The sequence below is a fragment of the Podarcis filfolensis genome, assembly GCF_964270895.1.
Source record: "Podarcis filfolensis genome assembly, chromosome: 11".
Taxonomy (NCBI): Eukaryota; Metazoa; Chordata; class Lepidosauria; order Squamata; family Lacertidae; genus Podarcis; species Podarcis filfolensis.
The window spans coordinates 17,762,667-18,051,024 of record NC_139613.1 but is presented as its reverse complement, the minus strand read 5'-3'; the positions used below and the strand labels follow the sequence as shown (position 1 = coordinate 18,051,024).

The window sequence follows — 288,358 nt, the reverse complement described above, 5'->3', positions numbered from 1 at the left end:
GCCAGGGTAATCTACCGCTCACATTTCACTTTTAAAGACTTAGGAGAAGGAACTGGGACCTGGCAATTAGCATCTTCAGAACACACGCTAACTTCTTCTTTTTTAAAAACAATTGCTCAAATAGTGTGAAAGATCAAGCAGGCAATTATTGATCGAGAATGGGTACAAGAAAATAGCAGCTAGTAAACAGAATGTCATGAGATTGTGAGATAGAGAATAGGGGGCTGAGAGAAAGCCCTTTGTGAACTCACTTCATTAAACAGGGACATGAAGCGAAGCCACATGTTTGATCTTCTGCCAATGCTGTCCTTTAGTCTAGACTATCGTTCCAAAGAGGTCTGTTTCAAGATATTTAGAGAGAGCAATGACCCAGGAGCTATCTTCCCACTATAGGTTCCTGTGTGAAACTTTCTCCAAGGCTTGTGGTTCCTGTGGGCTGGATCCGAGATGTCTTGTACCATGGCTTTAAGAAGGCTAGCATTTTCAACTGTCACACCCACATTTACTGAGGATGATGGATTGCTTACCAGTACCAAGATGCCGCAGTGCCAATTTCCCTCGAAAATTAAAGTCGTATGTCAGGGCGAGCGGGCCAGAGGTTAGAAGAAAATCTCCATTCCTATGAAGTCCCCTTGGGAGCGGTGAAATCTCAGCCTCTGCTAGCAAACTTTGCTTCAGCATGCATAAACATCTTCCCTCTTGCATGGATAATTACTTAAGTATAATTCTACAAATATTTATATTACACAGAATAACAGGCTCCCCCATACACTGTGTGCAAATTTGGGTTCTGGATGCACTCCCAATCATCCTCTTTAAAGGCCAATCTCAAGATGGCCTTTTGCACCGATAGGGACAACTCTTGGAATATGGATGTTGAGAAATGGCTTCCCAGAAGAGAGGAAAGTTGTCTCTTACTCACCAACCAACTTTCCAATATGAAAGGCCAGATGGCCCAGGAAAGTGAGCAAGAATGTCATGATGAAAATCATTGTTATCTGTTGCTTATTGGGGAGAGATGGCAGTTCAGTAGTAAAACACATGTTTGCAAGAACAGTGAGGTTAGAGTTTGCAGGATAAACTTGTTTATAACTGTGTTTATTGATCATTTTAATTTCTTGTTTGGTGCGGTCAAGCAGCATATAAATTTTATGAAGTAAAATAAATTAAAAAATAAAACCTTTAAGCCTCTTTCTCCCGGCTAACACTTGCAGGCTCCACCAATTTATAGAGAACTTCAGGGGCTTAAAAGACCAACCCTCTGGCCTGTGGATGGGCATTCGATTCCATAACCTCCCTTCTAGTGTGCTGCTGAACTGTGGTGTTCAGTGGGGGGCATTTGGTTCCTCAGGGGAAGGCGCCCATGGTCAGCATACATGCTGGCATCTAGAGGTGGGGCTAGCCCACATATTCTCAGTTGCCCCTTTATGCATACCTGAAGAAGACTATTATCTTTCTGCATTCTAATCTCCCTTTTGGTTATTCTGCACATGTTGCTTTGGTGCTAGGTAAAGGTAAAGGGACCCCTGACCATTAGGTCCAGTCATGACCGACTGGGGTTGTGGCGCTCATCTCTCTTTATTGGCCGAGGGAGCCGGTGTTCAGCTTCCGGGTCATGTGGCTGGCATGACTAAGCTGCTTCTGGCGAACCAGAGCAGTGCACAGAAATGCCGTTTACCTTCCCACTGGAGCGGTACCTATTTATCTACTTGCACTTTGATGTGCTTTTGAACTGCTAGGTTGGCAGGAGCAGGGACCAAGCAATGGGAGCTCACCCCATCACGGGGATGCGAACCGCCGACCTTCTGATCGGCAAGTCCTAGGCTCTGTGGTTTAACCCACAGCGCCACCCTTGTCCCATGCTTTGGTGCTAGTAGGGACTTAAATTAAGTTCTATGCAGATAGGGCTGATGGGAGCTGTAGTCCAAAGCAGCAGTTGAGGGAGGCTGCAGCAAGACAACAATGCATGTGTCAGAAGATTATATTGCATGCTTCAGAACATTGTCAGTGAGTTATTAGAATCTGCCATCCCTATAGCGTATTAAATTTAAGGGGTAATAGCCAATGCAAATCATCAAGTAGATCCATTGATTTCAGTGTGTCTGCTCTGAGTATAATTTAGCTGAAAGATCACCCAAGTTTCTTCCTCCTTCCTTTAGAGTGCATCTCACAAATAAATAAGGTTCACTGATAAGGAACAGGTAGTACGTCTAGGAGTGATGCACATTACCCCTGTAATATTCTTTCGGTGACTTACACACTTTACGCATTCATAGCAACTTTGAGTAATGTGCCATTTAAAAAATGGGACAGCCCAGTGGTGAACTGAAAGGACACATTCCAAGACCTTTTACCAACCTCCAATAAAGAGACTGATGTCTCAACACAGAGCACTCTTGTTTCAGCAAATATTCCCCATTCCTTGGCCTGGCATTCTTCATACACATTTCTGTGTGTATGACCCATAAGCACATCCCCATAAGCACATTGCTTTGGTTTCCCCCACTGCACACTGACATTAGGCAAGTATTTTCCCAGCAGCAGTAATTTCATTTACCATAAATTATTTTATTTGCAGTACCTTGGAGACGTCCTAATGCTTTCATGTCATAAAAAGCTACTTCTTCTGGAATAGTTGGAAACACGTCTTCAAAATCTTTTTTTACTTAAAATAAAATGCAAAGGAGACAAACAAAAAAATTACACTTGGTAAGAAAAACCATCACATATATGTGAAGAGAAAAAGGCAAACTGGCCTTATGCACTTTAATTGTGTGCCAGCTTAGGCAAAATCATAATGGCAATTTATAACTGTTAAGAAAGAAAGAAAGAAAGAAAGAAAGAAAGAAAGAAAGAAAGAAAGAAAGAAAGAAATAAATCAGGGCTAGTCCTACTCAGGGTAGACCCATTAAGATACATTTTACTTTTTTAAAGAAATAAACGCATTAAGATTAACCAACATGACTAACTTAGATGCGTTAATTTAAATGGGTCTACTCTGAGTTAGACTAGCACTGGATACAAAGCATAGCTGTCTCCACTGTGTAGCATCCATGAATGTGCAAAACTCAACACCCAGAACATTAAACTGTCGAGATCAAGCCCTGCAGAAAAATGATGCTGATGCTGATGATAATTTTATTATTTATATGCTTCCACCAAAATATAAAAACACAATAGACCAAACATTAAAAACCTCCCAATACAGAACTGCCTTCAGGTGTCTTCTAAAAATTGTATAGTTGTTTATCTCTTGGGATAGTAAAGGTAAAGGGACCCCTGACCATTAGGTCCAGTCGCGGACGATTCTGGGGTTGCAGCGCTCATCTCGCTTTATTGGCTGAGGGAGCCGGCGTACAGCTTCCGGGTCATGTGGCCAGCATGACTAAGCCGCTTCTGGCAAACCAGAGCAGCACACGGAAACACTGTTTACCTTCCCACCGGAGCAGTACCTATTTATCTACTTGCACTTTGATGTGCTTTCGAACTGCTAGGTTGGCAGGAGCAGGGACCAAGCAACGGGAGCTCACCCCGTCATGGGGATTCGAACCGCCGACCTTCTGATCGGCAAGCCCTAGGCTCTGTGGTTTAACCCACAGCACCACCCACATCCCATCTCTTGGGATACACACTCTTAAAGGAAACTCATGCTCAGAACTCTGCCACTTTCTCCTCGCAAATACCCATCTTCCTGTAGCCCCCCCCCCCCAATCCAGATTTCAGATACATGATAAAGGCAAGCTTTGGAACTGCCTTTAGGGAAGGTCAATAGAGTAAAAGCCATGAGGGGGGAATTCCGTGGAGAAAGCAGAGTCAGAGGTTAAGATCTCCTTCAACCCACCACTCCTTCCCTTCCCAAGCTGCTCTGAAGCAGAGAAACAACAGCAAATGTTCGAATAATATTTATGGCCAGATTCTTCTAAGTTTTCCTGGAAATAGATTTTTTTAAAGAAGAAGAAGAAAACCCCTAAATTCTTGAGAGTTTTTTTTTAAATAAACGCCTGAGAAATAGCCATACATACATCTATTATACTAGGGACTTTTTTAAATAAAAAAAAACACATTTCGCATGTCACACACTGAAGCAGTGACCGATGGGAATAGGTCTCACTGCTCTTTCCAGTAACAATTCTGCACTTCCCATATTTCACGTTCCAGAAGGAGCAAAGTTATTAGCCTTTAAAGGCGGCTGTTGCTCGCGTGACCTCCTGCTTCTTTGGAGGAGGGGAGGCAAATTAATGAGATCATTGCGAGGGCCAGTTCACGAGAAGCTCATTTCCATTTCCTCCTTTTAAAAAGGGACATGCTTCTTGCAATTTTCAGGGAATGGTGGCTTTTTTTTTTTTAAAGAGATAATAAAGAAGGTTCTTAAGCAGGGCAAGTAATGACAAAAGAATGCTGTAGCTCTGGTTCGTTAAGATGTGCGGTGGGGGTTCAGTTCTGCCCCTATGATGTCACAGAGAGAGAGAGAGAGAGACCCAGACCCAGACCCAGACCCAGACCCAGACCCAGACCCAGACCCAGAACCAGGACAGAGAGCTGGAAAAACATTTCCAGGGAAAGAAACCCCACTCATGGCCACCTCGCTATGATTATGATCAGAAATGAAATGAAAGGAAATCCCACACACACTGAAATTATAAAGAAATTCGTCAAAGAAGGAGGCAGAAAAATGGAAGAGTCTTAGACTGAAGATGAAACCTACCTAGAAACTGGATGACAGATTTTGGCACAGCGCTAATTCCAACAATAACAAAGTAGACAATTAAGTAGTCAGCCTGCCAGCCAATTACACAGCAGATGCAACGTAAACAGAGGTGAGGGGAGATTCCAGATGATAGTGAACCTGAGTATTTCCATATGATTCAGCTTTCAAATCTCTCCCTTGGTACTTAGTGGAGAGTACCTGACAGCGTCCTGCTTTCCTCTCATTGTTCCAGGGATCTAAATTTGCTGCAAAGGATATTTGTCTATGAGAGCGGTGTGTGGGGGTGGGGTGTGTGTGTTAAAATTCAAGTTCCCAAGAGGGTTATAGGGCAGAGAAGAGTTTGGATTTGATATCCCGCCTTTCACTCCCTTTAAGGAGTCTCAAAGCAGCTAACATTCTCCTTTCCCTTCTTCCCCCACAACAAACACTCTGTGAGGTGAGTGGGGCTGAGAGACTTCAAAGAAGTGTGACTGGCCCAAGGTCACCCAGCAGCTGCATGTGGAGAAGCGGAGACGCGAACCCGGTTCCCCAGATTACGAGACTACCGCTCTTAACCACTACACCACACTGGCTCTCACTGAAACACAGAGTTTCAGTGTTCGGATAGCTCCCTGCCATCTTTAGCACCTGTAAAGGTAAAGGGACCCCTGACCATTAGGTCCAGTCGTGGCCGACTCTGGGGTTGTGGCGCTCATCTTGCTTTATTGGCCAAGGGAGTCAGTGTACAGCTTCCGCATGACTAAGCCGCTTCTGGCGAACCAGAGCAGCGCACGGAAACGCCGTTTACCTTCCCGCCAGAGCAGTACCTATTTATCTACTTGCACTTTGACGTGCTTTCGAACTGCTAGGTGGGCAGGAGCTGGGACCGAGCAACGGGAGCTCACCCCGTTGCGGGGATTCGAACCGCCGACCTTCTGATCGACAAGTTCTAGGCTCTGTGGTTTAACTCACAGTGCCACCCGTGTCCCTATAGCACCTGTAGCACCTGTAGACATCCCTTTTATTGCACATTCATGATGATTTGCACCCTTAATGCTGTTGGGGCAGTCACACACAAGCCCACTTTCAATACTTTGTGCATCTGCTCAAGTTTTTGGTCATGCTGCTTCAGTGCCTATACCATAGCTTCATGCTGAAATCCCAAAATTTTCTATACCACCAGTGTTCAGGCTTTTATTTCTCTGGCTTTTGTTGTGCTATAGTCCCTCTGGAAAGCAAACATGTGGCAGCATAAAGGAAGCATCACAGAAAACTAAGAAAGTGGAATAAATCCATCACCAATGCAATATTATCGTGTTAAGGACATGTTGCAGAATATACCTGCAATAAAATACCAGTCTGGATGGGTCTTCTACAGTATTCTGAAGTGAAATAAATTGTGCAGCCTAAGCAAAAATGCTTAACAGGTTCTGAATTTACATTCCTTGAGATTAGAGCTGCAACTAAATGAAATAATCAGTTAGATTAATTGGAACTGAACCAGATTGCTGCTGCTGACCTTGAAGTTGATGGTCGTGGACCTGCATACCCTAGCTTGAGCCATGGTGCTCACAGATACCTTTCCTTAAGTACAATTCACCTGAGAAATTAAGCTCAAACTCACCATGAACTGAACACCTCCCTTGTTCTCCCAAGAAGTGCCAGAAATGAGTTCCAGTGAGTTCCAGTGAGCTTGACCTCTTTTTTTTCAGCAAACATAGTACATGAGGTTTTTACCAGACAGCTTGGCTGTTTATGTCTGTGCCAATGCCTCAACGACTTATCCTCTGTTTTCTTTACACTGCCACTGTGCTGATTAAGGTCTCGGTGAAGACAATGGTCATAACCCTGACACACTAGAATGTGGGTAAGCCAATGTCACCAATGACTAATGGCTCTGTATAAGGAGTCAGCTATTTAAAATGCAAACATAAAAAAGTAGAAAAACAGATTAGATATAAGCCATGCGGAACTCAACAGAGAAAACCACAGTCCTCCAGGTAAATCCTTCTAACTACCGGCTGAGTAAGTGTAGAAATATGGCAGTGTACAAATTAAACCAACATTCCTGTAGTATCATAGAATTGTAGAGTTGGGGGAACCAAAAGGGTCATCTAGTCCAACCCCCTGCAATGCAGAAAACTTTTGCCCTGTGTGGGGCTCAACCCCATGACCTTGACAGTAAGAGTCTCATGCTCTGCCAACTGAGCTGTCCCAGTTCACTTGCTTCTCTGTCCCATATTGTTAGACCCGATGGTCTCAAACAGTTTGCAAGGATGGGGAAATTTGTTAGTTTTTGGTTTCTCTCAGTTTCTCATTTTTATAATCTTATTTCCATATCAGTTTGCAATTTTATTTAATTTTTAAAGCCTTTCTCAAAATTCACCAGCCTTTTAGTGCAAATTTCTCCTAATAAGACTCATTTTTGGTATGCAATTTTATCTAATACGCACATTCTTGCAAAGCAATTTCCCCATATATAATGATGTTTGTTATCTTCATTAATATATGCTTTTATAGATGCAGTGTTTTTGCACGCAGTTGAAGAGCTACACTGCAAGATTTGGAGGAGTGCCAAATTCAAATGCTGGCTCTGTTTCAGTTCACATGTTGTTTGTAAAGTACGCATTAAGTAGGGCTTACCTTTAAATGCAAAATGAATTGAATTTCTCCTCCATCTCTTAAGTGGGTCACAAATCAAGTCCAAAGCCATTGTATGGTATCTTTAAGGGCTGCCACTTCCCGTATGAAGTGGGTGGTAATGTTTCATGCAGTGTCACCTACCTGCCCTGGAAACAAATCGGTATGGACGCTTAAAAAATAGACAGAATTGTCTTATCTTTCTGCAGACAGATCAGCAGTGCCAGATTTACATATAAGCTAAACAAGCTATAGCTTAGCACCCCACTCTCTTGGGGGCCCCAAAAAAAATTAAAGGAAAAAAAACCTGGATGTACATCTCCAAATATAAGATAAAAAAACAAATAAAATAAAACTTACATACAGCAACAGTGTTTTGTGTTGTGTAGGCTCCTATTTTGTTATGTGTAAATGGCTTTAGATATTTATTAGGTCCATAAATTACCATATAGCATATATTCAACACAAAAAACAGTGACAATTTGTTGTTGACAAAGGACAGCTGGACATATAAAAGGCCCCATTACCTTCAGTAGCTTAGGGCCTCATCAAACCTAAATCCGGCCCTGCAGATCAGTATGAATGATCGAAAAACAGGTCATCTGGAAACAACTGCTATTATTTGTTGGTTGCTTGGTTGGTTGCTTTTGTAAACCACCTTTCTGCCATGACACCTAAGCTTTACAATTTATAATATTAGCAGAACTTCAAGGTCAATCTAAAAACACTGCCCAGATTCACGATGGCTAAATGCCACATCTAAGTGGATAGCCCAGCCAAAGTCTGAAGTTGCTCAAACTGAAGAGGTGGGCCAGAGTTTGCAGCTTTACAAGACTACCCAAGTCACCATTGGTCTCTGCCATCACCTGACTCCCTCAATGCCACACCCCTTTTGTATCTGCTGTGGTGACACTGGAATACAGTGGCGAGAAAGCAACAGCACCCTCCTCAGCCTCACCCCTAGAGTCTCTCTGGTGCCTTTTGAGAGTTATGTGGCAGCTCTCGAATTGGTGTTGAGCTCTGTAAAACTTTTTTCAGGGAGAGGGGGACACAATCCAAGCCCCAACGGTGTCTTTCTTTACATCAGTTCTTCTCCATTGCCCTGTGATATAGTTTTGTCCAGAGTTGCAATCACCTCTGATAAACCTCTCTCAATTCTAGCCAAGCGAGTTGAAATCCTTAAATCCCATTGTTTTCAAAAGGCACAGAGAACCCATTACAGGACTGCTGCATAGCTGGTTTTCAGCCACTCCATTTCAAAGGACAGCCTTTGGTCTTCACCTCTCTGAGTGGTCACCAGCATATTTGTGGCGTGGAGGACTTAAAAAGTATCTTCTCCCATTAGGACTTGGCTGATCAAGCAAAACCAGATGGATTTCAAGGTCTGTGAGCGTCAGCAAAGCCCTGTGCAAAGATCATCAGCAGGGCATGACACACCCACACCCTCCCCAAATAATAATAAAAGAAATAAAAGTTGTTATCTCTTGATGTTGTGGAATGGATTGTCGAAGTGAAAAAAAGCTTCAGGGTGGCCATGGAATAGGGCACAGCAGAATGGGTGGTAGAAATCGCAGAGGTAAAAGTTATATTCCCAGCTGCTGCATTATTCTGCCTGGCTTCTTCATGATACAGCTTTCAGCGTATTCTGCAAACACACCTATTTGCCCTGGCCTTTGACACCTGAGATGCATGCTTTGAGGGTGCACCCTATTCCTGTGACTGTAAGCCCCTCTTAATTCTGAATCTTACATTGTTGTAGCCAGCCTTGGGACTTGCTGAGGGGTGGCTAATAAATTTACCAACATCATCATCATTGGGCAGCCTCTTCAATAGCTGGTGTGCTGCTAGGGGATGAGGTTTCACACAACGCTCTCTGTGCTTTGTGGGGATGCCACACTCCCCCAACATCCACAAGTCCTACCTACATCAGATGGAGATTTGCTTGAGCACCAAGGCACACATGTAGTCAGCTTCCACATATGAGAGAGAAAGAGAAGAGGGGAGGAGGATTTTCAAGGCCAGCACAAATAAGGAGGGAAAGAACTCTGATGGGACAGAAAAACAGGGAAGCTTCAGGAACTGTCAGGGGGCTACCTGTGTCTGATCTGCAAGTATATATGTGCCAGGCTGCAGTTAAACTGTGGGTGGCGCTGTGGCCTAAACCACCGAGCCTCTTGGGCTTGCCAATCAATCCCCATGACTGGGTGAGCTCCTGTTGCTCTGTCCCAGCTCCTGCCAACCTAGAAGTTTGAAAGCACACCAGCGCAAGTAGATAAATAGGCACCGCTGTGGTGGGAAGGTAAACGGCGTTTCTGTGCACTCTGGCACTCGTCATGGTCCTCTGTGCACCAGTAGCAGTTTAGTCATGCTGGCCACATGACCCAGAAAACTGTCTGTGGACAAACGCCGGCTCCCTCAGCCTGGAAGCGAGATGAGCGCCACAACCCCATAGTCGCCTTTGACTGGACTTAACTGTCCAGGGGTCCTTTACCTTTACCTTCAAACTGATATTTAGCCTTAGTCACAGAGCTGAACCTCTGAGATCAACGGGTCTTCTCTGAATAAGATTTACATTGTCACCAAATACCATATCCAGTGTTGTGTTAGATCCAGGGTGGGAAACTTTGGGCATGGAGGTCAAATATGGCCTCTGGGCATTTCTGTGTGGCCCTTTGAACTCTTCCTAGGCCACGCCCTCACTGGCTCCACTTTCCACACATACACAATGTTTTTGCCTGGCCGGCTTGTGTTCTTGAACTCTGATAATGCCTCTTGTTTGGATGGAGGATAGAGAGAGATGTCTGTTGTACACATTGTACAATGGTAAAATCTACGTTTGTTGCCCTGTCTGCTTTTGCTTTTGGCTCCACCTGCTCTACCACTGGGACATGGACCTCCAAAGGTTGGCCAGAAAGGAATTGGCCCTTGGACTAATAATAATAATAATAATAAATTTTTATTTATATCCCGCCCTCCCCAGCCAAACCCGGGCTCAGGGCGGCTAACAACAATAAAACAAGAGAACATTTCAAAATCATTCCATTAAAAAATTACTTCAAATCAAATTGATGGCAACCATTGGGTAGATTGCCAAAGGAGGGAGTCAGGCTGTGCCCTGGCCAAAGGCTTGGCGGAACAGCTCTGTCTTGTAGGCCCTGCGGAAAGATGTCAAGTCCTGCAGGGCCCTAATCTCTTGTGGCAGAGCATTCCACCAGATCAGAGCCACAGCCGAAAAAGCCCTGGCTCTAGTTGAGGACTGAAACAAGTTCCTTTCCCTGGGCTGGAATTGTGGGCTCAGAATAGAGAGATGTGGGTACAACCCCCTGCTCAGCCATAGAGTTTATCCAGTGATCTTGGGCCATTTGCTATTTCTCCATCTGAGCTACCTCCCAAGAGTACTGTGAGCATAAGTGGTAGGATTACCTAGGTACTCCTGAGCTTCTCAGGGGGGAAATCAGGCAGAGTACCAAGGCAAGTAAGAAAGCTGGCAATCCTCAATGCTATTGCTCTTGGGTTTCCAAGAGGCATATGCTTGACCATCATGAGAAGAGAAGGCTCAATTTGATCTGACGAAGCAGGACTCTTTCTGTGTTCGAAACTAAGAAAAATAGCAATATGGCTTGGGGTGGGGTTTTTTTTATTAAGTCACAGTAAGTGGGAATAAAAGACATCTTTTTTTACAGATCCACTTTCCTGAAAAAAAGAGTGCCCTTGAAATTACGTGCTCCCAGTTAACTGTGCAGCTCTCTGTTCCAAAACATGAGACGCAGCCAAGCTGCCATGCTGATGAACAGCAGCTTCCCTTCAAAAACAAAGCCAGGAACAAGATTCCGGCACAGCGCAGCCGGCAAAGTGCAGTTGAGAATGGTGGCCACGATCCAATGCAGAACTGAGCACGCTTAAGCCCATTGAAATCAAAGGGATTATCTGTGCCTGATTTCTTCCAACCTGGACTGCGACCAATATACTGTATATATATATTTATGTAAGTTTTCAGGATGAATGAAATTGTTCAGTTAAGGTTTAGGTACAAGAAGAGAAGCTATCGGTGTTATTATGTCAGAAAAAACTAGCTTTTTTAAAAAAAAACACCTCCTTTTAGAGATTAAAGTTCTTTTTACATCCAGTTTGCAATGTGTTCATGATTTTGTTGCTAAGATAATAAAAGTGAGTTTTTGTTACGTGCTTTTTTCTTTTCTAAAGCCCTGTCCTTTTTATCTTCTGATTTCCAAGTTATCATTCAGCCATTAAGGAAATTGAGTTCACCGGAGGTTGAATATTCAGATCCAGGCATGTGCATCTCGAGTTTGCTCAGGGTTTGCTTCTGCAAATGCAAGTATAATATTTGCTTGGGTGTGGAGCTGTATGCCTTAGTTTAAAAGGTGAGTGGCAGGTCAAATGCACACTGCAACAGAAACACTTCGAATCAGCGAAAATGTAAAAGCAATAAAGTTGCATACGGACATAAAAGCATAAAATGGATAGCAAAACCAGCCAGTAAGGTAAAGGTAAAGGGACCCCTGACCATTAGGTCCAGTTGTGGCCGACTCTGGGGTTGCGGCGCTCATCTCGCTTTACTGGCCGAGGGAGCCGGCGTACAGCTTCCAGGTCATGTGGCCAGCATGACTAATCCGCTTCTGGTGAACCAGAGCAGCGCACAGAAACGCCGTTAACCTTCCCGCCGGAGCGGTACCTATTTATCTACTTGCACTTTGATGTGCTTTCGAACTGCTAGGTTGGCAGGAGCTGGGACCGAACAACGGGAGCTCACCCCGTCACGGGGATTCGAACCGCCGACCTTCTGATCGGCAAGTCCTAGGCTCTGTGATTTAACCCACAGTGCCACCCGCGTCCCACCATATATCTAAGACCTCAAAATTCCTATCACTGCTAGGTTGGCAGGAGCTGGGACCGAACAACGGGAGCTCACCCCGTCACGGGGATTCGAACCGCTGACCTTCTGATCAGCAAGCCCTAGGCTCTGTGGTTTAACCCACAGCGCATATCACTGCAGACATAGGAGCATAAGAGCCAGTAGCCCATCTAGTCCTGTTCTCAAAGTGGTCAACCTGATGCCTTTGGAAAACCTGCAAGCAGAATCTGAACTCGGGAGCACCCTCCTCTCCCACCATCTCCAACAACTGGTATTCAGAAGCAGTTTGGCCTGCCTCCCACCACAGAGGCAGAGCAGTCAATTTAGTGAAGTCAATATGCCACTAATTAATAACATGCCAAAGCACCTAATGGCAGGCATTCCATCGGGCTACAGAGCACAGAAAATATCGGGGGGGGGGGGTCTTTGTCAAAAGCCTGACTGAAATCAAGATACACTATGTCCACAGCATTCCCCTGATCCACCAAACTTGTGACTTTAACAAAAAGAAAGAAAGAAAGATGAGATTTGTCTGGCATGACAGCTCTCAATATTCTTTGGGAGAAGACATTTGTTTTAAATGTATGGTATGTACACAGCCTAAGTCTTTATCTTCTTCAGTGTGTCAGCCCTTCAGGTATGTGAAGAGTGCTGTCATGCTCACCTCACCCCAGTCTTCTTTCCTCAGCCTAAACATGCTTCAATCTTCCCTCGCAGGGCTTGTTTTCCATACTCCGTTCACCTGCTCCATGCTCTTTCCCATTGACACTGCGGATACATTCATTTAAAGCATTTTTACTCCTTTCTTTGGCTAAAAAGACTCCCACAGCAACCTATAAAAGTCATTAGTCGTAAGACTTGCCCCGAGATACCATCTAAAAGACATGACATACAAGGAAAAAAGGGTGGTGAGGGAGGAGGAGGAAAGAAAGCAAGGTCAGGCCCCATGCCTTACAGTTTTACAGTGACTACGTGGGATGGTAGCCTGATGGAATGGATGCCAGTAGATTACCATTGGGGGGAGGCCCAATGCCTTCTGGCAGAGGTGATGGAATAGGCCTGATTTTTCAGCCAAAGAGAGGAGTAAAAATGGAGAGGCTGGTCAAATCTGGGCTGGATAAGGTAACTGTTAGGTGGATTTGTAGCTGTTTGACTAGTTGAACCCAAAGAGTGCTCATTAATGCCTCCCAGAAAAAAGTGACAAGTGGAGTGCCTCAGGGTTCTCTCCTGAGCTTGTCGTTGTTCAATGTTACAGATAGGTAGCCGTGTTGGTCTGCCATAGTCAAAACAAAGAAATTTTTTTTCCTTCCAGTAGCACCTTAAAGACCAACTAAGTTAGTTCTTGGTATGAGCTTTCGTGTGCATGCACACTTCTTCAGATACACTGAAACAGAAGTTGACAGATCCTTCTATATAGTGAGAAGGTGGGGAGGGGTATTACTCAGAAGGGTGGTGGGAATGGGTGATTGGCAGATAGCTGTGATGAGCCTGTTGACGACTCTTAACGACTGCAATAGGTCTTACAGGAAAAAGCAAGGGGTGAGAAGGTGAAAAATGGCTTTGTCATGTATAATGAGATAAGAATCCAATGTCTTTGTTCAGACCAGGTCTCTCCATGGTTTTAAGTTTGGTAATGAGTTGCAATTCAGCAGCTTCTCTTTCCAGAAGGATCTGGCAACTTCTGTTATAGAAGGATATAGCTATATAGAAGGATCTGGCAACTTCTGTTTCAGTGTATCTGAAGAAGTGTGCATGCACACGAAAGCTCATACCAAGAACTAACTTAGTTGGTCTTTAAGGTGCTACTGGAAGGGAAAAAAATTTCGTTGTTCAATGTGTTATAAATGACTTGGATAAAAGAATTGAGGGGATGCTCATCAAATTTGCAGGTGACACCATAGGGGGAGGCGAGCTCTTAATTTGTTATTATATCTGTATTTCAAGTCCGATTTGGCAAACCTCCTCTGGAAAGACTAATGTTTGATGCAACCTGTCTGAGAAAATTAATGAGCAAACGCCTAGATTTTATTTCATCGGAACTGAGAGAAGATGGCGTCCCCCACAAGAGAAGGACTTTTGGATTCATTCGGCATAAACACCAGCATGTGAGGACATACTGCTAATAATAGACTTGCCAGCTGCAAAAAAAAAAAAAAAAAGGAGAGTCACACAAATTTCACACAGAAGTATATTATTGTTCACTCCAACTCGCCTGTGGAAATAACTCAGAGGCTGTGAAAGAAAAGGATAACAACAGGAGGACTCAAAGAAGGGACTTCTGAAAACTCAAGGCAGTAGAAACATAAGATGATTGGACCCCACTGAACTTGAAGCATGGGAAGCCCCAACAAAAATTTATAATTTGGTAAAATATTTGGACTTTATGATATGTATTTGTATAATTTGGAATATTTAATGTGATTTGATTGGATTGTTACAATGGAAAACTTAATAAAAATTATTATAAAAAAAAATTTGCAGATGACACCAAACTGGGTGGGGTAGCTGCAGCTGTCCAGCATCTAGGCCAGAGGTGTTTCCAAGACCTGCTAGCTGCGATCTTTTAAGAGATATCAGGGAATGAATGTGTGGCCTCCTGAATTTAAAGCATGTGGTATACCACTCAGCTATCGTGCTATCCCTAAAGGTAGTGTAGCGGTTAGACTAGGATCTGGGAGACCAGAGTTCGAATCCTTTCTCAGCCATGAACCTCATAGGGTGACCTTGGGCTACACACAGTCTCTCAGCCTAACCTACCTCACAGGGTTGTTGTGAGAATAAAATGGGAAGGTAGAGAACCATGTGTGCCATAAGAAAGGACCTAGAAGTGTGGGGAAGAATGAGATTGTCATTCTGGGGAAGGATCTCTACAATTAAGATGAGCGTGCTACCGAAATTGTTATTTTTATTCCAGACCATCCCCATAATTAAGGGAAATAAGACTTTTAAAGATTGGCAAAGAGCTATATCAAGATATATTTGGCAGGGCAAAAAACCCAGAATTCAATTTAAACTGTTGACAGATATAAGAGAAAGGGGAGGTTTTGCCCTGCCGGATTTGAAGTTGTATTACGAGGCAGCATGCCTTTGCTGGGTGAAAGAGTGGATTAAATTAGAAAATAAAGAACTTCTTGATTTGGAGGGATTCGACAACAGATTCGGATGGCATGCCTATCTATGGTATGAAAAAAGGAAAGTGCATAAGGGTTTTGAGAACCACATCTTTCGAGGCCCCCTAATACAAATATGGGAGAAGTATAAAAATCTACTAGAACCTAGAATCCCACACTGGTTATCTCCCCTAGAAGCTATGGCGGTAAAGAAATTAAATATGAGAGGTAGATGGATAACATACAGCCAATTATTATTTATAGAAGGAGGAAAATGGAAAGTAAAACCATATGAGCAGGCTAAAGAATATGTACACGACTGGCTACATTATTTTCAGATTAACGAAATGTTTAGAAAAGAGTGTAAAGAATATGGGTATGCGGACAAGGACTCTAAATTCCAGAGGGAAATCATAGATAATGACGGAAAAACCTTATCCAAAATGTATAAGTTGTTACTAGAGTGGAACTTAAAAGACGAAGAGGTAAAGTCGGTAATGATACACTGGGCAAGAGATATCGGACACAATATACAATTTGAGGATTGGGAAAAGCTATGGAAAGAGGGGCTTAACTTCACCGCATGTATGCAATTGAAAGAAAACGTAATGAAAATGTTTTTTAGATGGTATATGACACCTACAAAATTAGCTAAAATGTATAAGATAAGCAATAAGTGTTGGAAGTGCAAAGATAAAGAGGGTTCTTTCTACCACATGTGGTGGGAATGTAAAAAAGTGAAAGACTTCTGGGAAAAAATATATAATGAACTTAAGAAGATTTTAAAATACACATTTAAAAAGAAACCAGAAGTCTTCTTATTAGGAATACTAGGAAATGAGATAAAAAGAAAAGATCATAAGTTTTTTCAATATGCGGTGACGGCGGCAAGAGTCTTAATGGCTCAGAAGTGGAAACAACAGGAATTACCGACTGTAGAAGAATGGAGAACAAAATTGTTAGATTATGCTGAGCTGGATAAATTGACTGGAAAGATCAGATACTTAAGAGACCAAAACTTCATCGAGGACTGGGGGAAATTCGTGGAATATCTGGAATGTATATGTAATGGACAGATAACGCTAAGGGGATTTAAAGAAGCACTGTGAAAAATTAAGGGATATTGGCTAAAGGGAACAAATAGAAAGATATAAAGAATGTCAATATAAATCTAAGAAATGCGTAACTTATTTGATAGTCACGAATGATTTACGGAATAACTGAAGGAAGTCTAGAAAAAGAGTAAGATGTGAAACAACTGATGTGAATTAATGTATTTATTGTTTTTGATGTAAATTAATAAAAATTATTTCAAAAAAAAAAAAAAAAAGAGAACCATGTGTGCCAACTTGAGCTCCTTGGCAGAAAAATTGGAATATACCATATTTTTTGCTCTATAAGACGCACTAGACCACAAGACGCAGCTAGTTTTTGGAGGAGGAAAACAAGAAAAAAAATAATCTGAATCTCAGAAGCCAGAACAGCAAGAGGGATCTCTGTGCAGTGAAAGCAGCAATCCCTCTTGCTGTTCTGGCTTCTGGGATAGCTGCACAGCCTGCATTTGCTCCATAAGATGCACACACATTTCCCCTTACTTTTTAGAAGGGAAAAAGTGAGTCTTATAGAGCAAAAAATACGGTAAATGTGATAACTAACTATATATTATTGTCACAGGTGGGGTCTGTAATATTTGCTACTTCAAACCACCAAAGTCTAGAACAAACCTTACTTAACAAGATGTCATTTCTGTTACAAGTGAAATTATTTTTTATTATGCCGAAGAGCCATACAACAACATGGCTGCTGTCTAAGTTCTCTGCTAGCATCCCACAGAACTACTTCCTTCTTTGCATGTGCTCCCAAAAACTTTGATTTCTACTACCATTACAGCAAGTTGTCTCAAGTCTGGAAATTGGTTCGTTTATTTGTGTACCACGCTTCAGCAAAACAACTCCCAGAGCAGTTCACAATGAAGTTTTCCAATAATAAAACTAATAGAATGCAGAAGATAAAATAATAAATCATGCACAAAAGCAGCAATAGTGAGCTAAGATACCGAAGGGGGGAGCAGTAAGAGTGTACCCCAAAATTCAATGAGGCTAACAATTCTTGTTAGGGCTCTGAATTCACCTAATGGATAGAATACAATTTCCAAGTCTATTAATAATTAGCCAAAGTGCTGGAAGAGAACTTGGAGAGGCAAAGGAAAACAGATTAATTAAAAATTAACAGCTAAACACAAAGCCAATTCTTTCATAGTTAGTTATTAACTTGAAAACAGCCCTTACTCTTGAGGAGACATGTGAATTGTTTTCTGCTGATGCAAATCCCTTTACACAATCATAGCATTCCAGATAACCATTGTTTTTAGGGCTGCCTTTGATATCTGCCCAACACAAACATTTAGCAAGCAAAGTTTTGCCTATGCTGGGTAGGAAACCTTTCATGCACTTAATTTCTATGTGCTACAGTTAAAGGCTCCACAGCATGTCTAAACCATTCCCAGCAAATAACTGCCAAACTCAGACCCTCCACGTGTCCCTTTTTCCCAGGGAAAGTCCCAGATTTACAGAAGCCATCCTGGTTTTTTTTAATTTTAGAATATCCTGCTTTTCCTTAAAGGTAAAGGTACCCCTGACCATTAGGTCCAGTCACGGACGACTCTGGGGTTGCGCACTCATCTCGCTCTATAGGCTGAGGGAGCCAGCGTTTGTCCGCAGACAGCTTCCATGTCATGTGGCCAGCATGACTAAGCCATTTCTGGCAAACCAGAGAAGCGCACAGAAATGCCATTTACCTTCCCGTCAGAGCGGTACCTATTTATCTACTTGCACTAATGTGCTTTCAGACTGCTAGGTGGGCAGGAGCCGGGACCGAACAACGGGCGCTCACCCCATTGCAGGGATTCGAACCGCCAACCTTCTGATCGGCAAGCCCTAGGCTATGTGGTTTAGACCACAGTGCCACCCATGTCCTTAGGACGTGCCTATTTTCATCAAAGAAATGTTGGAGGGTATGGAGTTATGCAACCCCCAAACTGAGATAAGTAACTATACAACCTTTAGAATAAATCTGAAGGCAGCCCTGTATAGGGAAGTTTTTATATGTTATGTTTTTATTATGTTTTTAGATATGCAGGAAGCACCCCAGAATGACTGGGGCAACCCAGTCAGATGGGCAGGGTATAAATAATAAAGTTGTTGTTGTTGTTGTTGTTGTTGTTGTTGTTGTTGTTGTTGTTGTTGTTGTTGTTGTTATGGAATACAGTGTCCCTGTTTTCATTGGAGAATACTGGTCCATTCTTCCAAGAACCTCATCATCCCCCTGCCCTTTGCCCTTTGAATGGGTTATACAACAGACAGATCTACCATCAAGTAAGCAAGAATTTGGCCTCCGTGTTCAAATGAAAACATGTATAATTCCTTAATTGAGCTCTCCAAACATTTTCTGTTTATTCAGCATGACCCTTCTTAAAGGGAAATTGTCACCTCTCATTTGGCACAGATATCTCTCTACATCACTACAGCTTGTGCTAGCAAGTTCCACAGTTCAATTCCATCAATGTCACCAACTTGCAAGAACACTCGTAGAACCCAGTCATGCAACTTCTATGCCCTTCTGCTTGCTATATTCTGTTTTCACAAATAGTTAAAGATTGTTCTTCTTCGGTAGGGAAGAACGGTTTGGAAAGCTGGACTATAGTTAGTCAGCAAAGGTGGTGCCCAGGTTTTGTCGCTGAATGCCAAGAAGGTGCTTTGGAAGTGCTCCAAAAGCAGGCAGTTTGCTGGGGGGAGGCACTGATATTGTTTAAAATACCAGCACTTCCCCAATGGGTGCTTGCCTGCCCTCCTTTCAAAGTCCTTATTAGGGTATAAACAGGATAATTTGGCACTGATTTAATGTTGTATGAAAATAGCCAAATGTGGGAGTTGGCAGAGAAAGCAGCCACCTTAAGATTTTGTGCTGGCACGTTGGCAAGATTTGTGTGTGTCGGGCACGTCAACATTCCTAATAACAACTCCAGTTTTATTTTGACTGTTTCAATGTGCAAAGCCAGCTCAAGACATTTTGGCAATGGGCAAGACTCTCTCCCTCTCTCCCCACCCCCTTACCTCAAATATCAATGTGCAGCACTTGAAGCTTCAACACTAGCAACAGGAGACCATCCTCTGTTGTACCTGAGGGCAGCAGGCGAAGCTACAGGGATGCAGGGCATAAGACACACAAACTCACACTATACACATCACTTTGTTACCATGTGCTCACCACTCCAAGCGTCTTGTTGCCCACTCAACTCAATGCTGCGACATTTAATAGAACAACTAGACACACTTTCAATGCTTGCCAGAATGTGTTGCCTGTGCTGGCTGCCTCTCTGCCTGCTCCTTCTTTCAGGGGCATTCCCTAATGATGCTGAAGAATGATGGGAAGAAGAGGCAAGGCAAGGAAGACTAGCAACATGCAAGCATCACCTGTCTCAAAGCCTGGAGAGCAGCTACCTGCCCATGTGGACCAACATGGCTCACCTGTGGGCCTCTAGATAATGATGGACTACAAACTACAGCATTTCCTATGATGGCCAGGACTGATAGGAGATTTTATCAGGTTCCAACAACATCTGGAGGCCAATAGGTTAGCCATCCCTGGTGAAGACAATACTGAATTAGATGGACCATTAGTCTGATTCAGAATAAGGCAGCTTTCCATGTGTTTATGATTGTGACATCAGCATCAAAGGATGGCTTTTATCTATGTGATATCCAAGGGTTAGTTCGGACAAGGCAGCATGGAAGATTCTTAATCTCAGCGTTTTGGGTTCAAGCTCCACATTGGGCAACAGATTCCTGCATTGTAGGGGGTTGGACCACGACCCTCGTGGTCCCTTCCACTTCTACAGTTCAATGATTCTATGAGTGCATCATCACAGGTCTATTGTTGTAAACAAAAATTGCCCTTTTCCCTTATAGGGTATCCAAGAGCCCATATAGAGTCCTTACATAGGTTCCCTATTGGTAGGAGAAAATAACAGAGGCCAACCAGAGAATATTGAGAAGCAAAGCACCTAGTAAGCTTGATCTTTATTGATCTGTTGCAACAGGGTGCTCCCCTCACCCGCAGGAGAGAGGAGGAACCCAGAAAAATGGCACACAAGTCCTTATAAAGACTTTTGAAATTGCCCCCCTGTAGATCAAGACCACCCCCAGAAACATCATACATACATCACAGAAGGGGTGTAACCTAAGACCACCCCTCAGATACATCACACCTACATCACAGAAAAGGCGGTCTAAAACAGAAATTTGAATGTTGTTTTTCTCCTGTCGTTGTTTATCTCCTGTCTGGCAGGTTACTTGATTGGATTATCTGGGGAGCCTGGCCAGTCTTTTGTAATGATAAATACTTAGTTCCTGGGCCATGTCACAGGCTCACACCCTATTCATATATTAAATGTGCCCTTAAGATTTGTGAGGAAAGAGACAATGGGGAGGTTTCCTACTTTGACCTTGCAGTGAAAACATTTGCTCAGTTTAGGAATCAAAATGGTTCCAGGTCGGTCTTCCTGTGCTGATCTATGTAGGTGCTTGGTTGGTACGCTTATGAACATTACCATATATCTAGGTAAAGGTAAAGGGACCCCTGACCATTAGGTCCAGTCGTGGCCGACTCTGGGGTTGCGGCGCTCATCTCGCTTTATTGGCCGAGGGAGCCAGTGTACAGCTTCCAGGTCAAGTGGCCAGCACAACTAAGCCGCTTCTGGCGAACCAGAGCAGCACACGGAAACGCCGTTAACCTTCCCACTGGAGCGGTACCTATTTATCTACTTGCACTTTGATGTGCTTTCGAACTGCTAGGTTGGCAGGAGCTGGGACCCAACAACGGGAGCTCACCCCGTCACGGGGATTCGAACCGCCGACCTTCTGATCGGCAAGTCCTAGGCTCTGTGGTTTAACCCACAGCGCCACCCGCGTCCCACCATATATCTAAGACCTCAAAATTCCTATCACACGATCAACCTAAGCGTTAACACCTACCAAAGGAATCACACATCACCCATGTTGTCAAATACCAACTATGAAGTTTCACAATGAGGTTTATGCATTCACATTTCACCTCTGTGCTTGCAAACAGTTAACAGGAATATGTTTGAAGTTAAAGATACCTCTTTTAAAAAAAAGTCATCAGAAAGAAAACCAACAAGTCCAAGAGATCCAGCAGGCTCAGTGGAGTGCCGTTCTAATGAATCCCCATGAAAGGATTATTAACTGCAGGCTGTGGAATGTGGCACTTGGGGTCCTTGTAGAGCTCTCAACTACAAGCAAGTAAATAAGCATCATTCTTGAGAAGCTGGCTTCAGTCCAACTGCAGAGAATGAGAATTTTAGCAGTGGCTTTGGAAAGGCCTGGAGACGGACGTATATGGAAGCCAGTAGCACTTTTGGGTATATGCAAACACACAGTGAACCCCAGTGTACCAGCATATAGTCACAGACCCTCCACGTGTCCCTATTTTCCAGGGACAGCCCCAGATTTTCAGAAGCCATCTCAATTTCTGAATTGATCCCAGAATATCCCACTTTTCCTGAGGACGTCTCTATTTTCATCGGAGAAATGTTGGAGGGTATGTAGCTATGCAACCCCCAAGCTTAGGAGATGAGGAGACAACCTTTAGAAGAAATCTGAAGGCAGCTCTTTATAGGGAAGTTTTTAAATGTTTAATGTTTTATTGTGTTTTTAGATACGCAGGAAGCTGCTCAGAATGGCTGGGGCAACCCAGTCAGATGGGTGGGGTATAAATAATAAAATTATTATTGAAATATACTCAGAGTCGAGAGTGGATTTCATGCTCTTTATTCAGCTCATAGTGGTGAGGAGGAATGCTTTATATACATTATTTACACAATGAGCCCCACGTGATTGGCTAATTCCGGGATTCTCCTGTAAGCCAATCAGGTTGCGGATTCACTTCAACCTGGAGCTGGATTGGGTGGCTCCTGTGGACTAATCAGACTGCTGCATTCTGAATCCTACTGTTCTAGGACCAATCAGACTGCTGCATTCTGAATCCTATTGTTCTAGGACCAATCAGACTGCTGCATTCTGAATCCTATTGTTCTAGGACCAATCAGACTGCTGCATTTTGGATCCTATTCAACTCAGTACATAACACACCTCCCCTCTAAGTTTTAGGATCCCATTCAACTCAGAACATAACAATTATTGTTGTTGTTCTTATTAGTATTATGGAATACAGTGTCCCTATTTTCAGTGAAGAATACTGGTCCATTCTTCCAAAGACCTTATCATCCTCCTGCCCTTTGCCCTTTGAATGGGTTATACAACGGACAGATCTACTACCATCAAGGAGTAAGCAAGAACTTGGCCTCTGTGTTCAAATGAAAACATGTGTAATTCCTTGATTTAGCTCTCTAAACATTTTCTGTTTATTCAGGATGACCTTTCTTAAAGGGAAATTGTCAGCTCTCATTTGGCAAGGATTATCTCTCTACATAGATATGCAAATATAGATCTATAATATACCCAACTTATTTTACAATATTTGGGCAGTTGCAAAAGTTTTCAAGAGGGAGAAGATGGATGGAAATGAGAGAGCTTTTAAAAAAGCTGAACTGTTCAAATATATACCCTGTGCTCCAGTGGCCACCCCAAACTGACAAACAACAACAAATGAAATGTTCTCATTTGTGATTAATTGGCCAAGTTGCAGAGCTGACTTTCAAGTGCCAGGTTTCATATGGCAGAAGGAACTGGCTTGCTTTTAGGGAGTGTTGCACAGTGCCAGAAAATGGAAAAACAGCAACAAGGACGGGGAGGGAGATCACACATGTGAATGACAAATAAAACAGCCAAACAACAACCCTAAATTGAGAAATAGTTGCTAATAACAATGTGTCAAAAACAAGGCTTTTCCTCCTTGAAAAATAGGTACCAGTACTTACCATGAAGTTGTTACAGTAAGTGTCGCACTTTTTAACAAAACAACAACAAAAAAAGAGGTGCCGGTATTCACCATGAAGTTATTAAAGTGCTATACTTTTTAACAACAAGCACCCCCTGAAAAAAGCACTGGTGGAAGATGGAATCACATGGATACAAAAAAAAAACAAAAACAAAACAAAATACATTTAGAGAGTGGTGTTCAGTGAAGTCTTGCTCAGAACGGAAACTAATGAATGTGACTAACTTAGGTTCGTGAATTTTCATAGGTGTACTCTGGGTAAAACATAGCTGACTGCCACCAAAATCTATTACATACATAAAACAACTTCAAAATGATAACTTAAAAAAACCCAATAGCATAGTCCAATGGCTAATGGATTCATCTCCATATGCAATGATATTGACAAACTGGATACATGCGGATATATAAATAAATTACAATGAAATGTCATGTGCAGTTGCACGAACCAAATTATTTCCAAAGCCAGTAACTGTAACCAGACATGTTTTGATTACGTAATCGGTGTTCTTCAGTGGCACAAAAGGAATACAAAATACCAGTGCAGCATTTAGTCTTATCTAGTCATGCTGGCTATACTACCTCCAAAATGAGAGGTAAAGGTAAAGGGACTCCTGACCATTAGGTCCAGTCGTGACTGACTCTGGGGTTGCGGCGCTCATCTCGCTTTATTGGCCAAGGGAGCCGGCGTACAGCTTCCAGGTCATGTGGCCAGCATGACTAAGCCACTTCTGGTGATCCAGAGCAGCACACGGAAACGCCGTTTACCTTCCCGCCAGAGCGGTACCTATTTATCTACTTGCACTTTGGCGTGCTTTCGAACTGCTAAGTTGGCAGGAGCAGGGACTGAGCAACGGGAGCTCACCCCGGCGTGGGGATTCAAACCACCGACCTTCTGATCGGCAAGTCCTAGGCTCTGTGGTTTAACCCACAGCGCCACCTGCGTCCCTGAAATGAGAGGTAGTATGCCTCTAAATGACAGTTTCTGAGGACCTTGATGACATCACTTTCCCTTCCAACTTGCGCTCATCACATGCGATGGGATTTCTGCTTTGCTGCAGTTCATTGCATTATTTGTCTCACTGTCCACTGTGGCACAATATTGTGCGTATAGTTATGCAGTTCATTACACTATTTCACACCATTCATTTCTGAGCAAAGCAAATGTCATATAAATAAGGGGGGGGGAATCATCCATTGCGTACTGTTTGTAACCTGAAATAGCAGCAGCAGTAAATACCAATTGTACTTGCGGGATTTGTGTTCTGAACAGGGGGCAAAGAAGTGAACATTTTTGCTTCTCTTTCTGTTGGGATTCTCAGACACCCCTAATTATGACCAAGAGGGGGCTGTTGCATTCATGAGCTGCTTACAGGCTTCCAAGCGGTCTCTGGTTGGCCACTATGAGAACATCATAATCATCATCACTTTTAAATTGTATACCGTCTTTCTGTCTTACAATAGCCAAGGCGGTTTACAAGCTGAAGAAACAAAGAAGGTACACCTTATAACAATCTAATGCAATACAAAAATGTGATAATAAAACATAACTTTAAAATAAGCAACCTACATCAAATAACGTAACATTCAACAATCATTAGAATCGTATAGAATAATATTATCAGCACATAAAAATTAATCAGAAATCCACTCTTAACAATTACAATAAATAATTTATAAACTGCAATCAATAAAACAATGGCAAGCCAACGGCAAGCCACAGTGCATTAATAATAATAATAATAATAATAATAATAATAATAATAATAATAATATATAACCCTGAACTCAATGGGCTTTTAGTCTGATCCAGTAAGACTCTACTTATGTTTAGCTGAAAATCAAATAGCGATTAATGCACCCGCCCTGCCCATAACAAAAACGTTTGGTTCCATTATCTTCCTTTTATTTTTCCCTACACAGTCCTTTGTTTCTACAGTATATGGTTAGGCACCTCCGGGCACACTTTCTGACTAGGGGCTTTCTCACTATGACAACCCGCCCACATCTGCTCTTTGTCAGCTTTCGGAGATAAGTCTTTTTACAGAATCCCAAAGCTCCAGCCTGTGTTTCGACTCCCCTTTCAAGCCCAAGGCTCTTTCACCTCCATAATAGGCACCCATGACAGGTTGATAAAGGGGAGATCAAGAGTCCCTTGCCAGGCAGGTTTAATTGGTGATCGTCACCTATTATACCGAGCCTATTACTCTTGCGTTTTAAATGCCCGGGCTCTCGCTCATTTGGACACCCTCCTCTTTTGCCACCTGCTACCAAGGTGGGAACAAAAAGTTGTGATAAATATAGACACAGCCTGGGGCATCTACACCCGCATGGAGAATTTGCAAAAAATAAAAAGTTGCAGAAAAATGGTAAAACTGTTCCCAGTTCATATTGTTGCAGCCTCCAGAGCAGAGGGAAATGATTTAGTGGAGTGTTTTCCTATGAAACATATCCTATGCACATATAAAGCGTACATATCACAGGGAAGCTAGGTCAGAACTGTTGCACCTAATAACTAGGGGTTCATTGCACAGTGTGTATACAAGTGAGGAGGAATGTTTGTTCCACTACCCTGAAGCACTAGAAATGGGATATGAAGCTGTAAAAACCTGTCTATTGGGTCCATCAAGCTTAGTATTGTCTGCACTAATTGGCAGCACCTCTCCAGAGTTTCAGGCAGGAGTGCTTTCCAGCACCACCTAGAGATGTTGTTGTTGTTTAGTCGTTTAGTCGTGTCCGGCTCTTCGTGACCCCATGGACCAGAGCATGCCAGGCACTCCTGTCTTCCACTGCCTCCCGCAGTTTGGTCAAACTCATGTTGGTAGCTTCGAGAACACTGTCCAACCATCTCGTCTTCTGTTGTCCCCTTCTCCTTGTGCCCTCCATCTTTCCCAACATCAGGGTCTTTTCCAGGGAATCTTCTCTTCTCATGAGGTAGCCAAAGTATTGGAGCCTCAGCTTCAGGATCTGTCCTTAAATCTGGGACCTTTCGCACAAAGAGCATATGCTCTACTGCTGAGCCATGGCCATTACGCTGCAGGTTTAGGGTTAGCTAAGGACCAGAAAATATACACACAATTCTTGCCTAGTGCTGGATTTTATGAAATCAGCTTGCTCATGATTCTGCCACTGATTCACTTAACCTGGGAGAAGAAGAAACATTTCTAGCTGGACCTGATTAATATTAGAGGTTATGCAAGTCAGTTAGGAGTGTCATATACCACCCTGAGTGCTATTTGAAATTTGCTTCTATTTTAGAACATCAAAATCGAGGTTACTCAAACAAAGCTGGATTGTGGTTTATGACCATGCCTTGTGGCAATAAATAAATATTGATGGCTGTTTCCAAAAAAATGAAAGGAATTAATAGCTCAAGTTATAAATGGACTGATTTTCCAGGTATTGTGACGTTCTCAGCTATAATGTTATTTTGTTATGCTGGATTCTAACAAACCTATAATAATCAACTACTAATTTTGCTTGTTTTTCTTTAAAAAATAAAACACAGGAAGTTAACACTTGTTTTGATTGTATAAATACTTAACTAGCAATGGGAAATACCACAAGAGAGTCCCTTGTTGGTGCCACAATGTCTACGGGCATCATAGGAAGGAGACAGAGGACTTTTCTGGAGACTGAGAGAGCACAGAACCCCTAGGAATCAGAACCATAATGTGCAATTTATATTTTGGTTGTTTTATTCATTTATTATCTGTATATCTCACACATCCTCCATTGAGCTAAATATGGGACATATCATTCTCCCTCACCTCAATTTATCCTCACAACAACCCAGTGATATAGGTGAGGCTGAGAGACAGTGACCAGCCCAAAGTTACCCAGCAAGCATTGTGACTGAGTGGGGGATTTGATCCGTGGTCTCCCAGGATCTAGGCCGACACTCTAACCACTATACCACACTGTTTCGTGACAAATAACTCACTGAGCAAGGTAATTAGAACTCTGTGAACATGGATTAGCTGTGTTCTCACCTTCCATTTGCTTCTTCCTGATTGGAAAGTGGTCAAGGCTCATTGGGGATCTGGTCCTTTCTCTGAATTTATGAAAGCAAGCAAAATCTTGGCCAATGGACCTTATGCTGGGCTTTGGATTTTAGGGTCCAGATAAGTGCTTATTAGGGCAGGTGACAGGATTTCCCCAGGGTAGGACCCATGTAGTTTGGGCTAGATGCACAATCTTAAATTGTTTGCAAAGCCCTGCGGTTGCTTTCACCAACACCCCTATACCTTTTCCTCTCTGGAATTGCCTTTGGTCACTTACTTTATGTAAGATTGCTTTATCCAGCATCTTAAAAAGCAGAGACATCACCCTGCCAACAAAGGTCCATATAGTTAAAGCCATGGTTTTCCCAGTAGTGACGTATGGAAGTGAGAGCCGGACCATAAAGAAGGCTGATCGCCGAAGAATTAATGCTTTTGAATTATGGTGCTGGAGGAGACTCTTGAGAGTCCCATGGACTGCAAGAAGATCAAACACATCCATTCTGAAGGAAATTAGCCCTTAGTGCTCACTGGAAGGACAGATCGTGAAGCTGAGGCTCCAATATTTTGGCCACCTCATGAGAAGAGAAGACTCCCTGGAAAAGACCCTGATGTTGGGAAAGATGGAGGGCACAAGGAGAAGGGGACAACAGAGGACGAGATGGTTGGACAGTGTTCTCAAAGCTACAAACATGAGTCTGACCAAACTGCGGGAGGCAGTGGAAGACAGGAGTGCCTGGCGTGCTCTGGTCCATGGGGTCACGAAGAGTCGGACACGACTAAACGACTAAACAACAACATTTTATCCAGATTACACCCATCAGATTGTTGCAATTCAGGTTTCTGTGTTCTTTGCTTGTGCTTTTTCAGACCGAATTTGTGTTTGTGTGTATGTTTAAGTAAGAAAATGGCAGCACAAAGCCTGCCCAATGTGGGCTGCGCTATCGAGACCGTTGAGGGTTATTGTGGATGAATTAAATGAACTCTTTCTCGTTCTTGCCCGTTTTATTGCTTCCCATTGATAAACAGCCTCTTGCCTGCCGCTGCAATAGCCAATAGCCCCTGTGTCAGTTTCTGTTCCTACAGAGGGAGAGGGATTCAATGAATAGCTTCCTCTCATTAAAATTGATTTCATTTCATTTTTCCATAGTGAAATAGTGCCATAAAAGCAGTGGGGAGGGGAAACAGAGGAAATCATTAGGTAAGTTTACCTTTAAATGCAAACTGAATTGAATTTCTGCCCCATCCCTAGTCACAGCAGAAGGCAGGATTTAGCCCTTTTCTCATCCTGTATCTTGATATCTCAGTTATATAATCTTTGTGATGGTATCATCTTTGCATTGGCTTAGGGAGCAGTGTGTAGCTAGATGAACTGGAATGGCTATGGAGGGTTGCTAAATCCTCAGCTGTATTTAGTGTGCAAAGTCATAGCGTTAAGCTTTCCTTTGGCTTTTCTCCAGCTCCTGCCTGGGGATGTGAGTGAGCTGTTTTGAAACTGACTCCTTTAGCCATTTTGTTTAAGAAGTCAATGGCACTAAAGTTAAAAACACACTAAGGCATGAAACACACTTAGTTAATAACAAGGGTGAAAAAACGTGATGGAGCACAGGAAGCTGCCTTATACTGAGTCAGACCATTGGTCCATCTAGCTCAGTATCATCTACACTGATTGGCAGAGGCTCTCCAGGATTTCAGGTGGGGGATGTTCTCAGTCCTACCTGGAGGTGCCAGTAATTGATCCTTCAGCAAATGAAGCAGATGCACAACCACTGACTTATGGCCCTTCCCCAGTTTGAAGGCCTTGTTGTTGTTTAGTTGTTTAGTCATGTCCAACTCTTCTTGACCCCATGGACCAGAGCACGCCAGGCACTCCTGTCTTCCACTGCCTCCTGCAGTTTGGTCAGACTCATGTTTGTGGCTTCGAGAACATTATCCAACCATCTCGTCCTCTGTCGTCCCCTTCTCCATCTGCCCTCAATCTTTCCCAGCATCAGGGTCTTTTCCAGGGAGTCTTCTCTTCTCATGAGGTGGCCAAAGTATTAGAGCCTCAGCTTCACGATCTGTCCAGCTTCACGATCTGTCCAGTGAGCACTCAGGGCTGATTTCCTTCAGAATGGATGTGTTTGATCTTCTTGCAGTCCATGGGACTCTCAAGAGTCTCCTCCAGCACCATAATTCAAAAGCATCAATTCTTCAGCGATCAGCCTTCTTTATGGTCCAGCTCTCACTTCCATACATCACTACTGGGAAAACCATAGCTTTAACTATATGGACCTTTGTAGGCAAGGTGATGTCTCTGCTTTTTAAGATGCTGTCTAGGTTTGTCATTGCTTTTCTCCCAAGAAGCAGGCATCTTTTAATTTTGTGACTGCTGTCACCATCTGCAGTGATCATGGAACCCAAGAAAGTAAAATCTCTCACTGCCTCCAAGCCCTTCTATTTCCAGGAGGTGATGGGACCAGTGGCCATGATCTTAGTTTTTGATGTTGAGCTTCAGACCACTTTCTGCCATTAAGGTTGTGTCATCTGCATATCTGAGGTTGTTGATATTTCTTCTGGCAATCTTAATTCTGGCTTGGGATTCATCCAGTCTAGCCTTCCCCAATTTGGTGCCCTCCATTTGGCCATTGGTTAGGGAGGATGGGAGCTATAGTTCAAAACATCATGAGGACACCAGATTGGAGGAAGATGAATTAGGCCATAGTTCCCAGATGTTTTACCAAGCAAAGTCCAAAAGCAGACTTTGGCTGGGCATCAGACCTTACCTCACCTGGAAGTCACACTCCATTGAACTAAAGTGAACTAAAGAATATCTCTACTATCAGGGTGGTTTCCTTCACAAATTTCCTGCATTGATAACAGTTTCCTGGGTCTCTTATAACATCAACGATTCAAAGGCTTATGCTTTGACGTCACTTCCTCCTGATTCTAACCAAAACAGAGACACTGACAAACAAGAGGGTTGGACCAGCATGAAGGACAGTCTTGGGTTTTTGACACCTGTCAGTTGTAAAACACCCACCCCGTTTTGCCTGTCTGATAGACTTTTGGTGATGACTTCAAGTTACTAGTTTCATTCTTTAAGGTTCATTTCTCCAGATGTTCTGAGGGAGTGAAAGCACACTGTCTCTCATCACACATATATGTAAAGCTGTGCATAGATACACTGGCTGCTTACAATGCTCACAACCTGTTCCCCTAGCCACTCTGGGTAGCTTACGATAAAGGAAAAGGGACCCCTGACCATTAGGTCCAGTCGTGGCCGACTCTGGGGTTGTGGTGCTCATCTCGCTTTATTGGCCGAGGGAGCTGGCGTACAGCTTCCAGGTCATGTGGCCAGCATGACTAAGCTGCTTCTGGCGAACCAGAGCAGTGCACGGAAACGCCGTTTACCTTCCCGCCGGAGTGGTACCTATTTATCTACTTGACTTTGACGTGCTGTCGAACTGCTAGGTCGGCAGGAGCTGGGACCGAGCAATGGGAGCTCACCCCGTGACGGGGATTCAAACCGCTGACCTTCTGGTCGGCAAGTCCTAGGCTCTGTGGTGTAACCCACAGCGCCACCAAATATACAACATTGCATTTGTTATAATATCCAAACTTTCACCTCTCTGCAGCTTGGGAAGCACAGGGCCTCTTCAAAACACATGCAACACTTCTGCTCTCTTCTGAGCTGGAGACACAAAGGGCTGCCAGTAGGAGGAGAACAAGCAGAGGCCAAGCAGAGCAGTAAGAGCAAGCTTCTGAAGTGCTCTTCCCTTAAGTGGCCAACCCTTAAAAGGACAGCGTCTCTTATTAAACCAAGCTGCATTTCGTTGTGGGTAGGGATAGGCAAATCTATCCCTTTGGGTTTATCTCAGTTTCTTATTTTTCCAGTCTTCAGTTCCCCACATTTCTACATCAGTCTGCAGTCTTCTTGAAAACCTATCAGCATATTAGTGCAATCCTCTCCCAGTGTAGACATTTTTGCATGCAATTTGGTCTAATGAACACTTTGCTTTGTGAAGCAATTTCCTTTAATGTCCTGCATTTTTGGTATGTTGTTTTCATTAGCATAGGCATCCATAGGCAAACTTTGCCCCAGTAAAGCACATTTTTGTACACATTACTTGGCTGGAGAACTGCATTGCAAAATTCAGAGAAATGTGAATTTCAAACAATGGCTGTGCTTTGCTTTGGGTATAGTTTCAGAATGTGTGAATTAGGTAAGATAATATTTAAATACGAATAAATCAACACTCCCCTCCATTCACTGGTTGTGGATTCCTACTTGTCTGAAGTGCAGGGGAGGACCACCGTGATTGTAGAAGGGGAGTCAACTGGCTCAACCATCCCTTTCAGTATTTAACTTTCATTTCTTGCTTTCATTGCTTTCCTAAGGGTAACTTTAAGGCATTTTCATATGTGCCCCTGCCATATATGCATTTTGGTTGGAGATTCAGCAAAATGTGGATATCGAATGATATTTTTTTGCTTGCTTCGTTTTTGTTTGCCCAGGAAGTGTGGTCTAGGAAATCACATTAAAATGCAGACCAAGCTGAATTTCCCCCTCCCCCCGCCCATCCCTAATGTTCAGTGGTGCTTACTCCTAGGTAAGTGCACATAGGGTTGCAAGGTAAGTGAAATTATTTCAGCGAATTTCTTCTAGGTGTCCTTCAGGAAACTTCCACTCTAACCAAATAAGCAACTTCCCATGAGATTATGGTGGAGAGCTTTCTTATGCATTAAGTTGCAGGGTAGGTGTGTGTGTGTGTGTGTGTGTGTGTGTGTGTGTGTGTACCAGCCCATTCCCTCTGTTCTAATTTGCAGTTGGACTGATAAGAAACACAATGTTCGGGATCAGCTGAGAAGCCAGGCCTGATGAAAGCGTGCAAAGACAATGGTGTACACTTAGTGCTCTGTAATTGGACTGCCTGAAGTGCACAGCCTCAGGCACAAATAAGTAATCAGAGCCCCGTGGGAACAGGTTCAGCAGCTGGTAAAAATGAGCAGCTGGCAGGTGCAAAGTGGCGTAGTGGGTGGAGGTGCCTAGATCACACCGTGCTCATTATCATGCCCACTCCGTCCATGTGCACAGCCTGCCTAATTCTGACTTCCGCTCATCAGCTTTATTGGCATAGAGCTCTGTGTACCTTGCAAACCATGCCACTCAAATATTGCACCAAGAAATCCTGCAATCAGAATAAATTTTATAGGTTGCACAAGCGTAATATTTTAGGTCGTAGTGATTAAGTGGTATGTCCTTTATTGCACAGGGCTGCATGTACCTTGCAAAACCATACCACCCAAGTCTTGCACCAAGGAACTTCAAATTCTGCAGTCAGAATAAGTTACGTTGTTTGGCATGATATTTTATGAAAATCACATAAAGGTTTTCATTAACCTTTATCATGAGGAGTTTGAATTTGGATTTGATATCCCACCTTTCACTTTCCTTAAGTAGTCTCAAAGCGGCTAACAATCTCCTTTCCCTTCCTCCCCCTCAACAAACACTCTGTGAGGTGAGTGAGGCTGAGAGACTTTAGAGAAGTGTGACTAGCCCAAGGTCACCCAGCAGCTGCATGTGGAGGAGCAGGGGCAGTGGTGTAGCGTGGGTTGTCAGCACCCGGGGCAAGGCAAGTAATTTGTGCCCCCTAACCCATGGATTTGCGCCCCCTAACCCGTGGATTTGCGCCCCCTAACCCTAACCCCCAGATGTTGCACCCGGTGTGGCCGGCCCCCCTGCACCCCCCACGCTACGCCACTGAGCAGGGAATCAAACCCGGTTCACCAGATTACGAGTCAACTGCTCTTAACCACTTCTGTATGAATCATAGAACTGAAGAGTTGGAAGGGACCCTGAGGGTCATCATCCCCCTGCAATGCAGGAATCTCCATGACAACATCCATGACAGATGACCATCCAACCTTTGCTTAAAAACCTCCAAGGAAGGAGAGTTCACAAATTCCCAAGGGAGACCATTCCACTGTCAAACAGCTCTTACTGTCAGAAAGTTACTCCTGAAATATATACATCTTTATTTTTTGCTGTCCACTACTGAAAAGTGGAGTTCCACCAGAGTGACTACTTCCTTCTGCTCTCTAGGATGTGGGTGGCGCTGTGGTCTAAGCCACTGAGCCTCCTGGGCTTGCTGATCAGAAGGTTGGTGGTTTGAATCCCCATGACGGGGTGAGCTCCCATTGCTCTGTCCCAGCTCCTGCAACCTAGCCATTCGAAAGCATGCCAATGCAAGTAGATAATAGGTACCACCTCCATTGTTCTGCCCGGACACTGAGGTCCAGCACCGAGGGCCTTCTGGTGATTCCCTTGCTGCGAGAAGCTAAGTTACAGGGAACCAGGCAGACGGCTTTCTCGGTAGTGGCACCTGCCCTGTGGAACGCCCTCCCACCAGATGTCAAAGAGAAAAATAACTACCAAACTTTTAGAAGATATCTGAAGGCAGCCCTGTTTAGGGAAGCTTTTAATGTTTAATAGGTTATTGTATTTTAGTGTTTTGTTGGAGGCTGACCAGAGTGGCTGGGGAAACCCAGCCAGATGGGTCAGGTATAAATAATATATTATTATTATTATTATTATTATTATTATTATTATTATTATCATCATCATCATCATCATCATCATCATCATCATCACTGTTTCCGTGCGCTCTGGTTTCCATCACGGTGTCCTGTTGCTTCAGAAGCTGTTTAGTCATGCTGGCTGCATGACCCAGAAAGCTGTCTGTGGACAAACTCCGGCTCCCTCAGGCTGGAAGCTCAATTGGTGACTTTAAGCCTATCGTTTTCTCTGAGCTCAACCTTCCTCACATGAAAAGGCATGTGTGTCTGCGTAGGAAAGTCTATGCACCCTGCTCTGAGATCCTTGGAGGAGGCATGAGATATAAATATAATCCACAAACTAACTTTTTATCACATGTGGTGGGAATGTAAGAAAGTGAAAAACTTCTGGGAAATGATATATAATGAGATGAAAAAGATGTTGAAATATACATTTATTAAAAAACCAGAAGCATTTTTACTTGGCACTGTAGGGGAGAACATTAACAGACAGGACTGTAAATTGTTTTTATATGCAATAACGGCAGCAAGAATACTATTGGCACAAAAATGGAAGCAAGAAGAATTACCAATGAAAGAAGAGTGGCAAATGAAATTAATGGACTATGCAGAATTAGATAAATTAACAGGAAGGATTCGAAACCTGCGGGACCAGAGATTCTTAGAAGACTGGAGTAAATATTTGAACTATTTGAAAAGCAATTGTAATAAACAGATCATGCTAGTAGGACTGCAAGAAGTTCTGTAAGGAGGATTAGGTGAAATATTGCAAGGAAGACTATGAAGAGAACTATTAGTTAATGATAATTAAAAGTAACAGAGAAATTAAGAAATGCAGAATAAGTGATAAAGAATGGAAAATCTTCAGCGGTTGTTGACGGAAGTCTAAAATATTGTATAAGATATGAAATTATGTTAAATGGCTGTTGGAAATGACATGTTAAAATTAATAAAAATGTATGCAGTATTTAAAAAATAAAAAATAAATATAATCTACAAACTGCCCAAGTTGAATTTCATAGTCTGCATATAAAATGCAACATGTATTTATGTATATTAAGCAAATTGTCAGGACTAGACTTATTTCACATACAGTGGTACCTTGGGTTAAGTACTTAATTCGTTCTGGAGGTCTGTTCTTAACCTGAAACTGTTCTTAACCTGAAGCACCACTTTAGCTAATGGGGCCTCCTGCTGCCGCCGCGCTGCTGCTGCACAATTTCTGTTCTCATCCTGAAGCAAAGTTCTTAACCTGAAACACTATTTTTGGGTTAGCAGAGTCTGTAACCTGAAGCATATGTAACCTGAAACGTATGTAACCCAAGGTACCACTGTGTCTTGGATATTTTATTTTGCTTGCTAACTAGCCAGACAGAGGTGCAAAGAGCAATTCTGGAGAAGGACTGTATTAGTAGAGCACATGTGTTGCATGCAAAAGGCACCAAGTTCAAAACTCTGGCAACTCCACACAGAGGTACTTCTGCCTGAAACCCTGCAGTTGCCAGCCAGTGTTAGACATCACTGAACTAGAAAGACTCATGGTCCAATGTGGTATAAAGCAGCTTCCCACGAGCCATAAATATTGTTTAGCAATGTTTCTGGCACCAGAGAATGCACAACGCATTGATCAAACACCGCCAAGCATATTTTCACAGCCGTTAGGACTGTGAAGCAGGTTGGTTTTTTTTAAAAGAAACCTGAGATTCTTGAAACATTTTGCAACTTTTTGTGCTTTCACATAATGGTGACATCCTGGCAGCCCCCAAGGATTTGACTGCACAGTCATTCTTGCAGATTAATTCTTGTGTCAAGATTGTAATCAGAAGGTCAATAAAACACCTCTTATGTTCAACTACAGCTGTATTATTTGTTCTCCTGCATGACCTGCTTCGGAGAAAGCTTGTTGGATAGAGAGAGAAGAAATCTGAGTAGGGGTAGAGGAAAGGGATAGGAGTTTGGGTGCTCTGATTTAGCACAGTCTGGGGATTCATTTTTCTCCTCTAAATCTGGACAGGGAAAATAAACAACCAGAGGTGCTACATATGTAAAGTTTGGTTGCTTCAAACTGCTGGGATGCCAGAAATTCAACCATGATCTCCACTGCTTCCGTTTTCCTGTTTTACTTTTGCACCCAGAGTGAAGTGATAATCTCATAATAGCTAATCCTGTTTACCCGAGTTGCATAAGGTTCTTGCCATTGACCCAGTTACACTTTGCTCTCTTTTTTTAATCATGCTGTTTCTTGCAACCTGAGAATTTTGCAGATAAAGCCCTTGCTCCATCCAACAGCTTCTTTATTTCTGGCTTCACCAAGTTCTCCATCCTTTCTTCTCTTTCCTCCTCTCTCTTGCTTCCTGCCAGGATCTGAAGGCTTGATTGGGCTATTGCTGTGTCCACCTGAACACATAGCAATAAGCTGCTGGTATTTCACCGTCCCCCTGTAGCTTGTGAATGTTTGGCTTGTTGATTCAGTGCACCCAACACTTGCAAATCCCAAGCTCTGGAAATCCACTCCACTTCCCAGTGGGGAGGAGTTGCAGTGGACCGTGTGGCCACCCACTCCCCACCGGAGGCGGGGGACTTCCTCTTTGGCTCTCTTCCTCAATCACCCGCCCTCCCTCCCTATTTTGCAGGTTAGGCAATGACCTTGCTATGGACTTCAGTTGGTAGCCTTGGTTGTCCGAGGGGCCTGGTAGGAATTTTTCCACTTGGCAAATTGGCACTGGCCACTTGGTTTTCGCCTACCTCGTAGCAATCGTCACAACTTTGTTAGGGTTGCGGTTAGGCATTGTTTGACCTTGTGTGGGGGAGGGGAGGTGTGGCCATCACCTGCCCCTCCGTGCTTAAGGGTATTCCGTTAAAGGAATCCAGGGTTGTTGATCTAGTCTGAAGCCTGGCTGGGGGGCTAAGGCCTTGACACGACCCTGACGGGAACACCAGGGGGAACTTGAGTTGGTTCGCATCGACAGGGCTCCCCCTACCGGTGGCTTACACTTACTGGACTTCCTGCACAATGGGCAGGAGTCAGATATAGTCAGGTCCAATCAATGCCTAAGCCAATACCGCTCACATTCTGTAATTTTAATAAAATTGTGGCCAAAATTTGCCCAATAACATAAACCTAATATCTGTGTCCTTGTGTGAGTTATTTCCAATGAGGGGGTGGCTGCGAGGTCTCGACACGCAAATGTATGGTTAAGTCAAGCATGCCTTTCCAAGCCCTTTTAATGGTCGCATTTCTTCGCATTTCTTTCTTCAGCTGATGTGCGCTATAGTTCAGTAAAAACTGTGAACTCAATGCCACATTAAGAATCCAAGATGAGTTTACAGAATCATCTAGTCCAGCAACATGTTCTCACAGTGGCCAACCAGATACTTTTGGCAAACCAGCCAGCAGGACCTGGGCACAAGCCCACTCTCCCCTTCTGGAATTCGGAAACCTCTGACCTAGCATACCTAGTAGCCATTGATACCTTTACCCACCATGAATTTGTCTAATCCTCTTTTAAAGCCATCCAAGTTGATGGCCTTCACTGCCTCCTGGGGGAGCAAGGCTGGATCTACACTGACCTGTTTAGCATTATTAGAACAAAATTAGATATAGGGTTCTACAGTGACACAGGGCATACTTGTAAAATAACATTAAAAACTGTGAGTGTAGATCTGCCCCTAGTTCCATAATTTGACCATGCGCTGCGTACTTTATTTTATCTGTCCTAAATGTTCCAGAATTCAGCTTCCCTGCATGTCCGCTAGTTCCAGAGGGATGAAAACTTTTATATTTTTTATAAAAAAAAATAATTAAATTTTCTAATTTACATTTCAAAATATTCATTTAAACAACCTTAAATCAATGACTTCCCTTCTTCTCTTTCCATGGTTCATTTTGAATACCATAAAGGTAAAGGTAAAGGGACCCCTGACCATTAGGTCCAGTCGTGGCCAACTCTGGGTTTGCGGCACTCATCTCGCTTTACTGGCCGAGAGAGCCAGCGTACAGCTTCCGGCTCATGTGGCCAGCATGACTAAGCCACTTCTGGCGAACCAGAGCCGCTCACGGAAATGTCGTTTACCTTCCCACCAGAGCTGTACCTATTTATCTACTTGCACTTTGACATGCTTTCAAACTGCTAGGTTGGCAGGAGCAGGGACTGAGCAATGGGAGCTCACCCCGTTGCGGGGATTCGAACTGCCAACCTTCTGATCAGCAAGTCTTAGGCTCTGTGGTTTAACCCACAGCGCCACCCGCGTCCCTTTTGCATACCATACATCCCTGCATATTTTACATGAACTAAACCGTTCAGTAATCCATTGTTACATCCATCAAAACTTATTTACACTGTTGATTTTATCTTAATGCTACCAGTGTTTTTAAATAAACACAATTTTCACCCATATATTCAGTAAACATTTTCCAGTCTTCTTTAAACATACGTTCTTCTTGTTCTCTTATTCTATATGTTAAGTCTGCAAGCTGCACATATTACATCAGTTAAAGTTGCCATTCTTCTTTGGTTGGGACCTCACTTGTTTTCCATTTTGGGGCTAATAAAACATGGATTGCAGTAGTAGCATACATAAATAGTCTTTTTTGACACCTAGGAATTTCTCTTTCCTCTTTCTCCATGCCATGCATTATGCTATAAATGCTATAAATCATGTCACCTTTTACTCACCTTTTCTCTAAATAGTCCCAAATGCTGCAACTTTTTTCAAAAAAGGGATCGCTCTATCCCCTCAATCATTTAGGTGGCCCCTTTCGGAACCCTTCCCCACTCTACAATATTGTTTTTGAGGTATGGCAACCAGAACTGCACACAGTACTTCAAATGCATTCGCACAGCAGGTTTGTAGAATGGCTGTGCTGGTCCCGAGGGTTAACCATGCGGCAAGGTCCAAGTCCAGTCCAAGGTCGAGGGTGCGGTATGGAGGCTGTCTGTCAAAGCTGAAGCGGGGTCCAAGGCAGGGAGTTGGGTGGGGTCAGGGACTCTGGCAGAAGAGCAGGACAGGGTGCAGGCAGGAACAGGCTACCAACAATGTTGCTCCTGCAACCTGGGACTGGGGCTGGCTGGCGCTTATCTGCCCCGAGGCATAGGGCGGCCCCGGTCCACAGGTGACTTGCATCTCCTGGCCCAGAGGCGAGCACTCCCCCTGCAGGAACTTAGTTCCCTCCGCCTCTCTGCCCTGAGCCTCTGCAGCTCAGGAGAGGCTGGAGGGCTACCGGATCCAGAGGCAACCTCAGCTTCCCCTGACGGGGCTGAGAGTGGAGCACCTACAGGCAATGGGTCCTCCATCACCTCAGGGGCCAGAGCAGACTCAGCTGGTGCCTGCACCTGAGGATCCAGCACAGGTGAGGACCCTTCAGGCTCAGGCCCCAGCCGTGGCTCAGCTGGTTCTGGAGGCGGGGACTCCTGTGGAGGCTGGGATCCCTCAGGTTCAGCCTCCGAGTCCGAATCCCAGGCCATCACAATGGCATTAGGATGTCGACAGTTTTATTTTCAATTTCTTCCCTAATGATCCCTAGTATTATTAGCTGGGAGTGAGTCCCAGTGAACTCAGTGGGATGGATTCTGAGGAAATACATATAGAATTGCTCTGTAAGTTTATTCTTAGGAGGACTGTCAGTTTGGTACATATGTAAGTAATGCACAAGAATTAAAGTCAAGCGGCTGGAAGCTGGGTGGTCCAGTTAAGACTCAAGGGGTTTCATATCTGGCATCCAAATAGCTCTTGAGGCCAAAGATTTTAGCTATTTCACATGGCCTTAAGGTCAAATGACACTGAGTTCTTGGCTATCTAAACTTCCAAACTGCAAATCGTAACTCAAGAGTTCAGGGGCCAATGGCAGAGGCCCAAATCCTGAACTGTTCTGTGATTGGATATCATGTATCGAATCAGAACACAGGGGCTCCTTAGTCCAGACTCAAGCTCAGTCAAACACAGACCACTGAATACATAACACTAGACATCATTGCTAACAGCCATTGATAGCTTTTCCTGGTAGAAGGGTAGCTTCCTATATGCCTATGGTTCTCTTGCTCTTAGCATGAGGGGACGGCAAGATAAAGTCCCCTTGCCCTGAGTTTTGACGTGAGGTGGCACAAGGGGAAAGCTTTACCAGAGAGGCTCAGTTGTTGCTCACACCAGAAAGGAAGGGGGTATAAAGTACTTTGGCTCCATCCTGGTTAGAACTGGTTCCATCCAGTGGATAGAACTAACATCGCTGGCCCCTTCCCCTTTTCCTCAGTTCAAAGTATGACACACACATACACCAAGTTAAAAAGTAATTGCTAGAACAGGAGGTAAATGGTAAATGAATAGACTAGGTTAACTAAGGGTGAAGATGACAAAATTAATATGACAACAGAGGGTACAGAGAGGACCCGAGAAAACCCAGAATCCTCCAGGCTTTATAATTAAATTGGAACTCCCTAGCACACAGAGGTGTGCCTGGCGACTTCATTGTACAGCTTCCAAAGAATGTTGAAGACGTACCTCTTTAACTTAGATTTTGACCCTTGCGGTGTACATTTTTAGGGCCCGCTAAAAACTGAACTCTTTTCAACATTGTGTTTTAATGCTGCAACCTGCCCTGTGAGCTTAAGGTGAAGGGGGGGCTGTGATTAATAAATCACTAATGCATGGTTGTCATATTTACCAGCGGGGATGGTCAAATCCGTCAATCACAGTTTCTCATTTTTCTAATCTTAAATTCAGTTCTCCACGTTTCCACAGTAATTTGGGGTTGGTTGGTTGGTTTTAAATCCTCATGAAAATTCACCAGCATTTTAGTGGAAATGCAAGCAATTTCCCCTAACATTTAGCACATTTGTCTGGTTTTTTGAAAAGAAAGAAAGAATGCATTCACGTTTTTGCACGCTTTCCTCAAATGTATGTGTTGTTCGGTTGGAGAAATGCTTTGCGAAATTCAGGGAAGTACAAATTTCACAGGGTAATAGTGCTTTGGTTCTCGTATTGCTTTAAGAAGTGCTAATTAGACTGCTTCTCGCCAAAATGCAAAGAAAGTTGAATTTATTCCCTACACACCAAGGTATCACATGCCAGCTTAGCTACCTTGCAGCTCCCTTCAGGATACTTTTGTTTTAAGGGGCAAAAGAGGAGTGTGCTGCAGTGGTCAAATTTAAAATGCAGGAGCTCATCCCGACAGCCCTCATAGCCGCATCCCTGAGGAGGATCCAAAAATGCAAGCAGCTGTGTTGATCCATTTTATATGGCTATAGATCCCATCAAGGGAAGCAGTAATACCAAGTCAAAGAATAGTGAGCTGGCAAAGGGTAATGCAATGGATAGCACATATCTGAGGTGTCCTGGTTTCACATCCTTGATTAGACATGTTTCGTGAGCACAACCAAAATCCTCCGCGTAGCTACATGGGGCTCAGTAGGACTAATTTCTGACAGCATAAGTTCAATTTGCTAAATACATCAAGTCTTAACAAAAGATCTTCAGGCTGGTTAACTTGAACCTTTAACTTTTAATTAGACATGCAAGAAATGCAAGCATTTAAATTGCTAACAGGAAGTAATAACCCACCAAAGGAAATACCATATTTTTTGCTCCATAAGACACACTTTTTTCTACCTAAAAAGTAAGGGGAAATGTCTGTGTGTCTTATGGAGCGAATGTGCGGTCAGTCGCTGGGTCCCTTTCCGGCCCTGCCCCCTTGCCCAGGCCTCCATTGTTGAATATTCTGCAGACGGAGGCTGTTTATTTCCCCAGCGACATGTGACTAGCTGATTAGATTATCTGTCTGGAAATTGTAGAAATGGCTCCCTTTCCTTTCCTAAAGAAGCTGCAGAACTGTGAGTTGAACCCCATAAAAACAGGATTTTTTTTCCTTTGCAAAGTAATCTCAACAACTGTGAACTGATCCTCAAAAAAATGGGGCTTTCCCCCTTTGGAAAAGAAGCTGCATAACTGTGAGCTGATCCCCCCAAAAATGGGGCTTTCCCCCTTTCCTCCTCTAAAAACTAGGTGCGTCTTGTCGTCAGGTGCATCTTATGGAACGAAAAATACGGTAAATGCTTCTTTGTTTTCCTCTTTCTCTGATTTCCTCCATGCTAATAGTAAATAGCAAAACTTGAAAGCCTTGTTATCACTTCATTCACTTGCCAGATCAAGGTGGTGTGTGTGTGACCAGGAATCATCCTGGTACTCCAGTTTATGATGTCATTGCTCCGGCTATGCTTCCCCATATCACCCACTCCCAGCATTCCTGGTTCACTACTCTATTGCTTTCGGCATCACAGTGGGGCAGTCAATATGTACCATGCACAGCCAGCTTCTGGTCTGAGCTTGCTTTTGTTCCAGAGCTCAGCTTGGGAAAGGAAAGTTGTGTTTGATCTGAGCACACTGAGGTTGCTTTCAAAGTGTCCTCAGCTGCTCTAAAAATGTCACATTTGTCTTTGCCCTAAAGTTCCAGTATTGAATTCCCTTCTCGCACAGCATGACAAAAGCCAGACAGGAACATTAGCCAAACATGCGCTGCATATTTTCTGCAAGATTCACATTACAAAGCGCACGACAGCTTCTTGTAAGAGCACGATCTGAGCAACTGTAATTTGCGTCGGTAAACAAACACTGAAACCGCAGGAAAAAAAGGAGGTCTCTAATTCCAGTTATCATGTAGACAAGGGGCCTGATTTATATTGGAGGGTGACATTTGGTTTCACCCAGCAGTGCTGAAAGGCTCTTCATCCATACACTGTCCCTCTCATAGCTCTAATCATAATACCTACGTACCAGACCCTAAAAAGAAAATTTGTAGGATTATTGTTGCAATACATACACACTCATATTCAAGCACAGATCTAAGTGTATAGAAATTAGGAGGTTGGGAGGATTTATCGAAGTCCTTATAGGTAATGGCATAAATGCAACTGTGGATCAAGACTGCTTCAACTCACTGGCTAGACTGTAGCCGAAATCGTACAAGGCACAGAAGCTCGATCCACTGTCTGCTGGGAATGTGCCCCTTCTGGTTTCTGATAGTTCACAAGGTCCCTTTCAATCTTAATTCCATAACGACTAGAAGCTTGGAGTGGCATTCAGTAGAGGATTCACCCAGACTTGCCCCTGCCCCACTGCTAAACATGGATAAACCTGACTAAACTTTGCCCCTCACCTTGAACAGCCTTACATCTTGCCATTATTTGCTCTAGATTTGAAGTGCAAAGGTTTGCCTGGCTAGAAGCTACTTAAGGCAGTGTACCTGGGTTTGCATGCATCCTTTTACCAATATGAAACTTCAAGAAACTCTCTCTGAGGTGCACTACGTTGTCCAGAGAAGCTGATATCATAGTTTCCAGCTTGGAATTTCCAGCAGAAATTCCCGAAGACCATGCAGGAGGCCTACGTAACAAATGCCAAAGAACTGGTCTTGCTTGTTTATTTTTCAGATGACCTGTCCAAAGACTTCAACTTAGTCAGCATTAACCATGTGAAAGGATGTCTTATGCAGTGAAGGGCTACTTTAAGTACATTGGCTTGGATCCTAAAATAGGTTAACTTAAAGGAAGTTCATTGTAGGAAATTTTCCCGTCCCCTTCTTTCCCTTCAGCCCCCTGTGCCCCAGACTCACATTGTTTAGGAAAGACCTTGACCCATTGAAGAGGCTTGTGGGGCGCCATTTTATTTACCTCTAAAAACAGCAGGATAATCACGGGCAGGAATATGCAGCTCAACATGGTCTGATCCTGCTACATTTTGACAGCTCTGCATTCCAGGTGGAGAGGTTTTTTGTGCATCTTCCCATCTTCCCTGACTACTGGCTGATGGGAAATGGAGTCCAGCCACATCCAGAGAGACCCAAGTTCCTCACCCCAACTGTAATGTATGCTTAGCTGCTAAATAGAGGCTCCACGGGTCCTGATTTGGCCAGGAACTGTGATACATGAAATGTAGGGTTTGTGATCCATTCCGGAAGCTGGGTCGAAAGACCGCTGCACACAGCTATTCCATGAGGACAGAGCTCAAGCCATCTGCTGCCCATCTCAGCATTGCTCTGTGCTGTGAAATGAGAAATGTAAACATGAAGTGGCAGCTTAAAAACTGTATTTCTGGAATTTAAAAACATCTCCTGGTGAGTCAGTGGCCCATCAAAGGCAGCCACAAAGTATGAGCAGAGTCTACCCAGGAATCTTAATGTTAGTGCTCAAACCTTTAATTTTTCACTGGTTTTGAAAGTTCAGGCTTCTATGGGAGCAGGTCCAATGAGCAACAATGAAATGTGCATATAACAGAGTGCAATTTCTTAGCTTTCTACGTGGCCGTGTATTGAGTTCAAGACACATGACTGAGCCTAAGCACATGTAACTGAAAATAAAACTGCATGCTGCTTCCTAGCTGACCCCTTTCCCATTTAACTCTTCACTATGTCTGTTGTTTCCCATGTCAAATTTTAGACCTGGTCACTTGTATTCAACAAAACACCACACAGACTGTAATAAGAATTCTAAGGTCCCAAATATAAAATAAACGTTCATAAATGTACAAGGCAAACACATACATAAGTATATATGCCATGTGTCTGAAATAGTACAGGAGAGCAATCCTGAAGCCATTTTGACTCTCCCAAATTGACCTCAAATATTTCTCTGCAAGGAGGAAGGAAATGGGCAAGCCTCTCCATTGTCTTTTGCTCACCTGTCTTAAGAGCGTATTTGTGTATGAACAGAGTGAGCCTGTGATCTGGGTTCAGGAATTAAAGTATTTACCATCACAAAAGAATGGCCAGGCTGCCCAGTTAAAGCAGTCAGTGACCATTAACAAACAGCATTTCTGCTGTAGACTACCCCCTTCTGTGATGTATTTATGATGTTTTAGGGGGGTGGTCTTGAGCTACAGGGTGGGCAATTTCAAAAGTCTATATAAGGGGCTTGTGCACCATTGTTCGGGGTCCCTTCTCCCTCCTGCATATGGTGAGTTAGGACCCTGTTGCAACAGATCAATAAAGACCAGGCTTACTAGCTGCTTTGCTTCTCAATATTATCTGGTTGGCCTCTTATTTTCTCCTACTGATAGGGAACCCACTTAAGGACTCTATAAGGGAAAAGGAGCAGTTTTTTTTTCTATAACAGTACACATATCTGGTCCCAGCAGCTTTTTCCAGGCTAGCACTGGGGCTCTTGAGCTGGAGCTGCTGGAACCCTGACCTCACTTGACTCTTTGCCCTCAAGAGGAGGATCTTACTCCTGAGGAGGCCTTGACTTCCAGTGATTCCTTGCCTACAGCCAGGCACATCTCCAGATGGGGCAGGTTTCTGTTTGGCATTTCAGGTGCCATCTCCCCTGCATCAAAGTCATGTCCTGATGGTATCTCCAATGGAAAATTGGAGGTTGCCCATTCATACCTTTGACACAGTCTTATGTTGTGATGGGGGTGAGGGGAGACTTTCAGTGGCAGCCAAATCTGAAAACAGGACAAGTTATTCTATCCCCTTTGTGGATATATACCAACAATTTGCCAGGGTGGTTTTTCCCCCCAATGACGGTAAATGCTGTGGATACGTTTGCAAAATTAGAGATGCATCTTCTCGTATCGCACAAATAAGCAAAAAAAATATCAAAGGGAACCAACAGAACTAGTCAGACAATCAATGTAGGGGAAGAAGCTACTTATAAAAGTCATTTATTGTTTACACTTCATCGAGGGTCCTGTCTGCCAGAACATGTTTTTAACGCCAACTTGCTATTTTCCTGTAAAAGCTCTTATGGTTTGTTGATATGGACTCTTGTTAATATTTTATACAACTGCAGATGACATAGATAAGAATCAGTTTGTTGATCTAATTCTTATTGATTGGAAAAAATAAATGATACAGTTTTGTACGGGGTGGGCATGGCCCCAATCAATGCTAAACACATTTAAGGTCCCATTTAGGAGGAACGTTTAAGCACATGCTAAACTGGTCCAGCGAAATCCAGCAAGGTTTTAAAAGTGGCTTGTACTGGATTGTACCTTGAAAATGTGCTGGATTCAACTAAGCCATTCTGCTAGTGGAAGCCAATGCCAGGACTCCTGCTAGCTTAGGCGCCAATTCCCTGGGGCCCGAGCACCCACAAAATACCCCATGAAGGGGCTGGGCGTCCACTAATTTCAGTGTCAGGGTCATACATGCAGCATGGCACTCACAGCCCTAAGCACCCACGGTCGCAGAGCCAAGTTGGCACTCCTGCCTGCTAGCACAATGGGGCTTTCCCCCCTCACCTCATCTGACCCCACCCCCAGTCTGCTCTGAAGGGTTGGGGAAAACCACACGACGGCATTCACGGGGAGGAGAGGGTAAATGTTTCCACTGAGCAAGCAGAAATACTTGCGCTGAAAGAACAATCTCCTTAGTGCTGCAGTGAATGCCAGCTAGAGTCAATGGATTAAGGGTATCCAATTGTTATCTTAAGTAAAATAATAATAATAATGATTTATTATTTATACCCCACCCATCTGGCTGAGTCTCCCCAGCCACTCTGGGCGGCTTCCAATCAAGTGTTAAAAACAATACAGCATCAAGTATTACAAACTTCCCTGAGCAGGGCTGCCTTCAGATGTCTTTTAAAGAGAAGATAGCTGCTTATTTCCTTCACATCTGAAGGGAGGGCGTTCCACAGGGCAGGCGCCACTACCGAGAAGGCCCTCTGTCTGGTTCCCTGTAACCTCACTTCTCGCAATGAGGGAACCGCCAGAAGGTCCTCGGCGCTGGATCTCAGTGTCCGGGCTCAACGATAATACAAAGGAGCTACATTTCCCAGAGTTCCCTGGGAAGAGGGATTGATTGTTAAATCACCCTGGGAATCGTAGCTCTGTGAAGAGAATAGGGTTCTTCTAAGAACTCTCCTTACCCCGAGCAAACAGTTCCCAGGTTTCTTCTGGGGAGGCCATGGTTGTTTAAAGTGGTATAACACTGTTTGGGTTTTTTTGGACAGGGCAGATGAGGCCATACATGCATGCTTGTGTGTACTAAGACATAATGAAATGCACACTGTGCCATTTTTCAGATTGCTGGTATGTTTTAATTGACAGATAGGGTCGTTATGCTTTGAACAAAAACAAACACTCTTGGGGGAGGTTGAAATCTGCTCACCTAGGATCCAGTTATCCGTTTCCACCGGTAAGCTTACCAGGACATTTACACATAGCTGCAAACTGACTGCAAGGAGGCGTGGGTTGTTGTGGCACCAATCCAACACTGCCATTAGAAAAGGAATTTTTAACAAGATATCTCTGTCCTTACCAAAAACCGCACACACAGGGAAGCAACAACGAAGCAATTCAGCATTTCTCCCCAAATCCAATTGGCATGATGAGAGTGATTTATTGAATTAATGTATCACTTACCCAAAATCAACTTACAGTTCAAAACAAAACAATTAGGGATGGAGGAGAAATTAATTTGTGCATTGGGAGAAGTGGGCACAAAATTGCAGATGACTTTCCGTGCAGATTTCCAAAATAAAAAATAGCCAACGTATACCAAAATGGGGCAAACTGAACATAAGACGAGAGAGAGAGGGAGAGGGAGAGGGAGAGGGAGAGATACCAAAACTACAGATTCATTCACCTCTAAATCAGGCCATACTGATACAGGACTCTATGTGCCAGAATTGCACACATGGGTTGCACAATGTTGTGGGGAAACTGCTTCTGTAGTGCACCAATGGCAAATGTTCATGAGCAGGTCTAACTGGGATTTTTTTCTCTTTCCCAATAAAATGGCTTCTAAGTCAACAAAAAGTTGCTTGTTTAATGGAGAAATGGTTCTGTGTTATCTAGAAACTGTCCTACCATTATGTTAAGTAAGACCAGAGATGTGGGTTTATCACCTGCATACTTAGCAATTGTGCAAGTTAAAAATTACCCAGAGAATATCTGAGATGCCTCCAATTATTAACACAGTTTCAAGCACAAAACTATCTTATCTGTTTAAATCAGGGGTTGTGCTAATTGTGAAAGGGTACAGGATGTAGCAGACACTGTAGATCTGGGGGCACAGAGCTACTTCCCAAGTACAGCCGCAAAGTTTGCTGGTCTGCACACTGACAATAGGGTTTCATTCAACATGAAATTCAGGTTGAGCCCAAATTTCTCAAATGTCTCAAGAGACTCCTGTGGTGGACCTGTACAAAGGGAAGCACATTTTGGGAGGAGGGGTTCAGAGAAATCAAAGCAATAGCAGGGGAAAATGTTATCCAGAGTTGGTCTTACTCAACCTTTATTTGGGAGATAATATGGATCTGCAGAATGAAAACCTTATCAGACAGTTGTTGTGAGCAGCAGGTCTCGTGATGACCAGATATTGTTGCAAAGTTGCCTAGGGTGTCACACTGATTTCATGGTACAAAAAAAGGTCTTGCGACTAGCATTAACAGATAATCTAACCAACAAAATAAAAATGGGAGTGGGAATGGAAACAGTAGCCACCTTTTTGTCAAACGAGAGAGCCAGTGTGGTGTAGTGGTTAAGAGTGGTAGACTCGTATTCTGGGGAACCGGGTTCGCGTCCCCGCTCCTCCACATGCAGCTGCTGGGTGACCTTGGGCTAGTCACACTTCTCTGAAGTCTCTCAGCCCCACTCACCTCACAGAGTGTTTGTTGTGGGGGAGGAAGAGAAAGGAGAATGTTAGCCGCTTTGAGACTCCTTCGGGTAGTGATAAAGCGGGATATCAAATCCAAATTCTTCTTCTTCTTCTTCAATCTGATATCCCTTTATTATTATTCCCTCTATCATATTAACATATATTTTGGCTGGTATGATTGGTTACAGTATTCACTGTCACCACACGTCTGAAAGTGGTAATCCAGATTCATGCCTCCAGGAGTGGGAGGGTTATATAAAACTACACTTTTTATACAAAAGGAGTATATTTTCAAAAGACTTTTCTGAGAAAATTTGTTGGGAGAACTTCATCCCCACACAACAATATTTTGCAAAAGCAATTCCATATATAAAAGCAATGTTATACGGGGAAAAACAATTACAAATCCAAGACAGATACAACAATGAAGATGTCCACTTAAAAGGCTTGTGAGAAATGAAGGTCTGTCTTTTTGCTCAGCTCTACATATAGTATGTACTTTTCAGCATTGACACATTTCTGTTGTTGTATTTCTTAGCCAGCCTTCACAATGAGGTCTCAGAGCAGGTTACAGTAATTTTTAAAATGCAATATTAAAATCAGTTAAAACAAATTACAGTCAAGAGAACTTGGTGGGTATTATTATTATTATTATTATTATTATTATTATTATTATTATTTCATTTCATCTTCAGAGTCAATTTATCCTCTTCAGGTCTGACTTTCTCAGTTTCCTTTCGGATGTAAAAGTTGTGCTGAAATAAATGGCTCCATATTTCCTCAAGAGAAGGCAGCATTCTGCTGATCTAGTAAATGATATTAAATGTAAAATGAGCCATTGATAGCAGAGCTAATGACTGCCTAAACTGAGTGTTAATTGCTAATGCATCGTCTGTATGCTCTTGGTTTGTGTCAGATTACACAAATTAACTGTGTTTCCAGGACCAGATGTTGAAGCATCATCTTTAAAACAAACTAATTGGCTTTTAGGATCTATCTGAATTGCAATAAAGAGATGGGGAAGACAGCAAGAAGGACTGGCAATGACTCAGGGTGGGAAAGAACGCAATTGCCTTTTTTCTAAAGTAAAGCTCTCTAATTTCAGTTCCATTTATCTTTTTGCACAATGGGGTTTTGAAGAATGAAAGCTGTGTTTCTGCTGGTCCCAGACGTTGAAAATCCTTATTAGTCCCTCCCACCCACAACTCTATTATCCTTAGACTTGTTCACATATTCTGTTGAACAAGCTGTCTCTACACACACACACAAGTGATTGTGTGGAAGTGTATATACTTGTTGATTTGTGTAGCTCAATGTCGGGAGTGGGTCAGCAATAAATCACATGGAGTAAGTGAAATTAACTCTTTATTAGAAGAAACAGGCTGCTCAGTAGTGCCAGGCCTAGTGAGCACAGCAACTCTTCCTGATAGGTCTTGCCTTCCCATAGCTGTCTAAGCTTCCTCCTCTCCCGAGTTTCTCCTAGGCAATCTGAGACACTGACAGCACATCTGTCTCTGCTCCAGCCTCTTCATGCCTCTTTGGGTCCTGGGAGACCAGGGGGAAAGGGAACTTGTCACAACAGGAGGCGAGGACTCCCTACCTCATCTTCAGCAGCCTGCCTCTTCTCTGCCTCTTGCCCCCCCCTTCTCCAACCTCCTCTTCTGCCTCTCAGCCAGAACTGATCACTGCCCCAGCCTCTTCCTGCTCTCTAAACCCTGTTGCCCCTTCAACTTCTGACAACTCCTCCTCCCATTCTGCTCTCTCTTCTCCCTCTGACCAGTCATCGTCGTCCCACCACCAATCCCCAGGCTCTGAGCCTTCATCCCTTGGGGGTTCCCAGGCTGGTGCCTCCCACCATTCCTGTGTCCAGCCAGTCCATGGCACTCAACTATTGTGTACACAGTTTGTATACTCATTGAACATTACATGTGAATAACTGTATGAGTGTATAGCCCAGCTGTATGTGCTCACTTGTGTACAGTGGAGGCATGTGTGCCCCTAATCAGTATAGAGGAGGAGGAGGAGGAGGAGGAGGAGGATAAACCAACCACAGTCGTACCTTGGAAGTCAAATGGAATCCGTTCTGGAAGTCTGTTCAACTTCCAAAATGTTTGGAAACCAAAGAGTGGCTTCCCGTTGAACGTTCAGGTTCCAAAGAACGTCCACAAACCGGAACACTCACTTCCAGGTTTGCGGCATTCAGGAGCCGAAACGTCAGAATACCAAGGCATTCGGAATCCAAGGTATGATTGTACTTGGAGAAGCAAATGGAAATACAGTGGTACCTCGGGTTAAGTACTTAATTTGTTCTGGAGGTCCATTCTTAACCTGATATTGTTCTTAACCTGAGGAACCACTTTAGCTAATGGGGCCTCCTGCTGCCGCCGCGCCATCAGAGCACGATTTCTGTTCTCATCCTGAAGCAAAGTTCTTAACCCGAGGTACTATTTCTGGGTTAGCGGAGTCTGTAACCTGAAGCGTATGTAACCAGAGGTGCCACTGTACTTTCTTCAGCAGAAAACCACAGCTTCCCATTTCAGTTCATAAGGAGTGATCCCATCCAAGTGCTTTCCGTTCCAAGCCATTCCTCTGGGAAATAATTAAGTGCATGGATGTCAGCCAACCACATTGGACATGCCATGCAGTTGGGAAAGTGGTGAGGAAAGCGGTGCTGTGAGTTGCTGGCAAACAGGCAGAAAACGCTAGAGACAATGCAAGAACGGATAAGCTGGTGGGAGAGGCAGAGCTGTCAAGCAATGGAAAGGTGAAGGCCTGATCTGAAGATGATAAATCAAGAGGACTCCATGGGAAGGACTGGAATGTTGCATTCTTCAGCATTTGAGCAAGGAGACTGCTACTTTGACAGCCATACATGAGTGATCACCGGGTGGGGAAAAGTATATTATGACTGTGACATCCTTGAATTGTTGAAATGGGAGGTGCCTAGCTTTCTCACACAAGAGAGAACACGTTTTAACCTTTTTCACCTTGAAAAATAACACTGTGTTGATTTTTAGCAATTACAAATTAGATTCATCTGAAAGTCTGCAGTTCTAGAACTGAGAGAATAGTAACACTGCGGGTCGTTAAACTGTAAAGCCTGTCTTCTCTCAGTTTTTAGCTTTGTATTCTTTAATGCTGCAATCCTATGCATGTTTTCTCAGAAGTAAGGTCCAGTGCCAAGAGCCTTCTGGCGGTTCCCTCACTGTAAGAAGTGAGGTTACAGGGAACCAGGCAGAGGGCCTTCTTGGTAGTGGCGCCTGCCCTGTGGAATGCCCTCCCATAAGATGTCAAGGCAATAAGCAACTATCTTACTTTTAAAAGACATCTGAAGGCAGCCCTGTTTAGGGAAGTTTTTAATGTTTAATGCTGTATTGTGTTTTAATATTCAGTGGCTGGGGAAACCCAGCCAGATGGGCGGGGTATAAATAAATCATCATCATCATCATCATCATCATTATAATTACTCCTCCTCCTAGTTAAGCATGAGTATGATCGCATGCTAACAATGCAATCTTACACATGTCTACTCAGAAGCAAGACCTGACGAGTTCAATGGGACTCACTCCCAGGCAAGTGTATATAGGATTGCAGCTCCGATGTGTTATTCTTAATGGAGTTCATATTTTAAGCCACTCTGGGTGTCTTTGGATGGAAAGATGGGATGTAAATTTGATTGCATGAATAAATTAATAAACAGGTTAATGTGTAAGACTTGGATGTGTTGGAGTTTGGTAAATGGATCGCAGTGGTATGCAGAAAGAAATAGTTTGGCAAGGCTGATGATTGAAAGGATAAGGAAAATTTTAGATTCATTACTCATATCAAAAAAGGCCATTCTATGTACAGGTTTTACACGGGGCCGAGGTAGAGCCAAGAAGTTAAGACCAGAGCATGTTGACTCATGCTTTAACTGACTTGCATTAACTAAATTTGGAGGAGAAGCAGGAAGTAAGTAAAAGCCTGGAATAAATCGACTCTACCAATGAACAGTTACTAAAAGGGAATGAACAAGTGAGGATGAAGAACAAGTTGCCTTTCTGTCTATCCCCACCCTCACACCCGGTTGAAGTAACTTATTACAAGAGTTGATGCTTAACTCAAAATAGGCTGAGGAGGACCTGAGTTTAAGTCTCGACTATGCAGTGTTGTTTTCAGCCAGAGCATGCTGCAGCGCAGTTCTGGCACCTCTCAGTTGGGCACTGTTGCGGGCCAGCACTCCCCCTGCCCCCTTCTTGCCTTTACACACTTCTGAGAAGCCCAAAACAAACATTTCATGTCAAAACAGAAGCTGGCCTGCGTGTACGAGTCTACGCTTTTCTTCAGAACTATAACTCCACCCGGGTCCTAGCTGTGATGGGTGGTGACAATTCATATTTCCTTTTCTTCAATCCATCTCCCGTGTAGTTGTGGCGGGCTTTAAGCTTTTCAGCCAGGCCCCCTCAAAAATGGTGTGCCTGGGGCCACGGCACCCTATTACCCCTATGCGACGCCCCTGCCTATAGAAATAATGGGGGTGGCTGGATGCAAACAGGCAAGTAAGAGAAATGTCAGGCAACCTTTTCTGTTGTACTGTAAATATCAGGCTTGGAATGTATTCCTAGCATTTATTAATACTGTGATTCATTTTGAGAACATCAGGCAAAGAGCGGGGTGGACTTTGTTCTTTAAATTTCAGCGCTGCCCAAATTTGGAGCCCTGCCCCCTTTCTGTTCTGCTCAATTCACTATGTCCAACTTCCAAGAGTCTGCGATCTACTCCCACTATAAAAAACCTGGCAGTGATCTACCCATTGGATTGACCAGAGTTGCTGAGCTTTTGGGGGAGAAGCTTCATCAAAGTTGCTAAGCCTTTTGGGGGGAGGATTAGCCAGAGTTGTGGAGCTTTTGGGGGGGGCTGATCGATCAGGGTCCCACAATCAACCAGGATCAACCAGGGACACCCTGCGATTGACCAGTAGATCACGACCAACTGGTTAGACATCCCTGCACTACATCATAGTTGCAATGCCCTACGATGCCCCCTAGACTGTGCTGCCATAAATCCACCTCTGCAAAGAGCAGCTTGCAGGGTCACCAAATAAAAAGGGGGTGGGGAAGAAACAATCCCTCTGAGATCTTGAAACTGGGTGGGCTAGACATTAATAATAAAGCACATAAAATAAAACTTCAGCAGATGTTATTGGTCCAGAGATGGAAAGAAGACAAAGTCCCGACCAGAGAAGAATGGCAGATTAAGTTGGCCGATTATGCCAAAATGGCAAAAAATGACCGGAAGAGTCAGAAATCAGGAAGACCAAAATTTTAATAAGGAATGGGGAAAATTTATAAATTACCTTAAAAACCATTGTAAGCAGTTAAAATTGTGAGTAGGATTGGAATAATGCTTGTAGTTTAATGCTGACTTTTGGATATAATGGAGATGTAAAAGATTTGGATTATTATAAAAGATGCAGGAGGAAGTGATTAATAATAGGACCCACAAAGGGGAGGAGGGAAGTCCAGGAGATTCTTGGGAATCTTGTTTCTGTGTTGTAGGTTGGATATGTGATTGTAAAATTCTAATTTGAAAAACCAAATAAGTAATTTTATTTAAAAAATATAATAAAATAAAACTTCAAGAGAAGTTCTTCTCTGCTCCCCCAACTCCGCCTGGTTTCTAATTAAGGAGCTTGTTGCCGTTTCCTTGAACATGCACATTTATTTCCAAAGGAAATTGTTTTACTTAGTAAGGAAGGAAATTATGGGGGTGGCAGGGAACTGGAATGCTCCTTTTAATCGCACTGGGCAATCGTATCACAATCTTTGGCAGAATAAGGTGACATCTGATGTACAATTTGTTCCCGGTCCTTTAAAAAATGTTCACTTCAGTGCTAGAATCCCCTGGAGGTAAGAGCAATCTTGCAGAGGTTCCTTCTGGGCCCAGCCTGACAACCCTTGTTGTTTCCAATACTTCTGCACCCCCTTGGGCAAAAGCTGTTTCCTTGTGAATGAAACACAACACATGCAGTCCGTCCAGCGCAGGATTTGCTGAGCTGTAAACCTCCAGAATCGTAAGTCTGGCTTCAAATTGTCCTTCAACCACCGATAACATTGTGAAGAATTCATTTTAATGTCTCATTGCCAGGATTTCGTCACCATACATTTTTCTTCTGTGTGGGATGCCCTAATTGTATTAGAATATAACTTTGAAAATTTTTGTTACTTGCGGAGCTGTTCAGATGTAGACTCTGGAATATATGTTTTCAATATCACTCGTGCATCTTCTTTCGTTACTGCCAGTCATTGGGAAACGTTTAAGGTTGAAAACGGATGCTTGAGTTTTAACATTTAAATGGATGATAAAATATTAAAGTGAAAAAGAATTTGAGGAAACTCTAGCCACTGCTTTTGCCTTTCCAGGGATTAGACGGCAATTCTGATAAAGGAGACAGTTCTAAAGTAGTTGGGACGATGTTCCAGGCAGCGGCGTAGCGTGGGTTGTCAGCACCTGGGGCAAGGCAAGTAATTTGCGCCCCCTAACCCCTAACCTGCCGCCGCTGCCAGCTTCTTCTTGCTGCTGCCTGGTCTGGTCTGGTGTGGTTCTCTCCCGCGCTCAGCGCTGCGCTGGGCGGCCGCTGCACTGTCCCTCCCCCATATAGTCCCTTGCTCTCTCTCCGCACCGCACGCCTGGCACCCACCCCCTCCACAGTGGGCGGCGACCCGGCGGCTCGGATCGGATTCGTACAGCCAGCACTGTAGTGAGAGAGAGTGAGTGAGCCAGGTAGGGGCAGAGAGCTGCGAGTGCGAGCGCCCCCCCAGATGTTGCGCCCGGTGCGGCCGGGCCCCCCTGCACCCCCCACGCTACGCCACTGGTTCCAGGGGCTATAGGATTTTACAAATCTCCTGAGAGGGCCTTTGGCACAGTGCCTGCCAGTGGCTCCCCTCCTAAATTTACTATTTCCCTGCCCCTTTCCAACACAGATTCATAGAATCATAGAACTGTAGAGTTGAAAGGAACCTCGAGGGTCATCTAGTCCAACCCCCGGAATTTCAACTAGAGCACCCAGGAGAAATGAAGTCACATAAGGCCATTGCTCTCATTAATTTGATTGCAGCTCTTCTTTTTGCAAAAAGCAAAAGTACAGGCAAGAACTGAGAAAAAACAAGGCCATAGATTTTGTTCCAAAAAACACCCTGCAGCTCCTTTTTTTTTTTTTTTTTTTTTGGAAGATTAAGATTTTGAGAAAGGGTTCTTGACCAGCTCAAGATGTTCCAGGTTTAACCGTTTTATGACTCCCACCCCCAACCCAATGACATCCCACCAGAACTTTCTCCTGTGAAAGCCCTATGGAAATGAAAATATTCGTGTGGTTTTGCATCTCCTTGTCATTTATCTGGGTCTTAGCAGAAAGACTTTTGAGCAAACCAGGCCCTTTGTGTCTTGAAAACGCTAACAGGAAACACAGAAGTGAGCTTGTGACAGGAGTGTTGCTGAAGAATAGGCTTCCCATATCCTTCGTTATCGCGCGGAAAGGAGGTACCAAGTAAAAATTGCGGAAATGGGAAACAATTACTTACTGGGGGGGGAGGCGGGGAGTCCCACACTCTGTGAAGGCATCCGCTTCTCCCCCCTTCCCCTCTTTAAATAAATCTCGAAATCCACATGCCTTTAAAAGCCAGGACAAAATGTCTCTGAGGAGTTCTCGCAAGGCCAAGTATCCCGTGTTTCTCGCTTTCCTTTGAAATGTCTGTACAACGGAGAAGGTTCCTCTGACTTACCACAGCAAAGTTCGGACCATCCAGATGTCATTGGGGACTCCCATCAGCCCCAGCTAGCATATGGTTACCAGGTGTCCCCATTTCCCGGGGACAGACACCAGATTTACAAATCTGTCCCCGGACAAAATCCGTCCCCGGACAAAATCCGTCCCCGGGATGTCCCTGGATTTCATTTAATGTCCCCGGATTCATATTTTAAGTGTTTATTAGATTTATTAGTAAGCAATGAATGTTGCGTGATTGGTTCAACGGCACAAGACACATCATATGGGGACTTCCGGCAAGGCAAAATGGTAGGGGCCACAGCAGCGAGCAGCTCCTGAAGCCAGCCAGAGCCAACTGCGCTACCAGGCTGGCTCTGGGCTGCTGAGACTGTCACTGCCACCGCCACTGCCAAGGGGGAACTGGGGACGCCCGGCGCATCAACTGGGGAAACCACTGCCACACACACCATGACCCAAATCAAACTGGGAGCGAGAGCGCCTGGCCACTCACCCAGCGGCACTCCAGGAAAACCCTGGAGCTGATGCAGGGAGAAGGAGGAGAGGAGAAGGAAGAGAAAGAGAAAGAAAGAGGAAGGAGAAAAAAGAGGGGAGCCCTGACCTTGCCGCTCCGCTGCCGCCGTTGTCACTGAAGAAGAGGTAGGAGAGCACCGGGAGGGCAAGGACACATGGCCGAGCCCAGGTCCAACCCGAGCCTACTCCATGGTGGCTCGCACTCCAAGAGAGCAGGCTGGGGCCCAGAGGAAGGCTGCACGACAGAGGAGACCACAGAAGAGAAGATATTACTTCTTAATATATATTTTTTAAATAATTTTTTTTAAATAACTTTTTTTTCTCTTTACAAAAAAAAAGTGTCCCCGGATTCTTTGAAAAAAATCTGGTAACATTAAACTAGCATGGCCAGTGGTTTGCAATGATGGGAGTTGTAGTCCAGGCATATGTGGAGGACCACATGTTCCCCACCCCTGTAGCAGAGCAACCAATCTTCAGCCAGCAAGAAGTATTGATGGCCACCGATTTGGGTGGCCTTTAAAGTGGATTAGACAAAATCATGGAGGCTCTTGAAGGCTACTAGCTATGTTCTGCCTCCACTATCTAAGGAAGTATGCCTCTGACTGCCAGTTTCTGGGAATCGCACGTGGGGGAGAGTGCTGTTGAGCTCAAGTCCTGCTTTCACGATTCTCACGAGAGTCTGGTTATAGCCACTGTGAGGACAGGCTCCAGCAGGACAGGCTCCGTCCATACGTTCTTTTCTGGCCCAGGAGGACCCACCTTTAACACTGGTCTTTTTTTAAAAAAAAAATTATTAAATTTTCCAACATACATTTATAGTATCCAATCTAAATTTATCACATATTTCCTCTTTTAGACTTCCTTCTACCTCTCTGACAATCATCCATTATTCAAATTTTTTAATACGCATTTCCTAATTTTATATTGCATTTTATAAACCTTCACACACTTAGTTTTCATCAATACAATAGTCCTCTATCATTTACAGAACTTCTTGAAATCCCACTAACGTTATTTGCTCATCACATACACATTTCAGATAGTCTGAAAATTTTCCCCAGTCATCAATGAACTTTTAATCTCGTATATATCTGATCTTTCCTATTAGTTTGTCCAGTTCAGCATACTCCATCAGTTTCATTCTCCATTCTTCGAGCGTCGGCAGTTGTTCCTGTTTCCATCTTTGGGCCAATAATATTCTCGCTGCTGTTACTGTATATTGGAAAAGTTTACAGTCCATTCTATTTATTTCATTTCCTACTATTCCTAAAAGAAAAGCCTTTACCCTTGGTCTTTAACCCATTTTAATGCTTTGATCTTACTGCTTTCTTTGGATGTCACGGTGGCTCAATTTGGGAATGAGCCTACCCAAGCTCCCCTCCTTCACCCTGGGCTTTTCTTTCCATTTTTTGATTAACCACAGTTCAGGTTTAAAAATAAAATAAAATAGTCACATTATAGGACTGCCTTTAGATGTCTTCTAAATGTCAGGTAGTTGTTTATCTCTTTGACATCTGATGGGAGAGCGTTCCACAGGGCGGGCACCACCACTGAGAAGGCCCTCTGCCTGGTTCCCTGTAGCTTTGCTTCTTGCAATGAGGGAACCACCAGAAGGCCCTCGGCATTGGACCTCAGTGTCCGGGCAGAACAATGGGGGTGGAGACGCTCCTTCAAGTATACTGGACTGAGGCTATTTAGGGTTTTAAAGGTCAGCACCAACATTTTGAATTGTGCTCAGAAACGTACTGGGAGCCAATGTTGGTCTTTCAAGACCGGTGTTATGTGGTCTCGGCAGCCGCCCCCAGTCACCAGTCTAGCTGTTGCATTCTGGATTAGTTGTAGTTTCTGGGTCACCTTGAAAGGTAGCCCCACATATCGCTTTGTTCTGCAGCAGCAGCAGCCCAGCATGTCTGTCTTTCTTCGAGAGCCAGTGTGGTGTAATGGTTAGAGTGTTGGACTCTGATGCAAGGAGACCAGGGTTCAAATCCCCACTCAGCCATGAGTCCACATGAGTGGATGACTTTAGATCAGTGATTCTCTCCCAGCATAACCTACTCCAGAGGGTTGAGGGTTGTTGAGATGATAAAATCAGGAGAGGAGAGCCATGCAATGCCACATTGAGCTTATTGGAGGAAAAGGTGGCATATTAATGTAATAAACTGTAAATATATTCTTTTGGCTCTTTTCTTCTAATGTTGACAGTACATCATCTTGGCAGGAAGTGCGGCAGTTGTGATGGGAGAGGTTGGACGATAAGAGAAGATGCAAAGGGGAGAATAAAGGGAGAGCTTATTTGTTGCAGATCAGGAGGAGCAGGACGTAAGGGATAAGAAGAAACCCTTTTATTTGCCCATTCTTGCTTCAGCACCAGAAGCCCATTAATACCATTATCACAGCAATGTGTGTTGCAAACCAGACTTCTGATACACTGAGAAGGGACACTTCTATCAGAGGGAAAATCTATTTACCCTTGGCTAATTCAGTCACAGTCTGAGGGTTTTATTGTACTTATTACAATTCTATCCCACCTATCTTCCAAGGAGCTCAAGGCAACATATATGGTTCTCCCCACACCCTTCTCCATTTTTATCTTTAAAAACGGCCATGTGAGGCAGATTAGGCTGAGTGATAGTAGCTGGCTCATGGTCACCCAGTGATCAGCTGCGTGAGGATTCGATTTTAAAGTTTCAGGTCTTGTTTAATTTTCTTCCACCTATGAAAGTTCAAAAATAGGAAGAAATACAAGGGCTGCAACCAAGTAAATACATTTTAATCAATTCATCATAAGAGGTTTAATGGATTGAATGTATAAAATTTCACCTGGTTAAAATCTTATTTCTCAAAAATATTTCCATTGTTCTTAGCTAATGCAAACATGTGCCATTGCAGGCTATAAGATGGGTCCCACCACGTGCAGTTTTGATTAGGTCATGTATTAAAATTATATTTCTTATTTTTAAAAAATCCGCTGCCTGATTAACCAGGGCACACCCCCCCCCCATGACCAACAGTGCTCTCCTGTGCATATTTACTGGGAAGTAAACCCTACTGTGTTCAACAGAGCTTACTCTTACTTTAATTGATTAAGCTAACTGACTGACTGACTGAACATTTCAGCTCTAAGAAAAACACAGAGCACATTTAAATAGCACATTTCTTTCTTTTTTTAAAAAAAAATTATTAGGGATTCCAACATAACGTAAATAGCACATTTCAAGTATTCCTAACAGGAATATATGAAGCTGCCTAGGGGCCCCTCCGGATGAGCTATTTATTGAGAATACATCCTGATTTGCTTGCACAAGGTTTATGTGGAGCTTAGATTACACCCAATCTTTATTGAGCATTTCTTCTGATTTCTTTATGGGCTCTTGGATGACAATGAGCAGCCATCCTGGTCTGCGGAGGGGGCAGTATTTACTCCTCTTCGCATTAGTCATTCATTCATCCCACTTTTCAATGCTCTCCCTGTTGCTTTTCCAAACCACAGAAAGTATTAAAAAAGTGGTTGTGTTGTGCTTGGACGACGCAGAGCTGTAATATATTTTAATTGCCCCAAACCTACAGTTTTGATATGTGATTGAATCATTCCCACAAAATAGCGGCAGCCTGGAGGCGGCCTTAGACATTGATCCATCTAACATCGGCAACAATTTTCTAGGGTTTCTCAGAGAGGGAAGACTTTCCCAGCCCTGACTGGAGATGCCAGAAATTGAACCTGGTTCCTTCTGCATGCGGGTGGCGCTGTGGGTTAAACCACAGAGCCTAGGACTTGCCGATCAGAAGGTCGGTGGTTCGAATCCCCGCGACGGGTTGAGCTCCCGTTGCTCGGTCCCTGCTCCTGCCAACCTAGCAGTTCAAAAGCACGTCAAAGTGCAAGTAGATAAATAGGTACCGCTCCGGCGGGAAGGTAAACGGCATTTCTGTGCGCTGCTCTGGTTCGCCAGAAGCGGCTTAGTCATGCTGGCCACATGACCCGGAAAAACTGTATGCGGAAGCAGACAAACGCCGGCTCCCTTGGCCAGTAAAGCGAGATGAGCACCGCAAACCTAGAGTCGGTCACGACTGGACCTAAGGTTGGGGGTTCCCTTTACCTTTACCTTACCTTCTGCATACAGGGCATGTGCCCTACCACTGAGCTGTATCCCTTACTCTCCTGCAAGAAAGCCCCACGGGAAGCTGTCTTTCATCAAGTCAGACCATGGATCCATCTAGCTCAGTGTTACTTGACACTGGCTGGCAGTGACTGTCCAGGTGCTTTTTGTTAGACTGCTTTGGGCACCGAACCTGCAAATCTGTGACATGCAAAGCTTGTGCTCAGCTAATGAGCTACAACCCTTCCCATGCTTGATGTACCTTATCCCAGCAATATTTACAACAACCCTGCAAGGCAGGCCACTCTTATGATCATCCCCCATATTTGCAGTGCGAAGCCTGGGAGAAGAATCACTTGCTCAGGAATTTGCCTATGGAGTTCCTGGTTAACTCCTTTGAACTAAAGACCTCCCATATTCTGCTGTTCAGCTACTTTGCAACACCAACCCTCCACTGGTGGTCACACCCACATAACCAGGATTAAGTCCCATTGAATTTGATGGAGCTTACTTCTGAGTAACCAGGCCAAGAGATTTCAGCATGGAGCAAGAAGTTTCTCCAAGTTCCAACTGTGGATCTGTGTTGTGATTATCTAAAGGTAAAGGTAAAGGGACCCCTGACCATTAGGTCCAGTCGTGACCGACTCTGGGGTTGTGGTGCTCATCTCGCTTTATTGGCCAAGGGAGCCGGCGTACAGCTTCCGGGTCATGTGGCCAGCATGACTAAGCCGCTTCTGGCGAACCAGAGCAGCGCACAGAAACACTGTTTACCTTCCCGCTGTAGTGGTACCTATTTATCTGCTTGCACTTTGACGTGCTTTCAAACTGCTAGGTTGGCAGGAGCAGGGACCGAACAATGGGAGCTCACTCCGACGCGGGGATTTGAACCACCGACCTTCTGATCAGCAAGTCCTAGGCTCTGTGGTTTAACCCACAGCGCCACCTGCGTCCCTGTTGTGATTATCTACTCCCCCCCCCCAATGAAGAAAATGTACAAATGCAAAAGAAGGCACGCCAGTCCAGAAGGGAGAAAATCCACAGTCAGGCAGTACCTTTATTTGGACCACCAAAATGCCACAAAATAGTTAGATAACATGGGACAAAAGTGTGAGGGGATAAAGTTGGGGGAGCAATCTCCATGCTTGCTTGTAACACCCATTTAATTCAGCAGAGCTTAAACCTGCAGTCCTATGCACGGTTACTGTATACCTGAAGGAGCGTCTCCACCCCCCATCGTTCAGCCCGGACACTGAGATCCAGCGCTGAGGGCCTTCTGGCGGTTCCCTCATTGCGAGAAGTGAGGCTACAGGGAACCAGACAGAGGGCCTTCTCGGTAGTGGCGCCCACCCTGTGGAACACCCTCCCAGCAGATGTCAAGGCAATAAACAACTATTTTACTTTTAAAAGACAACTGAAGGCAGCCCTCTTTAGGGAAGTTTTTAATGTCTGATGCTGTACTGTTTTTAATATTCAGTTGGAAGCCGCCCAGAGTGGCTGGGGAAACCCAGCCAGATGGGCGGGGTATAAATAATAAATTATTATTATTATTATTATTATTATTATTATTATTATTATTATTACTGTAACTGGGAGCAAGACCCATTGAACAGAACTGCTCTGGAAAGTTGCAGTGAAACTTTTTAAGTACAGTGGTACCTCGGGTTACATACGCTTCAGGTTACAGACTCTGCTAACCCAGAAATAGTACTTTGGGTTAAGAACTTTGCTTCAGGGTGAGAACAGAAATTGTGCTCCAGCAACGCGGCAGCAGCAGGAGGCCCCACTAGCGAAAGTGGTGCTTCAGGTTAAGAACAGTTTCAGGTTAAGAACGGACCTCCGGAACGAATTAAGTACTTAACCCGAGGTACCACTGTACATGTAAAAGCATTTCAGCACATTGATTCCTCCTTTGTCCCTTATTTTAGTCTGTAGACTCCTTGAGGGCAGAGACCTATCTAATTTGCCTCTTTAACAGCAGGGCACCACCTGAACATGAAAGGTACTGTATGATGTTGCCAGTTCACTGTAAGGCATTTTGTGCTTTTCACACGCACGTGCACTATGATCACAAGCTTTTTGTTTTTGTTTTTTTTTTACTCAGAAAACAAATGCAAAGAGTCTTACTCCCAATACAACTCATGATAAGAACGCAGCTTTTCTTGCCGCCCGTGCCTAGGTATCCAGACACGTGGGCGCTCCGGCGGAAAAAGATGATCCGATATGAAATACGGGATTAGTTAGCCCTGTGGCGTTATCCCACAGTGGCGCAGCTTAAGTGGTAATTTTAGACTTTGCACTGCTTGGTCTGACAGCGGGGGCGGGGAAGACTTTAGTTGTACTTCAAAATGTGCCCAGATGAGTTTGGGGGGTCCTACTGCCCCTTCTGCTGAGCGGACCCCTGGGCTAGTCCTGCCCTCCAAGTCCTGTCCCTGAAGGCCCCGCTACTGGGATCAAGGGGCGGCCAGGGGCAGCGCGACACTTGGCAGCTCGCAGGCAGCCGCACAGAAGGCGCTTGTTGCTTGTCCCTCTCCAGCTCCTCCTCCCGCCGCTGGAGCCACAAGCCGAACCTTTTCCATAGGCTGCTGCTGCTGCTCTTCTGAACTGCGCTCGCCGCCTGCCAGGCCTCGGAGCCTCTCGCTCGGACCCATCCGCCCGTCGCCACCTCTCCAAAAAGCTCCCCAGCTCCAGGGCGCACGAGGCCCGGCGCCAAAGCGCACAGACCGTCTCCCCGGTCCCCGCGCGCCCATCCCGCTCGGAGGGTGCCGGGCTGCTCCCGCTGCCTCCCCGCCAGTCTCCGGTTTCCTGTTGGGGCTGCGCAGGAGCCGAGCCCAGCGGAGGTGGGGCCGGCCCGGCCCAGCACGCCTGGCACCGCGGGTTATGGAGAAGCGCGCCGGCGGGGCGGAGGAGAGGCGGCGTGAGAAGGTGAGGGGCGCAACCGGGGGAGTTCTTTGGGGTGGGCGAGTGTGTTTCAAAGCGGGTGTCGGGCTTGGAAAGCCGTGGGAATGGCAGGGCGATCCCGGTCTCGCCGGCGCTGGTACGGCTTTCGGTCCTGAAGCGGCTTACTCGGGAGTAAGTGCCCAGGACTCCTATGGGATTTGCGTCCAGGGAAGCTTGGTGAGACCTGGGTTCGTGGGGAAGGACACTTCGACCCGAAATTATTGGGCAGCGACTTCCATTGATTCGGATTCTGGGACGGGAGGAATGCTTAGAGACGCAGCTTGACACTCCCCCCTCCCCACATCTCTCTCTTTCATTGCACCCCCAACATCTCTCCCTATTTGGGACGCTATTCCCAAAGTTGCTTGCTCACAGCTGAGTCCTTTTTGCCTCTTTTTGCCCCTTTTTTCTTAACAGCGACTTCTCCCCCCCCCTTTCCCCGCCCCCAGCTGTGATTATTTTCCCAGAAGGGAAACCGATTCCCATTTTCCGCCCACCCCGGCTGTTGGATCAAAGCCTTTGGAGGGGAAGCCGGAGAGACGACCCGGTCTAAGCTGGGCTCTCCTAAAGGTCGAGACGCTGCTCAGAGACGCGGTCTAGAATTGGCAGCCGCAGCTGGGTAATCGATTTCTCCGTTTGAATTCCGGGATCTGCCAATCGGCGGTTCCCTAAGCACCCTCGATCCCACTGGGAGTTGTTTTTAAATCTGTATTTATTCAAAAAGCGCTTAGGACCGTGGGAGAGTAAATCAACACTTCAGTTTGCGAGTATAGGATGTAGGTTTCGGTTCTGATTACAGTAGTTGTTTTCAGTGTAATGGCAGCGAACGCAGAGAAAAATATTTCTGTTCTCTCTTGTCTATACCTGTAGACCAGCCTTTCGCAACCTTGGGTCCCCAGATATTGTTGGACTACAACTCCCATCAATCCCTAACCTGCTAGTTTGGATATGATAGGAGTCCAACGACAACTGGGGACCCACCATCCCTAACCACCGGTGCTGCTAGCTAGGGTTGATGAAAGTTGTAGTCCAAAAAAATATGGGGACCCAAAGTTGGAAAAGGCTGCTGAAGACCCTTGCCTGGTTTCCCCCCATCTTTTTTTCCCTTTCTTTCCCAAGTTAAGCCTTTGGGAATATTGGATTTTGTTTGAGTTATCACAGTTGTGGATTGCAGATGGCCTGTGATACATTGGAGAGAGTGAGAGGGCAAAGAGTGACTCAGAGCTATTCCTTTTCCTCTCTGGAGAGATCATCTGGAGGTGGTATTGGCAGAACATCCAGTGAAAGTAATCCAAGGTCATTGCCAGGAGTATCTGGCTCCAACAGAGTTGCTTGAAAGCAATTTTTGGCCATTTCAGCGAACCAGTTTGTTTTAATTGCCCAGGAAGGGTTTCAGGTAAGAGAAAAAGGCAGTTAAGCCCTGTGCCCCCAAAAGTCACCCCAATTCCACCCCTGCAAAAGAGGTGTTGGGGTTTTCTAGAAATTGGGGGATTCAATTCACTTTGCATTTAAAGGCAAACCAACCTAATTCTCACTTTTCAAAACAATAGGTGAACTGAAACCAAAAGGCATTCTCCGAAAATCAGCACTTTTCTGAATTCTGCTGTGCAGCTCCCCAGCTGAGTAATGGGTGTAAAAATGCAGATGTTAAGTTAAATTGCAAACATGCATTTGCTTTGCTCTGCGGAAATGGGTATATCGAGCAAAGTTGCACCCATCCGTTAATAGCAAAGGACAGTAGCACTAAAATGCGGGTGGATTTCCACGAGGACTTAAACAAACAAAATTGAAAACGGTTAACGGAATTGCAGAGAACTGAACTTAAAAATGGGGGAATGAGAAATTGGCAGATTTGCCAAACCGCATTCTCAGGGCAGTTTTGAACTTTGCATACTGTGTGTATAGTCTTGAGCAGACCTTGTATTGTGAGAGGGCTGCAGATGGTACATGTTTTCTTTCTAGAAAAGGCTTCTCTGGTGCTCCATAGCCTCCCTAGCTTCAGAGTTCATGTGCCTTTCAGGAAGCATGGTGCCCTGGGAAGGCTGCAGAATTCTTACCTGATAAAGCCCCATGGGATTCTTCCCCTGGGCTTTAACTGAAGCCTGGAAACCTTGAGGAAGTTGGTACAGAGTGCCTGTACAGTTGGTACAGAGTGCCTGAGAGCAGCGGATGAGCTGATTTTCTATTTAAAGCAAGTTGTTTTATATACCTTTTCCATAGTGGTTTCTTTTTGAATAAAGTCTTAAAAGCAGCAACAGCTGGCTGCCAAGTACATGAAATGTAGCTCCCCCACGTTCCCACACCTACAGGAAAGCCCAGCCTGGGACTTCGTGAACTTTTCAGGAAGCGCAGGGCCCCTGAGAAGCCAGCAGAATTTAGACCACTGGAGAGATGGCTTGTTGAATGAAAGAAATGAGACTTGCAAGCTCCCTCAAAAGATATTACTTTGCATCAAACCCCTGCACCGCGCCACTGAGTACTTTGTGAAAAGTTTCTCTCCTTTTCGCTAATTTTTAATACAGTTAATGGATGGAGAATTATTTTTTTTAATGGCACAACGCAGGAATAAAGTTTGTAGGGAAATTCTGGGATCCTGCCCCTCAAATGGGCTTACTCTTAAAGTAAGCATGTGTAGGATCAGGCTGTAAAAAAAAGCCCACTGAGCCCACTGAGCACATGTAAATAATGTTCATGAAAGGAGAACCGAACGTGTAGTCTTGCAAGCTTAAGTTTTGTATTTGCACTTTATTTCATTTGTACTTCACCTTTCAGCGCATTCCCAGGGCAATTTGGTTCAGTTGCCATTTTAAAACAAGAACATTAAGCAACATTAAATACACAATATCAGGAGTGGCAGTTGAAAGGGTTTAAAAACAAAGCAGGGGACTGCATTATGGCAATGCACAGAGGTTAGAAGGGTTTGATAGGTACCGGAATTGCATTAAGGTAGGCAGCCAGCGAAGCCTCCTGGAGATGTCATCACGAAGTGGACCCTGTTGTCATATCTTAGATGGAGGGGCACCTGAAGAAAGACCTTAATATATGGGCAGGCACATGCGGAGAAAAAGAGACCCTTAGGTGCCCTCGTTGCAAGCCATGAAGTACTTTAAAGGTCAAAACAGCACTTTTGGTTGAGTGTGGAAATCTAACTGGGAGCCAGTACAGCTGGCAAAGCCCAGGTGTAATACGATTGTAACATGTAGTTCCATTTAAGACCCTATCTGCTGCATTTTGCATTGATTGAAGCTTCCAGGCCATCTGTGAAGGACAGTCCCATGTGTAATGAATTGCAGCAATCTAATCTGGATAATGAGGCCAACCAGTTGGGGATGCCCTTGGTTGGTGTATCCGTGGAAGCTGGAATGCCAGCATAACCAGGTAGGAAATGGTCTAGTCTATGCAAGTAACCTGCACCTCCAGTTACAAAGGCGGATCAATGAGCAGAGCACCCCCAGACTGGGAATGTCTTTCTTCAGAGGGTGTGCAACCCTCTCCAGTGCTGGGATAACCATTACAGAGGTGAAGGCCTGGAAGAAAAACCAGAACAAATTGTTTCCCAAAATTTGGAGACCTTCACGTTTCCATTGACTGTCACTAACCTGGTGAGATGAACCACCCAGCAACAGGATCTCCCACCTTGTCTGGATTGAGTTTATGTTGATCAGCCCTCATCCGTTGTACTAACAAATACCCGAAGCTACATGATGCAACAGGTTTGCTGAATCAGAGCATGTTTGGGTCTCTTTGCTGCCTGCGTTGTATGGGTGAAAAGCAGGATATGTATGCATGTAATAAGCAAATATGAAACCAAATTGAGGTTTGCATGTGGGAAGAGGCCGTTGAAAGTGGAAATGATTTAGCTGGTCGTGTGGTCATTTCATGATCTGTGTGGGCTTACTGTGGGGAGTTTCTCCCTCTCTGAATACAGAAGACACCTTAAGTTGAAATATTTGTGGATATGTTTTGATTGCAGATGAAATTCAGAATGATTACTCACGCTGCCTTTTCTTTTTTTGTTTGTTTACGTCTTGCTTAGATAAATACAACAAGGTTTATTTGGCTCAAAATACTAGTGTAGAGGTGTGAGCAATTGCCATGGAACTGCAGAGGTGTTTTGAATTTCTGGAAGGTTTCCCCCCCCCCCTTTCTGCTCACCTGTGACAAAATTGAACAGAAAACCCATAAGAACTTGTATTGAATGTTTAGAATTCAGAGTAGGGTATTGAAGAAGTGAAGGGCTTTGAAACCCTATGCACTTTCGGCCAACAAATGTGTATTAGATTTGAATTTAGGAGGAAGGAAATGTAGACAATGAGATCCATCTTATGAAAATAGCCTTGGTTGTTAATATCTATTTAAAGTCAATTGTAGCAGCAACTCAACTAAAGCATCCATTCATGCCAGTTCTGGAGCTGGAAGAAGGACTTCCAGAAGCTGAGTGGACTTTCCAGGCTGATTCATGCTGGATTAGGTGATTCCTGAGAAAACTCAGCAAATTGAAGGCTGGGATGGGGAACCTCTGGCCTCCAACTCTCATCATTCCCAACGTGTTTGACCAATGGTAAGGGATGATGGGGAGTTGTAGTTCACCTGTAACATCTGGAGGGCCACAGCCTTAGAGCTTTGGAGGTGAAAGCTGGCACTTAGAATTGTGCCAGAAATGAAATTGTTCTTGTTCTCTTTGAACCCTGTGTTGATTCTTTGGTTCTGGGATGCTCCATGTCTGGATTGTGGGAAAAAAGAAAGAAAGGAACGTTATAAAATGGTGTAACTGTATGGTGACTGGAGATGTTTCTATGCAAACAAGTGAAACATGATTCTGGCTGTGTATCGGTTTGGATGCTGGCTTTGTCCCTGCATTAAGCCATGGCTCTCTAAATATAGTGCTGAAATTTGCCTAGGAGCTTAGTACTTTTTCCAGGGAAGCTTGCTGTGCTGTTGAAATGGATAGAATGTTAGGTATGGATTGGATTCAGTTTTTTTCTGTGCCTTGAGCCTCTTTGGGTGACCTTGGGTCCCGGTATGTATACTTCTCTCAGTTACTGCAGGAAAAGAAAACCTCTTGATTAAATAGAAATCTGTATTTTCATCCTTGGCAATGTAAGCAACCAAATAGGGTCAGAAGCCTGATATTGTTACCTTGCAACAGCAGAAATTAACTTCGGAAATTAAATGCCTCTTGTATGGGAGAAAAAGGTATAAAACTTTCTTTGTGTCCCAATTCCATATTGAACATTCCCTCCCATATGAAATTGTGCAGAAAATTCCTGCATTGCAGGGAGTTGGACAAGATGACCCCCCCCCCCCGTTGTTCCTTCCAAATCTACAGTTCTCTGATTCTCTGACTTTCTCAGGGAGATGCAACATTCTAGTTGTCTAGTTGCAAGGGTCTTAATTGTGATCATCTCCCTCAACTTGCCATGTTGCCTCATTCCCTTTCTGGTTCAGTTGCCTCTGTGTCTGGAGAGAAACACTGTTTGGGTTGGGCTGACGTGGATGTAGCAATGAGACTGTTTATAAAAATGTACGATGATGGAATCAAAGTTTAGTCATTTTTCTCAGCTTCTTAAACATGTAACTGAAAACTCCAGTGCACTGGTAAAAGCAATGGATGCAACAGAAATGCTGGTGTTTAGGGAGCATATTTTTTCCAAGAGCATATGCAGATTGAATGTTTTCTCCTTCGAATTTATGAAGTTCTTCGTCACCTTTGTCTGTCATGATGCATTCCTCCAGACATTTTTAATACCATATGTCTGCACATTAGGCAGACCTCTGTGAACCAAAGTCAATGATACTTCTCAGCAGAGACTGCTGCAGTAGAAATGTTAATGACACGCAGCACATATAATGGTTGCAGCAGAAGCCAAGTCTGTTTTCTAACCGTGTGTATACTTGAACCTGAGGAACAGAGGACTCTGCTTTAGGCAGATTTTTGGTCCATCTAGCTCAGTTCATGTCTGCACTGATTGGGGTCTTGGGCAAGTCTTCCTAGCCCTTCCTGGTTAGAATCTTCTGCATGCAAAATGTACGTTCAGTCACTTCACTACTATGGCCATATTCTAATCTTCTGGTATAAATCTTAAAGAAATATATTCGGTGAACTGGGTGGCAGCCAGCGCCACTATTTTATGTGGTATAATGGGAATTAATGAGGGAGTGCAAATATCAATTTGTTTTCTTGTTGATTTCAGTGAAAGATTTGGCCATCCTTCTGCTGCGGCTAACTCTGGTATGTTCAGTCCAATCAGGTTCACCCCTGAACATCAGACTTCCTAAATCTCAGATGGATTGGACCAGAGGTCACAATTTTATAGGCCACAAATGCAGCCTAACAGCTGTCTAAACCTGGGGTTGTCAACATGGTGGCTTTAATTATGTAAATAAATCAAATTTTATTTAATTAAAAGCATTTATATAAACCACTTGACAGTGTACTGTATTTAAAAAACACACACAATGTAGTTAAAAATGCAGCCTAAAACTAATAAGACAGCAATGTTAAAAGCATATAGAATAAGAATTTGGGGGATTCTGACACACAAAACGGTCTTGAATGATCTCATGTGTCAGAAAACACCTGCGCAAAATAAGGATGTGTGAAGCAACTGATGACTTCATTTCTGTGTATGGCAAAATGAAGGGCATTTAATGATATAGGGCTTGAAGTGGCATTTTGTGGTGCCTAAAGTGTCCCCCCCCCCCATGCTGAAATTAGGCTTGGAAAAAACTGTCTGCTATAGCCTTTGGGGTGTGGTTTGTGTGCTGTGCCCATAGCAGTTTCTCGTGTTTGCAAAAGGGCCACTGGGCCCTCGAAGTTTGGTCACCCCGACCTAAACTAAAATAGAGACGTCTGTTCTGTCCGTTTCACGTATCTCTTCTTTTTCCTCTCCACCCTTTACATGACCTTTCTGTGAACTGTACATAGCATTCTAGCCTATTTCTAAAACGCAAAACAATGCCTGCCGTGCAAAGCGGTTAAGAATGATTTTGTTTCATTTTCATTAGTTCAAATTGCCACTTGTATTGTACTGTAAAAATGAATGGTGGAATAATTTGTTTAGATTTTTTTAAAAAACTAACTAATGAGAATTGCGCAAATTTACTATTTGTCCAACTGGATTGTATGTTGCTGTTTTCTTTTGCATCAGATGAGCTACTAGACTCAATTTGTTGGTCTTTATTCTTTTTGTTTAGATATGTATAAAGCTCTCTTTTCTGTTTATACTGATTCTCAAAGGGCAAAATGATTGCAAACTAATGTAAAATGTGGCCCTCCAAGAAAATTAAGATTTTAAAGGAAACAATGTGATCTAAAAGCAAACATTTGCAGGGAAATTCCAAAAACCAGAGAAACACTCCAGCGTTTAGGAAAGGCCAAATGTCTGCTTGAATAGGAAAGGCTTAACTGCTTGTCTAAACAAATCAAACTCTTGAAGCAGGCAAATATCTGATAGAAGGAATTGAAGCCCGGCTGATAATGAGAGACAGAGCTGGACCAGAAATATCAGCCTATTTAGAAATTAGCAGGAGGACAGGTGAAAAGAGCACCCCAAAGACCGAGGGGTGCAGGAGAATGTTAGGAGAATTTCAGGAGTTTTTAGAGAAAATAGGAGGGGGGCAATGCTTTTAAAGTTTGTTGTTGTTCTTTAGTCATTTAGTCGTGTCCGACTCTTCATGACCCCATGGACCAGAGCACGCCAGGCACTCCTGTCTTCCACTGCCTCCCGCAGTTTGGTCAAACTCATGCTGGTAGCTTCGAGAACACTATCCAACCATCTCATCCTCTGTCGTCCCCTTCTCCTTGTGCCCTCCATCTTTCCCAACGTCAGGGTCTTTTCCAGGGAGTCTTCTCTTCTCATGAGGTGGCCAAAGTATTGGAGCCTCAGCTTCAGGATCTGTCCTTCCAGTGAGCACTCAGGGCTGATTTCCTTCAGAATGGATGTGTTTGATCTTCTTGCAGTCCATGGGACTCTCAAGAGTCTCCTCCAGCACCATAATTCAAAAGCATCAATTCTTCGGCGATCAGCCTTCTTTATGGTCCAGCTCTCACTTCCATACATCACCACTGGGAAAACCATAGCATTAACTATGTGGACCTTTGTCGGCAAGGTGATGTCTCTGCTTTTTAAGATGCTGTCTAGGTTTGTCATTGCTTTTCTCCCAAGAAGCAGGCATCTTTTAATTTTGTGACTGCTGTCACCATCTACAGTGATCATGGAACCCAAGAAAGTAAAATCTCTCACTGCCTCCATTTCTTCCCCTTCTATTTGCCAGGAGGTGTTGGGACCAGTGGCCATGATCTTGGTTTTTTTGATGTTGAGCTTCAGACCACTTGCTGCCATTAAGGTTGTGTCATCTGCATATCTGATGTTGTTGATATTTCTTCCGGCAACCTTAATTCTGGCTTGGGATTCATCCAGTCCAGCCTTGCCCAAAGAGCAGGCGTCTTTTAATTTTGTGACTGCTGTCACAAACGTTTGTAAAGCTTTTTAAAGTTTACAAAGTGTGTGTGCATGAGTGCACCCACTCTCTCACACACACACCTGCCTGCCCCCCCCCCCATTTTTGCACGTTGTCTTGAAAAATTAAAACTAAGGTAAGACAGTCTTCAAAATTTTCTGAAATTTCTCTCCATCTTTCCCATTTTGATTGGGGAAAAAATCTTGCTGCAAAAACAAAGAGGGGCAATATTTTTTTTGGTGGGGGGTGGCCCTAGCATGAATTCCATAAACACATAGAAAAAATTACGATAGTTTCACGACAACTTTCGGTGATGAGAATTGGCCTTGGCATTTATGTAGCAGCTCTTGCAAGTGTTCAAAGCACTTAACTTTGTATCATTTGTAATCCTTGCAATAGGCCTGTAAGACAGGTCAGTAGTAATTTTATCTCCATACTGCAGAGAAGTGACTTGTCTAAGTCCAGATAGTGTGTTCATGAAAATTTGAGTCTGTTTCTGCTCCATATTTAGGGAGGACTTAGATAAGACAGCAGTACTCCCCCTTTCCCAAGCTGGTGGCCAATAATGAGTGAGTAGGCACCTAACCTTTGCCCACCCTCCCTTCAGATGAACTACAACTCCCATCTGCCTCAGCCAGTGCAGCCATCGACATCTGGCGGGCCATAAGTTCCTCATCCTGTGCTATTTGAAAGTGTTATTTTTCTTTTCTTATCTGACAGTTCTGGAGGTAGTAGGAATCTGGCAAGGTTGAGGACCTATTCTTGGAAGTTGCTAATCTGTGCACAGTGTAAGGCCATAAAGATAAAGTGGCTCAGAGTGAACCCAGCCATCAAATGTGTGCTTTGAACATCTGCTTATCCTGCAATTGCTTTTTGTAATGAATGAGGTCCAGTAACAAAAAGGCAGCAGCCACCCACAATTTCTGTCCTTTTCAGAGAACCTTTGAGTTCCTATTGGTGCTCCATGCTGAGTACATGTTATGCTCAAAGCATCTCCTCCTTCATAAGGGATGTCTCTCCCCCTACACACACACACTTGTCCCACCTGATTGGGCTGTTGGAGAATGCTACTGGTCAGAGATTCCAAGTAGAGCTGGCTTCCCCTGATTGGTGGATCTCCTTCACACATGGTCATTTCCCCGACCCTCTGAGATAAAAGGATTAAGGTTTCAATGTTCTTGATATCTTCCATCAATGCTTCGTAGAACTTGCCTAGAGTGACTCATGCTGCTTTGTTGGCTGAAGAGGTTTTGTAAGTTCAATTTCTACCATATGTGGTGGACATGCGAAGAAATGAAGAAATATTGGGAACTTATTTATAATGAGTTAAAAAAAATATTTAAATACACTTTTCCCAAAAGGCCAGAGGCCTTCCTACTAGGAATAATTGGGGATGAAATCAAAAAAGAAGATAAGACATTATTCCAGTATGCTACAGTTGCCGCTAGAATATTAATTGCCCAAAATTGGAAAAGTCCAAACACCCCAGCGATTAGAGATTGGCAAATAAAATTATTTGAATTTGTTGAATTAGCAAAAATGACACAAAAAATCAGAAACCAAAAAAATACAAAGTTTATTAGCGATTGGAATAAATTTATGATATACATTGAAGGGAATTATAGAAACTTAAAAACTAAAGCAGGTTTGATATAGATCTTATGATGTGTAAACCATTAACAATTATCGGCTGCAGGAAAAAGAAAGTATTTATATTAAGAAGCCTGAAATCGGGAGGGATGGAGGTCAATAGGTGGATAGAGGAAAGATTTAAACATTTAAAGATATAAAGACTCAAGTGTGAAGACAAAGAACTGTAACGGAAACTGATGTTATTTTTATGTTATGTTTGGATATCTCTTTTGTAATTGTTGATTTGTTTTCCCTTTTGGTTATCTAAGTGAAATTCAATAAAAAGAAATGGAAAAAAAAAGAAAAGAAGAGGTTTTGTAAGTTACTAGGTCTTCCTTAGACATGTTTTCTTTCTCTTAAAGCAGCTCACTGTTTTCTTCCTCTCTCTTATACTGATCTAAATAAGAATTTTTTGTTTTAATTCTTTTTTTAAAAAAAGAACGCTGGAGGTGGGATCTGGTGTGGTCTTGCATTGCCTAACCAGTCAGTCTCTGCTCTGGACCAGGCTTTCTCAAACTTGGCCCTCCAGATGTTTTGAGACTACAGTTCCCATCATCCCTGACCACTGGTCCTTTTAGCTAGGGATCATGGGAGTTGTAGACCAAAAACATCTGGAGGGCCGAGTCTGAGGAAGCCTGCTTTGGACCACGAGTGGGGAACCTGAATGCTGCTGGACTCCAGCTGCCATCGTTCCTGACCCAGAGGGTTTGGGAGCCCCAACAACATCAGAGTGGGAGCACAGGTTCCCTGTTCCTTCTCCAAACTTTCAAGGCAAAAAACTGACAATGACTTATCGTACTCTGCCTGCTGGTAAGAGTCCAGAAAAGCATTTCTCCCTCAGTTTGCAATGATACCGCAGACCTGACAAAGGCAACTAGTTAATGATTCCAAAATGTGTGAGATAAATAAAACAGGACTAGGGTATGTGTGTTGCCCTTTCATTTTCCCGGCTGTCGAGAGGCTGTTGTAGGACTGCAACAACTCTGTCCTCTTAATTTCAAGAAAATTCCAGTGCAATCATAGTCATGTCTACTCAGAAATAAGTCCCAGCAAGGTGAGTTAAGTCTCCCCACCCCACCCCAAAAAGCCAGGAGGAGCCGTGTTTATTTGCTTCATGGCTATCCATGCATCGGACACTTTATAGCACAGAGCTTCAGCTTTCTTGTGTTTTCACGGCCAGGAGTGCTGTTTTTGACAGTGTACATGTGGGCCTCATTAACCTCGGTGATCCTTCTTAAATATGGAGTTGAAAGATCACGGGTGTTGGTTACTGAAGAGCAGAAACTAGGGAAATGCTCATTGTTGGTTTGGAGAGAACCATTTGTTTTGGAGGAGGTGCCCAATCCTATAGGCAGTGGTCGTTAAAATGAGCTGCATTCTATGCAGGAAACTCAGAAGAATTATTTTTAAAGTTGGTATAAAGCCAAAAATGATTTGTGCATACCATATATATTTATATATAATACAGTACATACATTTTAAGAATGGTCATGGTAATTATGGTGAAAAGAAGCTTAGCCACCCTTCTGAGGTCTGCAAGCAGCTCTTAAGCTACGGAAAATACGGAGTAGCATGTAATGAGCACTGTAGTATTTTGAGAGCCTGGGAATATTTTCCCTTGGCCTCCAGTGCTTTGTTATTTTTGCTGCCTGGAATTTTTGGGTACATGGAGTACAGGGTTGCTGTAGCAATGTGGCTCTGCCGATTATGAAAGCAGCGCTCTTCCCATGAAGGACGGCGTTTTTCTTCTTCTTCTGTAGCAAAGCTTTCAATCCGGCCGATGCTCAAAAGGCAACCGAGCCAACGATGTCAATCTTACTGAACCGTGCAGTGTATTTTGTAAAGCGTCTGTCTTAATAGACATAGCGCTCTCATTTTTCCATCCCTGCATATCTGGCTTGGAATAAGGCACACAAACGGTCAGTTGAAGGTTCTGATCCATGTAACTGGACTTTGTGTACCTTGGTGACATGTACTGAATTTGCACCTAATGCTGGTGAATATATTCAGATCTGTGCAGCTTCCTTGGGTCCTTTTTATACGTTTTATCTGGAACTAAGCTGCTGTGAGTTCAACGTGACTTTCTTCTAGGTAAGTACACATAGAACTTGTAAGTTTTCTTGTTTGTGTATTCAGCCTTGATGTCCTGAAAGTTTTGCATGACATCTAAAGTGTTAGTATTACATGGTATCGATCGCCTACAGATTCAGACTTGTGAGATACATTTTGGACTGTATCCACTGTTGCATCTTGGTTTCTTTCTTTCTTTCTATGGTAAAGATTTTAATCAAGCCTTAGACTGATGTATCCTCCCAACTTTGAATAATAAGTAACAAGGTAATGGATTTGTTAGAGCCCACAAAAAAGGTCAGAAAGGTAAGCAAACTTTGAAAAGCATTAACAACATGATAGAATTTGACTGTTACTTTTGAAACTTTTTCTGATGGGCCAACAAACTAGTGGTAGTTCTTAACTTTTCTTTTCTTCTGACTCGTGCAGAGGTTGCAAAGGAACGCTTTGGGTATTGAATGACTCTGTCTTGCAAAAGTTATTTAGAAGCAGTGAGGTGGGTGAGGAGCTTTGTATACTATTGATGCATTTCTTGATACCGTGCCGCTTTATTTCCAAAAATTAGGCCTTTTTCAGATTTGCCTTCCCCGTGAGCAGTCTGCTTAAATAAAAAATAAACTGTTAGGGTGGTCGCAGGGTGCATCATGTGGCTTCTGAATCCGGGCTTATTTCGAAGCTGTTAACCATGGTTTTCTGTTACATGTGAATGAAGAACTATGGCCAGTTATGGCTTCCTGGTTTTTCTTTTGCCACTCATGTGAAGGCCTGCATTTGTGCACACAGTTTATGCATATCCCGGTTTGCTAAGATGGGATTTTGGATTATGTGAATGCAGACATTTCTTGCCATCAGCTCTAAGACTGTGATTACACCAACAGCCTCCGCAATGCACTATATATGTATTCTGAGAAAACGAGTTGGTGTAGATGCCCCCTTAGGATAGATTTCAGAGGGAAAACCTTTCAAATAAATGGTGGCATGTTCTAAAATAGTCAAATATTTTCATAAATGGAATAATTATTAGGGAACCTAATGAGGTTTCATCAGAAGGACTGTTCCTTTTTACCACTGTTGCCCTTTTATCTCCATATTTGTACATATTTGTACTACATCTTGAAATATGGCCACTGGCATCAGGTTTATAGTCAACTGGACAGTAATATTCTTAATCCTATTTTGATGTCAATTATAACAGTTCAGACTTGCATCGATTTTAAACATTTTCCCGAGTAGTTAGATTTGAACAGTTACCCTTGTTTTATTTTTAAATCGCCAATGATACAAAGCTGGTATATCACTTTTTGTTTGGTTGTCCCATATGTGAAATAATATTTCACACTGCTTTCACACTGATTTCCTGGCTATTTCAACAGAGAAGAAATAAATGAAGTCTTTTAGTGTATTACTGGCTAGAATAAAAGTAATAGCATAGTACTGCTTTCTGAAATGTGGAGGTAATAATGAACGGTTATACCTAACTTAGTCAGTGAGCAGACTCACTGAAATCAGTGGAAAAGTCCTGATTTATTTGGAAGCAACTCAAAGTCTTAGGTTTGTCCAGACTACATTTGTTAACCTGCATTCTTTTCTGGCTGGCTGTTACATTCCTGCTTTATTTCACCTTTTTCCTTTTTGCAAAATCGCCACATGAAATTCAGCTTCAAAGAAGAAAATAATTACAGGCCTTCATGCTATGGAAACAAACTCTTTAATCCTGTTAGACTTGGTGTGATCCAAGGTTGAATTCACCTTGCACGGCAGCTAGTCAGCAAAGAGAAGGTTGTGCCAAAACACTTCAGGGGGTTAAAGTTTTTGAGTATCAGTTTAGTTAACGTGTACCTGAGATGTCAAAATATTGCCACCTAGTGCTATTAATGGCAAAGCCTGGCAAACAGGAATCCTAGCTGATCAAGTGGTTTGTAGTTAAATCCCGTTTAGGGTCCATGTTTTTGCCATGTCACAGCCCACAGATCTTTTCATCAATGAGGAAACTTATATAGCAACACTTGCTGGCCAGTGCTGCTTCTGTGGACTCATTGCCCCCGATTTAGTACAAATATACCCACACTACCTGCAGGGTCAAGCTCTGGAAAATGCAAGCTGTTGTGTAACTTATTCCTGGTTTTCTTCAGTAAGTTACAGGTGGATCGCTTAAGATTGTTCAACACACATACAAACTATTTTTCTTAAAAAGAAAAAAAAAGGTAGACTAGCCTTCCCATCTGATGTATGGAGGAGTGGGATAGATGGGTGGATATTTATTTATTTATTGCATTTGTATCCTGCATTTTGATGGTGACAGCAGCCACGAAATTAAAAGACGCCTGCTTCTTGGGAGAAAAGCAATGACAAACCTAGACAGCATCTTAAAAAGTAGAGACATCACCTTGCCAACCAAGCTATGGTTTTCCCAGTAGGGATGTATGGAAGTGAGAGCTGGACCATAAAGAAGGCTGATCGCCGAAGAATTGATGCTTTTGAATTATGGTGCTGGAGGAGACTCCTGAGAGTCCCATGGACTGCAAGAAGATCAAACGCATCCATTCTTAAGGAAATCAGCCCTGAGTGCTCACTGGAAGGACAGATCCTGAAGCTGAGGCTCCAATACTTTGGCCATCTCATGAGAAGAGAAGACTCCCTGGAAAAGACCCTGATGTTGGGAAAGATGGAGGGCACAAGGAGAAAGGGACGACAGAGGACGAGATGGTTGGATAGTGTTCTCGAAGCTACCAGCATGAGTTTGACCAAACTGCGGGAGGCAGTGGAAGACAGGAGTGCCTGGCATGCTCTGGTCCATGGGGTCACGAAGAGTTGGACACGATTAAACGACTCAACAACAACAACAGCATCCTGCATTTTTGTCCAAGGGCTCAAGGTAGCACACATGGTTCTCTCCCCCCCCCCCATTTAATCCATACAACAGATCAGTGTGAGGTAGGTTAGTTGATTATCATTGGGTTTGCTAGAATGCCTGTTTTGGAGGAAGGGCCGTAGTGCAGTGGTAGAAGCTCTGCCTTGCATGCAGAACGTCCCAGGTTCGAAACCCTGGTGTCTCCAGGTACGGCTGGGAGAAATTCCTGTCTGAAACTCTGGAGGGCTGCTACCTGTCAGTGCAATAGACAATACTGAGCTAGATCAACCCATGGATCTGAGGCAGTCTTAAGGCAGCTTCCTCTGTCATTCAAATTGTGATGCTGGGGGATGAGCCCATTGGGACTTCTCTTTGAAGTTATTGGCATCTGTTTGTCTCAAGAGACAGTGGAGTGCACCCACTTCCATTGGTGAAGTCAAACCACTGTATTAGCATCACCAAAGTGACCTCCTCAGGGCACAAGCCTGGGCATGGATGTGGTCCAAAGGAAAGCACAGCTGTATGTTTGGCACCAGCTTGGCTGCAGGAGATGTTGGAAGGAGGCGTATGAGGCGCCATCCAACCATCTTAGGGACTCCACTCTGGACTTGTGTGGGTTTACTCCTTAGCTCTCCCCCCCCCCCGAAAATGTCCTGCAAGTGTGATAGGAATTTTATGGTCTTAGATATATGGTAATGTTCATAAGTGGACCAACCAAGCACGTACATGGAATTAGCACAGGAAGGCCAACCTGGAACCATTTTGATTCCTCAACTGACCAAATGTTTTCTCTGCAAGGTCAAAGTGGGAAACCTCCCCATTGTCTCTTTCCACACAAATCCTGTCTTAAGGACATATTTAAGATATGAATAGGGTGTGAGCCTGTGACCTGGCCCAGGAACTAAGTATTTATCACTACAAAAGAATGGCTAGGCTCACCAGGCAATCCAATCAAGTAACCTGACAGACAGGAGATAAACAACAACAGGAGAAAAACAATATTCAAATTTCTGTTTTAGACCGCCTTTTCTGTGATGTAGGTGTGATGTATCTGGGGAGTGGTCTTAGGTTACACCCCTTCTGTGATGTATGCATGATGTTTCTGGGGGTGGTCTTGATCTACAGGGTGGCAATTTCAAAAGTCTTTATAAGGCCTTGCGCGCCATTTTTCTGGGTTCCTCCGCTCTCCTGCGGGTGAGGCGAGCACCCTGTTGCAACAGATCAATAAAGATCAAGCTTACTAGCTGCTTTGCTTCTCAATATTCTCTGGTTGGCCTCTTATCTTCTCCTACCAATAGGGAACCTATGTAAGGACTCTATATGGGCTCTTGGATACCCCATAAGGGAAAAGGGCAATTTTTGTTTACAACACAAGGCAGCAGAGGTTTAGGATCAGAGTTTTCCTTCTTCTAGATAGGCTACCTTCCCAGGTAGATGAGCCCCATTTGCCCCTCACTTCCCCCCACAACACATGCAATAACCGCCTTCTTGACCATTGGACTCCCTGTGTGCTGGCCCTGGGGGTAACCTGAGAAACGTGGTCCAGGTCTGGTCCAGAATCTGAAGGTTCCGCTAGGAGTCAGTCTGATGGGGCCAAGGCAGGACGCGAGGCAGGAAACCAGGCAAGGACGGGTACAGGATCTCAGGCAGGATCTGGCATACAGCAATGTTGCTCCCGCAACCTTGGGCGGGGTCCAACAGCCTTTTTGTCAGGGTAGTGGGCGGTCCTGATCCCCCGGCGACTCACCTCCCTGTTTCGCCCGAAGGTGAGCACTCCTCCTGCGAGTACTCAGGTCTCTCCTTCTCTCAGATCTTAGTCTCTGCAGCTCAGGAGACGTCGGTGGTTTACTAGACCCAGGGGCCGCCTCAGCCTCCCCTGACCCAACCGGTAGTGGAGCAGCTGTAAGTGATGGCCCAGCTGAAGGCAACGAGGTAATCCCCGCATCTGGAGCCAGGGCAGGCTCAGGCCCCTGACTCGGCCCTGCTGGTGTTTGCTGCAGGGGCACCTGTGCAGACTGGGACTGTTCAGGGTCAGGCCCCAGACTTAGTTCAGATGATGCCTGAGGTAAAGGATCTGGTTCAGACTGAGACCCCTCTGGTTCTGAGTCCGAGCCCGAGTCCCAGGCCATCACACACTGTTGGTCCCATCTGCTCAATCCTTCAGAGCCTGTCTTTGCATGTGGGGTGTGTGTGTGTCTCTTTTTAAGTATTGCATTTATATTCACCCTAAATATTATTCTGTATCTTCTTTAATTCTATACCGAAAGTATTTCCAATTAATGCTTGCTCAAAACGTTTATGTGTACACACACACACACACTTGAAGTTAAGTTAAATGCTGGCAATGAAACGGAGGAATAGGGCACAATGCAACGCTGCCATTAATTTGGATGGAAAAGGAAACTCACTAATTGCACTTCACAGCTGAGCTCATGGTAGAGTTAAGAGCAAAAAAACACCAAAGGAAATCTCACTAACTGTTGAGAGAGAATTTGGATGTGTAAAGTTTATGAAAGCAAATCACAGGTAAGGTGTGTGATGTATGTGTCTGTATTTTACTGGAATATGTTCAGAAGCTTGACTTGCTTCAATGAAGGAGATAAATTGAAACCATGGGGTGATAACACATGATTCTAGTAGGTATCATTTGCATTTATATCCCACCATTCCTGCGAGGAGCTTGAGGTGGCAGGCATAGTTCTCCTTCTCCCCGTTTTATCCTCACAACAACCCTGTTAGGTAGGTTAGGCTGGGAGTGCGTAACTGACCCAAAGGTCACCTGGTGGATTTGAACCCCAGTCTCCCAGGGCCTAGTCCAACACTCTAACCACTACACCACACAGGCTTATAAGCATTTAAAAAAAAAACCTGTTCTGGTTTATTTATCAATATTTTAAATGAATATTTTAGACTGATGAAAAATGGGTAGAGGTCTTTTTTCTTTTAGTAACTGGTGCATGCATTTTGTTAAATAAAAATCATTTTTTTACACTTGAAATTTCTCCCTTACTAAATATGTGTAACAAAAATAATGTTGTTTATTTAGAAACCTCCAGAAAATTAGCTTTCACAGCCTCTGTAGCCTCCCTTGTTGGTTTAGTTCTTCTGTTTTCGAAGCCTTTCCCTAGTGCGTTAACCTGGTGTTCATATGACCATTTTGCTGCCTCTCATAGCAACACTCTCCTCAGATTATATTGCTTCATTATTTCAATGGAGAGATAGCGGGGTTAAAGTGTATACAGGGGAGTATTTAACATAAAAATATACCAGAAGTTCTTAAACTTTGAAAAGCAGCCTATGGAGGCAATGAGTAAGCTACATAATGCCTTGCTTGATGTACTAGTTTGTGTGTGTGCAAGAGCATCCATTCTGATGCTCAGCCTGTATTCTAAAATGGTGTGGTCCCAGGAAAGAGGTTCTACAGAGGTAAAGGTAAAGGTAAGGGACCCATGGACCGTTAAGTCCAGTCAAAGGCGACTATGGGGTTGCAGTGCTCATCTTGCTTTCAGGCCGTGGGAGCTGGCGTTTGTCCAGAGCCAGCTTTCCGGGTCATGTGGCCAGCATGACTACCGTGGCCTAAACCACTGAGCCTCTTGGGCTTGCTGATTGGAAAGTCGGCGGTTCGGTTCAAATCCCCGCGATGGAGTGAGCTTCCTTTGTCCCAGCTCCTGCCAACCTAGCAGTTTGAAAGCACACCAGTGCAAGTAGATAAATAGGTACTGTTGCGGCAGGAAGGTAAACGGCATTTCCGTGCACTCCGGTTTCTGTCACAGTGTTCCATTGCACCAGAAGCAGTTTAGTCATGCTGGTCACATGACCCAGAAAGTTGTCTGTGGACAAATGCTGGCTCTCTCAGTCTTAAAGCAAGATGAGTGCCGTAACCCCATAGTTGCCTTTGACTAGACTTAACTGTCCAGGGGTCATTTACTTCTTACCTGGTTCTACAGAACACTAGAGACGCGGGTGGCGCTGTGGGTAAAACCTCAGTGCCTAGGACTTGCCGATCGCATGGTCGGCGGTTCGAATCCCCGCGGCAGGGTGCGCTCCCGTCGTTCGTTCCCAGTGCCTGCCAACCTAGCAGTTCGAAAGCACCTCCGGGTGCAAGTAGATAAATAGGGACCGCTTACCAGCGGGAAGGTAAATGGCGTTCCGTGTGCTGCGCTGGCTCGCCAGATGCAGCTTGTCACGCTGGCCACATGACCCGGAAGTGTCTGCGGACAGCGCTGGCTCCTGGCCTATAGAGTGAGATGAGCGCACAACCCTAGAGTCTGGCAAGACTGGCCCGTACGGGCAGGGGTACCTTTACCTTTACAGAACACATAGCCGAGCCCTTAACACCAAGTAACCACTGGTCAGCTGCAGATTCTGCACCAGTAGGGGTAACTGGGTAAACCAGTGGAAAAGAGCACAAATGCGTACTTACAGAACAACAGCCATACAGGAACGTGTGGCAGATGAGATCCTTAGCTTAAGCAGATGGGTCAATTTGATGGGCACTTGCTGACTATAATACCAATTTGGAATACGTCTACTTCAAAAAATATGCTGGTCCCTTACTTTTAAGGTATCTTGGCATGGTCAGTGTACAGAGTACAGATAACTCCCAACTTGTGCATGCGTTAAATTCTAAGTAATTTATTGTGTACGGGGCATTGTGGTCATGGAATATCCTTCTAGCTGAAAATGGTTTTTAGAGTTTTATTAGTAGAAAAGAGAGCCATTTACAGTAATTTAAATTGATTTCTTGATATTCTACGATTCCTGAAAGCATAGGTCTATGCTTTCTGGTAAATTGCTGCTGGCTTAATATATTGTTGGATATTTTTTTTTTTCAGTTTCTTCCCAGAGCTTGAAAGTTATGCTTACCTGCTGTCATGTTTTGAAGGAGTGGAGTTTAAGTTAGACAAAATCAATTGTGTTTCTTTACCATCATGCTTTTATGGCTATTGATTTATGTTAGTAACAGAGGAACAGAGGGAGAGCCCTACTGGATCCCATCATGGTCAACCAGATGCATAGGAAGTGATAAACAGGGCAATAGCACTCTTGTTCGTGATCCACAGTAAACTGGTATTCAGAAATATAGCCCCTCTTGGAGCCATCGTGCCTCATTCTCCTTGAATTTGCCACATTCCCCCTTTTAAATCTGTCTTTAAACTGGTGGCTGTATCTTGTGGCAGTAAATTCCATAGTTTAACATGGTTTATTAAATGTACATGTCACTTTGCAGTAAAATAGAAAGTTCCGAAACAATTTACAATACAAGTAAAAAAACCAAAACCCCAAAATAATATTTCATGAAACATAATAAAAACAGATTTAGCAGTACACTGTATCATTAGTGCTGCCCAAATGTCCAGGAAAACAAAAACGCCTTTGCTTGGCTCTGAAATGATGACAAGACATGGGCCTCTTTGGGTAGAGTATTCCATAAATTAGGAGCTACTACAGAGAAAGCCCATTCTGTGGGACAGCTCATGAGACTCTTAATTACAGGGTCGTGGGTTTGAGCCCCACCTTGGGCAAAAAAAACCCCCTGCATTGCAGGGGGTAGAACGAGATGATTCATGTGGTCCCTTCCAACTCTCTGATTCTCATCACCACCCTTTGGTGGTGGCATGCAGAGAAGGGTCTTTTATCATTGAAGAAGAACTTCCTTTTGTCTCTTCTGAATCTCCCAACGTTCAGCTTCACTAGTTCCCCGTTAGTCTAAAACAGGGAGAAAACCTCTTTCACATCCTCCATACAACACACAATTTATACACAATTTATACGGTGCGAAGTCGCACTGGGCTCCCACGGCTTGCGGAGAGCTGCGCAAAGCTCGAAGCCTGGGGCGTGCTGAGCTCAGCTCGCCCCAGGCTTCGGGATGCAGAGGAAGACCCTTCTGTTCCTCCTCCAGCTTCCAGGCAGGCGCGTGGCTGAAGGGGCGCTGTGCAGTTCTCCCTCTCTGCGCAACACCTATCCTGCGAAGGAGAGGCGCTGCACGGAGAGGGAGAACTGTGCAGCGTCCTTCAAGCGAAGCTGGAGGAGGAACAGAAGAGGCTGCTGGCATAGCCGCGCGTTACCTCTCCAGCTGGGAGAGGGTCGCGGGGCTATTCCTTAGCCCTGCGCACACTCTCCGGGCTGGAGAGGTGGCCTGCAGCTAAAGAGGCTGCTGGCATAGCCGTGCGTTACCCTTCCAGCTGGGAGAGGGTTGCGGGGCTATGGCAATACCCCCACCTCCCGCAAAAGCCCACAGGAGCCGCGCACCCTTTAAGGAGCACGCGGCTCCTGTGGGCTTTTCTACGAGGAGGGAGAAGGGACTGACTGGCCCCGTCAGTCCCTTGTCCCTCCTGAGGAAAAGCCGCAAGAGCCGCGCGGAGCTTGTGTGTGGCTTTTGGGAGCTTTTCCTGCCTGCCTCCCCCCTGCATTCGCCCCATAGGACGCACACACATTTCCCCTTCATTTTTGGAGGGGAAAAAGTGTGTCCTATAGGGCGAAAAATACGGTATATTTTATCCTCTCCTTAAACTGATGGTGCCAGGGAAACAGATGTAGCTTGGTGGCTGAGCATGCACATTGCATGCAGGAGTTATCGGGTTCAATCTCTGTCATCTCCAGGTAGGGTTGTCTGGAATCCTGTCTAGAACTCTGGAGCTTCTGTTAAGAAGGACCAAAGACTTGGCTCAGTATAAAGCACTTTCTCATTATTGTTCTTAATTTCCTCTTCTTTTTAGTTTTATAAGGTTGTGCCAGAACTGAAGTGGAGCCAGCTTAGCTTTCTTACAGACTGTTTGTTGAATGCTTTGATTGTTCCATCGCTTACTATACATCATTCCCCAAGGCTTTCGCCTGAAGTGGATGACATGAAATATAATGCATTGTTATGATAGTAAAAGGTAAAGGTAAAGGGACCCCTGACCATTAGGTCCAGTCGTGGCCGACTCTGGGGTTGCGGCGCTCATCTCACTTTATTGGCCAAGGGAGCCGGTGCACAGCTTCCAGGTCATGTGGCCAGCATGACTAAGCCGCTTCTGGCGAACCAGAGCAGTGCATGGAAACGCTGTTTACCTTCCTGCCGGAGCGGTACCTATTTATCTACTTGCACTTCATGCTTTCGAACTGCTAGGTTTGCAGGAGCTGGGACCGAGCAATGGGAGCTCACCCCGTCGCGGGGATTTGAACCGCCGACCTTCTGATTGGCAAGTCCTAGGCTCTGTGGTTTAACCCACAGTGCCACCCGCGTCCCAATGTTATGATAGTACTGTGCTGCTAAACCTGGAAGCTGGGGAAAAGCAGGGAGTGTTCTGGAATTTCTGGCTGCAGTAGCTCCTCCCTCTCATGAATCCATTTCTGGTTGGTTTTAGGAGCCAAGCTGAGATACCCTGTCCTACTTCTCTTCTAAAGCTTGAGAGTTGGGTTAGTGTCCCAGAAAACACACCCTTACTTTAATTTCAGGCCCAGGAGTCTGAGGCCCTCCAGAAGTGTGTGTGTGTGTACGTCTTTTTGCATACATGCTTTATTGAAAGATTAAAAAGTACATAATTGCAAATGCACAGAGAAAGGAAGAAAAGAAATAATACCCATGTAAAAAAATTAAACAGAACAACAGCAAAAAAATGTATGCACTACAAAAAAAGAAAGAAAATAAATTACTGATAGGAGATATAATGTCTAGAGGGTCACATGTTTCCCACTCTGATATATCTATGTATTGTACACAATGCACAATAATTCTAAATATTTCTCTGTGAAAGAGGCAGTGGCTGGGAATAGAGTAAATTCAGAAGAGGACTAGAGTTCAAGAGAAGTTTGAGGAAGTCCTGAACTGGGCATAAGCACCTCATTGTTGATTGATTTATGGAAGTATTCTCTTATTAAGCTTAATTGTTTTGTATTATTCTACACGTTCCCTTTTCCCCATCTGCTTCACTTAGCAGTAATAAAAATTGTGAACTTCCAGTTCTTGCCTGAAGTTGAATAATAGCTCTTTTTTAGTTTTCAATAGCTTCTCATTTCACTGTTCATTTATTAATTTCAGAGGAAGAGAAGTGGCCTATTTAGTTCTTACCTGACACACCTCTAACAGCCAGCCTTCAAACTATTTTTGTGGGCACACATCATTTTATGCTAGGATGGCTTTTTATCCACGCAGGTGGTTGGAAGCAACTAATGGAAAGGACTCGTCTTGCTGTAGATGTAAGTCCTAGTTCACTTGCAACCCTGTACAATTTTTCTCTTACTCTTTATCTCCCTTCCCTGTTGATGTTCTTGACAAAATTTAAGACTTTTTGTTCCACTTTTTGCTGGTGTCTTGCCTTGATCCCATTTTGTATTTTATTGTATTCTCCTACATCTCTTAAAGTTTGTAATTTTTGTATCTTTGATTAAATCTTTTGAGCTGCCTTTTGCTGCTTCCATGTTGAGGCAGAAAAGTTGGGATAAAAATGTTTTAAATCAACAAAACAACCAGGAAAGTCCCATCATTCAAAAGGATAATGAAAAAGACAGTGGATACACTTGAGATTCTTATCAAGCTGATCCTGACATGTTTTGAACATATATGTACCTCCTTGGAGCAGATCACTGTGTAGTTACTTTATGTGAACAGTATTTTGATCAAATCTGAATCTCCTCTATTTTACTGCAGTGTAGATGGAACACGTTCAACAGTTTTGCAGTTGTAAAAAGATGTAGTATTTATTGACTATAAAACATACTCTCTCCAGGCTTGGCTCGTATCTATTTAGGCTAGCCAAGCTTGGGGAAAGCCATTTCTTTTATAATCTGCATGTTTGAATAGAATGCACTCTTTATTTCTCTCTTCTTCTTTTTTCCATTCCCTTAATTTTTGGAAAACTGTTGAAGAAGTTAATCTAAATTGGACTAAGTGGGAGAAGAGTGACTGGAATGACAATATTGTTTTCATAAGTTCTAACTCTGTTTAGCATTGTTGAAAGCTCATCAGTGCTTGGATGGAAACACACAGGGATTTTGATTGTGAGCTGCCCAATCCTGCTTTCCCGGAAAACTCAGAAGTTTAATAAATGCTTGAAACACATTGTGGAAATATGGAAATAACTATAGTTCTGGGGTATAGCCTGCTGGAACAAAACAGCTTGTGTTTTAACATCATACTAAAACCATAGAGAAATTTAGATTTGAGAATGAGCCTTGGAGAGCAGGCACACTGTCCTCCCATTTTTTCCTTTGACAAATCTGCAAGGTCATTCAAGAAACCATTTCCCCCAAAATGCTCAGAGCGAATGGATATGATTCTTACCATTTCTACACATTCCAGCCATGTAGAGTTCAGAGGTTTGTATGTATGCAAACATGCTTCTCCAGGCAAGCAAGATTTATGAACGCATTTCAAAGACACATTCCATCCAGCAGAAGCACTCAAGGAATTGGTGGGCTGAGGAAGGGCGGTGTGACCTGGGAAGAGTCCCAACTCTGAGGGCCAATAGAGACATCTGCAGGGCCACATTCCACCCCCAGTGCTCCCTGCCAGTGGGAGGTTCACTATCTCTGCCATCTGGGCTTGTTTCATCAGGACCTTTGCCTTTTCAGCTTGGATGTCAATCTCTCAGATGAGGCTGTCATTACTTTCATGTGCTTATTAATGGACATATTCTAGAGTATTTTTGTGCATTCTCGAAATCAGTCTTGGGACACCTCTGGCATGCTATGCGTTTTGTAATCTTTAAAGGTAAAGGGACCCCTGACCATTAGGTCCAGTCATGGCCAACTCTGGGGTTGCGGCGCTCATCTCACTTTATTGGCCGAGGGAGCTGGAGTACAGCTTCCGGCGAACCAGAGCAGCGCACGGAAACGCCGTTTACCTTCCCACCGAAGCGGTACCTATTTATCTGCTTGCACTTCGACAGGCTTTTGAACTGCTAGGTTGGCAGGAGCAGGGACCAAACAATGGGAGCTGAACCCATCACGGGGATTCGAACCGCCGACCTTCTGATCGGCAAGTCCTAGGCTCTGTGGGTTAAACCCGCGTCCCACTTGTAATCTTTAGAGGAGAGAAATTGCCTGGCATGCCCTGTCCATTGAGGAGTCTGGGGAAAGAAGACCACAGGGGTGTGCTATGTGTCCTCAGGCTACTCTCAAAAGGCTCCCATGTTGCCAAATCCTTGAATTCCTTGAATTCCTTGAAATCCTTGAATTCCTTTCATTTGTCTGACCCATTTGGTTTTAAAGATAAAACAAAAAGAGCCCACTATTGCCCTGCTATCATGGGTGTCTTATTGATGGGTGTCTTATTGATGTAAGCCAGGTGCTAGGTTTAGGGCCATCTGCCCCCCTCCACATCTGGTCTTAGAAACTGTGTGTTTGCATGTCAATCACCCTTCCCTGGGGACCTGAGGCAGATTGTCTTATCATGGCTATAATTAGCTCTTATCGATCCTCTGTCAGAGACAAGGCCGGTGACAGATTAGTTTATCTTAACTCACAGGAAACTCTGGGGAAGGAAAGGGGGGAAATCAGGAAAGCGAGAAAATGCTGGGTAAAATATTAAACGGTTGCTTAACTCGGGCTGCTTTATTGTCCTGGCTATGTTTTGGAGTTTGTGTCATAAGCGAATGGCTTTGGCCAAGTCTGCTTCGGTGGCCTCAAGTTGTGTGAATGCCAGTTGATTTCAAAAATGTGCCCTTGGATTCTTTTACTGCATGGTTGGTAATAAATGGTTGTTGTTGTGACGACAGGTAAGTGGTATGCCACTTTGACTTATGTCTGGCTTGTAGTATGGTAACAGAACAAGCCAAATTCACACACTTTTTTCATGGGGCCTGATAGTTTACCCTGTTAAATAAGTTCTGGAATATTAGCTTGTCCTGTTAAATAAGTTATGGACTACCAATCTTATCTCTCTCTTTATCCTTCCTCCAAGCAGCTGACAGCATGGTCTTGCTCTTTCAGCACCACTGCAAAGTGTATTGCTGGGGGTGATATGGGAGAGTATTCTGGTTCAGATCATCATATCTCTGCCTTTTGGTCCTCCCAGAAAGTCTGAAACAAACCATAGTTTCCTGGCTAGAGAAACTATGATTAGCATCTCTCTGGTTTGATTGCTTGAGACTTGGGGGGGGGGGGTGTGCAAAAAGGCTCACACATATATCTTGGCTTATGGAGCAGAGAGATGATTCTCCGAATGCAGTCAATGACTGGCTCAAGGTTACTCAGTAAGTTGCGTGACTGGGGCTTGTGTGACTGAGAATCAGGGGCTTGGCCCTGATTCTCTTTAGCCTTAAGACCAAACTAGATGATACGTGATGAGCATGATCACATTGTACTTTCATTGTATTTTCATGCACACGCAAAGCTTCTTTTAAAACCTCTTTCAATGAGCCTCTTTGAGAGTCAGTACATTAGTGGACCTCTGTTGCCAGTGGAGCAATTACCGTATTTTTCGCTCTATAAGACGCACCAGACCACAAGACGCACCTAGTTTTTGGAGGAGGAAAACAAGAAAAAAAATATTCTGAATCTCAGAAGCCAGAACAGCAAGAGGGATCTCTGCGCAGTGAAAGCAGCAATCCCTGTTGCTGTTCTGGCTTCTGTGATAGCCGCGCAGCCTGCATTCACTCCATAAGACACACACACGTTTCCCTTTACTTTTTAGGAGGGAAAAAGTGAGTCTTATACAGCAAAAAATACGGTATTTCTATTTCAGTTTTTTTGATTGACTAACTTTTATTCTGTCTCAAATGACTAAACTATGTTGCAGAAAAAAGGAGGAAAATGTAGGTGGTAAAGTAGAATTTCCTTTTCCTTTTCTTTTACCCAGGGGACTTGTTTTGAAGTAGCACAATCTCTTAATTATAAAAGATAAGAGGGAAGGCATTGTCCTGACAACTTAGAGCACAAAACCAAGTTTGATGTGATGGAAGTCAGGGGCTGAAAGCTGTAGGTCAGCACAGTTTGCTCTTAAGAAAACAAGTTCCTCTTCTATTTCTGTATCGTTATTGTTGCTGTCAGCCAAATTGGCAATTTGCTTTAGTTTCCCAGAAATGTGCGCTACTTCTGGCGTGGACTTCTAATTAGGGGGAAATTTTGGAAGCTTTTTATGCTGGCAATAATAACAGGATGTGTAATATGATACTTGTATCTCTTGAGTGCCTTCCTTTTCCTGCTGAAACAATGTCTACTTGATACATACGCCTGCATGCAATTCTATATTATCCTCTTTCGTATGGGAGACTTTTCTGAAAGGGTTTGATAGCATCTCTGGTCTTAGCACCTATTTTTCCTTTTCCTATATCGGGTGCCAGCTCAGATCCTTTCAGGAATGTGAGAAATGGCGACGCTTCGTTCTGGATTTTGCAATCACAAAATGAAACAAATCCAGAAACATTTCAAAAACAATTGCAAAACTGTTACAGGAATATGGGAGCATAGATACACTTTATCACTGAGCTGTTTCTTTTCAGAACTTGCTCAGGTTGGACAAATGTGTGTGTTTATGGATCAGCAGTCTTCATGTTGTTGGACTACAACTCCCATCATCCCTAGCTAGCAGGACCAGTGGCCAGGGATGATGGGAGTTGTAGTCCAACAACAGCTGGGGACCCAAGTTAAAGAAACACTGCTGTAGGCAATAAAGTGGTACCTCGGGTTACATACACTTCAGGTTACATATGCTTCAGGTTACAGACTCTGCTAACCCAGAAATAGTACCTCGGGTTAAGAACTTTGCTTCAGGATGAGAACAGAAATTGTGCTCCGGCGGCGCAGCAGCAGCAGGAGGCCCCATTAGCTAAAGTGGTGCTTCAGGTTAAGAACAGTTTCAGGTTAAGAACGGACCTCCGGAATGAACTAAGTACTTAACCTGAGGTACCACTGTACTGTGCTAGATGCCAGTGGTCTGACTCTGTGCCATGCTGATTGGAGAAACGGTTCCCCTGGTCATATCTGTGGTGTATCCAGGAATCGGACTGAGGTATTCTCAGCAAGCAAATCCTTATGGGCCCCAACCCTTTCCCTGACCACCCCTCATTTCAGCCTCAAGTCTATATTTTTCTATTCCTCCGGGGAAGGCTGCAGTAGTTCCCTGCGATGGGTCGTGGCTTCCTGACACACGTTTTTTGCAAGTGGGATCGACTTGGCAGCCCTGAGCTGAACTGCTTGGAAAAGGGAAGGAAGAGGGTGATTTTTCCAAGCATGTAATTTTAAAGATGGAAGCACACCAGCTTTCTCTCCTGGGGGCCCCCTGTAAGTCTTCTGACTCATTCTGGCACACTTGGAGGGCAGGTTCTGATTATGGGTCAGGCAGCAGGTTTGCTGAGGGGGGAGAAATCCCTGCAGGGAGAGACGTTTATGTGCACTCGGTCTGAGCTCTTCTCCCTTGTGAATTTGCCCTGTTCCCTCAGAAATGCTCTGCTTCCAACACAGTCTTAGATAAATATTATTGTATGCAACTCCCTAATTATCCGCCTGTGGAATGTACTGCTTTTAGTAATCCCAAACAGATAGCGCGGATACAACAAAAATGTAAACCTTCTTATCCAACTCAGCACAGTTCTTTAAAAGGCTTGGCAGAAATGAGAGATGTCAGGGAAAACTCATTAACCCAGGACTCCAATATAAGTTTGAGAGGTATGTATTTCAAGCCTTGAGTTTTTCAACTTGGAATTTAAACCTGAGCCAGAAAAGAATTCCTGGCTTATCCCAAGTTGAACCCCCAGCCCCAAATTCTGCTCCCCTATAACACCGCTTACTGGCCAGCCTGGAGGTGGCTAAAAAAACAATATCCCAGTGGTGTGGAGAGGAAGAGTTTCCTCTGTATCCCCTCTCTGGGGCCAGGATGAAAGGTGTCCAGTAGCCTTGAGGAAACATAGTTTTCCCAGGATCTAGTGGAATGTCAGCAGCTCTTTGAGGGAAATGACATTTCTCTCTCTCTCTCTTTTTAGAAAATCTTTATTAATTTTCACATAGACAAATATACATAACGTATAATACAAAAGACGATACAAATGAATGAAAACAATAAAGAAAGACATTTCTCAAGGCAACCACAGCCTTTTGTCATGCCACACTATGGCACAATTTACCAGAAACCATAGAGGTGTGTTAGAGAGATCTCCCTTTCCTCTGTGGTTGGAGTGTTGCTGCCACTGCACGGGGGCAGTAAGTGATGCTTGGAGGGAAGAGAGGAAGGGGTTAAGTAGGCCTAGCTTTTTTGAGTGTGTGACTTTGGCTTAGAAATAAGCTGAAATATTCTCTGGTATGTTTTGGCAGTAACTTTATTTGGCTTATTTCTGAGCCAGGACCAAAGTGAGGCACTAGGATGGACTGGCCACCCATTACAATCCATCATCGATTTTTCTCTCTGTATCTTGCACTGTGTGTATGTTGGTGGCCCAGGCTGCTCATTATCCCTTTCCTCTATAGTTTACACATCTGTCTCTTGCTAGCCTTCAACAGCTTTTGTGAGTCAGAGCTGAGTGGGAAACTGCTCTGTGTGTTCAGTCGGCATCTTGCTGTCATGGGCTGTTTTTGCGCAGGAACCGTTGTGATAAATGTGGTGCCGGTCAGTGTTGAGTTGACCGGTAGTATTGTGCTGATAGCAGTGCCATATGCTCGTTACAGCTTACATATTTTATTTATCTGTTTTTCCAAGTCCTCAGTAAAGGTTGTAAGTGTGGGCTGAATTTTGAAAAAGAGAGGCTGGGTTTTTTGGGGTGTGGGTGTGTGTAGGGATTCTTTAAAGAAAACCAAACTCCTCTGCCTTATAGCAGTGAAAATAGATAGAGGTTGTGTGGGTGTTATCCTGCTCTCCCCACAAAGCAGGACTCCTTGAGCATCTCTCTCCCATTTTCTTGCAATAACCCTCTGAGGTAGTCTCAGTTGGAGAACGATCGTGCAGTGAGCTTCATAGCTATGCAGGATTTGAACCCTAGTCTTGCCAGCTCTTGTTCAACTTAACTACCACATCATGCCTCCTGAGTCCATGAGGAAAGTTGAGGAGCCATGTCACCTGAAATCTCAGAAACTGTACTGAGTTGGGTTTCCAACAGTTTAGAGAATCGGGCTTTTTGCAGCTCTCCCTCTTGACTAGATGCAAGAGCCCAGTAAATATGTTTCTTGGTGGCTGAAGTATGCTTAAGGAAATGCGAGCTCCCAGTGGCCTCATGGGTTCCCATGTGCTGTCATGCAGCGGTTCCCCTACTACAATGTTGTTGTACCACCATTTTCACTAACCATGGTTGGCACTAAACTGCATGTGAAACCAAGGTTTTCAAATGGTTCTTTGAATTCCAGCTGTGGTTATCAAACAGCAGTGGTGCGCATCATCCTAATGGTGATGGTTTAGCTCCTGTGTGACAAGAAGAGAGAGAGAATGGAAAGAAGGATACGAGCCGAGGAAAGGAGGTAAAGACCAGGCCTTGGCTGTGGCCATGTTGACAGTATTGATAGCCTTCAACCTCTTGCCCAGACAAGTGCAACAGTGAGGATGCAGGTCTCAGCCTTGCTCACCATGTGGGAACAGTGTGGGTGATTATGGGGTGGTCCTGCCCATTTGGCCCTACTCACTTTTGATTTGGCCTTGCACCCTCTCCCCCCACCCAGCAACATGCAGCCCCCCCCCCAAAGTTGTAAACTTGGACCATAGAAATTTGGCCAATCTTGGCCTGAGGGGTATAAACCATCTGTGAGTTGGAGGCAAAATTACACAGTCATCTTTTCCACCCACTGTCCCAAGAACACAAAGCCCAGTAGCTCAATGGCAGATGATCTTGCTTTGCAGGGAGAAGAGGTCTGAACCATTCCCTGGCATTTCCTTTCCAGGTAGGACTGGGAGAGCACTCTGTCAGACCAATGATCTGACTCATTATAAAGCACTTTCTCATGTTTTTATGACTGCTAATCGCATTGCCTCGCTTGTAATCAAGCCTGCATTTGTCACATCACTGTCAAGCTAAAAAGCAGGCTCCCTGTATCCAGCGCTAAGGTTTTGTGTAGGCAAGCACTTAAAAAAAGCAAGTAAATAGCAACACAAGTTCATTATCGGTTTGCTGAATTTCTCTTTCTAACTGCTCTTGTTCAGACACGCTGTGCTGAGGCCAAATATATATTCAAAAGCATATATTCAAAGCCTACCTGCTGCACTGAGTGACAGCACGCACCTGATGAGTTATTTCACTCTTGCCTCATCTTGTCTGTGCTTCAGCAAACGGAAAAATGTCCCGCTTGAAGTATCATGTATTGTAGCTATGTACTGTTAGTACTATCTGGCTTGGCAGGAGCCATTAGATATAAAAAAAATACAAACGACATGATGTAACTTTTGAAGTGCCCACGCCATCCAGGTTTCCAGCTTTCCACAGCCAAAAGGCTCAGGAAACAGATCTGGAAAACCCCATGTGACGGGCGCCTTAAAGTTTCGTCCTGGCTTCTGAAAATATTATTGGCATCTATCCATTCCTGATAACAGATCAGTTGTGCTACGTGTGTGAGTGGGGGGGGGGTATGTATCCATAGTTTTTCCTCAAGAAGGTATCTGAGTCTGAAACTACTCATACCCTCCTTTTACAGAAGGTTCCTTCCTCCTTGCTTGCACCTTCTTCCTCCATCACAGCTGCATCCCATTCTGGCTGTTTTACAGTGAATTAGGAGAGGTTGTTTTTGCTACTTCCTCTGCTGAGGAGGTAGCCACGTAATCACCACCCTGTGGCAACTCAGCATTTTCCCTTCTAACTCTGCATTCACACCTTATATTAAAAGCACTACGATACCACTTTAAACCACCATGGCTTCCCCCAAATAAGTTATTCACAGGGGAACTCTGGCCGATGTAGCTGATTAAGAGGATTAAGGGTTTCCTAACAATACCTAACACCCTTAACAAGCTGCAACTCCCAGAATTCTTTGGGGGAACCCGTTACTATTTAAGCTGCATTCTTAGTGCCTAGAATGTATTGTGTGATCTGCCTTAAGGTAAGCTAAGAGCATGTGCATTGCATCCAGCTTGAAGGATGTCTTTTACAATGTGGTGTGTTTGTTGACTCTGTTTTCAGGACTGCAGCTGGCCAGTGCTTGCCGTAGCTCACAGGTGGACTGCATGTTTTGCAAAATGTCCAAAGTCCAGGCCCCAGCATCTCTCATTAACAGTTTTGAATTTGGGGACTGGGAAGGGCTTTTTGGTCCCAAGAACTGGAAGGTCAACCCTTAGCTGGAACAATACAGCTCTAGGCTACGTGGTCCAGTGGTTTGACTTGCTATAGCAGCTTCATGTGTTGGAAAAAAATGCAGATGGTTCCAGTTTCTCTATGCCCAACTTCTCCGGGTAGAAGGGTGGGGGGAAATCTCTGCTTTATAGGTTGGAGAGCTGCTTCCTATTGCAAGAACTAACATTATGTAGAGGAAGCATGATATTATGGTAAACCACAGTGCCCAGAATTCCTTGAGGAAAAGAATTTGCTTCAAAAGTGCTTTAAAGGTATTGGGTGTACACAGCCCTAGTTCTCCATCATTTAGGGAGAATTGCAGGTCATGTCAAACATGCATCTGGCTTTGGGCATCTTGTTTTGAACAACAGGGCACTGCTATGTGTTTGTTCATGCTGATGATACCCAGCGGACTTTGAACAGGAGTGAAATTTATCTGAACTTTCTAAAGTTGATCTAAAAATGAGTCTGAGTATTGCATTCTTGCAATATATAATTGCATAGCTGAATGCTGCCTTCTGCAGTCTTTGTAAAAAATCTTGATAACCAATTTTTTTCCTCTGCAAGACAAAACATTCCCCAGCCTTTTTCTAGCCTTTAGAAAGACTCTTGTTGTCTTATGAGGAGCAACAGGAGGACCAGAGTTTTTTGCTTTTGGAAAATTTGCAGGGGACATTGGGTTAAAATGAGTGTGGTCAAATGGAGGGGCTGCCAAATAATTGAATTTTATGAAGCTGTGGTTCTTTTTAAAAATAGCATAATGTTCATTCCTCTGCTCAGATGACTCTCTTTGAAGCCAAAGACTGATTCAACTAATTGCAAAGAAATGCTTTGGCCCAGAAGACCCAACCACAGTGCACTTGCTTTGCTGGCAATGGTGTTAAAAAGTAAACATATACCCTGCGCATAAAATTTTATAATGCACTGTAGTGCAGTCTTAGAAAGGATGGTCAAAACAGATGTGATGTGGAAAGTACTGGATTGGATCTCCTGATGCATTTAGTTTTCTTTTTTAAAACCAAGAGCATGGGAGAATTTAGACTGAGCCAGTGGGGTGGCTGAAACAGATGTTTACCCTTCTTTCCTCAGAATTATGTTGTCTGTTTCCCTTCCTGCTCCTTGGTGTTAATAGGAGGATCATGAAAAATTTGTCTGGCGAAATTGCCTGTTCCCACGTTGGTCCGGGGAGCTGCCACAGTCCTGTGCTAGGTTTCTTCCTGCCCCCTTCCAACTGTTGTGTCTCTGGGGAAGGGTGTAGCTCACTGGTACAGCTTGCATGCAGAATGTCCCAGATTTAATGCTTGGGATCTCCACAAAACACTGGGAGAGGCTTCCAGCCTGAAACTCTGGAAAGATGGTACCAGCCTGTGTTGACAATTACTGAGCTCACTGGACCTGGCTCTGAATAAGACATGTCCCTATGTTTGATGTTTGTGAAAAGGGGCACAGCCTTGCGAGGTGTTTGAATATGTCAAAAGGCTGACTTGCTCTAGCTCTCTTTCAACGCTGGTTTAGAAGGGTTGTTCAGTTAAAGCGAAAATACAGTCATACCTTGGAAGTCAGACAGAGTCCTTTCTGGAAGTCCGTTCAACTTCCAAAACGGTCGGAAACCAAAATGCAGCTTCTGATTGGCTGCAGGAGCTTCCTAAAGCCAATTGGAAGCCAAGGAAGCCACATTGGACATTCGGCTTCCAAAAGAACATTTGAAAACTGGAACAGTCTCTTCTGGGTTTTGATCGTTAGGGAGCCGATTTGTTCGGGAGCCAAGGCATTTGAGATCCAAGGTATGACTGTAAAATAGAATAAACACAGTGGAGCAACTACGATTCAGCCAGCTGCCACTCCACTGCAACCAATGTTTGTAATGAATGCTTTTACTTCTGTTGTTTTTCCTTACGGTGCTGCTAGTTAGACTAGACTAGCCCTAGGATACAGATAGACCAGTTGTCTCAATCCGTAGAAGACATCTTCCTACACTGGAGGAAAGTCCCTCGTCTCTTCCGTGAGATGCCTGGCTTAGACAGTTTGAACTTGTTTTAACATCCCGACTTGTTCTGATCTTGCCAATGCCAGTTTCTAGTTTGGATGGTTGCTGGGTTAATTTTTGTACGGGGTGGGGTGATGTGGGGAGAAAGAGGCGGGGAGAGCACCCAATACTTGTGAGTATCTTGCCTCATCTGAATCAGGCCAGAGGCTCCATAGGGAGAAGTCTTGGAGAAGATCCCACTTGAGAATCTGGAAAGAGGAAACTAGTCAGAGTAGACAGGGCCAGGTTTACAGACCTATGCCTTGGTCTGTAATGATGCAGCTTCCTCTGTGTGTGGGTGTGTGGGAGGATTTTAAGCAGATGGCCATCTGGCATGGATGCTTTAGCTGAGATTCCTGCATTGCAGCAGGTTGGCCTTGATGACCCTCCCATTCTACAATTTTGTGATGCTATGATTCTGTATGGGCCAATGGGCCCATTTGTTCCAGCATCCGCTTCTCACAGTGGCCAACCAGGTTCCTCTAGGAAACCTGCAAGCAGGACTCCAGCACAGGAGCGCTCTGCCTCCCTGTGATTCCCAGCTTCCCCATTCTAATAAATGGACTCCTTCAGGGTCATGCCTTTTCAATACGGTCACTAACTGTTTGAACCAATTTAGCAGCATTTCTTTTATTTATATTCTTTTATTTCCCTTTTCTTCCCTCCCCCTCCCCTTTTATGAAGATTACCCGCTCTGAGACCCCACAGCTAATTCTCCCCTGGCCTCCTCGCTGGCCCAAGTAGGACCAATTCCGCCAGCTAGCCCTGGGGATTATCTAATGCTTATTTCCCCTAAATTGATTGCTGAATTCTGAATTTTATTGTTATTCATGTTTTTAAACTGTATTTTATGCTGCTTTTATCCCGGGAAGGGCAGGGTATAAATAAAAATAATTTATTATTGTTGTTGTTGTTGTTGTTGTTGTTGTTGTTGTTGTTGTTGTCTTGTAACCAGATCTATGCCCACTTTGGCTTTCAGTTTATAATGGGAAACTTCTTCCGGTAATGCCAGGTGATTTCTGTTCAGTTCAGCTTTTTGGGGGGCATCAAACCATCAGGCATCACAGAAGATTAAAATGAAAACACTTAAAAAAAAAAAAGCTACCTCCATAACCCTGGCACAGCATCGTCCTGTGCTAAATTGGTACTAATTTGCCTTGCTGCTTCTGCAGAAACAATTCCTGAGCGGACAATAAGGAACAGATTTTGTCTAAAGTTGTTTCTCCCTATGAGGCGATTTCCAGCCAGAAATAGGCTCCAATACCTACTTTTAAACATTTTTCTCCCCACAGGCTGCTGTCCAGAATTGTTCAGGCATTGTGCAATCCATTGGCATTGTGTATATTTCAAGTATATAAACTAGTGACGTTGCCTGAATATCTACAATTCATTCTCTCTCTTATCAATTTTTAGAGCCTGTCTGTGTGAAAGAGGATGATCTTTGCTGCTTGAAGTGACTGATTCTCCATCTCCATAGTGAATTGTAGAAGAATGTGGATTAACCAAATTCCCTGCTGTCTATTGGCAGTAGTGCATTTGTGTGTCCTGAACCAATTGGCCCAGTGTCAGGAAACAGGTTGGTATAATCTGATATCTCTCCCTCTCTCATTACATTTTGTACATACATTGCAATGTAGGGTTTGCAGTTTTGAATGAATCTCTGTTTTCCTTGTTTGTTTTCAAAAGTCAAGGTTCTAGGCCATAAGACCATAAAGATTATCTTTAAAAAGAAAAAAAAGACTGTAAAGATGATATTGAAAGAGGGTGGATAATGCTACAAGCCAGGAATTTAATGGGAGTTGTAGGGAAGGTGGTTGAGAGGCTTTTAAGTGGGCAGAGATTCAGTATAGTCTCTCTAGCTTTTTGATCTGTATCACCAGTTGAGTAAATAGATGCATAAGAAAATCGACGTAAAGCCACTTAATTTTCAAGTTCCATGTAATCTTTTTTGGATATAGATGTTTTGGATATACTTTGCCCAGATTTTTTTAAAAGTGCAGATTTGCAATAACCTTATAATGAAATGTAGATGAAGTACAGAAAGCTAAAAAGGTACATGGCTCCCCTGACATGTTGGTTTCTCTCTACCACCTTATCTCCTCTTCCCCCACTAAATGGGGCAGCCAAGTCAGCAGCTCCTGAGATGAAATCTGCCGTCCCCTAAATCTGCTTAAGACCATGTGGGAGGCGCTGTGGTCTAAACCACAGAGCCTTAGGGCTTGCTGATCAGAAGGTCGGTGTTTCGAATCCCCGTGACGGGGTGAGCTCCTTTTTGCTCAGTCCCTGCTCCTGCCAACCTAGCAGTTCGAAAGCACATCAAAGTGCAAGTAGATATATAGGTACCACTCTGACAAGAAGGTAAACGGTGTTTCCGTGCACTGCTCTGGTTTGCCAGAAGCAGCTTAGTCATGCTGGCCACATGACCCGGAAGTTGTATGCCGGCTCCCTTGGCCAATAAAGCGAGATGAGTGCCACAACCCCAGAGTCGTACACGACTGGACCTAACGGTCAGGGGTCCCTTTATATTTACCTTTAAATCTGCTGAGAGCCAGTGTGGTGTAGTGGTTAAGAGCGCTAGACTCGTAATCTGGGGAACCGGGTTCGCTTCCCTGCTCCTCCACATGCAGCTGCTGGGTGACCTTGGGCTAGTCACACTTCTCTGAAGTCTCTCAGCCCCACTCACCTCACAGAGTGTTTGTTGTGGGGGAGGAAGGGAAAGGAGAATGTTAGCCGCTTTGAGACTCCTTCGGGTAGTGATAAAGCGGGATATCAAATCCAAACTCTTCTTCCTCCTCCTCCTCCTCCTCCTCCTCCTCCTCCTCCTCCTCCTCCTCCTCCTCTTCTTCTTCTTCTTCTTCTTCTTCTTCTTCTTCTTCTTCTTCTTCTTCTTGAAAAGCCTGCTGTATTGGGCTAATGCCCCATCTAAGACAGCATCCTGGCAGACCAGATACTTGTTGCAAACCAGCAAGCATGATTCAAGCACAAGATCACCCTCCCCTCCTGCGGCTTCTCATATGGCTTGTGTAGTTCCGTCTTGAATGATTTTTGGGCATGCGTGCATGTTCTGTGTGTCTGGTTTAGTGGACAGCAGCTCCCAAGGTTGCTGTGCCCCTCGTGGCACCAACAGCATCTGAATGCCAGGAGGAAAAGGAGTTCAACCGAGTTCACTACCTTACTTGGATTGCACTGCGCACATCAAAAGTCATTGTGGGGAAGCCATGTAATTGGTAGTGACTCATTGTGGTGCCTTGGATTATTTTTAAGACCTAATGATGTGGTCAGTTGTACATTAGAGGTAATGCTTTGCTTCTCTTGCCAGCTTGCTTTTGAGCTCTGAAGACTTTTTCAGAGACCAAGAAAAGCCTACATTTTGGGGGAATGTGCATGTTTTCCTTTTATGTAAAATGTTTGCATATGCTGTCCTGTGAGATGTTTAGTTGGTTGATACTGTCCAGCCCTAACCTCCCCTATTTCTCCAGCATCTGAAGTCTGGAGATGTGCTCCTTCCAGGGATGTCTTACCCATAGAGCCTAGTGGCATGGGGTGCCAGGGCACCAAGTTCTGGAGGGCGCCAGGGGAGAGGCGGAGGCTGGACGCGGCACCTCCTGGCATCAGCTCACTACCCTCGCCTGCCTCTGCCATGCTGCGCTGAAGCAGCGCCATGCCCGGAGCCTCCATCTGCCGTGGCCACTGCGGCACAAAGTGGCCAGCTGAGCTGGGAGGCATCGCATCCAGCCTCCGCCTCTTCCCCATCAGAGGAGCCACCCTCCAGCCGCTGCCTGCCTCCTCTAGCCCCACCGGCAGCGCCGTCCTCCCTAAAAAACTCTGGGAAATGTGGGGGAGCTTTGCACCACACTGCCGGATATGCTTAAGACTGCCTTGGCTCCTTCTGAGCTTGGAGATACTGCTTAGCTCAGAGGTTTTCAACCTTATTGAGTCCACGGCTCCCTTCACCAATTACCTTCTTTCAGCAGCACCCCTGTGGGGCTCGGGAGCCCAGTTATGTCACCCCTTGCCTGCAGAGCTGGCAGCCTCTCACCCTCCCTTGTGGAGTGTTTCCTCAGCCTCCTCTCCTTTCCACTCTGCTTGGGTCTCGTGAGTCTCTGAGCTGCTCTGCCTGCCCCAAAGAAAGGTGTCTCCTCACACTGCCCCACAGGAGACAGACAAGTCCCCCTGGACTTGTCTATCCATTCCCAACAGCAAGGGCTGTAGGCTGGCTGGCTGGGCTCCCTCGCCCACTTGCTTACTCTGAGGCCGCCTCAGCTCCTGGCACCAGCACCCCCTGGCCAGCCCCAAAGGCACCATTTGCCTGTGGAGTTTGTAGCCAGGGCTGCTGCATCAAATAGCTGTGCAAGCCTTTGGGAGGCAGAGATGCAAGAGGGCATCAGAGGTGGGAGGGAAGGAAAGAGGGACAGAGGCCAGTGTTGCCCGCGGCACCCCTGACCGTCATTCAAGGCACCCCAGGATGCTATGGCAGACTGGTTGAAAACCACTGGCCTTGCTAGTTTATAGATTTAGGCAATATAATTAAGTACAATAGAAGATGAAGAAAACCTGGGTAATGAATTAAAAATATAAACAACATTAGAAAACAAGGAAGAAAAAGGAAACCAACTACAGTGTTTTTTTATCTTATTTCTATTTTGTAGTTCTAAAAAACCTAAAAGCTGCAAGGTGAGAGCCTTTGAGTTACGTGGGGAGCGAGGTGAACTTTCAGTACATCCTCAGTTGTTTTACTCCCGGCCTACCCCCCCCCCCCTCAAACCATGAAACTTTATTCAGTGCAGCTGAAGATTGACCACTTGGATTATAGTCAAGCTTCTAGCTGTGTTTAAAAGGAATGAGGCATTTTACAAGGCGCAAGAAGCCAAAACACATTCCTGTCCAGCCGTTTCCCTGGGTTGAGATGCTTGGTGAATGCATTCTGTAGCAACATATTGAAAAGATCAGGCAGCTGTTCCTCATGGGTATAAAGGACACTCTTTTTTTAGCTCTTAAACAAAACTGAACAAAATGGTTTTCCTGGCTTCATGTCAGAAGTCTCCATGTGGCCTAGTTTACAGAAGGCAATTCTCTATGTGAAGGCATCCTATATTTGAAGGGTTAACTGTCCAGTTCTGGCTTAAATATAAATAACGATATTTATGGAGGAAGAGCCAAGGGTCCATTGATTGGCTGTGAATATGCTCCTGTTTACTTTGCATCCAGTGTGCTTTGATTTCTGGTTTGGGAAACAGTGGACACACAATGCCAGCCACAATCCATATGGAATACTGTGTTTTGATGAGTTTCCCCCCTAAATCAGATGCAATCCCAATGGAGAAAAAGAACAGCCCAGCTATGTTTTATTTATTTATTAATTATAATGTTATTTTTGTTCATGGTACAGCAGATAAATTCTGACAAAACAATTATTACAACAGTAAACAACAAATAACTTGTCCTGATGAAATCACAGACTTTTATCATGCCATACCCAGCTATGTTTTAAGCTGGTGGAGTGTACGCAATCAAAGTCAGAATTTAGACAGCAGATTAACAGCAGGTCACAAGCCTTCCTCGCTATAGTGGCATGCATTTTATTTCTGTTTTATTTTGCAAATTTAAAACCACTTCAAAGCCCGAGGCCATCAAAGCCCGAGGACATCTTGCTGGTGTGCAGCAAGAATCTTAAAATGATATCTATCTCTATATACAGATACAAACAAATTCTAGAAACAAAACCATTTCTACAAACTCTAAAAACAATTAAAACCATGCTGAACTAATTTGGGTTGGGGCTATATGTAGAATGGGAGCTGAGAGCTGCTCAGTTAACCACTGTACTTTTTCTGAAACAAGGTACAAATAATCAATTGGTTCCTTTAATTGAAGAAAGTTTCAGTTCTAGATAAACTTAAAGGAACTTTGGTGCACACAGATGAGATTTCACATAAAGCAGATAGTAAAATACTTCCTGTATTTTATTCTACTTTTTGGTTGCGGTTTGTGGCTTGGTGGTTTGCGGCTTCTGCTACAATATAGCAACATGGTTCCCCCCCCCCACCTCCCCTATTAGCTACCGGTGTTGGTTGGTATTTAGAGTCCAAGCAGCAACTTCCAACCCTTTGCAGCCCCAGGGACACATTTGGAAGTCTTACGAAACTGTTGGTGGTAGAATGGAGATCCGTTCAGGGACAGAGTGAGAGAAAGCAAAGGATGGAAGAGAGAGATTGAGGTGGGACTTCACAAGAAATGTTCATGTGAGGGGAAAAGTAAGGCCTCTTTAAAGGAGCCCAAAGCTTTTCTAAGGAGAAAAGTGCCACCTTAAATGCTCAAGAAGCTTGCTGTCCTGGCAGTGGATGGACATTAAAGGTTTAAAATGGTGCCAGTCAGCAACAGTTTGTCTAAATTGAAATTGTGGAGTTGGAAGGGACCCGGGGGATCATCTAGTCCAGCAGTTTTCAACCTGTGGGTTCCCAGATGATGTTGGACTACAACTCCCATCATCCCTGAGCTTTGGCCTTGCTAGCTAGGGGTGATGGGAGTTAACATCTGGGGACCCACAGGTTGAGAACCGCTGATCTAGTCCAACCCCCTGCAATGCAGGAATATGTAGCTGTCCCTTACGGGGATTGAACCTGCAACCATGGCATTGTCAGCCCCATGTTCTGACCAGCTGAACTATGGCTTTTAAAAATGCATCCTTCCAGGTGAGTAAGGGGGAAAGAAATCCACCTATCTCTCAAACTCTTCTGATGGGAGCCTCACGCTCACTGAAACTGCTTGCTTAGTAATTACGAGGAGGAGAAAAAGTAACGTGCTATTTAGGGTTCTCATACCATGCCTTAACACCTCTAGAAGAAGTCTAGTGTTCTTTTGTTTACTTCAAATTTACACATAAGGGAGGATGATCAGAGATTTACACAGGAAGGAGACAATCGCCTGGGCCTACCAGGTGTTACAAATCAGCTGGCTAGGAATGTGATGGAGTCTCTTCTCTTCTCTTCTCCAGGCCAAAACAGAGGTATCTTCTCAGGGGTGCTTTGTTACAGTGGGGAACCCCCTTCCCCTCTTTTTTGCCACCTATTTCCCCAGCCCCCCAACCTCCCATCCACTTGAATTTAGCAGCAGGAATGGTTTGGACTGCGTTGCTTTCCAGGCTTCCCAGTGGTGCATGTTCCTGCCAGTTACCGAAAAGGGGAGGGGAAATGGAGTTTGGCATGGTGTTGACGTAGCATCTGGAGGGTTGGATTGGCTCAGGCTCTGCACTGCACCAAGTTCCCCACTGCCTTGCCCCTCTCCTTCTCAGTAAATGGCAGTGACACAGGGTGTTAGGAAGCCAGGTCTGGATCACAGCCAGTCACAGTTGTTGCTGGAAATTTGGGTGGGACCCATATATTGCCCAGTCCTACATGGAATAATTCTGCACTTGTGTGGCCATTTCCCCCCAAGTCAAATTCCTTTAAAGCACCATGACTTTAGACACTAAAATAATTAGAACTGTGTTTACTTGTTCAATAACTGTTTTTTATTACAGCTTTCCCCAAAGAATCCTGGAAGCTAAAAGAATATGGCAAGTGGGCTGAGTATTATTGCTTAGGGATCACTAGCACCCCCCTCACAGTTGCAACTCGCAGGGTTCCCTCAGGACCGGGAATGACTATCCAAGCAGCTTGTCCATGGTGTAAATATACTTCAAATGTGTTTGGAATATTTGCGCGTCCTGGCTAGACTGCTAAACAGCTGCGAGTGTTTTTTAAAGTTTCAGACTGTCCTTCATTTCCTCCTGTTGGAAAATGTGTTTGAAAACAGGAATGTCAAATTGAGTTTGATTTTATTTCAGATTTTAGAGCATGGATTTCTTCTGTTGTTCCATTAATGTTCACTTATCATAATAATGATACTGTTCAGTAACATTCATGTTCAACCTCATTTGTGTTGTAATTCCAGATCCGTCACACACGCCTCAGAACTTGACATGTATTACGCATGACTTCAAAACCGTTATCTGCACATGGACAACTGCCTCCACAACTAGTCATGGAGTGGAGTATTCTTTCTGTCACAGTGGCAGGTAACACTGATTTCCTTTCTTTCTTGGGCATGATGCCATATAAGCTATGTTCCTGGGTGAAATTTGTAGTCATTGTTTAGTAAGCTGGGGAGTGGAAGAGCCATAGCTCAGTGGAGGAACATCTGCCTTGTGAGCAGAAGGTCTCAGGTTCAATCCCCAGAATCTCCAGGTAGGCCTGGAAGAGACTCTTGCCTGATATTTTGGAGGGCTGCTGCCAGTCAGTGTAGACAGTCCTGAGCTAGATGGACCCAATGGTCTGACTCAATATAAGGCAGCTTCCAGTGTTCCTAAGCTGGAGTAGAGAAGAGCTAAACTATAGATCCACAACTTGAATCTCATCTCTGTCATGAACCCTGGAGGTGGCTTTAGGCCTCAACCCCCCCCCCCCCAAATCTGCAACATATAGAAAAGCAGTGCTGTCTTGACTTACTGCAGACAATGTTAGTTGTGGAACAGGTGGGCATGACTTGTGAGGAATAGCCTGCCGGGTCAAGTCTGACCTATAAGCTAGGGTTTCCCCATACCTGTTTTAACCATTCCTTCTCTTGGGAAACATACTCAAAACCGGCTCAGCACCAACCAGGAAGAACAAACATCCAAGGCTTCCCCCCCCCCCCCAGTTCTAAGAACGAGGGAGGTGTTCATGGTGAGTTCTGGCACCTCTTTTTCTAGAAAAACAACACTGCAAACTTCCAAAGATAAAGATCATTGGAACAGATCCATTTGGCCTTTCCCAGAACTTTCATCCCCATCCACGGGCTAAACTCACCCAAGCGACAGCAGTAACGCAATCTGAGGATACCTCTGCATTATCAACCAACTGGCCAAGTCGAGACAAGTCAAGTGCGAGGTCAAGTGTGTTTAGCAAACAAGCCACAGCACGGTTGCCGAGCAGCCCGACTTTGTCAGATAAGGGCTTGGTTCTGATTAAATCTCATGCTACTCAGAAGAGTTGCACTGTATGACACTGAGCAGGTGGGAATGGTGGTGAAGAGCAATCACAGCAGCAGAGGAGAAACTTTGGTGTGAAGTATAGGGAATACTTAGTGCTCCTGGCATCATACGGACACCAAGTTATTTCCATTCCTACATTTTAATATGACTGTATTGTCAGCATCTTTTGTAAGCCGTTCTCAGAACCTTTTGGGACCCCAGCCATAAACAACTAAAAGAGAGCCAAGGAGCTGAATGGCTATATGCAGCCCGTGTTGAGGGGTGAATCTGGGTCTTTCTTACATGCACATGTATGGGCTCTTATCTAGATATGACAAGAAAAGTCTAGGCCAGAGTCTGCTGCAAACCCCATCTCATTTGTCCTATCCAACAGGGTGGATTTGATTTAAATCAAATTGATTTAAATCACTAGTCAGTAAGACTTGATTTAAATATTTTTTTCACAGAAAGACTTATTATTGCTGGTATAATCTTAATATTTACAACCAGATGAAGGTTTCATTTTTGGAATAATAAATTTTCAGAGTAGCTTTTACAGTTATATAAAAAATTACTGATTTGGTTATACTATTAGAAATACATAGACAGATAATTATGAAATTATTGTGAGGTTTTATAAGTTAAGTGTTTATATTTGGACGACTTTTCTTCCGTACTTTCTGCTGGAAGGAGAAAAATAATCATTTTCTTAATAACAATTTAAACCATTTATTTAACTAAAACAATAACATCATAGCATATGTATACATGTTTGTTAATTGATGTGGTTAAACAGGTTTTTTTTATTAAAAAAAACCTTAGACTGAGTTTTAGCACACATGAAAATCTTAAAACAAATCCTTATTTCCTTTGGACTATAACGTAACTTAAATAGAAAACTATCTTTAGGAAGATTTTTCCTCAAAAGCATTTTATTTTAAAAATCTGATTTAAACCAAAAAAACTTGATTTAAATTTTTAAAAATCCGATTTTTTCTTTTTTAAAATCAATGATTTTTATCCACGATATCAAACCAGTCCATGGCAAGGGTGTGCAATTCAGCCCAAAGGATCTGTAAACCCTTTCTGAGGACTTTTCGAGTGCAACAAAGCTGAGCAAGGGGAAATATTTACTGAGGGATTGCTCGCTCACTCTTTTTCTTCCTGGAACACTGTAAAACTGCTTGAAGAGCAGCTCAAAAGTACAGCACCTGGAGGTTTGGGTTTAAATGCTTTTAAAAATAGTGTAGGGAAAGGGAAAAAATGTGTAGGAAGCTTCCTCTGTAATTGAACATATATGAAGGGCAATTGTATGTCTTTTAAAAAAGGCTCAGCAGTACAAAAAAAAAAGGATATGTTTCAGCACTACAACATTTTCTACCTACAATAGGCCCTTTGTATGTAAAATTACATAAGAAACTGAAATGGCTTCCTGCGCTTTTCTCCAAATATTTTAAAAATGGTTTTTTACATTGTGTGTCAGGGTTGCAGTGTTCAAACAAGTGAAAGAAAACAAGGTGCTGTACATATACCTCAATTTGTTTTGTTTTTTAGTGTGTTCCCCCCCGCAGATTTTTAAAGGATTTCTCTGGAGTTATCCTTTAAAAATCTGCACAAGAAGGCTGCAAGGCCCGCTTCAAGACATCCACAAGTGGAAGCAAGGCAGTACAGACTGAGATAGATTTGCCCATCCCTTGCTGTGCACCCTGAACTATGGCTCCCATCCCCAGATATTAATATGGGGATATCAATTGCGGGGAGGAGGGGAGAATAACTTGGGATAGGTGGGTACTCACACGTGCACACACCCAGCATTTTGCACAAGTTTTCCTAGATCTCTTTTGGGATTTGGTTAATCACCGTGATGAAATAAACATAGATTTTATTCCTGTGGCAAAATTTTCTGGCTTCTTCCCTCGTTAGCTGCTCTGATTTAAAAACAAAACAAAAATGAAGGAGACAGCTGGAACATTTTGCCACGTAAATGCAATTTCTGCTTTGTTCATACATTTACAACAACACACTTATACATTTTAAACTTTCGCTTTAACACCACTAAGTGCATAATTTGGGTGGTGAAGGTGTTTGCTCATACACAGTAAGTTTCAATTCTGAATTATAAATCATTGCAATATGTTTGATGTTTTAACCCAGTCAGATAGGCGGGGTATAAATAAATAAATAATATTTTTATTTTTATTTTTATTTATTTTTTATTATTATTTTGGCAGGCCTTGATATGGAGATACCATGACAGGGAAGATTGGCGCTCTGCAGGCTACTCTGTTGTTGATTTTGTTGTTCTTCCATTAACTGTTTTTAAAATGCTTGATTGCAGCCTGTCCCTACCTGAGTTGTGACATGACTAATTTCATCTTCATTTCCCCCACCCCTCCAGGACTTCCTGCTTAACAACAAAGGAGAAAACGGCGCAGATTGATAAACTGATCTCATTTGCCTCTAATCAAATAAAGATATCCACCGTGAGTCAGTCTGGAAAAGTGATAGCCGAAAACACATTTGAGCTGACTGATAAGGATATTGGTAAGCTTATGCTGTCTTTATACAAAGTCTGGCCTTTCTTCTACACTGTTAACAAACTGGATCAGGCTGATGACATCTCAGTTCATCTTTAAGCCCAAGATACATCCAAGCCTTTGGGCAGCTAACAGAACCTTTCCATTCCTCCTCTTTGCTCTGAGCTCCTATAATAAGTTAGAGCATTGAAGTTTCCCTTAAACCATGTTTCCTTTAAACAGAAAATTTACAATACACCCTGTGGGTCAAACAACCAGGGGAACATAAATGAGGTAGAGGCTATATTTCACCTAAAGGCCTAGTGTTTGGATAGGGGATCTATGGCCATCCATAGGTTGTTAGACTCCCAATTTCCATCAGGCCTAGTTAACATGATGAATAATGTTATGGCTGTGAGAGCCATATTTTGGCTCACTGTGAGCCTATATAAAAATGTAACAGCCACGTTTGAGATAGTTGCATGGGTTAGGGTCCCATGAACTGTAGATGTTATGCAGAGTTCCCTGTGCAACTCCCTCCCTGTGGGCTTTTTCATGTGGGTACAGAATTCTAAGCCAGGCTAGTTTGGACCTCTCTATCCATATGGAAGGTGACTGTTCCTGGTCTTCTAACTCATACACGTGTGAAGTGAAGCAGGGTGGCTAACAAGCAGAGGGCCTCATTGGTGGTGGCACCTCAGCTTTGGAACAGCCTCCCCAGATAGGATCTCCTGTGTGTCTTCTCTGTGATATTTTTGGCACCAGCTGACAACCTTTTTATTCATCCAGACTGTACAATTATTTTATGCTGTGTCTGACACAGATGGCAGAAAACCTTCTTCTGATTGGTTTTTAATGATGTGGATTTAATATTTTGCTTGTAAGCTACAAAGCTTGTTAAGTTACAACTGGGGAATGTTTATTGATGGGCAGGTTTACACATCTGATAAATAAATAAAAAATTAGTGTGCAGCCATGCCTTTTCTCAATCTCTGTCTGTCGTTCAGGACATAGGGTATTGCATAAAAAAGTTATTTGTTGGGGTTTTAAAATTTGATGGTCTCGGATTTCAGTGTGTAGCACAAAGTGTGTGAGTGTGTTTGTATGTGATCATCATAACCCCAGAAGTATAGTCTGCTTTGGGGCTTTGCTCTGCATAAAACCATATTGCAATTTCTGTTTAAGAATGGAAAGGGAGAGTTCTCCATGTTGAGAATACAGAGGTTGTGGGATTAACTAGAAGTGATTTTCTGTCTTGGAATTCAGCCAGGCAGTAATCTTTCACAAAAGCACCTCATCTTTCATAATAATTTGGCCTCTAATTATATGTTTGGAAGTAGCCCAATATTGTGTGAGCATAAAGCGCTCTCTCTTCCCCACCGCTCTCTCTAGCTTTTGAAACAGTAATGTTTGACAATGCCGTAATGTTCAACAGTACAGGTTTTTCAGGGTCTTGCTATATAAGAGCATGGCTTGGACGCTGCTGCCTGCCTTGAGGTACTTATAGCAGATCTAAGTTGAAAGAGGCTATTGTGTTCTTTGAGTGCAGTCTGGCCAAAGCTGAGCGCTTGCAAATTCCATAGTCGCCAACCATGTGCTTAACTCTTTTCTGTTGGAATCAGTGGAACTTAGCTGTGCTTTAAACTTCTCCTGGGCTGTGCCCCCTATTTAATAGGAAACTTAGAATCATAGAATCATAGAGTTGGAAGAGACCACAAGGGCCATCGAGTCCAACCCCCTGCCAAGCAGGAAACACCATCAGAGCACTCCTGACATATGGTTGTCAAGCCTCTGCTTAAAGACCTCCAAAGAAGGAGACTCCACCACACTCCTTGGCAGCAAATTCCACTGTCGAACAGCTCTTACTGTAGGGCAGGGATGGGCCAACTTCAGACTAGTGAGATCTACTTTATTTCTATACCAGAAGATCCACCTGGTGCATGTTTTGTTTTTTCCTTTTTAAGTCTATCCTCAGTTGCTCTCATCAGCTGATACATTCCTTTGGAGAGTTGCATCAAGCTGGTTCATGTAAAGGGTCAGGCACACTGTGAAAAAATACATATTGGGGAAACCTTAAAAAAAACAGTTTGGGGGGTGAATTCATGTTTTTCCACACTGGACAATAAGTGGAACTCTCCTTGTGGTAGAAAAACAGCTGAGGGCATCCAACCTTATGAATAAGCACAAAGGGTTCATGTAAATAATTTTTTTAAAACTCAGATTGGGGAGGAGAAGCAGGAATTATGTGGTGTTCTTGCGACTGTTATTGACACTAAATTAGTTCTGAATTGGGTTCCTGTCCCTTTCTCTTCCCCACACAGCCTTTGTCCCTCCCACCCCACTGATTCACAACCTGACTGCCAACTTCTCAACTGACATATTGACTCTGGAGTGGTACGATGGTGGCTCAGCATTTCCAATGGAGATGGAAGCTACTTGGCAAATTCAGATCCTGCGTAAAGATCCCATGGAAGAAGTTGCACTAGTACGTTGTCCATCTCTCTCTCTCTCCCTCTCTCTCTCTCCCTCTCTCTCTCTGTGTGTGTGTCTGATAGCCTATCTCTTTTTCTCAACTTTATATTCCAATGCTTTCCAAAAAATGAAGTGACAATTGTATTGCTTGAATTCATTCTTTGTATATGTAGAGATTGTGGTTAATGTCAGATATGGGCTAGGAAGATCTGGATTCAAATCTCTCTCTCTCTCTCTCTCTCTCTCTACATACACACACACACACACACACACACACACACACACGAAACTCACTAGGTGATCTTGGAACAATTGTGGCCTGTCAGCCTAAGCTACTTTATATGGGTGGAGAAACACACCAAACAGCATGTCAGATTCATGATCAATTCAGTTTCATTGAATTGAGAGCTTTTTTCATACACTGCTTAGAAGTTATTGTAATTAAACTGAGTATATACATTGTTTAAATAAATAAGTATGTAAATATCTGCAGCTTATTAGCCAGAATCTTAAACCTAATCTGAAAATACCAATAGGAAGCAGAAATGTGCAGGTTTTCTATACACAAAGGCACACAGTGACATTTCTTTTACATCTTTAGGAGACCTATCACTCCAACTTAACTCGTGAGGACAGCCTCCTCCGGTGGAGCTGGAAATCCGACCTGGATTTTCAGTGCACCACACACTACGTCAAGATCCGCTGTTTTTTTCCGCGAGGACACATATCCTGGGGACAAGAAGTGGAGTGAATGGAGCCAGCTCGCAAATATTCCCGGTAAGATGCTCAAAATGGGAACAAAAATTGTGAGTCCCGATCCCGATGCACAGGATGATTGGTGTGTTGACTGAATGAAGGGTGCTGCAAAATAAGTTGTTATGTTTCTATGATTCTGTGAAAACCCTCAAGCATCCCTGAGGTGAGGGCTGGTGACCTCTTCTTGCAGATTTGAGAGTGTATTGCCCTCCTTTTTCACAATGTAAATGGGTAAGCAATATTTGTTTGCCTGACCGGGTATTTCGAAACATCTTGCTGGGGGGGGGGGCGCTCCATATTTTTGCTACTGTATTGATTGACAAAGGACCCATTCCGTTTTCCTGAGATGAAATGAAACGACTCCTCAAACACACAATCTGTAGAGAAAACGAGGACAAAGAATGCAGTTGTTTGAAAACTGCTGATTGGAAACAATTCCTTCCTCTGTCTTCTGCCACACTTTCTTCTCGTCCCTGCTGCTTACCTCAGAACAATTCCTGAGATATTGTGGCTACCAATGTCACTCTGCTGCTGCTGCTGCTGAACTGAACTTAAATTACCTAGAGGATGTGGTCATCTCTGTTCCTTTCTGTTATTAGGGAATGATACGGGCTCTTACAGAGCAGTGTTTCCTGAAGACAGAGTGGTGCCAGTAGGTTCCAATATGACGTTCTGTTGTGTGTGGAAGAAAGGAGAACACCTGGACTACCTGACGTATGACATTCAGGTCTTGAATTACACTCGACTCTCCAACTGGAGCGTGTCAGGCCACGTCCAAAATGCCATACCTGGGGGTTCTGGCAAAAATGTAGTTTGTCGACTGGATGGGATTAAATATGAAGGAAGCGTTCTCTTTGCTGGCTGTAAGTATATAAACTGTTGGAATGGTCGCTTCTCTAGTGATAGCTGCAAGTAACGTCTGAATCGGGAGAGGCTGTGAAAGCTCTGGATTGGTGGTTGAATTGGAGAAGGCCCAATAAATTGCATGAATCCTGGAGACGCTTTGGGTGGGTGGTTCTTGTGTCTGAGAGATGGGCAAGCTTAGCTGTTCTGGATTGGGTTTCACTCCCTCTGAAGGAGCATGGGGATAACTTGGGGATCCTCCTGGATATACAGGTGAAACTCGAAAAATTAGAATATCGTGGGAAGGTTCAGTGGTTTCAGGAATTCAACTTGAATGGTGAAACAAATATATGAGATCGACTCATGACATGCAGAGTGAGATGTGCTTCTACTTCTCAGAGGTCCAATCTTGCTCAATTTGCAATCCTTGTTTTGCTGATTTCATTGAATATTCTAATTTTCTGAGATTGTTAATTTGGGGCTTTCATCAGCTGTACGCCATGATCATCACAATGATAACAAATCTAGCCTTGACATATCTCGCTTTGCATGTCATGAGTCTATCTCATATATTAGTTTCCCCTTTGAAGTTGAATTAGTGAAATAAAGGAACTTTTCCACCATTTTCTAATCTTTTGAGTTTCACCTGTATCTGTGTGACTAGAGGCCCAAGTGTCCCATGTGGCTAGCAGTTCCTTTTTACCAGCATTGTCTGGTTCCCCAGCTTAGATGGGGATAGACTAGCTACTCTAGTCCATGCACTGGCAACCTTGAGGCTAGATTACTGTAATGTGCTGCCCTTGGCTTGGTCCAGAATGTGGCAGACATATTGCCGGGGTGGGCATCTGGTTGGCAACATTGAACGCCATTGCTAAAACATTCACATTGGCTGCCCATCTGCTACTGAGCCAGGTTCCAAGGGCCTTGTTTTATTCTACAAAGCTCTAAACAACCTTGGTCATAGGTACTTCAGGAACCGCCTGAATCCTGATATTCCAGCTTGATCATTGAGATCATCTGCAAGAGCATTGTGAGCCATTCCCTGAGCTGGCGAGGCTCAAGTTTAACAAAAACAAGAGACGGGGCCTTTGTTGTTGTTTAATCGTTTAGTCATGTCCGACTCTTCGTGACCCCATGGACCAGAGCACGCCAGGCACTTCTGTCTTCCACTGCCTCCCGCAGCTTGGTCAAACTCATGCTGGTAGCTTCAAGAACACTGTCCAACCATCTCGTCCTCTGTTGTCCCCTTCTCCTTGTGCCCTCCATCTTTCCCAACATCAGGGTCTTTTCCAGGGAGTCTTCTCTTCTCATGAGGTGGCCAAAGTATTGGAGCCTCAGCTTCACGATCTGTCCTTCCAGTGAGAACTCAGGGCTAATTTCCTTAAGAATGGATGTGTTTGATCTTCTTGCAGTCCATGGGACTCTCAAGAGTCTCCTCCAGCACCATAATTCAAAAGCATCCATTCTTTGGCGATCAGCCTTCTTTATGGGACGGGGCCTTTAGAGTAGTTATTTTCTGGAATGCTTTGCCAATAGAGATTCAGCAAGTGCCTTCTGTTTCAACTTTTAAACGCCCAATGAAAATCTTTCTGCTTCAAAGAACTACACAAATTTTAGAAGGCATCTGAAGGCAGCCCTGTATCAGGACATTTTAATATGTTTTTATGTGTGTTGGAAGCCGCCCAGAGTGGCTGGGGCAACCCAGCCAGATGGGTGGGGTATAAATTACTATTACTATTACATATTTCCATGATAGCTAGCTGGTTTCTGATTTCTTCATATGTTTTTTATTGCATGATTTTATGTGCACTTGTTGTAAACTGCTCTCATTTCTTTTGTGAATAGTAGTATATAAATAAATAAGCAAATTTCAGATTTCTGTGATATCACAGAAGAGACCTTCTGACTTAAACACTAACTTCTGAAGATGAATGTTGAAAAGGGTTCAGCAAGTGTGTGCATGTATATTTTAACTGCTAGCACACACCCCTCTTCCTTTCTTCTTTCCTTATAGACCCTCCCGATGTTCCTCAGAATTTTAGTTGCGAAACCAGGGACTTGAAAAAAATAACCTGCTCTTGGAAACGTGGAAGGTCCACTTGGTTATTCGGCTCAAAAAGAGGAACATATTACAGATTTTCTGAAAGGTGAATGTTAACAGTCTCCTTAAACATGGTACAATTTGCAGACATGTCTTGTGAGATACCCTTTTATGGATAAAAAGTGCCATTTGTTTTAAACTGCTTTTTAAGTCTACAGAATGAGGCTTGTCTAAAAACAAGAAATCTAAAATCCTAGCAGTACTGTGTGCTTGTGCAGTTCATAGTGCTATATGTACCACATATCTGAACTATGATGGGTGGAAATTATTGGTGCTTAATTTTTTTTGCTAAGCTCAGGATCAGAAACAAATCTCAGGGAGTTAGTAACGCTCACCTTAGAGGAGAGTCGAGCATGAGAGGCCCCTGAATTCTTCTGTAGCTCAGTTAAAGTTGTCGTCTTGAGAAGACTTAAGGAGGGAATCACAGGAGAACTGATTGGTTGGAACCAGTGGCCACCCCAAAAGGAGACCCAGTTAGCCCAAGGATCCTCCACAGAGGAGAAGATGTTTGACCTCTGGTCCAAGTTTTCCTTTTAGATGGCTATTCAAACAGTCATCCTCACAAACCAACACAGCAGCTCTCTCAAAAACACACACACCCTCCCCTCCTTGGAGTAAGAATTGCCCATGGGGGTTAGATTCTGGCTACCACCATTCCCTATCTCCCACCACAAAGTAGATATTCAAAGTAATGAATAGAGATATGGAAGTCGCCACCGAGACCATGTAACACCGGTCCTGAAAGACCTACGCTGGCTCCCAGTATGTTTTTGAGCACAATTCAAAGTGTTGGTGCTGACCTTTAAAGCCGTAAATGGCCTTGGCCCAGTGTACCTGAAGGAGCGTCTCCACCCCCATCGTTCAGCCTGGAGACCGAGGTCCAGCTCTGAGAGCCTTCTGGCAGTTCCCTCCCTGCGGGAAGTGAGGTTACAGGGAACCAGGCAGTGGGCCTTCTCAGTAGTGGCGCCCTCCCTGTGGAATGCCCTCCCATCAGAGGTCAAGGAAATAAACACCCTTCTGACTTTTAGAAGGCATCTGAAAGCAGCCCTGTTTAGAGAAGTTGTTAATGTTTGATGTTCTATCGTGTTTTTAAAATTTTGTTGGAAGCCCGCCAGATGGGCAGGGTATAAGCAATAAATTATTTTACTTACTTACTTACTTACTTACTTACTTACTTACTTCTTTTCTGAACTAATGCTATGGGAATGAAGGAATGTCTTCCCATATCTGAATAAGGCACATCAGAGGTGCCAACTTGAATAAAAATTGGGGCAGCCCAAGTAAGCCTACCCTGCATAATCATTCGAAAGGCAACTTCCGTCAACTTTGAGGGACCACGGCCCCCTCAAATATTTTATTGAGGGGGGCAAAGTGACCTCAGCCCCTGGAAGTTGGCCTCTATGAGGCACATTAAGTCACCTCTTAGGTGTGCATAAGGCAGCTTCATATGTTCCTATAGCTGCTGCTTTTCTGGCTGTGTTGACCTCTCCATCCCAATCCCAGCTTCTGCTTTTTCCTGCCCTTGTTCACTTGAGTGATCCTACCCCATCAGAGAACAGAAGTATGCCCTGATGACATCTAGTCAGTCAAACTTTGCTGTGCGGTAACAGCACTTAGGACAATATAAACAACAACAAAATCGTTGTGCCAAAAAATGGTTTAAAAGATAAGGCCCTCTTGGCAATTCTGGGAAGAATTCTACGAAACCTTTAGTAGTCAAAATCTAGCCACTGCTAACAAGGCCCATTGATAGTCTCTGGGGCTCAGCTAAGTTTTTAATTTGGGTTTACTTAATAAGAATGGAGGAAAGGAAAAATGAAGAGGAAGTAAATATTAAAAATATTTTGTGAGTACATTAGCTGAGCCAAGATAATTACTCTGCGTCCTTAAAAATGAAAGTAAAGATGTACTTTTTACAATTGGGGGTTTAGTTGAGAGGAACCCAGGACTTCTAGGTTCTTTCACACTTAAATTCAACATCTTTTCATGAACGTTCCCCAATTTTCTTAAAGCTGATCTGACGCAATCTAACTATATACATCTTCAGCAAATAACAAAAGGCTTTGAATTAACTTTTTATCAAAGGTATTGCTTGGATATTGATCTTTCCCCCCCTTTAAATTTTAAATTTGCAGTGTATCTGGGATTAATGTTACACTTTTCCATATAAAATCCAACGTAGAATATAACTATACGATTCAAGTTCTGAACAACCAGACAGTCTATAATTTCACACTCCAAGCTTCCAATCCACTTGGTCGGTCAGAAGCCTCCCTCTTAATTGATATACATCGTAAAGGTAAGAATCTGTTTCTCGGGCTTACTGTATTTTAGAAGTTCCCATTCAGTAATCCGTGCGCAACCCTATAATGATCATTTTACAAAAAACCAGAGATATCCCATGTACGTATTCAACGTTCATTATGTAGGTCTTCTCTGTCTCAGTCAGAACTAAAGCTTATTTTAACTGTTTGTTTTAACCGCTGGATTTAATCTGATCATTATAGGGGCATCCTATTCATATATTCAGGATGCAGGTGGCGCTGTGGTCCAAACTACTGAGCCTCTTGGGCTTGCCAATCAGAAGGTCGGCAGTTCAAATCCCCGTAACGGGGTGAGCTCCCATTGCTCTGTCCCAGCTTCTGCCAACCTAGCAGTTCAAAAGCACACCAGTGCAAGTAGATAAATAGGCACCACTGTGGTGAGAAGGGGAACGGCGTTTCTGTTCGTCATGGTCCTCCGTGTGCCAGTAGCTGGCCACACGACCCAGAAAACTGTCTGTGGACAAATGCCAGCTCCCTTGGCCTGGAAGCAAGATGAGCGCCGCAACCCCATAGTCTCCTATGACTGGACTTAACTGTCCAGGGGTCCTTTACCTTTTACCTTATTCATATATTCTCTAAGGCTGCCTTGAAATGGCCCTTCTAATTGGGCAGCCTAATTTGCAGAAAATCAGGGCATTTCAGGCACCATCAGAGGTGAAATTCTGTTGGTAGATGCCATTAGTGAAATGACCTCATCGCAAAGTGTCATTTCACTATAATGGCACCCACCCACTGGTGGCAGCAGTGTCTTGTCCCACAAATTATGTCCTTATATACCTTTATATTGGCCAGGCAATTGGTGGCTCCCTTCCGCCACACTCCCAACTCCAAGCCAGATGTTTTCTGTGGATCATTTTTTACTCGGTGTTAGGTTGTTCTTGTTAGTATGCCCTTGGGAGCATACTTCTGAATACTGGAATGGAGAGGAGCAAGGTGAGTGCAGGGCAAACACACCAGCAGAACCTATCTGATGTTGCTGCCAGGATGTTTGCATCCTGCTGACCTCATTGCTCCCTTGCTGCTACCCTTCTGTGTCCTGGTGTCCAGTGGTGGCTAAGGCAGAGAGAAGACAGGCAAGCGCAACAAGTGGCTTATGTGATTCTCCCGTTCCCTGTTTTATCATTGCAACAATAACCCTGTGCATTAGGCTGGGCTGAGAGACTGAATGACTCAAGGTCAACCAGCAACTTTCATGACTCGGTGGGTATTTGAACAAGGGTGGATTTGATTTAAATCACTAGTCAGTAAGACTTGATTTAAATCATTTTTTATAGAAAGACTCATTCTTGCTAATATAATCTTAATGTTGACAACCAGATGAAGGTTTCATTTTTGGAATAATAAATTTTCAGAGTAGTTTTTACAGTTACTGTATATCAAAAATTACTGATTTGGTTATACTATTAGAAATACATAGACCAATAATTATGGAATTTTTGTGAGGTTTAACAGGTTCACTGTTTTTCTGCTGTGCTTTATTGGAAGGAGAAAATAATCATTTCCTTAATAACAATTTAAACAATTTATTTAACCAAAACAATAACATTATAGCATATGCATTCATGTTTGTTGACTGATGTGGTTAAACACATGAAAAACTTAAACAAATCCTTATTTCCTGATGAATAGCCTTTGGACTATAATGTAACTTAAATAGAAAATTACCTTTAGATTTTTTTTCCCCTCCAAAAGCATTTGATTTTAAAATCCAATTTAAATTTTTAAAAAATCTGATTAAAATTTTTTAAAATCTGATTTTTTTGGTCTTTTTTTTTAAAAAAAATTCATTTTTATCCACCCTGCTTTGAACCCTAGTGTCCCAAGTCCTCATCCAAAACTGTAAACCACTACACCACACTGGCCCTCCTTTAGCCCACCTTTCCGTACTGCACCTAGCACATGTTTGGCACAAAATAAATAAAAACAACGGTTTGTTTTTAACACTTTGCATCTCCCCCCTCCCCAGTTCATCCAAGACCACCTTCTCAGTTCACTGTGAGGAACGAAAGCCCAACTAATGTCACTTTGTCATGGCACTTGGATGGCAATTTTAAGCAAATCAAGCTGCAGTGTCAGGTTCAAGTTATTTGCGTGGAGAAACAGGTAGGTGTTTTCTGGTTTGCCTTGTACATCAATGGCGTTTTATGATAACTGGGTTGTGGGGTTTTGTTGTTGGTGTTTTTACAAATTTATAAGCCGCTTTGCGGCCTAACACAAGTCAAAGCAGTGTGCAGCAATGTGAAATGTAAGATAAAGTAGAAAGTCTAAAATCAATCAAAACCTAGAGGCCTGTCTGTTCCAATGTTGCCTCTTACTGCTGGGTACCTATTGGCTGGGAAAGACCCATGTAGGATCCATGCCCATGTAATAGCATTCATCATTTGCAGAAAGCCCACAATTGTGGATTGAACGCTAGAGGGAAGGCAGTTTACCACATTGCTGCATTATATAAGAAATAAGCCTATAAGCTTCATGGGTCCAGAATCTATTCTGAACTCGTCTTGCTGCAATCTCCCTCCCTCCCTCCACATTTTTTGTTCAATCTAAAGAACGATGTATAGAAATGATAACCGTACTTGTAGCAGTAATGTTAATAGTGATTTATAGCAGCCCAGTACTTTTTGTCATGAAGAAATTTCATTTGTTTGTTTAAGAAGGAAAAGACCCTGAATGTGTTGCTGGATGGTGCAGAAAACTCCTTTTACACAACCTCCGTGAGCAAGTTGCGTCCCTACACAGCATACACTTTCAAAGTTCGCTGCTCAGCTGCTCCACCCCTCTTCTGGAAGTGGAGCGACTGGGTCGAGAAAACGCGGCACACAACTCTGCAAGCCCGTAAGTTTATTGCATAATGGGAGAATCCACGGCCCTCCAGATGTTGCGGAAGTGACATGTCCCATCAGGGATGGAGGGAGCTGGAGTCCAACAACATCTGGATCCCTGGAGTAATGGAACATTCTGAAGTATAGGCTTCATAAGTGCTCTTAATGAGTCGGGAAAAGTGAGCAAGAAGCTTTGGGAAGACCGTTCAAAATCTATTCCTGAATGAAAACACACCTGGAATATACAAGTGTGAATTTTCAGATTACAAATATCTGCCCCCAGAGCTTCATTTTTTCTTCTTTTTGTGCATTTTATAGCTTATAAAATTCTGAGATTGAAACCATAGCTCCAGTGCAAGCTAAAATTGCAAGCTATCTTCATCAGTCCATTCTAAGAATTACAAAACAAACAGTTGCATAATAAACCTACCGGAACCAATTAAAATGTTACAAAGCAGTGAGCAAGCCTTTGAGTTCATCATAACACTTTTTTTCTACACCCACCCTACAACCCCATGGGCAACCTTCCTCCGAAGGAAACCCCAAACAATTAGGGACTCTTACAAGTTGCTAAAAATGCTAAAAAAAACCCAGGGGTCTCTATGACATTTGGGGTGAAGAAAACCTGGGAGACGCCGGCCTGACCAGGCGCCATGACACAGTGTCCAGATTAGATAGCATTCTGCTCACACAAGGTTTGATACCCTTGGTTGAATCAACAAACATAGGTAGCATTAAAATCACAGATCATGCCCCAGTGGAAGTTACCCTTAAAATAGGAGAAGAAACACAAACCACCCCATCATGGTCCTTCAGTCCCATTCTAACCACAAATAAACAAATTGGAGAGAGTCTCACAAAAACTCTCAAACGACTTCAAAGAAAATGATATAGACAATATAACAACCCCCCCTCCTATGGGATGCAATGAAAGTGGTCACCAGAGGAGCTTGCATAAAAGAGAAAGCATCCCTTAAAAAACAAACCACCAAAAATTAACAAAATAGAACAAGACATCATGCCCCTCTCATCATGCTACAAACAGGAGCTTAAAAAACTCCTTAAACTTATAGAACAAAAAAGGAGGGAACTAGACTCAAAATTCTATACTCAAAACAACGTTTCTACGAGTATGGAGGGAAAAACTCCAAACTATTAGCAAACAGGTGTAGGAAAATCACTCAAAACAAGAATACATTGCATCACCAAAAAAGACGGCAACTTAACATTCTCTCCCTCAGAAATTTACTCCAACCTACACACCTCCCATAACCCACCTGAGGAGGAAATCAGAAAATTCCTAGCAGGACTGACCGTGCCAACCTTAAATGATGAGGGACAGGAATTCATGGACAGTCCTATCACCCCGGAGGAAATAGATACGATCCTCAAAAACCTGAAGCCACACAAAGCCCCAGGCCCAGACTGCTTTACAGCAGAATTCTATAAGAAATTCAAAGAACCTCTGATGCCCTACATGACCCGCCTGTTCAATGACATCATAAAAGGGGCCCCCATTCCTAAAACCTGGACCTCCTCAAAGATAGTCTCCATCCCAAAGCCACTCAAAGACAGTCTCAAAGTAGAATCATACTGCCCAATCTCATTAATAAACCAAGACTACAAGATATTCACATTAATCTTGGCCAACTGCCCAAAAAATTTCCTACACAAGTTTATAGCCCCAGACCAGACTGACTTTGTCCCCGGTCACAATATAACAGACCCCATCAGGAAACTACTGAATCTGATAGAACACAGCAAGGCAACTAAGCTCCCACTGACAATTATGTCCCTAGACATCCTCAAAGCTTTTGATTGCTTAGAGTGGAAATACTTATTAGCAGTACTAACATGAAATTTGGTCCCAACTTCTTACAAACCCACAAACAAATATACTCCTGAGCCTCAGCAAAATGCAGGACTAACAGTATAGACTCTAATGCCATAGCAATCCAAAGAGGCACGAAACAAGGATGCCCACTGTCTCCCTTCCTATTCATTCCTGGCTCTGGAACCTCTAGCAATCCGAATCTGAGCAGCCACAGACAAGGGAGTGGAAATAAAAGGCAGAACCTATAAATTAGGGCTCTTTGCAGACAACCTAATGGTCACAACACCAGACCCCATAAACACAGCAGCCTCCCTAATCAGGGAACTCAACCTGTTGAGTGTTAAGGCTATGTGCTTCAGCACCCCCCTTCATACCCAAAAGGAATTCACCAACATCACCAAGATAAAACTTTGCTGCACCATGTTCAGATACCTAGGGGTACAAATAACCAACAAATTATACCTCCACAACTACAACCCCTTGTGACGACAAATCAACGAAGACTTGAGGAAATGGAACAACACTGCAACTTCACACTCTGACACAATAGCCATGCTCAAAATGATCACCCTCCCAATCTGGATTCCCCCAGCCCAACTTCGCAAATGGCAGAAAAAATTACTCATTTATCTTTTCACACAAAAAACCGAGAATAAGTCCCAAATACCTGCACTTCCCCTCTTCAGAAGGAGGATGGGGAATCCCCAACATAAAAGCATCCTACATCACCAACCAAGTACGTCACATAATCCCGTAAATCCTAGAAGACGAGACGGAAAAATGGGTACACCTGGAGAGAGACACAATTGAAAATACCCACACCTCTGCATACCCATTTCTCCCAAACTAAGGAAAATCCCCACAACACATCACACAGATCATGCTTAAAGCATGGAAAGAAGAAGTAGGTAAACTGTCCCCAACCCCATTCCCACTATTTCTCCGGCACACCACCCACTATTTCACCATGCAGCACAAAACTTCCAGATAAAACCAGGCGAGCCAAAGGCTTATACTGCCTAGCAGACTTCTAAAAAAAATAACAAACCCATATCAACGCAAGATATACAAGACAAACTAGGGGACACCCAAATGTCCTGGCTAACATACCACCAATTACATGCCCTCTTAAAAAAATCCATTAGTAAAATCAGCAGCAACTAGGCCCTTGACAACCTTTGAAAACCTCCTAACAACAAAGGGACATGGCAAAGGGATGGTATCCACAAGATACAAAATACTACTCCAAAATCCCACAAATCCCCTCAACGCAATCAAAAAAAAATGGGGGAATGTCAATAGGCTATGAGATTAACCCCACCCAATAGACTAGAATGTGGTCTAAAACTCCCTTTAAATCCATATCGGCGAAAAGAAAAGAACTCACTCTGAAACTCACAGGTTGTACCTAACACTATGGAAACTAATGCTAATATGTCCAGGAACCTCACCAAAATGGTGGAGAGGATGCACCTCCTCAGGCACATATCTCCACATGTGGTGGGAATGTCCTAAAATCCAACTCTTCTGGACATCAATCATACAATAAATATGCAAGATAACTAAGCAAAGTATTAGAAGTCACCCCAGAACTAAGGGAAGATGGCCCTACTAAGCATCTTCCAAAGTAATAATGCCCACTCACATCATAAAGAGCTCATAACCCAGCTACTCTCAGCAGCCAGAAGCATCATAGCCAGACACTGGAGAGACCTGTCAGAAGTTAGCATGGACCAATGGTATCAAATAGTATGGGAAACATCCTTATTAGGAAAAACTAACCAATAAACTGAAACTGACACGGGGAGAAATAGAAGAAGACGCCTTCACCCCAGTATGGTTCCCCTTTATCACATACATAGCCCAACAAGACAACAAGGACCCGCCAATAGCATTCAAATCAATATGGCTAAACTGGTCCAAAAACACACACACACTCCACTCACACACAAAAACAAATTTTATTTAAGCCAGGGGTCAGCAAACTTTTTCAGCAGGGGGCCGGTCCACTGTCCCACTGTTGGCGGCCAGACTATATTTTGGAAAAAAATAAATGAACAAATTCCTATGTCCCACAAATAACCCAGAGATGCATTTTAAATAAAAGCACACATTCTGCTCATGTAAAAACACCAGGCAGGCCCCACAAATAACCCAGAGATGCATTTTAAATAAAAGCACACATTCTATTCGTGTAAAAACACACTGATTCCCAGACCATTCGTGGGCTGGATTTAGAAGGCGATTGGGCCGGCTCCAGCCCCCGGGCCTTAGTTTGCCTACCCATGACTTAAGCCAATCAAAGACAACCAACCACACCCTAGAGCTAGGCCACCCACAACCTCTCACACCACCAAAGAATTACAAGTGAATCGTAAAGAAAACCCACACAAGTGATGCTGACACAAAACCCCACACATACACTAAGTAGAAGAATAGAAGCATTGCCACCCCACCCCACTCACAATTCCCCCCTCCCCCTTTTCTTCCTAACCTAACATTGTTTTTTTAAAAAAACCTTTTAAAAATATATAGTGATAACTTTTTTTTCCAGTTTGGATGAGGAGGGGAGGAGAGGATTTTTGCCATGATGAAAAAGCCCCACTCTGCACTTTATAATAATTACACGAGTCAATAAGACATTGTGCAGGCTTGGATAGGTTTTGGGATAAAGAAGTATCAGCTGTTTGAGATGTTTCTTCAATGTAAGAGTCCTGGGAATTGTGAGTCTTCTTCTTAAGCAGCTGTCTCTCTTGGTCATGGTTACAATTTGGCAATTCTGTATACGTCAGCTGATAGCAACAAATATTTTCTTGAGTATAATCGAAACTCTCCTCTTTCAGCTCCAACGAGAAGTCTAGATCTCTGGAGAGAGAGAAGTCTTGATGGAGAGACTGTAAACCTCTTTTGGAAGGTATGTGTTCGGCTGCTTTTGCTTTTAATTTGTCCTTAAATTACTGGCTCCCAGACAATACTGCTTGTTGCTTGCAAACTTTGCTCCTTCTGAGCCAATTCACACAACTCATTTTGCAGTGCAATATTGGCCATAAGGTGAACTTTCTCCTCCCAGTCACACGAAAAATGGTTTTGTAAAAAACAACAACCCACAATCCACGTGGTAAGATGGAAAGTTATGGTATCATTATTGCTACATTTATAGTACTGAAATTTTGTTATCTGTATGCTCTTGCAATTGGTATATGCTGCTGATTTTATTATTGCTGATGTTATGAAATAATTCTCGCAGTTGTTGATTTTTGAGTTGAATTGTTGCTTTGAGCCTAGGTCTTTTGTGTGTGGACACACAAATATAGTGTTGGTGGTGGTGATCCCTGAGGGGGAAGCATCATCTTGTGATAATGCATACCTTTGGGAAAGTGGTGGGATGTCTTCCTCAAGAGCAGCTTTATTCTACTCTTGTTTTGTGAACTGTCTGACAGCTTTGGATAATAATTTAGTACAGGACCAGCCGTCTTGCTTGCCCCTTTTCTGTGTATTTATTTAGCCCAGGAGTGGGGAACCTGTGGCCTTCTAGATGCTGTTGGGGACTACAAATCCCATGATCCCTGTCTGTTGGCCATGCTGGAAGGCCATCCCCCACGCCAATACAGCACGCTTACTCATGTACACAGTTCCAATCACAGCATTGCCTGGAGTGTTTTGCCTTCTGCCTCACTTCTGGTTGGGTGGCCAACCTGTGACCTTGCAGGTCTTAGACTACAGCTCCCATCATCCTTTAACCTTGGCCCTTCTGGCTGGGGCTTCTGGGGATTGGGAGCCCAACAGTATGTGTCCAGCATTTTGAGGTCCGCAGGCCACACACGCTGCTGCAGTACTTCCACTTTCATTGGATTTGACAGATTATGTGCAAAACAAAGTTTTACTCCCTCTCGCCCAACGATCTGCCACACTTTTGCATGACCGAGAAAGCGTCTCCTGAGAAAGACTATGCAGGCAAAATGGGCAGACTTGATTCTCAAGCTTTGGCAAGTTTGTGGTTGCCACTTGTGGCGGCATTTCTAAGTGTGCCCCTTTTAGCTACTCCTATATCAGCTAATGCCAACTCGCCCTGTGGGGAAAAGTTAAGCAAGGCATTCTCTTAACCTGTAGGAGATAGAGTGACCAAGTTTGGAAATTACCTGCTCTTGCCTTCCATATAGCACATGAAAATAGCAGCACCTTATATTGCTGCCATCCCTAGCAAATGTCTGAGCATACTGCCTGGGAGCCAGCTGTAGGACTCAGGAGAGCCAGTGTGGTGTAGTGGTTAAGAGCGGTAGACTCGTAATCTGGTGAACCGGGTTCGCGTCTCCGCTCCTCCACATGCAGCTGCTGGGTGACCTTGGGCCAGTCACACTTCTCTGAAGTCTCTCAGCCCCACTCACCTCACAGAGTGTTTGTTGTGAGGGAGGAAGGGAAAGGAGAATGTTAGCCGCTTTGAGACTCCTTAGGGTAGTGATAAAGCAGGATATCAAATCCAAACTCTCTCTCTCAGGATAAATGCCCTCTTGGTCGTGTCTCCTTGCTATTGTATTTGGAGAAGGGTCGTAGATCAGTGTTAGAGCATCTGCTTTCCATGCAGAAAGTCCAGATTCAATCTCTGACATCTCCAGGACATGCCTCTTGTCTGAAACCCTGGAAAGCTCCTGCCAGTCAGTGCAGACAAAACTGAGATGGATGTACCAATGGTCTGGCTCTGTAGGAGGCAGCTTCCTACAAGCCTTTCTTTGATGGCCGGTTTACTAGAAATATATAAATGGGTTGCCCAGCAGTCAGTGGGTAAACTGCAACGAGGCCCAGCTTATAGGGCTGTTTTAAGTACCTTTCTGAAAGTGGCTTTGGGACAGCACACTTTTCTTGCATACTTCCTTTTCTATTTCCCTTGAACCTGCTATCTCTCTCTTTCTTTTTACAACAGCCACTACCCGTTTCCGACACAAATGGGTTGATAGAGGCTTACGAAGTGTCTTGGTCCCTACCAGAGGGGTCCACTTACAACAGGTCGGTTTCTGCACCTGCCAGCAACATCTCAATAAAGCTTGGGGAAAATGATTGTGCGTTCTCAGTGGTGGCGAAAAACAAGGCTGGCCACTCTCCTCCTTCTCAGATAAACAGTGCAGATATTCCAGTCAGTAAGTATGAAATAAAACTCTTTGTCAATTGTGGTTTCTATCTGTATGCCCCATTTTTTGGGGGGGGGGAATGCATGAAATGTGTGTACTTTGTGTACCTATCTCCTAATACAGTGGTACCTCGGGTTACATACACTTCAGGTTACATACGCTTCAGGCTACAGACTCCGCTAACCCAGAAATATTACCTCAGGTTAAGAACTTTGCTTCAGGATGAGAACAGAAATCGTGCTCCGGCGGCACGGCAGCAGCAGGAGGCCCCATTAACTAAAGTGGTGCTTCAGGTTAAGAACAGTTTCAGGTTAAGAACGGACCTCCAGAACGAATTAAGTACTTAACGTGAGGTACCACTGTATACTGTTAGGTTCTGATGGATTGTTGAACGATGCTTTGTTTGATATAAATTGTTTTAAAGTTATTGTGACTTTTTGTATTGGATCAAACTGCTACTGTTTCATCTTTTTATTGTGTTTTAATATGTGTTGGAAGCCGCCAATTGGGATGGGGTAATACGCCGGAGAATATGTAGTTGAAATTTATACGTACGCCCTAAGGCCCCATCTGAACTATACATTTAAAGCAATGAAGAAGCCTGGGAACTGTAGTTTAAGGATGCTACTCTTCTGGGAGCTTCCCCCAGTCCCTTTCCAGAACTACAATTCCCAGAGTGGTTTTTAACAGTCAATTCTGAAATTTGCAGCTTCATGAGGGAAATAGTAGTCTCCAAACAACTTTCAGCGCTCTTGAACTACAGTTCCCAGGAGTCTTTGGGAAAAGCCATGGCAGTTTAAAGTGGTATAATACTGCTTTAAATTTATAGTGCAGGTGGGGCCTTAGTTGTATTTGTTTATTGGTTCTAGGGTAGGGGTGAAAAGGTTTGGACTTGCTGGTATAACTGAATATGATCCAAGATACACAGTCTTCATGCTGTTCAAGATTTCAGGGTTACTTTTTTTGTTGTTCACGCTCATTGGCTGAACAAGTTGATGCAACTTTTATGGAGTTATGTAAGCACTCTTGGTGAGTAATACAGACTTGTAGGCTGCTCCAGGTCATGCACTTCTGTGGCTCTGACTGAAGCGAGCAGCTGGCAGTTCTTACGCCTCCTCAGACTCTTCTTAGAAAAGAACTTTTTGAATGACTGGATGCCTTGCTTTGCGTTACCCGCAGCACAACTCAGTTCTGAGGCATTGTGAGTCACAGATCGTAGTCATGGAGGGTGACTCATCCGGAAAGCAGCACGAGGAATAATAAGCAGGTCCTTTCAGACTGGGCTCCGTTACATTCTGCGAATGCTTTGGATGCCTGGAAGAGATAATAGTGTATTTGTGTGTTCCTCACCTTGGAAAAGGATATCGTAGAGTTGAAAAAGGTTCAGAAAAGGGCAGCCAAAATTATCAGGGCGGGAGGGGGGTGGAGCAACCCCCTCTGAGGGAAAAAAAAATACAGCATTTGGGATTTCTTAGTTTAGAGAACAGTCAAGAAAGAGGTGGCATGATAGAGGTTTATAAAATTATGTATGGCATGTAGAAAGTGACTAGAGAACAGTTTTTCTCCCTCATAACACTCGTGGGCATAAAATGAAGCTGAATGTTGGAAGATTCAAGACAGAAAAAAATGTACTACTACTAATTATTATTATTATTTACCGTATTTTTTTGCTCTATAAGACTCACTTTTTCCCTCCACAAAAGTAAGGGGAAATGTGTGTGCATCTTATGGAGCGAATGCAGGCTGCGCAGCTATCCCAGAAGCCAGAACAGCAAGAGGGATTGCTGCTTTCGCTGTGCAGCGATCCCTCTTGTTGTTCTGGCTTCTGAGATTCAGAATATTTTTTTCTTGTTTTCCTCCTCCAAAAACTAGGTGCGTCTTGTGGTCTGGTGCGTCTTATAGAGCGAAAAATACGGTATACCCCACCCATCTGGCTGGGTTGCCTCGGCCACTCTTGAGCGACTTCCAACGCATATAAAAACATAATAAAACATCAAACATTAAAAAACTCCTGATACATTGCCGAATAGGAAGTGTTTGGCAAAGTTATCCAGGGCCATATTATCACAGTCAAAACAGTAGGACAAGTTGAGATACACATAGGAGACATACAGCTCCAGGTTGATCTGCCAGTTGATGCTAGATCTGGCACACCTGCGTAAAGAAAGCCAGGGATCCAGGCCGCAGAAATCATTTCAGTGCAGGCTCTTACATTCATCACCCTCTGATATTGCAGTGGGTTGCAGATGGCAACATTCCAATCGTAGGCCACTATTATGAGGAAGGTGAAATCGTTTGCTTGAGACGTGTTTCCTCCTCCTCGTTCTATACATTTTGGGATTTTCTCTCCTTGGGAGATTTCCTAGCTTCCACCTGGAATTGTGCACCTGCAACAGGCAGCTTGTCGCCAAAGTAAAACGTTTATGCATTGCATTTCTCACTCAGCAGTATTTCTCCTCTGCTCCCCCCCCCCCCTTTCTCTGTAGCAAGCCAACTCAGTTCTATATTTGGTATTTGATACTGTTCCAAGTTCAGGAGCTCGTGACTTGGCAGTCGTTCACTACTAGCCCCAAGCCATATGGGGAGAAAATGTAATTATACAGTTAATGTAACCCGGAGGTGTTTTTCATGGAAGATCTATTGATTTCGTTGGACCTGATTTCCGTTTCATGCACTTATATTGTGAGAGCCACGGTCCAGTTCATCCAGGCTGATTTGTCATGCTGATTTGGAGAACCTGATTTTAAGCTGCTGTATCCCATTGAACTTCTCACAGAACTTAATCCAATTATCAGCAGGTCCTCCAATGTAAACAGATTTTAGATAGACATGTATTACCAGTCTAGTGTATTACGTGTGCTCTTAAGACTCAAAAACAGTGTCTTGCTTATCTCACTCACACTCTCTTACACCGTCACTCAAAGATCAATACGATATTCCGATAAGATTTTATTAGATATTTTGTGAGGAAAGATACAGCTTAAATCTTTCTAGGATGTGCTGGCATGCAAAACTGAGGCTCCTGGTCAAGTCAATCAGTCCATTGACCAATATTTCTGGAGGTGCTCCAAACTGAACAGCAAAGCTTAGACTGAGATTACAGAGATCCCAGGAGCTGGTCTCTCTTAAATTCTGGTTGTCTTCAAGAGGGCATGATGCTGCACCTCCCATTACTGCCAGATGTGTCCAGCTTTCCTTCTGTGGTTGTCTAAAAAGACAAAAGGGACTCCTTGGTAGTGGCACCCAGCCTGTGGAACAGCCTCCCATCAGTTGCCAAGGAGATAAATAACTATACAACTTTCAGCAGACATTTGAAGGGCAGCCCTGTATAGGGAAGTTTTTAACGTTTTATTATGCTTTATATTTGTTGGAAGCTGCCCAGAGTGGCTGGGGCAACCCAATCAAGATGGGCAGGGTACAAATAATAATAATAATAATAATAATAATAATAATAATAATAATAATAGGTTAACTGGGAGAAGGAAATAATCTTTATGAGGAAGGATGAATGAAGTTGGGAGGACCCGAATTAAGCATTGTTTGGATTTGTTTCTCTTTAACGAGAACAGTTAGACCAATTAGGTTCTTTTGCATTTTTATATGTGTAGTTTTATTGCACGTGTCTTTGAACAAATGGGGGGAAATTGGGAAGGCATTATGAAATGCATTAAGAAGGCCCCAGGGACTAACCTTTGACATTATCAATGTTGCAGGCGATGCCCCAACAGAGATCGGAGTTGCCAAAGGAGATGGTGTTTACGTCGCTTGGGAGCTTGACCCCAACGTCACCTGTGGCTATACCGTGAGGTGGCGTCAGGGGCCTGAACCCAGTGCTGCTGTGAGTTGGGAAACGTTTCCACCAGGCGTGTCAGATGCTGTGATCAAATCTGGTAGGAAACAACTGCTTAACATTTGTTTCTGCAAAGAACAGTGCTTGCATGTGAAAGTGAGAATCACCATGATTTAGGGACAGGGCAATAGCTGTCAACCGTCCCTTATTTGGCGGGAAACTCCCTTATCCCAGTGCCGTGTCCCGCTGCTGTCCCTTATTGATGATGTCCCTTAAATTTCCTGGGTTTCAAAGGAAGCAGCTCCTCTCCCTCCCTCCCTGCCGGCCAGGGAGGAGGGAGGCTCCAACTGTGTTGCTTGGCTGCATTGCTCACCCAATAAGGAGTCTAAGAACGACTGGGGGGGTGGAGCTTGCATACCTTGTGCCAATCAAATCGGCCGCGTTGCCTGGGGTCTCGCCTTTTCTCAGCGCTTCCCAGCAGAGAGGTGATGGTGGTTTTCCTTGCTGCATCCCCTTTGCCGGGTTGCTGCGCTGTGGGAACCACCGCTTGAGGCTTTGTTTGGCTGCTGGCTGGGCTTTCTGCCTTTGGCTCGGAGCGGCTCAGAAGTTGAACATAGCTGTGCCCGGAAAATCCCTTATTTTGGCTGCTGATCCCTTATTTTCGAGGCTGCTGGTCCCTTATTTTCAAATCTGTAAGTTGACAGCGATGGACAGGGCATGTGTTTGGGACTCTGCTGTTTTTGAGCAGGAGAGTTTGCATTTCAAGCTGCCGTAGCTAGAGCTTCTTCCTGACCACCCCCTCCATGATTTTCTGTTTTATGTATTCCTATGTTGAGATAGAAATTACCCTTTTAATGGTAGCTCACTTGTAAAGTTTGGGTACTTATCCACATTTGTCTCAGGAGAGCACTTTTGTTCTCCAAATGGAGTTTATTCCTTGGCTGCAAGGTATAAACTCCTTTATTTCTTTTCTTTAAAATTTGCTTATTTATGTAAAATATTGATAAACCATGCTTTCATGTAAAAATATCAGCATATGGTATGCAATCAAAGAAACACGGTAAAAAGAAATTAAAAATGCCAGATGTATCTGTAGAATCTGGTTGGCAAAAGCATATTAGGTTTGAAAGCCCTGTCTGAGCAGTACAGTTTTTAGAAGAGATGTAGAAATGATTAGAGATGATTCCTGCCAAACTTCTGGAGGCAAGCAGTTCCACAGAACAGGGCCTGCCACACCTTGTTCAAAGCTTGGCATCTCTGGTTGGTTTAAACTCAAGCAATCCAGGATCAATCTAATCATAGTTCAAACTTTTTTTGGGGGGGGGGACTCTGGTTTGTTTAAATATCACAGGCAATTCTGTGGAACTTGAATGCAGAAGTCAAAGCTGCCACTCTCCTTGTGACTGCTACGAGGCTGAGGTTGGGTGTGTGCAAGTCTCATGCATGTAATTCTAAAAAACTGTGGTTTGGCTTTGCATTTGCAAATGGTCTGTGTGTCTTTAGAGCTGCTTCTGAACTTTAGTGTGTTGTTGGTGGAGATCTTAAGAGCCTGTATCTGAAGGTCAAGGTCAGTTTGTAAATAAGCGTTTTATCATCATGCTGCCATCCATTCACCTGAGGCTTGCTTCTTAGGCTTTAGGTGAGTGAAATTGGTATTATGATGGTGATGGATACCCAGGCATTAAATAAATGACACATTGGGTAGAGTTGGCCAGCCAGGAAATATTGGAGTCACCTAAAGGCTTGTTGCATAGAAGTGGATACTGATCATATTTATTACAACTGCCCCAAGGTTGGAATCTTTGGGAGCATGAATCGTGATAGAATGAAGAATATGATGGCTTGGGATTTACCTTTGAATCCCTTGGTGGAAAATCACTTTATTGAGAAACTGACACATTTTGCAATGTATCAAAACATTAAAGTCGTAGTAGGGTTGTTGCAAATAAATTATAATTTACTTGCTAGTGCCTGATAATATAAATAATACAAGAAGGAACTCTCAGATTTGATTTGGGGAAACTGAGACACATTATTTTCATGGTTTTAACAGTTGAATTGTGGCCAGATGTAGCCGTAAAGGAGCAACTCCCTTCTTGTAAAGGATTGAATTTCTCTATTTCTTCTCAGAATGTAGTGTACTGTAAAATAAGATATTTAATGATTATTTTGTCCCACAGATCTCTTTCAGCCAGGAATCAGATACAGATTTTCTGTCCATGGCTGCAAAGACAATGGATATCAGCTACTGAAGTATATAAATGGCTACACACAAGAGCTGCGTAAGTGCCTTTAATTTTGCTAAAGGTTATTCAGATGCAAGAGAAAATATGTTAATACTTCTAGGGCTTATTGAACCAAAAGAAAAGAGGGAAATAGGGACAGACTGAAAGTACATTATCTTTGCCAATTATATTAGGAAGGTTCATAGCCTTGTTTTGGATCAAGACCAACAAGGTGAGTTAGTCAATTGTGTAAATATATCCTAAGGTGGGTTGCACCAGCAGGATTGCAACTGTCAATATTAGTCTCTCTCCATTTCTAATCCCCCCCCCCGAGTCTTAAATTTCTGTATCCTTCCACATTTCTGCAACAATTTGCATTACACAAACTTAACAAAAATCTGTACACATTTCTGTTAACCAGCTCCTTTCTTCAATCCGTTTTGACTACTATTCACATTTTTGCAGTCAAATTTCCCTAATAATATGCATTTTTCTCCAATATATGCTGTTCTATGAACATTTCCCCCTAAAATGTGCAGGGTTCAACTGTGTCTGAAATAACCTTGGGTGTGCATTACCACGTCAGTTGTTTCTGGATTGCATTCCTGTTCCCTTTGTTACTTACATGATAGATTCTCCTGCTGAAGATGGTTCCCTGGCATATCTTCCTATCTAGAGCACAAGTAGGAAGAGTGCAACCCCAGGTCCTAATTTCAGTCTTCCCATTGGCATCTGGTTAGCCACTGGGAGAACAAGATGCTGGATAACATGGACCTGTAGTTTGATCTAGCAGTCTTGCATTTACGTCGGGGTAGCCAGTGTCATGGCCTCCAGGAGTTGGACTACAGCTCTCGTCAGCCCCAGCCTGGATGGCCAGTGATGAGGGAAAATAGTCAAGGGGCTGTCAGGAATGCAGGCTCATCCTCAGGTCAGGAAAAGGACTCGAGACACAAAAATGGAATCGGTTTTTATTCACAAAAGTAAAAACGCAACAGAGTTCATGTAGGCTAATCTGCCCTAGTTGAGGATGTTGCTGGGACTGACATCTGGCCCCTCCTTTCCTTTCCAGTAGTCTCTCTCTCTCTCTCTCTGACTTCTCCTCCCAAGCAGACATAAACTATGGCAAGATGGAGGAATCCCCTCTGGGCCTGTCTGGCTTGTTCCTCAGCAGCATGCAAGGCTCTCCGTGATCTGAGTGTCAGTGGAGGTAGAGAGCTAGCTGGAGGACTGCCCAGCTGTTGAGCAACTGAAGCAGCATGACCCTAGACACCTAGCCTGGAACGGGTTTCTTCTTCTGATCCCCTGTGTTCACTCAAACCTCCTGCTTCTGTCACCTCTCAGCTTGTCCCTTCTGCAGACTGGTCCTCGGTGTCCCACCACCATTGTCCTGGTTCTAAGTCTTCTTCCTCTGTGCCATCCCTTGGGTGGGTGGGTAGGAGTTCTTGGGCTGGCGTCTCAACACCACTCAATGTCATCCAGCCAGTCCCAGACATAGAGGTTGTAGACCCGTTGGCTCGACAAAGTCTCTACAGTAATGTTTGCATGTAACACATCTTTTTGTCAAAACACACCTATCTCGGGTTCGTTAAAAAAAAAGGTTTTCCCTTCCTTCTTGCTTTCCATCTAGAACCTAGTGCTGCACCAGTTTTCAAAGTGGAGCGTGCCACCTCAGATTCCATCGTCATAAGATGGGAGAACATGTCTGTCGAAGATTGCCGGGGCTTTTTAAAAGGTTATCTGCTTCACTTTGGGAAAGGCGACGAAAGCACCACAAAGCCGAAAGCTTTTGAGCCAGGTAAATGATGCGTTTTTGACTGTCTCTCACCACTGGCCAAATGCGCTTCGTTAGAAATCTCATCTCAGGCCAGGCAGCAAAGTTCATTGGCAAAATAAGGAGGCAGAAAAATGTTAATAGCTTGGCTATCAATAAACCCTTTCGTGGTTCACGTTACAAGAAAGGAGATTCTGGGGAAGAACTTTCTGACAGGAAGAGCTGTTTGACAGTGGAATAGTCTCCCTCAGGAGGCAGTGGACTCTCCTTCCTTGCGAGGTTTTCAAGCAGAGGTTGGATGGCCATCTGTCTTATATGATCTAGTCAAGATATGGTTGGACTAGATGATCCTCAGGATCCCTTCCAACTCAACAATTCTGTGATTTTTAGCCCCGCTGCAAGGTTTGCGAGTGCTTTATCGTGAGAGGCAGTGCTGTCATATTTATTATCTTAGTTGCCATGCCAGTTGCACTGCCAAATCCAAACATGATGATGGTGCTCAATACGATCAAGTTAAAAGCGTTCAGCAGGGTATGTCTGGCTGTGGCAGCGCAACCCTGCCAAATGTAACCTGTACTCTGGTCTTTGAGTTCTAGTTCAGGGGGCTATAAATCACCAGTTTTTGAATGCATCCTGTAGCTTAGGGATACTACAGTGTATATCAGATCAGAAGATCAAGTAGTAGATGAAATGAAAGACTTTTGCCTGAGACTCTAGAAAGTACATAATGTTGGACTAGCTTAATGGATCAGCACTCTGACCTGATATAAGGTAGCTCTGACCAAACTCTGATGTGATTATAATATGGCACTCACAAACAAAAAGCAAAGTTTTTAAATATAAAAGTAATTTGGCAGAGGGAAAAGAAAACTCATGAGTGCAATCAAAACACCAATAAATCTGTATTCCTGTTGGCAGTGTTCAGTTGGTTTGGTTTGGTTTTATACATCTGAACCTGCCCTGGCCAATTAGCTATGGTTTGTTTGGGGGCAAGAAACCATGCTCTGATGCTATGGTGTGACATTAGCTAGTGAATATTTTCTTGTGTTAACCCAGGTTTGCCATTACACCCGAAACTACTTTCCTGTCTTAATCCTAGCTTGTTGTGGTATGTTGCACTCAACTACAGAGTTAATAGAAAATAAAACCTGCTGGTCTCACTGTCATTTTCCCCAGAACTTGCTCTCTGGTCTCATTCTGCCCGGAAACAGCCACCTCCCCCCCACCCCAAACTTCCCACTCACTGATAATCTTGTCTGCCTGCATAGCTCAGTAGCAGCCTTGCAACGGGAATAATATTTAAAGGGACCTTAGGACAGCTTAATTGCATCTTTCCAGGAATACTTGTTGAAAGCACAGCTTTGCTCTCGGCAACATGCCCCTCCCCCGCCAACTGACACAATATCGCAGAGACCTTGAAAAGATGTGCACAATACCGATCTTTGACCTTCACACTTTAAGTCATTTTATGTTACTGGGAAAGTCACTTTCTTGGCTCAGCCGTCTTTTAACACCTTGCTGACCAAAATGTGACCCTGGAACTTGGTGTGGGGAGGAGGGTTCAAACATAGCCATTAGGGCTAGGATCCACTGAAAGCTATAAAGGTAAAGGTAAAGGGACCCCTAACCATTAGGTCCAGTCGTGGCCGACTCTGGGTTGCGGCACTCATCTCACTTTATTGGCCGAGGGAGCCGGCGTACAGCTTCCGGGTCATGTGGCCAGCATGACTAAGCCACTTCTGGCAAACCAGAGCAGCGCACGGAAATGCTGTTTACCTTCCCACCAGAGTGGTACCTATTTATCTACTTGCACTTTGATGTGCTTTCGAACTGCTAGGTTGGCAGGAGCAGGGACCGAGCAACGGGAGCTCACCCCCTCGCGGGGATTCAAACCGCCAACATCCAGATCAGCAAGTCCTAGGCTCTGTGGTTTAACCCACAGCGCCACCCGCATCACTTTTTACTGAAAGCTATATTCTCCATTAATTTGCCGAATCCTCTTTTAAAACCACACTGCGTTGGTCATCATCACTACCTCTTGCGAGAGCAGATTACATTTTTTAAAGAATGCAATCTTTGTGTGTGAAGAAGTGCTCTCTATTGTCTGTCCTGAATCTTCCAGCATTCAGATTTTTGAGTTCTATGGGACTCTAGCCACACAATGGCCAACACCACTTGAAAATGCAACTCAGTTGGGAGTGTGTTGCTGATGCCCTGAATACCTGATCGATGACCATCCCCAATTATTCCCACCAATGCGATAAATGAAGCATCTCTGGTGTGCAAGTACAGAAAAGCAACCACATCCATCCCAGCTCCTGTAGAACAGGATGTGCCTGGGAACAAGAAAGAGCCACCTTTGGGATTCTGTTAGCCCTGCCCTTGATAGCTGCTTTGTGACTGGGTGTCTTATGGGAAATAAACTTATTTCTGTTTTGGAAAATACAACTGGGAGGAATCATTCCCTGCAGAGCTAGATAACAGCAGCTTGACAGCACATTTCAAGGTCAACCTATTTTGCACAGGAACTGTCTGGTGATGGGTTCTTTTTTTGAGGGGGGGTTATTTTCCTGTTAGTATTTAGTCCCTCTGTCATTTTCCATTGGTAGAAGTTCTCAGAACTCCTCCTGAATCTGGATGCACAGCAGCACCCAACTAATTCTTTAACATGCAGCCTAGGACCCACGTACCTACGGGACCGCCTCTCCTGGTACGCCCTGCGGAGGACCTTAAGGTCCACAAATGACAACACCTTGGAGGTCCCAAGTCGCAAGGTGGTTAGATTAGTCTCAACTAGGGCCAGGGCCTTTTCAGTACTGGCCCCGACTTGGTGGAACGCTCTGTCACAAGAGACTAGGGCCCTGCAGGACTTGACATCTTTCCGCAGGGCTTGCAAGGCAGAGCTGTTCTGCCTGGCCTTTGGTTTGGACTCAGTCTGACCCTTATGTCTTCCCTCCCCTTACGGTTTTGATTTATGGGCTACTTTTAAAATGAGGCTGCTTTTTAAATTGCATTTTAACCTGTATTTAAATTGGGGTTTTGCCTTCCCCCCATTATGTTTCCATTGTAATTTTACTGGTGTTAGCTGCCCTGAGCCCGGCTTTGGCTGGGGAGGGCGGTGTGTGTGTATATATGTATATATATATATATGTGTGTGTGTGTGTGTGTGTATATATATATATATATATATATATATATATATATATATATATAATATTATTATTATTTACTTAGAATTTTCTAGGGGGAAACCTTCAAGTATTGCAATGCACAGCCACAGTCAGTGGTCTTTGCCAATCTATCCTCAAAGTCAATTATGGTTGCCTAACACAACAATGGGGCTTTGCCTTGCTGCCCTTTTACAAGAAGGGGTATCTAGCCTCTGAATGGAAGGTAGAGTAAGTTTGGCTTTAAACTACTGTATTTTTCGCTCTATAGGACGCACTTTTTCCCCTTCAAAAATGAAGGGGAAATGTGTGTGCGTCCTATGGAGCGAAGACGCCATAGCCCCGCGACCCTCTCCCGGCTGGAGAGGTAACGCGCGGCTATGGAGGCTCCTGCCATAGCCGCACGTCACCTCTCCAGCCGGGAGAGCGCACTCGGGGCTAAAGCAGCCTCTCCACTGCGCCTTTCCGCTGCTCCCTGATCTGCTCTTTGGGGCTGGTGGTGGGCTTCCCCCCGCCAGCCCCAAAGAGCAGGTCGAAAGGAACCTTCCAAGGTAGCCGCCTGAACGCACCTTAAACGGCACCTTGTTTTAGAGCGGGAAAACAAGAGGGGGAAAATTCTCCCACTCTCTGTGCAGCGCCTCCTGCCGCTTCGCTGAAGGGGCGCTGGGCAGAGAGCGGAGGAATTTTTTTTCCTTGTTCTCCCCCCTCTAAAACAAGGTGCGTCCTATTGTCCGGTGCGTCCTATGGTGCGAAAAATACGGTATACAGCTCGCAGCAAGAGGAGTGCAGGAAAGGGCTTTGTTTGTGGCAGGAGGAACACCCAAAGCAGACTAATGAAGTCTGAGCATGCTCAGTGGCCATGGATGTGGAGTTTGGGGTTTTTTAAGGGGGGGGGGAATAGAATGGAATATTGTGAAAAGGGGCAAGATAGTAGTATTTTAATAAATATATATGTGAGGTGATAAGACTGGATTGCCTTTTAATCTATATGCATTTACTCCCTTCCCCTTTGAAAGTTCATTTGACAAAACAGCATGTGTGAATCTGCTCTGTGATAACTGGTGCTTTTCTTAAAATTCTCCCCCACCCTAATTCTTCTTTTCTTTCCCCCCTAACACCAGGCCACCCAGAGACCTACATGAATATTACTGACTTAAAGCAAAACACCTTAAAAATATCAAGCCTTCAAGGGAAAACAAACTACCACCTGAACTTAAGAGCCTACACAGCTGGTGGAATTGGACCACCAAGCAGCTTGTCTGTGGTTACAAAGGAGAATTGTAAGTTTTTTGGGGTGAAGGAGGGTGTATTTTGTTGGGGGTCTTTTTAGCGGGGGAGGGTTGTTTTGGGGCGGCGTATTTAATTCTCGCCGGATAATGGCGCAATGCACAATGAACACCTCTCAAATTCCTGAATAACCCTCAAAGGTTATCGGTGGTGGTGTTCAGGCACCATTGGTGTAGATGACACTTTGCAGGATTTCAGAAGCTAATGTTGGGTGGGTTCCTGCCCCATGGACCTTACTGAATTTATGGTCAGTGAGGGAGGGTGGGTAGAGATCAGAGTGTTCATATGATTGGCTGCAGCATATGGGGGTGAAGATTAAGCCAAAATTCTGCAGAACAGGAGGTTTTTGAGGGTTTTTAAGGTGGTGTACAAAAAATCACCACCACATGCACAATAAATTTGCAATTCAGAATAGAATGACAGGTGCTTGGACAAAGGCAAACATATTTAAAAGAAACTGGTAATAGCAAAGGTCTTTCAACCCTGACTCCGGGGTCGCCCACACTGCTGCTTCTCCCATGCTTTCAAGGTAAAGGTCTGAGCAATTTTACCTTTGCCCCACCAACATTCCCCTGGAAAATTTGCTCTTTAGTGCTAAATCAGAACAAACAGCAATCCGTGGGAAACCCAGTGGCTGTTTGTTCCGATTTAGCTCTATGCCATGGGTTTTCCAGGGGGAAATCAGCAGGGCAAATGGATGTGGGGCTGAGCCTTGAGAATAATGCAGTAGTTCAATGTGGGTTTGTTTTTAGTGCACAGGCAGCAGGAGCAAAATTGTGCAGCTTCCCATCAATCTCTTCTATTTCCAATAAGCAATGTCTAATGGGAGACCAGCCATTTCCTGGAAGCCTGCTTTACTATATTACAAGACACCCACCATCGGAAGCCTGTAACTTGATCCTGGGTCACTAAGAACCACTGCTGGTTACTTGAATTATTTCTGCTTTGCTAGTCCCCTCCACCCCAAGTGCAGTCCATGAAAGCTTCTGCTGTATATATTTTTAAAAAATTATTTCAGGTGCAGCAGGACTGTTAGTTGATTGTATTAGCTTTTCTCTCTCTTAATTTTTCAGCTGTGGGATTAATCATTGCCATCCTTGTCCCAGTAATTATTGTTATTGTGTTGGGAGTGGTGACCAGCATCCTTTGCTACAGGAAGAGAGAATGGTAACTTTATTTTTTGTGATCACGTCTTTTTAATTGTAAGCTTTGTATCTGTTTTTAATGTTGTAATTTTAAATGGCTTGTGACCTGCCCTGGGCCCTTAGAGTGAAGTGTGGGTAATGTGTTAAAATAACAATAACAACAACAACAATTAATATTTGGTATTCAGCAAACTTTATTTTCTTGTCAAACAAGGATAGGCAGTAGTTCTGCTTTTTTGTTTGGGTGATGCTATCTGTTCCATACTCTTAATAAACCTCAAATTTTGGGGGAGTGAGTTTCAAATTAAAGGTTCTTTTTTTAATAAGTGGAATATTAGTCTGTAAACACTGTAAACGGCCCTGTGATCTGTTAGCCCTTAATGCTAAACTGCTACACCAGCAGTGGAGGGCATTTTTAGCCAAAGGGCCTCATTCCAGGGGTGTTCTTTCAGTGATGTACAGAACAAGAGGGAAAAATAATAATAATGATTGAGGCAAAAGGCCAATTGAGGGACACGGTCTATAGAGAAGGGTGCAGAATCCACATCCTACTCTGAAGTAAATTAGGAAAATGTAAGGGGATGTGTGGCTCTCAACACATATTGAAGCCTATATTTGTGGGAGCAGAGGAAATTCCTTACGTGTAACTAAATTATATGCTGGAATTTTTTCTATTTCCTTTTGAAATGTGGTGTTGGATGCTACAGCATAAAAATGCCAAGACACTGCTTGAATATGACCCACACAATACTGTAGAACAGGGCTGTAAAACCTCTAGCTTGTGCAGCAAATGCGGACCTCCATGTTCTTGACTGGCCGTGCTCTGATAATGATGATTCCTCTTGCTTGCCTTGATTTGTGCAGTTTGTGTCAACCTCTGATTTCAGCAAGATTAGAATATAGCCTGTTGTACAAAAGGCAGGTGTCCCGACTCTTCAATGCCCCGGCCCCGCACTAGCATACGGCCCCCAGAATGTTTACCCTGTGGGAATGTGGCCCTCAACCTGAAAAGCATCCCCTCCCCCAGCAGCTTCTCGGCAATTCCTGACATTAATATCTGTGTTCCTCTTTCCAAAGGATTAAAGAAACCTTCTATCCTGACATTCCAAACCCAGAAAACTGCAAAGCTTTAGAGTTCCCGAAGGATCCAGAGGTAACTTTACACATTTTGCCATTGACTGATTAGATTCATAGAATTGTTGAGTTGGAAGGGAACCCGAAAGTCATCTAGTCCTAGCTCCCTGCGCTGCAGGAATCTCAACTCAAGCGTCCATGACCGTTGGGTCATCCAACCTCTGCTTAAAAACCTCCAAGGAAGGAAAGTCCATCACCTTCTGAGGGAGTCTATCCCCACCTGGAAAAGACGGGTCCAGTTATAACAAAGAGTTACTGGAAATTCTGGCCCAAATGTTGGATGAATTTTCATGAGGACTTTAAAAAAACCCAGACTGGTGCAGAAATGTGGAAACTGAATTGAAGGCTGGTGAAATTCTAAACTGACAGATTAGACAGTTTTCACCCATCCCTGGTTTGGATCCAGATTCTCCCAGCCTAGGGCTGCCCTGTGTGAAATATAGAAAGGCAATGATTGCTGGAGAAAGTTGTATTGTTTTTAAGGTCTTCTTTCATTTTTATGAGATATTGTGAAACAACACCTTCGATTTACAGCCTAGGCAGCTTGTTTTTAGGGAGTAGGACTTGGCAGAGTTTATGACTGTATGGGTTACATTAAAAGTACCTTATTTTCCTTGTTCTTTTAAGAGTTTTTAGCAGCATTTTTTATTTTTGTTTTTGTTACTTGCCATCAACCTTTGGAGAGAAAGGAATAGGGCTGGTAATTGGTGATGTGGAATTCACAGTATTTAGTTAGCTTTTGTGCAAGACTGAAATCAAGGGCAGGCAGGGAGGGTTCTGAATGCTTACTGGTTCTCACTGGTCGGCCACTGGGGAAACAGGATGCTGGATTAAATGGGCCATTTCCCTGATCCAGCAAGCTCTGCTTATGTTCTTAATGCTGATGGCTATGAATGAGAAATATTCATAGGAACAATCTGTAGATGAACAAGTTATTTGAATAATGACACAGAAAGTTTTCAAAATTAGGTTCTGTGCATTTTCCTCCCTAACCCAAAAGAATCCAGTTCCTTTAAACTTGCAAATGCTAAACGTTCTTTGCTTTGTTTTCCAATTTATAGGGAAACCCCAATTCCAAAACCCTGGAGATGAATCCCTGTACCCCCAACAACATTGAAGTGGTTGAAACACAGTCCCCTTGCCTGAAGATTGAAGATACAGCCATTACATCGCCCGTAGCAGATGAGCTTCCGGAAGATGGCGCTGACTCTGACACGGAGAGCCACATTGTCGTCTCCTACTGCCCGCCAATCATCGAGGAGGAGATCTCTAACCCACCAATCGACGAATCGACGGGGTCTTCCCAAGTTGTCTACATTGACATCCAGACTATGTACCCAGCTCCAGTGAAACTGAAGGAAGAACCAGAAGTTGACTGTGTGGCGGCAGCAGGCTATAAACCTCAAATGCAGCTGCCGGTGAATAGCTTGATAAAAATGGAGGACTCTTCGTCCGTCGAAGAGGACTTGGACAAGGCTGCAGGCTACAGACCTCAAGTGAATACTTCCTCCTGGAATACAGACTGCCCAGATTCTCCTGCATCCACTGGGAGCAACAATGAAAACACCTCCTTTGGGAGCCCTTGTTCCATTAATTCTCGGCAGTTTTTGATCCCACCCAAAGAGGACGAAGACTCCCCCAAAGCCACCAACACGGGGTGGTCCTTTGCTAACTTCTTTCACAACAAACCAAATGCTTAGCAGCCTTGAGGTGGTAACAAGTTGCTCTGAAAAGCAGAAATTGCTGCAGAAATTGCTTAGCAGCCTTGGAGACACTATACTGGAGGGTTTATAATGTCATTCGCTGAAATTGAACGCTGGCCTTGTTTTACGTTAACAGTGGAAGCGGCAATATTTGTTTCGGGCGACAGAGATGCTAATTTATTGTGCCCCAATGGGGGAACAGGTGCTCTGAGGTAACCCTTTATGAAACCAAAGAGTAGCAGAAGGTCTGTATCTGTTGGGGGAGGGGCAGTCCCCTCCTCAAATCTGCCTTGTCAATAGAGCATAGCGCTCTCCTTTTGCGACTATTTTTTTTCTGGTTTTCCATTTTGAATAGCAGGGAGAAATTATTACAAAGATCACGCACTTGGATTGTTAGGCTTTTAAAGGCATTGACGCACATCAGGTATGTGCAGGATTAGGGCCTTGCTGCTTCGTCAGAGGTATATATATTTTCTTTTTTAATCCGTTTTTCTATGATTCTGTGCAACCAAACACTACAGTACCCAAACACTACCATTTTGCAGTTGCTGGCGGTTTGAAGGCTCCGTTCCTCAACCTGCTCTGTAGAAGCACCTTACTGCTTTCAGGCACAGCATTCCCTTTGACTTCTATGGGACTTAAACCGGTTTGTGTGGAAGAGCTCCATCTTCAAACAGCTGATCAGCCATGGCTACAGCTGATCTGTGGGGTGGCTGAGTTTGACAAGCCGGGACACGAGTTCCTGTACCTACTGTATAAACCAATTTGCAATAGATGACTCAGGGGTGCAAAAACAAAAAGTGTAACACTGATTTTAAAATCTCAGTCAGGAATAGATAAATGTGTGAAGCTTCCAGCTTTTTAAGCAATGTTTTTTAATATAAAATCATCTTGACCTCAAGTAGTCATGCTAGGCAGGAATCCACCTCCCTGACATGCTATTTTTTCTTTTCTGTGGGGGCCTTTTTTTGGTGTCTTTGTTGAGGACCATCCAGTCATGTCATCCCCCTCCTGCAACCTGAAGTGCAGGGTGAAGGCACCATTTTTGCAGAGGCAGATTTACCATCCTGGGTCTTGGGTCTTTAGCTTTCGTCTTCCAAAGCTCTTCCCCTGCTTGAGCACCGAAATCATAATCGGGGCAAACTCGAGAACGGTTTTCCGTCCATCATATCTGTGGGAAACTGTTACTCATGGGGGAGTGGCCACCTGTGAATACGTTTGCATGTGTATTGCAATGAATACATTTCCATGCAATACATTTCATGCATGAATACAATTTTTTTCATGCATGGTTATGTTTCCATGCAAATGGAGTTTCCCTCTCCTGAATTTATTTGCAAATATTTGCCCAGAAAACAAGTGGAGAGGATGTCTCGTTTTGTATACATATACTCTGGAATTTGCACATTGAAGCTCTTCTTTAAAACCACAACATATTCCCCCCCCCCCCGGGTTGCAGCCTTAAAGCAAAGCTAAATCAGATCCTTGCATTTACAGTATATTTCTTGCTCATGCAAGTCTATAATTACACACTACTTATGGAAGTGGCATTTACATACACATAGAATAATATATGTTTGTGGTATATAAACTTATTTCAGATGCCCTCATTGGCAACTGCCTGTTGAACACTTTGTATGTAGCAAATTCTTTAGAAATCGAGTCAAGGGACCAATGTAATAGGCCTACTCTGAGCTACTGAAGCCTACATGTTAGCTCGACTGTGATGGGGATTTTTCATGGAATGGTCTTGAGTTTTCCAGCTACTTTGAAATAATTTGAAATATTTCAGGTCTATTATATTTCAAATGTCCATTTTAAGCGCAAAATTTGGTGGAGGTGCTTTATAGGTTTGATTCACTGTTGTCAGAAGGAAATCACACTTGTAGAGTGCATTTCAGTGTGGAGGAGTCTTCCTTTATTACTTTTGTTAACTGGGACCTCCCCCCCCCCCGACACATACACGCAAAAACACAAGGGTGTTTCTAGTATTAATCACTATCCCTTTTTCCCCCCACATAGCAATAGTGCTTGTCCCTCAGGTGCTAAACGCAGTAGTCTTGTTTACCCTATTTTCAAGGACTGTAAATAGGCTGTAACATTGGCTAGTCGTGACACCAAACATTCCTTAAAATCTAGACGGGGGGGGGGGTGTGGCGCTGATGGTTTTTTTTTTAATTAGCAGAGTGCCTTTTATTTTCTTAAGCTGCTTTTTCAAGGCTTTCCGCTCAGGAATTAGATTTGGTTTCTTCTGATCCCTGGCATGTGGTAAAACAATATGTCTTGTATGAGGTTGTTTGTATCATCCTGCAAAGTGTTACAAGAGAATTTTGACCACACATTTGCTGCATTTCTGTGGTAAAACATGTGGTGCAATGGCAGCCTGTTATCCACCAGTGTGAGATTACCATGTGGATTTGTTTTGGTCCGTTAAGCGGATAGGAGTGACTTCTTTCCAGCTGAATATCATGATAGTATTCCCCTCCCCCCTTCATCATCTTGTCCCACCCTTAATTTTGTAATTGCCTCATATCAAGAAGTAGTCCATTGCAGCATATCAGAGATCTTGAAATGCAGAAACACATCAGAAAAATGCCCTGAAACATGTAGTAACTGCAAAACCACAAACTGAACTAAAACTTTTTGCAACAACATATTGTTGGGTAAATAATGCATGTGGTGTTTTCTTTTTTTAAAAAATCACCGTCCCTGAATTTTGCACTGAGCTTTCATCTGTAAAGCTACTCTTTTCCCATTCTGCTGCTTCTCCAGTACCATTTTGGTTTCCCCTCACGATGCCATTCCAGTCTATTAGGGTTTAGATAGCAAGCTGGAATGGTGAGATGCTACATACAGGCTAGCCTATCAGGGTTTAGACACTACATAGCCAATTGGATGTGCTTATTATGTGGCGTTGCCACTAGGGCAAACAAGTAGCATTGCCCTTGCTCACTCGCATCCTTTTCCCATGCTGCACCCTGATAGTGCTTTCAACTAGACGTGACATGTCATGTGAATGCCAGCCATTAATGTGGATGAAGTTTGTTATGTAACAAGCAGCCCTGGGGGAAACCTGACCTGTCTAAGAATAAGCGGTTGGGAAAGGAAGTATAACGCTTCCTCTCCCTGCCAAAATCCCAGCAAGGCCCCCTACCTCATGTGGTGCTATAACAGGCATCAGTAGGTTAGGAAGTCTGCTTCTGTGTTCATGTGAAGGCTGAGGCCTTAATTATCTTGTGCTTTCTGCCCTTAAAAGTGAAAGATTAGCTTGAGTGGTTTTCTAGCATCTGGAGTATGTTTCATATAGGTTCAACTAAAATGTTTAAACCATCTTTTCTAGAGCAGTTCTAAGAAGTATTTCTGAGGCGGAGGTATGGCACCTATTTCAGAAGGTGGGAGAAATTAAGAGTCTGGTCACCCCTTTCATTTTAACATTTTAAACCTTTTTGTCGCGTTTAGTATATAGTGTTCATTTTGTTCTGGAGGGTTCCTTCCTTTTGCTTTTCATTTGAGCCATATGTTTTTAATACTTTTTTGTCATTTTGTTTTTAAGAGCAGAATTTTTGAAGGGCATCATGGCATTTAAGTCATATTTGTTGTTTTGTGCTGACTGAATGGGAGGAAAGGGACTGTGAGTCGTTTGTGTGTGTGTTGTGTGTGTGTGTGAGAGAGAGAGATGGCACTTTTGAAGTGTTGTAGGATGTACATTTTTTTTAGAACCTTTGCATACAATATACCTCATAAACATGATTTATTGCCGGCTTCCTCAACCTGTTGCTTTCCAGCTGCTTTGCACCACAACAACTACCATCGGCCGTAGTGGTTGATGGGAGTTGTATGCAAGGCCTTCAGGAGGGCATCAGGTTGAGGAAACCTGATTTAGCAGATAAGAGTAAGCTATAATGCTGAAAACATAGGAGTGGTTTCTTTTCACCCTCTGAATCACTTTCTTCCCTTTATGTGAAGATCTTGGAATAATTTTGCTGCGTGGCAATTCCATCCAGTGGTGACTATGCAAGAGGAGTGGGCAGGTGGATTCTTCCCTAAAATGCTTGCAAAGTGCGGCTCTTGTCAGGGGAAGCAGCAGGGACACCACCAGTGTGTATTTATATCTCCGTTCGGGTGCCCATTATTGTCTTTTAGCGTACACGGCCCAAAGCAGTTGGGAAGGGATTAGAGTGTTTCTGATGCCTGGTGTCAAAAAGCTGCTATCCCCTGCCTGTCAGTAGCATGGGGCACTGTGTGCGACTAGCACAAGCCGTCAATCTCCATGGCAGACAACTAGGTATTTGCTGGCTAGGAGGGAGCATCTGAAGGGGAAAGGCGCTTATGTCTTGCTGCTCTAGAATGCTTCCTGTAATCCAGCATGACTGCTGAAGTGCAAAACAAAGTATGTGGAAGCTACTGTAGAGGAACACCCAAAGATCCGTCGTGACTTGTCTCTGAAAAGCTTTTTCTCGTATGGAAGGGAAATGGGCAGGAGTTTGGGGCTGCCTGCTGTTTTGGAAAAGCCCTGCTTGAAATATTTGATTTTCCCCTAAAGGACTCTGCTCAGCAGCCTCCATTTATTTCAGTAGGACTTGTGCAATTGTACTTAAGAGGGTTCAGCGGGAATGTGCCTCTAGCGTTTCAAGCCACTAAAGGTTAATGGGCTCCTCGTGATCTAGGGGTCTGGCCCAACCCGAGCAAAATGTTGCACCCACCTGTCCTCCCTATCCCAGTGTTGTCTCGGTCCTTCCCCCCCTTTAAACCCCAGATTTAAAGGAGGGAAAGGCCTTAGGCTGTATGCACGAATTTCAGTTGTGCTGTGCACTGAGAGACCCCACACTTGCTGTTTATAGATTGTGGCTGTGGGTTAGCTGGGCTGCAAGTTAAGATGTAGGGACCTGGAAAAGAACTGTCTGAAGAGGGAGCAGTGGTGTTCAAACCACAGTTCAAAGATCAGCAGTGACAGCCCATCTTATCTGAAGATCCACTACTGATCTTACAGGTGATGTGCATATGCAGAGTTGTTTTGTTATTTTAGGGGGCACTCTTAGTTCACATGGGGCAATGGCAAACAGGTGCTGTGCGCTGGATGGTCCAAGCGCGCATCCATGCATTAAAATGTGCTGTAAGATCCTCTGAGAGGCTCAGCGGGATTGCTCAGCAGACCTGTTGGCGTGGAGTGTGTTTCTTAATGGGTAGGATGCTTGCAAACCACTGACTTGCACCGATTTTGACAGAACCACACCGCTGTGGCTGGTTTGTGAATTGTCCCCTGTGTGTATAGTAGGGGGCGGAGAGAACTTTCCACGTGGCTGTGTGGTCTCCTTTAGGCCTTCATTGTGAATGTGAAATCTCCTGCAGTGAGATGAAGCATAGACTCGAAGGAAGTAAGGATGGGGAGTTGTGTTGGGTGGGAGGGAGCATAAATGGGGTTAGGGGAGGGACTTTGTAAGTAAAGCCGTTACTTGTATGATATATGCTGTGTTTTTATAGTTCAGTACATTATGATGGTTTTTATTAAAAGTGTACATAGCATATTAAATGGATAATGTGTAATAGATGTGAAGCTAATCTCAATACTTTTTAAAATATTAAATGAGCATTATAATATTGAACTGACTGGAAGACTGAACCATTGCCTGTGTTTTAATTCCTATGCAACCAGTTTGCCCTAACTTAGCCTTGCTTCCTATCTCTGTACTTTGGATTGCTGAATTTGGTGATTTGAAGCCAAAACAGCTCAGGTATTGTTGTGTCTCTTAAGCAAACCTATGTGATGTATGCAAATGAATGTACTTATGTTGTGCATATTTAAATCTCGGGGATGTCTTTTTGAGACTACTTTCAATCTCACACAGTGCCCTTGGAATTTAGAAACGTTGCGCACCAGTGAAAGGAGGGTGTGCTTGCTTTGGGAAAGCTGCAAAATTTGAAGTGCATGAGTGAAAACCCAGCCATCCTCTGATAAAAGTGCATCCATTCCGAAGCCAATAACCTCCTTGGGGTTAGGGGGATGTTGTAGTAATGAACATCTTGAGTATTTGTGCAACGCAAGCCTGGGAAGGGCAATGTTTCCTCCCCTAAACATCCAAATGATAGAAACAGTACTTCAGCAGCTAAATATTTAGCCTTGGTGAAATTTCCCAAGTAGGCAACTTTAGTGGAGGATAATATTGTGGAACACAACTGGGGAGGAGGGAGTGGCAAAGTTTAAGTGATACAGTATTGATATACTGACTTTAGCATGAACATAAATGGCAATGTACTGCTTATGCCTGTAATATGCATGTATTAAGAATTTGGCAGAATACTGTCATGGAGTTAAATAAATGTGTATTTTCTTACTCTTCAGAAGTTTGTACTACTTTCCCCTTGCAAACCTGTTTTTATTCCATTTTTTGCACGTAGAATCTTCTCAATTCATACAAGCAGCAAGTTTGTGATAAACTATGGTCTGCTTTAGACACCATGACTTTGCGCTATGTGTATCTAAACTCTTATCCTGACAGTGTTCTACTTTCTTTACTAAGGTAAAAAGGTAAAGGACCCCAGACAGTTAAGTCCAGTCTAAGGTGATCATGGGGTTGTGGCGCTCATCTCGCTTTTTGGGCGAAGGAAGTCAGCATTTGTCCACAGACTGCTTTCTGGGTCATATGTCCAGCATGACATGTGTACTATGTATTCATGACGCATTACAGGCACCTTCTGAAGTTACCCCATGAATCTTAACTTGTACCTAAGCTTAGGGTGCTCAATTTAAAAAAACAAACAAAAGATACTTGATGACCAAATATCATAGTAGAACAGAACTTTTAACATCTTTTCAATACTTCAAGCCAGAAAAGCTTCATTAATGTACATTTTCAGCAGTCTAAATTTACAAAAACAAAGATGATGATTGTAAAACCAGTTACATTTCACAAATATTTCCCACTAAACCTGTAGAATAAGCACAAGCAAAATATCCTTGCCCACCCCAAACCTAAGAATCTTAGCACTCCTTATTCCTTTTGGGAAAGATCTGCAGCATGCTAAACTCTGTGTGAGACACCTAATCCTTTTACAAAACTAGCCAATCACTGCTGCCGCCTCTGCTATATAAAAATACAGGTGCAAAATTACTGCTATAAAATGTGGTTGTTGGGTTCCGGTCCCCCCCCCCCAATTGCTTGTAATAAAAAAGTAGAGTTTTCAAAATAGTAAGGAGGATTATCTTTGGGAAACAACAGAACTCTGGAAAGGAGTATAACTTCTTGTGAGTATTTACACTGGGTAGATTGGAGCTGCAAATACCTGCAACTGATTTGAGGCTGGAATAGGATAAAGGGATGCATAAATACAACACTTTCAAAATATGCCACTCAGTGGTGTGGATGATACAGTTGCTGTGCCATTAAGGCTGCATAAGTTACCACAATTTCAGTACTGACCCATAGGTCATAAAGACACACTGTGTGAGCCAAGGGTATGGTCTGTAACTCATTACATCCTCTCCCCCCTCTTTTTGTTTGCTTGTTAAGCTGGACTGATGCAGAACCTTCACTGTTGGCCAGCAACGCAGTCCTTGTGAGCGTCAACACCAATGCCGAATACCATCCCTTCTCTGTCAGCAGATCTGTAGCAAGGCTTAAAGACCGAAGGGAATTCCCTGCTCTGGTGCTGCTCCCCAGGCAGAGAGAAAATGGGAGTAAAGCAATAGCCTTTTGTGTACAAAACCAGCATATCGCATGGTTAAAGCTCTTCCTGGATTGTAACACGTCAGCAGGATATTGCATAAATGATCATTCTTTCTATGTTAAAAAAAAAGTCCCTGCAGATGGAAAGCTATAATCCTTACCATGCTAGGTGCAGAGATTCTGGGGATTCAAGCAAATAAAGCCTTTCTGTCTGCAGCCTGAAGATGAGCAGTACAAATCTGATGCTGTGATCTACTGTTTGCCTCTCCTGGGCCCAGCCTATGAATGAGACTAGAATAGTGATCGATACAACGTGCTGCGCGACAGAGGTGGATCTGTTCTTCAAAGCACAAGAAAGCAGACTATACTATTCTCCAGCCACGGATGCTAGTAGATATTTTGTGGCTGAAACGATGAGGTGGTCACAACAAGCGCTGCTACCATTTTCACCCTCTTAATTCTGCACATTCTTACTACAGGGAAGGGCCTAGGGGCACAGCAGGAACCAAGATGGAGGCTTCCAATCTTTCTCTCTCTGCAATGCAGCAGAGCTCTTGTTCCCAGCCACAAAAACCAAAAGCTCCACTTGCCAGCAAAATGGGGCATGTTGCTACCCAACCTGCCCAGCTTTTGCTCACTGTGTGAGGAGGCTACTGCAAAGGCAAGTGGGCTTGAAGGCAGCCCTGCTGCAAAGGATGCACGTTAATGGGTAGGGAGCGGCCGTAGACAACAGCATAGGTGCTCTGCTGCACGGGACTCTACAACTATTTGCAGTTTAAAGGGTGGAACTCCTGCACTGTGCTCCTGCACTGACAGAGAGAGCATGTTATCCAAAGGAAAGGAGAGTGGCAAATGGTCCCCTTCTGTGATTTTTGCTTCAGGTTGCTTCTTGCTTCCAGGCCTCGCTCAGAAGGCAAGTCCTCTGTGTGCAAGAACAGTGGTGAAAGGCTCTTCCCTCTGTCTATTTCCCACCTGTTACTTTGCCCCGCAAGTGTTGATGTTCTTCCCATCAGCCGCATCTTCAACCAGTGAAATATGGTAATCCGTAGAAAGCGTGAAGTGGGAAATGCAACCCACCAAGCCCCTCATATACTGTCTGTTTGTATGCAGAGCGATCTCTTTCATTCCACCTGCCAGAAAGAGAGAGAGAGAGAGAGATGGAGAAACTAAGTAAGTAAGGATGTGCTTATTTAAAAAGGTTTACATGCTTCTTTTAAGGGCCCTTAAAAGGTCCTCTCAGCAGCTCACGATAACCAAAGGGTAGCCCTTCTTCATCAGGCCAAAGGCCTACCTTGTCTTGCATCTCTTTCCCATGGTGGCCAACCAATCATTGTAAAGAGGCCACAGGTTGTTTTTGTTAGGTAGATAAATACAGTGGAAACTCAGTTGTCGAACATAATCCATTTCGGAAGACCGTTAGACAACAGAGGCGCGACTGTCGGTCAGCAAAATCCATTGAAAAAATGGAGAAACGGAAGCATTCACTTCCGAGTTGCCGGCGTTTGAAAGCCAAAACATTCAACTTCCAAAGCGTTTGACAACCGAGGTTGCACTGTAATTGGATTTCCCCCAGAAAGTAAAAATCCATATTAATTTTTTTGGGGGGTGGGGGATACGGTGCAGACTGGCATGTTGATCCCAACAGTGCTGTGTGGACAAAACAACAACTGCATGCATGAGCACTACTCGTCCTACAGTAAACAACTGTCTTGAATGGCTTGTGTGCATGAACCAGCCTCTCTACAACTCTTAAGAAAGGTAGGTAACAGAATTTAGGAGGAACTTACCAACGAAGAGGTCCCCATTGATATTCAACTGTCTCATCATTCCTGGTGATTTGCCAGTTCTAGCACCATAGTCGTCCACCGTTACTTTCCCGGACTGCCCATCCCTTAAATACATGCACATTTTCACATTGTTAGTATCGTAACATGGGTAAGTAGTATCATATGAGTTGTGCAGCTGCACCATGTTAATATACACTCCAAGGGAGGAATTCCATGTCACACTGTTACAAACGCTCCCATCGGTGCAAGCGTTCTTCCTCTCTTCCACCCGTGAACTCTTCTTCTGGGGGTTATTCTGACCACTGGGTATGTGGGGGGGGGGGAAGCCCTGTTGTGCTATCAGAAGTCCTTGCCTTGGGCTTTCACAAATAGGACCAGTTAGTTGAATCCAGCCCCATAGATTTAAAGCACCTTGAAGGCACATCATTTCCCCACAATGATCCTCAGAACTGTGGTTTACCCCTCACAGAGCTACTATTTTCAGTATCATTAACAAATAATAGTTCCCATAATTATTGGGGGGGGGATAATAGGCTTTCAATGTATGGTGTGTACACAGCCTAAATAGAAGTTGATCATTCCAATACCTGGTGGTCTTTTATATGGAATGGTTGGGGGGTTGGAGATTGTGGGAGGCTGGGTGAGAGTTGGGGTGTCTGAGAAATGGATGGGTAAAATGTGGATTCTCCAGCTTGGATTCTAATCTGAGCTGGAGAAACATTCGTGGGCTTCATATTATTTGTTTGTTCGTGTTTTTGTTGTTGCTGCTGCTGTTAAATTTATGAATTGTCTCATGTCTCAAGGCAACTTACAGACATGCCATAAAAATATCGAAAAGTAATTCAGTATTAAAAAAACAACAACTGAAGATAGCTTTTAAAACAATACAAAATGGACATCTAAGGTGCCCAGCTGGAAAAGCTTGAGGAAACAAAAATGACTTCAGTTGGCTCTGGAAAGTAGAGATTGTGGGTGCCTGTTGTATCTCAGCAGAGATGTTCTTCCACAGAATGGGCAGCCACGGCAAAAGTATTGCGCTGAGTGACAGTGTAGCAGGCTTCTGATTTTAGGGGGAGGGTTTGAAGGAGAAACTCTCTGGTAGAATGTAGTGACCCACTGAGCATATACAGGGGATAAGATGCTCTCTCAAGAAACCTGGCCACCCTGGCATCTTTCTGCTCAAAACCCATTTTTCTGCAAAGGCTTTGGCACAGTCACTTGGTTCACATGCCCCAGTCAATATGATGCCAGACTGACTTATTCATTTAGAAGGTTCAATATCCTGCCTTCTGTTTTACCAGCACTCAAGGCAATTAACAAAAAGTAGATAAAAACCCATACAATAATAAAATTGATCATTTCCAACTGTAATAAAAATGAGCAATAAACAAAAAACATTAAGGGAGTCTTCAGAGCCAGCATAGAGGAACAAAACAAAAACAATTGCAGCATCAGTTTTGCACGGAACCCGACTTGATTTGTCTCACTCCCAAATGCCTCCTGCAGGAAAAAGGTCTTGAGTCAATGAGTTGCAGAGTCCCCTCAAGGAGCCTGCATGTGGCAGTGAAAAAGATGCTGTGACTTCTTCTCCTGTGGCTCATTCAGATGGTGAAACTCTAACCCACAACCCTGAGATTAATAGTCTCATGCTCTACCAATTGTTAAGAGTTGTATATAGTCGTTTTCACCTTGCACCTTCCTTGTCCCTCTCATCCCTTCCTTGTATTTATGCAACTAACATTTAGATTACCCATCTCTTAGAAAAGAAACCTGACTTCTTGCCAATATTCCTCAAAGCACCACATCGGAAGTTGACGATAACAACAAACAACTTACCGAACTGCCTTTACTCTATGCCACCTGCCATCGTTGAAGGAGCCATTCACCGTTATGGTAGCAATGCCGCTGCCCAGATTATAGCTGAAACCAAAGGAGACAAGCTCATCATGTTCTGGAGAGTTCACAATCATGATTCACCTGAGTCGTTTTTATTAGTCAAGTGTAGCTGGACAAAAAGTTTGGGGTAGCCAACATGGCGGCTTCCAGATGTTATTGTACTACAGCTCCCATCATCCTTGACTCCTGGCTAGGGCCATTGGAAGCTGTAAAAGGGGTTGACTGTTAACCCATTCTGAGAGTTGTAAAATGACTCTCCTTGCTCTAACTGGAGATGTTGGGGATTAAACCCAGGACTTTCTGCATAAAATACCTGCTCCAGAACTGAGCTGGAGCCCATCCATATATAATGGGGGATGGGGAGAGGGGGCAGACAAGGACGCCAAAGGGTAATAAAGGTAAGGGCACAGGGTTTGTGCTGGAAGCTAGCTGTGGGGATTTAAGAAAGGGATACTGTGTGAATGTTTTGGGCAAAAGAGTTCTTGATAAAAGTGAAAAGGGGGTAAGTTGTGATTGCCCAAATGGAAGCGAACATCAGGCAGATTTCAAAAAGGTGTTGCGGATGGTTTGTTATGAAGAAGCTTTTGTTGGGTAAAGGTAAAGGGACCCCTGACCATTAGGTGCAGTCGTGACCGACTCTGGGGTTGTGGCGCTCATCTTGCTTTATTGGCCAAGGGAGCCAGCGTACAGCTTCCGGGTCATGTGGCCAGCATGACTAAGCCGCTTCTGGCGAATCAGAGCAGCACCCGGAAATGCCGTTTACCTTCCCGCTGGAGCGGTACCTATTTATCTACTTGCACTTTGATGTGCTTTCGAACTGCTAGGTTGGCAGGAGCAGGGATCGAGCAACAGGAGCTCACCCCGTCGTGGGGATTCGAAACACCGACCTTCTGATCGGCAAGTCCTAGGCTCTGTGGTTTAACCCACAGTGCCACCCGCATCCCATTTGTTGGGTAGCCTAACACTATTTGAATATAATTACCCTCGTTCGGAATACCAACTGCTCATAATATGTCTTTGTATGTTGCCTGAGGTGTCTCCTATTGTGTGTTCTACTGTACTGTGAAAATAGCACTTTGCTGCATCATATCCACGTACAATCATACCGGGAGTGACAACTGCTTTCACAAAAGGCTCTGTGGTTATTTAATGTGAAGAAAGGAAAGTAACAAAAAGAAACAGCAGGCTCTTTGACAAACTCGTAATTTGACCGGGAGGTGGGGGAGGAAGAAGTACATTTGAAAACTTCCCGAGGCACTGAAGTACAGGGGAGTAATCCCCAGACGACAAACAGCTAGTTTTTTTGTCTATCATTCCCTGGGTTTACATTTCATTTTTGGCAGACGGAACATTTGCTTTTGAGAATAACAAGTCAGAAAATGCTCCACTAAATTATGGAGACAGTGAGTGATTATGGAGACCCAAAGAGCAAGGTAGATCTCGCCTCCGCTTTCCCATGGGACTAAACAAAATTGTATATTCTTGTCCTATTAAAAGTAATCACTCTTGTTCTTGTGCTCCCGTTCACAAATTATCTTCCGCTAAGATTGTACCCAGGGAGAAACAGGTCTGGTCACTTTCCTAACCTTGAATTCCAATAGCATCCTTGGTTTCTCTCACTGCAGTAGGTGAGCAACCAAATCTTAAATGCCCAGGTTTATTCAAATGCTGGATGCTCTCTGATCTGGTGAAGATAAGCCTTCTTTAAGCAAAGTGTCCTCACAAGACACTTGCTCTCATTTGCTTGAATATACGCATTCATTATGCACATGGAGCTCCTCCTCTCTATTGAAGTAAATGGAGCCGTCTGATAAGTAGCAGAGCTGCAAGTGTGCTTGAGTCAGAAGTAGAGATGGGAGGATCTGTCTGTTTTAGTTCTCTCTGTTTCTCATTGTTCTAATCTCAAATTCAGTTCCCCACATTTCTGCAACATTTTAGTCCCAAGAAGCACATTTTCATAGGCAGTTTTTGCCAACTGTACATATTTTCATGAGCAATTTCTTCTAATACATAATCCATTTGTGTATGTAATTTTCACCGACGCATTCATTTTTAGACACGTTTTCCTGCAATGTATGCTTTTTAGTGAACATTGTTGGCTGGAGAACTGCATCGCAAAATTCATAGAGGTCTGCAAACTGGACCAAATTTATATCCCGTTCCTAGTCAGGAGTCCCCTGCTGAAGCAAGGGGTAGGGATGGGAAAGAGGATGCAGGCAGCTTACCTGAAGACCAAGGCACCATCTTGAAGACCTAGAGAGATGAAGTCACTGTTTGGTCTCATGGGGCTGTCTCCCCTCCACAGCAAGAGGCCATCCATCAGGGTAGTCTTAAACCTCATGAAGACATTTGTTCTTGATCCCGCTACTCTGTTTAGGGGAGAGGCACATTGTACAAAGCAACATCTGGATGGTGCAGCGAAAATAATGCACCTCTGAAGCTCTGTGATCAATAATCTCCCCCCTCCCAAACATAGTTGAACATGCCAACTCTAACACATAAATGTATATCTTTGCTATAATTCTAGCTGAATCTACTCTCCCTATAATATAAATCCACACTTATCAGTTTAGCTTCCAGGACAATGAAGTACCGCTTGATTTGAAAAGTGCCAAATATTTGGATTTTGAATAATACTAAATTTATTATTTGTACCTCGCCCGTCGGACTGGGTACAGCTCTTGTCGCCATCTATTTATTTATGAGGTTTGTTTGGGTAATTTATATACTGCTTCAAACTTCGAAGATGTCTCTAAGTGGTTTGCAATGTTTAAAAACATCACAAAAATGCAATAGAAATTCACGTTTTAAGTGGCACAGAACAATTAGGTAAGCCCCCCTCAGATAAGATCCTCTTAAACACCAATATAAAGGAAAACAACTAACATGAAGGGACCATATTAACTACTGGCTGACCAAAGTACAGAAATACAGCAGAGATGACCAGCACCCCTGCTAAATATACAAGCATGTAGCTGTAGGTAGCAGCAGTCTATCTTCTGCTATCTTCCCAAATCAGGTTGGTGGGGTTATATTACACAGTCATTGGCCATGCTGCCAGGGGCTGATGGGAGTTGTAGTCCAACAGTGTCTGGAGGGCAATCAGGTTGAGGAAAGCTGTACTAGATGGACCTTGGTCTGATCCCATAAGGCATGTTCTGTATCCTCCACCTCCTTGTAAGCAGCCTTATTTTATTCATGTATTATTTCATTTTTGTTCATTATGACCATTTATAATCTGCCCTTTAGCCAAAGGTCCCATTTTAGCACCTGCCATTTGTCTGAATGACACAAAGCGACACTGCTTTCTTTCTACAACCAGATATCCACACAAAGGGTTCCTCAGATCGTATCTCTATAAATAAGCGCTACCCCACTGTTAACTTTATTTACCTTTTAAGAATATCTGGGCTATCATAGGTAAGGTAGCTGCGGCCGATGAACTGCGGTATTTCGATGGCTTCCATAACAGCTGGGAAATGAAGGAAAACCCAGTGTTAAGATGGCAGGATTTGCATGTAAAAACATTCCCTTCAACAGCATTAAAGAAGAAAGTGCAACGACATGCAGTGCCAATGCAATCTTCCTCTGAACTGAGACTGGTGTTTATCGTGGCTCATTGGGATTTGTCCACCTCAATCTATCAAGGCTGACTGTCATTAGCAATACACTGAGAATGAGCCACTGGTTTTTTACCTCCAGCTTCTCAACGAGACAGCAAACACAATTCATGGTGAGCATTTCCTATACATTTCTTATAGTGCCCTTTGAGCAAGGCTCAGTTACGAGTAAACAGGAGAACCAAAAATGAGACCCGTTCAATATTTCAAGGACAGCTTCCCCTCATTTTTGTGGGAGGGCTGTTAATGCAAGGTGATCCAAATCTGCTTGGGCAACAGCAGGGTGCGTGGATATTAAGCCTCCCCTACCCCCATGTTGTGTGCAGCGGGTGGCGCTGTGGTCTAAACCACGGAGCCTACAATTCGCGATCAGAAGGTCAGCGGTTCGAATCCCCGTGACAAGGTGAGCTCCCATTGTTTGGTCCCAGCTCCTGCCAACCTAGCAGTTCGCAGGCACACTTGTGCAAGTAGATAAATAGGTACCGCACTGGCAGGAAGGTAAACGGCGTTTTTGTGCGCTGCTCTGGTTTCACCAGAAGCGGCTTAGTCATGCTGGCCACATGACCCCGAAAAACTGTCTGTGGACAAACGTCAGCTCCCTTGGCCAGTAAAGCAAGATGAGCGCTGCAACCCCACAGTCGTCCGCGACTGGACTTAACAGTCAGGGGTCCCTTTACCTTTACCCCCATGCTATTTCCCCAATCTAAACCTCTCCAACCCCCTCCCTGATGCCCACAGAGCTGCTGATAGTCCCCCTGAGTGGTGGGAGCAGAAGAATGACCCAGAAGCGGTGCCTGTGTAGCTCAGCAGCAAAGCACACATCCTGGACACAGTTCCAATCCTTGGCACCATTGTTAGGAGGCCCTGATTTCCCTTATGGAGCTAGAATTCTGAGAGTTCCCTGATAAAAGGCATTGGCTGTTAACCCATAAGACTTGTAGTTCTGTGAGAGGAACAGGAAGTCTCCCAACTGCTCTCAGCGCCCCTTACAATCTACAGTTCCCAGGATTCTTTGAGGGAGGCCATGAATGTTTACAGTGGGATGATACTGCTTCAAATTTATAGTGCAGATGAGGCCCAATTTGGAACCCACCCCTACACTTGTATTAAAAAAATAATCCCAAAAATATACAGGAGACCCATAATTGAAATCCTTCATCATGTATGGTTTGGGCCCTCAGTGGTCACTGATTTTGGCTTTTGCCTGTTGTCACAGCTGCTTCTGGTTTTCTCTTGACAGAGAATACTGTCGCTCCCTGAATAACTAAGGAGGAAAAGCAGGGGAGAAAAGGCAGGGTAACAAAATATGAAAAATACCTGGTAGGCAAATGGCCGTTTCATCTGCAAATGAAATTAGGGAAAATGTCCAGTGTGGCTGAAGCAGGAACCCGAGTCTTGCACCCTGCCGCTCACAATGCAATGCAACCCACGAGACAAGCAGTGCTGTGCATCACTCTTTGCAGGCTTCAAAGGAAGGCCTGGGCTGTGTGGAGCCAGCCATTTTCTACATCTAGAGCAACACTCTGGGCCAAGCATTTTTCGACCTTCCTAGGTGTGCCTTGCACTAATGTGCTAAAGGCATCCTATGCTCCCCTTCCCCTCAAACCGTCCAGCAATACATTCAGCACATATAAACCCACTGAAATGAAAGGCTTTAAGCATGCCAAACTCTGTTAGACTATGGTCTGGCATGGGCAGGCATGGGGAAGCACCCAAGTGGTTTCTCTTATACATTGATTTGATTCCTCGCCAGGATTTCCCAGGTTCACCCTGCTAGTTCCTGCAAAATGAACACCTTGGGTGCAATCCAGTGAAAATTAGGTGTGCCTCAAAGACAAACCCTATAACCTGAGCCATCTATTTCAGACTGTGTGGGGACTGGACTCAGGGGCTTCTACACAGCAATCCAGATTGCAAGTAACCCAGACCAAATCATGGCTAAATGAAAATGTAAAGGCAAAGGCACTCGAAGTAAAAATTGCAGCTGCCTGACACCTCCCACAGTCAATCAGCTGCTGTGATACCTGCAGCTAAGACGTGGTTTGGATTAGCATTATGTACAAACCTGGGTTCATGGTTTGTTTCTCTGAAAAACACAACCCTGGGTTCAGATGTAATGCTATTCCAAACCATGGCTTAGCTATAGGTAGTAGATTGGCAGCAGGTTGACTGAAGGAGGAGTGACTCAGGTGCTAATTTTGACTGTGAGCATCCATATGCTCCAACTTCCATGCTTTGCCTTAGCACTACATATGAGCAGGGTCAGTGAGCATAACATGGAGACAAACCCTTAGGTTTGTCTACCTTGCACCTGCTGGATTCGATCCTGCTGCAGTTATGTAACTATGAACATCATACCGTATTTTTCGCTCTATAGGACGCACTTTTTCCCCTCCAAAAATTAAGGGGAAATGTGTGTGCATCCTATGGAGCGAATGTAGGCTCCTTGGCTTCAGCGATAGCAACGCGAAGCCTCCAAAGTGCAGAGGGAGCATTCCCTCTGCGCTCCAGAGGCTTCGTGATGCTTTCGCTGAAGCCTGGAGAGCGAGAGGGGTCGGTGCGCACCGACCCCTCTCGCTCTCCAGGCTTCAGGGATAGCCGCCTGAAGCCTTTGGAGCTGGGAGCCTGCTGAAGCCAGGAGAGCAAGACTCCTGGCTTCAGCAGAGAGGGAGAGCTGCACAGCGCCCCTTCAGCGAAGTGGGAGGAGAAATGGAAGGGGCTCCATTTCTCCTGCCGCTTCGCTGAAGGGGTGCTGAGCAGAGAGGGGGAGTTTTTTTTCTTGTTCTCCCCCTCTAAAACAAGGTGCGTCCTATGGTTGGGTGCGTCCTATAGAGCGAAAAATATGGTAATTCTTGGAACCACATACCACTGAACTGAATGGTGTTTACTAGCAAGAATGTGAGCTAAGGATGGAGGATGCCAGCCTCCCTAGATATAAACCCCATAATCCATTTCAGCCCAACGCAGCACAAAGATGCCTCGGTTGCAGAACTAGTGGCATTCATCTCCAATCCCAATCAGTTTCAGGTAATATGACCAGTGGTCAAGGATGAAGAGAGTTGTAGAGAGATACAGCTTGCCCATCTCTGTCACAGATGATATGGACGAGGCAATGAAGGCAGGAAATTATCTGAAGCTTGGTTGAGGACCAAGGGGCAAAACACAGCTCAGATACTATTTCTCAATCAACTTATCGTGGTATGGATACAAGAGAGCTATTCAGCAGAAAGGAATAGGAAACTTCCGTTCTCTCTGAGCACAGTCCGGCCAAACATAATGCATTCTGAGGGCTGCTCTCATAAACATACTTGCTGGACTACAGAGTTGCATTGAATGCAGTGAGGCTTGGTCTTGAATCAACAGGCACATTCCATTGATTTCAATGGAGAAATTGATACATTCTTTTAAAACTCTCCCTCTAAAACAAAGAGGACTTTAAAATTAATTATGGCAGGACGTTTTTAGAAATTAGTGAGCTCCCCATTCTGCCAAAGACCAATTCTATCCACTTTAAATGCTGCAACTAGGCTCTGAAACACAAATTAGGGACTCTTCCTTCTGCTTCCTGCCCCCACATGATTTGAATTCTTTGGGAAGAAAATGGCAGGAATTAAATTTGGGGAATAGGAGACACATAGTTTCAAGTTTTCTTCCACCCTTTGCAAATTAAATGATTTCCCATGTTTGCAATGCAAGCCAATGGATTTCTGGTTGATTGTAGAACTAGCTTTCTCTCTCTTCTTCTCTCTCAAAATCTTGTTGTAGTTCTTGTTTTAAATCAGCCATGCAAGTAACCCCACAAAATCACCACTTCCATCAATGTTTATAAAACCACTTGGTGTCACATATACTCATATTGACCTGGAGGCAATTCTCACTAGTCACAGTCTGCAAGGAAGGAGACTACTTTATAAGCTTCCTCGTAACAGTGCTGTAGCATTGCAGTGCAATCCAGGAAATGACTACAGATTATGCCATTATCTACAGACATTTGCAAAAAGCGGCCTAAATCACACCATTAGCTTGATGGAGGTAGGAGCACACACAGATCATACACTCACAGTTACAGAACATGTCTGACAGTTGTTACTTACTGTTCAAGCAGTAATTTCCACATTCTGCAGTGCAGCAGCATAAAACGGAAGGAACATTCAGATTTTACTTTTCAGCAGCAAAATAACCCCTCTCCCCATCTTTGAAAAGGAGCACCCAGCTTTAACTATGCAAAATCTCAGCATTTTTTTTGCTTTCATAATTATTGAACCTGGCATTAGCTATCAGAGTAAGTTGACAAAAGGGGGTAGGTCCAGCTCAAGTTTTAAAACGCAGCATTCAATTAAGTGCTTCTTGTGACTGCAGGAAAATAAAAAAATTCCTTCCAGTAGCACCTTAGAGACCAACTAAGTTTGTTATTGATTACAATATTACCAAATTAATGAATTATATAAGCTTGATAAGAAAAATGGTTTTGCAACAGAAAAAACCAAATTGGAAATGGAGTTGTTAGATACTAAAGTTAAGAATTTGTCTAAAATGTATAATTTGTTTTTGGAGTGGCATACAAAGGATGAACAAGTTAAATCGGTAATGATTGATTGGGCAAGAGATGTTGGACATAATATAATGTTCGAAGATTGGGAAAGGTTATGGAAGAAAGGGGATAAGTTTACTGCATGTACGGTATTAAAAGAAAACATCATGAAAATGATGTATAGATGGTACTTAACCCCAGTATAATTGGCAAAGATCTACCACAAGAATGATAATACATGTTGGAAATGTAGAGAGAAAGAAGGTACTTTTTTCCATATGTGGTGGACGTGTCCCAAGGTGAACGACTTCCGGGGGAAAAAATATATAATGAATTGGAAAAAAAATGTTGAAAAATACATTTACTAAGAAACCAGAGGCCTTTCTACTTGGAATAGGAATGGAATTGCCCAAAAAAGATGTTAAATTATTTTTGTATGCCACTACAGCAGCAAGACTGCTGTTATGCACATGAAAGCTCATACCAATAACAAACTTAGTTGGTCTCTAAGGTGCTACTGGAAGGATTTTTTTGTTTGTTTGTTTTGACTACGGCAGACCAACATGGCTACCTATCTGCAGGAAAATAGTGGAGCTTGGCTTCTTCTGCCCTCCACATTACTGAAGAATAAGCAACATTTTGTTGCAGTTAAAAGATGCTGTATGGGGCAGCAACAGCAGAAGGAGAAGCCAGCCCAGGTGCCAGCATGAGACCTGTTAGCCACTGACCTCGTCACCTGGTGCTCTCTGGGTAGTCATTGGGGTTTGTCACTAGACTGTGAGGCCCACAGCCGAACTGCCATAGTCCAGCCTACTTGGATGAGAACAATGTCATATGGACGTTGTGAAAAACCTGCACACATGAGAACAGAGTCCACAGTAAACTCACGCTTGCGGGTGCCCCTAAACTCGGACACCACTTGGAGAGCAACATATTTTTCCGTTCCTGTTCAGTGGAGCCAGGCAGATATGGAAGAAGGATGCTACCACCTAGTGGAATAAATCTGCATGCGATTTAAGTCACTGAGAATTTCTGCCGGTTTAAGAAACCCACTGGATTGAAGTATCTCAGTTCTTAGCTCCTCTGAGTACAGAGGAACAACAACAAAAAGGAGACCCTTTACTTTTGTAAAGAATTCTTTGGTGGTCTCTGGTGTGTGACTGAGGGAGGATTTGTTCTTGCTGTCAAATTACAAGGGAGCCAAAGGGTAGCTGAGGATTAGAGGCTGCACTGCAGCACCGGCGGTTAACACAAATGAGGATAAAGTTACAAGGCCTATAAATCCCCTTGCTTAAGGGCATGAGCTAAGTCCCGCTGAATAAGACAAGATGGAGCTTCCATCTCTTGTGTGAGGCAACAGAGATATTTAATTCTAGCAATGGAAGCTTTTCAGACTCCAAACTGTTATGAAAGAGTGCAGGCACTTCACTAGTGTATATAGGGAGCTGTAACCATTTAATCATGGGGATTTGTAATTCTCAAGTGTCAAAGGGATATCTTGCATGTAGAACCGTAGAGTTGGAGGGACCCAAGCCTCATCTAGCCTAACCCCCTGAAGTGCAGGAATCCCATGCGTCTTTTTGTTGTTGTTAAGTTGTGCCCATCAAAACCAGAGTTTCGCAAGTCCCAGAAAAGAAACAAAGAATTTGGGGGTGTGGATGGCACTGTAACCCCAACGGCAAAATGCAAGTTCTATGGATGCAGCAAAAAAAAATAAAAAACCCAACAGCAACAGCAAACAAGCAAACAAATCCTTCGACACTGGAATCTTGTGTTCAGGGTTTGTATTTAATCTTTGTTAACAGCAATTTCCTCCCCAAAAGGCCAGTTCACACAATGCAAACTGGGATGCTGAATCAGTTAGTTTGTTATTAAGTTAAGCATGTGTTCATGTCGTTTTATGATCGTTTCACTTGTACTCAAACCTCAACACAACTCACTGCTACCACTATCATTGCAGAAGAGAGCAAGTCAGGGACTTAGTGTAGTATAATGGAAATGTAGCTCATGTCCACCAAATGTTGCTGGACTACATCTCACATCATCCCTGACTGTTGGCTATCCTCGCTGGGGCTGATGGGAGTTGGAGTCCAACATGATCTGAGAGGACAGAGGATAGAAACCTTTTAAAAGGCTGAGACCCTACCTGCCCACAGACTTTCTCACAAGAGTAGTGCATGCTCTGGTTATCTCCCGCTTGGACTACTGCAATGCACTATATGTGGGCTTCCTTTGAAGGTGACCTGGAAACTACAACTAATCCAGAATGCGACAGCTGGACTGGTGACTGGGAATGGCTGCCGAGACCACATAACACTGGTCTTGAAAGACCTACATTGGCTCCCAGTACGTTTCCGAGCACAATTTAAAGTGTTGGTGCTGACCTCTAAAGCCCTAAATGGCCTTGGCCCAGTATGTTAGGATATTTCCGTTCCACCTTAAAAGGGAGCAGGATGTTTGTGTCACAGCCTGCGTATTTCCTGTTCACAGGATGTTTATGTCTTCTGTTGCTTTCGTTTTCTCTCTCTCTGTGTCGGAGACACTGAAGAAGGCAGTCATTTTTTTTGTTCTGATCAACGCTGAATAAAACTTGTAAAATAATGCTCTCCTGAGTGCGACTTTTGCTGTGTGAACTCTGCTGACAGAGTGTGCATGAGCCCAGGAATGTGGGAAGTTATGTTCCCTGAAGGAGCGTCTCCACCCCCATCGTTCAGCCCAGACACTGAGGTCCAGCGCCGAGGGCCTTCTGGCGGTTCCCTCACTGCGAGAAGTGAAGTTACAGGGAACCAGACAGAGGGCCTTCTTGGTAGTGGCGCCTGCCCTGTGGAACGCCCTCCCAACAGATGTCAAAAAAACCCAACAACTTTATGACATTTAGAAAACATCTGAAGGCAGCCCTGTTTAGGGAAGTTTTTAATGACTGATGTTTTAATGCATTTTAAATCTTTTGTTGGAAGCCGCCCAGAGTGGCTGGGGAAACCCAGCCAGATTGGTGGGGTATAAATAAATAATAATAATAATAATAATAATAATAATAATAATAATAATAATTAATGAAAGAAGGCTTCTCAGGTCAGTCCTGGTGCACCACCAGGAAGAGGCATGGCCAATCATAGAACTTTATAAAATAATGGTGTAGTGAAAATGTTTCTTCTCTCTCTTAATATTAGAAATTGTGGTCAACCCCATTCATCTAACTGTGGGCAAATGAGTGATAAAAGAAGATACTTGACCACAAACAAGATAACGGAATTTTTAAATGCATTACTATAGAATGTGGTGATGGAAACTAGTTAAAATAGTTCAAGAATGAATTATGTGACGTTAGAGCATCAGCCTAAGGACCTGGGAGAACAAGGTTCAACTTTTGACTCAGTCATGAAACTCAGTGAGTGACCTTAGGCCAGATACTCCCTCTTACCTTAACCTACCTCACAGGGTGTTGTGAGGGAGAAGAACCATATACACCACCTGAGCTGCTTAGGAAAGGTGGGATGTAAGATAATAAAGAAAGAAGCAAACTGTGTCTTTCCATTATTATTAGTGCCAACTGTGCCTCCTCTCTCTGCTACAGAAGAGCACATTTATGAGAGCAAATAACCAAGAAATAATTACAGCAATAATAGCCAAGAAAAAATCACAAATAACCAAGAAACAATCACCTTGTACTGACATTCCCCTGTCAGCTTTGCTGCCGCAAGTTCACTATCTGAGCAAGACTACTCTCTACAGTCAAGGAGATTTTGCAGTTCCAACACAAAATAAAAGCTTTACCTTTCTGGCAGTGCTGCCCATCAAAACCCAATGGGCAATCGCATTCATAGCCATCTTTTTTGGGCACGCAGGTGCCCCCATTGGCACAGGGGGAATTCACACAGGAATGGACAGTATTCTCCAGGTTGACTCCAGATGCGAAATCCTGCCTCACATCTATTGTCCGGTCATTCAGAACAATCTTTGTGTAAGAGACAAGGTTAGAAGTTGAAGAGTTTTTTCAATACTTTAGTTTATTACTCAGTATCATAAGCTAAAAGTGTTTTCTTATTTAAAAAAAAAGACCAAAATTGGATGAGGTAAATTTTATATGAAGAGATCACTTTAACATCTGTTTATTTTCAACAGTATGTTTCCTGAGAACAGCCTTCCAGAGGATTCCGTTGTTTATCCTCAAAGGGAAGTAGGATGAGTTTTTTTGAGCCATGTAGCTCAAAACTATTTAACCTCTATTTTTTTTAAAAAAATTGAGTCAGATTTATTAACACTGTGCCTGAACTTTAGAGCACATTTTATGGCTCTGCTCTGAGCCAAATCTGAGATATAAAAGAAGTTTCTTGGCGGAAACCAATTTCACCTTAAAAGAGGAGAATTCCTCCTGAGTTAGCTTTATATTAAGGAGGAAGGAGAAATTTGTTCAGTCTATGTTTTAAAGCGAACTGACCCAATTCTCCACTCCCTGATTTATACCTGGATTGGGACACAGCTTTCAATCAGATGACACACTTCTCCACATTTAGCAATGCAAATTCTAGTTTAAAACATTCACACAAAACTTTATTTTAGGGAAAATGCATTAAAAAATGAATACTTAGGGGAAAGACTGTACAAAATGTGCACTTTAGGGAAAACTCTGTGAACTGTAAATGTGAGTGTTGAGGTGGGATAAAAATCTGTGAAAGAAAGAAAGAAAGAAAGAAAGAAAGAAAGAAAGAAAGAAAGAAAGAAAGAAAAGGAATGGACCTATTATTGGGTGTATGCAAAAGAGACTGCTCTGTGTATCCCAATTTTATGCGGGATACGTGTCCCCCTAAAGCAGCTATGCCACTCAGCTGTATAGAGATCACAATATCTGATGGCCTGAAAGGAAAAACAACCACCACAGAACCTCTCACTATTTTCTAAAGCTTCCAGATGATCAAGCATTTGGCAATTTACAAGCCCAAGGGAGTGCTCCAAGTAGCTTAGCTCCTACGGGCAGCTCAGAATTTCATATAAAGCAAGTGCTTAGCTCCCCATTTCAAGAGGCACTTGCAATCAAACAGAATATTGCAGCCACTTCATACGGATTATCTCCATGCACTTTGGAAAAAAGCGAAATAAACCTAAAACCCGATAAAACCTGCCACCATCATTAGTTCACTTGTTTTTCTGAATCCTGAAAGAATGTATTGAGAAGATACTTTCAGGTGCAGTCCAATCCTCCACTCCACAATGGGGCTTTCCAGAGAGGCTTAGCCACTACCTCACCTAGACCTTGGCTGCTCATGGAAGTCACGGTGGAAGGCAGGGGCGGAATGACTCAGCCTTATCCCCATGCTAACTTATATCTGAATCAGGTTCAGTGCTGACACATGGGATCCAGTAGCTGCTCAGCTCAGGCCCTCCTTCTGAACATCCTGTTTCAGGGCTTTCTGCTGGCCCCGGTCAGTGGGAGTGCTGCTAGTGGGTTTCCCTCTTGCCATTGACTGCCAGCAGCAGTTCAACCAGCAGAGGTAAGTGGAGGGAAATTTCAGCTCAATTCAAGCTCAGCTCAGCCTCAAAGGGCTTTTTTGGGTTGCTCTGTTAGGGTGCTAGAATTTCAAGCGCCAAAAATAAATGTTCCGAGGCAGCTTGAGCAACAGCCAGAATGCACACAGAGTGCGCAGATAGTACAGAAAGATCTGAAGGCACCTCTTATCGGTCCATCTCTGAAGTTAATCCAGTCTTGGGCTAGCTGAGGACCTGTGGATGGGAGACAACTGAGGAATGCTCTACACCTTCTCTGAAGGACAGGTCTGAATTCTTTGCAGGAAGGACAGATTATATAAATACAGACAAACACACACATGCCTTCTGAATACTCCCAGAGAAAGGTTTCAGGACGCCAGAGTTCTTCTTTACACTGTCATAACTTGGTACTCCACCAATGAATATGTCAGGGTTGCACTTAATCTGTGTGAAAGCTCCCTATCAGGAAAAAAAAATGCATCAGAATTAATCAGGGGGTCAGATTGCTTTAGGTTATGTTCCCAAACATTTTTTATACCTCCCAAGTATTTTGTATCTACATGGGGGACAGTGCCACTGGCTTTGTTTTGCTACAACATAGCTGAATTTCTGTTCAACCACTTATTTTATTTTGGGGCAGTGAACCAGAAAATAAGTAAACCAAACATCCAAAACCTGAATAAACCCAATATTTAAAACCAAGCCATTCCATGTACAAATAAAGCTTCCAAATAAAGCTTTTTTGTTACCTCTGCCATTCCTTCAACTGGTCTTTGCTGATCAACCTGCAATATGCCATTTTTTGCTGTGCGAGACACTTTGAGCTCATGCCACTGGTTCAAACTGATGGGTTCTTCACTCCTATTTAAAAAAGGAAATGGAACAAAGAGGCCAGAGGCCCAAAGATGTTTGTATCTTCCTACATTTAATAACAATAATAATAAATTTTATTTATACCCCGCCCTCGCCGGCCAGAGCCAGGTTCAGGGAGGCTAACACCAGTAAAATTACAGTGAAAACATAATAGGGGGAAAAAACCAATTTACAATACAGGTTACAATGCAATTTAAAATGCAGCCCATAGATCAAAAACATAAGAGGAGGGAAACATAAGGGTCAGACTGAGTCCAAACCAAAGGCCAGGAGGAACAGCTCTGTCTTGCAGGCCCTGCCGAAATATGTCAAGTCCCGCAGGGCCCTAGTCTCTTGTGACAGAGCGTTCCACCAAGTCGGGGCCAGTACTGAAAAGGCCCTGGCCCTAGTTGAGACCAATCTAACCACCTTGTGACTTGGGACCTCCAAAATTTTGTCATTTGTGGACCTTAAGGTCCTCCGTGTGGCATACCAGGAGAGTCAGTCCCGTAGGTACGTGGGTCCTAGATTTGAATCAGTTACACTCTTCCATGGAAAGCTTGGAATTGGGGGAGGAGGAACTGGCCAAGCCCATACAATCTGAGGCTGATGGTCCAGAGCCTGAGACGACCCTCACAGATGCTGTCTCCTGATTCTGAGCCAGCAGAGGAACCAAGTGCTTCCTAACCTATTATGCCTACCCAATGGCACAAGGAGTGCACCAGAAAGAAGCCCACAGAAAGATGAAGAATGCATATTCAGGCCAGTGGGTCAGCCCTTTAAGAACCCATTCCTCAGGCCAAGGGGTGGAGCTTAGGAAAGGTGGACTGGAGGGAGAAACCCATAAGGTTTCAGCTCACCTCCAAGCCGTGGAGCTATCCATGGTGCTGCAACCACCAGCCTACCTTGACCCCATGGATGCCTGACACCCATAGAGCAGGAAAGGAGGTTGGCATCCAGGGGGAAAGTATTTGGCAATCCCACCCACTATTGAACCCAATATGTTTTGAGTATACACAATTTTGGCTTTATATATCCAGACTGTGCCCCCATGTAAGCTGAGAGTTGCCTGTACTTTCTCTCCTGGCGATACTTAGCAAAAGTAGGATTACAAGGACTTTACCTGATTTAGGTGCCAGAAATGTATTTTGCTACTTCACAGATGCTTAGCCTCTATAATAGTTAGCCCATGGGACACATTTCACAGTTATGGTGCCCCTTCCATCACCACCAAGAGAGAAGTCAATGCTAACATGTGGAGTATACATTTTGCTTTTAACTTCTTAAAATAAATTTGCTGTGAAATTGCAGGTAAACTCTTTACCACACCACAATTAAAACTTGGTGTTGCAATTGAGACCCAGCTGAAAATGCTTCATGCACCAAATGTGGCTCATGGGCTCCCAGTTCGCCAAGCCAGCTTTAGAATAAGTTCCCAGCTCGGTGCATCTCTACAATCTAGAGGGCTATGAAGGTATGCTTTGCAGACACTGTCATTCTCCAAAGTTCAGGTGCTCAGATGTTTAGCATGCCAACTGTATTGTGTCTGGAGTGAGCAGCAGATGCAATGGCTAGCATTTTACACCAAAGCCATGACTTCTAGGGAGATCTAAGCTACTGTACAACTCACTCACCAAATCAGTATAGAATAAACCAAAAGTATGTAATTATGCTTAATCATTTAGATGCTCTTAATATTTTCAAGTGTATTTAGATGTTCGTAATGGTTTTTAAAAGTTTTTTTATTGTTTTGCTGCTGGCCACGGGTGGCGCTGTGGGTTAAACCACAGAGCCTAGGGCTTGCCGATCAGAAGGTCAATGGTTCGAATCCCCACGATGGGGTGAGCTCCCGTTGCTTGGTCTCTGCTCCTGCCAACCTAGCAGTTTGAAAGCACGTCAAAGTGCAAGTAGATAAATAGGTACCGCTCCGGTGGGAAGGTAAACGGCGTTTCCGTGCACTGCTCTGGTTTGCCAGAAGTGGCTTAGTCATGCTGGCCACATGACCCGGAAGCTGTACACCGGCTCCCTCGGCCAATAAAGCGAGATGAGCACCGCAACCCCAGAGTTTCCGCGACTGGACCTAATGATCAGGGGTCCCTTTACCTTTACCTTTAATGGTTTTTAAAAGTTGTTTTTATTGTTTTGCTGCTGGCCCTTCCAGGTTCCTTTGGGGGGAAGGGAAGGATAGAAATGTTAATAATACTAAAAAATCTCTTTGTGAAGGTAACACATGTATAAAAGCCATAGAAAGGAGTAGGCAGGGATGATCCAATACATTTTGGCACCCAAGTCTAACCACAAAATGGTGCTCCCCCCAACAAGGAAGGAGGGGTGCATGAAGATCTACATCAGGAACAAGAGGGGACACAATTATCTATATCGGGATTTGATGCCCCTGTGGATCTTGCTGCCCAAGGCAGTCACCTCACCTTGCCTCATGGGTGGGTCGGCCCAGAGAGCAGGGTAGATGGGAAAAATTATGCAAGTCATGGAAGAACCAGCTGAGGACTGGCAACAAGTAGGCTGGAAGCAGAATGAATTGAAAGATCCAAAAACATTCGATGGAGATCTGCAGGAGTGTATGAATCGTGCTGTATGTTTTACACAACCTGTTACAGTTAAATTTCAAGCAATGTTTCTCATACATCAGGCGTTCTCTGAGGGTGCACCATTGTAACCATAAGCCTAATTATGAAGAGAGACCATGAGAAAGAATCGTAATTCGCAACTGCGTTTCCATGCATCCCAAAGGAAAAATTTGAAAAGCACCACAGTAATCTTTACAAATTGTCACTAATCTGAGAAAACAGAAAAACAGCTGATATATAATGGATAGATGCAAATTAAATTCCCGCCAGACATGTTACTTTCAGTAAAGACTTACGGAAGAAGCTGAAATGTCATGTCAATTTTAACAGCGCACAAATTTGGATTTCAAATGCATGTCACATTTTACACCTTGCCACTGATGAGCTCTTAACATTTCTTCAAGTAAATATCTACTCGGAAATGCTAGAAAAACATTTTACTAAATAATCCTCCCGCCATCTCTTTTTCTTGGGAAAAAAAGTAATAATCATCATCTGCCAATGTCATCCAGCCTCTCCACTCGCGGTCTACGTTTAATAACAATTAGGCTTTAATTACCTAAGATAAATCGATACATAATAGGGTAATAATCACCTCAGATCAATATGTAATTAAAAAGCCAGATGGGACTGACTACTTAATAATGAGCAATATGCACATTATGTCCTCTTTCCAGCACAGATCTCTGTCACGGAAAGCCTCCCGCTTTCAGCAATTAGTGTTACAATTATCCAAGGCCATAGCTAAGACGGGGGTGAGGACCACACACCATGTTTTGTATGCAAAAGATCCCGTGTTCAGTCCTCGACATCTTCAAGTTAAAAGGTTCAGGTGGTGTGAAATATGTTGAAAACTTGTGCACACCATGACACTATGGCGATTTGCATTTTTAAATTTATATACTGCCTCTCTGACAAGGCAGTTTACAGTTCGAAATAAAGACTAGCAGTTACGATACAAAACAAAAAGAAACAAGGAGGGAAGAGAAAAATAAGAAAACGTGGGTCTTCCATAGTATTACCTAGTGGTTACATAATGACTAGATAGAAAGTTCTGTAGGAAGTTCTATGAGTTGAACAGTCATATGGGCCATTGGTCCTCTGTGAAGTGCACTAGTGGATGTCTGTGTGTGCTGAAAATTCAGGTTATGAACACTTAATAATTTCATATTTGCTAGCACAAAGGAAGCAGTAAGCAATAGGGGGAGGCCACTTCACAATAAACTGGATACTTTGGGGGATGCCATGAATATCCATGGTTTATGATTACCTGGTTTCTCATGAAGGAAACAAGGCAATCCCCATGCCCCAATTACTCAGGTGCACAAGGTTCTACCTGAGCTCCTGAGCTCCTAGCTTCTTGCTTGGCCGCGCACAGCCTCTTCTAGGCAAGGGGAGCCTTCATCCCCTGCCCGCGAGAGGCTGTGTGTGGCTAAGGCTCCTTCCTCCTCGGGAAAAGCCCCCAAGAGCCGCACACACGCTCCACGTGGCTCTTTAAAGGGAGCGCTGAGCAGAGCCTCCCACCTGCATTCGCTCCGTAAGACGCACACACATTTCCCCTTGCTTTTTAGGAGGAGGAAAGTGCATCTTACAGAGCGAAAAATATGGTACTTATCATTGCTGTGCTGGGAGAGGAAGGAGCACATGAGACCAGGGGAAGCTTCTTCCCATGAAAATAACAACAGTTTATGACATTGGTGGACAACTTGCATTCCAGGGGAGGTATTCGTCTAGCCCATCCCATCAGCACATGTATTTCCATTTGTGCAATGGGAACTGTGCTCCTCTCCTCCCCAAATTTGCTACAAAGGGTTGTGGTAACCCAAAGAAAAAATTTCGGGGGCATGCGCTACTTTGGATTCCACCCATCGTATTTTTATTTTTAGTATAGAATTACAGATACTTTTTACAGCCAAAAAAAATTATGGCTAATTAATTCTAGAAATAATTAGTAAATTGCATTTACCTGATTACAGCAGTTCCTGAACCACAGTCAAACCTGAACTCCACATAGCCGTCTGCCATGCTAATGGACAGGAAGTCTTTGCTGCCTGTGTCAAAGCTGTACAAAAGGGCACCATCGGCCGAATCGGGACGAAAGGTGACCTCAAACTCCATGAAGGAAAGGTAGTTCTGTGGTTCCAAAGGCCAGGGGATGGTGGCAAAGGATTTCAAAGTCTCGTTGAACTGAGGTATGATGAGAATGAAAGCTGAAAGACCAGGGCAAGCAAACACATTACTTAAAATCCCTCAAGAAAACAAAGTCTACTTCAACTTCAAACTTCATTGTAGAAAGCAATACTAGAAACCATACCACATATAAAGTTGAAACACTATCACAAATAGTGATAAAGAACTTACAAAACAGCCCAAAGCTGTTTCAGAAACCTACAAATGAGATGGTTTGTTATACAACTAATAATAATTTTTAATAGCACACATCTGTGTAGTCTAGCTTTCCACAACCTAGGGTCCTCCAGATGTTTACAATTCCAATCAGTATCAGACAGCATGTCAGGGATGATGGAAGCTGTAGTCCAAAATATCTCAAAGGCAGCAGGCTAGAGAAGGCCATGTCACTTATAGCACTTTGCTATCCATTATGTAGGAAACCGGGGTTTGTCCACACGGACATCAGGTACTCCACCTTACCCATTTATGGTCAATATGGTTTCCGTAGATTTTTTTTCTTAACCACAAGTGAAGCAAGCTCCATTTCAATCGTAACTGGGAGGCAAAGGGATATAAACAGGCATTTATGAACATTCCCCCAATTGATACAGAACTGAATTATGTGAAAATGTAGCAGAGAAATCACTTGCTTAGGCCTGGAAACAATAGAAAACTTCCAGGTCAGTATGATCACTCGCATATGACGTTGTTTTGGACAGGGATGCCATGAATGTAGGGAAGTTTGTGTGTGTAGCATTCCACACTTGAGTAACAAAGGAGAAGGCAGGAAGAGGAAAGAAAGCAGGACTTCAGAAAGCAGAAATAATGTAAGAGATTCTAAATTGCAAGCAAACCACAGTGGTGAGGTACAAAGCAGCATTAAACCAATGTGTAGCCAACCAACTATGGGATGTTAGTTGTGCAAGTCAGTCAAACAGTTCCTGATTAAACTGGGTGCAGACACAGCCTGTAGTAACAGGGGGTAGCCAGTGAAAAGACCTCCAGACTTTGTTGAACTCCAACTATGATCACCCAAAGCATAAAGGGTCAACGGAGGTGGGTGATGGGATTTGTAGTCCAACAACATCTGGAGGCATCGCTTAAGACACCACTGCCATAAAACACACCAAATGCTGGCATCCAACTGCAGAGATCCACAGCAAGTCCTCCTCTCACCTTCTTCGCAGTGGCGCCCTTTAAATCCAAGTGGGCACAGGCAGATGTACCTGTCCGCCTTGCTCGCTGTGCAAGTGCCACCGTTTATGCAGGAAGCCTCATCGCAAATTCCACTGCTGCATTCACCTAAAAGGAGAAAACAACACACGCACTGATTTGTCATTCAAGGTACCCGAAGGATGGGTTAATTGAGCTACTTGTTTTCGATCACTTACGCACACAGAGATCTGCACCAGATCTGCCACGTAAATGCATCTTTTCCCAGGCAACGCGTTAAGTCTAAGCACCGGATTAAGTGGCTGAGCTGCAGGCCACCGAGGCTTTACAAAATGGCAGCAACAGGAACTAATTGCATTGACTTTCCAGAAGTGATCACTTGCCAAACAGACTGGTGGTGTCTCCCACTTTTCATTAGTTTTTTTTTCTTGGACAGGTTGCTCAAATCTCCACACACTGCCAGACTGTTTACATCGCAAGTACCATCTCTCTCTCTCTCTCTCTCTCTCTCTCTCTCTCTCTCTCTCTCGCTGTTGTTTAACCTCAATTATCTTAAGTGCTGTTTTGTTCCTTCTGCATTTGAGGGATGCTGTAGTAAGAGCTGGAGGTGTTAAGCAGCAGGGTCTAAGCTTATTAGCTGCTGCTACACTGTTAACAGTTCCATCTGCGTGGCAGGTAATCCATATTGTCAACATACGGGCTTTTATAATCAACATCTCTATCATCTTGCCATCTCACAGGAAGATGGCTGGAGGTAACAGCACAGAAACTGTCAGAAGACTGACAGATGAGAATGCCTCAAAGATACTTCTGAGGAGCATTTAAATATTTCAGCACACATCATCTTGTGAAATGTGCAGTTAAGGTGTTTCTCTTTTTAAAAAAAAAAAAATATGCGGTAGTAATTTACACTGTTCTTCCCCACAGCACAGTAGAGAGCTGAGTTAAAGAAGACACAGATCCACAGATAAACATCCTAGCAAAAGAAATATGAATACGGTAAGCAATTTGTTTCCTTGTGATAAATAATGCCTCAAAGGGGTTTTAAGAGGTAGGAATTAAAACGTAATAACCAAATAATTCCCCTAAAACACTTGAGAAGGTGAAAAGTTGAATGACAGCTGCAGAGAGTGACTGGCACAAAGCCACACAAGGAGCTTCATAGTCAAGGAGGAACACAAGTCCAACAATAAAAGGTAAAGAGACCCCTGACCATTAGGTCCAGTCGTGACCGACTCTGGGGTTGCAGCGCTCATCTCGCTTTATTGGCTGAGGGAGCCGGTGTACAGCTTCTGGGTCATGTGGCCAGCATGACTAAGCCACTTCTGGCAAACCAGAGCAGTGCACGGAAACGCCGTTTACCTTCCCACCGGAAGGTACTTGCACTTTGACGTGCTTTCGAACTGCTAGGTTGGCAGGAGCAGGGACCGAACAACGGGAGCTCACCCCGTCGCGGGGATTCGAACCACCGACCTTCTGATCGGCAAGCCCTAGGCTCTGTGGTTTAACTCACAGCGCCACCCACGTCCCTTAGTCCAACAATAGTCTGCTGCAATTTATGCTCACCCAGTTGACCACTGGGTCATGAGTGGAGTTCTGCTTGCACAACAAGATTTCTCCTTCCTCTCTTCTCCCTGCGTGCCCTGAAAATCTGCTCCAGAGAGTCCCTCAGTGCTCTGGGGCAGATTTTGAGGGTGTGCTGGGGGCTGCAGGGGAGAGGTCAGGAAGGGGAGTATCTGTTGTGCAAGCAGAAATCTGCACAAACAGAACAGCAGCATTTCTACAGCCCATTCATTTTTAAGTCTCTATATTTAGGCTGCTTAAATGAAAATCTCGAAAGGCACCACCAGAATAGCTTGGAAGTGGCATCTTCCAAGAGTCAGTGTAACATGACTAAATGCATGGGTTCAGACGATATATAACCTAGAATATCAAGCCAATTGAAGGGAGAGGCCCAAACTCTTGGTATCACTTGAAAAAACATAGGTATAGTTCAAACCCATTGCCGCAAATCTGCATTATTTCAATTCCGAAAGAATAATTAGCATCACGAAGTATTTAGCTGCAGTAAAGTATGTCTATTAGTTAGTACTAGAGACACTAGGAGGAGTATGTTACATCTTTAACAACCAGACTTGGTGCCATAACAGCTCGTTAGCCTTAACTTGGCACAGGTCTAGGCAAGAATCCTTCTCCCTGACCCACAGTTTTCTCTGTGCAGGGGAAGTTACTTTTGTCATGGGAATCTGTCAGTCATATAACAATCTGCCTTGCACCATTGCCCCAGACCAAATAGTTTGTGCAGCAGTCATGGCTGCTTTTAGTGAATGTAGAAGTTATCAGGCAATCTAATCATGGACCACCCTTGTCATGTGCAGCTTGGATCTTAAGACTTGCCAGTATCCCAATGGTTGTTTAGTCGTTTAGTCATGTCCAACTCTTCGTGACCCCATGGGCCAGAGCACGCCAGGCACCCCTGTCTTCCACTGCCTTCCGCAGTTTGGTCAAACTCATGCTGGTAGCTTCAAGAACACTGTCCAACGATCTCATCCTCTGTCGTCCTCTTCTCCTTGTGCCCTCCATCTTTCTTTGAAGAACTGCCTGCATCTATACAAACCTGTCTTGGTATTATTATTGGTACAGTGGTACCTCGGGTTAAGTACTTAATTCGTTCCAGAGGTCTGTTCTTAACCTGAAACTGTTCCTAACCTGAAGCACCACTTTAGCTAATGGGGCCTCCTGCTGCCGCCGCGCCGCTGGAGCACGATTTCTGTTCTCATCCTGAACCAAAGTTCTTAACCCGAGGTAATATTTCTGGGTTAGCAGAGTCTGTAACCTGAAGCGTATGTAACCTGAAGCATATGTAACCTGAGGTACTACTGTAGTAGTATTATGTCACCTTTATCTTCCTAGGCTCTCCTAGGTTCTCCTGCTCCCCATTTCATCCTCAAAACAACCCTGTGAGATAGGTTAGGCTAAGAGATGGTGACTGGCCCAAGGTCATCCAGTGAGCTTCATGGCTGAGTGGGGATTCGAACCCTGCTCTCCCAGCTCCTAGTGCAACACTCTAACCATCACGCCACACTGGCTCTCAAAATCTATTAGAAGCCTATGTCCAGCTATGGACGACCCACGGACGTAGCTTGAATGGGAACATAAAAATTAGGAGAAATAAAATAGAGAGAGAGTTTGTTTCTCCACCACAGGAGTTAAGCCCCAGCTCTGGCAACTATAAGGACTAGACTTGAATTCCCTTTTGAATTCCTTTTGCACACATGTGGCAGCAACAATAGAGCTCATGCTCTCCCCTAACTGATTTCCAGGATCGATCACAAACCTGAAGCAAGGCTGAATTCCTTAGAGAAGCAACTCTGTTCTTGGCAATGAAAAGGTCCCCCCCCCCCCCCGAGGAATTTCCATAATTATATCACAAGTGGATTGGGGCTTGTCACCTATGGGAATTGCTAGTAACTTTAAAGCTAAGCCACTGCCTGGATTTCTCAAAACTCTCAAGAGGCAGGGTCTGCAATTTAACCTTTGAAGAAGAAGAAGAGCTTCTCTCAGGATAGGAAGAAGGATTTTTGCAGTGCCTCTCTCCCCAAAAGCAGGAAGGACAAGCAGTCTTGGTGATGTCTCCTCAGATGGTTCCCATAGGACTTTGGGACCTTACCAGGGCAACAGAGCCCTTTGGGGCCAACATGAATCCTGGCATGTGGTTCAGGAGACTCCCACCCCACACATGAGTTGGAAATCACTGCAACTCTATAGGATGAAGCAGTACCAGGCTGCTAAGCTTAGGTGGATGCCATAGTGTGATACCTCCAGACAGTGAGCAGAATGAGCTGCACCACAGTCCCTGCAGAGCTTTATAGGCAGAATGAAGCAGGTTCTCCATCTGGCCTGGTCACCCAGCCCACCCTTCCAGGAACCAACACAGTCACTGGGCATCCAAGGGTTGGCATGGGCAGCAGTGAAGGCTCTCTCTCTCTCTTTGCTGTGGCACCGAAAGGTCCTCACTGCATAATGTCAGAGAGCTGTGTCTTAAGACAGCACACAATTAACACCTCTCTTCTCCCACCTGCTCCAACATCCCATGCTTTTTAATTGCTCCCACATTCCTGTTATATCAGAGACAATCAATCAATAAAGTTTGTCAATCCGGATTTCCACCATCGTGCAGAGTTTGCATTCCTCCTCCCTTGTGCTGAATGCATTTACTGGGGAATAAACACTATTCCATTGAAGAGCCTAAGAATATATTATTTAAAATAAAATAAAATAAATGAGCCTCTCTAGATGCTTAGCTGGCCACTCTGACTATACTATTTTTAAAAGAAGAAGGAAGGAAGAATTTTGTAATGTCTAACATAACACTTTGTGGACTTAGAATCATAGAATCATAGAATCATAGAATCATAGACTTGGACCCCAGGCACCCAGCATGAGGTCTTGCAGCCATGTGGGGCTGTTTGTCACAGGCCCCAATCACTGAGTAGTCATTTGGAGGCTCCTTGCGCTGAGAAGCCCATAAGTTTGGCTTCAGGATCCATCTGTAGCTGTTAAAATTGCCAGAGAATTTGAATTATCTCCAAAATACCATCTGGGGCTCTATTAAAAAACTGTTTGTGGCGATAATCCACAGGATCCTCACCTATTTCAGGCAACAATGAATGACTTGACAGTGAAACCCCAGGCCTGTCTCCTCAGATGTAAGCTCCACTGAGTTCCAGTGTGGCTTCATCCCAGGTAAGTGTGCAGAGGCTGTCAACCAACCTGTCTTGACTTCTATGCTAATAAAATCCCAACTCATCTCTTCCCTAAAGACTGATGAATGAGTTGATAGAAATGCCACTAGCAAGAAATTCTAAAGACTGAAAGACAGCCTTGACAACTTGCTGAAAAGGAAGCGTTGAGGGGACTGAATTGAGTTATCAAGGTTTACGAATAAAAGCCCATTAATCCAATCAAAGACCTTTTCGAGAGACATGCCATCAATTGATCACTCTTCTCTCCCCATCTGTTCACTCAAATCAACATTATCACTTTAATCTTCAAACCGGGGCATTCAGGACTTCTTGGACAATGCAAAACATGAGCTGTATACAATCTCATTCTTAATTTAATGAATGCTGCAAGAAGCTAAACTGAACGGCTGTCTGAATTTTGAAAGACAACCTTCGCAGCCCTACGTGCTTTCTATAAAGAATGAAATTCTTCCAAATCTAAGAAAACTGTTGCTGTGAAGAGGTGGGTTTCTCTGATCTTACCATTTTACCTTAAGTATCCAGCCTAAGAATACCCCCTCCCCGAACTCCAAGAGCACTGGAGAGAAAAAATGGGACTGTATATACCCTTTTAATAAGTAACTAAATAAAACTAGTTTCATGGGAGGGCCAATGGGAAGGATGTGAATGGGTCACTGGCTTCAGCCCCACTTCCAAAGACCCATAGCTAATGCCCTTGACTTCTTCTGAAAGAACTTATGAGACTGGCAACTGGAGAGCAAGTGCATACTCCTTTGAGGATCAGATCTGGCCCTAGAAGATACACCAGTGCAGTCAGACCAGGATCGGTGTAATATGCCCAAACCGCCTTGTTCCGGTGAGCGACCTGGTCGCTGAATTCTGCACTAGCTGAAGTTTCTGAACCGTCTTCAGAGGCAAGCCCTACGTATAACGGTGTCTCCCAGGGAAAATGGGGTTGGGGGAACGGATTAGGAAACTGCCCTTATCAGCAATGGAACACCTTCTGCAGCACTGGAGTGAGAGATGGAGGTTGCTGCAGATACTGCTGTGGCACATGCTCAGCCTGGCAAAGGAGAGTTTGGTGGTGGTGACCCCAACAGTGCCCGTCTTTCACACAGCACCAGCAGCTCCAAAGAGGGGTCTGCTGTATTGGGCGAATGGCCCATCTAGTCCAGCATCCTGTTCTCACAGTGGCCAACCAGATGCCCATGGGAAACCCTCAAACACAAGAGCCCTCTCTCCTCCTGTGGCTTCCGGCAACTGGTATTCCAACCAGGGAGGCAGAGGATAGCCATCATGACTAGTAGCCATTGATACCTCAGTGAAGGCCACATGACTGAGCAGCATGCCATTGCCTTTGGCAGCCATGGCTATGAAGGAGGTGAGGCCACCACTGGTGCTCAGCATCTTTTTAAAGAGAAATTAATTCAGCATCATCCCCTGGGAAGTACCAAGATCACCCTAATGTGCTCCCCCACCACATTGCTGCTGCAAGTAGCATCGTTCACACTTTTCGTTTTCGTTATTCGGCATCAGGTCACCGATGGCCACACATAAAAACACCCCAAAAGAGTTGTTTGTTTGAAGTGAAAGCAGCTGCTGAAGTAACTGTGGTATTGGGGGCTGCAAAAGCTGAGATCTAGGAACCAATAAAGATCAGAGGGAACTTTTGATATGTTCCAAGCTCTGCATGTATTCCACAGATTCTCACTCTATCATGAAATCGACCCTTTGTGCTTCTCCAATACCTTGTTTTCTTCACTGCCTGCTTTCCAGGCCAATCTATTAGCTTTATTTTTGTATCTCATAGATCTCTGGTGTTTTTATCCAGAAGGTAGTGCAGCAACCGCTATTATGTCTGACGCAGGCCAGTGGCCTCTTTTGATACCAGCTGTAAAAATACAGAAGGGGGTGGGGAAGGTTGAGCTTGTTACCTAAGAAACATTAGACTTGAAACCAGGATTTACAGCCATTTCTACCACTAACAAGGTGCAGTCACTTGAGCAAACCTTTCAGTCAGGTGAGCAATGTGAGGCTTTTGTTCATTTATATTTCTTGGTTGCCTCGACCCAATGGCTCAGGTCAGGTTTCATGAGAAAGGTTAAGGCGAAAGACATTTGGCCTGACTAGAAGCACCAAGGGTGCCCCATTCCATTATGCAGGCTGAGGAGAAAAGGGAAGATGGGATCACGTGATCCCAGTGGTGTCAGGGCAGGGTGCCTGTGGGGGCACCAGCCCATGGGATTCTGCATCCTGAGGCAGATGCGTCAGTCTGCCTCATGGACACACCAGGCCTGGGCAGCATGTACAGGAACTTGTGGATCACCAAGGACTTGAAACAGGCTCTCTATTCTTTTCCAGGCCAGAGCCCACAAGAGGTCCTAGCAAATGTCAGCAGGAGTCTAGGCTAGTAAGGTTTACCATGGAGTGGGGTACAAGTCAGACTGGACACAAGGAACCTGAGAGCAAGTGAGTTTGGGATGTCGTGTGCATGCTGGCCTATCTCAGTCGAGATTATTAGTTATCTGAATTATATATCCAGTACATGGAACCTAATAAAGGGACTCTCTGCGCCCTTACTACAGCAAAAAGACAGGTATTGATGAACTGGAAAAATAAAAATGCAGCTCCCTTCAACAAACGGATAGAAGATATGTACAACCTTGCAACACACGAACAAGTTGCGTACAAAAGTAGACTCGCCATAGACAAATTGAATGGTATTTAGAATTCATTTTTACAAATGCAATATTAGGTTAAGTTTAAGCTGCAATAACAATCATGAAATGTTGTAATGGTTATAGGGGTTGCTCGTGCATAAGTTGCTGCCACTCCTGGCTATGTTACCTGGGTGAACCCTTTCTGTCCGGACAGCCACCCATCCGTGGCTGTCTCAATCGCTGGCAGAATCCGTCAGTGGGCGTTTCTTGAACTTCTTCCAGCAAAAAAGCTCTTTGATGCCTAGTCGCCGCCTACTCTCCCTGCGCGGAAGCCTTCGCAGGGTGGGTGTGGGCAGCGGAGGACCTGTGCTCTCCCCGCTGGTCTCCGGCGAGGAGTCCTGGAGCCCCCTCGCCAATTCCCCCATCTACCCCCCTTCTCCACTGGTGCTACGCTGATTTCCTTCCCCAGCAGATGGGCTGCCTCTCTGCCTGCTGGGACCCTCTCCGGCATCCCTCTGGAGCCTTCCCTCCACCTCTGGCTCCGATGGCAGTTCCCTGACAAATGTCTATAGGACTTTTGGTTTTTTCACAACTTATTTTAGCTAGTGCACTTAGAAAAATAAAATAAAATAAATATATTATTAGTTACCTGCAACAGCCAGCCCCCTTTCTAAGAAAGCTCCCATTTTGTCAAGGCTCTGTTGTCAAGGCTTCCTGTTGTGCCCATTTTAAAATTTACAAAAGCAAACAAAATGTAGCTCTAAGGCAGGACGAGGTTAAACTTAAACCATGACTGGACAGAGATGGTTAGCTTTTCTATATAGTAGGAAGCAACCCATTTCTCTCTCTCATGGACAAGGATGAGAATAAGACCGCACTTACCGACATCTGCCCCACTAAGAGCTTTCCCCAGAGGCCAGGGCCGCATGTCCATGATCTTCCCATTGATCGTGAGTGCCTGGACACAGCCTTGAAAGCCACGATTGATGCCTGCAGACCTCACTAGCCAGTAGGCGGTAGGAGCACCTCCAAGATAGAAGGGAGTCCGGAAAGTAATTTTGCTGTATTGACCCTAGAAAGTGGGGTGGAAACACTGATAGGAAATTTGGCTGAAGGAGGATAATTAGACCTGTTAATTTATTCAGAGCTTTTAGAGATATCACTTTTCTTCCAGGGCTGGCCCAAGACGTCGTGCTTCCTAAGGTAGAAACCAAGATGGAAACTCCCCATTCCATGTGCAGAAATTGGCCAGAATAGCTCTTATTTCAACACTGGAGACAAGAGTTACACCTGAGAACAGGAGGCTAAACTTAGGAGGCACAGGGCAGGCTGCATGGCTCACACTCTCCTGTCCGCTCTTCCACAGCTGCATTACTCTGTCCAACGATAGGGCTGGCCCCGTCTGTGATAGTGAATACCACTTCCTGGGTGGAGATCGTGAGCAGGAGAGGGGGATAGTGCTCTGACCCCAGTTGTGTGCTTCCCATGTATCTCTCTTTGGCCACTCTGAGTACAGAATGCTGGCCAGATGGGCCTTTGTTCTGATCCAGCAGAGCTTGTCTTATGTTCTTAGCCTGACCAGACTCAGACTTCCTTAGCTTTAGCAATTATGCTGCATCATGTGCCTTCAGTCCATGCCCTGGGCAACATCATAACTAGAGAATTCAGTGCCTTGTGATAAGAAACAGCTTCAAAACATGCCCACCTCCAGGATTTGAGGAAGGGAGGCAATTTACTAGTCACAAGTCCAGGGGCAGAGATGGCAAACCACAGAAAACCTTCCAAGCAGTTTTACCTGGTTCTCAGATGCCCCAAGCAAATTGTAATCCAGATATAGTTTTAATGGCTAGAAGTTTTGTTTCTAAGGAAAAGAAATATGCAGGTCCAATACACTGCATTAGTTCTGGAAGCAAGACCTTATATGTATACAATGAAGTGTGTTAAAATGTTTTCATTTGGGGTGAGGAGAAGGTGTGCTCTCCAGATGACATACTGCCTCTTCTGCCAGGAAGCTGGAGAGATGGGCTTTAGATCCCTGCTTCAGCTAATGCACAGGTGGGGAACCTGTAGGCTACAGGTGTTGCTGGACTGCAACTTCCACTAGCTCTGAGCGTTGCACATGGAGGCTGGCGTGGATGGAAGTTAAAGTCCAACAGCAGCTGGAGATCCACACGTCAAACCCCTGAGCCTTTTGCTATGGATTCTTCATAGTCATGTAAAGTGAAGTGAAATTAAAAATAGATTAAATAAAATAGGCTGACTATAATATCAGCTAGGAAAGGCATTCAAAGCTTGAACCAAACAGGTTTGCACAATTTAGCTCCCTGATGGCAATTCTCTGCGTTGCTTAATAAACCATTAATTATTTTTTGTTAAACAAATTCAAATTAGGTTTATCTCACCCCCTACATTAACATCTCAATTATCCAGCAAAGTTACTGCAAACCCTCTAGGGTCGTCGGCCGATTTAGACATTGGAAGCCAGCAGACTTATAAGGTGGTACCTGGCATACATTTCACCATTTATAATATTTGACAGACTCTTCAATTTGGTAGGTGGGGGCAGCTGTTGATATTGGGATATTTTAGAGTGATTTAATCCCAGAGGTAAAAGTGAAGCAACAGGTGTACATAGTGACTTGTGGGAAGATGGGAGATGGAGAGGACTAAGGACTCTCCAAAGTCCCCGGAAGAGTCACAAGACACAACTACACTGGGCTGCTCTGGTTCCCAGAATATGGGGTGAGTTGGCCATTCCTGGCTCTGGAGACTCCCTGGCACTCCAGCGCCCTCCCACTGCCAAAACGCTTTAAAAAGAGCATTCCCTTTCATAAGCGGTATATGACTCACCTGGGATTTACCAGAAACTGGACGGTTGTTATCCAGCCTAAGCCATCCATCCAGTCCATCTCTGAACACAGTCACACTGTGCCAATTACCCAGCTTCACTTTGTTCTCGCTTGTAATTACTGCAATTCCAGTACCACAGTTGAACCTGACAAAAGCACAACAGGACAACCTCTCAGGAAATGACCAAACTTAACTCACCCTAAAGTAGCCTTTCTCAACCTTGGGTCCCCAGATGTTTTTGGCCTACAACTCCCATCATCCCTGACCAATAGTCCTGTGAGCTAGGGATCATGGCAGTTGTAGGCCAAAAACATCTGGGGACCCAAGGTTGAGAACCACTGCCTTAAAGGATCTTCCCTCAAGACAGCGCTCCGCTTCTTTTTAACATGAGAAAGCAGTGTATGAGATCCAAACACATGGCTCACATTTATCTCTTTATAACAACTAAGCATATATTTTAATTCAAAACAACACACGAAGTGGTCTCCCATCCAGATTAGTAACCGGGTCGACACCTATTTAGCTTTGATGATGCAACCTTCTCTCGTACTCCAAGGCTGTTCACTGGACGCTTATATCTAACCTTCTTTTATTATGGACAAAAAGGGAGAGGGAGAAGGAGAAAGAAAGAGAGTTTTCTTTCATCTCTTTCCTTTCCCCACAGAGAGGAGTTTGAGCTTTTCACATCCTCTGGCTACAGACAGGAAAATATATCACATATATAAACAAGAAACCAACACATTTCAAAAATGGTTTTGGAGATGCACAGGATTAGAATCTGACTTACTGCTATCACAATAATTTATCTTGGGAATTCTCCTGGCTCCCTGGTGAGAGGTAGGCCTGTATTAATAATACCAGCTTTCTTTATATGAAACTCAAGCTGCTGGTGGAGCTGACTGACAAGGAAGCCTCAGCAGCCAGCCAACACAAAGACACACATGTGTGAAATGTGCTCTTTCCCCCTTTGCTTGGCATCCATCACTTGGGTGTGATTAAAAGAAAATAAGAAGTAGGTTTCTGAGAGATCACTGCTTGCGCCCTTATCCTTGCAAAATATCTCATTCACAGAGACGTCGCCCTGAAAAGAATCTAGCTGTATATGCTCAAAACAGGCAACATCAGCAACATCGCCCATGCCAATTGCAACTCATTTGTGGCACTCTGGAAGTCTGGAAAGGGAGCGGGAGCCTGTTTTCTCTTCCTCCCTCTCAGTTATTAAAAACATCTCTGCTTGGTTGCCTCCAGGCAATGTGTACCCAACCAGGGGCAGCCAGGAGAGAAGCTAAATAGAAGCTTGGCCAAGGCATCACCTGAGGAGCTCTCTCCAAAGCTTCACTAAGGATATGACAATGTTTATATTACAGACATGGAGCCAAGCTATCCAAGTTCCACTGGCATCGTTCTGTAGTTCTTACCTGAACTGAATGCTTCGTCTGATGACTGCCACGGACATGAAGTCCCCACGCCCATGTTCATTCTCTCCACAGTACAGAAGCAAACCATCTTCCGCTTCAGCCTGGGAATACAGAAGCACGCAAAAATATGAATGAGGTCAGCCCAAGTTGTTCTATTCATTTATTGTTTATTCCAAAACTCTTCTAAATTGCTCAGAGCAGTGCACACAGCACCCTATTTTGATCCTAGTAACTGCCACTTGAGGTAGGTTTGTTGCTGTGTTGTTGTTGTTGTTTAGTTGTTTAGTCGTGTCCGACTCTTCGTGACCCCATGGACCAGAGCACACCAGGCATTCCTGTCTTCCACTGCCTCCCGCAGTTTGGTCAAACTCATGCTGGTAGCTTCGAGAACACTATCCAACCATCTCGTCCTCTGTCGCCCCTTCTCCTTGTGCCCTCCATCTTTTCCAACATCAGGGTCTTTTCCAGGGAGTCTTCTCTTCTCATGAGGTGGCCAAAGTACTGGAGCCTCAGCTTCACGATCTGTCCTTCCAGTGAGCACTCAGAGCTGATTTCCTTAAGAATGGAGAGGTTTGATCTTCTTGCAGTCCATGGGGCTCTCAAGAGTCTCCTCCAGCACCATAATTCAAAAGCATCAATTCTTTGGTGATCAGGCTTCTTTATGGTCCAGCTTTCACTTCCATACACCACTACCGGGAAAACCACAGCTTTAATTATATGGACCTTTGTTGGCAAGGGTAGGTTAGGCAACATCAAAGGGAATTCCACAGCTGAGAAAGGATTTGAGCTTGGTCACAAGCCTAATCCTTCTAGCCACCACAGCATAGTGATAGCTCGGTCACATGACCAAAGAAACATGTCCCAGGATCCCTTCTGATGCTGCAGCAATTGCAACTCTCTGCTTGGAGTTATTGTTATTATTATATTCCATATATATATATATATCTCCACTGTTTTCCTTGATGGGACTGAAGGTGGCTTACAGATAAAAACAAAAACCGCTAAGACACAGGAGCCTAAAATACATGCCCTAGAGTACAAAAACTATGAGAGATGGGGAGTGATTTTGTTTTGAAAGGAATGGGTCTGCCATTTCCCGCTTCTCACTAGACAATCAAAGCTAAGGTGACTCAGGTTTGAGTCTCATGGGTAGTGAACCAAGCAAAACCGGACCGATGGTTGCTATGACGTCTCGGAATGCTCTCCAAACAAAGGAGTGCATGCTTTATACAAGGGATGTACAGAGATGCGCATCTCAGATTTGCACCGGGAGCTCAGTTTTGCTTCCATTAACATAAGATGCAAAGTTACATTCATAACTGTTCAATATTCTATTTAAGAAAAACCAGCAATACCAAAGCTGCTTCAAATAAATGATCTGTCTTTTGGGCAAATAATAATCTGACAAAATGGGGAGTAAAATGACGCGTGAAAAGGTTAATCTTAACAGTTGCTAAAGCAGTGTCTCTGTGTTAACTGTGCTCCTGCCTATAACTGCTAAAGCTCAAAGGGTCGGTTACTGCCCCTCAAAAGCTGTTGAACGGAAGACCTTCAACATGGATGGCTTCTGCCTTTATGCTTCCTTGGCCCTGCTTTTCTTACTAGCCTATTATATGTTACTCTATTTATTTAAATGTTTAAAAGCCACCTTTCTGAATGCTGTCCAGTCAAAGCGCTGGAGAAAATACAAGCATAAAAATGCAATAATATGGTAACGGACCAGTACGATTCTAAAAAAACGCTGAAAACAAAAGGGGGAAAAACAGCAACACCCTAGCAATATATTAAAATATAATTCAATCAGTACACACACACACACACACACACACACACACACACACGTACATACGTACATGTTTCCAGGGCCATAGCAATAAAGCAGGAGTGTGAATTGTCAGATATGTAAGTTAAAACACTGTTTCTAATATTTGGGACCTGTGACTGATTTCAACACCTATACACAGGTGGGAGGGTCTCATTCCCCATCTTCAAGACAAGAAGTCTGGAGATTTGGAGGACGTATTAGGATGACATATGACCAAAGAAACAGACTCAGGCAACAGCCCCCCCCCCCCCCCGGAAGTCCCAGCACAAGAGGAATCAGCATTGCCGGCACCACCCTGATCTGAGGATGTTGTTCAGGCACAATTCAAGATGCTCAGATTGAAGTGTTTAAAGTCTTAAACAACTAGATGGAAGGAAGAGACAGCCCCGACCAGAGAAGAATGGCAAATCAAGTTGATGGACTATGCCGAAATGGCAAAATTAACTGGCAAGCTACCCGGCCAGAACTTTTAAAAAGAATGGGAAATGCTTATACAGTGGTACCTCGGGTTAAGTACTTAATTCATTCCGGAGGTCCGTTCTTAACCTGAAACTGTTCTTAACCTGAAGCACCACTTTAGCTAATGGGGTCTCCTGCTGCCGCCGCGCCGCTGGAGCACGATTTCTGTTCTCATCCTGAAGCAAAGTTCTTAACCTGAGGTACTATTTCTGGGTTAGCAGAGTCTGTAACCTGAAGCGTATGTAACCTGAAGTGTATGTAACCCAAGGTACCACTGTAACGTATATACAAAATCATTGTAAGCAGGCCAAAACATTAGCAGGATTTTAAATACACTCGTAACGTATAGATAACCTAGGAAGATGAAAACATTGAGAAGTATTGATATGCAGCTGAAAAGAGAATCAAAAGGAGCCGTGGAAGGGATGGAGGGGGGAAGTCAGGAGATTCAGAGTAATCTCAATATTTGGATTCTGAATTGTTTTATGTTGTTTATATTTTTGAAAATCAATAAAAAGATTATAAAAAAAATAAAATTAAAATAAAATCGTAAACAAACCGAAATCTCTAGCAGTGCATCTCTATCCCTACAGACCCTTCTCAGGTTGTTACATTCCACAGGGCCATCTTGGTTGTTTCACTGCCTTCAGATGTTCAGGGATGGCGGCCTCGGAGAGGAACTCCCTCTCCACAGAGATACACCTGGCCCTTTCATTAAGTAGTTTTTGTCAGATTCTGAAGACTCACCTCTTTACCCCTGGCATTTGATGCTTGTGATAAATATTTGAGAACTCACGCTTGTTATTTTTATGGCAATATGCTTTAACTGTTTTTAGTACAGTATTTTAATATTGTTGTAACCTGTCCTGAGACCCCATGGCAAAGGGCAAGTAAGAAGCTGATTAAATCATCACCATCATCATCATATCATAGCAATTGCATCATCACACCCCAGCCCAGTCACGTTTTGAGTCTCCTTGAGAGAACCCTAACTTGGCCTCAAATGGCTTCCAGCACAATATTCTACCGGTTCTGTAAAGGTAAAGGTACCCCTGCCCATACGGGCCAGTCGTGTCCGTCTCTAGGGTTGTGTGCACATCTCACTTAAGAGGCTGGGGGCCAGCGCTGTCCGGAGACACTTCCGGGTCACGTGGCCAGCGTGACGAAGCTGCTCTGGTGAGCCAGCACCAGCGCAGCACACGGAAACGCTGTTTACCTTCCCGCTATAAAGCGGTACCTATTTATCTACTTGCACTTGGGAGTGCTTTCGAACTGCTAGGTGGGCAGGAGCTGGGACCGAAAGACAGGAGCTCACCCCGCCGCGGGGATTCAAACCGCCAACCATGCGATCGGCAAGTCTTAGGCACTGAGGTTTTACCCACAGCGCCACCCGCGTCCCTTCTAGTTTGATACAATTTCTCCAATAAGCTTCAGAATTTCTTTCTTTCTCAAGAAGCACGAGGAGCGCCAAGCCACTGTTCCACAGCTCTCCTATATTTCATTCTTTAAAACCTTGCTGCTTCAGGAGAAGGGGTGCTTTGCAAAACTTTCCAGTTGACTATTCTTCCCAGGAGTCAAAATGTAACCTATTATTTAAAAGGGCTTTGTGGTTTTCAAGGTCATACACACTTACCCGAAATTCGAGAGTAATTTGGAATGTCTGGTAGGAATTTTTCAGAGGTTCAAAGGTCATGTATGAGTAGCCAAAGAACTGAGGATACTGAATACTAACATCTGGAAGACAACAATAAGAACATATTGCTTAGCAATTCACCTCCAAATAAAATAGATACATTTAAGAATTAGAAAAGGCATTTGCTATTGAAATTTTCTTTCTCAGCCGCATCTGACAGTCTGGCTCTGCCTTTCCTTTAGCCTTTCACAGCCTTAGGTTTTGAAGAACCCACACCAGCTAACGCCCAAGATAGTAAATGTGTGCTCTCTCCATAGATTTTTCTATAGCTTACCACCTTCCCATAACCCTTTTCCAACTGTTCCCTGTATGTCCACTACTGCTAAACCAAACATACAGGATGCTCTTTTGCAAATCTCCCCGGGTAAAAACAACTTGCAGAGCATACACCGCAAATACCAAAGTAAACCAACCTTCTGAGCAACTTTCTCCTCCTTTGCCAAGGTTGCAGTGGCAACGAGAACCACTTCGTTCGTAATCATTGACACAGAAGCTGTCAGTAGAGCAGATGGTTTCATCGCAGGACAGATCAGACTGCCGCACCACCGAAGCCCCATTGTTCCACCTGGTGGCTTTGGCAGTAATGCTGGTTGCTGTGGTGGTACGTGGCGGCAGAGTAGTTGTTGTAGGGGAACTAATAGGAGAGGAAGTCGATGAAAGCAGTCTAGAAAGAAGCCTTGCGTTAGACTCCTGCGTGAGCTTGGTTTCAACCAAAAACTTCCTGTTGCCACCTTTGATAGCAGGAAGTGGTTTCAGCTGATGATAGAAAGAAATGTAAAAGTAAGTTTAGCATAATTAGCTGCAGATTTTGGTTTAGTTTGGTCAGAATCAAGTACAGTGGTACCTCGGTTCTCGAACGTAATCCGTTCTGGAAGACCTCTCGACTTCCGAAACGTTCAAAAACCCAGGCACAAAGGACTGGAGGCAAGTTCAATTGAGAAAATCGAAAAACACACAGAGAAAGCTTCCTAGGTGCGTTCAAAAACGGAAGCATTTACTTCTGGATTTTTGGCGTTTGAAAACCAAAATGTTCGGCTTCCAAGACACTTGAAAACCAAGGTACCACTGTATACACTTCCAGAGTAAGGTAAAGGTAAAGGGACCCCTGACCATTAGGTCCAGTTGTGGCCGACTCTGGGGTTGTGGCGCTCATCTCACTTTACTGGCCGAGGGAGCCGGCGTACAGCTTCTGGGTCATGTGGCCAGCATGACTAAGCAGCTTCTGGCGAACCAGAGCAGTGCACGGAAACACCATTTACCTTCCCACCAGAGTGGTACCTATTTATCTACTTGCACTTTGATGTGCTTTCGAACCGCCAACCTTCTGATCAGCAAGTCCTAGGTTCTGTGGTTTAACCCACAGCGCCACCCACGTCCCTTCACTACCAGAGTAATGTATACTAAATACACTACTTCTGGTAAATGAGCCACCATAGCCACTAGAGGGCCATGAAAATTTGTGTCCTAGGCTTTTTAGACTTGTCTACCCATGTACTATCTGAAACCAAAGGTGTGTATTGGCTGGCAAATGTGATCCCCCCCCCCCAGCTCTCCTACACCTCTATATCCACTTTCAACAAACCGTGCATAATTTTATACAGCATTATAATTTCCTTCCTCACTCACCTTCTTCTAAACTAAATAACTCCAAATGTCATAACCTTTCCTTGTAGGGGAAGTTGCTCCAGAGACTTGATTTCTTTAGTATCCCTTTTCTGCACTTGTCCTGGCTCTACAATATCCTTTTTGAGATGCAACAAACAAAAATGATACACAGGATTCCAAGTGTGGTCATGCCGTAGACTTGTGCACAGGCCTTGTGATACTGGCATCTTTATTTTGATCTCTTGCCTAATGATACCTGTCATGAAACCTGTTGTTTCCCCACCACCACAGCTGCCGTACAGCAGGCAAAAAACACAAAATGATCCCAGTTGATATAAACAGAGAGGGATCAGGGGAAGCGCCAAAGGGGTCTCTCTAAAACGGACAATGATTTCACTGAGCTATCCACCACAACTCCATCTTGTTCCTGGTTTGTCAAGCCCAGTTGAGACCTCATTTGTTTACATGTGAAATTTAAATATTTTGCCCCAGAGCACATCACTTTGCACTGACCGACACAGAAGCACATTGACCATTTTAATGCCCAGTCATTCGGACTGGAAGGATCCTTTTGAAAAACCTTGTTGTTGTTGTTTGCATGCAAGATGAAGTCAAGAGCCCTAGAGAGCCATGGAGTGGAATGGGAGTGGTGTTTGCTCACGAACCCTTGTTTAAGCAAGTTTAAGGGCAGAATTGGGACGCGGGTGGCACTGTGGTCTAAACCACAGAGCCCAGGGCTTGCTGATCAGAAGGTCGGCAGTTTGAATCCCCATGATGGGGTGAGCTCCCATTGCTCAGTCCCTGCTTCTGCGAACCTAGCAGTTCGAAAACACGTCAAAGGGCAAGTAGATAAATAGGTACCACTCCGGCGGGAAGGTAAACAGTGTTTCTGTGCGCTGCTCTGGTTAGCCAGAAGTGGCTTAGTCATGCTGGCCACATGACCCAGAAGCTGTATGCTGGCTCGCTCAGCCAGTAAAGCGAGATGAGCGCCACAACCCCAGAGTCGTCCGCAACTGGACCTAACAGTCGGGTCCCTTTACCTTTAAGGGTAGAATTGCATCTGCTGCCCCATTGATACATGAGAAGCAGAAAAGCTGGCCAGGATTTAGTCAAACTGAGAGCATGGGCCAGTGTGAAGATGATTCAAGTTGCATGGCTGGCTGCGCTGGGGTGGCCTTTCTAGAGCATGGGAAGCAGAAAGTCTGGCCCAGCCTTAGTTGAGCTGAGATCATTTACCCGTGTGAAGAAGATACAAGAATTATGGCTAGCGGCTTTCAGCCAGTTTCATGAGTCTCCATGTACCCTGATTAGCCTCAAGAATACCCTGATACCCCAAAATAATGGAAAACTGTTTCTGCAGGTGTCTTCCCCCTGAATCTAACAGAGAAAAACTGAACTTCTGTGAGAAAAAGAAGGGGCAAGATGAAGCAAACCAGTATAACATTTGGATGTGTTGGGGGGAATCAAAATGAGGCTACCCTTCAGCATTTGAGCTCCCTTCTTCTTCCACTTATTATTGCTTCATTCCGATTTTGCTGGCAGGTTTCTGTTTGTGCTGGGGATTCCTAGAGCTCAGCTTGGCTGTTTGCCTTCTCTTTGCAAGAAGAAGTGATGTCTTGCTTTGAGCATGGTTCACCTCCAGTTTTTGAAGCTGTTCCTGACTTTCCTTTCTCTCTCTTTCTTTTATTTTGAGCCTGCTATATTGAGCCAGAAGACTGGTCCCATGAACAGTTTTGGCTAGATACAGTTATACAGGCTTTTATTATCTTTAAAAATACTTTCCTCTTTGTTTTCCGTATTCCCTTGCAAGGCTAAGACTTCACTATTCCAGTTTTAAAAACGTTTCCCCTCTATTTTCACCAGAACTAATTGGGCCACTCCAGATCCTATATACTGGATCCTCCATGCATCTTCCTCAGACTTCCCCCTTTCTCTACATTTTGTGACAAAGATCCATGGCCAGACAAAGATCTTCATGTCCTGCAAAAAGCAGGCTCCCCAACTGCATGTACAGAGTAGGCTCTTCACAGTACTGCTGCACTCAAACAGGCTCTCCTCCACACATCCAGTGAACACACATTGTTTTCTGAAAAAGGTTATGGCTTCATGTGATCACATGAGGAAGCAAAAGGAGTCAGTGAGACCAAAGCAAATGAAAACATACAGTGGGGTGGGAAAACTCAGGCCAGGAGACAAATACGTCTCTCTTATTTGTCTCTTGGAACTGCTGCCCCATCCCTTAACAGCCCTGAACAGCACCCTTCTCAAGTGCTTTTGCATGGAAGGAATGTGCCTCTGCATTGTAATACAGTGGTACCTCGGGTTAAGTACTTAATTCATTCCGGAGGTCCATTCTTAACCTGAAACTGTTCTTAACCTGAAGCACCACTTTAGCTAATGGGGCCTCCTGCTGCCGCCGCGCTGCTGGAGCATGATTTCTGTTCTCATCCTGAAGCAAAGTTCTTAACCCGAGGTACTATTTCTGGGTTAGCAGAGTCTGTAACCTGAAGTGTATGTAACCCGAGGTACCCCTGTAATGCATTTTGTTGCCTGGATGGAGAATGGAGGCCGTTATGTGTGTGTTATAAACCTCTGGCTTTTGCATGGCCAGCATGCAGCAACCGACGAACAAAGATAAGAATCTTTGACCCACCCACTTTTGCCTCTGGCCACGCTCACCAGTGGCATGTGGCCCACAGAAGGTTGTCCCTTGGGAGAATGCGGACCTCAGGACAAAAAAGGTTCCTCACCCCCAACATACAGAGAAAGGCGTATTACGTCATCGGAATGTGCATGAGCTTATCCATTTTTACCCTTTATTTTTCAGACTTAAACACTGTAACCTCTCCCAAAAATATTTTGAGGGACCTAAACACCAGAGTGGCACTTTTAGCTTTACCTCGTCAATGTAAATATCGTAGTCTGAATCATCGAGGTCAGCTCCTTCGTCGTCTCCAAGTCCAGATTCTGTAATGTAACGACCGTAGCTTCCACTCCCTAACTCTTCCAGGTCTGTGAAGATAAAGTTGTATAGCCACATACACATGTTGTGTCAGTCACATGGTATACGTAAAATAGAACAATGTGGTTAAAGGGTCCTGAAGACAGGGCGAAACTAGGCTTTATTTCACCCGGGTCAAAGACCCAGTTTGACACACACACACCCCCTTGCATTTGCATACACACACACACAGGCTGGGAGCCTCTGGAGGTTTCAAACAACCCAGCTAGCGTCCCCGTCCCCCCCGGTAGCTACAGCTCTGCTGAGGGCTGCCTAATTTCTACTCAAATGTCCTTAAATATCAGGCCTTTGCTCCTTGAAGAGAACATCATATGAGGGTAGAGCCCAGCAAGACAGCCGTAGCTCACAGGGGAATATTTTACTTTTGGATATCGACAGAGCATTAGAACAGCCTAAAATGTCTCATTTCATTCCGCAAGTCAAAATCCTGATGATTTTTTCAGGAGCAGGAAATTTATCATTTCATTCATTTTTTTGATAGCCAAGTACCTGTGTACAAAGCATTTCTAGATGTTAACATTTCTCTCTCTTACATATGGCTGTATTAATTCTGCTTTTTACAACTTTTACGTCTTTAGCCGCCTTTTGGTCCTTTATTGTACTGTTATATTTTCAGTTGTGTTTTTACTTGTGGGCTTTCGATTACATTTAAGAAAAGTGGTACATTAAAAAAAAAACAACCAGAAACGGACCTCCGGAACAAATTAAGTTCATAAACAGAGGTACCACCGTACTCAGTTTTATTATGATGATGATAATACTGTTTTAGACCAATGTAAGTTGGAAAACATGGGCCCACAGTCAGAAATAGTTTTCATCTTACTTCTCCAAGCTTGCGGGAAAAGTTTCAGCTGCAAAGAATACATCAACTCTTTATGTTGTTAGCTGAAGAGATATTTTTTTAAAGGCAAGCAATGATGCAGCTGGTAAGTGTCATGGCCATGTGTTTTTACAGTCTCCTATTTTGGTGTCTTCACACATGAAGATGAAGCTATCTAACCCCCCGTAGTGTTTTCAGCTCTTTGTGTTCTCTCATTTCCTCTGTCGGATCATGTCATGCAACGCAACAGTGGCATAAAATAGCACTGTCTCTGTAAGAAAGCAGGGATATTTGTAAAAGGCTCTACTATTATTCCTGGAGCAAGAATGAGATGAAGTTTTATGCAACTGATGGAAGAGCTCACTAGATCATAATGGGCAACGGATCAGTTAACTGTTAAAGGAATGGCGATTCCAGAAATCCAAAAAAAAGTGGGCGACAGCTGTTAAGGGCATGCACTATTTCATTTACAAAGTCTTGATCTTGCAATGACCCGACACCAACTTAAGATGTCCTACCATCCTTGTAATCCTGTGCCCATAATTAATTGAAAGCCCTGCAGGGGAGACATTGAGAAAGGAAGCCTCTCTCCAAATAATCAAGGATTAGGTTATAGCAAATCAACCCTGTTAAAATAAATAGGGAGCTGAAAAAACCTTGTGCTGATGCTAATTAGGTGGCAACTGAGTATTGATCAACCTTTTCATGAAGAGGCCAATGTCACAAGCTTACACCACTTACGTCTGGGAAATCATTGCATTTTAAGTCTACACAAGGTAGCTTTGCTTAATGGCTAAAACTAAGCAGAAAGACCGGGACACGGGTGGTGCTGTGGGTTAAACCACTGAGCCTAGGGCTTGCTGATCAGAAGGTCGGCGGTTTGAACCCCTGTGAAGGGGTGAGCTCCCGTTGCTCAATTCCTGCTCCTGCCAACCTGGCAGTTCGAAAGTACGCAAGTAGATAAATAGGTATCGCTGTGGCAGGAAGGTAAACGGTGTTTCTGTGCGCTGCTCTGGTTCGCCAGAAGCGGCTTAGTCATGCTAGCCACATGACCCAGAAGCTCCCTCGCCCAATAAAGTGAGATGAGCACAGCAACTCCAGAGTCGTCCGCGACTGGACCTAATGGTCAGGGGTCCCTTTACCTTTACCTTTAAGCAGAAAGACCAGCCTCTTCTACTCCAGTTGATGGGTAATTTACTGGCCTTGACGGGGGGGAAGAAGCCAGATGTCCTGCTTTGCTTTCTATGTGAACTGCTCAGAGGACATAGAATCACAGAATTGTTGGAAGGGGTTGGAAGGGACCAGCTAGTCCAACTCACTGCAATGCAGCTGTCCCATATGGGGATCAATCCTGCAACCATGGCATTATCAGCACCATGCTCTAAGCAACTGAGCTATCTGGTAATGATTAACTTAAATGTCAAAAAACCAAACAACCACCACCAAATACTGCTTACCCCACCAAAACAAAAGCAGAGGCTAGGGGCTTGTACACTGCAAAGACCTCTGGGCAAATGCAATGGACAGAGATATGTTGCACAAACACACATAGTCCCTGAAGGCCAAGCTATCTAGAATCAGCGACTGAAGGCAGCGTCTTCTTTCCTTATAATCAAGTTTCCATGAGCTGCATGTTACTATTCCCTACAGGAGTGAACGGCAACTATGCCTCTCTCTAAAAAGTAAATGTATGGATGAACATGGAGATATGACTCAGAATGAATTAAATGCCCCTCCTGTACACAGTGACTTTGTGATTCCAGCCTTTGAGAATAAAACCTGTTTCTCCATAGCCCCAAGTGGCTTATCTCTAAGTTACACAAGCAAGGGTAAAATGGTCAGAAGGCTGAATATCCAAAGTAGTAAAACACATACACACAAGACACACTCAAACACTTGGGTCCAGGCTACCTGAGAGATTGCCTCTCCCTGTTCAAACCTGCCCGGATGCTAGGATCCTCAGTTGAGAACGGGGCTGCTTTCATATTATGGAATTCTCTCCCAGGAAAAATAAGATTGGCTCCCTTTTTGTTATCCTTTCGCTATCCTGTTCAGGTCTTTGCAAACTAAGGAGCAGACAATGTTGATCACTGAGCTGCTGTCAGGGCAAAAAAGTATTTTCATTGCAGGCTTTGGTGTATTTTAGCTATTGTTCCAAGCTAGTTTGCTTTCATTACGTTGTGTTTTCGAATGCTATTTTTAAACGTTGGAAGCCACCCTGAATCCCAACTGGGGAGAAAATAATAAATACCTAACAGAAGAAATAAATATATGAATAAATATGCCTGTGATACGTCCAAGAGATGCCAGTGCATTTTGGCTCCCCACCGACAGCAGCTGCCTAAAATTAAGCTCAGGTGTGATGAAAGAATGTGAGTCTGGAGAAGCAAGGGAATGACTGGGGCTGATTCTGCTTCATAAGCAACAGAAGAAGCTGAGGAAGGGCCAAACAAAGAAGAACAGCCTGGGTGCAAGAGGAGGAGCAATATATATATATATATATATCTACTGGAAAAATAAGATTGTAATAATTGTTAGCTGGCTTTTAGAAAAGGACAGGGAACGATAGGTTGTCCTCAATCTTCCTCCATGATGAATCAGGGGGCTTAGATCCAAGAGCAGAGACCAAGCGTGGCTACAAGCCCTGTTTCTTAACATGGGAGGGAACTCAGAGGTTGTGGTCCTATGAAGAACACCACAACACTCCATTCTCTCCCCCATCACACACACAACAAAGCAATCTAGATATTCAGGCAGCTTCTTGCATAGTCAGATTGCATGGTTCGAGATAGCTCTGGGCCCAGATTGCAGCAGATTGATGGGAGAGATCTGGCAGGTTCCCTCTAGTTCAGGCACCCCCAAACTCAGCCCTCCAGATGTTTTGGGACTACAACTCCCTTCATCCCTAGTTAACAGGACCAGTGGTTAGGAATTATGGGAATTGTAGTCCCAAAACATCTGGAGGGCTGAGTTTGGGGGTGCCTGCTCTAGTTCATGGGCCGCCACTATACGAGCACCTAACAGAAAGTGGCTTTTTATATATCATACATATCAATATTATTGTTGTTATACAGCATTTTTATTGTTATTGTGATAAGCTATAACTGAGCTTCTGTGTTAAGAGGAGCCAATCATACCCAGAGCAGCAGAGGAAAAGACATCTATCTTTGGATACAGAAGGATTTGAAAAATTTATGTCTAAAGATAAACAGGATGTGGGAAGAGTGTTTGTCCAGCAACAAAGACAGATGACCTTCCATGAGGAACTCCAGACTACAAATTCCATGGAGCAGATTGTACCCGGAAGAGGTTTCCATAAACATTCTGTTCAGAAGTTAAATTTAAACCCAAGAAACTTCAACAAGTACCATAATTCTAAAGATTCTGCACAACTTGCAACGAAGTTGTCCCACTGGGACCAAGGAGTGAAGGCCAAGACCACAGGAGATGAAAGAGGCTGGCATGAAAAGGAAGCTTGGATTAAAAAATAGCACTGCTAACAAAACCCACCCCAACAGAATTGAGGTTTAACATTGCAAGTCTGATAATTCAGAATACTGCTCTCCTTCCCAAACCCACCATGGTTTTTTAATGAATCCTTCTGCTCAGCTTCATTCTTAACCTGCTGCCAGTTTTCATTTTTGTCCACACACAGGATGGGACTCAAATGGCACCCCCGTCAAAACTCCCCACTCCTCCATGAACTTCTCTGTGTTTTGATGCCATTACGTCAGGGCTGGCCCCAGCTATTTCCTGCCTGCAATGAAGGACAAGATGGCGGCTCCCCTGGTTCCATATCTGTAAACCATTTAAAGCACTCTGACACCACTTTAACAGCCATGGCTGCCCCCAAAGAGTCCTGGGAGCTAAGGGTGATGACCTCACAGATCTGTACTTCTCAGCACCCTCAACAAACTGCAGTTCCCAGGTTTCTCCATGACTGTCAAAGTGGTATAAGAGTGCTTTAAATGTACAGTGGAATCTTGGTTTGCGAACACCTCTGTTATTGTACATTTCGGTTCTCAAACGCCGAAAACCTCGAAGTAAATGCTTCCATTTTCGAATGTTTTTCAGAACCCGAACGTGCAACACGGCTTCCTCTGAGTGCAAGAAGCTCTTACAACCAATGGGAAGCCGCACCTCGGTTTTTGAACGTTTCAGAAGCCAGACGGGAAGCAGATGTGACCTCACTTCCTACACAGGTGATGGGACAGCATCTTTCACTGCATACCAGCTAACGGTGCACAGGGTGAGTCACATGACACACACCATTCTGTTCTCCAACCCTTCTCCCTGCCTGCAGAATCTGCCACTTGAAGAGCCTGGGTCCCTCTGTCTAATGGTAGGGCTGGCCATGTACTACAGTCGACTTTCCTCACACCAAAGATAGTCAGTCACATGAAGTGGGGTAGGGAAACAACCAGAATAGAGTCATCAGGGGGACCCGGAGTAAGCTGTACAAGAATGGACTGCTGGTTCAGGCACGCGGGTGGCACTGTGGGTTAAACCACAAAGCCTAGGACTTGCTGATCAGAAGATTGGCGGTTCAAATCCCCGCAATGGGGTGAGCTCCTGTTGCTTGGTCCCTGCTCCTGCCAACCTAGCAGTTTGAAAGCACGTCAAAGTGCAAGTAGATAAATAGGTACCACTGCGGCGGGAAGGTAAACGGTGTTTCTGTGCGCTGCTCTGGTTTGCCAGAAGTGGCTTAGTCATGCTGGCCACATGACCTGCTGGTTCCCTCGGCCAATAAAGCAAGATGAGTGCTGCAACCCCAGAGTCGGCCATGACTGGACCTAATGGTCAGGGGTCCCTTTACCTTTACCTTAGCTATACTTCACATAGATTTATTTCTGCTCTTGCATCCTCAAAGAGTGCGGGAGTTTTCAAAATTCAAGGCATGGAGGCAGGATATCCAAAGGCTGAAGAGACGACAACCCTCACACACGCACACACAACAACAACAATAAAAGAGTCCAATGTTCACTCCACAACATCTGATCCAAAAACGGACGCAAACTGGCTCACCCCATTACCCGCCCCTCAGTCAGTGCTCCAAGTTGTGCAAGCACCTCCAACCTTCTATCGCAGCATCACAGATTTACTTTGGTCTTTTTCTGTAGTCATTTTTAAATTGTGCACGCAATATATACAATTCCGTTTTAAAGAACTGCAGGAGAAAGTGAATAACAGGGCTGTCTGTGTTTCTTCTCCCTAAGATGCTTGCTTATCAATTCCGTATGTAGCTGCTATAAAACAAAAAAATGAGAATTCTGTGGTTGCAAGGGAGAAGCATGAGGCTGTTTTTTAGCCTGGGGCTTCTTTTAATTGCACCCATGGCTTGACTTTTACAGAATTCTGGAAGCTGCCAACCTCCAGGTAGTCGGCGAGGCCAGATTCAGGGAGCAAAGGAACAGGGAAGAAGGGAGTGTTTAAAAAATACCATCAGTGGCTAAAGAGAGTTCTCCGCCACTGTGAATATTTTAAGTGCCAAACAATCAAAGAAGGATATTCTACTCACTGAACATTCTGATAGCATCACTGGGAGTACTAGGCAGGCTGGATCCATATGAATTTGCCGCTCGGACTGCAAACTGGTACTTGTGGTTTGGAGTGAGACCCTTCAGAACCATGGAGTCCATTTGGATCTGCTCTCTAATTACTGTCCAATTGGCGTCGAGATCAGGTCTGATTAGGATGAGCAAAGAAGACACAAGGTGTAATTCAAATCGGCCATGTCAATCAGCTGAAGCCAAATATTTGCAAATGTTAAGAGATTTACTGAACTTGTCATTCTAAACTGGAATTAAGGCTATGAAATTTGACTGCTGTAAATGTACTGGTGTCTCCTGGATGTTCTGATTTTAAGTAGCCATCACACATTAAATCCCAATTCCATTGCCATTTCATGTCAAAAAGGGGGGGGGGGGACCCAGACAGTGAACATTTCCTATAAGCTACCAAATATGATGATAAAATACTGCATACCATTGCATGCTACCTATGCCAAATATGAAATACTGAAATCAAACATCATTGGATATTTTTTGTACCCAGGTTCAAAATGTAAAAATGATCCGCTGCAACTTATGATACAGGTGTGTACAGTATTGATTTAGCTATGACTGTATCTACAGAAATATACTTTGATCCATTCTGCCTACCAGAACAGAAATGTTGTACTTGCCAGTGACTGTCTGTTATTCTCAAAGAAAGGAGGATAGCTAGCATGGGGATTAGGGTCCTTGGGACTTGGAAACAGCCTCCAGCAGCTGTGTACAGAGGAGAGGGACCTGTCTCAACTCCCAGACCCTTCATTCCAACGAGAAGTGTCAGATTAAGAGAACTCTAAAAATGAACACATTCCTACCATGGAGGCAAAAAGATTAAGAACAACCTCCAAGGGATGCCATAGCAAAGTTGTGCAGCTCACAGTCACATAACCTTAGAACTAAGAATGCTGAGGTTGCCAGGGAGAGTCTCTTTCATCCATCACATGCCTGGGTGAACAGGAAGGCTTTTAACTTTCTCCTGAATGTCAATAGTGTGCAAAAGAGGGATGCACACACCTTGCCAAGGAGGGCATGCCACTAATGGGGAGCCAACACTAAGAAGGCCCTGCCATGGGTCAATACCAAGTGGGATATTCCCAGGAAGAAACAGAAGTGAAACCACACAGAGAAATTGTGTAATTAGGTGTCAACTAAAGAATACATACTAAGGAAGGAAGGGTGGAACATTATTTTAATATAGGATCACAGCAGAGAGATAAAGATGGAAAGACTTATTATTGTTTAACATGGAGGAATGATTGTTGAAGTTATTGGAGACAAAGTTGATTGATTAGAGAAAATTATTGCTGACATTTATTAATAATAATTAGAGAAGCCCTCTTGGACTTTTTGTTTAAAAAGGAAAATGAATTAATCAATTTAGGTTGAAGACTGGGAAAATATTGCCTAACAGAAAGTAGATCAGCTAGGTGTTATTCTAGAGCAGGGGTCAGTAACCTGCGGCCCATGAGCCACAAGCGGCCAACAGGGGTTGTTTAAACGGCCCACGAGCCGCCCCTGAACCAAGCCACCTACTTGGTGAGTCCCCGCGCACTGCACTAAACTGGCGCAGCACAGAGTGGGGACTCACTTCCGGATACCGGAAATTGCGTCTGCACAAACGCGAAAAAGCCCACGGATCTCCGCAGGAGTGAACAAGCGAGGTAAACCTTGCCAACCTCTGTTCTAGAGTGAATATTTTGAATCATTTCTTTTATGTAACAAACAGATGGAAAACTGGAAGTCCCTTTTTGTTTTTCTTCTGATCTTCACTTTTCTTTTTTATTTGAGTATTTTTATTTTCCTTTGGTGGCTTATTTTCACTTTCTCTCCTTGCTTTTGTTTTCATTTAGATCGGTTCCTTTTCTTTTATTGTATCATGTAAAAGCTTTAATAAAATTTTATTTAAAAAAGCAGCAGCGGCTGGGAGATGTTAATGGGAGAAATGAAGGAGGACTGGCATGTCAGGGACCCAGCTACAATGCTGGAGGGGCTATACTGTCTTCTATGGGGCATCTCCCACACTTTTATGGGGCAGGGAGGCAAGCAGGAGAGCACCCCACATCATCCCACTGAAGTCTTTCCAGTTGAAGTGCCTGAAAATAACAAGGACTGAAATGACATCTAAAGGGAAAATAAAGCTGCTGTCCACCCCATATCCTTGTAATATTTATGGCAGGAAATAACCTCCAAGGTTCAGATCTACTATTGTTTATATGCAGAACTAGTTGCAAACAACTCTGGCAATATTCTAATGAAAACAAGGCAGGCAGGCTGTGTATTCCTTATTTATTTGGAGCCTAGCAAGGGCTGCCAAAATTCTTTTATCGGCCAGTATCACTACTCGAGGGTCACTTCAGTTGAGCAAGAAGGGTGGACCTAATTTGGAACTGTTCTGTTTCAGCTTGGTCAGTACTCTGTGAACTGGAGAAACCAAATTCTCTGGTCACAGGAGACCAAAGGAAAAACCTCTACACAACAGCCCAAGGAAGGATGACTCACCTCTAAAATATTGTCTTGTCTTAAACCTCTGTGGCGGTTCTAAGAAAATAAATGTTCTCCAGACATGTCGCTTCCCCAATGCTAAGAAGAAAAAGATGGCCTAATGATGTGCACCTACCTGAACACTTAATTTTTATACAAACTGAGGGCCTCCACCATTTCTACTAATTAAGAGCATCTGTACACTTTTCTTTGTTTAACAGCAGTCTTCGTTTTTATAGGTGGATGGCTTTCCCCCCACTCTTTAATACAGCTTCTTCTTAAAATGGCATTCTACATACAATGCCAACTGCTCATGGGGCAGGAAGGAAACAGATAACGGAAGGCAATCTGTGGTCATTTACACACTAAACCATTGGGGGCGCAAAAATGTAGTTTTTCTCAATCCAGAATCATTCACATTTATCCTCAATGTGCTGAGAGCCAGTGTGGTGTAGTGGTTAAGAGCGGTAGACACGTAATCTGGGGAACCGGGTTCGCTTCCCCGCTCCTCCACATGCAGCTGCTGGGTGACCTTGGGCTAGTCACGCTTCTCTGAAGTCTCTCAGCCCCACTCACCTCACAGAGTGTTTGTTGTGGGGGAAGAAGGGAAAGGAGAATGTTAGCTGCTTTGAGACTCCTTCGGGTAGTGATAAAGTGGGATATCAAATCCAAACTCTTCTTCTTCTTCTGATTCCAATCTAGATCCAGCTGTCCACAAGGGTGGGCCTGGTTACTTGATACATGTTTGAACACTCTCCCCTTGATTAGGTTAGCCATGCCTATTTCTCCTTGAAAATGCCCCAGCTGCACGAAAGAGGAAGCAGTGATGGTGGTATATGGCCACCCATGTCATTGAGCTGCTGTGGATACAACGCCCATTGCCGGGAACGCCTATATCATTTTTCATCTGTTCTCAAATGGGCACACTGTGAAGTAATGCAAATCAATCTCCCATCAGCTTTTGCTTTCGGAATGAAGCCAGTTTCTCATAAGGTGCTTTTCGGGGCCAAAAACCATGCAGTTGATCTAGATTGTCTGTGGACCACATAGAAAAGACAAGTACAGTGGTACCTTGGTTTAAGAACAACTTAGTTTATGAACAACTTGGATTAAGAACGCTGCAAACCTGGAAGCAGGTGTTTTGGTTTGTAAACTTTGCCTTGGAAGCGGAACATGTTCCTCTTCCTGTTGAGCATGTTACATTTTTAAATTGAGTCCCCCGCTACTATGTGAAAGCATGCCTTGGTTTAAGAATGCTTTGGTGTAAGAACAAACTTCCGGAACAGATTAAGTTCGTAAACCAAGGTACCACTGTGTGTTGTTTACTTTGATTCTAGAATAAAATGTATGCATGCAGCCTCATTTTAAGTTGCTGTTTGATATCTCTCTCTCTCTCTCTCTCTATATATATATATATACCTATATATATGCACCAAACAGCCTATAAAGCTTTAAGGCCAAAATACTATAATATAGCATCTTAAGACGCCCCAGTGAACAAATCATCCAGAAGGCTTTCAGGAACAATTTCGGCTCTCAAATGGCCTTGATAGAAATTCTGTAACAGTGTTGAAGCGCCAACTACAAATATATGAACTACAACATACCAAGCACCTGCAGGTGTATCTGGGAGGAGAATTTTATCTCGTACCATTTTATCTTACACGTACCATCTGCTTTTTCCCTTTACAACCATTCCTTCTGATTAATGTCCAACTGAATTTGGAAAGAGGTTCTTTTTTCCCCCCTGATGCAAAAGTGCAATGTTTAGACTTCTTTCTTCTTCCTTTTGGAAATGTGGGAGAATAATTTCGCTGTAAAAACATCTGCTAGCAATCTGAAATATATAATTCTCAAGTCCATAATGCAGGGCTTACGCTTAGCTGAACCAACAAGCTCAGTTTGGGGAGGGCCCTGTTCTTGCACTTCTATGAATCCTAGTAATTAGTTGAATGCCAGTAACGGTGAATTCACAACTATGAAAAATACTCTGCCTATGGTGTAATTCACAGAACGTTACAAATTACACATTCCCATATTTTATTAGACCTGTTTCTCCAAAGCTGGGCAAGGAAGGTGGAAATTATGCTAACAATGTCAGCATCCATCTCATCTTGTACAGTTTCCTTTCGTTTTCATCAATCTTCATATAGCTTAGAGTACATATGTACACTTTAGCCCTCGTCTTATTTGTCTTCCCAGACAGTCAGTAGGGTATAGTATTTTCTGAACAAAGACCAAAAGTGGAAAAAATCATGGCTTTACAGGGTGTGATCTCAGACTTCCAAAGCCTAATTATGATATCCTGTCTCTGCTGCTTTACTAGGGTACAGTTCTAAACCTAGAAGTCCAATTAAGTTCACCAGGAGTTGCTTCAGTAGACATGTATAAGGTTGCACTACACATAAAAGAAATCTAAAATTCATATGTAGCAAAAAAGCACATATGCTATCACAGTCATGAATGCACATGTGTCTACTACGTCTTCTTAGGCGATCACTCGTAGCTGGGTAAAATTGTCTTCCATAAACATGGTTTTAAAAGTGAGTCTGTAAGTGACTGTGGAGGCCAATTCTGGATCCACACGTCCTTCCACAGTGGGGTCATAGGTTTCTGGGTGGGAGTTCATCACGGTGAGGGTTTGCCAAGTGTGCCTTCCTCTTAGCATGTTTCTCCTTTTCGTCCTGAGTTCAAGCGTCTTCAAAGCCCATGACACCTTTGGTAAAGGCTGTTCTCCAATTGGAGCGCTCGCAGGCCAGTGTTTCCCAGTTACCGGTGTTTATGCTCCTTTTTTTTTTTTGCATTGAGAGAGTCCTTAAACCTCTTTTGTTGACCACCACCATTACACTTTCCATTTTTAAGTTCGGAATAGAGTAGTAGCTTTGGAAGACAATAGTCAGGTATCCACACATCATGACCAGTCCAACAAAGTTGATGTTGAAGAATCATTACTTCGACACTGGTGATCTTTGCTTCTTCCAGTACACTGGCATTAGTTCGCCTGTCTTCCCAAGCGATGTGTAAATTTTTTCGGAGACACCATTGATGGAATCTTTCGAGGAGCTGGAGATGGCGTTTAGAAGTGGTTCGTGTTTCACAAGCGTACAGTAAGTACAATAGCTTTGTAAACAAGCATTTTGGTTTCCCTGCGAATGTCCCAATCCTCAAACCTGTGTCTACATTACAACCAAGCTGTATATAAATCTTGTGAAATAAAAATAAATTACAAATCATGCAGCTCTACATAAGGATCTGTTTGCATATGCTCCCTATCAATGGACATGAAACACTTGCATGCTTAGGAGTTTCATATGTACCTCAGAATGGACATGAAACTGCAGAAGATGCAAATGTTTCCAGACCTTATTCTAATAGAGAAAATTTCAGAACCTCTCTCGCACACCCACACATCCACCCACACACAACCCTTCATCTCCCAACATCCTGTCCATATCCCATTCTATGGCTACTTAACTGTCTCTTTGTCTCAGCCATTATGTGCATTGTGTTTTTAAAAGGGGGGTTTCAGGACAACTGATTTAATGTTACAGCACACAATGAATTTCTGGATGGCAGGGTAACAATTTGGGGGGTCAAAGATACAGGATCCACATGAAATCCAGTCTAATCCCTACAGACCACCAAAAGCCATGAGTTGCACAAGAGAATAATGTCAGTGCAGTAAAACACGTTTAATTTACAGTTTCTTGGCTTCCAAATCAAGATGCAGTCTTGGGTCATGGGAAAACACAAGTTTCAGAATGGGGTTACATACACACAGGGAGAATTTGGAAACCACTTAGATAAAGTCATTCGCAGAACTAAAATGTCTTAAGCTGACTTGAATATATCTGAATTGATAGCAGAGAAAACTGCGCAAAAGCACCAAAGCTCCTCTTATGAACACAACCGGGACAAGCATTTAGAAGTGATTTACTAGCGTTCTGGGTGGTACACATAATAAACATAATTTTTAAAAAATAAAAACAAGTCAGAACAAAATATCTTAATTCAAATGGAGAATATTTAACTTGCTTTAAGATGGCAACTGTCTTACACAAATAAACCAAGAATGAAATACAGAGAGAGATATGATGGTGTTTCCTGCTTGGCAGGGGGTTGGACTCGATGGCCCCTTGTAGTCTCTTCCAACTCTATGATTCTATGATTCTATGATATAAATAGATATATTCAACATGAATGGCTCATGGATATAACAAAATGGTTAGGACATTTCCAAAATGGATAGAAAGCTGAAATTTCTCCAAGGTAACCTAATTACTATGCAAGTCTGAACCTTGGATATTTTTCCATCTAATAGTCAAATGCACAATAACAGCCAGCACTTTGGTAGGGAACAAGACAATATAGATATACAATGGGATGCAGGTGTATATGTGGGGGAGTTCCCTGTTTCACATAGCTGATTGATGCTCAGACTGGGAGGTGATCTGCAGTGGCAGCCAGGAACACGAGTCAGAAACAAGATAGTCTCATGTAAGATATAATGAAAGTGCGTAGGAGTGCCTTTCCACCAAACACCTTCAAGAATCAGTCTAACAGATTTTTACTTTTCATAGCAAATGGCCATTACACCTTTAACAATCATCACAATGGGAGAAGAAACATCTCTAGCAGTGATCACAAATATATGTCTTGCAGAAGGCAAGCAGCCTTGACTAGTATTAAGCACCATATGCATTCAGGTAAATCATGTAATGAAATCTCATTTCTAAGCAAAGCGATATTCTGATGGCTTTGAGCATTTCACATCTTCCTGGAAATGCAAGATGACCGTGACCCAGACAACAATTTGCAAACAAACATAAAATGGCTATCCTGAAGGTGGTTAACAATACACAAAATAAATCACATTCATGAGAAGCACAGCTGTTGTCCATCTGTGTTCACCAAATGGCACCACACCTGCTTAACCGACTTGCATAAACAAGGTGTCAAGGCAATCATCTGTATATTGAACTTAACAAAATGTACCCATTCACTCTTTTCTAAGTTCCCACTCGCCTGCCTGGCATAAGGCTGCCAAGGACAACTGAGACCTCAGAAGATTGGGCAGCCAAGGGCCGTGACTCCACTTCCTGCTCATTTCCAGCATGACATCTAAACAGGTGAGCTTGCTGATGCTCACAGGTGAATGCAATAATATGAAACATCTATTTCAAACAACTAGAACATGGAGTTATATATCCTTAAACTCACAGCCACTGAAAGATGGGAGAAATAACATGGTTTTGCAAAGCTTTGGAAGGATGCTGAGCTTTCCAGGAGTCTCCAGAGGAAAAGGAGTTGTAGAGAGCAACAGAAATGGCTGCTGGTCCTGATGGCTATAAATTACCTCCATTATCAGAGGCAATATGCCTCTGGTCTTGCTTGCAGGCTTACCATAGGCCCCTGGCTGGTCAGTCCAGAAGGCTGGACTAGATGAGCCTTTGGTCTGATCCAGCAGGACTCTGATTATGTCCTCTGTATGTTCTCGCTGTCCAAAGAGGAGCACATGAAAAGCATCAAGAGGACATAAGAAGGGAAGGAGCTTTCTTTGGGACCCAGCCATTTGAATGAATGAATAAATGAGAACCAACTTCCACCTAGAATAAGGATACCAGTCTGAAATAGATTTCAACCCGTGTGAGCCAAGAGTGTACGCAACTGTGAATCCTGTAAGCAAAATCACCTTATGAATTCCACTGTGTAGTACTGAATTGGGGAACTTCCTTCACTGGGTCCTGGTTTCCACGACAGAGCAACTTCTGAGTCAGAAACGACCAGTACTTGAAGCTGGTATGGTGGATCTGGAGGCATGCATTTATCTAAAACAGAAGAAGAGCATGTGTCTGCCAATTGTACCATGTCATCGGTCACTTTGGAGAATCCCAGAAAGTACTTCTTGCTGTGGCAAACACATCTATACAACTATATTTTGAAAGGAACTGGACATCTCATCAGAATCTTTTGTTGGCTTCCATAGTTCACTATTACTTCCAGTACCTACAACCCACTTTCTTTCCCCTACACCTAGTGGCTGTAGTTAGTGCCACAGGACAGTGATAGAGCGCACTTTTTTCATTCCAAAGGTCCCAGGTCCAACTCCTGGCATCTCCAGGTCAACGAAGTGCCTGGCTGTGACAAGGAGGCAGCCTTGCAGGTCAGAAACTGTATGAAGCAAAGCAAATGCTTCGATGCCCTTGTGGAGACATTTCAAGGAAGTTTACGAAGGTTCCAAGAAACCACATCAGGCTGCATTTCTCCTTTTAAATCTTTAATAGCACTCCTGGCTGTTTTGCCAATACATCTACATCTTGCCCTCTCACCAGCAGTACTTCTGAAATCTTCATCCCCCTCCATCCCCATCCGCAATTTGCACGCTGTACCCTCTCACTGTCAGCATGCATTCGCCTGCCAGCAAAACACAATGCCTGGGATTATCTCTGCCCCAACCGGCATCCACAATAGCAAGGTATTCACACAGCTTTTACCTTGCGATAAAGTCGTTACATTTCTGGGCATGCTGGGTCTGCCTTTTCCTGCCCAGCCATAAGCTCCTACACTTACACGGTGGAAAGTGCCCGGCTTCAAATCTCCAATGACAACTTCCTGTTTGAAATATAAATTGGGGAGAAATATATATATGTATATATGTATTTTTTAAAAAATACAAATAACTGTTTGATTATAAGTAAAATCTTGTGTGGTCCAGCAGAGTTAGACAAATCCTCTTTCTGCTAGAAATGGCAACTTCAGGCTGAATTTGTTCGTTTTCTTATTAAGGGGATGTTTAAGCCACCCTTCAGCAACCAAGGCAGCACACAGTTAAAAGAATAGCACTAAGCAACTAAAACTTCCACACTTAAAAGAACAAAACTATCCAATAAGAAGTCTTGCACTATAAAACAACATTAAAGTACAGGAGCAGCACCAACCAAGAATAAACCCAGGCTAAAACAGCAATAAAAATTGTAACTATCTGACTTGAGGAAATGTCTGGGCAAAGCTTTTTTTTAAAATCTCAGCTTCTCGGGAGAGGGTATTCCAAAACGTAAAGGGCCACAACCAAGAAGGCCTTTCTCAAATGGCAGTGGGCCTGGAAGTAGGACTTAAATATCCATTGCAAAGTTCAAGAAGGCTCATGTGGAAGAAGGCAGTCCTTTGGATCGCCATCCCCAAGTCCTTTAGGTCCTCGCCTTCTCCCCATAATGGGTAGTAGAGGAAATGCAAGACATTATATCATCACATTGTGAGTTTCTGCAGGTCCCTTCCCAATGCAAGCAGCAGCCAAAAATATGGACCAGAGTGCCAAAATGTGTATGGTGAGGTCACATCCTAGATTTCAGGCAGAGGGCCTTCTCAGTAGTGGCGCCCACCTTGTGAACGCCCTCCCATCAAGGAAATAAACAACTACCGGGCTTTCAGAAGACACCTGAAGACAGCCCTGTTTAGGGAAGTTTTTAATGTCTGATCTTTTATCGTGTTTTTAATACTCTGTTGGGAGCCGCCCAGAGTGGCTGGGGAAACCCAGCCAGATGGGTGGGGTATAAATAATAAATTGTTATTATTATTTCCTTAACTATGTGATGGCTAGTGCAACCTTCCCAAATCTGGCTCCTTCTTGCTGTTTTCAACTACAACTCCCATAAGCCCCAGCCAGGAATGATGAGAGTTGTAATCCAAAACATCAGGAGGATACTAGGTTAAGGAAGGAAAGAGAAACTCAACACAGGACTTGTGTTGCTGGTAGCAATCCCATAATCAGCACTTCATCCAGTTCTGGGTTCCAATTAGAGTGTGCCTTTTCTTTTCGAGCGTGTAAACAACTACAAGTAAGGTCAAGCATTTCCCCTGAAAAATTCTCCTGAGGGAGTCGTATCTGTTTGACCTACACCCATCTCTCAGCACAGTTCCGACGTCTGTGCTGGAAGTAAATTTGCCGCTGACAGAGGTTTGCTGTCAAAAGCAAAGTTACGCCACATCCTCCTACAGCATCAAAGGCAACTAAGTGCATGATCTAGTTTAATTTTAAACCCACAGCAGTGCGAAGAGAAATTCTAACCTCACTGACGCCCACAAGGACACAATGGAAACAGATGTGCTGACATTTTTACCAAACAGAACCCAAGTTGTACGTTTTAGTCTGTCCTTTGGATAACAGAGCTCAGCACTGCTAAATCTGAGGTGAATGTCATAGGCTCCGACTGCCCCTACTTGCCAGGGAGAGTCCCTGTGTCCCAGTCTCTGTCAGTGGTAAATCACAGTCTAGGACTAGTCTAACGGATGCATATTGATGGCCAAAATGACTTGAAGTAAGAGCACTTGGAAAATTCAGTTATGACACATCAGAATCATTTCTGCAAACTTTGTCAGTGCTCTTCCTTCCCTGCCCCTCTTGTTTGCAGATACCTAAAATCTTACTCACAGTACATGGAAAATTACAGAAAACTTCAGAACAGCTTGAAATTCTATTTCCAGGTGCAGAAAACTAATGATTTGTCTGCCAAATCTCATTGTGTTCTTCTCTCCACCCCCCTTCTTTTAACTCTCTCTCTTTGCATTTGTCAGAAAGATTCACATGAAGACCTTGCCATGGATTCTTCATTTTCACCCCCAGGTCAATGAGGGGTGGGGAGAAAAGAAAATGGCTTTCTCTACTAAAGTCGGGATTTGGACTCCCAGAGTCCAAGCTCTCAGGCACACATGTTCTGGCTACTGAAAGATCCCTTGTTTTTTCCACCAACAACAACCATCCATCTCTCTTGAGGGAGGAAGAAGGAAGAACAACAGAGGCATTTCTATCTAGTCATTTACCAGAATGGAGAATACTGGGCGTGAATGCTGTGCCTGGGTTTGGAAAAGGTAAGCGGAAATTGGCCACTTTGCCCAGAAATGCAAAAAAATAATCTCCGGAAATATAATACTTACAAAAATGGCTTGCCCATCCATTTGACCCTGGTAGAAGGAAAAGAAAAAGAACTTCTTAATGAAGTGCCATAATTAAATAAACATATCGGATTAAACATATTGGCTGCAATACGCATGTTTTTGCAAAGCAATATTCCCTAACATATACATTTACATTTACCCTAGAAATTGTGTTTTTGTACACATTACTTGGCTGGAGAACTGTATCTCAAAAGTAAGAAAAGAATGAACACTGAAGGATGGCTCACAAATGGTTCCTGAAAGTGAATATTAGATAAGCTCACTTTTAAATGTGAGCTGAATCAAACTCCCAGGCAAGTGGCAATATTTAACTCCACGCCACTGAAGTGTCAGCCACTGATTTCTGCATAGCAAATGCACAGGAGCCAACCAGCTGGCAACCCTAGGTCAGAACAAGAGGAGGTAGCAGAAAAGAGTGAAGCAGACCCCCTTTCCTTCTGAAGTGGGACCCTGAGAAGGGAGCAAGGATGCCGAAAAAGACACAAGAAAACACAATGCAAAGAAAAGAAGGTGCCAAGAGGCGGAAATGCAGAAATTTGGGCCCTGGTCTTCCCTGGGGTATTTCCATCACTTGCCATTTTGCAACATATGCTCACGCAAGGCTTGGTGTCTCTAAGAATAAGGCATCTAGCCCGGAATCCTGTTCTCAGTGTGGCCAACCAGATGCCTATGGGAAGCCCCAAAACAATACCTAACTGCAACAACACAACTGGTGTAGTGGTTAAGAGCGGTAGACTCGTAATCTGGTGAACTGGGTTCGCTTCCCCGCTCCTCCACATGCAGCTGCTGGGTGACCTTGGGCTAGTCACACTTCTCTGAAGTCTCTCAGCCTCACTCAGCTCACAGAGTGTTTGTTGTGGGCGCGGAAGGGAAAGGAGATTTTGTTAGCCACTTTGAGACTCCTTCGGGTAGTGATAAAGCGGGATATCAAATCCAAACTCCTCCTCTTCTTCTCACTTGTGGTTCTCAGCAACTGTTATTCAGGGACATATACTGCCTCTGACAGCAGAGGCAGAACACAAACTTACCCTGAATGAATTTGTCTAATCCTCTTTTAAAGGCCTCACTACTTTTAGGGGTATGAGAATTTCTCTTCAAATAATAAACTTATAAGCCAGGAATTATACACTAGCAAACAGGAGCATCGGTGTCTGCTATTTTAAAATTCCACCCACAAGGATCAAGTCCTGTTAGCACACAAAGCAAGCAGGATTGCAGTTCATAGCTTGCTTTTGTTCACCCACTTACTTTTCCATTCCTGCTGCATAAAAACGGGCCTGAGCACACCCTAGAAAGACTTTTGTGCACGGAAGAGCTCTGATCGGTCCCACATGGCACAGTTCACTGGGAATGACCAACAGAGCTGTTCACTTACTCGTATATTTTTCCACACACATGCAGATGTCTCCTTAATTAAAATGCCATACTTAAAGTCAATTTGTAACAAGGCTACCACATGTTTTTAATTTAGAAAGCCATGTTCCCCAGATTACAATTTCTGAAACTATACAGTGTGTGTGTGTGTGTGTGTGTGTGTGTGTGTGTACGAAAATAGGAAAAAAATGGAAGATAATAGTAAAGTCAGACGTTGGTTTTCTTATAGAACACACAATTAGGTCTAGTAATGTCAAGTCTGCTGGGGCTTTTTAACAGTTGCATGGCACCGAGAGATATAATAGGTGCAAAACATCCTCCCAAAACAGAGAGGGATGCAGAGAGAGAAACCCATTGGATTTTTGCATATTATGCAACAACTGATGTCATAAGAGTGGAGTAGATGCAGATGGCAACTCTTCCTTGAACGGGGTGGTCAGCTGCAAAAAAGGACAAGACACCAGTACCTTTGAGAGTTGTGCACAGAGGGGAAATTCAGCAAGTATTGCTTGTCATGAGAGCTAGAATATGCTGTTTTGCACATCTGTTAAAAGATGCAGGCACCCTGTTTTGCACTTGGTCACCCTAACTTTGCAGGCACTGTCACAGAGACAGAAACAGGCTAGAGTGGCAAACAAGCCCACTTTACCTGGCACATTAAACCATGGTTCAAGTGAACAAGTGACATGCTTGTGTATGCTGTTTAAAAGTTCTCTATGCAGCCCTGCTGCATAGTGTCAGAGACATCTCTCTTGCTGTGACATACCTGGGCTTGTGATTTCGTTTCCCTGAAAAAAGCAAGAGTACTAAGCCAAGAAGAAACCTTGGTCACTACTCTTGGTTTGTGTGGAGAGAAACAAACCAGGACCTAATAATAATAATAATAATAATAATAATAATAATAATGCCTTTATTGTCATTGTACAGCCTGTGTACAATGAAATTAAACGAGCCTCCCCCCCCCCCAACCCTCAATCTCTTATCAAACAACACACCACCTCACAAGTCAATTTCGCTGTTATTTTTCATTCAACAGCCTAACAGCCCACGGATAGAAGCTATTTTTTAGCCTGTTGGTACAGCTGATTATACTTCTACATCTCCTGCCCGAGGGTAGAAGATTAAAGAGGTGATGGCCGGGGTGTGAGTCATCCCTGAGAATTTTTCTCGCTCTCCTAAGGCAACGATCCCATGCGATGTCATCTAAAGGGACAGCCCATGATATCATGTGCTGTATTCACCACCCTCTGTAGAGACTTTCTGTCCGTGGCTGTCAAGCCAGCATACCACACTGTGATACAATATGAAAGGACACTTTCTATTGAGGGACGGTAAAAGGAGTTCATCAGTTGTTTAACATTATTCTTTCACAAGTCCCTGAGGAAATGGAGTCTCTGTTGGGCCTTTCTGACCACCTGAGTTATGCAGATTTTCCAAGTGAGGTCCTCACACTAAGGTAAACTCCCAGAAATTTAAAGGAGGAGACACTCTCCACACAGCCCCCCCCCCAGATATACAACAGGGCAGGTTCCCCTCTCTTCCTCCGTAAGTTTTTGATATCGCAGCAAGGCCAAACATTGGCTTGTTTCCTTGTGGAGCGGTAGCAGCAGGAGTGGAGGAGCAGGAACTTTTCAAAAGAATGCACTAGCATGCTGCACAGTTTATTTTAAACTATGGTTTAATGTGATGGGTGAGCCAGGCCATGGGCTGACCTTCCAGAGCAAATGGAAAGCTGTCATTTAGCCATGATACTCAAGTCTACGGCAACAAAATGGCGTTGTTCCAGGTGTTTTGGACTACAACTCCCATCATCCCTCACTACTGGTCCTGCTGGCTAGGGATGATGGGTGTTGTAGTCCAGAAACTGCTGGGGACCCAAGTTTGAGAAGCACTGCTCCAGACTTTATTGATCTAAGCAGAGCCCATGTGTTGAAAAAATTCCATTGATCAGTTAAACTGACCTACAAGAACCCCCAAGCATTTGTGTATGCTTAATATCAAATACTCACCATACTAAGCATGTCCAGGCTAAGAGGCACATCGTGGGACTGCTGTTTAATTGGTTTATCTGCCTTGAACTCGGTGTAATAGACCTTTAAAATACATTGGTTAGGTTAGGTAAACTAGTAAGAATGGCAGTGAAATGAAGCATTGCGAGTATAAGCAATATCGACGTTCAACTCAGCTTTTACCCCCAAGGCAATTAGGCTTGAAAGGAGCCTTTTATTGGCTCTGACAGGAGGAGTACCCCTCCACACACACACACACACACACACACACACACACACATGTCCAATTGTGGTGGGATACCCTTCTTGGTGCAAAAGGAGTGGAGGAGTGTGTTGCTTTTAGGTTGCCAGATTCTAAGAGAGCAGGCGAGACGTTCATGGTGAGCTCCAACACCGTTTTTCTAAAAAAATAACACTGATTTGGGTTTATATCACAGCAACATTTTTTCAAGCCAAATTGTGATCCTGGAGGGCCCTTTCAGGAGGAAAACTTGCAGTTGGGAGAGGGAAGGGTTAACTCTCTCATTTCATCAAAATATAGGGAACGTGCTAGTTTTGAAAGGGTCAGAGGGGAAAGGGGGATAACTAAGCCTAAAGATACTGAGGAGTGTGGTTGCCTGGCTCTGTAAGAACTATTAGACAGATAAAATATGAAAGCGAACAGGAAACCAAACCATACTTAACAAAACAATATCAGGGTTCTCACACCCTTTACTAGACTACTGCACCATAATCCTTTGAAAGGCAAAACGTATGGTAGTTTTGGATTCCCCTGCCCTTAGATTTTCAGATTAATGCTGCCTGCTGTGTGCTACATCCCATCTGCTTGAAATCCAACCCAGCTTAAACAGGCACAGGAGAATTTGGACAGCTGGACCACCAAAGACTTCGGCTGCATATACAGCAGCAAAGAAACTCAGACCTGCTGGGCTTTTTCTTAGCCCTACAGATTTTAAAGCGACAGGATCTTTAGGCAGAACTGGAGGTGGCAGCCCTACACAAAATCACGCATGACCTTGCCTGTGTGTCCTTTACACATGTCTGTTGCAAGCCTGGAGGGCAGGGTTTGTCTTGTTTCTTATTTATTGGAGAGCACTTTAGGAATAACATCGTGCCCATGATATCATAATTATTTAAAAGTATGCACAGAGTCAGTTCTTCAGTTGGAGTACCAAATTCTGCAAGGAACAGGACTCTTTTCCCTTTAATAGTTTAAATTAGGGGTGGAGAGCCTGCAGCCTTCCAGATGTTGTTGGAATACAGTTCCTACTGTCCTTGATCACTGGCCAAACTGGAAACATTGCTCTGGTGAGGAAAGCAGCTTTGTGATTCCTCTGAGTGCACAGAAGAGGTATTCTGATTGGTCACAAGGTCCAGCCAATCAGAACTCGGCACAGCCAGCTTTTACTGGAAAGAGAAGATGGGGTTGCTCCTGGGCTCATTCAGGTAAAAAAAGCTGGCTGCACTTCCACAACAAGCTCAGGGTTCAAGGTATTTGCCAAAAAAATGATCACAAGAGCATGGCGCTGAATTCCTCCCTGAATGTGTATCACTGGTACTTAGAATTTTGAATTCACATTAACATGACACCACGAGCTATTGAGACACTCAGTGCTGCATTTAAGTATAAGCTAAACAAGCTATAGCTTAGGGCCCCACTCTCTTGGGGGCCCTCAAAAAATTTAAAGGGCAAAAAAACTGAATGTACATTTCCAAAATGTAAGATAAAAAACAAATAAAATAAAACCTACATACAGCAACAGTGTTTTGTGTTGTGTAGGCGCCTATGGTGTACATATTTTGTTATGTGCAAATGGCTTTAGATACCTTTTAGGTCCATAATTTACCATATAGCATATATTCAACATAAAAAACAGTGACAATTTGTTGTTGACAAAGGACAGCTGGACATAGAAAGGGCCCCATTACCTTCAGTAGCTTAGGGCCTCATCAAACCTAAATCCGGCCATGGAGCCACTGGACACAGGAATACCTCCTTGCATAGCCAAAATAGAAAGGTACTCACAGTATACCCGGTGATGGAACTTGCATGCTGCCGAGGCATTCTCCATTGTATACTAAATGCCGTGCAGTTCAGCGAATCCAGGGTTATATCCAGAGGCGGCCCCAGCCTATCTGTGGCAAAGAAATGGCAAAGCACAAGAAGCTGTAGGGTATAAAAATATTGTTTGTATACTGAGGACAAAAAGTGCATGTGGGGGGAGAACAGCTGAATCTCCTCTATTTTTAGGAAAGCCCTCCTGAAACTTTTTTTTAAAGATGCGGGCAGAGCAGCCCAGACCCCAGAACTGCTGGACTGGGGGGCATTTCGACAAGGGGGCAATACTGCTCCATCCAGCCTTGCCCTGCTGTGCCAGGGTAAGGCCTTTGCCACCCTGGAACTCCTTGGTGCACCTGCCCAAACTGTGGATGGGTGAAAGCTAGTGTAAACCACCCAAACGGGGCATTTGGGGGGTTGTGAGAGGTTAAAGTTGCTGGGTTCTGGCAAGTGTCAGCAAGGAGCCTGATCTAGGCCTGTTGTTGCACCAGTCAGAGAGCTAGGTAAAGGTAAAGGGACCCCTGACCATTAGGTCCAGTCGTGACTGACTCTGGGGTTGCGGTGCTCATCTTGCTTTATTGGCCGAGGGAGCCGGCGTACAGCTTCCGGGTCATGTGGCCAGCATGACTAAGCCGCTTCTGGCGAACCAGAGCAGCGCATGGAAACACCATTTACCTTCCCACCAGAATGGTACCTATTTATCTACTTGTACTTTGACGTGCTTTCGAACTGCTAGGTTGGCAGGAGCAGGGACCAAGCAACGGGAGCTCACCCCGTTGTGGGGATTCGAACCGCCGACCTTCTGATCAGCAAGTCCTAGGCTCTGTGGTTTAACCCACAGCGCCACCCGTGTCCCTTAGTCAGAGAGCTACTGTAGCCAAAAAAACAACAACAACCCAAGAAGAACCACCCCACTCCATCCTTCGTGTTGCAAGCTGTGGAGCTGCAGATACAGCAGACTGAGTCCTTAAACCTACCTTGGAGGACCACTAAAATCAATGGGATAGACTGGACTGTAGCTCAGGGGTAGAGCAGCAGCTTTCAAACTAGGTCAAAGCTTGGTGGTAGACCATCTGCTCTGCATGTAGAAGGTCCCAAGTCCAAAAGGTCCAAAGCATCTCCAGGAAGGGGCTGGGAATGTCCTATCTTAAACTCCAGAGAGACCCTGCCACTCCATGTAGACAATACTGAACTAGATGGACCAATAGCTTGAGACTCAGCATAAGGCTGCTTCCTGTGTTCCTAGACTTGTACAGTGGTGCTGCTTCTTTATACTGGAAGTTTCAGATTTTAACAGCTTACCCAGTAGACAAAATCACCCCAAACCACCATGTGAGACGGGTCAATGGAAAAAGACAAGCAGAGCAGAACCATGCATCTTGGACAGCTGGGCTGGTAGTCTCAATCTGGCCCCTACATTTCATAATCGTCCTTGCCCAAGGACCATATTGCACTCACTCAGTGGGTAGGTACATATTACCTTTTCTTACGCACAGAAGCCTGAAGACATAACGGACTTGCTGTGGTATCTATTTAGCTTACATGAAGTTTTGAGATTTGATTGAATAATAATTATCTCACAGTGGATGCAAAGCGATCATATGAACCGAATCCATCCAATATCCCCGAGCCATATTTGAGTTATTCTGCTAACTGTACTTAGAATTCTAAAATGCTCAGCTCTCGTTTTAGAACCATATGGAGCAGAGTTGCGACTTTCCTAGTAATCCTAAAGCTGTGTACACATTACCAGTTACTGTGGCACCAGTCCTCCGCTCCCACTGTTTGTTTTTGAATCTGTGAACACATGGCGTTACCCAGGGACACAGAGCTATCCTGTAGTCTCTGGCGAAATGCTGTGTTTCAATGCAGTCCAATCCAACTTGAGCATGATATCCTTGTTCAGGATGCACTGAATACCACTCCGATGCACACAGTGACAAGCAAATTCAACTTGAAATTCACCATGGAAAAGCGACCTCACTGCATTTCAAGCCGGTAATCTGTACACAGCCAAAGACCATGTTCACACCATACCTTTAAAGCCCTATGATACCACTTTAAACAGCCACAGCTTCCTGCAAGCTGCAGTTTGTCAAGGATACTGAGTGATGTTAGGTAAAGGCAAAGGGACCCCTGACCATTAGGTCCAGTTGCGGATGACTCTGGGGTTGCGGCACTCATCTCGCTTTATTGGCCGAAGGAGCCGGCGTACAGCTTCTGGGTCATGTGGCCAGCATGACTAAGCCGCTTCTGGCGAACCAGAGCAGTGCACGGAAATGACGTTTACCTTCCTGCCGGAGCGGTACCTATTTATCTACTTGCACTTTGACGTGCTTTCGAACTGCTAGGTTGGGAGAAGCAGGGACTGAGCAATGGGAGCTCACCCCGTTGCGGGGGTTCGAACCGTCAACCTTCTGATCAGCAAGCCCTAGGCTCTGTGGTTTAAACCAAAGCGCCACCCTTACTGAGAGATGTTAGGAGGCTCCTATTCCTTTCACAGAGCTACAACACTAACAGAGCTACCGATCCCTGGGAAGAGAGATAGATTGTTCAAACTCAGACATCCACATATCCCATCATGTTTCCAGAATGTAGCCACTCTACCCTGTACATCAGGCTTAACCAACATATGCACTTCAGATTTTGTTGAACTCCAGATCCCATCAGCTGCTGCCAACTTAACCAATGGTCAGTGGCTATGGGAGCTGTAATCTTAACATCTGGAGGGCACCAGGTTGGCTATCCCTGATGCACATCAACTGCAATCATAGGAGCAGCTTGCCCAGTGTTTCAGCTTTTTTTCGGTCTGAAAGGTTTGCCATGGGTGTTCATTTCATCATTGCCATGGATCTTTTATGATTTTTATCATAGGACCCCTTTGTTGCTGAAGCTAACAGACCTTCCTGGTTAATTGCTGGTTATCCTTGGCAAGACCATCAAAGAAAGAATGAATATTGGGGGTGAGGGGGAGATTATGCAACACACACACATCCTCAGCTAGTAAAGAATCAGTAGAGCTTGTCCAGTTATTTTCCGGCTAGAAGAAAGCTTAAAGCTGTTCATACCACAAGTTCCATCTACCTGCACATTTATTTATTTTCCTGTCTTGGAAATAAAATGCTCAAACATTAGTAGCCCATTAAAACCATTGCTAGTCAACACACATGTTTATATTAGGCAAGTAAAAGGAGAATAGATACTAATTCTTAAAAAAAAATATCAATCAAAAAGATTTATATTATCAAGAGAGATTCCGATCTTTATATAATAATAGGTTGGATTGGATGATCCTGCCCATCACACTGGAATCTTTTTATGATGTTATGGTTCATTTGAACTGCTTTTATGATGCGTGCTCTATCCATATTGTACACTGCTTAGGAACTAAGACATGGTATTAAGCTGTTTATCAATTATTAATAATAAAATTAATATTGTGCGTGTATACAAATATAGAGAGAGCACTATATATTATTAATATTATTATTATTATATGCCTGTCCTGCTCACCCATTTGATAGACCTATGGAGGACCTATTTGATGGACCTATGTATATAGCATGCATATAGCATCCAAAACGCTTGGAGCAAAACTGGGTGGCTTTTTAATGGATGTTCCACCCTCACCTTTCAGGTAGATTGCAGAAGCTTAGTCTACCTGTGTAGGCTCTATTCAGACTTTCCACCCCTGCACAGATGTGTGTGTACACCTACTTCCCTTCACAGAACAAGTGGGATCAGGGAACAGATATCCAATCCAATGTGTGCTTCTGGTATAAAATGAATGAGTCCAATGTTCTCTCGGTTCAGCAAGAGATTAGATCTGCTTCTTTGGTAAACCTCATCTATCAATTTGACCATTCTGGCCCCTCCACGATTGCTGGAATTACTGCTGTGCCGGATTAGTCCGATTTTAGCAGCTAATAATTAAAAAAAAAAAGGTTTAAGGCAGGGAATCAATCCAGCACATGGACAGTTCTCATCAAAATAACTTCAGCAATGAAGTAAATTGATCAGACCTCAAACTAATCTCCATTATTTGATAGCTGTTTTCCAATACACAAATGGTTCTCTGCCTGATTGCCAGGGCACAATTCTTACTCGCCACAGGTGACTAGTAGGTCACAGGTACAGGCATGTTTTACATACTTTATTTTAAAATGTATTTCTCTTGGACCAATCTGAAAATACAAATGGTGCTATTTACAACAGTACTATCAACAGCCTCTTCTTTCAACATAGGAACAGCATGGCAGGGTTAGGAGAAATGTCCTTGTGCATTTGGTGGGTGAAAATTGAAAGCACGTCAAAGTGCAAGTAGATTAAATAGGTACCACTCCGGCAGGAAGGTAAACGGTGTTTCCGTGCGCTGCTCTGGTTCGCCAGAAGCGGCTTAGTCATGCTGGCCATATGACCTGGAAGCTGTACGCCGGCTCCCTCGGCCAGTAAAGCGAGATGAGCGCAGCAACCCCAGAGTCGGCCACGACTGGACCTAAGGGTCAGGGGTCCCTTTACCTTTACCTTTAATACCAAGTTAAAATACTGGAAGCTAATGTTCCAAGACAGAGGAAGCTGCCTTATACCAGTTAAGACCATTGTCCCATCAAGCAATCAACAGTAGCCCTCCCCAGTGATGTAAAGTGGAAAAATTTCCAGTGCGTAATTTTTTGGGTGGGAAATCTTCTATTGCATCAGTACATTAGGAACAATGAATGGATGTCAACTGCAAATATTGGGCAGGGCTGGCAGTTGTTAGCTTTGTTTATGAAACGCAAATTCAAAGTCTTCTCCTGGTAATTGCATAGTGACAATTTCACCGTAAACTAGTATCCTGATATAGAATATGCAAACCAACACTTAACCTGTTGACATACTGCAAGACTTCATGTGTGGCTCTGGTTGGATGTTCTAACCTCCTATAAATGATAATAGTATTTCTATTATTTATTCCCTGCCCATCTGGCTGGCTTGCCCCAGCCACTCATACAGCTACTCCAGTACTTCAGTATAACCTAAACTATTTTCCCTACTTCCCAGCTCATTATTATTTCTGTTACGGAACTTGCACACTTTTTGGTTACGTTAGTGTTTCCTCCTGTATGTTTTATGAGTGTCTTTTTAAAACAAAAACAAAAAACCATTATTGTTCCTTTTATGAAAATCAGCACAGTAGCACACGGATCACGGAAGTCGCTCATACGCAGTGGGACTGGTGGCTGTAGTAGAGGGTGGGGATTTTATTTTTAATTTTTTGCATGGGACAAGCATAGACTGGCAAAAGCAATGGAAGAAGCTTGGATGGCAACATTTTCAGAGAGCCAAACATACAGCATGAGACTAAAGAAGAAAAACCACTGTTTTTCATGGGAAGAAAAGGGGTGCAGCACCTTATCAAGTGTGGCCTCTGCAAGTTTGCAAGTGATCTAGAATGTGCAACCAGAATGTCTGGAGCAGAAAAATTGGTCTCAGGCCAACATGTTACTGTTTACTACTGAGGTGGGAATAATTATTATTATTATTATTATTATTATTATTATTATTATTATTATTATTATTTATGACTTATACCCCACCCATCCGGACAGGCCTCCCCAGCCACTCTGGGCGGCTTCCAACAGGATATTAAAAACACAATAAAAGATCAAACATTAAAAACTTCCCTAAACAGGGCTGCCTTCAGATGTCTTCTAAAAGTCAGATAGTTGTTTATTTCCTTAACATCTGATGGGAGGGCATTCCACAGGGCGGGCACCACCACCAAGAAGGCCCTCTGCCTGGTTCCCTGTAATCCCGCTTCTCGCAGTGAGGGAACAGACAGAAGGCCCTCGGAGCTGGACCTCAGTGTCCCAGCAGAATGATGGGGGTGGAGACACTCCTTCAGGTATACTGGGCCAAAAACTTTATCATCCCAAGGGCAGTGAGAGGAGGTGCCTGGGGTGAGTCCTGAGGGCCAGATAAAGAAGTTTGGAGGGCCATCTTTGGCCCCAAGCCCTGAGACTGCCCACCCCTCATATACAATTTGTATGTAATTACATAATATATATTCTGCCATTTGCATAAGGGCAGTTTACAGCAGGAATACAGATTATAGAAAACTCACAATCCTTAAAAACGTGTAACACGTCAGTAAAGAACAATTATTGAGAACAGCATTGGCAGTCAGGTCTCTTTGCCTTCAAATGCCTGCCAGGAGCAAACAAATCTTAACTGGCTGCCTAAAACTATAAAGAGATGGAGCCAGATGCACCTCAGGGAGAATTCCACATGCAAGGAGCCACCACTGAAAAGGCCCTACTACCTGACCTTCCTCATATTGACCACCACCTTATATGCTGATCTTAGAGCATGAGCATCTTGATATGGATACCAAGTAACTAAAGAGTCAAGGCTAGTCTTCTCTGTTCCTTAAATATTTCATTATTTATCCTTAGAATTGGAGGTTTTGATTTAATAGGAACTGAAACCAAATTTCTTTAAAAGGACTTAAAATGATCAAAGAATATGGTCTCAGAACCAAAGGCACATTCTATAGAGACCTCTTAGATAACACTTTTCTTGGCAAAAGGTCTTTATAAGTACACAAACACCACTTTTATTTTCTGCAAGCTAATGATATTGCCGACCTTATCTGTTGTGACAGAGGTGGAAAGCTGCGAAGAGAGGGCTTTTCAACCAATTCTAACAAAAATGCCAGGTGAAATGAAGTTATCTTAAAGGTCACTTTGGAAAACGTGAGATGAGGCTTCCATCAGGTTTGCTCTTGTCATTTCCACAAACATTTGATCTTCAGATAAACACAAAACTTAACACCATACAAATACTCACCGGTATTGATCAGCAACAAGATGTTCGGAGATGGGGAGGGAAAGCAACCAGAGAGATGACATTTGGGACTTTTAAATAATTTATCTGATTGTTTACTGCTACGGGAGAATTTGTGGGAAGGGAGCTTAGAGGGATGGAAGTGATCTCCAGAAGGGGATCAAGGAGAAACATGATTGCTGTGCCTGTCTCAAATGTACAGTGGTACCTCGGGTTACATACGCTTCAGGTTACAGACTCCGCTAACTCAGAAATAGTACCTCAGGTTAAGAACTTTGCTTCAGGATGAGAACAGAAATCGTGCTCCGGCGGCGTGGCGGCAGCGTGAGGCCCCATTAGCTAAAGTGGTGCTTCAGGTTAAGAACAGTTTCAGGTTAAGAATGGACCTCCGGAACGAATTAAGTTCTTAATCCGAGCTACCAATGTAGTACGAGCTTTCTCAAACTTTCCCAAATTTGTTCACAGGCCAATGGGGCTGGGGTGAGGGTATCTTCAATTTAGAGGTTGGAAACCTCATACCCCAAAGACAAATGCGATCCCCCATACCTCTCTGTCTAGCCCTTGAGACTCCCCATGGGTAGTGATGTTAAATTCCTGAGAATAATCTTTTGGAGAATATGAGGTGTGTACATTTAAAGCGGGATGCGGGTGGCGCTGTGGGTTAAACCACAGAGCCTAGGACTTGCCGACCAGAAGGTTGGTGGTTCGAATCCACACGACGGGGTGAGCTCCCGTTGCTCGGTCCCTGCTCCTGCCAAACTAGCAGTTCAAAAGCACATCAACGTGCTTTAAAATAGGAACCGCTCCGGTGGGAAGGTAAATGATGTTTCCGTGCGCTGCTCTGGTTTGTCAGAAGCAGCTTATTCATGCTGGCCACATGACCCGGAAGCTGTACACCGGCTCCCACGGCCAGTAAAGCGAAATGAGCACCACAACCCCAGAGTCGGTCACGACTGGACCTAGTATACCAGTATTACAACACTTCTGGCTGTGGGTAAGTTTGGTACAACGTGTCTCCGTGGAATCTGCTTGATCGGTGTGGAAAGTGGCTTCCTAAAACTATGAACAGCTACAGCAGTTTATTTATTTCTTTACTGTGCTTCTTAAACTTCCACCTCACCCTTCTGCTGCAGCACAGCAGTTTTCAACAATAACAGTAGAAAATAGAAGTAAAGAGGGAAGGGAGGTGGAGAGGAGACGAAAGCATTTCAATAAAATGTAAAAGTAAAAACACATCGGGATGGGTTAAAGAAACAAAGATGGAGATTCCAAGGCAAAATAGAAGGGTGGGGCGGAAATTAAGGTCAAGAAATCCAAAATGGAGCGGGGGATGTGAAATGTTCTCTTCTCCTGCGTGTGTCTGAATGACCACAGCTCAGCCGTAATGAGTAAGAATAAAATCCCAAAGATTTCTCAGACACTGCTGCTGCTGCAAAGTAAGTTGATGGCAGCCAGACAGCTGTAATAGACCAACTTAAAAAACATGATTGCATAATTCCATTCTTAGCTAGGAAATGAGCAATTTGAAAACAGGCAGCACATGCTTTAACCTTTTACATGACTGCCATCCCCTTTAATCACAATGTTATAATTTGAAAGCCTGTTTAATGGAAGACTTGAAATGTCGTAAGGCTGGGCAACCTCCATGTTAAATCCAGACAGCGACTAGTTTTCATGGTTGCAGTAGGGAGGTTGAGTGCTTAACGAATGAAGCTGCGTCAAACCTTCAAATTCCAAGAATCACAGAGTTGGAAGGGACCCCAAAGAGCATCAAGTCCAACCCCCTGCAATGCAGAAATATCAACTAAAGTATCCATGACAGATGGTCATCCAACCTCTGCTTGAAAACCTTCAATGAAGTAGAGTCCACAACCTCCCATGGGAGACCATTCCACTGTCGAACAGCAATTACCGTCATAAAGTTCTACCTGATGTTCAGATGGACTCTCCTTTCTTGTAACTTGAATCCATTGGTTTGGAGCAGGATCTAACAAGCTTGCTCCATCTTCCATGTGACAGCCCTTTAGGTATTTGAAGATGGCTGTCATATCACTTCTTGGTATCTTCTTGTCCAGGCTAAACATACCCAACTCCCTCAACCGTTCCCAGTGGCGTAGCGTGGGTTGTCACCACCCAGGGCAAGTCAAGTAATTTGCACCCCCTAACCCGTGGATTTGCGCCCCCTAACCCGTGGATTTGCGCCCCCTAACCCTAACCCCCAGATGTTGCGCCCGGTGCGGCCGGCCCACCCTGCACCCCCCACGCTACGCCACTGACCGTTCCTCATAACGCTTGGCTTCCAGACCCTTCACCATCTTGGTAGCCCTCCTCTACACATTTTCCAGCTTGTCGATACCCTTCTTAAATTGTGGCACCCAGAACCTGGACACAGTACTTCAAGTGTGGTCTGACCAAGACAGAATAGAGCAGTATTATGACTTTTCTTGATCTGAATACTATACTTCTGATGGTGCAGCCTAGAATAGCATTAGCTTTTTTTTGCTGCTGCATTACACAGTGGACTCATACAAAGCTTGTGGTCTGCTAAGCCCCCAGATCCTTTTCACATGTACTACTGCCAAGTCAGGTGTCCCCCATCTTCGATTTGTGCAGCTGGTTCTTCCTGCCTAAGAGTAGAATGTGACATTTTTCCCTATTGAAATTTATTTCATTAGCTGTGGTCCAGTTCTCCAACCTGTTAAGGTCATCTTGAATCCTAACTCTGTCTACAGTGACATTAGCTACCCCTCCTGGTTTGGTGTCATCTGCAAATTGGATGAGCATCTCCTTAATATCTTTATCCAAGTCATTTATAAAGATGTTGAACAACAAGACCCAGACAGAACCCTGCGGCACCTCACTTTTCATATTTCCTAGGATGATGAGGAACCATGAGTGAGTTTGGGTTAGTGGGTCTCTTTGGGTTTGGTCAGTCAACCAGCAACAGAGAATCTCTTGAAATATCTAAACTCCATGGCTTGAAATTATCTCTAGTTGCACTAGTAAAGTTCAGAGTTCTGCTATACTTGTAACCTTTTCCAGTTAATGATCATATTTAGCTGTGTAAGTTCTAAGAACATCTCCAGTGTGTTTTGGGAGGTTGAAGCTAGCTCTGTTTTTTTACCAAAAGATACTTAGACTAATGTTTTTGGCATGCCATCGTCTCGTGAATTTGAAAACAACACACTGTGTACACTCGCAGTGCCTCTTCTATTTTGAGAAAATATTCACCAATCTACAGAATTCCCTAATGTTCCTAATGCACATTAGGTAGCAGGAGATTTCACACAAACAGGTGCTAGCAATTTTAAGTGCCTATTTTTCTTGTTCAAACAGCATAGGGTATAATTAAAACTTGAAACTCATTTCAGAAGTTGTGTATCTTCATGAGATATGTAAAGTTTGCAGTTTCCACAAGTTTGTCTAGGTGTTTTGTTGTTGTTGTTGTTTGGCTAGCTCAATTGGTAGAGCTCTGGATCTCAAGGTTGTGGGTTCAAGCCCCACGTTGGGCAAAAGATTCCTGCATTGCAGGGGGCTGGACTAAATGACTCTCATGGTCCCTTCCAGCTCTATGATTCTATGATAAACTGAGATTTCTTTTCCCTTGGAAGAATGCCTACTCTTTGTAATACCAGCAGGAATATAGGAAGGTGCCTTATGCCAAGTCGGGCAGATGGTCCCTGATACAAAATGGCTGCTTTGGGTGTGTGGCGTAACACAAGAAGCCTACCAGTATACCTGAAGGAGCGTTTCCACCCCCATTGTTCAGCCCAGACACTGAGGTCCAGTTCCGAGGGCCTTCTGGCAGTTCCCTCACTGCGAGAAGTGAGGTTGCAGGGAACCAGGCACAAGACCTTTTCGGTAGTGGCACCCGCCCTGTGGAATGCCCTCCCATCAGATGTCAAGAAAATAAACTATCTGACTTTTAGAAGACATCTGAAGGCAGCCCTGTTTAGGGAAGTTTTTAATGTCTGATGTTTTATTGTATTTTTAATATTTTGTTGGAAGCCACCCAGAGTGGCTGGGGAAACCCAGCCAGATGGATAGGGTATAAATCAATTATACTATCATCGTTAGTATTTACTGCATCTAAAGAAGCAGAGAGAGAGACAGGACTGAAAATTGGTGAGGGCATGCACCTCTCCACTAGCCACACCATCACTTGGATGGGTTGGGAAGGCACAGTGAAGCTCTTTGTGTCCCTCCTCTGTTCAGAACAAAGATGGGAGGGTTGGTGTCCAGTCCTGGCATCCAACGAAATTATTTATGTATTCATTTCATGAAATTTATACACTGCTTGACTGTAAAAACAAAAACAAAACTCTCCAAGCAGTTTACAAATGAGTGAAACAATAAAATTGCGGGTAAAAACAGTTCAAAACAACTATTTAGAACATACAAAAGATTACGATCAGCAATAAACAAAAAACACTCTCCACGTGTCTGGGTAGACTTAGACTGGGTAGACGGAAACAGGTTTTTAGCAGGATGTCTGTAGGCAAGGGAGTTCCAAAGTGTAGTTGCTGCCCCACTAAACAAGTGATTTCTTACAAACATGGATGGGGTATTATGTGGCACCCGTAACAGTGCCCGTTTTGTGGATCAAAGTGGTCAAGTGGACATATATGGGATAAGGTGCTCTCACAGGTAAACTGCCCCCTCCCAAGTTGTAATGGGCTCAATTTAATAAATATATCAATGCTCGGGACTCAACTAGTCAGTCACCCTCTGCTAGATTTAATGCGGGCATATGGAAGCAGGTGCTGATTTCAGTGTAAGAGATGCCAAACCAGTGCAAACAGGAAAGGAACAGGAAGAGCCAACCGTCTGTCATGCATTGTGAATTTCTGAGGGGGTATTTGCTAAGCTCCTTTCCGCATGCCATAGGAAGTAGCGGTGGGGACCCGGGGACCCGTAGGTGTTGCATTGGCAATCCTCTCTGTCCAAGGCAACAAACAAGCTTTGTGGTTGAAGAGGGATTTGAATTCAGTCCCAAAGCCAAATTTAACCCTCTAGCCACTACAGGGCACTGCTTAAAAAAAAAAAAACATGGAGGAGAGGAACACCACCAATATCTATCCCTTTAACTGCCCATTGCGCCTTAGAAAAGGCTAAACTCTTAAACTGTTTTATGGGAAGGGTTGGGGAGGCCATGGTAAACCATGTTTCTGAGGTACATATCTGACTTAGTTGGTACTGGATTTTCAAATCTAGAAAGAGTTGCCTCTGGCAATAATAACATTGGAGTCTGTGGTGTGCATGCATCTTTTAAGCTCCCAGTTTCTGAAAGGGCTCAGATAAGATTACCAGCTGACAGAAACAGTTCTTCACAGGCATGGCAAGTAGCGATACAGGGCTCCACGGAGCAGTATTTTACTGAAATGAATTCATCACAGAAAACGTATTTCTTCATTCAGTGCCTCCAGTTCTGTAAACCCTTTTCCACATGAGTGCAGCTACAGGGAGCTCAACAGAGGAAGCAGCAGCTAAGGAGCTGCTTTGGTGGTAAAAGAGTGACCTGGCTTCTTAGGACTGGTTCGCACATGACTATTCTTCCCTTGGCTACTGCAACATCAAGTGGTTAATCGCATATACGAAGCGGTCCTAACGGAAGGTGCAGTCTCTCACCTCAAATGCAATGCTTTGCAATTAAAATTTGAACATACCCATTGCAAACTGGAACCAGACCACCCTGGAATCAGTTCTAGGTTTAAAAGGCTCTAGTGCTACATTGTCCTTCCTTCTAGTCTCAACCCCTTTGCAAATAATAATAATAATAATAATAATAATAATAATAATAGGGGATGATCACTAATAGCAGTGCTGGGGAATTCTGATGAAAACAGCTGTGCAAATTGCCAGCATTTGCTTGTTCCTCTCATGTTCAGAATGGAAACTAATCTAGCAAATAGGATCAGTAATCGCTGCTGCTGTTTTCAGTCTGCAAGCAATACATAACAATATGTGACTGATTATTACTATTATTACCAATTTGCACTGCCTTTCCTTCGCATTAAAATGAATAGTGTGGAATAATGTAATGACAACAAAATTAACTGTGCAATCAATTATGTAAAATTTCGCCATCGTGGAAAGCAGGGTGAATAATGAAGTTTTTGTCAGAAGAAGCCAAACTGCAGCAAAATGGAAACAGCACTGCATGCAACAAATGCCAGGCAGAAAGGAAATTGGTGTCTTCTTACTCCTTTACTCACTAGAGCAGAGCTTTCCAAACTGTGTATCGCAACACGTTAGTGTGTCGGCTGCAGTGTGTAGGTGTGTTGTGCGACCACTCCCTGCACTCCTCCCGGGGCTGGAAAGGGGTTAGTTTAACCTCTGGTTTGCTAGTAAAACTAAATTACTGTGCTGTGAAATTATACAGGTCTAAAAAGTGTACCACCAACAGGAAAAGTTTGAAAAGCTCTGCCCAGTCATTTGTTAATGAGCCACCTGTAATTTCCTGTTTTGATAAATGTGTGTGTCTTCGTTTCTCAATCTGATCCTTCTACATGGTTTTGTATGCATTGTGATATTTATGCTTTGCGACTTGCTGCTGTTTTTGTTGATTATAGTTTCGTAATTATTTATTGTAACTGCTGAGATTGAAGTTGTTTAATTATTTCCTGATATTTAATTTTATTGTGTACTGTTTTATTCTAATGTATTATTGAAGAATACTTTATTTGATGTAAGTTGTTTATTTCAAAGCAATGTTTTTACTATGACCTTTTTCGTATTGCATCAGATTGCTATAAGGTGTGTGATCGTTGTTTCTTCAGCTTGTAAATCGCCTTGTGTCTAGTAATATAGAAAGGTGGTATGCAAATTAAAAGCGAAATGAAAATACAGTGGTACCTCGGGTTACATACGCTTCAGGTTACATATGCTTCAGGTTATAGACTCCGCTAACCCAGAAATAGTACCTCAGGTTAAGAACTTTGCTTCAGGATGAGAACAGAAATAGTGCTCCGGCGGCACGGTGGCAGCAGGAGGCCCCATTAGCTAAAGTGGTGCTTCAGGTTAATAACAGTTTCAGGTTAAGAACGGACCTGCGGAACGAATTAAGTACTTAACCCGAGGTACCACTGTAAAACGAAAACTGTTTCCCAACCTGAATAAGGAGGCAGAGTAGTTTACAAATGCCAGGCTTCCCTGCTGCCATTTCCTACAGCATCATACATTTCTAAATTAGAAAAGTAGCCAACAAGTGTAATCCATGCGTTTCTAACAGTAACAAAACAGACTTGCAACACTTGCAAGCCCTGTCTTAGCTCCATGGAATATTTGACCATGGTCAAATATTTCCAAATAGCCAATCAGCAAGCAACTGATATGATTTAACAGTTGGTGAATTAGACTCCTAACCTTAAACAAAGGAAGATACTTGTAGTGCAGTCACAAGCAACCTAGAAAGCTGTCTTAAACAGATCTGTCTAGTTCAGTGCTGCCTACATTGGCAAGCAGTCGTTATCTGGATTATCAGACAGGGAACATTCTCAGCCCTACCTGGGAGCTGCCAGGGATTGAACCTGCAACCTTCTGCAGATTTCTACCACTGAGCAATAGCTCTTTCCAGTCATATGTGTATATACTCAAAAGTAAGCTCTACTGAGTTTAATGGTGCCTATTCCTGAATAGGTGGACATAGAATTGCAGCCTGAGAAAAGGGATGTAAAGCATGCCATATTATATACTGAAGTGCTAAATAATTAATCAGCTACAATACATAAGAAATAATAGATTTCAGTAATTTCCTATAGAATAATAATAAATCTTTACACTAGGGAGGGTTAATTTGCAGTCCAAAGGCCAAATCTGGCCTACAAAGCAATTTCATCTAGTCTCAGAGGCTCAGCCAAACTCTAATTAAGTTGTCATAAAATATATTGCCCACGGTTTCACTATATGAAAAGAAAATTACTTTTTTTAAAAAAAGATGAGAGATACAGAAAGTCCACGCTTTAAAAATGTTACATCTCTTTTTGGAAAATGCTGCCTGCCGTGCCAAAACTCTACAGCCCCAAAGCCCTCACTGCTAGAGGTGCGGATTTTATTACAAAGCCCAACTTCCTATGAGGGAGGGAGGTTGCGCTGCGAATCATAATTACGTCTTCCTGAACACTGACTGAAGCTTAGAACTACCCATGAGTAAATACAGAAATCGGCTATCTTGGGTTATCGATGAGCCTGTAAGTCATTTCATAAATGTTCTTATTAAGTTCCTCACACGTTGACATTGGCTATCAAGTTTATGGGCTTTTCTCTTCATCTTCCTCTCAATCTGAGATGGGGAAGCTCAGGCTGAGGAACCAAGCGCAGCTCACCCAGGCTTCTCTACATGAACCTCAGGGCTCTCCCCAAGTCACACACCTGGTTGGCATCCTCCTTGAGTGTTTTTATCTGGATGGGATATTTCCATGAATTTTCATCCTTCTTGCTTGCCTAGAGGCAGAGAGGTGTGTGTGTGTGTGTGTTTAGAACAGCACCGGCCCACCCATGAGGTGGGGTTAAGTGGCTGCCTCAGGCGGAGCCCCACCTGCCCCGCCGCTTCCACTGGAACACCCTCCTCTCACCAATTTCAGGCTGCAGGGGGGACACGGTGGGGGACGCACATTCCTGTTTCGCCTCAGGTGAGTGTAAACGTGAAAAAATTGTAACAGTGAAAATTATATATAAAAAACAAAGAAAATATTTTTCCACAAACTGTATACAGATAAGTAGCCTGCATGTGACTGTCAGGAGCTCATCCTACTCTCGAGTAAGACCCTGGCAGAGACACATGCCCGACTGGCATGTTCTCTCCTTCCTGGTCGATCGATCGGGAGCTTCAAAAGCTTTCTTCAGCCCAAACATCACAGCGACCGATGCCAACAGACATCGGCACACTTAGGGATCCGCAGAGTCTTCGCAACTTGCACAACAGACCTCAGCAAGTCAGCATTTTGGCTAATCTATTTACATATAAACAGACACGGAGCACTGCAACATGGCTCCCTCTCTCTCTAGCATCAGACAGCAAAGAGAATGAACAAAGGACAATAGTCCCGCTTCACGGAACACAGTAACACAAACTTCCTGTCTCCGTCACTTCCCACTCTGTGGAGTCAAAACATACACCGTCATGTGATAGACAACAATCCCATGACTGCAATCATGGAGCAGGAATTCTAACATCGACATGATAGGAAGCAAAGTCAGCATGCAGAATAAACAAACATAGCAACAAGAACCAATCTGCAACCTCACTAGAATAAGTTGTAGAACTCCAAAAGGATCAGACCTGAATGCCAAAGTCAATGCTGGAATGACATTTGTCGGTCTTGTTTGTTTTTTAACAGGCGTTCGCCTCAGCCCCAAAGTCTGAGCTGGTACACAATGGAGCGATGCTCCCAAGCAAACATCACAATCACTAGAAGCTGTTCTTGAGCATTTCTGCAGCAGAGGCCATTTTCTCGCCCACCTCCGATGTGGCATTTTTTCACACTCACCACGTAATGAGCGCGCATTTCCTGCCACTTGTCTGAGAACGGAGAACAGTTCTAACCATGAAGTATTACTGGGTGCTGCTTTACAGTCCAAACGCTGTGGCTTCCACCCGTCACCCACTCCCTTTGGAACAAAGGCCATTTGTGACATAAGCAAAGTTAGACCAAGACTCCAGCTAGGACATGACTGTCAGTCCTAATTGGCAGCACATCGTGAAACTTATTCTCTCTCTGGGGAATCAGGCATAGAGGCCTTTCCCAGCTGTGCTACTCAAGATCTCTCAAGATGTCAAATAGGAGGACAGCCGGTGGAAACTTACAAACCTAAGGAATAGAAAGCGAATGTAATTTTTAAGAGAAGAAGCTGTGACTTGAGTGTGTCAGCAAAGTTTACTAAAAGTCTCCTCCTGTGGCCTGATCTACATCAACTGCTCTTTGGTAGCACAGCTTTGAATTGCAGGTGGCGGAGCCATTCTCCCATTAAACTGGAAGACTTCCCCATTAAAGCAAATCATTGGTCATAGAATACTGGTGTGCCAGGTGGACAAAAGGGCTATAACCCTTATCCTAGCTGCTTTTGTGTGTGTGTAAGGCGTTTTTATGTGGAGGAGCATGAAATCATATCATCCTCCCTTCACCTGTAGTGTGAAGTGATACAGTACAGCAGGGATGTCCAACTTCCAAGAGACTGAGATCTGTTGTTGTTGTTTAGTCGTTTAGTTGTGTCCGACTCTTCGTGACCCCGTGGACCAGAGCACGCCAGGCACTCCTGTCTTCCACTGCCTCCCACAGTTTAGTCAAACTCATGCTGGTAGCTTCGAGAACACTGTCCAACCATCTCGTCCTCTGTCGTCCCCTTCTCCTTGTGCCCTCCATCTTTCCCAACATCAGGGTCTTTTCCAGGGAGTCTTCTCTTCTCATGAGGTGGCCAAAGTATTGGAGCCTCAGCTTCACAATCTGTCCTTCCAGGGAGCACTCAGGGCTGATTTCCTTCAGAATGGATAGGTTTGATCTTCTTGCAGTCCATGGGACTCTCAAGAGTCTCCTCCAGCACCATAATTCAAAAGTGTCAATTCTTTGGCAATCAGCCTTCTTTATGGTCCAGCTCTCACTTCCATACATCACTACTGGGAAAACTACTCCCACTGGGAAAAAAAAAACCTGGCAGTGATCTACCCATTGTATTGACCAAAGTTGCATGGTCAGAGGAGGAGTTGTTGTTTTTGGGATATCAATCAGGATCACGAGATCAACCAGGGACAACCCGCAGTCAACTGGTAGATCGCAGTCGACCGGTTGGACATCCCTGCAGTATAGGAACAGTTTGAACTAGGGCTGTACCACTTACAGGAGCCTTCCCCAACTGGGTTATCCTCCGGGAATCTTGGATTACAACACGCAATAACCCACTTGACACAGCAAAGCAGCAGAGGGTGAGACTATCAGTGGCTACTAACCATGATGGTCATGGTCTGCCTCCACAGTCAGAGGCACAGGAGCTAATTCCTAGGGGTCAAGGTCCCTGCAACTACCCCCCAAACTGAGGGGACTGGGGCCCCAAACATTGATGGGCATTGCCATTCAAATGGTATCAATCTTGTGATTGATTTTGTGGGGCGGCGCTTACCTGCCCGTGCTATTTTATTCAAGTTGGTACCCGTGGCAGAGGCAACGCTGCTTCTGAATACCAGTTGCTGGAAACCATAAGAGGGCAGAGGTAAGGTAAAGGTAAAGGACCCCTGGACGGTTAAGTCCAGTCAAAGGCGACTAGGATTGCGGCGTTCATCTTGCTTTCAGGTCGAGGGAGCCGGTGTTTTATCCACAGACAGCTTTCCGGGTCATGTGGCCAGCATGACTACTGCTTCTGGCACAACGGGACACTGTGACGGAAGCCAGAGTGCACAGAAATGCCATTTACCTTCCTGCCACAGCAGTACCTATTTATCTACTTGCACTGACATGCTTTCGAACTGCTAGGTTGGCAGGAGCTGGGACAGAGCAACGGGAGCTCACTCCATTACGGGGATTCGAACCACCGACCTTCCGATCGGCAAGCCCAAGAGGCTCAGTGGTTTAGACCACAGCACCACCCGCACTCCCACAAGAGGGGAAAACTAGCCTATGGAGCTGCAGTAAGGAGTAGGGACTGACTCATCCATCTATTTCCAGGCCCTGTCAATTTCACAAGTGTTCATTCCTAAGCCTGTTCTGTCCTGTTTAACTGTGATTATAAAAAAAACAACACCCAAACAAATCTGCATTAAAAATCAGACTTAAATATCAGAAAATGCACATTTAAATACCAATGCACACGTTTCTAAACATGGTGTGTCCTGAATTGCACGTTTTCAAAGGACATTTTGGTACTTTTTCTTTTCCACCACAAGAATTCAGAAAAGTGTGAGATCTGAAGGATTGGTATCTTACAATCTGCCTACCAGTCTGGAAAGTGCATATCAGGTCGATTCACGATGAAATTCACAGAACTTGAATTCCTCAAGCATCACAAGAAAGGAGCAACTACTGTGCATTAGTAGGAGCAAGAGTCAAGTTGCCCAGGGGCTAAAATAGCCCCATGGAATCACACTGTACCTGCACAGACAAACCTAGTTGTTGATTTGGGTACCGATCACCCCAAATAAAGGGGTGAACATACAATCAGGGCATATCTGGATTGCGAGCATCCTCCCTTGGTCTGTTGCAATTCCTTCTTAGCTACTGGGATTCATTCCTGAGAAGCTTGGAAGTTAATTCTGAGGCTTTGCTGTGTGTCCATTATCTCTAATACGCAGTTGCTCTTGAGTGCTTTAATATGGTTTGCATTTTCTTTACCTTGCCCTGTTGTGGTTTTAACATTAGAATATTTTGTTATGGAGGAAACTGCAATGAGCCAGAGAGTGAACAGTGTACAGTTTAAGTTATCCTAAGGGAACTGTTCTCTCACTGCCTGCACACAATTACAGCACTATTAAGCCTCATTATTATGAATATTGTGATTATTATTACACATGGTGAATGCTGTGTTTTTCAACTACTTCAACAAACCATCCAATGAGATTTGGAAAGAATGCGCAAAACGGCAGCCGAGCGCAAAGCTAAAGTGAAGGAACAGCCTGAATATTAAGCAATGAACACCACTGGCAATTATATAGAAACACGGTGGAAATAAGGATAGAAATATTCAAGTCTTTGGGGAACTTAAGTCTACAGTATTTCACTTATTGATATAGCCAGATTCCTGACAGCTACAGTTTCATTTTGCCCTTTTTAAAATTGTGCTTGACTTCCTTTTTCCTCATCCATAATGCATCTCAAATATGACTATAAATAAATGTTCAGAATGAGTCCAGCAGTCATCAAGAGGTTTCGAATCGGACCCACAAGGGTTTTTGATCTTGGAGTTTAATTTTAGCAAGCTGCATTTGTGGCATTTATTTTTACAGCTGATTTCCCCCCTCCCCCCCACCTTCAGAAATAGATTTCTCTCTCAGTCGCTTGTTTCTTGGGGGTTACAAAATTGATCTGTGTACGCCAGCAAGATTCTGAGCAGAAGAACTTATGGGGGGAGGGGGTGAGAGAGAAAAACTACAAGGTGAGCTTGGCTACTCCTTTTACTCCATCAAGCCCTTTCAAGGTCAAATCTCATTACTGAAAAGGGACTAGTTTTATTGCCACTCTCAATTTGACCTTTTCCAGATGCAATTCCTGCATTAACTCACTTTGTCTATCAGTATTAAAAGAGCAAACCATGGAAGAAACAGTCCTTGCTGTCTTGTCTGTTGTCCGCCCACTTCTTTTTGATGTCTCTGTACATGAGATTTTTTTTTGTTGTTGTTTAAAAGAAAGTAGAAGCAGAATCTCAAACTGAGGCTCACAAAAAACATGCAGATTTTAAAACTAATGCAAAAAGAAAAAGAAAACCACCCTAAAGCAATTACCTTCACTCATTTCAACATCTCTTTCGCCTTCCTATTTGTTATTTGTGAGGAAGAAATAAAATGCATTGGGCAATTTACATTCAACAATTATTATTTCTCAGAATTAGGTACTACCTCTTCACTTGTTGCTGCTTTCCCCTGTTTTCTGGGGCTGCCTCTCCTCCAGGTAAATGATAGGTGCCGTTCATTTTTTTTAAACCATTCAACATATGATAAACAGCAGGACTGAAACAGAACTGCGTAGCTACCTGAACGATCTCTGTACTCAGCTTATTGAAAACGATATTTCACAGCAGGGTCTCAATCGAAGCCTTCTCAGAAAACCCCACAATTCCAATAGCCTTTGGAATAGTGTAGGTGGGATTTAAATTGCACACGGCTGCAGTTTCTCTCCTGGGGTTTAGCCTTCCCTAAATTGAGCTGCAAGTGGGGGAGACGAGGGCAGGTTGCAGCCCCCATCTGCAAAGAGTCTTCTAAATGTTTTTCTGCCACTCATAAGGACTTCGCTGGAAGCGGAGCCAAGAAGGTAAACAAAGCAGAAACAAAATTAAAGACAAATAGGAGAAAACAGGTGTCTTAAGGGATAATGGCTCCAGTAGATAAGTGCTGTGGTATTATATACAGAGTATGCAATGAAGCAAACCTCTGCAAAGAAGGAACACACACACACTTTGGCTTTGTACACATTACCAGCTTAAATTTCAGCTTTTCCTAAATTTGGATTGAAGCTGGCATGAGGAGAAATGGATAGCAGAACCATACAATTGTACAGTTGGAAGAGACCATGGGGGTTATCTAGTCCAAACACTCCAAGGAAGGAATCTTCTATAAGAGGCTGCTTTATGGGCTCCTCCAGACTAGTGTTTTATTGTGGGTGTTTTCTGCTACGTGCTTTTGACACAAGAATAGTGCCTTACTGGTGGATTTATTCCGCTTTAGTTTGTGCTGCAATGCTTCCCCAGGGCTGTCATGTTATGGTTGTCCAGAGGGACTACAGTGCAATGAAAGCAGAACATTTCTAGTAGGAAAAGTTATGGGATTCCAGCAGGATGTTATGGGACACACACTAATTGGAAATGAAGCAGTTAGACTGCTCCCCAAACATCTGTAGGCACAAACAGGGTTGCATCCAATGTGAACACTGCTCAGAGTAGAGCCTAACTTTAGTCCATTACAGTGGTACCTCTGGACGCAAACGGGATCCATTCCAGAGCCCCGTTCGCATCCTGAAGCGAACGCAACCCGCGTCTGCACAGGCCACGATTCACCACTTCCGCGCATGCGCGTGATGTCATTTTGAGCGTCTGCGCATGCGGCGAAACCCGGAAGTAACGAATTCCGTTACTTCTGGGTCGCCATGGAGCGTAACCTGAAAACGCTCAACCTGACGCATATTCAACCCGAGGTATGACTGTAGTTGCAATGGGTCTACTCTGAGGAGGGCTGAAACACAGTTAAACTAAGGATGGCCACCAACCTGGATGATTTTAAGAGAGGACTGGACAAATTCATGGTGGACGAGACGGTCAGTGGCTACTAACCATGACAGCTATGTTCTGCATCCACTGTCAGAGCCAACGATGCTGCGAATCGGAGGTGAGCAGAGTGTTGTCGCAATCATGGCAGCTTGCAGACATTCCCACAGACATCTGGATGGACGCTGTGAGAACAGGACGTTGGACTAAGTGGGTCACTGGCCTGATCCAGTAGGCTCCTCTTCTGTTCTTATGACTTAGTTGAATATAACCCACAGTGTTGACAGTGGGATTGCTTCTGACAGCACTGTGGGCACGAATCATCATGAATGGGCCACAAAAAGGATGTCTGGAAAGGCCTTCCCAGACATCCTTTTTGTGGCCCATTCATGATGAACAGATGAAGCAGATGGACAGATAAGTCCACAGCAACACAAGCCCCTTCTCTTAAATATCAGACCACCCCAAGGATGCTGCCCTAGGTCAGGTCACACTGTATGTCCATCTTCTAGTAGTGGCAGAACAGGGAAGACCTTTTCTCCTCATTTATTTCCATGACAGCCAGTCTGCGTAGGCCAGAGCCCAAGGTGGCTGAATTTTCTTTGCCCAACCCCACTCATATGCCCATGAAATTGCAGGAATCGTGACTATCTAGGCACATGAGTCTGGCAGTATCCCTTGGTGTGAAGATTATTTAGAATAGGAAAGGCAGGAGAAATGTAAAACCAGAATGGTACTTTAAAACACAGACATTCAGTTTGATCCTACTGTGGTGCAGTGGGTCAGTGCATCTAACCAGAAAGTTAGTGGTTCTAGCCCACACAGGGACAGCTATGGTCAGAATTCCTGCATTGCAAAAGGCCTGGGCTAGTTGTCCCATGGAGTCCCTTCCAACTGTATGATTCTATGAATTTCAGTGACTTACAAACAGGGTACTGGTCTCCTCATGTGTAATGCAGCAGTTTTGATGGTCTGACACCTTTGGGAAGTTGGGAGATGGGTTAACATAGTGTTAACTACCATTGGATTCCTCAACCTCCCTGCCAGATGGGATTCATTCTTGTGATTGACAGTAAAATGACTTCTCTGCTAAGATAGGATGGAGGGGAAAAAGAGATACAGGGGCATCTTAAACTGACAGGTGGCCGTAGGCAAGCCTGCGTTACAGCCCCAAACCATCTCTCTGACTTACAGCAACACTTTGGCATCAACCAGCTAACATATCTTTTTTTAGTGGACAATGCCTTTCCCCTCCTCCCCAAAGAAGTATATTTTTAATATATCAGAAGCTAGAGAAACGTTAAAAGCAGTTTCTCATTTGTCCCTTTATTTTCCTGCCTGTCTCTGCAGCTGATGGCCATTTAATTCGCAAACACTGTCCATCTCAATTATCCTAGTATTTACTGGCATCTATTGAGCTAACCAGGGATCACAGAGCTAGATCCTTGAGGTCAGGCCAGTAAAATTAGCCATCTGTCCAATAAAAGCTTTAAGCTCAGCCTGCTCTTAAGTATTATGCCTCCAACTGTGCTGTTTGCACAATAGCAAATGACCAACAATATGACTCAGCTTATAATTTTGTTTCTTCCTTTACACTATTGTTGGACCAAAACATTTTTTTTTAAAGGACCTGAACTTTGCATGCAAGTTATGCCCTAATGAGCAAAATAGGCCAAATTTACCAGACTGGGAATAAGGCTTGGTACTCTGGCTAAGCCAAATTATGATGAGCTCAACTAATACAAACTTCCACTGAAATAGAACTGTCAATCTGTAAACCTCTTACTCTGGAGTAATCTCACAGAATTGGAATTCAGAGTGACTACTCAAGCTTGCGATAAGCAATTTTAACTGCCATTATTTTCCTTGGTGCAGTCTGTGAGGTGTCAGAAAAAAAGAATACAGTGGTACCTCGGGTTACGAACTTAATTTGTTCTGGAGGTCCATTCTTAACCTGAAACTGTTCTTAACCAGAGGTACCACTTTAGCTAATGGGGCCTCCCACTACCACTGCGCCACTGCCGCACAATTTCTGTTCTCATCCTGAAGCAAAGTTCTTAACCCAAGGTACTATTTCTGGGTTAGCGGAGTCTGTAACCTGAAGCGTCTGTAACCTGAAGCGTCTGTAACCCGAGGTACCACTGTAAGTAGCAGCTCTTTCCAACCTCACATTGGGCAAGGTGTGTGGCAGTTGGGAGGAGAGGAGGGTGTTGGGAAAACAACTGAGAAGGACCTGTCATTGTGGAGCTAATCCCATTCTGAGACCTCTGAAAAAGGTGTACACATTTTGCAAAGCATTGTGGCTGGGTTGAAGAAAAAACCTCTAATTCAGAAACCATGCATTTCAACATCAGACCAAGGACCCCTCTGGGGCATTCAGCAATCGCCAACTATGAGAAACTCACTATGAGAACTATAGAAACTCAACTATGAGAAACTCACAGACAATGCATAATGGAGCAACTTTGCTCTCCAGCAATTAGGAGTGTGTTGTTCCTCTGCATCATTAATACCCTAACTTCAATCTCCTTGCATGGATCCTTGCCTGGTAATACAATTCATGGTGTGGGTGGCGCTGTGGTCTAAACCACGAGCCTCTTGGGCTTACCGATCAGAAGGTCGGCAGTTTGAATCCCCGTGACAGAGTGAGCTCCCATTGCTCTGTCCCAGCTCCTGCCAACTTAGCAGTTCGAAAGCATGCTAGGGCATAAATAGGTACTGCTGTGGCAGGGAGGTAAACAGCGTTTCCATATGTTCTGGTTTCTGTCACGGTGTTCCGCTGCCCCATAAGCAGTTTAGTCATGCTGGCCACATAACCCGGAAAGCAGTCTGTGGACAAACGCCGGCTCCCTCAGCCTGAAAGCGAGATGAGCGAAGCAACCCCATAGTCGCCTTTGACTGGACTTAACCATCCAGGGGTCCTTTACCTTTTTACCTTTACCAAAAAAACTTCCCTGCACCCTTGTCCCATTCAGCCCTTAAGTCCTTGCACCAGCATTTCATGTTAACTTAGGACCATTTTACATGTTGCCACAGTTTAGATGTTTATGAGATTCCATGGTTTCCACAGTAAACCCTCTTTCCCTCACCTCTTTGATGCACCAAACGAGAGCACTGGGAGAATCCACCTCTGGTTTTAAACTAAACTGTGGTTTCACAACTTAGAGAGCTATGGTTTGCTGCGGCTTAAACCCTTGGCTTTTTGGCACTCATAATTTAAGCAAAACACAGTTCTCCGAGTTCACACATCACAAGGAACTGTGGCTTATTTAAAAGTGGAAGTAGAAGTTTTGATCTAATCCTCTGGTGCATTGAAGATAAGAGGAAAAGTACAAGGCTGTGTATCAACAATGAGCTGCCATCAATCCTGGCTCTCTGCCAAGAAATCCTGTTTAATACGCCTGTTTGCAAATATGTGTTTGTTTAATTCACACTTTTTCATATTAAAGTTTTAGGCTTATTTATAAAAGCATAATGTGTGATAGTACTATATTACAGGAGATTGCTGTCTTTTCTGCAGAGTTCGTGTGTAGAATTTGCACAAACTAATCACTGGGTTACATCAGCCTATTAAAAAAAATGCTGTTTTCATGCAACAGGTGAGTCTTTCCTTTCTCATTGCAATACTATCACAGCTACTGATGATTGACTGATTAACTGTCTTCTTTTTAATCAACCACTTAGTTATTCCAAGTAAAAATTAAACTATTTCAAGGAAAGTCAAGTATATTTTTTAAAAATCCTCAAAGCTTCTCTTAATATCATAAACAAAATGCTTACTATGTAGAAAATCATCCTAAAGACATTAAGATATAATCTTTTAATTCATAGTATCGTTGATTTGAACATGGCCCACTCTATCCCTTCACTCAATTCAGGAAGATGAATATAGGTTATCTCAGAACCCCTTCACAACAGATGAATCTCCAAATAGAATCCGACTGAAATGCATATTTTATCCTGCAAATTAATGAATGACCTGACCCAATTAATTATGCTGACTGATCCATTAAGACTTTTGGCTCACTTCACGGAGCCTAGGATTTGAAACTAGCAGAAGTCACAAGCAAAGAGCACACCGAAGTGCCATAATTTTTAAATTTCAGAGGGATGGTGTAACAGAAAAATAATCATCTTGCAGCACCTTAAAGACAAACCAATTTATTGCAGCATCTGCCTTTGTGGACTAAAGCCCTCTGCGTGAAATGTAACCTCAGCTGGAAGGAAGCATGTATGTATAAAGGGAAAAAACCCAAGGCTTAGCATGAACATGTGAGTATGTGGGCTCATGGAAAAGGAGGTAGAAGCCACTTTACTCCCCTTCTAGTCCTGCTGCTGCTATAAACTAAGCCAAGGTTTGGGTTAGCATGTCATCCAAATCTGGATTCATGGTCTGTCTAGAGGAAACAGGAGCCTGGGTTCAGACAACATGCTAAGCCATGGCTTATCTCACAGCAGCACAGCAGAAGAACTGGATGAGTGAAGCAGCCTCAATCTCTCATATAGGAGCTTGCGCAGTCACACTAAGCCACAGTTTGTGTGTACAGAACTTAATTCGTTCTGGAGAACTTAATTCTTAACCTGAAACTGTTCTTAACCTGAGACACCACTTTAGCTAATGGGGCCTCCTGCTGCTGCCACGTCACCGCCGCGCAATTTCTGTTCTTATCCTGAAGCAAAGTTCTTAACCCGAGGTACTATTTCTGGGTTAGCGGAGTCTGTAACCTGAAGTGTATGTAACCTGAATCGTATGTAACCCAAGGTACCACTGTACTGAGCCTGTGACATCCCTGCATGAAGCAAAGCTTTAAATGTTCATCATCATCATCATCATCATTTTATTATTTGTAAAAATAGAGACCCATCTGACTGGGTGGTTCCCCCAGACACTCTGGGCGGCTTCCAACATATATAAAAACACAATAAAACATTTTTTTAAACTTCCCTATGCTTCCTAACTAATGTATATATTTCTTTAAACCACCATGCTCTTATGCAGCTCTCATGCATTTAACTTGAGCTTGCAAAGATGTGCCCAGTGCAGTGGGCCCCCAACTATGGCAGTGACCTAATGCAGTGAGCATCCTCCTCAGATGTTTCATCAGAGCCTGCATTTTGCCTCCAAATCTATTCATTCCGAGTGCAAAGATCATTTTAATCTGGCTCTCTACTATTTCAACATCAAGGACCAGACCCCGTGCCCTTGATCCCTATGCAAAAGACTCACTGACGTCAGTAGGGATTCTGCTACAGATCAAAAGTAGCATTAGATTCTGAAGGCCTTTTATGTATCCTTAAGAGTCTCTTTCAAGAGCCCCAACGAAGTTTACACAAACTGCCTGTCCATGAAAGCCCCATCTTTATGCTTTAAAGGAGCTGCTATACATGGACATGAAAATCCTCATTGTTTAGCATCCCAGATGCTCCAGGGTTCAATCCTGCAGTCACCAAAGCACAGGCCACTTAAACCAGAGTGTATGCATCATGTCATCCAGTCTGGACCCTCAGATGATCAATACGATTGTGTGTGTGTTATGTGCAAGTATTGAGGCTTAAAAGCGGGGCTTGATTTGTGCCAGAGATCAACACAGCTCAGTCCCATGGAACTTGGGTTCAAAAAGACGTTATTCGTGTGAAGCAGCAAGGCAAAATAAAATGTTTCTGAATATATACAAATGTACACTTTCTTCCATCCCAATAGGTGGCTGTTGCTAGACTGCACATGTCTGGGATCAGGAGGTATGACCTGACTTCCAAGCCAAGCACTTAAAAAGAAAAGAAATTAAGCACTTCTGAATAAGCCCATTCAAGTGGTCCCCCTCAGTCTTCCTAAATGGACTGCAAATCCAGCATGCTACCGAAGACCAGCTGTGAAACAGTAAGAACAGGAAAGGGCTTAAGTGGTCCAATGTTCTGCTCAGGTGGAGAAGCGCATATGGCGCCATCACACTTATGTCAAACAAGCAGCCAGCAAGGAGCATGGTCAGCAGGCATGAGTCCTCTCTCTATTTGTCAACGCATGAAAGTCATTTGAAACCCTACGCCCTTTTTAGGAACTTCATATGAAAGCATTACAGCAAGTAGCTGATTTAGGGCAACCATCAGGGCATCAACAGCCATTATCCCAATCTTTGTCCTCATCTCAGGACAGTGGTACCTTGGTTTGCATACGTCTTGGTTTGCATACATTTTGGATTACAAACACGTCAAACCCGGAAGTGCGTGTCCCAGTTTGCAACCTTTTTTTTGGACTACAACCCTTTTATTTTTATTTTTTGGATTACAAACAAAAAAAATTTGGAGGTCCCATTGGCGAAAGCATGCCTTGGGTTACAACCTGTTTTGGTTTACAAACCGACCTCCGGAACGGATTATGGTTGTAAACCAAGGCACCACTGTACCTATTTGCATGTCTAACACCCAAAACAAGTTCACTCTTTAAAAAAGTGGGGGGAAATGACTGTCCCACTGAACAGGCCTGTAATCAAATGGCTAAGATTGAACATAGTCCTTCGGAAATGGGCAACAATCAGGGTAGGTAACTACAGTACTGATTCCCTGGGAAGGGGTTAAGTGTGTAGGCTTATTAATTGTCCAAGGTTTTGCACAAACAGCAAAGTCTACTTGTTAGTCAAGAGACATTCTCCAGCTTTAAAACATAAACTTGCCTTATGTTATCTGGTGGGCGTTTCACCAGCAATAATACTAATATTGCAGCTGCATGACGGGATATACTAACTGATGGTCTCTAGGGAAATTACAGTAAAGTTTGGACTAGACGCAAAAGCCTAGAAGCCTTGTAGACTGTAATGTGAGTACATACAGTAAGGAAAGCATTATACAGTGGTACCTCTGGATACGCACACCTGTGATTGCATATCCTTCGGGTTACGTACACAGCAAACCCGGAAGTATTTTTCTAAGTTTCACCATACGCGCATGCGCAGAAGCGCTCTACCACACCATGCCACGCACATGCACGGAACAGGCACCTCCGCTTGCAAATTCCTCAGGATCTGGCCAGAGCTCCAGAACGGTTCCCATGCGCAACCGGAGGTACCACTGTACTGAGTCAGACCATTAGTGAAATAGCCTTCCAGGGTCTCAGCAAGTGGACTTTCCCATCATTGGCTACTTGATCCTTTTAACAGGAGATACTCAAGATTGAGCATAGGACCTTCTGCATGCAAAACATGTGCTCTACCACTGAATCATAGAATTGTAGTGTTGAAAGGGACCACAAGGGTTATCTATAGTCCAACACAGGAATCTTCTGCCCAACGTGGAGCTTGAACCTACGACCCTGAGATCCAGAGCCTCATGCTCTACCAACTGAGCTATCCTTGGTTAAGTATGACCCCCCTCCCCAAACAAGAGTTTGGCTCCATAGAATCACAGAACTGTAGTGCTGGAAGGGACCCCAAAGGTCATCAATAAGTCCAACTCCATGAATGCAGCAGAAATCAACCACCATTTTTTGAAAGAGGGGTACTGAATCACTTAACAAATGTGAAGAAGTTATTATGTGTCCTTCCCTTCGCAGCTGCTTACAAAATATCCAAACGAGTAGTTTTCAAATGTCTCCATAAAGAAAACAGAGAACTTGCATTCTATTTACTGAAAGAAGCTAATGGAAAAGCAAGAATGTGTGAATCTCAAGTTGCAACATAGCATGCTTTTAAGTTGCATAACAGGAAAGAGTTCTTATATATAAGAACAGGTAAGCAATGGACCAAGTGGTAGAATTCCTGTCCATAATGAAGGGATTTCAGATGATCCCTCAGGTGTTTAAAGGATGCATGAAGGTCATGCAGCTTAACTTTGTACCCAACAATGTAAGGTAAAGGTAAAGGGACCCCTGACCATTAGGTCCAGTCGTGGCTGACTCTGGGATTGTGGCGCTCATCTTGCTTTATTGGCCAAGGGAGCCGGCGTACAGCTTCCGGGTCATGTGGCCAGCATGACCAAGTTGCTTCTGGTGAACCAGAGCAGCGCACGGAAACACCGTTTACCTTCCCGCCAGAGCGGTACCTATTTATCTACTTGCACTTTGACATGCTTTCGAACTGCTAGGTTGGCAGGAGCAGGGACCGAGCAACGGGAGCTCACCCCATCATGGGGATTCGAACCGCCAACCTTCTGATCAGCAAGTCCTAGGCTCTGTAGTTTAACCCACAGCGCCACCCACGTCCCAATCACCCATCGATGTACCTAATGGCCAAATAAACACCCCATCAATTTTGCACATGTGAGAAGGGTGTCTATCTGCACGCCAACACAAATGCATTGAGCTCCTGACCCCGTTAGGGTCCTCCCTCATATGGGGGAGGTCTATAAGCACGGATGTCCCAATTCTCCACATCTGAGTCCAAAGTGGAGATGCTGTTTGAATAAGTAACAGGTGCATCAACAATAATCATATACTGGTGCCATACACAAGACTGCTTTGTGAGCTCATCTGAGCTCAACATTTCCCAGGTATAGTTTAAGTCAGACTACTGGTCCATCCAGCACAATATGGCTGGGCTCCAGATGTTGTTCAACAAAACTACAGCTCCCATGCCAATGGTGAGGGATGAAGGGAGAGTTGGCCAACAACATCTACATGGCACTAGGTTGGCTAGCCATGATGTACACCTAGGGTGCAGAATATCTGGCTCATGGACCAAATTTGGCACTGCACGATTTGGCCCACAAAGCTGTTTACTCCAAACAATGCCCATCTGCCCTACATCTGAAATTACATCTGACAGGCTGAGCAACTGATCTTGCCATGGGATATTTGACTGCACAGCCCAATCCTGCAAAAAGCAGCATTGAGGTAGCCACCCATCAACTGCCGGACAGTTAACCCTGCTGGATTAGTTGTGTGACCCTATATTCATGGCTTCCATAGTGTGCTGTGGTTCCCAAGCACCTGGCAACTAGCTGGCTATAGGGTGCTTGGGATGTGTTGCACAAGTCACACAGACAGGTGGATGGGAAAACCCAGCTGACGGAACAAGAATGGCACCAGGTGATGGGCAGGAAGGTTGCCCCACACACCTGTCGAAGTTGAACCATGGGGGTGGTTTGGCAATGCCAGGTCCAAAAGGGTTTTCAGTGACTGGCAGTAGTTCTCCATGCTGGGTTCCTAGACCTACCTGCAGATTTCAGGGGTTGAACCTGAAACCTCTATGTAGAGCATTGCTCTACCACTGAGGCATAACTCCAAAGTGTTGGGCTAGGCAACGTCTATGAGATACTTTCTAGTGGAACAATCTACATTTCTGAAGTCCTACTATTTTTGTTAATATTTCTATTTGCCTAATCATCCCAGACTTTCTTTGCTATCTGCAAAAGGAAACACTGATTGTACGGAAGGTGAGTACAGAAGCCCTATCCAATTAACACACTGACATTTTGTACAATAAGATGACAGAGAACCTAATACTAGTCAGGCAGGCATTCACATTAGCTATCACTTTTGAAATGAATGAAACAGAATAAGGGGCATCTCTCCCAAGAGCTTGTGTTACACAGACTCCGTTTAGCATGGAAACAAGTAACAGGAAAAGCAGGTGGTATAATGAGCCTGTCTTTAATGAGAGGGCAGGAGAAAAAGTTAATTTTTAAATGGAGTATCATGAACCACTAAAATATTAATCAGCCAGGTACTAATGCTTCTAACACCCAGAGCATTCTCGCTTCCAATTAAAGGAAAAAATGACAAATAACTTTTGACAAAAAAGCCACTTACTTTTAAAGCAGAACTTGCTAGCTAGAAAGAAATCAGCTGGAGTAAAACGGACCAGACCACAGAGCGGGGTTTCTGCTCCTTTAGCAACTGATGTCAGACAGAAATTCAACAGGTTCAACTTTTTCCACAAGTGGGGTGTTGATGGGGAGAAACTTACCTGGTTGAATTTCTGCCTTACAAAGACTCAGCTGTTGTTATTTTTTAAAAGGCAAAGGAGCACCACTGGGAGACAGAGGACAGGAAGATTACAAATCCCTTCAACTTTTCTTTCTAGTAAAACATCACATTGGAATAAGCCTGACTTGTCTGTCTCAAAGCTTGATGTAAACTCTGAACTAGCAGCATATTTTCCCAGTGTTCGCATAGATCATTAATACCATAAGACACATCTGCTAATGTCTTTTCTTTTTAATGAATTTTAGTTAAAACCATAAACACACTCTTCTCCCGGGAGTCGCTGATGAACTCAGGAATTTTTGGGGTGGAAATGACCTAAAACAAATGGATGTTCTTTCCTACAATTTGCCTCGGCTCCTTTTTCATTTGTTTTACGCGTAATAAACCGGGGGGGATTTTGGGGGGGGGGGGAGAGATGACTCGTCCGATTGTTCTTTTCCCAACAGGAAATGGAGAAGCTGTTTTGACAATATGGATTAAATAATGGTTCTTTTAAAGGCATGGAACCCCCCGCCCCACCCTTTGCTCTCTCCCTCGCCAATGTCTAGTAATTGAGATCACATGGACTCTGTCTGAACTCTCAGCCGTTCTTCGGGGGGCTAAAATGAAAACGAAACCCAAAACAGTGGCTTCCCCAGACCGCTAAGATTTACGCAGCAGGAGCTGGTGGTGGCGAGTAGGTGTGCGAGGATACGGGATCGAAGGAGCTTAAGTGCGTCTCTTAAGAGCGCGCGCGTTACTTGGGAGGGCGGGGGAGCCCTTTATGCTTAATTTGTTTTCATTTTTAACTTTTCCCCGTCCACCCACCACCTATGCGCACCACGTAGCAGTGCAAGCGGGCGCGTGCCTGCGATTCCTTCGCACTTTTTTGATCTTCCCAAAAGATGCCCAGGGACTCAGAAACGAGAGAGGGCACTGGAGTCGGCGAGAGTTTGGCGCGCCCCTCCTTTCTTTCTTTCCCTTTCTTTCTTTCTTTCTTTCTTTCTTACCTTGCCTCCTTGGGATGTTTCTTCTGTTTGCGGTTAAGAGTCCGATGCAACAAGCCAGCAAGACCCAAAGCAGGCGGCGGGAGCTGCACGGAGACCGGCAGTGTAAATCCATTTTGGCTCAAATCGGATTGGCCTGTTTCCAACAAAACACACCGGCTGCGATGTGGGGGGGAATGATTATTATTTTAAGCAAAGTTTGAGCAAGTTGAGCAGAGCGCGCTGAAGGGCTGGCTTTGCAATCCGTGGTAACGACGCTCCAAAAGATCCTAGAGATTATGGTAATCGGGGAGGAGCTTTGTGCTGGGTTGCAAGCGGGGGCGAGGACGACCAGTCGCGAGTCCGGCGTCTGTGGAAGCCAGACGGGTTTAAGTGGGTCTGGCACGGAGCAAGCAGCACGGTTTTTACGCACGCAACAGGGCGGGGACCTGCCCTTTGATGGGATTAGAAGAATCCCCAGTAATGCGAGGGCGCACAGCGACTATAACGAATGGATGAGGCGCCTCTTAACTGCCTCTCCACACACACTTGCGCCCCACTCCGCCCCCGGGATCGTCTTTGAGAGGATGGATCCAACAAGACGCCCACCTCCCACTGAGAAGCGATCCAGCGACGCCCCCCTGCGGAAGATGATCCGTCGCTCACTGCGCGCCGCAACGCAGCGCGCATTTCCAAACGCTCACGGCGCAAAACGGCCGGTTCCCTCTCGCAGTAAGAGCAGACTCCAGAGCCGTTGGCTGCCCTTTTCACCACCACACCCGGCTCTTTCCCCGAGCCCCCCACATTCCGTGGCAGAGTCCCTTCTCGGAAAACACGCCGCCTCTCCTCAAACGTCCCCTTAGATTTCTCCTCCGCTCCTCCAGCTGGGGAGTCGGCTCGCCAGTTTCCCCATAGAACAATTGCCAAATTAATGCCCCTTCCCTACTCTTCATTTGAAACGTTCCAGTTTCAAAGGGTTATTCATGGGGTAGCCAGGCTTTTTGTGGGGGGGGCAGGCTTTTTGTTAGGGTGCCAGAACCTGTTTGATACGTGTTTTTATTGATTGTGGGAGAGCTGCCCCTCCTTGCCCCCCTTGGCTACGCCCATGGGGCTATTTTAATTCATTCTTTTTATTTAAATATGTATACCCCCTTGGGAAAATAAACAAATCCAAGGTGGCTAATGATTTTTAGGACCTTATGACATTTACCTTCAGAATACTTTTTTTTTAAGTCTCTCTTTCCAGCTTGCAACTCGGAAAGGTAATGAGACTTGCCCAAGGCTGCTTGTGGAATCCAGTGGCAGAAGTGGATTTATGCGCCTGGCTTTTTTAAACCACAGTCTCCCAGAGCCAAACCAAACTTCTCAGAGAGGCTTTCATAATAGTCTACCCCCTAGGGGAAACTGTAGGCATTTTCTACATCACACATGATATTAAAACATGTTTTTGAGTTTCTCTTGCACTGCTTCTGCATAACTGCAAGCATGGGACAGAAAGCAGAAGCGAGCCTTAAATAAATAATAATAAAGTATTCATGCTGCAGGCAACACAAAATAAACTTCCTAAGTGAAAAATATTGTGCTGAATTAAACAAGCTGAAATTATAGCACTTTCAAGGTTGCCGTCCATTACCTGTTTATATGGGAATATGCCCTGTTGAACTCAGTGGGACCTACTTATAAATAGACATGTATAGGATTGTACTCTAACTCTTGTGGACAATGAGCCGGATTGCGCATTAGAAACTTCCCCACACAATAAGGGACACTTACTAGTTGTGGAAGTATCAGCCCGTCACTGTTTGAAATGAAATTACCTATTTTTTTTCCTGCCAAGAAGCTCTGCAATGCCACTCCTTCAGAAAAGCTCAGATCACTTCCCAAAGGGCATTATTAGAATTGTGAACCTGCCACTCAATCCGTAACATACTCTGGGTTCCACCGCCCTCCCCCACCTTCTCTGCAGAAGATCTGATCTAAAATACTTCCTGCAAAATAGAGAATGCACAATCAGCTCCCATCTCTCCTGGGCTTAATTTGAAGCCTGTTCTGAGCTTGCAGCTGAAGAACGTGGTAGAGTCTTGTGGTGGTAGAGTGGGCTATATCACTTCACATGGGAGAGGAAGGGATTACATTTTTTAAGTTGTCTCAAGCGTTCTTCTGTTTCTCCGATCCTTTCCAGGAACCTGTAATTTGTTGTTTTCCAGCTGAATGAGAAGAAATGGATGCTGAGGATGAGAAACAGGGTAAAGCAGGAGAGGTCCTGCGGGTTGTATCCAGCCCATGACCCAGAAGTTCCTCACCTCTGCTCTAGACCTGAACCCACTGGGATTTTTAATAGCGAATTTTGACCACTGAGTTTATCTTGGTTTTGAGATTCTACTAACTTTTGGCACAGGAATATGAGCGACAGAAGGCTAGGGTTGCAACCGTAAGCTCAAATACTTGCAAATAAGTCCCATTGAAATGAATGGGGCTGGTGCCCAAGTAAATATGGTTAGGGAATTGAGTTGTTATCTAGCGGATACTGAGTTAAGCAGATAAAGGAAGTTTAATCTTTCCAGATGGAAGCTGAATCCACTTTGGCCACTCAGACTAATATAGTAACTTCCATACAGATTAGTAGCAAGGAGGACAACGACGACAAGCTGGGGAATAGGAATGGGGGAAGGTAACCTGAATCCACAGGGAACCAGGAGTGGTATTCAATTAAGCTTTAACTCAGAGCAGACCCATTGACTACGGTTGTGTACACATTACCAGCTTAAAATACAGGTGGATTGTTCTTCAGTTCAGTTTGAAGCTGGTTTCCGGGGGCAGGGTGGGGAGAGACATCAAAATACAGTATGGGAAACAACAGGATAGATACAGAATAGATATGGATTGTGGCTAGCCATATGTGTACACCACTTCGCAATCCAGTGGTAACAGCACACTGGATGCAGAATAAGCAGGAGTGTGTACACAGCTTAAGTTTTGTCCATTAATTTCAGTAGGTCTACTATGACTAAAGGGGATGCAGGTGGCACTGTGGGTTAAACCACAGAGCCTAGGACTTGCTGATCAGAAGGTCGGCGGTTCGAATCCCCACGACGGGGTGAGCTCCCGTCGCTCGGTCCCAGCTCCTGCCAAACTAGCAGTTTGAAAGCACGTCAAAGTGCAAGTAGATAAATAGGTACTGCTCCGGCGGGAAGGTAAACAGCATTTCCGTGTGCTGCTCTGGTTCACCAGAAGCGGCTTAGTCATGCTGGCCGCATGACCCAGAAAGCGAGTATGAGTGCCGCAACCCCAGAGTCGGCCACAACTGGACCAAATCGTCAGGGGTCCCTTTACCTTTACTACGACTAAAACCTAATTGAATGCCATTCAGGAATAGAGCCCCATGCTGCATGAACAAGATGGGGAAGGCAAGAGGGGGAAATGAAAGTTGGCAGGACAAACCAAGCTCACATGTGCAACTGGAGATGTGTTAGCGCTGTACATGAGCGGGATGATTTCAAACTGCAAGTTTATTTTGTTTATACAAAATTAGCATACTCTTTCCTGACATTTAATTTTCTATACGGGGAGTGTTTGTATCAAAAGGAGACTAGACCAGCCCTAAAAGTAAAGGTAAAGGGACCCCTGACCATTAAGTCCAGTCACGGACAACTCTGGGGTTGCGTCGCTCATGTTGCTTTACTGACCGAGGGAGCTGACGTTTGTCCGCAGACAGTTTTTCCGGGTCATGTGGCCAGCATGACTAAGCCACTTCTGGCGAAACCAGAGCAGCACACAGAAATGCCGTTTATCTTCCCGCCGGAGTGGTACCTATTTATCTACTTGCACTTTGACATGCTTTCAAACTGCTAGGTTGGCAGGACCGAGCAACGGGAGCTCACCCCATCGTGGGGATTCGAACCGCCAACCTTCTGATCGGCAAGTCCTAGGCTCAGTGGTTTAGACCACAGCGCCACCCACGTGCCTTAGACCAGCCCTACTATTAGGTAAAGCGAAGTGGTTGCAGATTTGGAGTGTCAGGAAAAGGGAACAAATTGTTGGTTATTTAATGTATTATTGCTATATTTCTGTTGCCAGGGTGAGGGAGGTGCTTGTAGGATTTTGTGTCTCAGGTGCCAAAGTAAATTGACCTTGACTTGAGGTAGCAGGTGCCATTTGTTAATCCTCCTCAGACAGCACAATGAGAGCAGAATTCAATAATATGATCTCCCAAGGGCCTTCTGAAATGGTCAGTCAGCTCAGGAACCACTCATCTGCTGTTTGTGCAGACTAAAACATGAGTAGGGGGATGTCCCTTTAAGGAGGAAGCTTACCTCAGTTCAATGCCTTAAGAGGATGCAGTATCCTCCTATAATACCTTTACATCTCATGCTTGTAAATTGACATCCCTCAAAAGTGATGATCAAGTAGACAAGACCTTTGGATTTTCAGTCCCTAACCTTCTGCTAATTAATATAAGCTACCAGTGGAATTATGCCATCAGTTGCACTAGCAAATCCTGCTCAAATTTCAGATGTATGTAGCAGAAAGGAAGGGACATGGGGAATAGTCAAGTTCATTGTTCTAAGCAGAGTTGTAAAAATAAGTTTGAAGAGGGAATGAGGGGCAAGAGATCTGGGGTCTGGTACGAAAGAGCTAGGGTCTGGGCCTCCAAACCATCTCCTAAAAACACGCCTGCAAGCCAGTAAAAATTGAGTGCCCACAGTATCTTTGCAAGGAAGGATTGAGCGGGGCGGGGGGGGGGGGACAGGGGACAGGGCTGAACAACCTGAACACAGTCCATGACCTCATTGGCCAAAAACACACCATTACAGTCTAGCAGGCTCTACCAGGTCCTGTGGGCACCAGTCAACACTGACAATAGGACAAAAGCTGCCTTTCATCTCAGCATGTAGGCAAACTGCTGAAACGGACAGCAGCCATCTGATCGCTACCATAGTGGCGATTTTCAAACGGTACAAGAGGTGAAATATTTTACTGCGGAGGTTCCTGTGGGAATACGCTCCCGGTGTTTGAAAAGCACCAATTCCCTAGGTGGCTGCACACAGAGCCACTTTGCAAGGCTCCTAGGGAATCTTCACAGCATTGCTCCAGCAGGGAATCCAGCTGGCAGCCAGATGCAAGCGCAGAAGTGATTGCACTGCACAGAAAGCTGTGTCGGAGTGGAAGTCTCCTGCTATTCCCTTTCCACAAAGTAAACAGCTAACCGTCTTCCCCTCTCACTTTTAAGATGTATAGCTGTAAACGGGGTGATCATTTTACTGCTCTGCAAATGGATATATATTTCCCTGCTCCAAGTTGAATGCAAAAACTAAGAAACAAACCTGATTTGGCCTGTTTCCAACAGCTTGGGGGGGGGGACTGTTGAAGCGGGTACCTGTTGGCTGCTACCTGTGCTGCCACTAACCCATCTCCACCACAGCTCCTTAATCACAATTTTTTTAAAGTTTCCCCTTTTTGTTGTTGCCGTAAAGAAAATTACTGCATAAACAATTGATGGGGGAAACATTAAGCTACCCTACACATCATATTTAGAGTGGAGCCTCCAAAAGCAGGTTAAACTGTAGGACAGACATTTCGGTACACAAAACTGATTCAGGCTAAAATGAAATACAAAAGCAGGTAAACCAATTTATGGTTAAAAAGCTAGTCCCATCTTGCAGGCTGTAGCGGGCAAGGGGCAGTTTCAGGTGAGAGATTTAAGGCAAGGGACATTTCCAGCCTGAGACTGAACCTGGCACCTTAGGCCTGCAAAATGGACGCTCTACCGCTGAGCCACAGGCCTGGTGAAATGTCTGTAGAATGAGAGAACGGACAGCCACAACCACCCCCAAAAGCAGCAGAAATATGACAAAAGCCCTGTTCCCCACCTGTGATGATCCCCCCTTTGATAATTTTTGAATGTGGTTTATTTCCTTATTACCGTATTTTTCGCTCTATAAGACGCACCAGACCACAAGACGCACCTCGTTTTTGGAGGAGGAAACAAGAAAAAAATATTCTGAATCTCAGAAGCCAGAACAGCAAGAGGGATCGCTGTGCAGTGAAAGCAGCAATCCCTCTTGCTGTTCTGGCTTCTGGGATAGCTGCGCAGCCTGCATTCGCTCCATAAGACGCACACACATTTCCCCTTACTTTTTAGGAGGGAAAAAGTGAGTCTTGTAGAGCAAAAAATACGGTAATTGATGGGAGAAGGAATGGCGGGGAATGCAGGGCGAAAAAAATCACAGCATTAGTCAGCACTGACTGGCAGGGTTTCAGGCAGAAACCTTTTCCGGTGCTCCCTGAATATGCTAGGGATTGAACCTGGAACCTTCTGCATTCAGAGCATGTGTTCTGCCACCGAGTCACAGCGAAACAGCAGCTCAAAATGTATGTTAATAGGCTTCTCCAAGCCTTACTGGTATAGGCTCCCTGCCTCACAGACCTGACTCATAGCCTCTGAAGTTGATGCATGCACGACCTTCTGTCTGGCTACATTAGGCCTGCAATAATCATTGCACAGGAAATGCTAGTGCCATTCCAAGAGTCAGTGAGTTTCCACAGTGCCAATTAAAATACCAGCATTTGTAGAAGCAAACAGCAAAAAAATATTTAAAAAGAAAAAGAAAGAAAGAAGCCAGAGCTGTATGTTTGGGGAGGAGTGATACCAGTTACCAAACCCCCTAATTTCCATTTCATTCTGCAGAGTTCAATAATGTTTTTTTCATAAAGCAATTTTTTAAAAAACAAAAAATGCTCGAGCTGTTATCCGGCTGCATATTAATTGCTTTATTTCAGCGCTGTACACCTGGTTTTATCCTTCAACGTTTTGGAAACTGTTTGCTCTGGAAGGGCTTGCTTTTAATCCCACACAACAGGATATTTAGTTGAAAACAGTCCGGCAGTATCAGGAAGTCTTATCCTGTGGGTGGCTAAGTGGGCAACCTGTGGCTTAAAAGGAATAGCAGTGTGTCCAGCAGGCTTACAAGAAATTTCATTTTGTGATGGATGGAAAAACAGGCACATCTCTGTCTTGGGAAAGAGCTCCGTGAAAGAACCGTCTGAGTCAGTGCTATAAACACAGGTGGAGTTTATCTTACGCTATTCATTGCACTAAAGCACTGAGAGTAAAGAAAACTATTAGATGAAATGAATTAGTCACTCTTGTGCTCAGGCAAAAAAATGGGGAAGTGGTTTTCGAACTTCCTAGCTTCAGGGAATCCTTTCCACATCCAACTTGTCAACCTCTGCGTATCTGTCATGGATATTTTACAAAGGATTCTGGGGAATGCTCTAGAGAAGGAGTGGAGAGTACTTTTTAGCTCATGGGTTGCATTTACTTCTGGGCAATCTTCAGAGCTGGGTGTGTCACCCAGTGATGGGTGGGCCCACAGAAAAAAGGGGGTGGAGCACCGAATGTAGTCCCCCCCCCTTTATATGGTAGTTTGTACCGACACATCTCTATCCTCCATCCATGCAGATAAGAGGCATTATCAGGGTTCAAAGGCACATTTGATTCATGTAAACATCAGGAAAGCTAAACTTCAGGAAGAGCTTTCTGGTGGTAAGAGTCGTTTGACAGTGTAATGGATTTCATTGGGAGGTGGTGGGCTCTCCTTCCTTGGAGGTTTTTAAGCAGAGGTTGGATAGCCACCTGTCATGGATGCTTGAGTTGAGACTCCTGGAGAGAGCCCCAGGAGCCAGATAAATATGTGGGATGTAAAACACAAGAGCAGTCAAGTACAACATTCCTAGAGTGTACATGTTTAGACATGGGGAGGGATGTTTGTCCAGCCAGTAGGTAAACTTCCTGTTTCCCTCTGGGCTGGGACAGACTTCCTCTACATGTGACTAGAGGTGGGTGTGGCCTCACTTGTGCAGGTAATGATAAAAGCACAGGGTAGGGCAGCCATCTCTCTCTTCCATCTCTCTTCCTTCTCTCTTTCACCACATGCATCGAAGAAGCAACATCTACTGAGTGAAAGATGCCCTCTTGGCTCCCAGCCAAGAGAGGACAAAGGGACTGTCTTCTTGTAAGATAGATTCCAAATGTATGTTACTTCATTAAGCTTAAGTCTGCCTTCTGGGATCTGATTGTGAACAGAATGTGAGTAAACTCTTTTTATACTTTTGTAAAAGACTGTGTCGTCTCTTCTATTTTATGAGGGAATAAGGGGAAATTACCAGAATAGTTATTATAGAGGCTTTAGCGAGCCTGAGCAAACACTGCCGTTGCAAACTTAAAATAAAGGGGAATGTTTTACTCTGCTGAAATTGGGAGACTTGTTAACACAAGTTGGATAAGGATATAATCAGACAATATATCCTCTCCTGCATCCCTGAACATTCCCACAAAAAAGGCCTGAGATCACACACAAAGTTTGTGGGAATGTTCAGGGATGCAAGAGAGGATATATTGTTTGATTATAGCCTTTCCAACTTGTGTTAACAAGTTTCCCAATTTCAGCAGAGTAAAACATTCCCCTTTATTTTAAGTTTGCAACGGCAGTGTTTGCTCAGGCTCACTAAAGCCTCTATAATAACTGTTCTGGTATTTTCCCTTTATTCCCTCATAAAAGACAAGACACAACACAGTCTTCTATAAAAGTATAAAAAGAGTTTACTCACATTCTGCTCATAATCAGATCCCAGAAGGCAGACTTAGCTTAGAAAAGTAACATAAACCTGGAAACTATCTCATAAGACAGTCCCTTTGTCCTCTCTTGGCCAAGAGAGCATCTTTGGTTAAGCAGATGTTGCTTCTTCTATTCATGTAGTCAAAGAGAGAGAGATGGCTGCCCTGCCCTGTGTTTTTGTCGTTACCTGCACATGTGAGACCATGCTCACCTCTAGTCACATGCAGAGGAAGTCTGTCCCAGCCCAGAAGGAATCAGGAAGTTTACCTGCTGGCTGGACAAACATTCCTTCCCATGTGTAAACATGTTCACTCTAGGAATGTTGTACTTGACTGCTCTTGTGTTTCACATCCCACAAAGTTTATGCAGACTGTAGGCTAGGCCCAGGGCCAGTCCACCCATGAGGCAAGGTGAGGCAACTGCCTCAGGTGGCAAGATCCACAGAGGCAGCAGATCCGGCATCCCACAAATACACTGCCTGCTGCTCTTTGGTAGCTGCCCCAATGCCATCTCTACAGTGGCCTCTTGGCAAATGGGAGGTGCTGCTAGTCTCCTTGCTCCTGATGTACATCTTCTTCCCCAGCAGTTGCCATTTAGTGGTTCGCCTCAGGTGCCAAAATGCCTTAGGTTTGCCCTGGCTAGGCTTGGCTTCCACTGTTGCTTATCACGTGCAGTGGTGGAGCTAAGTGATTTTAGGGTCTGCTGATAATGATCTTACTAGCTGTGTGGGGAGGCAGGGCAGATGGTCATGTGTTTCTTCACTCCCTCATAATGATGTGAGCCAGAAAGCTCTCCTGCTCAGTGGGGCTCTGGACTTCAGCCTGAGCCCTGCCCTGACAGAGCCTCTGTCAGCCTGAAGTGCAAAAAAGAAACCCCACCATGCGTTCAACACATCAATGCAAGCTGTCTTTCAGAGAAATCACTATAACATTACTTACTGAGGAAGTCCAGCATTCTCCAGGACACAGTCTACATCCCTAGCAGGCAACAACTTTAGCATACAGTGGAGTGGAGTGGTGGACACACGCACAACTGAGAGGTTTGGTTGAAGGCTCATTAACTGCTTCTCCCTATTCCATATCCCCATCTTCTATTATGGTCTGTGTTCATACAATATATGTGTGTACTTGCACATTGCATGAACATCTTTCATTGGGTTGTCACAAACCTTGGACTCATGATGGTGAAGATTACGTCAATGTGACTAATACAGGGAAACCTGCAATGTGAGCCAGCCTCCATCACCACTGCAGAGGGCTCGGGCAAAGAGACAGACAGAACAAGGGAGTCCTACAAATTGCTTGATTCCAGAGATCTGCAGTGATACCAAGTGGATCCACCTCTCTGCAATAATATTTCCCCTGCACATAATTTAGTTTTAGTTTTTTAAAACAAAAATAATCAACTCAAAGGTTCAGGGCATGTAAAAACTTAAAAATAATAGAAGACCAGAACATTGTAAAGAGAGAAAACATTACAAGATGTTTCAGTGGAAGGACTGTAAGGTAAAGGTAAAGGGACCCCTGACCATTAGGTCCAGTCGTGGCTGAATCTGGGGTTGCGGCGCTCATCTCACTTTATTGGCCAAGGGAACCGGCGTACAGCCAGCATGACTAAGCCGCTTCTGGCAAACCAGAGCAGCGCACAGAAACACCGTTTACCTTCCCACCGGAGCGGTACCTATTTATCTACTTGCACTTTGATATGCTTTTGAACTGCTAGGTTGACAGGAGCAGGGACCGAGCAATGGGAGCTCACCCTGTCGCGGGGATTCAAACCGCCGACCTTTTGATCGGCAAGTCCTAGGCTCTGTGGTTTAACCCACAGCGCCACCCGCATCCCCTGGAAGGACTATAGCTTAGTGTTAAGAGCATAGCCTTGCACGCACAAGATCTGAGGTTCAATCCCTGGCTTCTCGAGGTAGGGTTGCCTGAAACCCTGGAGAACTACTGCCAGCCAGAGCAGACTACTGAGCTAGATGGACCTGTATTCTGATTCAGCAGAAAGCAGCTTCATAAATTTCTAAGGTTCTAATACACTGCATCAAAAGGTATCACTTGCCAATCTCCTGCAACTAAATGCTTGGCCAAACTGAACCACATTTTAGTGCTTCTGGAGAACACCCAGGTTTCTTTAGACAAGCTCGGGAGCTATCATAGATAAGGCCTTGCTGCATTCCCTTGCTGCTGTTGCTTGGTATACAGACAGGACAACACAAACTGGGCTCAAGTTACAATGGCAGGGCTGATCCTTGCTCTGCCAGAAGTCCCAGGCTCTGTAGGTAGAACCTAAGCTGCAGATCTATCCCATGCCAACATTAACCTGGAGGAGAGATGTTGGTGTAGGGAGATGCAGCTAAATAGGCCCTCCCCTGTGTCCCAGGACACCTAATGTTACCCAAATGGTGAAGGATCAGCAATGCAGCATTTCCTACATCACCAGTGTAATGTGAGAATGGGGTGGGGGTAGGAGAATGCTCTCAGCAGAAAGCAAAAGATGCAATTGAGGTCTTTGCAGAACTTAAGGTCCCTAATAATAGTAAGTCTCTTGAGAAGCTTTAGAGTTCTACTGTCATACATTAAAAGGTTGTCTTTATTTATTTTTAAATCTGCTGGTACAAGTCCACTATTTACCTCTGGGACCAGGAAAGGCAAGAAATAAAATCAAAGAATGAGGTAGATGCAGAATATTGTGTCTGTAGGACCTGAACTTGGATATGCCAACAGCAATGAAAAAAGGAAGGTTCAGTAAGCTTCAAATTAGTTTCATCCAAAGCACAGCATGGTATCTCAGATATGTGACTCAAAAAGCAAGCTTCTGTCTGTTATTTCTTCTTCTCGAGCTGCATTTGGAAACCTGTAAAGAACTGACAAAGTGTTTGTTGTTGTTGAGGGTTTGGATTTTTGTTTTTGTTTTTTTAGATGAGCTTAGCTTAGGGACGCAGGTGGCGCTGTGGTCTAAACCACAGAGCCTAGGGCTTGCCGATCAGAAGGTTGGCAGTTTGAATCCCCGCGACGGGGTGAGTTGCCGTTGCTCGGTCCCTGCTCCTGCCAACCTAGCAGTTCGAAAGCACATCAGAGTGCAAGTAGATAAATAGGTACCACTCCAGCGGGAAGGTGAACGGCGTTTCCGTGTGCTGCTCTGGTTCGCCAGAAGCGGCTTAGTTATGCTGGCCACATGACCCGGAAGCTGTACGCCGACTCCCTCGGCCAATAAAGCGAGATGAGCGCCGCAACCCCAGAGTCGTCCACAACTGGACCTGATGGTCAGGGGCCCCTTTACCTTTAACTTTGTTATTTACTTTTCTTGCTTTGGAAACCAATTTCCATTTCCCAGAGTTCACACTAAGCAAAGCCGAAATAAATGTCTCTGTGTAAGAAGTCCCTTACGTCCAGAATGCTTTGTGAAAGAGCTCTGTTGCCCCATTCTGAACAGACGACAAGGGGCAGCCCTCTTTCCTCTCTCTCCATTCTCTTCCTGGCCCTCCTCAAACTGAAGAAATAGGCTAGTGTACCAGTAAGAGTTCCTGGCTCCGTTGCTCTAAGAGTTGACAGCAAATTCAGTTCAGAAGATTGTTCCCACCATTGTACAGCCTACATCACAGCATGACCTGAAGGTTTTATACCAGTAGTATTCTATTTCTGCCACAAGACTTAACATGTCTGATAGCCTCTGTCAGTCATCTGTTCATCACCCATCATGGCTGCTAATCACCTACCATTGCTAGTGGATGGAGAAGGGTTAGGCACAGTTTCTTAGTGCCAATCCTCCCCTGTAAATTACCTAATGCCCTGTATTCATGTTACCTTGGCAGCTATGAAATTTGGAAATACATTTTTACTAGGGTATAATGCAGTTCCACCCTCAAAGCAGCTTTAAACTCTTAAAACTATAACCGTAGGGCAGTCTGTAGATGCAGTAGTGCTGGAGTTTATATGTGATGGTTGCAGGTTGGAAAAAAAAAGTTGGAGGGTCCCGAAACCCAATTCCTCTAAAAAGGCCAGGCAATTTGTAAGACAAATATCACAGCTCGGGATGACGGAAAACTCCATTCTAAATGGACTTAGGAGCAGAAACAAGCTGTAGTTTGCTTGTTGACTGGCAGTCAATAACAGAAGTCAGTCGCGCAAACACGATCTGTATTAGCTGTTGGTTTTTTAATAATAATAATCTGTGAATTATACGCAAGTATTGATTCCCCTCCAATTTTTCTGAGATCTCCTTTGCAACGAAATGAATGGTGTGGAATTATGTAATTAATGACATCACAGTAGGCAGCAAGGCAAATAATGTGCCTTTGGGAGGAAGCCAAACTGCAGCAGAATGGAAACGTCGGTGACAAATATCAGCCAGAACAGAAATCACTGCCTTCTTACATTCGTAATCATAGCCCATGCAAATGCTGCAGGTATTTTCCTGAGATATGTCCTCTTCCCTGTCCCCCCAAAGGTCCTCTTGAACATTCATCATTTTAGTGCGAATTTCTAACATGCAAATTTTTATACACACTTTAGCCTAATATACAACTTTTTGCAAAGCAATTTTCCCTAGTATAATGGATTTTTGTATGTCATATTCAATACCATATGCATTTTTATGCGCACTTTACCCTAGCATATGCATTTTTTTTACATATTACTTGGCGGGAGGTGAAAATGCATTACAAAATTCAGAGAAATGCAAATTTTGAAAGACGATTGTGTTTATATTGTTTCAGAAACTGATTTAGATTTGGACACATTCAAATTTCTCCCCTGTCCCTACACCACGTGAACACAGCATATGCATGTTCTCCCAGCAGATCTGTCCCTAAGTAAGCAACCTAAATTCACATGCTCCTGAGTAATCTTTCTGCTCCTCTTTGTGGGTGAGATTGCAAAAAGCCACAGCAGAATTTTGGGGAGCAGGAGGAGTAAGGTGGGTTTGCCTTTCTCTTCTTCTGAAAAAAGAGCCACATTCTGCCAATACCCACCCACAGTGGCCAATTAAATCTCTCCTTTCCTATCTTCCATGCCCACAACTGAAGGTGTATGCATCTGAAAGCAGAAGGTTTTCTTTCTAGCATTTTGAGTATTAGTTTACCCAATGAAATCTTCACCTCATTCTGTTATGCCAAGGAACTAACGCATAAAACATCCCACAATTGGGTGTGAAGGCACATGCAAACATCACTAAGTTAAAGCTAAGCAGGTCTGCATCTGGTCAGTGTCAAGATGGGTGACCACCAGGGAACCAGCCTTTGGTTTCAGGGTGGGGGAAAAGGTTGGATATAAATGAAAAAAAGCAAAATACTCTGCTAAAATATTTGAATTAACTGTAAACTGGCTGAAACTGGCTTTTATTTATTGAAAGTACCAATTCATAGCCAGTTGGGAAGCTCAAAAAATGATTTTACCCATCCCAAATAACAGTGGCCAGTGGGGTTGATGGGAGTTGTGGTCCAAATTATCTGGAGGGCACCAGGTTGGGGAAATCAGATATACTGAAACTATTACAATCCTTGTCCTTTTGCGCCACCTGAACCCCAGATGGACTCTTCTGATGCGAGTAAAGAAGCGAGATTACCTTGGGTTGCTGATATGAAGTTTTTGCAAAAAAAGTAAATGCTTTCCTAGGTTCTCCTTTCTGAAAATGGGAAAAGTAAAAGGTTTCACAATTTCTTCACCATGTAATCTTATCTCAGTTCTGTCAGTAACTTAATGGTGTATTGATTAGATCTTGCAACCAACTATTTCTTTTTAAAAAGGCATTATTACTCTTTTGAGGCAAACATGAAAAACTACTTTTTTATAAATAAAAAAAGGTCCTTTTTCAGTTTTATGATATTTCAAAAGCTTCTTGGAGGCTTTATCGAGTTCCAGGGAAAGGCAGAATTAACTCTACAGTATTCATTTTATGTTTCGGAGAGGGCAAATTAATCTTGGACAGGAGGCGCTCCCAGTGCTAAAATGGAGAGGACCACAGTGGTATGTCACAGGTGTACAACGGTTACTTGAAGGCACCTATAATTAAACATAAAGGAGATGACATGATCTCAATTTTTTTGGGTCTTTGTACAGTTCATGGTGGGGCTGGGCATATGTTAAAAATGTCCTGGTGTATTTTTGTAACCAATTGTCCATTCTCAGAGGGAGAAAGTGAAGTGTGCGCCATACTACCTCTTGCAAGGTGCAAGTTTCCACTGGCAGAATTTTGCATTGACAAATGCAGCCACATTTCTAATAATCAAGCACTCAGGGCAACACATTTAGATGCTGTTGAGATGCAAGAAGTGCTGTTTTGCAGAGTGAACTTACTAGTGAAACTATTGATTTCTGAAGGACACGGGAAAAGCTCTGCGGATTGTAAAATACAGAGAGATGGAACATAGGAAATTGCCCTGTAATGCTGAATCACACTATTAATCCATCCAGACCAGCATTATCTACTCTGATTAGCAGTGGCTCTCCAGGTTTTGAGGAAGATGTCATTCCCATCACCTGTATTTTAAGAGGAGATGCCAAGGACTGAACCTGGGACCTTCTGAATGCAAAGGAGGTGCTCTGCCATTGAGCTGAAGCCCCTTCCCATGCTTCTGCCCCTCGTCTGTTGTTGTTGTTGTTGTTGTTGTTTAGTCGTTTAGTTGTGTCTGACTCTTCGTGACCCCATGGACCAGAGCATGCCAGGCACTCCTGTCATCCACTGCCTCCCGCAGTTTAGTCAAACTCATGCTGCTAGCTTCGAGAACACTGTCCAACCATCTCGTCCTCTGTCGTCCCCTTCTCCTTGTGCCCTCCATCTTTCCCAACATCAGGGTCTTTTCCAGGGAGTCTTCTCTTCTCATGAGGTGGCCAAAGTATTGGAGCCTCAGCTTCAGGATCTGTCCTTCCAGTGAGCACTCAGGGCTGATTTCCTTAAGAATGGAGAGGTTTGATCTTCTTGCAGTCCATGGGACTCTCAAGAGTCTCCTCCAGCACCATAATTCAAAAGCATCAATTCTTCGGCGATCGGCCTTCTTTATGGTCCTGCTCTCACTTCCATACATCACTACTGGGGAAACCATAGCTTTAACTATACGTCTATAAACTATTAAAGGTACCATTGCAGTGATGCTGCTTGTGCATTAATGAACTGTGCACCCACCAAAGCAACATACGTACAGGCCTTTTCCATTTCAGTGTCAGTTAATTATACTTAACAGGTGGAAAGTGGAGGTAGAACAAGCCTATGTACATAGGCATCCCCAGATCCTGGAAGGCTAGGCCAGCATAGGGTTTCTCAACCCAGAAGTCCATGCTAAAGTGTAGGTTTGCAGGGGGTGGGCCATCGGAAGCCAGGCATCATCAAGGTGGAGACCTGAAGCCCATTTACTTGGATGTTACCCCTTCACAGATCTAACATATGGACAGAGTTGCAACTTCTTGTTTGAATGGGCCAAGGGTGGCGCTGTGGGTTAAACCACAGAGCCTAGGACTTGCCGATCAGAAGGTCAGTGGTTCGAAACCCCGCGACGGGGTGAGCTCCCGTTGCTCGGTCCCTGCTCCTGCCAACCTAGCAGTTCGAAAGCACGTCAAAGTGCAAGTAGATAAATAGGTACCGCTCCAGCGAGAAGGTAAACGGCGTTTCCATGCGCTGCTCTGGTTCGCCAGAAGCGGCTTAGTCATGCTGGCCACATGACCCAGAAGCTGTACTCTGGCTCCCTCAGCCAGTAAAGCAAGATGAGCGCTGCAACCCCAGAGTCGGTCACGACTGGACCTAATGGTCAGGGGTCCCTTTACCCTTTACTTTTACCCCTTCACAGACCTAACATATGGACAGGGTTGCAACTTCTTGTTTGGATGGGCAATAAACTTTAGAAGGATAGGAAGAAATGCTTAAAATGGTCTTGTTCTCTTGCAGGGGCCCACTCAATAACAAACATTCTGGGATTCGATTTGGCCTTCCTGTTGTTGAAAACACTAAAACATAAATGAGCACACATATTATACACCTCCCTCGTGCTCTCTAAGGAATAGATTTGCAGGCTGTGCTGCAGGACTACGCCGTAAGTATAGTTGTCATATAACGTATATAAACTCCTTCTCACTTTCAGGGTCTTGTACAATGTGTGTGTTGGTTTGCTTCTCCATTAACAACAACAATTTTAGGACCTTGAGGTTTTATAGAGAGCTCAATATGCGCATGGTACATTTTAGCATAATAACTAATAAAAGTGATCGCTACAAATGATAAACTGTGATAAAACTCTTTTAAAAAAATTCATTCAAAAACAACCTGCAGGCAAATGAGGGCACAGAGGGAAGAAAAAGAGCAGCCAAAACAGGAACAAAAGTGTGTTTGTGGTGGGGGAAGAGGGATTCATAAAGTGGAATAAGAAACATCCCTTCCATTGCCGCTCAAGTGAGGTGGGATTGAAGCAGTGGCGTAGCAAGGTCAGGTGGTACCCGGAGCGGAAAATTTCTTGTCACCCCCCCCCCCGAAATCTAGTTGGATTCCCAAGAGACTGCAACCTACTCACAGTATAAAAAGACTGCCTGTGATCTACCCATTGTCATTGCCAGGAGTTGCTGAGCTTTTTTGCGATTGCAGGGTTTGGGTCATCCAGCAGCCCGGAGCAGGAGCCTGTCAAAATGAAGGGGGAAGGGGGGAACACTGCAGCTCCCCCCCTCCCAAGACGGATTGGTGTGCCGAATGTCACACCCCCCTCGGAGATGACACCACCCGGGGCGATCCACCCCCACCTTGCTGCGCCCTTGGATTGAAGGTAGCACTTAAGAGGCAAGAATGGGATAATAATAATAATAATAATAAATAATAATAATAATAATAATAATAATAATAATAATTTATTATTTATACCCCACCCATCTGGCTGGGTTTCCCCAGCCATTCTTATCAGCTTCCAACTGAATATTAAAAACAATACAGCATTAGACATTAAAAACTTCCCTAAAGAGGGCTGCCTTCAGTTGTCTTTTAAAAGTAAAATATTTGTTTATTGCCTTGACATCTGATGGGAGGGTGTTCCACAGGGCAGGCGCCACTACCGAGAAGGCCCTCTGCCTGGTTCCCTGTAACCTTACTTCTCGCAATGAGGGAACCGCCAGAAGGCCCTCGGTGCTGGATCTCAGTGTCCGGGCTGAACAATGGGGGTGGAGACGCTCCTTCAGGTATACAGGATCGAGGCCGTTTAGGGCTTTAAAGGCCAGCACCAACACTTTGAATTGTGCTCGGAAATGTACTGGGAGCCAATGCAGATTTCTCAGAACCGGTGTTATGTGGTCCCGGTGGCCACTCCCAGTCACCAGTTAATAATAATAATTTATTATTATTATTAGTAATCTAGCCACATTTCTGAGCGCAGTGTGTAGAGAAATGAGCGTCAGATTACAGTTCTGCTAATGTCCCCATACTCCTTATTCTAACTCTGGTGAATACTGTCACCAGTCATTCTGGTTTCCTGTTAGGCTATTGTGAGCTGATATTTACATTTTGGAACAGAACTGATGTGCTCTTGTGTAACCCATTTCTCATCAGATCAGGTATACCAGTATTCCTACATTCAAAGATAAATAAGGGTGCTCTCAGGCAGGTAGGGGAAAATTAACTGAGCGATGTAGTCTTCGCACAGTGACTTTTCCCAACCTTGCACAGCAGGATTTCGAACGCACACGCAAACCGCACAAGCACCCAAACTTCCTTAAAGCACATTCAATTAATTTCTTTTAAAGGGCTATAATTTCAAAGAAATCCATTATTCACAGAGACAGATTGCTAAGCCACATAAGCTGGGGTCATATCCCCCAAAGCTATTTCAAATATACAGAGTGATCTGGTGTCAGAACAGATGAGAACTGATATCTGGTGTCAGAGTGGAGCCCCTCATCTCGTACAGCTCACTAGCGTTCGAGCAACTGCCTCAGAGACTGAAGTTAGCAGGGAGAATTAATCCCCTTTCATCCCAAGGGGATTTGTGGAAGGTCAGAGTCAGTGCAGATATATGATCATTGGGAGGTTAAGCCAGAGGGAGTTCTAACGCACTTCCCTGCTGGAGACTGGAAATGGCCAACACACCGTGCACAGCCGAAAATGCAACATAAAAGAGTGTCTTGCTTGCTTACCTTTTCCGGAGGGACATTGTTAGGGTGGGGCGTTCTTTCCCTTCCCCCTTTGTGTCAGCAGCCTAAATCTCCATTGGCTTTTAACCTAGAGAAGTACACAATATTCTGATGCATCTTAAAACTGAGAAGTCATTCACACTGAACTCAATGGGAATCATTCCTTTAAAAATCTGTTTATGACTGAGGCCTTATTTTTTCCAGGCATGTGCACAAGCATTTGGACATCATCTCTTTTTTAAAAAATAATGTTTGCATTGAAACTTTTCAACACACAATAAAAACAATCTAATCTAAATAAAAAGAAAGAAAATAAGAAACAAAAAAAGGAAGAAAGTGGAAGTGAAAAAAAAAAATACAAAGCCATCTATCAAATGTAGATCTTATCCTTTGTCCCTTTCTTGTCCCAGCCTCACAATGGGCATTTTAGTGAAAATATAATAGAAAAAAATATTATAATAGGAAAAATTGCTTTAACAAAAATGTATACCTGGAGAGATGTTCACTAAAATGCAGTTGAATTTTTATAACAACTTTAAAAAAACAACAACAGACAGACTGCCAACTGTTATGGAATAGTAGAGATCTGAATTTTAAACTATGTGGTACACCAAGAAGCCTCCCTTTGAAACTCACTCCCAGAGAAGTAAGCATGGCTGAATGTTTTACAAATTTCAGTCAGTTATTTTTATTTTTATTGTAGCATTGTAACACCTTTGGGGAAGGCTGTGATTGGCTCAAGGTCTGCCAGTGTGCTTTATGGCTGAGTGGGGATTTGAACCCTCAAGCCTCCCAGATCCTAGATTTAGAGTCAGACCTTGTTAGGGAGCTACAGAGTTTCCTGGCGGTTTGTTGTTGCTGTTTGATTTAAAACATGCTGGTTCGGTTGATTATGCTATAGGCATTTAATCTATGGTTTTAAATTGTTTTCTATTCTTTTAATGTTAGCAATGTTGCACTGCAGGAGCCCTTGCAAGGAACGTAAGCAAGCAAGCAAGCAAACAAACAAATCACTCTCATTTTCCCATAAGGGGGTCACTGAGGGTCATAACTTCTCAGTGGTACATACTGCCAAATCAAGTTATAATAGTAATTGTTTACTGTCTCCCAACCCCACTCCTTTGCTTCTCTGTGTAAGAAACCCCTTTTTTCTGCTTTAGGGAGGATGCACATACAACAATCATCTCCTCTCCCTCTCTCAAAGCTGCTTTGTACTGAGACAAGCCATTGATCAATCTAGGTCAGAATTTTGTCGACACTGACTGGCAGCAGCTGTCCAGGGTTTCAAGCAGGGTTCATTACCGGGGATTGAACCTGAGACCTTCTGCATGCAAAGCAGATGCTCTCCCACTGAGCCACATTCCTTCCCCTGTATTTCCTTTATTGTTACTGAGATGCATCTGCTATACCAGATTCCCCAGCAAATCTGAAATACAGAATGAGGAGGAAAAGATAGGATCTGCACTGAATAGACTTATGGACTGCGAAAGGCCAGAGACCTGTGGGGTGGCTAAGTGGTGCAGCAATATCAGTAATTTTTAGGTAGGAACTTATAGGACTAATAATAATAATAATAATAATAATTTATACCCCAGCCACTCTGGGCGGCTTCCAACAGAACACTAAAATACAATAACCTATTAAGCTTTAAAAGCTTCCCTAAACAGGGCTGCCTTCAGATGTCTTCTAAAAGTCTGGTAGTTGTTTTTCTCTTTGACATCTGGTGGGAGGGCGTTCCACAGGGCGGGTGCCACTACCGGGAAGGCCCTCTGCCTGGTTCCCTGTAACTTGGCTTCTTGCAGTGAGGGAACCGCCAGAAAGCCCTCGGCACTGGACCTCAGTGTCCAGGCAGAACGATGGGAGTGCAGACGCTCCTTCAGGTATACTGGACCAAGGCCGTTTAGGGCTTTAAAGGTAAGCACCAACACTTTGAATTGTGCTCGGAAACGTACTGGGAGTTGGTGTAGGTCTGAAAGACATTGCAGTTAGAAACACGATCAGTATGATGCTATGGTACCAGCAGGGTGCTGTAGTAGCTGCTTGCATCGATCATGGATGGTAATAGCCTACCCTTTATAATGTTTCCTCCCCAGCAGAAACTCAACAATGCAACACAAATGATGAAATAATAAATCCTGGAGGGGCAGAGGGCAGCTGGCTGCAGCTTCAGCAAGTGGGCTCCTTTATAGCCAAGTAAGTTATTAAGAAGCAAGCTGCTTGAAGTCCAACTGCTTCTGAACATATGATTACTTCTTATGGCCACAATACCAGAGGTCAAGTGTCACAGATGTATACAGTCTTAATGGCGCTGGACACTGGCAATTGGACTGCTTTGCAGTTGCCATGGGAAGATGATTTGCAAATGAAGCTTAACCCAGTGCCTCATTACGCTCAATCTCTGCCTGCAGCTACAAGCAGCTACAGTTTTTAGGTGATGTCTCACTCCAGTAAACGAAACCATTGTTTAGAACTAACCGTGGTTCGATGCAGCTTGAAGCGGCAAGAGCTGTGCTTAAAAGTTCCCACTGCCCCCCTTCTCCTGTTGCTGCCACACCAGAGATGGGAGAAACTAGAGCATGGCATGTTGTGTCAGGAAAGGGCTGCAGCTCGGTGGCAACTTCCTTTGCAGGTAGAAGGACCCAAGTTCAACCCGCAGTATCTCCAAGGAGGGCACGAGAGACTCTCCCAGCAAGATCTGCCAGTATTTAGATCACTTGATACCTGCCAACAAGCAGCAATGTCCTGAACCCCCGGTCTACCTGGCAGCAAGCCTGTATGCCAAGACCAAAGTTCAAAAACCAGGGGTCAATCCGCCCAAGCAAATTCCAAGGTCCAAGGGTCAGGAAACACAGTCCAGGGTCAATCCAAGTAGCCCAAGTCTGAGGTCTAGCAGTCAGGATACAGCCGAGAGTCAAACACCAAACACAGTCCCAGAAAGGTCCAGGAGCAACCAAGCCAAGGTCCATCAACATGGGCAGTTGAGCAAGCACCTCAGCTCAGCTCTGCTTTCCTTTATACTTTGCATGCTGATTGCAGCATCTGGGCTTGATGAGGTATATGACCCTCACCTGTTCCAAGCCTACTCTAGCTGAGGAATCACAACCCACCTCCCAGAGTGTTACGTACTGAGTTGAATAGGATCCAAAATGCAGCAGTCTGATTGGTCCTAGAACAATAGAATTCAGAATGCAGCAGTCTGATTGGTCTCCTAGAACAGTAGGATCCAGAATGCAGCAGTCTGATTGGTCCACACAAGCCACCCAATCCAGCTCCAGGTAGAAGTGAATCCGCAACCTGACTGGCTACAGGAAAATCCCAGAATTAGCCAATCACGTGGGGCCCATTGTGTAAATAATGTATATAAAGCAGAGATCCTGGGGGAACTTCCATTCCTCCTCACCACTATGAGCTGAATAAAGAGCAGGAAATCCACTCTCGACTCTGAGTATATTTCACAGAACTAGCAAGTCCCACCTGGCCAGCTAATGAGCTTGGCTGTGGGCCCTTACCTGCCTCAGCCTTCTAGAGCACTCCTCCCCTATGCCTCAGAGCCTGTCATGTTTGTGGGCTCAGGGATCCCCTGGCTCAGGGTCCTGCTGCTCTGGTTCCTGTGCACTGATCCCATCGCCATTCTCTGTCATCCTGTACTTCCTTCCCCATCCTCTCTGCTTACCCCAGGGTGTCCCAGTCATGGCTAAACCTCTCGCTGGGTTCCTCTTCCTCCTCCCTGTCATCCTGCCAGTTCAGGACAAGTGGTGACAAATTTTTAAGCAGAGGTTGGATGGCCATCTGTCATGGATGCTTTCGCTGAGACTCCTGCATTCCAGGGGGTTGGACTAGATGACCCTCAGGGTCCCTTCCAACTCTACAATTCTGTGATTCTATTATTGATGATGAATAGAATAAAGGTTTTATGGCAACAGCATACAGTGGTACCTCAGGTTACATACGCTTCAGGTTACATACACTTCAGATTACAGACTCCGCTAACCCAGAAATAGTGCTTCAGGTTAAGAACTTTGCTTCAGGATGAGAACAGAAATCGTGCTCCGGCCGTGCGGCAGCAGCAGGAGGTCCCATTAGCTAAAGTGGTGCTTCAGGTTAAGAACAGTTTCAGGTTAAGAACGGACCTCCGGAACGAATTAAGTACTTAACCTGAGGTAGCACTGTATTGTTTCTCAGAGAAGGGTAGCCATTGATCGCCCTTTTTTTCTATTATTTTGAAATTTTTATTTATTTATTGTTACAAATACATATATGTACCCGTTTTTGGAAAATTAAATAAAAATATTTTTTTAAAAAACAAAAAACCACGAAGTAGCAGCATTACACTGAATGTGCAGCAATACTTGACTTCACCCACAGCTTTCCCCACTTTCTCCATATCACGGATTCTGAAGCACATCAAGAACAGTGTTGTATACTCTGATTTGACTCTCTTTTCCACAGGGCACGTGAGCACGCTCAGGATTTGAATCCAGGCCCTCTTGCACCCAGAGTAGGAAACATGACACTACACCAGGGATGAAGAACCCATAGCCTTCCAGATGTTGTTGGTCTCTCAACTCTCCTCAGTCCCAGTCAGGATGCTGGAAGGTCACAGGTTCTCCATCGGTACCCTAGACAGATGAACATTATAGGAATAGCCTCCTATCCTCATGAACAAGGCTTGACTGGGTTTGGTAATCTAATCATATCTCAATAAAAACAGAGTAAAAGTCTATGGCTCAATGTAAAAGCAAGAAAAAAATGCACAGGGTTCTTGAGAGAATAAAAATATATTTCTTTAAATTAAAGCTGAGAAGTGCAGCAAATGAGAGATCTCATATGCTTTATTTTAGCAGATTACAGAAAGGCAGGTCTGAACACACCACAATATCACATTGCATGGCTTATGGAAAGCCAACCCATTAAAGAGTTAAGGAGCTGGCTAGCTATTCCCATATGTTCATCTTAGTAACTCTTATTTTGCACAATAGTGCTGTATTTTCTGTATTATTTCCCTCCAACAAGAGCTCATTTCCTTGAATAAAATAGGATTTTGCACCCTGATCCCTATTTAATAACAGCTTCTGAATTTGAGAAACGTGTCTTGTTCTTGGTATAAATTTCATAGTTCATTCCCCTCCTCCTTTTCCACATATAGCTGATGAAATACATAGAACAGCACTATTAAGCATCCCTTCAGCACAATCCCACATTGTATTCTGCATCTGTACATGCTTGGTGTGGTGAGAGGAGTCATTGTTTTGCAAAAAAACTCTTTCGCTGGAGAATATAATGTATAGTAGAACTGTTGATTGGTATACTCATTGGTTGACAAAAACAGCTTCCATATTTCTAATATCTAATAAAATACAGATGGGAATAACACATTTGTTAAGGTATGCTAACAATCAGCAATTACCGGTAATAATAATAATAATAATAATAATAATAATAATAATATACCTCCAAAGAAGTGAGGAAATACCGTATTTTTCGCTCTATAGGACACACTTTTTCCCCTCCAAAAATTAAGGGGAAATGTGTGTGCATCCTATGGAGCGAATGCAGGCTCCTTGGCTTCAGCGATAGCAACGCGAAGCCTCCAAAGCGCAGAGGGAGCGCTCCCTCTGCGCTCTTTGGCTTCGCGTTGCTTTTGCTGAAGCCGGGATAGCAAGACTCTCCTGGCTTCAGCAGAGAGGGAGAGCTGTGCAGCGCCCCTTCAGCCAAGCAGGAGGAGAAATGGAAGGGACTCTGTTTCTCCTGCCGCTTCGCTGAAGGGGCGCTGAGCAGAGAGGGGGAGATTTTTTTTTCTTGTTCTCCCCCTCTAAAACAAGGTGCGCCCTATGGTCGGGTGCGTCCTATAGTGCGAAAAATACGGTAAGTGAGTTATGTGATGGATGCCCATCGGTGACATGGTCATCTACGATACAATATGATACAATAATCTTTATTGTCATTGTCCCATACAAAACAACGAAATTGAAAAAATCTACATCAGACATTCAAAAACCAACAAGCCTGCTATCCCAGCTATCCCAGCCTGATTAATCTGTGCCTCCAAATGAAGGGTGTTCTACTACTGGGGTGCCACCACAGAGAAAGCGCTGATCTGGGTGCCCACAATGACAGGCAACAATGGTAGCAACCCATCAAGAACAGAGATAATATCAAGATAGGGGGTCGCTGACTTTTGGAGCAAGTTGGGAACATCTGGGATTTTAAGAATGTGCCGTGGGCATCAGTCAAAAAATGGCCTACCATGGCAGCATGCAGAACACATAAGGGTCCCCAAATGAATGATGGCCCCTCCCACGCCACACTTGCTCACAGAAGTTCTTTGCATCTCTCCTCAGTTCAAAATGGAGGGGAATGTGGGTGTCCAATCCTGACATCGAATGAAATTTGGCATGTTTAAGTTTCTGTGTGTGTTGAATGTAGGATAGGCTGAGCCAGTGCAAACAAAAACTGAGCAGGAAAAGCAAACATTATCTTATGTATTGTAGACTTTGAGTGGATTTTTTTACTGAGACCCTTTCACAGCTGTCATTGGAGGCCCTGGCGGGCATTTTGGCACCCATGAACACCACCTTGGCGACTCCCAAAAGAACACGGCAGAAACTGGAAAAAGGAGATACTAGTGCAGCCAGGATACCATTCTGGTCCATTAAAATTAATGGGATTCATTGGCTTCATTTGGGCTAGGACTGCACTGAAATATAAGAGGCTGAGACAGATGTTTTTGTCTCAAACAGGGGCAGGGTATGATTGGAGGAGGAAATGTGGGATGTTGGAGCAAGCAGAACGACACCCCATCAATAGGCTGAGATGAGTAGCATTCTAGAACCACTCACTGCAAAATTCAGCTTCAGTCCTAACAGTCATTCAAAAGTTGACTTTGTTCTCCAAAAGGGAGTTTCACACGCGGGGGCAAAATATGCAAGCAAAATCTGAATGGACTTATATGTAGAAACTAACCTGCTTAAATAATGCAATCATATGGCGAGTTTAGTTTAATTCTCTTTTTTTAAAAAAAAATTATTCTACAGCTTGTGACTGAGAGGGAATGTTATCAAAGATGAACTTTAAACTTCCCAGTGATAGACTAAAATCCCAACCGTATGGATCTAAAGTATCTCGATCAGTTTCACTCCTTGATCAGCCAGCTTTTTGTCTCAGCAGCATCTCCTAAATTAACATCATCCCCGCACAGTGTGAAAGGCAATTAGCTCTCCTCATAAATTGTAGCCCCCTCAGCTATGCTGATCAGCGGCAGGCATTTGAAACGAAACCTTTTACAGCAGCAGCTTCTCTGAAACTTGTCCGAAAATATGATAAAAGGCTACGGGGAGCAAGGGAGGTGGGGAGTAACTGAGCCATTGCCTTAAGTACAAAATTGTCACTCAACTTCCCCTCCGAAAGGGATGCCGTGTAGAAAAGCCAGCTAAAACCACAATAGCTGTAGTGTTGGTGGGGTGGAAGTCAGAAGTGGGATCTGAACCATGCATTGTGCTACAGAGAGCTCCTGTTCAAAGATACAGCCAATTCTATTCTATTCACCCCACAACACTGTCAGCTGTCTGGGATTGCTGAAGTACAAGGCTTTAGAAACAAAAATCACACAGGAGCATAGGAAGCTGCCTTATAACAAAGCTCTTGATCCATTAGTCTCAGCACGGTCTACACTGGCTGACTGGCTCCCTGGCATTTCAGCCCAGGGTTCCTCTCTGCCTTACCTGGAGATGCCAGTGGTTGAACCAGGAATGCTCTGTTAGAATTCCTGCCCCATGATTGCAGTCATGGGATTGTTGTCTATCACATGATGGTATATGTTTTGACTCCACAGAGTGGGAAGTGACGGAGACAGGATGTTTGTGTTACTGTGTTCTGTGAAGTGGGACTATTGTCCTTTGTTCTTTTTCTCTTTGCTGTCTGATGCTAGAGAGAGAGGGAGCCATGTTGCAGAGCTCCATGTGTGTTTATATGTAAATAAAGTAGATTAGCCAAAATGCTGAGTTGCTGTGGTCTGTCACACAAGTTGCGCAAACTCTGTGGATCCCTAAGTGTGCCGGTGTCGGTTGGCATCGGTCGCTGTGATGTTCGGGCTGAAGAAAGCTTATGAAGCTCCCGAACGATCAACCAGGAGGGAGGGAACATGCCAGTCGGGCATGTGTCTCTGCCAGGGTCCTACTTGAGTGTAAGCTGAACTCCTGACATGCTCCTCATGCAAAGCAGATGTTCTGCCAATAAGCCAAGGCTCTTCCTCAACCAGAGAGAGGAACCCCAAACAAAAGCAGCCCAATAAGAACCGAGAATGCTCAGTGGCTGTGGAATTGAGTGGCTGGACTGCTGAGAAACTCTGTGCTGCAACTTTTTATTTTAATGCAGGTCTCGCTTCTGGCGATCAGGTGCTGGAGCCAAACAACAGGGCATTTATTCCCTCTCATATACACACAAGCTGAGGGGCCCTGTGGACAGCCTCTCCACTCCATTCCCACATTTATGTGTAGGTATTTCAAGAGCTGCGGGTGAAAATACAGTGATGGGTGTATAATATGGCATTGTTTCAGAAGTTTATTGTCAGGGTGAACTCAGATCAACATCTGTGAATATGATGGGAGTGCGGAACTGTGGGGCAGACAGGGAACCAGCATCAATACAAACATCTCACTGCGTGGGAGATTATAGATGTATAACTGCTAGCAACACAGCGCAATGAAAATTAAATCAGTGCCCGGTGGGCTCAGACTGAACTTGTGGAAAGCAACATAAATAAAATATATTATTCATTCCTTTCTTGTTTATTTGGTGTTAAGGATATAAGAATTTGCTATTAAAGTGGCTTGTGAGTTTGGAGAGCAATAAAAATCAAATCAATGGGCAATATGACTAACATTTAAAAACAACACTTTTTTTTATTTGATAAAAACGTTTATTTCTTCTAGCGTTTTCCCTGCGAACCAAATCTCAATGGGCTTTTCAGCGCACAAAGAGGGACAACGATTTAAGCATAGATAAATAAAAGGAAAGGGAAATTAAAAGGATGCAGCAGTCAGAGGAAAGCAACATATATACTGCCAACCATCCCTCTAATATGCAATATTGCAGCCAAGATAATCATCTGTAGTGATTACAGGTTGGTAGAATCCTGCAGCAATTGATGTACATTATATATTGCAAAGCTTCTCTCCACCAGGGATACAAGATCTTGTGGTTTAATTGCCCCCCTGCCACAGTTTTCCTCGTTTTATTATTTTCTTTATTCCAAAGGGTTCCATCTGGCTAGACAATAACATTCAGCTAACTTTCTATGTAGTATTGCGCACCTCACTTTGTAACAATGAAGCGACTGCACTCATATTTGTACTTCATGCCCCCAACATTATTTTGCTACCCCTGAAGTGCAGAACATATAAACTAGCTTCAAAATGTGCCTTTCTTAAGTAGCAGTGCAACAAAATCCTGCAACAGATCCCCTCCTCCTAGCAGACCGGATTTTGGGGGGTTCCTCCCAATCAGCCAGCTATGCAGCCTCCAGGGTACTATAAACCTGGGGGCTGAAGGTCTCTCTGTCCATCCTTTAGGACTTTCCCTAAGACACACCCCTAACTGATGCAGCTTCACGCCCTCATTGGGTGTTTTTGCCTGGCTCAAATGAATTCTTGAATGCTGGTGTGTCCTGCTTGTCTGAATGGAGAAAAGAGATGGACGTTTGAGCATGTGTAGAAACTGTTAAAATTCCTGCTCCATGATTGCAGTCATGGGATTGTTGTCTATCACATGACGGTGTATGTTTTGACTCGACAAAGTGGGAAGTGACGGAGACAGGATGTTTGTGTTACTGTGTTCCGTGAAGTGGGACTATTGTCCTTTGTTCATTCTCTTTGCTGTCTGATGCTCGAGAGAGAGGTAGCCATGTTGCAGTGCTCCGTGTATGTTTATATGTAAATAAAGTAGATTAGCCAAAATGCTAAGTTGCTGAGGTCTGTTACGCAAGCTGCAAAGACTCTGTGGATCCCTAAGTGTGCCGATGTCTGTTGGCATCAGTTGCTGTGATGTTTGGACAGAAGAAAGCTTTTGAAGCTCCTGAACGATCGACCAGGAGGGAGAGAACATGCCAGTTGGGCATGTGTCTCTGCCAGGGTCCTACTCCTGACAGAAACTAGCCTACTGTACAAAGTTAACATTTGCATTTCTTGCTCTGCCCATTTTGCCTCTGGAGTCTGGCACCCCACTACCACTAGAACGTGGCCTCTGCTTCTCCCAGAATGAATGCCATGGCAAGGGGAATTCATTGGCCAGAGAAGGAGCAGCTCCAAGGAAATTGGTTCCCTCAGGCTTGCCAGAAAGATGCTCACTACAACCTCCAGTTGCTCAAGGATCAGAGAATTCAAGGACCAGAGAGAGGTGGGAAGGAGACCCCGGACCATCCATCAGACAAGAGACTAATGGCTGCTGAGTGTTGTGTGCGTATGAATGAGTTTTTCAGATTCTGTTTTATGACCTATCACTTGTAAGCAGGCTTGAGAATGGCTTGATTGGAAGATGTGTAAATTTTCAAAACAAAGAAAGGAAAAGAATCCTGACAAAAAGCAATTTATAACCACCCATGAGAAGAAGATAAGGATCGCCTTCATCAGCTTACTAGTCATGAAATGGAAAAGATTATGTGTATAGGCAGCAGATCACCAGGTGCAAAGGTTTTGAAACCCAGCCCTCCAAAATAAACTTCTGTACCTGGGCCGAATGAGATCCAGTCAGGATATACACGAAGATGGCAAAAACACACACTACATACAGTATGCTCATGGACACGCAGAAAATAAAAATATTAAAATATATTCATTGATTAAACACAACAGAATTGGCACAGTAAAAGGGGAGACAGAATCCCAAAGCCAACTAAAAAGCAGCATTACTGCAGGTCAGGAAGTACAACTGATAGCCAAGGAAAGCTTTTTGATATTAAAATATTTGCACCTGCTAATAAGACCTATGCAGAAAGCCTACAGTCTGAGCAGGTTGAGTTTTTAGGGGTCACAGATAACCTGCTTATTGAGTATAACATAACCTGCTTATTGAGTATTCACCCTGATTTGTTTGTACAAAGATTAATGGGACGTTAAGCAATGCTGGATATTTATTGAGCATTCATTTTGATTCATGTGCAGGGAAGCTATGTTGCATCAAGCAAGCGGTTTCCCATACTTTCCAGGGGATTTCCTTAATACAAAAAAATATTTTTTTCCCTCTGGGGGTAGGGGAAGCATATTTGCTGGACAAAAGCTCCAAATTGTGCAATCGGAAATTGCTGGTATGTGATTGAATCCCAACAAAAAATAGTGACATTATGGAAGGATCCTTACTGTCGAAATATGCTTTCAACTCTAGTGGCTGCAAAACAAGAGTGCCATATAGCTAAGCTTATGGGAAAATGCTCCTTTTGGGTGAAATGTCATGTTTGTTACGCTGGTCAAAATAGGACCAAATTGCAGTGGACTTCATTTGGCAACAGCTGCCATTTTCCAAAACGGTCCGTCTGGAGATGATTGCTCAAACATAGTATTTTGCCTGCAGCTAACCTATTAAAATGGAGCCAATTCTATTTTCGAACTGCATGCTAATCATGGGTTATGCACTAGTGATGCTTAAGAACTTGGTTTCCAAGCGTGTGTTGATTAATTTTGTTAATTTCTGAACAATATCAAGTTTGCAATTAAACCAGTAGTTTTAATGAGCAGGTAATGTTCTCAAATCAACGTGACATCTGCAGCAAAGAAAATAAGGCTCGTTTGTCTTACAGCAGATCAACCATGCAGTGATAATAGCACTTCATTTTTGTGGACAGAGAGTGAGATTTGCCAGTGTAAAAGGAATGAAAAACTTCAAAGCCCAGCGAGATCAAAAAACAGAGTGATCCGACTGAGGGTGCCAGTTATGAATATATTTCCCAATACATATTGGAGTTCCGCAAACTTGGCGCTTTCCCATTTGAAGTAAACCTCAGCCAAATTCAAATCTGCTCCAAGAATTGAGGACAAACGTAGCAACACATTCAGTATTAATCATGCATAGATCTCATCAATAGCAGAAGAAGCTTGGCCTACCAACATGTAAAGCAAGCCGTGTTAAAATTAGAAAACCAGCAGGCTTTATTGCAAATAAACAAGTCAAGTGCAAATAAGCAAGGATGTGTTCTGTGATGGAAGTGAAAAAGATAAAATGACAAAGGCAGATGGCCAGCGTTAACTATCGAGTGAGAAAACTTGTGACCGAGCTCAAGGACGCCAAAGTTCATGCAAATAGCTACCAGGGAGCAACTTAATAAAACCTCAAGAACTAGGGAGCTAATGAGGTTCCTTGGGCTGAAAGCAAGAATTACAATTTCACAACACTGGGCGTCTCAGCTGGGCCCTACGATCAATGAAGGGGTTGTGTGGGTTTGGAAATTAGTTCTATTTGAGAGATTAATATGCACCACAATCAGAGGAGCTGCAAAAACAGCAACAAAATGATGACTTTATAAAGACATGGTTTCCATTCTCTGAATTTAATAATAAAGGGAATCCAGATTTCTGGATGGCCCCTGAGCATACAGAAACCCTTTTGGAAACATTATTATTGATTTGATATCTCACCGACGATGCTTCTGGCAAATCTTTGGTGCTACAGTTCTGGGGAGGGGGGAGAAAAGTTAATAAAGCTGTATAGGAAATGTTTAAATACTATGTGGGGTTGTTATTAAACTTGTCGCGTTTTATTTTGTTGAAAACCAATAAAGATTATACTTTTCTTACTTTTGGAAAAGTGATAAGCTGATCCCTGCCTGATCAGATTCTTGCACGTCTAGTCCACAGCTCCTGCTTCTGATAAAGGTGAAATGGATGCTTTTGGAAAGACCACAAGCAGGACACAAGGGCAACAGCTTTCGCTCAGTTGTTCTCCAGCAGCTGGTATTTAGAGGTGTAATGACTTTTGCATAAAGAAGGCCGATCGCTGAAGAATTGATGCTTTTGAATTATGGTGCTGGAGGAGACTCTTGAGAGTCCCATGGTCTGCAAGAAGATCAAACCTATCCATTCTTAAGGAAATCAGCCCTGAGTGCTCACTGGAAGGACAGATCCTGAAGCTGAGGCTCCAATACTTTGGCCACCTCATGAGAAGAGAAGACTCCCTGGAAAAGACCCTGATGCTGGGAAAGATGGAGGGCACAAGGAGAAGTCGACGAGAGAGGACAAGATGGTTGGACAGTGTTCTCGAAGCTACCAGCATGGGTTTCACCAAACTGCAGGAGGCAGTGGAAGACAGGAGTGCCTGGCGTGCTCTGGTCCATGGGTCACGAAGAGTCGGACACGACTAAATGACTAAACAACAACAACATGACTTTGAACCTAGAAAAATGGCAATTGGTACAAAAGGGGTGGGAAATCTGTGGCCACCCACATGTTCTTGAACTCAATCTCCCATCAGCACTAGCCAGCATGGCCAATGGTCAGAGAGGATGGGAGCTGCAGTTCAAAAGGAAAAGGAAATAAAAATGGAGAGAGGCACAGAATACAAGAATAAAACAAGAGAGAGATAAATTTTCAAAGTGCCTATAATATTTTACAGTTGTCTGACAGATTTTATGAACCAGAAATCCCTACCTCAGGGGCAATAATCTTTGTCAGCACTCAAGTTTGGGAAAACCTAGGCCTGTGTTGTTGGCCAGCAATTCTTCAATGTTTCAGACCAGAACATTTTCCAATCCTCCATATAGATGTTCAGTTTGAATCCAGAATCTTTTGCAAAGCAGTAAACTACCTACAGTCCATCTTCTGTGTGTGTGGGAGAAGAGACCAGAGAGAGACAATGAAATTTATTAAACTAAATCTATGAACTGAAAGAGTGAAAATACTGAAAAATACCAACACATAAAATGGCTGTACCACAACACCACAGCCAAGGTAGTTCCAATTACTGTAAGTGCCAGCTATGCGGCATAGAGCAAGCTGACATTTTGTCACAATTTGCAGCTCAGCGAGTACAGAGAAAAACATGTAATTATATAATTATCCATAGGCCTGATGAAACACCTATAGCTGCAATGGAAAACTGAAATCCTCATCTTTGGCTGGAAAATGCCAACGGGGTTATATCGAAGTTTATCTGTCAAAGGTTACTGGCTGCAGTTGCATTTCTCAAAAAAAGGCTTTCTAACAGCACCTATTCTAACTTACAGCAAGCAAGCAAAATAACTTGATGGATCAGAGCAGCATTCAGCTAGGTGCCTATTCAAGCTCACAAGCAGAATATGAGATGCCTCCAACCCCTGCTAGGTCTCCTTGGCATCTGATATTCAGAGACAGTGGTGCCATCGAGGCAGGACTTCAGGACAGAAGTGCAGTGTTCCCACTCAGAAGCATGAACAAGACTGGCTTACTACATTTTGGAATAAGCAAAGTAAAGCACATTACCATAAAACCATGTAATGCATAGAATCCATACTCACCCTACTGCACTACTATTCAGAAGCAGGTAACAGGGGCTGGAATCCTAGGAGTAAGCACCATTAAATTCAATAGGACTTACTTCTGAGTACAGCTGGTTAAGATTGTACTGTAAGATGGCTTGTTAATAAAATGGTTTAGTCTATCAATGGAAGAAAGCTCTGTCAATGGAAATGCTAAGAACACAAACCGAAATCCACACCAGGAAGAAGCGATTTTGAACACAGGTGTTAATTGCTACTGACAGAGCTTCCCCCTAATCACCATCATTTCAGTAAAAAACGCAATGTTTTATTTAAATCACAAGGACAAGAGTGATTTGGTGCAAAACTATATCTAGCAAGTTCCTACAAAAAAAGACCAATAACTTGTTTGCTGTGCATGTGAATTGATTATTATAGACACTACTCTCTGCCATTGTAGAATTGGGAGGGGCTACTTCTCCTTCATCAAAGTTGTTCATAAACTCTACCACATCTGTTGCAAAAGCAGATTCAAAGGCGTTGCCATCTTTTTCATGCCAGGTTTGTTGTGCCTACATATAGATGGATGGAAACTCATGTTCATCGCACTGGGCAAGATTTATCAACAGACCTGGCACAAGACTTAGGACATAACATACTAATGGAAGACTGGGGAAAATTTTGGTAAGTGAATCTAAAATTTACTGACTGTATATTGTTGAAAGAGAATTATATGAAAATGATGTATCGATGGTATATGACGCCTGTAAAAATGGCAAGAAATGTACAAAACAGGCTCCAATAAGTGTTGGAAGTGTAAAGAAAAAGAAGGCACATTTTTCATATGTGGTGGAATGGTAAAATATAATAAAAAACGGAAATGATTTATAATGAAATGAAAAGAATGCGTAAGGTAACTTTTGTGTGTTTTTGTTAGGCATTACAGGTCAACACTTGCAAAAAGAGCAGAAGAAATTATTCATGTATGCTAAACAGTGGCTAGGATATTACTAGCACAAAAATGGAAAAATTACAAGATACCAACTAAAGAAGAACGGCAAGAAAAACTGATGGAGTATGCTGAAATGGCAAAGTTAACTGGAAAACTTAGAGATAAGGACAATATAAATTCTGTTGCAGCATTCGAGGAACTTCAGTAATAGTTGCAAGGTAGATATAAGAAATTAGATATATTAAGAATAAGTTTAATTATGATAAAAGTGTGTATTGGCAATAAGTAATATTAAATTGAAATATGGAATAGATGGGAGGTTGGGTCTTTAGTGTTAAGACCAATATATGTTTTATTGTTTGCTAAGAAAATTATGTGTCTATGGTTATTCTTGTGTGTAATTTGTTATTTGTGGTTTTTTTTTCTTTTTTCTTGCTGTATCAATAAAAATCTTTTTAAAAAAAGATAAGGACAATATAGATTTTTTAAAAGACTGGGAACCATTTATGCTGTACTTACAGAAGCATTGTAAAGAAGTGGACTCACTAGCAGGGTTTGAGTAAACACTTAGAATTAACAAAACAAACATAGAGATTAAGATGTAATAATATGAATTTAAGTAAAGTGTAAGAGTCAATGTGAAGATAATTATGATATTTATATACACACACACACACAAACACAAACATAAACACCAGGCAGTAGAAGTTATTGTGAAAAGAACCAGAAGAGGAAGTTGAGGGAAGTCTTGAGGGGGGTGGGGGAGATTGGGAATTGTAGTTTTCTTTTTTCTTGATATAATGTTATTGTGATGAATATAAAATTGCAAAACTTAATAGAAAAATGTTTTTATTTTTTTTAAAGATTCATCAACAGACCTAATGAATGAAAGGAGAGTCCAAGCAAGGGAAGGGCAGAAATCTGCTGCCTTTGTCTGACATCTAGTGGACAGATATGAAAAGTATCAGCTGCAGGATCTGCTACTAAGGGTGCTTTCCTGAAGGATGCCACTTGTGGCATGGATGCTCCTCACGCATGCACAGGTGTGGGGGTTTTGGGGTTTTTTTTGCCACATCCACACAATGCCAGCCCACATTTTGCCCCATCTATCCAGGTTTTCCCTTTCCAAGGAAAATCTGATAGATTTAATAAATAAATGGAAATGTGCCCTAGAGCCATTGCAATATTGACCTCCTGTTTAGAACTACATTACAGTGGTACCTCGGGTTGCAAACGCTTCAGGTTACAAACACTTCGGGTTACAAACTCCGCTAACCCGGAAGTAGTACCTTGGGTTGAGAACTTTGCCCCAGAATGTGAACGGAAATCGCATGCCAGCGGCGCAGCAGCAGCAGGAGGCCCCATTAGCAAAAGCGCACCTCAAGTTAAGAACGGCTTTGGGTTAAGAACAGACCTCTAGAATGAATTACGTTCGTAACCCAAGGTACCACTGTAAGAGAAATATAGCTGGAAGTGTGTGTGTGTGTGTGTGTGTGTAGGGAGGGAGGGAGGGAGGGAGAGAGAGAGAGAGAGAGAGAGAGAGAGAGGGAGGGAGAGAGGGAGAGAGGGAATAAGGGGGGAGCCATTCTACAAACATATACAGTGGTACCTCGGGTTACATACGCTTCAGGTTATATACGCTTCAGGTTACAGACTCTGCTAACCCAGAAATAGTACCTCGGGTTAAGAACTTTGCTTCAGGATGAGAACAGAAATTGCATGGCAGTGGTGCAGCGACAGTGGGAGGCCCCATTAGCTAAAGCGGTGCTTCAGGTTAAGAACAGTTTCAGATTAAGAACAGACCGCCGGAACGAATTAAGTTCTTAACCCGAGGTACCACTGTATACCAATTTAATAGCCGTGGCTTCTCTGAAAGAATCTGACCTGGGAACTGTAGTTTGGGAAAGCTAATGAGAATTTTTAATGAGTAATCACCAGCTTCCTTCCAGGACAAGCAATTCACAGTGTCTCCCAAGAAGGAAAACAGATTAAATGCCCATGGAATAGCTATATCCTGAATTGCTTGTGGGTAACCTGCAAGGTGTGGACTGAGTCCAGCCCTCAGAGGCCTCCAGCAGTGTTTGTGTACATGCCCAAGCCAAACACCAATACCAAATTCCTCCTGCAAAATGTTGTTGCCTCCCCACCAACTTCACACTCCCACAAGCCAACATCTTCAATGCCTCATCGAAGATTAATACACAATATTAGTACTGTGTTGCTGCACTTGAAACAGCCATAATGAATATGCATTGTAAACAGAAAGAGAGAGAAAGCATTTTAAAAACATGTTTATGTATTTTTGTTATTGTATTTTAATCTTGTTGTAAATCACTTTGTGAGTTCTTGTGGGAAGTGATACATAAAGTTACAAAAAAAAAGCCTAAAAGATTTTTATTTTTCATTTTTAA

At 43.9% G+C, this 288,358-nt stretch overlaps 2 protein-coding genes and 1 long non-coding RNA gene across 3 annotated transcripts in view; 2 read left to right on the top strand and 1 right to left on the bottom strand.

The window, feature by feature from the left end:
* LOC310744709 overlaps positions 1 to 11,714 on the top strand; it is a 23,357-nt gene extending 11,643 nt beyond the window's left edge. The window contains exon 3 of the long non-coding RNA XR_014539688.1: positions 11,011 to 11,714. This is a non-coding gene — a long non-coding RNA (uncharacterized lncRNA). The remainder of the gene's footprint in view (positions 1 to 11,010) is intronic.
* Positions 11,715 to 63,899: 52,185 nt separating this feature from the next.
* On the top strand, positions 63,900 to 150,290 carry LIFR (LIF receptor subunit alpha). Its single transcript, XM_083576038.1, is given in 21 exon segments — positions 63,900 to 63,919; positions 99,360 to 99,522; positions 105,879 to 106,002; positions 109,334 to 109,479; positions 111,773 to 111,936; positions 112,525 to 112,629; positions 112,631 to 112,700; positions 113,279 to 113,542; positions 115,537 to 115,669; positions 117,759 to 117,922; positions 119,914 to 120,050; positions 120,602 to 120,782; positions 125,447 to 125,517; positions 127,522 to 127,735; positions 131,440 to 131,616; positions 133,697 to 133,798; positions 135,369 to 135,536; positions 139,801 to 139,959; positions 141,040 to 141,133; positions 142,189 to 142,264; positions 143,307 to 150,290. Coding segments are annotated over 20 exon segments (3,273 nt in total). The 5' UTR covers positions 63,900 to 63,919; positions 99,360 to 99,437; the 3' UTR covers positions 143,946 to 150,290.
* On the bottom strand, positions 145,964 to 252,721 carry EGFLAM (EGF like, fibronectin type III and laminin G domains). Its single transcript, XM_083576043.1, has 23 exons — positions 251,868 to 252,721; positions 219,207 to 219,316; positions 217,181 to 217,264; positions 213,777 to 213,803; positions 211,340 to 211,457; positions 210,538 to 210,673; positions 202,331 to 202,497; positions 195,870 to 195,982; positions 191,779 to 192,121; positions 191,306 to 191,406; positions 187,389 to 187,489; positions 185,971 to 186,115; positions 184,003 to 184,192; positions 175,719 to 175,844; positions 174,337 to 174,580; positions 169,680 to 169,791; positions 169,273 to 169,389; positions 167,221 to 167,401; positions 158,689 to 158,767; positions 157,521 to 157,664; positions 155,236 to 155,319; positions 153,400 to 153,503; positions 145,964 to 152,742 (listed from the first exon to the last, which is right to left on the bottom strand). The coding sequence occupies exons 1-23, from the start codon at positions 251,977 to 251,979 to the stop codon at positions 152,588 to 152,590; spliced, it is 3,093 nt and encodes a 1,030-aa protein (XP_083432169.1). The 5' UTR covers positions 251,980 to 252,721; the 3' UTR covers positions 145,964 to 152,587.
* Positions 252,722 to 288,358: the final 35,637 nt, after the last annotated feature.

Coding starts and splice junctions, on each gene's coding strand:
- EGFLAM (XM_083576043.1), bottom strand. CDS start 251,979: ATGGATTTACACTGCCGGTCTCCGTGCAGCTCCCGCCGCCTGCTTTGG. Junction 217,265..219,206: donor GTTCCATCACCGGGTATACT/GTGAGTACCTTT, acceptor TGTATTTTAAAG/GTCTATTACACCGAGTTCAA. Junction 211,458..213,776: donor TGGATGGGCAAGCCATTTTT/GTAAGTATTATA, acceptor TATTTCAAACAG/GAAGTTGTCATTGGAGATTT.